The 288358-nt window shown below is 41.5% G+C and overlaps 6 protein-coding genes, 1 long non-coding RNA gene and 1 pseudogene across 13 annotated transcripts in view; 3 read left to right on the top strand and 5 right to left on the bottom strand.

The window, feature by feature from the left end:
• Positions 1 to 35217, bottom strand: part of TMEM45A (transmembrane protein 45A) — a 69259-nt gene extending 34042 nt beyond the window's left edge. Inside the window, exon 1 of one of the 2 annotated variants that reach the window (XM_084801266.1) lies at positions 34889 to 35217. The gene's annotated coding sequence lies outside the window, so the exon portion shown is untranslated. Of the gene's footprint in view, positions 1 to 22890; positions 23017 to 34888 lie in introns of those variants that run through there. The other variant, XM_084801267.1, reaches the window with a different exon arrangement.
• A 24935-nt stretch (positions 35218 to 60152) lies between these two features.
• Positions 60153 to 77922, bottom strand: LNP1 (leukemia NUP98 fusion partner 1). Of its 2 annotated transcripts, XM_084801274.1 has the most exons (4): positions 77844 to 77922; positions 75721 to 75820; positions 64173 to 64403; positions 60153 to 60514 (listed from the first exon to the last, which is right to left on the bottom strand). In XM_084801274.1, exons 1-4 carry the CDS (start codon positions 77897 to 77899, stop codon positions 60365 to 60367), a joined length of 537 nt encoding a protein of 178 aa, XP_084657400.1. In that variant the 5' UTR covers positions 77900 to 77922; the 3' UTR covers positions 60153 to 60364. The 2 variants fall into 2 exon arrangements, with proteins under 2 accessions (XP_084657400.1, XP_084657399.1); XM_084801273.1 differs by lacking the exon at positions 77844 to 77922 and having other exon boundaries at positions 75721 to 76318.
• Positions 77923 to 89566: 11644 nt separating this feature from the next.
• On the bottom strand, positions 89567 to 125887 carry LOC311608677 (transmembrane protein 45A-like). 2 transcript variants are annotated; one of them, XM_084801270.1, is made up of 7 exons: positions 125839 to 125887; positions 125386 to 125530; positions 107624 to 107816; positions 105117 to 105323; positions 102876 to 103063; positions 92303 to 92448; positions 89567 to 90829 (listed from the first exon to the last, which is right to left on the bottom strand). In XM_084801270.1, exons 2-7 carry the CDS (start codon positions 125425 to 125427, stop codon positions 90736 to 90738), a joined length of 870 nt encoding a protein of 289 aa, XP_084657396.1. In that variant the 5' UTR covers positions 125428 to 125530; positions 125839 to 125887; the 3' UTR covers positions 89567 to 90735. The 2 variants fall into 2 exon arrangements, with proteins under 2 accessions (XP_084657396.1, XP_084657395.1); XM_084801269.1 differs by lacking the exon at positions 125839 to 125887 and adding an exon at positions 125654 to 125832.
• Positions 125888 to 145284: 19397 nt separating this feature from the next.
• Positions 145285 to 145592, top strand: LOC311609000 (large ribosomal subunit protein eL42-like; annotated as a pseudogene). Its single transcript has one exon. The product of its transcript is annotated as a large ribosomal subunit protein eL42-like (transcript).
• A 27233-nt stretch (positions 145593 to 172825) lies between these two features.
• Positions 172826 to 208571, top strand: TOMM70 (translocase of outer mitochondrial membrane 70). Its single transcript, XM_084801244.1, has 12 exons — positions 172826 to 174661; positions 188598 to 188771; positions 190337 to 190463; positions 192104 to 192213; positions 193645 to 193793; positions 196165 to 196372; positions 198224 to 198358; positions 199361 to 199468; positions 201161 to 201277; positions 203770 to 203867; positions 206130 to 206252; positions 208118 to 208571. The coding sequence occupies exons 1-12, from the start codon at positions 174332 to 174334 to the stop codon at positions 208269 to 208271; spliced, it is 1833 nt and encodes a 610-aa protein (XP_084657370.1). The 5' UTR covers positions 172826 to 174331; the 3' UTR covers positions 208272 to 208571.
• Positions 208572 to 211192: 2621 nt separating this feature from the next.
• Positions 211193 to 225808, bottom strand: NIT2 (nitrilase family member 2). 2 transcript variants are annotated; one of them, XM_084801272.1, is made up of 11 exons: positions 225710 to 225808; positions 224485 to 224603; positions 222387 to 222507; positions 221401 to 221489; positions 219458 to 219551; positions 218924 to 218998; positions 217838 to 217916; positions 215942 to 216040; positions 213242 to 213297; positions 212784 to 212912; positions 211193 to 211304 (listed from the first exon to the last, which is right to left on the bottom strand). In XM_084801272.1, the coding sequence occupies exons 1-10, from the start codon at positions 225714 to 225716 to the stop codon at positions 212821 to 212823; spliced, it is 831 nt and encodes a 276-aa protein (XP_084657398.1). In that variant the 5' UTR covers positions 225717 to 225808; the 3' UTR covers positions 211193 to 211304; positions 212784 to 212820. The 2 variants fall into 2 exon arrangements, with proteins under 2 accessions (XP_084657398.1, XP_084657397.1); XM_084801271.1 differs by lacking the exon at positions 211193 to 211304 and having other exon boundaries at positions 212453 to 212912.
• A 37-nt stretch (positions 225809 to 225845) lies between these two features.
• On the top strand, positions 225846 to 230924 carry LOC311608684. The gene is made up of 3 exons (XR_014783079.1): positions 225846 to 226018; positions 229763 to 229899; positions 230756 to 230924. It is a non-coding gene; the product is annotated as an uncharacterized lncRNA (long non-coding RNA).
• Positions 228070 to 287975, bottom strand: TBC1D23 (TBC1 domain family member 23). 2 transcript variants are annotated; one of them, XM_084801242.1, is made up of 19 exons: positions 287789 to 287975; positions 273006 to 273117; positions 271144 to 271249; positions 268639 to 268843; positions 264138 to 264261; positions 261402 to 261526; positions 261261 to 261307; positions 260651 to 260754; positions 253382 to 253504; positions 251758 to 251850; positions 249187 to 249357; positions 244646 to 244688; positions 242959 to 243065; positions 241466 to 241605; positions 239930 to 239974; positions 236537 to 236625; positions 232280 to 232415; positions 231012 to 231206; positions 228070 to 229712 (listed from the first exon to the last, which is right to left on the bottom strand). In XM_084801242.1, exons 1-19 carry the CDS (start codon positions 287839 to 287841, stop codon positions 229631 to 229633), a joined length of 2100 nt encoding a protein of 699 aa, XP_084657368.1. In that variant the 5' UTR covers positions 287842 to 287975; the 3' UTR covers positions 228070 to 229630. The 2 variants fall into 2 exon arrangements, with proteins under 2 accessions (XP_084657368.1, XP_084657369.1); XM_084801243.1 differs by lacking the exon at positions 239930 to 239974 and having other exon boundaries at positions 287789 to 287973.
• Positions 287976 to 288358: the final 383 nt, after the last annotated feature.

The following is a 288358-nucleotide window of genomic DNA, read 5'->3' as shown; positions in this document are numbered from 1 at the left end:
GGGGAGGAGACCCTTTTATAGGGTGAGAAGCAGGAAGCGGGGGTTACAGAAGCGAGAAGCATAGTTACAGGGTCTTGATTGGCTAACTTAATGCGGCTAGATTTAGCTCTGGTTAGGGCTTTGGAATCAGGAAATGTTTAGGCTAGCCTATTCACTGACCATACATCCTGTTTTTTCAATAACTTGGCCAGAACCGCTTGTGCAGACCTTGTGAAATGGTGGGTGACCATGAACCTTGTGACGTCTGCGAGCCTTGTGACATGGTGGTATTTTTCCAGTCTGACTGAGCCTTTCAGGTGACCTCCCTTAACCATTGTACAAGCCTTACAAAATAGAATCATTTACAAAATAGCAAGCCTTGACTAAACAACATTTAGAAGTGGGGTCTTTCATTCCCCTCTTTTTCTATGAACTAGAATGGAATCTTTCATTCTATTTCAGTTTCCATTTCCTGCTTCAGGCGATGGTATTGTTGGGTGAGGACCATCGCTTGGATTATGGATAACCTATCTTTCATGAATTGGACCAATCTGTTGAGGATGCAGGGTCCAAATAGGAGAATCAAGAGTATAATAATGATTGGTCCTAGCAGGGAGGAGATTAGGGTGGTAAACCAGGGGGACCCATTAAACCATCTCTCGTACCATGACTGGCCTGACTCAAAGAGACGCTGTCTCTGCTTTAGTCTTTTTCTTAATTTGCTCATACTATCTCTGACTAGCCCAGTATGATCCGCATAGAAACAACATTCCTCTTTCAGAGCTGCACAGAGTCCACCTTCTTGAAGGAACAGAATGTCCAGTCCTCTCCTGTTCTGGAGGACCACCTCAGAGAGTGAGGTTAATGATTTTTCTAGGGCCGATATAGATTCTTCTAATGTCACAAGATCGGTGTGCATGGCCTGCTGGAGCTGTCTGAACTGGTATGTTTCAGCTAGGGCAGTGGCTCCTGTTCTTATTCCTGCAGCTATTCCTCCCACGGTGAGACTGCCTAACAATAAGGCTAGGGTGAGGGAGACAGGTTCTCTGGGATGTCTGGTCATTCCTTTATAATGAGAGTATATATAACTAGGGTGATGGAAGGTAACCCTGGGCCAGACTTCGACCAGAACACAGAAGTCACTGGTTTGGGTAAGCACTGTGGCTGACACATAGGGGGTTAGTCCCGAGTTGCAGGCCCATTGAGTCCCAGTAGGCCCGGTGAGCCAATATTTGCCGGGATAGATCGTGAGGGTTTTGTTGCATAGGGCCTGATGGGAGTGGGGCACTTTTTCTAAGCAGAGCCCTTTTCCCGGAGAGTGCTGCCAAGCGAGCGGCTTTATCGGCCATCCTGTTTCCCTCTGCCTCCAGGGAAGTTCCTTTCTGGTGCCCGGGGCAGTGTATGATGCTGAGTTCACGGGGCAAGTGTAGGGCTTTTAGCAGGGCCAGTATCTCAGTCTTATTTTTAATTTCTTTGCCCTCCGAGGTCAGTAGGCCCCTCCTCCGGTAAATTTTTTCATGGATATGGGCTGTGGCAAAGGCATACCTGCTGTCGGTGTATACGTTGAGGCGTTTACCGCTGGCCAGCTACAGTGCTTTGGTCAGAGCTATCAGCTCGGCACGCTGGGCTGATGTCCCCGGGGGGAGAGGGCTGGACCAAATTACATCCTTGGTGGTTGTTACGGCGGCTCCTGCTCGCCGTTCTCCATTTTCCAGGAAACTGCTGCCGTCCGTAAACCAGGTGCAGTCAGCATTCCGGAGGGGCTGGTCGGTTAGATCAGGGCGGGTCCCGTGAGTCTCAGCCAGTATTCTCCTGCGTATTGAAGTCCCATTTAGGGCGTTTTAAGGGAAAAGCGCTATTAATCTCGTTGAGCAGCTGGGTTGGCCGCCCGTTCTCTCCTGGGACATTTTTCTGTGCCTCTTGAATGACTCGCTGGTATTTCTCGGTGGTCAGGAGCGTCTGCAGGAGTTGCTGGCAGTCGTCCCAGGTAGGCTGGTGAGTCACTAAAATAGACTCGATCAAGGAAGTAAGTCTAGTGGGATCCTTAGAAAAAGGAGGGTTATTATTTTTCCAGTTGTAGAGGTCTGAGGCAGAGAAAGGCCAATATTGAATTTGTCCTCCATTGCCTGCTCGCAAGGGAAAAGCCTGGGAGGTGGCGTCCGGGGTTTGTTCCCGGCGGTTCCCGCAAGCGGCCCGCCACAGGGGAGGAAGTTGCTGCTTGGGATTGGGGAGGTGCCTCCGGAGCGGCGGGAGGTGCAGCACCCGCCGGGGGCTGAGGGCCCTGGTAAGGTGGAGGGAGTGGTTAGGTGGCGAGGAAAGGAAAGGCTTAACCCAAGGGGGTGGGTCGCGGACCAGAGTCTCCCAAGTAATGATGTATGGGACTTGGTCAGGGTGGCCATGAGGGCCTGGGTCCATCACCTTTGCCTTAACCTGTAAAATGAGAGTCAGGTTAAAAGAGCCCTCCGGTGGCCAGTTAACATTGAAGGTTGGCCATTCGGAGGCACAGAACGTTTGCCATCGGTCCTTACGGACCTCCACAGATTGGTTGTGTGCGATGGTCCGGACTTCCCTGAAATGTTTAAGGGTTAAGGTCAGCGGGGTGGTAACTGTCTGGCCCATGTCTGCAGAGAAAGGGAGTGTACACAGAGTGACAAGAAAGATTAACAACAAACCAAAAGAGATAGATCGCGCTGCGCGGTGCCGGCACCAAAATGAAAGTAAACCAATTGGAGACTGCGTTGGGGTTCCGGTTTCCCCGTCTCCCAGACGAGGAGCGTATCCGTTGACCAGGGGCGAAGCCCCAACCAAGCCGAGTCGGATCGTCCTCTCAGATGGGTCCTAAGGACCCCGGATACCCCCATGGGACGTCTCCCAGGGGTGTGGAGGAGAAGTCCGAGTTCGTCAACTCCTTCTAGCCTCCACCAGATACTAATGACCCAATTGAGTCTCAGAGTAGCACAGAGATGGAGGACAACCAGGAGACAAACAAGACACACAATACCCACAATGCCAGCAGCAGAGAACTTACCTCCCGATTTTGGGTCGGTGGTCCCTGGGCGGGGGTCTCTATCCCGGACGAGCCCCCAAATGAAAGACCCTCCTCACGGAGTGTCCTTCGTCAGGGAGACCCTCCCCAAGAACCAGCGAAACCAAAAGTCCGGTTGCAAACGCAAGAGGCTTTATTGATTACACGGGTACCCGGGCGACACAGTCTATCGGATGACTGGCGCGCCGAGTGAAGGGGAGGAGACCCTTTTATAGGGTGAGAAGCAGGAAGCGGGGGTTACAGAAGCGAGAAGCATAGTTACAGGGTCTTGATTGGCTAACTTAATGCGGCTAGATTTAGCTCTGGTTAGGGCTTTGGAATCAGGAAATGTTTAGGCTAGCCTATTCACTGACCATACATCCTGTTTTTTCAATAACTTGGCCAGAACCGCTTGTGCAGACCTTGTGAAATGGTGGGTGACCATGAACCTTGTGACGTCTGCGAGCCTTGTGACATGGTGGTATTTTTCCAGTCTGACTGAGCCTTTCAGGTGACCTCCCTTAACCATTGTACAAGCCTTACAAAATAGAATCATTTACAAAATAGCAAGCCTTGACTAAACAACATTTAGAAGTGGGGTCTTTCAAGGGAACATTCAAACCAGAGTGAGTACTGATTGCTACACTGCATCCCCTTTTTAGTCAATGTGTGTGTGTGTGTGTGTGTGTGTGTGTGTGTGTGTGTGTATGTAAAACTAGGTGAACCATTTTTACACAGTCTCTTCTATTAAAATTAAAACCCACTGAAAGGTTATTTGGTACATTATGTCATCTCCTTTCTTCCTTAGCCTTGAAAATTAAAACAGTACTGTTTGCCACCATCATGATCTTAAAGATAAACTACACTTCCAACACAGATTACTAGCTGACCTCCAAGTACACGCAAATGTTACCTACAAGCTGTGTGTGTATGTTTGTGTGTGTGTGTGTGTGTGTGCTTATTACATTTCCTAGGCATTTTAGAGCTAGAAATGCAGAAGTATAAAAACTGGCAGACATCCAACACAGGACAAACACAAGAACAAAGCATCAGACTCCAAAATTGTGCCTAAACGAGGACAAAAATTCTCTCTATGGGAATAGATCAACCAACAAATGAGAAAAATAATATAATTTAAATTCTATAAATCCCAAATTAAATTAATAGACTTGGTCAATGTTAATGAAACCAAACTTACAGAGGAGGAACAATCCAACAAGATACATCTAAAATATTGCTGTGAAAAACAGGTAAATCTAAGTATGACCTGCATCGTCGATGTGATCACCAAGGGAAAAGAAGTGTGTTAAATAATACCATGGGAATATGATCAGTGAGACCTAGATGATTAAATATGCTACAAACAAAGTTATTTAATGACAGATAACTTGTTGATATGGTTTTAAGGGAAGACAGAAACCACGGACCACAAATCTACCCTGAGTTATAACTGTGAATTTAGTGTAAGGTCCTTATTTGTATCCTAATTTACACAAAATAATATAAGATTATTAATTACTGGAGATGATAATAACACATGTCTAATTTTTAAATTGTATTTTAATTAGTGTATGTTTGTCACATATTATCCTGGGTTTCATAAAGACATTTTAATGCAAGTATATAGTGTACTTTGAGCATAGTTCCCTCTTTCCCTTTCTTATTCTTCCCTCTCTGGTTAGTCTCTTTTGTTATCTTAGGCAGTTTTGCTTCTACTTTCATGACATATATGCACATATATGATGATTTCATATAAAATGTAAGATCCACAAATAAAAAATCAATGCTGACCTGGTTCCCTTAATACAATAACCTCCAGTTAAACGCATTCTTTTTTTTCCTGTAAAACAGCATTGTTCTTTATGGCTGAGAATGTATACATACAAACCCTTCTGTGTATTCACTTCTCTGTTGACACAGACGTAGGATGGTTTCCTCACTTAGCCATTGTGAATGGTGCTGCAGTAAACATGGCTGGGAAAGGGCTTCTCTGATGTATTGACTTAAGTCAATAGGGTGAGTCCCTAGCAGTGGGTCACATGGCAGACCTGCTTTTCTTTTGTGGAGACTTTCCATACTGATTTGCATATGGGCTAGCCGACTTTGCATTCTCACCAGCATGGAATAAGGGTTTTCTTCTGTCCTTGTCTTCACTTGCATTTGTTGTTTTCTTAGTGACTGCCATTCTGAGCTGAGAGATACAAACTGCCCTTGCAGTTCTGACTTATATGTCTCTGAGAGGACTGATTTTTTTAAAAAGCTTTTCTCATACATTCATTCATCATTTGTATTTCATCATTTGAGAACCATATTCATTAACTCATTTATTGACTATTGATTTGATATCACTTAGTGTTTTCAGTTCTTTCTGTATTGTAGATGCTAGTCCTCTCAGATATCAAATTAGCAAAGATTTCCCTCTCGTTTTGTAGGCAGTCTCTTCACAAAATTAATAATTCTTTTGTTATACAGAGGCTTTTAATACCATGGTCCCATTTTTGTCACTGCTGTCATTATTTATTAAGCGACTATAATTGTCTTGCCTATACTTGTATTTTTAAGTGTCTTCTCAGATAGTTTCAGAATTTCTGGCTTTGTATTACTATCTTTAATCCACTTGGAATTCGTTATTATACAGGGTGAGAGACAGAGATGTTTATTCTTTTGCTGGCAGATGCCCAGTTTTCCCAGCACAGTTTGTTAAGGAGGCCATATTCTTTCAGTATACATATTTGGTATTTTTGCCAAAATTCAGGTAGCTATAGCCCATGGCTTCTTATCTACACATCTCTTTTTATGCTAATATTGTATTGCTTCTGTCACTATGACTATATTGCATAACTTGAAACCAGGATGATGATACATCTGGCCTTATTCTTTTTGTTCAGGATTAATTTGTCTGCCTGCAATAGTTGTGCTTTCATTTGAATTATATTACTGGATTTTTTTCCCTGAAGATTGACTTTGGGATTTTGATAAAGATTACATTGAATCTGTAGACTGCTTTTGGTAGAATGGCCAGTATTAACTCTTCCAGCCCATGAGCATAGAAAATGTTTCTATCTTCTAATGTGTTGCTCAACTTATTTTATATCTACTTAAGCTTTTCTTTAAAACTAGGGAAGGATGAAAGAAATGGGAGAATCAGGGCGCAGAGATCTGGATTCTCAGCACGGGATTTGATAATGAAATAGCGTCTGAGAAACCAAGGCTGTCCCGGGAGCTTCTGTGACCCCAAGAGCTGCAGGGAAACTGCTTGACCTGAGAGGCCTGGGTTTTTAAGGGACTTTTCCTTTGTTCTTTACCTTCCTCTCTACACTTTACCCCTCCACCTCCACGGCACCTGTGCTGCTCATCATAATATTTCAGGTGCAGCGTGTTGACATGACCTCATTTATCCTCCATCGGCCCTCGCTAGCCCAGAGCTCCCTGTTCATCCATAAATCAGGCTGTTTTCACTCACAATGTCCTATGAATCCATCAAGCCATGCCAAGAACGGGCTTAGCTGACAGTCTTGCAGAAGCACAAATGGAATTAAGTAGCATTTCTCAAACTCGTGTGCTCTTGCCTTCAAACTCTCATTTCCTCTCAGCTGTGAGAAGCTTAAGCAAAACTCCCTTTTAATGTGGCCACACACCGTGTCCAGATTGGATTCCATAACCAAGCAAATGTCACAGGGGAGAGAAAAGTCCATCCAGCAAATAGGAGCTTCATTTTTTGGTGTTTCTTTTCCAAACTCCTAAGAAACAAGCCTTTTTGGCCCTTGGGGTGGGCATGTGGTGGAAGTCGTTTCTGCAGGTATGTCTGCCCCACGGAGACAGAGCTCTAATGAGAACATTTGCTACATTGTCTGCTTCTTAGCCTTTATGATAGTGCCCTACATGATTTCTGGAAAATATTGTTGATCTTATCACTTGATTTTTTGAGATGTGAGGATACTACATTTATCAATTAACTAAGCTGAAAACAGCTTTTCTTCTGAGCAAGAGGGACCAAGTGAGAGAGTAGTGTAAAAATAAGAGACAGGCATGAACTCCAGTCTCCTTAAAAATCAGGTTCAAATGAGAGAAGAGAGAAGTGCAAAGCCTGCCATGGACAATGTTCTGCCTCCACTTCAAAAATGGGGGTTCTGATGAACTTGTGCTGTCTTCCATCCTCCATCCTCCATCCTCCATCCTCCATCCTCTACCCTCCATCCTCTACCCTCCATCCTCCATCCTCTACCCTCCATCCTCCACCCTCCATCCTCCATCCTCTACCCTCCATCCTCCACCCTCCATCCTCCACCCTCCATCCTCCACCCTCCATCCTCCACCCTCCATCCTCTACCCTCCATCCTCCACCCTCCATCCTCCATCCTCTACCCTCCATCCTCCACCCTCCATCCTCCACCCTCCATCCTCCACCCTCCATCCTCCACCCTCCATCCTCCATCCTCTACCCTCCATCCTCCACCCTCCATCCTCCACCCTCCATCCTCCACCCTCCATCCTCCATCCTCTACCCTCCATCCTCCACCCTCCATCTTCCACCCTCCATCCTCCATCCTCCACCCTCCATCCTCCACCCTCCATCCTCCACCCTCCATCCTCCATCCTCCATCCTTTACCCTCCATCCTCCATCCTCCACCCTCCACCCTCCATCCTCCATCCTCCATCCTCTACCCTCCATCCTCCACCCTCCATCCTCTACCCTCCATCCTCCATCCTCCATCCTCCATCCTCCACCCTCCATCCTCCGCCCTCCATCCTTCATCCTCCACCCTCCATCCTCCATCCTCCATCTTCCCCTGTCCTATTGCTCAACACTTGAAGCCATAATTTGGCCCAAAGAAATCTCCACCTTTGATTCTATCTTTATTACACATAATAAGTATGCAAGTGTGTGACAAAATCTCTAGTTCGGTGAGAATGGAACAAAGGAACAAGGAAGAATCAGTTACTGCCTTAGGAATTTCAGGGCCAGGAACGAAAGCAAGAGTCCCTGAGGGGATCCACCCCTACAGCCTTTGACACTGATTTGAAATGGCTTAAGAGAATGAGTCAGCGCTCCTGTATAGACAGCTGTACAGGAAGTCGGTTACCACTTGTTACCACTACGGTTACCTAAAGGCAGGGCAGCAGCATTTAGAAACAGCAACAACAGCAAGAAGAGCGTAGGACTTCAGGTAGAGGCTATAGCTCAGTGGTAGAATGCTTGTCTAGGAAGCACAGGGCCCTGAGTTTGATCCCCAGCAGCAGACAAAAATCATAAAACACAAGCTACTCGGTGAAGTTTCTATTTCAAATACTTCATGCAATTTGTAGCCTAAGTATGTCTACTATGTTTCACGTATGGCTCGATTTTCAGATTTCACTAAGCATGCTGTGCTTTTATTTCTGGAAACTGAGAAGAGATTTCTAAATTGTAATAGCTCAGGGTGACCTGTCAAGCAATACTTGACATCTCTTACTCTGTATCCTAAGTTGACATGACTATGATTATGGGGTATTTCCACATGTCTATTTAAATAACCCCATTTTTAATGAATCATATCCAGTCTATTGCTTATCACAAACTAAACCTTCCTTTGCCACACTTGTACAATGAGATGCTTTGTATAAAATGTTGTTGGTACCACCAGGTAAGATGGGTATCATTCGATCAAAGTTCCGTTGTCAGAGACAACAAGAATTGGGAATCTGTCTTTTTTATCAACTAATAAATACTAAAAATATATCCCTGAGTTGGAGGATGGGATGAGATAGGATCTTAGAAACATTCTAATACTAAACCCTCCTTTTAATACATATCAAGGCTGACAAAACTGGTTAATGATTCCCCATGCTTCTAAAATTTTCGGACTATCCACACTCTGACACCAAAACTATTACATCACTGTTCTCCACTGGATCAAAACAAGTAGTCTAAGTTCCAGTTTCTTTTTGGGGAGTGGGAATTCTTTTTATTCTTTTTTATTTAAATAATTTATTCAGACTACATCTCAACTATTATCCCCTCACTTGTATCATCCCAGTCTTCCCTCCCTCTTCTTTCACTCTATTCCCCTCCTTTAGGCCTGTAACAGAAGGGTAATCCTCCCCCACCATATGAGCACAACCTGTCAGGTCTCATCCTGGTAGTCTTCTTACCTTTCCTCTGAATGCCACCAGGCCTCCCCAGGATTGAAGTCCCTATTGACAGACCCTGAAATGTTACTTTATGAAGCTCTGAGGATAAACCCAAGCTTCCTCACAGACTCTATGATATTGTTAACAGGGACATGAGCGTCAGCTGATGGAAGCAGTAGGCAAGAAGTGGAGCCAGTCCAAAAGAGAGGGCCCTAAGACTGCAGACAGAAAGGCCAGAGTGCTCATATCAAGAAGTCCAAGCTCCAAAGATAAGTAAAGTTGAAAGTATTAAGCCTTTGGAGACTCTTAGAGACTGTCTAAATACATTTTGTATTACGAAATGGCCATGAGCCTTTGGAAAGAAGAGGTAAAGAGTTATGGTTTGAATATGAAACATCTCCTACAGGTTCATGTGCTAACCAACCTGTTTCCAGCTAGTGGTCCTGTTTTGGGATACTCTGGAAAATTTAGAGGCTAGGGCTAGTTGGAAAAAACTAGAAGATATGCTTGCAAAAGTTCTAACTCCCTTTCTTTCTTTCTCTGCTACCCGCCTGTCCAACACAAGCTGAAACATCCTCTACCATGTACAATACCATAATGTGAGCAACAACAACAACAATTTCCTGCTGTTAAATAGTCCAAGTCAGGTATTTTGTCATAATGAGGTGAAAAATAACTAACACAAGAGTGGAGTACACAAGAGAACTTCTTAACACCTATTGTTTTGTGCCTTTTCCTGTCATCAGAAACTAAATTAATACATGGAGAGTTTTAAGGAATTGTCAAAATATTTTAACACTTTATTGGCTCTCATTTGTTCTTATTTTATAAACACTTATCATTCACTGAGTCTAGATCACATGTGTTCTTCTCTTGTCAGCCAACTACCACACACTCCATCTTCCACAAAGGAAAATAGAAAAGAACTCAATGGCTCTGAGTTCATTTGCTTCCTCAAAAGGATGTATCTCATCATTCTGAGTGACGCTGATGCATTTGAACAACCTGGCAAAAAGAGATATGTGATTTTATTTTTAATTTTGCTCTAAGAACACTGAGAAACTGTATTCTGCTCACATTTACTCCTTTTCTGTCTGTGACCTCAAAGACATTAATGGTGAAGGAAAGCTTTCCTTCCACAGAGAGTCACCATTTAAATTGCTTAAGAGACCTAAAACACCATGCCCCCCAGCTTACAGGCTATTCCTCACTGTTGAAAGGAAGAAAAAATTAAAAAAAAAATAGAGCCAAGTAATAAGCCAGCAGCTCCATGACTTTGTGGAGTGTAGAACAGTACTAGAGACAGCTGAGCCAAAACTACAACAGCAGCAGCAGTCACACAAAGATCCACTGAGCCTCAAAACTCACTGGAGTGCCCTTGGGGTGCCACATAGGACCACAAGAATTACATAGACAGTCTCTGGAAGTCCCATCCAAATTCAATGGCACCACAATGACCAGCAGCACAAACATAAAACAGCTGTCTCAGTCTGTAATAACTCATAGCAATGTAACAGAAATCTAGATATTCCTTCCAGATGCGACTTAATTCACATTAATGTCTAGAAGTTAAGCTTTACTGTCTGCTGAAAGTGAGCTAAGGAGAATGTCTGCAGGCCATTCATCTCTGACTTTGAGAAGAGAAGGGCAAACAGGGAAGTGAAATATGTACAGGACTTCCCAGCAGACTGATCCTCTGCCGGGAAGGTTCTAGAAGATGTGAAAAAAGAAAGTATGTGTTTCGATGGTATTTCAACAAGACTGAAATGACAGCCACGCCCAGAATATATGAACGTGACTAAGAGGCTTCAGGTGAAGAAACCAATTAAGTGTTTATTGCAGGCGTTTGTTTCTGAGATGAGGAGTCCGAGTCAGCCCAGGGTGGTAAGAAGAAATAAAGAGGCCAATATGCATGCTGAGAACACACTGGTCCAAGGAATGTGCACCATTAAAGCCACGCTCTGTGGTAGCTCTGCATGAGAAGGAAGGAGAAAGGGGCGGGTCCAAGTCCCACACACTGGCCACAGTGTCCTTACATTCTGCCTTTCTTCTTACCAGAGCACAAGTTCCAAGAAATCAGGGAGCCTGCGTGGACACGTTAGCATCCGTGCGTTCTCCCACTGCTGAAGATGGCAAGCAGATGTTGGGTGAGTCAGTAGGTAGTATCTGGCAGGGTGTCTGTACTTTCCTGGATACTCCCTAAGGGAAGATGCTCTCTCAAGGCTCAGCACTAATGAGTCTCCCTGGTCGGCTTTCTTTTCAAGATGATCTAAATTACATCATTCTCTTTAATGTCCACAGAGACTTATCTCCACAGTACATATTATGATATGGAATTTTAGGGTGTTTTTTTTTCTTTAACTCCTATTATTGTGGGCTTTTTAATTGGTTGGTTGGTTGGTTTGTCTTCTTCTGCAAGACTTCTAAGTTCAGCTATGTCAGTTTTATTACTTCTTGCAGCACAATTTCCAACAACCAGAACCACAGTGCCCAGCAGAAGCAAGACGCAAACTGAAATTCTCATAACCCAGATGGCTCAGCAAGTAAGGGTACAGCCGAGCCTGGTCACCTGACTGCAACCCTAGGAACTGACATGGTGAAAGGAGAGTGTAGACTCCCAAAATCTGTCCTCTGACCACTACCTCTATACATGTGTGCCACAGTACTCCAGCTCACACATGACTTACATGCAGTAATGTATATGTTAGTGTATCATGTGAACATGTGGCCAGCAGAAAATAATTGCTAATAAGGCAGTTGGTATCTCATTTTTACCTATATAGTCCATTTCCACAATTCTGTAAAAAAAAATACAATCACAAAGTGGAAATCAATTTAAAAGTAAGACTTGGTCTTTTTTTAAATCAGTGTAGGAAGAAAGAAGGGTTCACCAGAGAGCAACTGAAGGCCACCTCAGGATCCAGCTAAATCTGGCTTTCTTTAGGAAGGCCTCCAAAAACTCAAAAAAATCTGTGTCACCTGACCTAGGGGAGGAATGCCCTGGAAATAGAGGCTTGTAAACACGGCAGAGTGAGTTTCACACCCAACTTCAATTAAGACTTCTCACAGTTCACACTCTCAGTAGCTATATGTGGCTAATGGCTACTGAACAATGTAGGACACCAAATCTATATGACAAATAAAAAGAATGGGATAGAGAAAAAGTATGGAGAAAATGGTATGGAAAGGAAGCAGAAGCATCCACTGAATAGCTACTGTTAGCTTCCTTCCTTTTATTCACAGTCTCACATTAACCTCAGCGAGGTGTTATTAGACCTACCGTTATCTATAAAGACGCTTGCTTGAAGATGTCACGTTACTTGTACAAGATCGTGAGTCTTTGGAGTGAAAGAAGCAGAATTTGAAATGCAATGTTCTCTTCCACATCACCTGCATCCCTAGCAGCCATCCATTCACAAGGCTACTCGGAACAACTGCAAAGCTACACCCGACACCCAGGTGACGCATCCCAGGTCTCACATTGGTTTGAATGTCACAGATGAATCCTCTCCTTCAAGAACTACAGTGTGATCACTATAATCTACAAGTGTCCTCTACTTCTTGAGTAGCCCTTATCCCATTTTCTGCTCTCAACTTAGTAAGAACAAGTCAAGTGTTCCACTTGTAGCTTCCTAGACAACCCATGCTCTAACATCCCTTCCTGAATCTAGTTAGCAACCCTTCTCACCCAAGTAACACACACGCTATACAGCTTTGCTCCAGAAGGCAAAGGAATAGGGAGAAAAGAAGGAGGAAAAGGAGGGACAAGGGGAAGAGAGAAGGTGCAGACTCTTCTTCTGTTCAAGAGTCATGTCATTGCAGAACCTTCTCTGATCCTCCCTCAGAGATGAGAGTCTCCCTCTTCTGTATTCTCAAGGCACCACCATTTCTTTGTAGGTTCTCTTTAACTGGACTATAAACTTCTAGAATGGAAAAGCTGTCCCCATTATCTTTGAATCCTTGGGATCCGACACTTCTTGAGTGGGATTGGCTACTAAGTAAATTAAAGAATGCGTAAACTGTGAGTCTATCCATACCTCCATTGAAAGGTAAGAATCACTCCATTGTACCACAGTGCCCAAAGGGCTAAAAGAAGACAGCAATATCTGCATCCTGCATAGAACAGTCATTCAGATGTGAGTCATAGTACTGTGAACAGAGAGTGTCAGCAGAATACCCCACAACACGTTAGAGCATCCCATAAGAAACATATCCTAAGTTCCTGAGAAAGTAGCGAAGCTGAGAGCCCAGGAATATGTGGAAGTCATATGAAATATGATCATAATGTGGTAAGGTAGGAGGAAGCAGTGCTGATTACAGTGTGGTCAGAGACCTGAGAGCTGGCGTGCTGGCCTAGAGAAAACAGAGGGCACAGTGTTGCTCCTCTGTTCCTCCTTTCCACCAGAGGACAGGTGCTGTTGGGCATCTTCAAGTATTAGATATAATAAACAGAACTTACTTCTTCACTACTCCCAACATCCTAGATAAAAATGTCCACTCTCTGCGGTTAGCATGAAGGATGTTTATGAGTAGAATTCACAGTTATGCCTTAAGCTCGCTGTTATAACTACCCACCTTTGCCTCAGAATGTTTATTTTCTTCTAGTGGGGAGAGCTGTAGCCGTAGGAAGTCTAAATCTCCATTCCTAAGCCCCAGCAACAACCAGACAAGGGTAAGAGAGAGCCAAGGGTCTAGTAAACAGACCTAAATGAATATTACACTAAAAAATGAACTCACTCCCTTTCATAAATAACACCATGCTCATGTACTCTATCAGACAGAGAGTTGGAAGTGGGCTGGAGAGGCAGCTCAGTGGTTAAGAACACTTGCTAATCTTGCAGAGGACCCAGGCTCAGTTCCCAGTACCCACATGGCATCTTATAACCACTTTTAACTTCAGCTCCAAGCTATCTGACAGATTCTCCTGGCCTCTTCGAACACCTGCCACACGTAGTACACATATTCAGGCATATATGTTCATAAGATAAACAAGTAAATCAGATTTGCAATCTGGAAGCACCGAGTTGAGACTATAATGGGCAGCACCAGGGAGTTGGGATTTTTAAAACGGATCTGCACCTAGGGTGGAACAAGATGGTATATGAGAGAGGCACCAAGCACTAGCCTGTTCTTCTATGGCATAGAACTAAAACGAGAGCGAATCTGCCTATGTGGGTGTATAGGCATGGGAGAGGGCTGGGATTAAATTTCAGACAGAGCCCGCTGAAATCCTGTCTCGGAATAACATCTTAGAGCAAAAAACAGTGTGTCCCAGCATCTACCATTCAACACCATGATCGCTGGGCAGATGGAGTCTCACTTGGTAGGGCTGAGGGTTGAAGAGACTCCCGGTGGGAAAGAAAACTATTAGTCAGCTCTATAACAAACAGGCACCCATCTTGCAGACTTGCTGCCACTATAGATAAGACGACCTGTGGTCTACAGAGCAGGCTAACTTTAAAGGAGTCTACCGTATTTTCTGGTGAACTCCTAGGGTGCTGAAGCCTAGACCTGTTTTCAAAGGGTCCTAAAGTTTGAGCTGATCCCGCTTGGGTTGTGGGAAGACAGAGCAGCGTAGCCTCGTTTTAGGGTCTCACGGGTATTACCACCTGACGAGGAAGTGGCTCAACAAAGTCTTATCTCTAGACAGTGGCTCTACCCTTAGAGTTTTGTAACATAGGAGTGTGTGTTGTAATTCTGGGGGAGAAAGAGAGTGAGTGATACTGCCCTCTAGAACTGGCAAGTCACAGAACTTGCCCTCAGCCCTCGGGCATGACTACTTCAGGTAGAATCCTCCCCTGGGAGGTAAGGCAGTAGCCTCAAACAGTCACTGCTCCCCACCTTGCCAACATAGAGCTTTGTGGTTCTGTTGCCCTAAACTGCCTTCAGAGTGTGCTGGTGGCTAGCGATGGCATGTTTCCATGCCATAAAACAGAATAAATAAGGACATACGTACACACACACACACACACACACACACACACACACACACACACACACTACTCCACAGTCTAGAGCCGGCATAGCCCACGTTCTATGCTAACTCCTTCTACCCTGAAATTTAGTTAAGAGGAATTTCAAGTTTGCTTCAGCTGCAAACCACTCCTGCTTGACACTTGGTGGATACTTTGACAAAAAGAATGCAGGGTGCATGTATGTGCAAATGAGTGTTCATAGTGTGTACATAGTGTGTACATAGAGTGTACATAGTGTGTACATAGGGGCAAGTCCTCAGCCAGTACCCAAAGCACTCATCCTAAGAGGACCTGAAGAGAAGCTGAGATCAGCATGGGTAACAATCTGACCTTCCCACTCTTCACTGGTCCCAGCATCTCAGCCAAGATGATTTTTTCCATATCTATCTATCTATCTATCTATCTATCTATCTATCTATCTATCTATTTTTCTATTTATCTTCTTTCAGTTTGCTGTTGATTTTTTATTTTATGCTGCACTGGAGTTCAAATTCAGTGTCTTGCCCACATTGGGCACACACCTTGACAACTGAGCTTCATTCCCACTGTGGTTAAGATGAACTATATATTCAGCTTTTAACTTCTTACTCAAACCCTTAAATATATTTCAACCTAAAGAAGAGGGGGTGAAAGCTCCCAACAACTGATCTTTTCTTAAGAAGGCACAGCAAGGTCTCACTCCTGGAAAGACACACCCACTTCAGCTGAGAAAAGACTTGCACAATTGTGGTTGGTGCTGCACCTGTGTGAGTCCTCTACGCTTGTCAATCACAAGCCTTATCAGATGTGCTTCGCTGATGAGGCTGTATGCGATTGTCACACTGGGAAAGCTCTGACTTCAGCTCATACATCTTCCCACAAAGAGCGCAGATCTTAAGATTAAGAGCGTCAAGTCCTTTATCACTTTAACCAGCATTAACACCACCTATGGAAATCCTCATCACTTGATAGGCTACTACTCCCATTGTGTAAGGGACCACAGAGGGCTTACCCCACGTATTCTGCCATCTAGACCACAGCTGCATCAATTCCTAGGGTGTTCCAGCTCTTGTAAGTCCTACAGGAAAGTGAGTCATTTCAACTCTTAAAGGGAAGGCATCATGCTAAGGCCTACTAACCACTACCTACAAAACCACAGTGATGCTGTACCCTACATTCCAGTGTCCACCATTACAGAGGACTACCACTATAGCTGGAAATAAAGTCACCATTATATAACAAGTCAATACGCCAAGCTGTGTTGTCATTTCCTTATTAAGAAGGCCATCATGAAAAACACAAGAAGAAGAAGAAGAAGAAGAAGAAGAAGGAGGAGGAGGAGGAGGAGGAGGAGGAGGAGGAGGAGGAGGAGGAGGAGGAAAAAAGAACATTCTGGCAAACATAAAGGGATGGAATGGAATAAAGGACCCAGAACAAATAAATTGGTACATACTCAGCTAACCAATTTTTGATGAAGTTGACAAAAATGAGTGTCAAGGAACAGACAGTCTCAGCAGTCTCAGCAAATCAACTCCAAGCAGACAGAAAACTACAAGTCAGACTTGAAGTGCAGAAAGTACTAGGAGAAAACATAAGAAAACCACTTCACAGCTGGCAAAAGCAATGGTTTCCCTTCAGGAATTCCAAACGCAAAGGAAGGAAGGCCTGACCAATGTGATTCCCACTTTGAGGCCTCTGCACGATCGAGGGAGTGATCACCGGAGCAAAGGAGCAGCCTGCAGAATGGGAGGACACGTTCCCAGCTTTATCAGAAAGAGCATGAATACCCAGCACATATAGTTTACTCCAAGAAGTTAACAAGAAACAATGCAATTAAAAATGAGCAAGTGATTGAATGGACACTTATCAAAAAAAATCTACAAATGCCCAAAAAACATATTGGACAACTGCTAAAAATCTTTTGGCATCAGGGAAGTGAAAAGTGAAACTATAATGAGATGGCATCTCATGCCAACTGTCATCAACAAGAAACACTAATGAGAAGGGAATGGAGGGGGTATGGAGAGAATATATCCAATATAAAATATATTCCAGTATGAAATTTTAAAAATCAATCAACCAACAAATAAAAAAAAAAAACAAAGCCTTGTGAGGGCATGAAAAGAGAACCCTCATATACTATTGTTGAGTGTGTAAATCTGTGCTGACACTACCATATCATCTAGCTGTACCACAGCTGCATACACGCACCAAAGGAAATCAGGCTGGCATATAAAAGAGAAACCTTCATGCCCATGCCTACTGTGCATTAATCAGAGCAGATATGATACAGAATCTGCCTATGGGGCTTTTCAGTAGATGTATAAGAATATTATAGGTGCAGTACGCATGAGGAAGAAATCCAGGAATTTTCAGGAAAATGGATGTAGAGGAGAGCACCACATTAAGTGAAATAAGTCAGAAACAGAAAAGATGAGATAGATTTAAAGGAAAGAGAAAGACAGAGAAGGAGCCAGAAAGAAGACGGATATGAGGAGTGCATAGTGTATGCATGTATATAATATTGCTGAAGCCGTTTGTGTTTGTAATCAATATGTTAATAATCAGAGCAAATACATAAAAGGATTTCATTTTTAAAGAGGCAAGTTGATGGAATACAGCAGCTATGACATCAGGCGGGGGCTAGCCTAACATCCTGGCAAGATTAACAACAGCTCCGAAATGTCAGTGCAGGGCAAAACCAACCTGACTTCTGGAATTCATATGGAAAGTGAGGCAATATAGCCTCACACAATTAAAAATAACAAGATGCACAGGATTGCACCAAAGTAATCAAGGAAACTGAAGTTCTGGAAAGTAAGCAACTTGAGGGACTAAGCGTACATTTCCCAGCACACTCCCACCTCCCTTTCCAGTTACAACAGGCCCATAAGGAGTGGCCTCCAAAAGAAGAAGAAGTTACAGCAAGTGGCGGTGAGAATGGGAGCTAGTGAGGGGTGGGTGAGAGGTTGATATCCTCAGGGAGGTTGGGTTCACAAGCACCAAAGTCCACTTTTCACTACTGTTACTCTTTATCTTAATCATAGGTGTGACGCCAGAAGATCACTGGAGAACAAGAGCTGCCTCAGAAAAGGCTTAGGCAAGAGCTATGACAAAACTCCTAACTCAACCCCGGACAAAGCACAGCATTAAAAACCAATACCTCTCCTGTCTATATGAGCTGGTCATAAAGATGCTTCGCAGTTACGAACTGGGGGTGGCAAGTCATATCTGATGACCCAACCGAGAGCCAGGCCACCTGTATGAGCTACTCTGACTGGCATCCCTTCTCTTCCTATAGCCTGTGTGGGCAGCAAGAAACTACGCCCAGCTGGCACAACATGATAGCAGCTGGCACAACATGATAGCAGTAGGGCACGTATAAAAATGCTCAAGCCGGCTTACGCTGTCACAGATCCAGCCAAGAAGATGCCAAAACTGAGAGGAAAATAAACCTTGCCAAAGACAGGCTGGGGGAATCACCTAAAATCCACCCATAAGACATTCTACCTCAGTCAGAGACAGACTTTGACTATTCCCCAACAAGGAGCGGGGCAGAAATTAGGGTGCACCTTATAATGGTCTAATTGCTGGTTTTCTTGTTTTACTGCTCTAAAACCTAGGTGCATCTTATGGTCAGGTGTATCTTATGGTCTGAAAAATACAGTTATAGCCATCTTTCTGCCACTGGACAGAGAAGGAAGAAGTTGCAGACCCTGAGCTCAACAGAGGCTGGAGACAAACTATCTAGAAAGGAATGCCACCTCAGCTTATTCCAAAGGGCTGACAAGGAGAAACAGAGTTAGCAAAATAAAAGAAAAGTGAAGGAGAAGAATGGGACTCTGAAGGGTTAAGATCTTCTGGCTTGTGGGCAGAGGGAGTCTTGTCAACCATTTGATGGCCTCTGCCTTCAGCCTGCCCGTCTACCTCACTGCGCTATCATTTGCCATTCCTCCATCATGTTAGCTCTCTCAGCAGGTCAGCAGAGCCCCACGTTTCCATAGTCAATGGAACATCCTAGCTTCATCTCACTTGAGCCACTAGCAGAACTTAGTAGAGCAGAGCACTACCTCAGTGTGTGTGTGTGTGTGTGTGTGTGTGTGTGTGTATCTGTGTGTGTGTGTGTGTGTGTGTGTGTGTGTGTGTGTGTGCACGCACGTGCGCAATCCTGCTTCACAGCCTGAAGCACTGCATTATGTGCCTTCTTCACCCACATGCCTAAGTTCAGGCCATACGTCTCCCTGAACGTTAAGCTTCTATCCCACCTGGTTTCTCTACCCAAGTGTCTTAGCGTGCCACTTAAACTGAGAACTGTCTAGAACATACCTCCTATCATACCTGACTTGGGAGGACTTGCTTGCAAGAGAGCCTTTAGTCATCCTTGACTCTGCATTGGTTCTCACCTCCCACATCCCCTCCACTGAAAAATCACTGGACCTCCCAATATGCCTGGATCTGGCCAGTTCTCACCACCTGCAACCACTCTTGTGCGGGCCTCCATCATTACAACAGGCTCTGGGAAGCTTTGAATTGTTAATGGCCCCCATAGGCTCAAATATTTAAATACTAGACCCCTAGTTGTTGGAACAGTTTGCTGAAGGACTAGAAGGTGTGCTAGCCTTACTGAAGGAGGCGTACCTCTCTCTCTCTCTCTCTCTCTCTCTCTCTCTCTCTCTCTCTCTCTCTCTCTCTCTCTCTCTCACTCTGCTGCATGCTTGTGGATCAGATGTAAGCTCTCAGCTCTAGCCCCAGCACCATGCCTGTCTGCCTGCTGCCTTTCTTCCCACCATATTGATCATGGACTCACCCTCTCAAACTGTAAGCACACCTCCCAACGAAATGCTGCCGTTTATAAGTTGCCCTGACTGTGATATCTCTTCAAAGCAACAGAACAGTAACTAAGACAATCTCCCACCTGGACTCAGCATTGCCTTTGTCCTTGTCAACAGGCTCTTTGCTTATGGTGCCTCACGAGATGCCTCCCACCCTGAGAAGCTGATATCACACCATTTTACAAGTAAAGGAACTGAAGCTCAGAAGTTAACTTACTTGCACAAGGCCTCAATGCATGAGAAAGTCTGTGTCCAGACTATGTTTATATGAGTCAAAATTCTTATTTTGTACATTACCAAATGAAAAGTTATTGGAGATATAGAAAGCCAAATGTTGACTGTCACAGTCCACATCTACCTTCTAAGACAAATATCTGGCTTGGTTTCAGTACACCAGGCACCTCAAATTGACACAAGAGTAACAATGAAACAGCTAAAGTCCAGGCCTTGTTTTCAAATTAATGCTGGGAAGTTTCTGGAATTTAAAAAAAAAATAAAAGATAGGCTAATGTTTCTCAGCTTACAGTCACACACATCCACACACTCACACACTCACATGGGCACACTCACACGTGGACATACACACACACATACTCACCCCATATACACTTAGACACACACACATTCATATATTCTATCACACACACACACACACACACACACACACACACACACACACACACACACACACCCCTCTCTGTGGATACCAAAAGCAACTAATAAAAAAAGTTTAAAATTACTACACTTTTACTTTCACTCAAGTCCCCAAGGGTTGTGAATGCTGAAGATATGGTTCACAGTAGCTACAGCTTAGAAGATGGGACTCAGCCCCGCCCACCCCAGGACAAGTCTACCTTACTAGCATCAGCCTTGCAACAACCCCAGTCCCAGTTCTCTTCCCTTTCTCCCACTCACAGTCTCCGCATAGACATTTTCCTTATTGTCAACGATGGAAACGTGGCCCACAGCACTCGGCAATTAATGTCATCACATGCATAAATCTAGTTGTTAAAGCCATTTGTGAAGCTCCCAGTTTGCCAGAGGACACAGTGTTTTTCAATCAGAAAGTGAGAGCGAGTCAGTTCACAGGTCCATTCCCAGGAACTAAATAAGAACTTCTCTCATTTCTTTCTACTCTCACCAGATTTGCCTTCCGGTGAGCCATTTCTGTGACACTGATGAGCCAGCCACTTAGGTGCCGAGCATGTCAGCACAAAAATATGAGGTTCCCATGAGAATGTTGCAAGGAAGGGTTTGCTTCTCTTACCTGGGCCAACCTACCAAGCCAACCACCTCATACTCGTTTCAACCCAAGGAAGGGGGTTGAGCATCTCAGACTGCACCCTCCACCTGGGATACATGTATGAAGATTAAGGAAACCAAGGATACTCATAGTCAGTGATGCTGATTTTAGCATTTGGATCTACCAATAAGATGAGATCAGTGGTGTGCATGCGGAACACATCTATACATGGAAAAAGGTCTTATCATAAAAAATACGTAGAAAATAACTGTTAATTTGGGTGCGTGCGTGTGTGTGTGTGTGTGTGTGTGTGTGTGTGTGTGTGTGTGTGTGTGTAGAAGTCAGAGGATCTATGTGGACCTGGATATAATTAATGCATATTGCCAACAACTGAATAACTCCATTAGACAGTCTAAGTGGGCATGCAATTTATTCTAGAAGAGGAAACATATTAAATAAGGGAGATTAATCCAATGAAGACAAAGGAGTGGGCAGCACTCCCTATGATCACAAAAAAAAAACCCAAAAAATTTAAAAAATCAGACAAACAACAAAAACTACCTCTGCCCCATTGCTCTAAGCTCTTCTCACCTCACCCACAGTGAGGAAGAATCGCAGCGTGTGAATGTAAGGAGATGTTTGCAAACAGGATTTGCTAAGTAAAGCATGCAAATTAACTGAAATTATGCGAGACAGGGAAGGCAAAATATCCTTTTAGCCAGTGATATTTCCTGCAAACCTGCCTTTCCAGGCCTCGTCATATTCCTTATGAATTATATTGCATAGCCAAGTGTATCCGTAAGTCGTGACTTAATACTGCTGGAATTTGGTAAGGCACTGAAACAGTTCTAAACAGTCAGCTTAAGAGCTAACACTCCCATGTTCACAGGGAGTATGAGGGAGTACCCTTCACAATCCTAAATTCCATGTCTGGAATTTAGGGCACCTCGAAATCAAACTACCCCCTTAATTGACTCTTTCTGTTTGCCAACTTTCCAAAATCTCTATCACTTAAGATATTGGGGGGAGGTGGAAATCCTCTTAATTCCAGGAAAACTAAGGAAGGCTCTCCAGATTGGCATGCAAATTCTCCTGTAAGCCCAATACACAATCACACAAGTGAAGAAGGCCATCAATCAGAGGCTCTTCAGAATTTTGTGTGATTTCTGTGTGAACAGGACCCACAGGAAGTCGCTGACAGACAGTTCCAGGTTTGGGAGATGGTATGAGAACATAGAAAAGAGAAACTTGTGGGGTTCTGAGAATAAGGCTGGGGGTGTGGTGGTTAAGAAAGACTGTAAGAGTCAGTAAGGATGGAAGACAGCAAGAAAACAATGCATTCCAGAAACAAGACTAACAGAAAAATGAACCCACAGAGACTGGCAGCATGCACAAAACCTGCACAGGACACCCAGTGCTGAAAGGGGAAGTGACATGAACCCCCACTCGTAATTCAGAAGTTACCTCCAATGGACAACAGCTCACAAAGGAAACATTAGTTTTCTCCAGTGTTACTGTTAATTTAGTGGTATGGTCTAATAAATGTTTAGTGTCAGGCTTATAACTACTATGGCATATTACTTAACCCGCTTTCACAATCAATAAAGACACGGACTCCTGATATATTTTAGAATAGCCTTATCACCTGGGGCACATCAGATGCTTCCTCCTAAGCTACCTTCTGTTATCTCCTAGCCTCCATCCCGTGTCATCTGCTTCTGATACTTTCTACTTGGGCTACCTACCGTCCATAATCCCAAAATACTTGCAAATGTTGTTCATCTGGGCCATTAGTTTCCATGTGGAAGTTCAGAGTTCCGCCCCTTGGCCCGTGCGGCTCCTTTCTATCCCATGGCCATCCTCTTCCTTCTCCTCCTCTGATCTCCATCTGCTCCTTCTCTCCCCGAACCCAAGAACCTTCTCCACGCCTACCTTTCTCCAGCCCTGCCCAGCTATCAGCTTTCTTTATTAGTGAAACAGGGAGGCAAGGTTAAACAGATGTGTGACAGTCCGCAGTAAGAATCTTGTGGGGCAAGAAATTAACAAACACAAAGCACTAGGCCATATTCCAACATTTCAATGGAGTACCAGTAGACACACAAACAATACTTGGGCAGGTCCTGTGCTCAGCAGTAGATGGCCGGCATAAAACAAATTCATTGGTATTTTTGGAAGGTTGTTTTTGGGTTTTGGTTTTGGTTTTTTTATTATACTTTCTTTGGGATTTTTTTTTTTAACCTTATTGGTCTTTTACTTATATTTTGTATTTCAAAAAAAAATGGAAGGAATGAAGGAAGACTGAAAACACCTATTTTGCATTAAGTAGGAAATAGCCCACAGCTGGGTGGATGACATCTAAGTAGGACCAAAAATAATAATTAATAATCATCACATTGTAAGAACAGTTCGACTTCATTGGGTTTGTCTTGTCAACTTTCTGTCAGAATTTCAATCTCAAGTCTAATAAATATTATCTTAGTCTTTTTCTCATTATGCTTAGACTTTAATGTACTATAAAAAAAGAAAATGATTAAAACTTCATATGCACATTTTAAAAAAAGAAAGGAAGAATGAAAGAAGGGAGGAAAGAAAAACTGGAACAAACAGAGAGAGAAACTGAGGCTGTGGTAAAGCAAACTGCTCTTGACTGTGTTTTCTACAGTGGGGCTAATTCTTCCCCCACCGTACCTCCTGTCTTTTGAGAACCAGTTAGCTCGCAGCTGATCATCGGCAACAGTTCTACTCACCCTATTTTGTTCATCGCCACCACAAGACATAGGTATAAACCAACAGCAAGCCCAACGACACTTCATAATTAGCATCACTTACACTGTACCAAGTCTCGGTGTTTCTCTGCAGAAGGCCTAACCTGTCTTCAGCTTCACTTTCTTAAATATGTCCGGAAATACGGACAACAACCCTGAGCTCACGACACAGAAACAGCAAGCTTCTTAATCTCCTCTCACTGTCCCTTTCTCTTGGTAAAACAAATAAACAAACAAACAAGCTAGAGCATAATCATATGCACCTCCAGTGCATAATCACTGGAAGAAAATGAAACTCTATGCACACCGGATACAGCACGCTAGGGTTGTAGGTGTCACCGTAACTGTTAAATCCTGTAAGTGAACCAAGTGACTCATTCTGACCCTGACATCATTGTCGTAGTAATAGTGACTTCCATTCTCCCTACGTCCTTTCAGCCCTGTCTCATCACCCCATCCATAACAGTTGCCACTGGAAGTGTCCCAAGTGGTCCAAGACCATTGGTGGGAAATTAATTTTCACAAGGACCGACCCTTTTACTTCCATCTGAATTTGCCCAAGAGTTAAATACATGATATTGACACCCCATGGCGATATACGAGTTGAGACTTCAACACAAATGAATCTTCTAGCCACCAGGAATCTAATAAATCACAGGGGAAATAGTCCCATTTCTGCACAGACAGTGGAAAAGAATACCTGAGCTCAGGCCATGTCGATCTGAACAAAATCTTGTTCTAGCAAGGAAATGTCTAGCAAAGATATGCAGAGGGTAGAGTGTCAGGCTGACCCTCGGGGTTGGGGAGGAATGAATCAGACAAACAGACCTGAGACTCAAGTCAAAAGCTGTCAAAATAAGAAAGGGAGAAGAGACAGCCAGGCTCAACCCACAGTGCTCAGCTATGGAGTGCCCAGCTCCTGTCCTGAGAGGAACTGGTATAAACCCTAGCATAAGATAATGAAAAAGCTCTGGCTGGTCAGTCTCCACCATGACACTCATGGGATATGAGTTCTCTTCACTCTACCCATGTACCACGCCAGGATTCAAAGTCTCTGGACCTTAGCTTATATAGTCCATCATCCTGCTGAGACCATGCCTCCACAGTGTAGACCATGCCTCCACAGTGTAGACCATACCTCCAAAGTGTAGACCGTGCCTCCACAGTGCAGACCGTGCCTTCAAAGTGTAGACCATGCCTCCACAGTGTAGACCGTGCCTCCACAGTGTAGACCGTGCCTCCACAGTGCAGACCGTGCCTTCAAAGTGTAGACCATGCCTCCACAGTGTAGACTGTGCCACTACAGTGTGGCCCTTATGCCCCTTTTAAGACTTTTGTGTCCTATTCATTTGCCTCAGAGGATTAGTGCTACGTCATGTAGTTGGGTAATAGCTGAGTTTAGCTTGCTGCAATTCATTAGAAAGGTATCAAATACAAGGAAATATGTTTGTTTACATAATAATAGATACTGATATCGAAGACAAACTGCCCCACGGGAGACAAAGCAAATATCAACATAGACTATAGTCTGGCAGTCTCTGGCTTCTTGTGTTCAAAATGTTACACTGAAGTCAATTATTTGGCTTAACCAATTGTGGGATTATTCCTCCAGGGTGGCTGGGGGTTTGCTATTTGGAAGTACCAGCCATTGTGGATTTTGCCTTAACTAGGAATAGATATTTTATCTTTATTCTTATGAATATTTTTCAGCTCTTGGATAAGGCTAAGTGACTGGAAACAGTAGGGGTTCTCGGGGAAGCAGCTCCTTTATGATTTGTTGGCATGTGCACAGCAGCTCTGAGAGACTGGTATCAGCCATTCCCCACTACTCACAAAGACTTCCCAAATACTCTACCCCATGATCCATGGATTAGGGGCTTCCTAGTATGCCTGGGACGGACACCACGCCTGGCCTTCTATGGGTGCCAAGCTTTTCCTCATTTCCCTTTGATGTTATTATCACTAAATGAGTAAGACCAACTAATATATAATGAAAATAAATTTATTTCTCACAAGTCCATCCAGAAGGAGGGAAGTCCAGGAGCACAGCACAGGAAGTTGCTCTGGATAGAAGAGACAGCTTGCTCCCTCACAAGAGCAGAGGACAGTGCCTCATAGAAAGACAGCAAACCACTGGTGCTATTACAGAAACCCTGCCCCGATGACCTCATCCCATCACAATTACTTCCTACAGGACCCACCTCCACACGGCCATTAGCATACAAACGTGGGAGTTGAGTATCTACCTTATGAATCCATAGGGGGTACGTTAAACCGTAACAGCCCTCAATCCTGGCTTATCATATGGAATCATAATGTAAATATCTGATATGCAAGATATCTGATAGGGAGCCCCAGTGGGGTTCGCAACCCACAGGTTAGAACCACTGCTGTAATAGATCAAAGAACAAACTGAAGTATCTATCACATCCTCAATCATCTTGTGTGTTCTTCTACTAAAACTCACATTTCCCCAAAACTTGAACACTCTTTACTAGCACTGGGAGCACCTAGTGAGCAAAGGTAAGGATGGAAGAGGGACACAGGGACCAGAGGCCCCTGAGCTGGAACTAATCTGAAAGCCTCCTCCCTGAGGACCAGCTTTTGTGGTACTAGAAGGCACCATGCAAGCTTTCAAAGGTAGAAAAGAAGCAGTAGCCCTTTTTCCCACTCTGATGCTTATGAATCACAGCAGCAACCACCAGGGTGCAGTAACCCTAAGGATGCAGTACTAGTGCTGGTACCCACACCTCGGTGGTAACCAACAACTCTTTAACTGGACTTCACACCTGCTCAACAAGAGGGAAATGATGCACTAAGTGATACTGGAAACCTAGCCAACTACCCAGGGCTAGTGAAGGCATGGATCTTGAAGGAGAGCAGCCACTTTATTAGACCAACATTATCCCAAACTACATTTCTAAATATTTATCCTTATTCCCACAAACATTGTGTTGTCCTCATCCCCTCGACCCCTCATCAAGGAAACTTCTGTTTGCAAGAGAAGGAGACCATTGAAGAAAACCACAACCAATCAAAATACAGCACCATGGAGCCCAGTCCCAATGGATACAGCGTAACTCCTGCACCATAGGCTCAGGTATCATGGCAGATGAGAGGATGGAAAGATAGTAAGAGACAGAGAAACATGAAATTTGCTCTCAGATTGTGCCTTCTAGAAGTGTCAAAAGCTATGCCCATAATGCCTCAACAACATGAGTGACTTTCATTTACACCACTTACCTATTTGCACAGTCTGTCTGGATGCCAATAATGAGAATGTCATTTAAATAGGTCTGTAGACCACACTAGTCTGCAGCAAATGTGTTGCCATCTTTGTGGAATACAGAAATTGAAAGGAAATGCATAAAAAACTAAATGTGTTTCAGTACATTGAAATTGAAGAAAATATCTAAGCAGTTGTTTTGGGGGGGTTGTTTTGTTTTGTTTTGTTTTACAAAACAGGAATAGGCTGCAAGTATCTAAAGAACAAAATCCAAATGGCCTTTTACAGATGCTTTGAGAACCACAGTAGTGATTCAGGCAAACAGTGATGAGTCTTTAGCCAAAAGGGATGGGCCAGGCCTAAATAGACAGTTGTATTACTGTCCTGGGATCACAAAGAACACTGAGAGAGATCTGAGCAATCAGTATAAGGAAGTAGGTGTGCCCAGGGAGACCTGTCTCTAGTTGCCTACCCGAGACCTGAAGTTACCACACTCTGGAAAGTGACAGCTAACAGGAGTATCTAGTTTATGAGAATAATAGTCTACAGGGCATACTGTAGAGTTCAGACACTGGAGAGAGGAAACCTTGGCTTTAAATTCTGATTTACCACTGGATGGTCTTAGACACTTTGCTCTCTCTACATTTAAGATACATTAATTTCAAAGCCAGGACGCAGCCTCCACCTTCTAAGGTTAATAAACACAGTAGTAGTTCATGCCTCTTTCTGTGAAGTAGACAAGTCACAGCAAGCATGGTCACACAGCTATTCAGTTCTGAAGCAAACAGTGGGGACAAAGCCAGGACTGGATGTCACTTTGTTGTTGTTGTTTTTTTCCCATAGTAACTCTCAGAAACAGGAACAGAAACGCCACATCCCTGACGAGGAGAAGAAGGAGTAACGTCTGTAGGAAGTCTCCCTCGTGAGCTGCAGGTGAAGGCAGTATTGAGCCAGCCATCTGCTCCCCAGTGGAAACAGTTCATCCAAGAAGTCATGGAAGCAGTAAGAGGAAAACAGGCACCCTGCTTTTGGCAGTCTGCCTCATATGCTGAGTATACCAAAATTGAGGCCAGAATTCAGCACCAGGGTAAAGAAACTGGGGGAATCTAACTTCCATGGTATCTGCTTAAAAGTAAGATGCCCCCGTGCTGCTAATCCCTTCATCCTTCCCCAACATCTCCCTTCCCATCACCTTGACTTCCTCAGGGATTTAGCGCCAAGGTTCAGCCAATCCGACTTGGATGTGGTCATTTTATTTCTTTTTCCTTTGCATTGTTTTTTTTTTCCAGGGGGGCAGGGTTTTCTTGTGTAGCCTTGGCTGTCCTGGGCTCCCTAAGGCTGGATTCAAACTCACAGAGATCCTCCTTCCTCTGCCTCTCTGAGTCCCAGCTGGATGTGGTCATTTTCAATGACCCTTTTTCCTCTCCACTGCTGGTCTTAATATTTAAATCTTCATGGTCTATTGTGCTAACATACACAGGAATCAGTAAGTTTACTACTTACTACCAAATCTCTCTTTCTATTTGGCTTCTTATCTGCCTTCAACATATCTTTATAATCATTAGTATTATGCCTCGTTTGTAAACAGAGAAAGAAACCAAATGGGAGAAACTTCTGAAGATGTTAACTTTTCAAATTAAAAGGACACATTGTGAAGCCTGTGTAACTCCATTTCTGAAAAGGAACTCCATTTTTAGCGAATGTGGAGTCTAACTAACTCTATTCTGTTAAAGAGCTACCAGACTCCATTGTATCACAAAAGACCTCTAACTCTTGCCCAGAAAAAATTCCTTGGATGAGGTCAAGCTGAGAGCCAAGGTTTATGTTCTAAGGGGAAAAACTTGTATATACCTCCAGGTCTGAGTAAAACTCCCTAACCAGATTACTCCAATCAACTTACATTCCTTAGGCCCTCACCTAGCAATAGCCAATCAGATTGCTGTGGGAAAGCACACAGAGTCTAAATAGACTTTCTGTTGGTCAAACTGACTGCAAATGGTATAGCACATAGCAGTAGCCAATAAGGGACAGACATATCTATCTATTCAAATGTCATCAAAACTGTGAAACCCATTTCTTTGTCTAAAACCTATTTTAAAAACTACACATTTTCTAAGCTGGGGGCTCTCATTCCCAATCCTCTGCATCTGTGAGGGAGGGAGTGCCTGCCTGGGCTTGAATAAACAATCCTCTATGTACTTGCATTGGAAGTGGCTCCTGAGTGGTCTTTGGGGATCTCGAGATCTGGGGATAATAACATCAAGAAAAAGAAAAGGCAGATGGAGTAAAGGAATTCACACACACACACACACACACACACACACACACACACACACACTTACAAAATCAAAGTGGCAGGTGGCATTTTAGTCTGTTTTCACTCAAAATTAAAATATAAGGTCTACAGGTAGTGAGAGACATCTTCTGAATTATGGATGAGTGCTTACAAGTTGGGGTCCCTTATCTAAATGCCTGGGAACAGAAGTGTTTTCACTTTCTAGGGTTGTCAGAATCAGTAATACTTGTATAGATTTTATAGCATTCTTAATCAGAAAACCAGAAATCCAAAATGCATTTGAAAATGTTGGCCATCGTTTGAACATTTTAAAATGTACTGATGCCGAGGCAGGCACGGTGGTGCCGCCTACAGTCCCAGCATATAGGAGACTAGGGCAGACGAGATCATGAGTTAGAGACCAACCTAGGCTTTACAGGAAGATCCTGACTCAGAAAAAGAAAAAGTTTCAGATTTTGGATTTACAGATTAGAAAATGCTCTGCCCATAATCTCATTATTATGTTATTTTAGTTTAGTGTTTCAACTTTACAGAGATATTGAGGGTGTTAATATATCTCTTAGAAAACAGATATTTACCTGAAATTGTGAAACCTTACATATCATAAACTTTGAATTCTGATGCTTCTACTGAATTTAAATCAAATTAAACATGATACTCATTACAGGAAATATATTTTGTGACAGAGTCTGGGCAGAGGTAGGCAGTCATTACACAAAAGGAAGAAGCAGTTGGCAACTTACTGTTGGTTCAAATCAGAAATGGACTAATTATGCTCCCAGGTCTTCAAGAATGGATAAAGAAACTCCTGAGACAGGTTACTACTACCAAGGAATAAATAGATCACTCAGAAAACCTCGACCGTGCAGCATGGTGTTAGTAGGAGCACAGACTACATCAGGGCTGGAACAAGTGCCTGTTCATGGGAAGGAAGCTGCAGGATGAAAAGCGCCCTCTGTAAACATCCTAGAAGAGGTCTGATTTAATTTTGTTCATGTATTTATTTATCCAGGAGGACCTTGGGTGGAACGTTCCTCCAACACTTCCTGTTGGCCTAATTCTAAGTGCTGAGAATAAAGAGCACCAGCCCACTTATAGGGGTTATGAGCCCCAGTTGGAAACACAACAGGGAAGCTGTGTTAATAGCACAAGGCTCGCCTATAGTCCAAGGCACTGTGCAATCTTTTTGAGGCGTCAATGGTATCCAGTGAAAAGAGACTGAAATCAGAGCTCTTTAAATTTTCTTACTAGTCAAGTAACAAAATTTCTTTTCTGGAAATAAATTTTCATAGACATTATTTTTCTAAGAGCCTATTTTCTTTTTATTAAAGTGAATCATGTGAAACATGGCATTTTCTAGAACCTGTGGAATGGTAAATTCCAGTACAGTGGGGAAAGGTGCAGATGAAATCACTTTGTTCTTTGCCTTGGAAAATGCCACCTTGTTCTAACTCATCATCTTTAAATTTTTTCTCTTAAGGAAGAAAAAATCCACAGAGGACAGTCATCTCTGCTCAGGACAGCAAGGACACATTATTTGCCTTTGTACCTTTTTCCATATTAGGATCCTCTAAGGCACCTCAGGGAAATAGGCTGCTCCAAAGTGGTGAAGGGTGGCTTAGCAGATAGGACACATTGTCTTCTAAGGTTTTCCTAAGACAACTAAGTGTCAAAGTCCATAGCAGGCTCTCTAAAGTCAGGGGCGACTTTACACAGGTGGTTCGCAGGCCAATGCTTGAGAGAGGAAGCCATGCAAATGAACTCCATTAGGCAAGCTTCTCCTGATGCCAGTGTGACCTTAGGAAAAAGCATGTTCTTTATCTGAGGGTCATCATCTCTCCTCTGATGAGATGATACTCACGTGTGCCTCAGCTGTCAGGTGGAGATGTGCATGTGATATATTGCTGAGGTCTTTGTTGATCCAAAATAGTAGAGTGAAGCCCCATTTATACCCTTTAACTAAGCTGAGAAGAGCCTCAGAAGGCTGAGAAGAGAACACCTGGAAGAGTAGGATCCAGCTATGAAAAGGAAGGTGTTCGGTGGCTACTCAGCTTTCTGCTACTGCCCTGTTATGCAGGCCCAGCTGAGACAGCTGGTTTCAGTCCATGAGTGATTAGCTCCGTTGACTTGTGCCGTTGATGATGCAGTACATCATGGCAACAGCATTTAGAGAAAAGCACGTAGTCATCTCAAGGCTGGATGCGGAAGAGAGGGAGAGAAAAGGGCGTGGCTCCAGCTTACACACTAATTGACAAATCGAGCTTCTGGTAAAAAAAAAAATAGAATAGTGTATATACTATTGCACTACTTGCAAATTGCTCTTGTGAAGCTTTGGGGGGCAGGGTGATCTAGAGCCAGGCACTCTAAAGGATAAAAAAGCAGGATAGAGCGTCTGCATCCAAATATTCCACACCACACTTGTCCTCTCCTGGTCCTTTTTCAATGCAGATAATGGTGTCACTCACCTGACATCAACTGACATTTATTGACTGTCTGCTTTTAAAATTCAAATACTACGGTGAGTTCTATTCAAATAAGGTAAGAAGACAGATGTTTGCCTGCAACCCTGGATCCAGTGAACCTCTTTCCATCAAGTGATTGACTATCACAACCACACACTCAAATGATGAGGCCTGGTGTGGTGGGCAGCCTGGGATGCCAGGGCTCAAGAAGGTAGGGCAAGAAGGTCACACATTTAAAGCCAGCTGAAGCTACATGGCAAAACCTTGCAAATATGAAAGGAGGAGGAAGTGAGGAGCAAAAAGGAGAAAAGAGCAGGGAGGGAGGAAGAGAGAAAAGGGAGAGGAGAAAGAAGAGCCAGTTTCTCATATACTTAAGACTGTGCATCCTAGTAGTTAGAGCATGAGCTTCTGGCGTTAGACTGAGTCTGTGCCTACCGCTTGTTTGCTATGAGTTGTGGGAACGCATTTCAGTCCACCTGTGCCTCTGTCTCCTCAATATAAAATCGAGGCTCTGTGAAGTAGCAACCCTCAGAAGATTTCTTTCTGTGAGGGTGCCATGAACTGAGTGTCTAGAACGCTTGCCAAATGTTGAGTGGTCAAAAATAATAACTAAATGTCATCAGTATCATTCCACTGGTGATATCATAGAGTCATAATGGCTCAGAGTCCTGCCTGAGGTCAGGCAAGCGGTCAGCAACCACGCCAGAACCCAGATCTTTGCCATGATGTCACTGACAGAAGACACAAGAGCTCTAACATGACCCTTCACTTAAATGCATGTCATAGGTCATATTTTACAATTACCTCAGTAATTGTACATTTTAAACTTCTAAATATTAACACATGGATAGGTAATTTTTTAAGATTTATTTATTTATTATGTATACGATATTCTTCCTGCACTCCAGAAAAGGGCACAAGATCTCATTATAGAAAGTTAGGAGCCACCATGTGGTTACTGCAAATTGAACTCAGGACCTCTGGAAGAGTAGCCAGTGCTCTTAGCCTCTGAGCCATCTCTTCAGCCCTGTTGAAGATCCATTCTGCACACACTGGGTCTATTATGAGAACAGGACAGGGCTCTATCAATCACACTCCTGTCAAAGACATCCAAAGGACTTTGTTAATGAAAAATGATGTGCCAGGGTTCCGGAACCACTAGAACAGAGCTGGAAGACATCCCTGCTGATGTTCACATTGCTAGGTCCTACTGAGCCATCCAGCCCAGCCCACCCCAGCTGCAGGAGGAAAACATGCTGGACAAGCTGTGGAGACCCCAGAAATAACTCGTTTCACATAGCCTCCACGTGGCCACTGGGGTCAGTTCAGCTGAGCACCCCCATACCAATGTACTTCACACATCTTCACCGGCTGACAGTCCAACTCCTCTCATGGTGCTTGCACTCTCATCAGAAAGCTTAACACACACACACGCACACACACACACACACACACACACACACACACACACACACACACACTTCTCATAGATTTTTTTTTTAACGCTCCCAGAATAGCTCCCCACTTTGTAGACATTCTACCTCTGCCATGCTTCCTTTTGCTCCTCGATGCTGTCTCTGCTCTATGACCCCTTAGCATCACCACTCCAAAGCAAACTGACAAAAGTCCTTCCCAGAAATGGTAACCTTTCCGTGAAACCAGTCTACATCCCGACAGTCTTCTCTGTCATCTGCACTCCAGAACCTTCTATATCTAAGTCCTCAACCACTTCTTTGCTGTCCATTTGGGATGCTTTCTCTTTTAAAAACCTCACATCAGGCCAGTGTTCAGAACTGGATGAAGAAAGCCTAGTTTCTAGAGAGGTAGGAATGCAACTGACGCCATCGACGCACAGAAGCTGGGAAAGAAGGCGACAAAGAATGGAAACATAGCAAAGAAATTCTATATGCCAGGCTGGCATAACAATGGATGTGCTTTGCCTCAGGCCTCCAGACATCATCAGTATGTACGTTTATTTACATACTGGGAGTAAATTGGGGAACAGGTGGGAATGAGTGTTTTTATCCAGGATCATCCTGCGAAGCTGTGAAATGATCTTGGTGAGCTTTATTGTCTTACTTGCAATAGTGAACTCTTATTGCCTCTTTGCAATAATGTCCTTCTAACCTTGCATCCCTAAACCCACTTTCATTGCTGTACCTTTGTGGACCGAAACATGCTCTAAAAATAATAATTTTTGTGCCAAATTCCCCACCCACTTTAAGAGACAGAAATTAACTATCTATTTGAGTCAAGTCTCTCCCCAACAGTAAACAGCATGCAACCTAACTTTGAGCTTCAAAACATTACTCAGACCGAGGAAGTCATAGATGTTTCCGAAGGAATGGGCATGGAGCCACCTGTAGCTCAGCATTTTCCACCACCTCATTTCTAAATCCTGACATATAAAGTACAGCTATCAGTACGCACCTATGTATAATAACCACTGTGGGTGTTATTTTTTTATAGAATTACAGGTTAATGTGTAATTAGAGCATCACAGGCTCTATGGTCTATCACATATTTAATTACTCAAACTTAAGTAAAAGAGCCAATAAGTTCTTTATATGACTCAAGTTTTAAATAATTAGTCAAAAGTTGTATTAACTCTGAATACACACCAGAACGTTTTCTCAGTCTTCCATGAAAATGGGGAGTGGAGGAAAGCTACAGTTTGTAAATACACCGTGTTCTACAGGAACCAGAGGAGGAAGAGGAAGAATTTAACTTTGGGATGAAGGGTTACAACAAAACACCAGCCAAAATTTTGTCCCCAAGAAATCTTATGCTAACACAACCCCTTCATAAATTTTAAATAGCAAACCAAAAATTGTTCACAAAATAGAAGAGAAAGAGGCCCCGCTGTCCCTACAGTCTTTCCCAGCAGGGGATAGTTTTCTCCCCTTAACAAACAGAGGTCTGGCAAGATGGGCAAAGGAGCAGGCTAGAAAGCTCAGCAGGACGAAGATGTTACCCCAGAGCTTCAGAACTTACCCAGCTTGGTCTGGTTACTCAGGACCTGACTTTCCCCACCTTGCCAGTTAGGATCAGACAGCGGCTGGGCTTTTGTTGCTGTTTCTGTTCTTTTGATCGCAAAGCCCCATAAAAATTAAACTGTGTTGAACGTGCTGTGGCCGCGCCTCGCATGGGGTGGGATGGGATTCAAGCTTGGGTTGCTGATTGCTTCTTGGGAAAAATAAATAAGAAGTAAGTGGCTAGCAGGAGGCAACGTGGGGGACGTGCCTTGTGGATGGCAGGCCTGGAGGGGGCCCACAGACTTTCTCAGCACAGCTGTCCAGATGTGCTTCAACTGGTTTCTCAGCGGGGAACTGGCTTGGGCTGTGGTTGGCCGCCAAGCCTCCTCCCTCGTCGCCGATTGGTGGAATAGCCCGCCACTCCTGCGGGCTCAGTCTGCCTCCGCCCACTGGGCCACTTGCATCCTAGAAAGGAACCCAGCTGGGCGCGCTGTGCAGTCGCTGATGTGGCACTGCGTGGCAGCGGTAGCGGGGTCTCAGGAGGGGCAGAAGAGGGGTCGCTAGAACTAGGAGCTTGCCCCTGCCCTCGCCTCTTTGACGGCAGGCCTTGTAAAGAGCTAGTTTGTTTAAACAAGGTGGTCGCTATCATTTCGGGTAAGGCGCAAGGTCAGCAGCTTAAGCTGCGGGCATTTCCAAATGAAAGGGGCTGGAGACTTGAGCTACCCACGCCTCCAATAGGGCGGTCCAGCCCCGCCTCGGGACTTAACTCGGCACACTTTCGGGGGCGCGACGGGGTATGTGTGTGTGACTGTATTCTATTGAAGGAATAATGAACCTTTTACTGAACTCTTAATCAGAAATGAGGTCGTTTCTGTGCAGAAGCCCCGGGTGGGGTGTTTGAAAGAATGCTTGAGGTCTCTTTACTGGTGAGGGGGGTTAGGACCTGGGAAGAAATTCCTGAACTTTTGTTTTGTTCTGTGAGAACTGTTGAATTGCACCAAGTGTATTCTGATTCCGTATGAAGTCATTTGTGTCTTGTGTTCAGCTTTGTGAATCGTTTGGGATCGTGCATCTTCTGTAATGGAAAGCTGCTTCACAATGGACTGATCATCAAAATTAATTAACTTTTCATAAATTACCATCAAATTTATTGAGTACTATGGTAGGCTCCCCAAAAAAGAAAAAAAAAAAAAAAAAGGATTCCTTCTGCATGCAGGAACGTAAGGCTATACATAACCAACTCTCTTGGACTTCCATAAGCCAACGGGAAGAAATTCTGAAAGGCTGACAGAAGGAGGTAGCCCCACTAGAAACCTCAGCCTTCAGGGGGCCACATCGAGGTGAGGTTTTACTTTTGGCCCATTATCTCAGACTTGAAGCGGCAAGTTTCAGTCTGGATCAGGACATGTATTAAAGCCCGAGAAAGTGGAACCATTAAAGTCAAGGCCCGGGAGAAAGAAGTTAGGCCATTGCAGAGCGTGATCATGAAGGACATATTGGGCCCCAGTCGTCTCTGGTTTCTCTTTTTCCTTACTAGGCACAAACAGACTTTCTCTACCCGGTGTTTCAGCTATGATGCTGTGCTTCATCATAGGCCCAAAAGATTTCAGTCTTGGGCTGAAATCTCAGAAACTATAAGCCAAATAAACTTTTCTTGCTTTTAAGTTGTGTATTGTGTCATGGGGAAGGGAAAGCTGACTACAGAGTAAGTAACTGAAATGCAAACAGGTATAGAAACGTACATGGATGGTGGGTGCCATAGTAACCTGCTCTTTGATTCTTCAATAGCCTGGGATGAGGGAATGGAATGTCTAGGTGGGGGGTGGGGGGGGGGGGAGACTGCTTTTATACTTCATTTAACAGCCACTCCACTCAAGCCAAAAACCAGTACAAACTGGCTCACTCACTTCAGCAAAGGCCCATTTGCTCTTACTAGTCAACGACAAGGTTAAGCAGTTTTGTCCTTGACAAAACAATAGCGAATATGATGCAGCAATATATTTAAAAAGTTACACAGAAGAACCAAGTGGAACTTTCCTCAGGAATGCAACTCTTGTTCAGCACCTTAAAAAAAAAATCTATCAGTCTAATCCATGTTACCATAGCCTTTTAAAAAAGTCATAAAGTATCAACGGGTGTAGACAAACACTTAGCAAAATTCAGCGCCGTAAATATTCCAGAGAAACAGGAATAAAGGAGGACTTTCAAACTTTGATGGCATGTACAAAAAAAAAAAAAAAGATCTTCGTACTTAATGAGAAAGACAAGATAGTTTTGACACACGCTTTATAATTACATTTAAGCAACACTTTTTCAGTGACAAAGTTGTGAAAGAGAAAGCAGAAGAGTGGTGTGCGCGCAGGTTTAAGTGAGTAAAGGGTGGGGTACAGCTATAAAAGGGAGGCATAAGGAATGTTTGTGGTAATGGAACATTGGTAATGGAACATTGAGTCACTTGCCGTGCTCGGAGGTAGCATGGTATGTCACATTAAGCTGGAGGAGCCTGGGGAATGGATCCATGTCATCTCTTTTGTTCCTCCCAGCTACCTGTGCATCTGCAACTACCTCAAAATAAAAGGATTAACTAAAAAAAAAGTTCTGAATTTCTTCTTCATCTCCTCTTAAACCACATTTCCCTGTACAGCAGTTTGGTTCCCGTTAATGAAGCCGTCTCCATCTTTTTGCTGCTCCTGTGTGACATCCTGGATAAAAGACTCTGAGGATTATTTAAAAGAAAATAAAGGCAAGTTTGGGTTTCCTCCCTCATCACCATGAAGCATGTTGTTCATTATTCCTTTAATGAACCAGCACCAGGCCAACTGGATGGTTCACTCTCTAGTGTGTAGTCTGACTTGCTAAATTGACACGGTCCTAGATGGTAAGGCTAATGAGCACTTGGCTGAGTCCTCCTCTCACAGGAGGCTCTATACCCCAGCTTTTTTGCACGGTACTTGTCCTTTTTGTGTCTGACCCTCTTGAGAAAGAAGCTTCATGTGAATGAAGAATAAATAGAAAATAGATGAGGCTATGGACACACTGACTTTGCAGTGGTAAAAGTAGGCCAGAAACTGTCATGAACATAAGCAACAACTTAGACTTTGAGACAAGAAGAAGAGGAGGAGGAAGAGGAGGAGGACGAGGACGAGGACGAGGAGGCATTAATGCTATTTTTTCTCTCAAAATTGTCCTGAAACTTCCCTATCCAATAACAATGCCTTGATGCTGCTCTCTTAAATTGCTGTAAGCATCTTTCACTCTGCTTATCTCACCAGTACCCATTACAATTTAATAGCCACTCCCTGTAACACTGCCAAGTCCATTTAAAATAACAAACAGCAGAGGATGACGGATACCTCCCATAGAAGAAATAAATTAACGTCTTTGGGTGTCTTCTTCACACTGGTCAGGCACACTTTGATATCAACAACGCCATTCAGCTAGTGACATGGACAAGTGGTGCAAACTGGACCAGCTACTCTAAAACCATTTTCATCCAAACAAGAACTAGCCTTAGTCATTGTAACATAATTGGAACCCGAATTCTCACCAATTAGTGAGCCAGTAGGCCACACTGGAAACACCGGCATAGGTACCTCCACCCACTCTCTGCTGATACAAGTTCCTCCGAGGACTCCAGTAATTTTCAGCAACACTGGTGATTCTAGGAATACCCTGCAGATCCCCAATGCTGTGTATCTTAACCAGAGCCAGGTACTAGCTTCTTTTTCTCCCTAAAAATATAGTGATCTTCATCTTAAAGGTGATTATAAGAGGCCTATAAGGGTTTTTTTAAAACAAACATAACCAAGTAATTTTGATTATCTGAGATGGCTGGAGAGAGACAGTAAAGGCACTTGATGTTAAGCCTGATGACACGGCGCCTACATGGTGGAACATGGGAACTAACTCCCAGAAGTTGTCCTCTGATCTCCACATGTACAACTTGGCATGTGAAAACACCCACACTAAATAAACAAACAAATAAAACAAAAATTTTAGAGATGAGGGTGTCCCTTGGTTATTTACAGGAGCTTTCCAGGGCGTTAAGTGATACATTACTGATGGACATCCTACAGTAGGAATTACTCAGCTAGAAAAATTGTATAACCACATCACCTTGGGCTTTCAAGTCATTCCGGTTCACTTCAGTTTATTGGCATGGGTGACTGTGAATGATGCACTTAGCCCTTACCACCCATGGTACTCTGTGTAGTCACTAGCCCATCCTGTTGAATCTGCACAAATGTTGTGTACCAAGTGAAAGGCAGGGGAGGGCTTTATAAGGTAGACTCTAACAGCTTATGACGTGTATGTACCTGGTTTGATCCTGCAGATGCTTGCAGTGCTGTTGATGTAGCTATTTCAGGGAAGCGGGGTAGATTTCGTTCCCCACCTCCATCGGTTGCATTAGTCACCTTGGCTGATGACAAAACACACTCAGGAAATGCGCTCCTAGTTAGCGATGGGGTAGAAGTAAGGGGTGGATGCTGTTAGGAGACAAGTTTTCTCCGTAGATGTCCCAATAGCAGTAGCACTGGGAGCTCTTTTTCAAACATCTTCCCAAGAGTATTTGTGCAACCTAGAAAGATACTTCCTTCTGATGGAAATAACCATTCATTTAATAACAAAGATAATGTCGCATTCCAGTGAAAACTGTGAATGTTTTTTCTATACTATGGCTTTGTAGGGTTGGAAAGCCGCTATTTAAAAAAAATGTCCATTCATCCCCTGATATTCACTGCATATCCTGTAGGGGTTGGGATCCTGGGAATGTGTGCAAATACTGATGCTCTATCTACCAGCTTCACTGTAAATAAAGAACCATCCTTCATCTCTGACTCCAGAGTATCCATGAGGCTGCTGAAGACTCACTTAAGTGAAGCACGGAATCTCAGGATTTTCTCCAAGACTTCCTGGCTATCGGCATAGATGCATCCTGACCACAACCCTGTTGTTGCTGCTCTAGGTTTTTGCTTCCATCTGCTATCATTTTTGTTTTTCATGATCTAGGATTTTAAATATTCTAGGCCATTTGCTTTGTGTAGTATCTCTCAACTGGGATTTTCTTCAGATGCTTATGATTTGTGCATTTTTGACAGCAATACCACAACAATGATGTTACGTTTCTTTCAATGTGTCTTCTCATTTATCAATCCCATTACTTATTCTTTTTTTATCCCTTGGTAAGATGTTGTCTACCAGGCTTTTTACTATGAAGTAAATTGTACACATTGCATAACCATATATTAGCTATGCATATTCATACTTTTTAAATTATAAATATTTTATAAAATATTTACAAACTATATCTACATTTGTGAATTGGTTGTTTACTATAAGGTAATTTTTTCTTCTTCCCAAATGATTTGTTTATTTATTTCTATTATCTATATGAAATCCTAGATTCTCATTTTAATGAATAACACTGTAAAATTTTTTATTTTGAGTCTTAAAATTCTCCAGACTTCACAAATCAGAGTGCTTTAATTTAGCAGCTCCTAAGTTTTGTTTTGTTTTGTTCTGTTGAGACACATTTTATGCATCCCAGGCTGGCTTCAGACTTGGTGTGCAACTAAAAATGACCTTAAACTTCTGATCCTTCTGCCTCCACCTTCTGAGTGCTGGGATCACAGGCATGAACCATCACACCCAGTTTAGGTGGCACCAGGATCAAACCCAGGGCTTGATGCATTCTAACAAGCACCATGTCACATCTTCAGCCCCTAATGTGTCTTTTCCATATGTCCCGTCACTCACTGTGCCACTGTGTATTGTCTTATTTTCTGCTCAGGGATATAATACAGGCTCAACTGATGGTTTCCTACACCAGTCTTAGTGTCTGTTACTCATTTCTATGCTATCTCTGGCTCCTTTCAGGGGAAAATATTACTTAGAAATCAAGATCGTGGAATGATGTGTATTCCTGATGGAGATGCCATTGATCCTAGTATCTCTCAATAAACAAGGATATGTGTATAAAATATGTCATTGTTAACTGGTCTATATAGGTAGTTATGGTTTCATATATGTTCAAGAAAGGTGTATAGCTTTTCTTTTTTTTTAATAACATTTGTTTATTATAATACAGTGCTCTGCCTGCATGTACACCTGCATGCCAGAAGATGGCACTAGATCTTATTATGAATGATTGTGAGCCACCACATGGTTGCTGGGAATTTAACTCATGACCTCTGGAAGAGCAGTCAGTGCTCTTAGCCGCTGAGCCATCTCTCCAGTCCCAGTGTATAGTTTTTCAATAAACAAGGTAGTACAAGAATAATAGGCATTTTGTGTGGAACGTCAAAGATATGTGCACATAATATGCATCTACAGATAGAACCTAGTGCAGATCGATGCAGGCTCCATGGTTGCCAATTCAGTCTCTGTGAGCCCCTATGAGCCCTGATTAGTTGATTCCATGGGCAGAGTTCTCCTGGTGTCCTCAACCCTTCTAGTTCCTACAAATCTTCTTTCACCTCCTCTTCTTTGGGGTTCACTGAGCTCCAAATGGAGGGACCTGGTGAGTGGAAGTCTCTGATTTGGACTCTGTGTGTGTGTGTGTGTGTGTGTGTGTGTGTGTGTGTGTGTGTGTGTATCTGCCTAGAGTTTGGCTGTGGGTCTCTGCATCTGCTCCCATCAGCTGCCAGAAGAAGCCTCTCCAATGACGACGACTGGGGCAGACACTGACCTATGAGTATAGTAGACTATTCCTAATGGCTGGCATTAAAGAAAATTGACAAAAGTTTCATAAGACATCACTTAGGATAATGGGACTGTGGAACACAGGTTTTGTGACAAGTGATGACAAGCACAGATGGTCACCTGATGAGATTTAGGAGTACATCCTATCTCAAGTAACTGCAGTGACATCATTCAGGAGTGGAGACAAACCTTTTCTCCTAAAAACCCGAGGAAAAAAAGAAAGAAAAGATAGAATTAAATTTTACCAATAGACAAATTTCAACTCAGGACTGAGAAAAGTCTTTGTTTTATTTGGGGGGAATGGCAGCAAAAGGAGGCGGGACATCATCAATGTCAATTATTAAAATTGTATCAAGCTGGAATATCTCTGGTATTCCAATAGCCCAATAGAAGGAGTTTCTGCCTCAAATAGTTAATATTGAATCTATTAATTTTTCCTAAGTCTCTATGTTTATTGTCCTCATAAACTCTCCTTTACATCTTTTCCACTTGCTTCCATACTTCTCTGAAAACAGTGAGTTAGTTTACTACAGTTACAAATCAAAGTATCCAAAGAAAAGCCACTGTTCATAAGAACACGGTGTGAAATGGATGCATAACAGCTAACAGTTAATATACTTCAGAGATGACAAGAGATTCCTGAGACAGCATTTGGCTCCTTCATCATTTTAAAATGATTCATAATCAGTTCAACATTTTTACTACACCTTTAATTATGGGTTAGTCAATGCCCATCCCAACTAAAGAGCCTGAGCAAATAGACACAACAACCATTTTGAAGATTTCGTTCACTTATACCTATGCCTCCACCAAAACACTTAGAGGCAATTTATATAACAGCAGTGAATATGTCCTGTGATGGTAAATAGACTCAGAATACAACAAGGAGAAGGAAGAAGCAAGAGAACGAAGCAAAGGATAGCCATCTTCATTAAGGCTTCGAAGCAACAAAAACTGGGTATTTGGGGCTATAAGGAAGGCTTCCCCTGCCCCTGTGATTAATAAGGAACCCACCAAAGTCTTCAAGCTTGAGAGAGACATGGTCCTCTTCTTTGTTTTTTGAATGGATTGCCTCAGTGAAGATGGTGGATGGTCATATAGGGGGAAAATGGTTAATGAATGTGTGAGAAATATAGTTTGTGATGGAGCAGCTTGCCTACCATGCACAAAGTCCCTGCTACCACAGTTCAACCTTTACTGCCACAAACAAAACAAAATGTGGGGATCAGGAGCCGGGGCAGGGGCATGACGGCTACAGAGCCCATGCAGAATCAGACTCCGGAGACCAGATTCAAGGTACAGATCTGACTTTAACGTGCTACGTATAAGACTTTATATAATTGAATGGTCGAGCAGACTGTTCCGTGCTAGGCTCAAGGGCCAATAGCAATTAATCAGGGTGGTGTAGCTATAAGGAAATGGGGGTGGAGTGGCAGGCAAGGTTATCTCAAAGACTTCCACTTAAAAAGGGGAAAGCAGTCAGGAGCCATAGGGGCCTCTGACTTGTCATTTGCCGTTCTCAATGAGCCTCCAAAAGGCCTATCTCCACACTCCCCACAGGTTTCCCCCCTCTGTTTTACTTTCAAAATTAAAAATCTCCAGTAGGAAAGCTTTAGTGTAGTGATTTTGGAGGCATATATGATTTTTAAGCCATATTAGGAAAAATATAATAAGTAAGACCTATTACAAAAGCAGCAATAATAGCAGATATACCAAAATCTCTCTTGGTACAAAGCAGAGAGGAAGGAGGTCTACCCTGACAAAGATAGTTCCCCTCTCCAACCCTCAGTGCTGTTAACTAGAATCCAAGCCGGTGGTGCTGTCCTGAGGAGCAATGAGGTGTTACCCCATTAGACAGGCAGACTCATGTAGGCAGAAACCTACCAGCTTCGGGGTGAGGGTGAATGAGCCATTGGATGAGGAATACAGGGTAGAATTCACTAGTAATGGGTGCTCATTCATCTATGGGTTGTCACTATATATGATTGGAAGCTGGGAATCCTAGCTTACCAGAAGTAAGATAGGGGGATTCCTAATGGCAGCCCACAACGGCAGGTGGGCATGTGCCTGGAAATTAGCAGTTATAATGGCACTCATGAATGGGCCCTTCCAGGGAACATTTGTTGGGCCTGGATCACAAGGGCCTTGAGGCTTCCCCAGGTAACTGGAGCTATCTGCTGAGGCTGCCCATGCTGTCTTCACCACCTCTGCAGTCCTCCTACTGATGGTCTGGTGTCTGGAACCGTGGACTGGTGGTCGCCATCGTCTCCTTCACTCAGGGATAGATTCTGTAGAGTTCTCTGGAGCAGTTTCATTGTTTCCCTCAAAGCAGGTGTGTGGCTTTATGGCTCAACCAGGAGCACAAACCAGCTTGTCTGTTGCTTCCGGAAAACACACACACAAACCCTTGCCCCATGGTTAAGGCAGGGCAGTTCCCTTCCACATAGTGTCCATAGGATCCCGCCAGTAGACCAATGGTAAAAGGATGATGCTGGGAAGTATCACACTCCAATAGATTTATAGGTGAGGTACAGACTGTTTTGTCAAAAATTTTAAAATTAATGGCAAAAAGAGCCTCAGTTGATTTATCCTTGTAGTCATATTCCTGATGCCCTCTTCCTTTTCATTTTTTTTTTAAGAGAGGCATGGGCTTTTTCCACTATGGCTTGTCTGCCATGGGCCATCTCAGTCAGGTATAGGTCCTTGGGAACAAGAGTTCTCAAAGCATCAGTGGACAAAGATAGATGGGTGACAAACAGACCAACCCAAGGGAAGTTTGATCTGAGTGTATTTTGCAGGCAAGCAAGCTAGATTTTTATACACATTTTTTGAAACAGGGAGTGTTTTTGTGGTTACATTTTTTTTTAATTCAAGGAAGTCAGTCAGGCATACACAATTCAAAATACAGGATGCGAAATAATAATGTTGTCATCATTTCTTGAGTCACCATTCTTAAGTCATTAGTTTATTATCAGTATGCATGTGCCCTCTTTATCAAAGGTCAGTGTTCTCTCATTATGCCAAACATCTGTGTGTCAAGACAGTTTTTTCTTAGTTCTTCTTGTTATCTGAGCATCACTATCTGGAGCTTTCTTAAACACTTTATTTGTAAGTCATAGAATAAACTATTAACTGATGATTAATCCTTAGCCATGTTTGTTTTAACAAGTGGAGCGGAACTTGGTGGTGAACTCCGGGCCTGAATGACCCTTGGCTGCAGTCCCAAGTTAGGGCGTTTCATAGCAGCACAGTTATGCTTGAAAAGTTCTGATATGAGAGTATTCCAACACAAGTGAGTAAGAAAAAAGGGGGAGGCTACAATCAGTTACTCCTGGCAGGAACATCAGACCGATTCCTGGAGGCTCTCCCTGGGCAGAGGTCATTGCCTCAGATTGTGAGTAACATTTGTCACACAGACTCCACTGGAGGGGTCATGACACTTGTCCTTGGGGATTGTAAGGAATGCCAAAGAAATGTGTTCTATTCCATTCAGGACAAAAGGCTGTAAAAGCAAAGCTAGTATCCTCTGGCCCGTTGCCAGTCTTAATTGAATATGACATTCTCATAACCAATATGTCAGTTTTAATGGTAGCAAAAACCATCTTGGCATTTCCTTTAGGCTGGGCCACGGCAGAGAGGAATGAGGAAAAGGTGTCAATAATGACATGTACATATTTAAGACCAAACTCTAGAACATGGGTCATGTCCATTTGCCACAAGCTGTTAGGACAAAGACCTCTAGGATTGTTGCCAACTGGTTGTGGAGGACTTAAAGGCAACAAGGGGCCACAAGTAATGCAGGTGCATATTGAATCCTTACAGGAATTCATGGATAATTTTGAAGAAAGCTTGTGGAGTGATAGAGCCAAATTGTGTAACCTAGAGTGGAACAATCTGGTTTGTTCTAATGAGGGTGACGGGAAGGCCAATGCATGGTCAGTCTCATGATTCCCTCTGAAATGGCCTCAGGGAGCCCCAAATGAGAGCTTATGTGCTGAATAAAGAGAGGAGCTTGTCTTTGTTGAATAATTGTTTGAAGCTGAATCATGGCCAAATACAGAGGACCCTCTGCAGATTTAATGACAGCTAAAGGTATAACCTTAACATTGGTAGCATATTGGCTGTCACTGAATATATTAATGGAGTCTCACCAATCCCTTAAAAGGGCTAAGATAACCAACAAGTCACCTAACTGCACAGCTCCCTCAAAGCAACTAGTAGGTTTGTGGGAGTGACAAGAGTGAATAATACAGCCAGAAGGAGGCTTTGAGGAGTCTGTAAAACCTGAAGTGGCATCAGGAATGGGTTTTTCCAATAAGTATCTCCCATGAGTCATGGGTGTTATAGAAAACATGGATAAGATCTTATTTTTAGGAATGTGGTTATCTATTTTACTCTGGAAATTTGATACAAAGAATTGAGCAGTTATTATGGGATGAAAACATCTGGGCACATAAGTCCTGAGAAACTGGAAGAATAATTGATTCTGGCTTTTTAACCAACAATAAAAGGGAGGTTTAAGCAAGAGTGAAAATATTATGTATAAAATGTCTTACAGTAGGAGCATAAGAATATGCCAAATAAGCCCAGTATAATATTTTATTGGGCTGTTGGAAAAGCGCCCCAGGAGGAAAACCCTGTGTGGGCATCACAAGGCCCCAAACCTCAATAGCAGAATCAAACCAGTGTAGAAGGGCTTGGTGGAGCTTGCACTGACATCCTGTAAGGCCTGCGTTGACTCCGCTGTCATAGTTAAAGTCTTCTCGTTTGGCACCATGAAGCAGGAGAAAGAGTGGGGTGAGCTGTCCTGTGGTGACAGGAAGGCAAGGTCTAATCCAAATTCACCAGAAAGGTCTGCACGGAAGCCAGTGTGGGCGTACAGTAAAGGAGAACTGTAACTATTGGGGCCTAATAGCATTGGAAGTGACTGTGTGCCCCCAAAAGAAGTATGGTTCTTGAGCATGTACCTTTTCAGCTGCAATGTGAAGACCTGCTCCCCTCAAAACAGTAGCAGTATCCTGGAATTTGAGCTGTAAGGTTTGTTGCCCTGGGTGACCAATCAAAATATCACCCATATAATGGGTCACCAAATAGCCCCTGGCCACCTTTTTAATACCCTCCCACTCAGAAATCTGACAAATAATGGGAATATTTTTCATCCCCTGTGGCAATACCTTCCACTGATATCTGTTCATAGGCCTTTTATTATTAATTCAGGTATGGAGGAGGCAAGTCTTTGTCCTCCAGATGTTGAGGAATAGAGAAAAAAACAATCTTTAATATCTATGGAGACAATATTGCAGGGAGGTCAGGCTGGGTAACCACCATTGCTTGCATAGCAGCACTGATAGATCTGAGCTTACGTAAGAATCTAAATTTGCCTGGCTTTTTTTTTTTTTAATAACAAAACCAGGAGAATTCCAAGGACTTGTAGAAAGCTCTATATGATCATGGTCAATTTGTTCTTGGACAATCTTGAGAAATTCCTGTTGTTTTCTTCCTGTATTGGTTACTGATCCATCCACACAGACTTGTCAGAATTCCATACCAGTTTTAGGGAGAATTGGCTCTTAGGACTGGGAGGAATGCCTCAGATGTAATTTATGTTGTACAATGTAATCAATCATAAATTACTTTATTGTCTGTAGTAACAACTACATTCATATCTTCCACAGCATCTCTTCCCCAGAGGTTAGTGGGAAGGTCTAGCAGCCTTGACTACCATCATTGTCACACCATGTGATTGGCCGAGCTGTTCGCCAAGACTGTGTCAGGTTGCCAGCACACTTTACAGGCGATACAGGGCATCCAGGGCAAAGTTTCCCAGAAGTGGGACCTTCCTTCCTTCTTAAGCAAGTTCTCTCCACCCAGGTCTCAGTAATACCACAAAACATGTTATCCTCTGGTTTCAACCCAAGGCGTGCCTGATGCACACTAACAGAAATTGTCCATAATATTTTCGTGGGTTCCCCTCTTAATTGTGGGGCTGGGGATTGCCCCACTGGGAGTTTACAGGCTGCCAATCTTTGGTAGTTTTTAGAGCATCTGTCTGTTTTTACATTTTGGGCAGATTGTTGGGGGTCATTTTTCAGTTTTGTCTTGCATTTTATTAGGACATTGATGGGCAAAGTGGCTCTGACCCCCCACATGTCCAACATCTTGCCTTGCTTTTACTTCCAGTGTCCTGTCTTTTTTAATGCATAGCTACAGCAGCTGCAAGCTTTCTGTCTGATTGAGGGTAGTACCTAAGTCTCTAGGGGCAGCTCTCCAACCCTCCAACTCTGCACTACACACCAGAGCATACGTGGCTCCGTGGTAGTGCTCTCCCATGCAAGTACTTTTTTTTTTTTTAACTTGTGCATCTGCAGCCACATCGTAGTGTTTTACCTGCTGATTAACTGCTTTTTGCACTCTATAGACAAAGTCGGCAAAGTGTTCGTTTGGTTTCTGTTTTAACCCACTGAGCGATGCCTTAACACCTTCTGTTGTTTTCTGTCTGTATGGTCCACACTGGACACAAGCTCACCTAATCAAAACAGGAGGGCATAACATTTGGGTAACAGGAGAAGCGTAGTTACCTTCTCCCTGGAGGGTGTCGCAGGGGATTTGAACAAGGATTTACATGGGAGGCCACTCCCTCGACCACACAGGGCCATGTCCTTACAGGGGAACCAGAAACCACTACTATTCCCCTTGAGGCTGTGCCCCAGAGGGTATTGCGGCCTGATTCTCCTTCAGTCTCAGTCTCTCACTTTCGCCAAGTTGACCCAACCGGCTAGATCTTTATCTACTGAGCCAGCAGTGGACAAAGTATGCCTGGTCACAACAGAGTCCTGAGTTGTTTCTTCCTCTCCAGGCTCTTTCACCAAGGTCAAAGAAGACATAGCAGATCTGAAGGCAACTAAGAATAGCCATAACTGTAGGGAAGAAGTCCGGAGGGAGTTCGTCCTCTCTCTCTTCTGTGCAAGAATTGCAAGCCGCTCCTGAGTTTGCTCCTCTCAGATCTCCCCTTACCAGCAGCATTTAAAGACACAGGTTAAGAACCTTAGGCGCCTACTCTCTAGAATACCTTTCAAGATTTTTTAAATGATTCTCTTTGCGCTGAGAACTTTCGAGTTACCCATCCTGAGTAGAGAAATCTGTTCACCCGCAATGATTAGGGGCTCTTTATTGCCCCTGTTAGCTGGGCGCTAACTGTGGGGATCAGGAACCAGGGGAAGAAAGATGAATGGCGACGGAGCCCACCGAGAATCCCAGGAATCAGACTCCAGAAACTAGACTTCAAGGTGCAGATCTAACTTTATTGTGCAACGTATAAGCTCATGCGTCACTGGCCATTCTCTGACGTTACCTCAACACTCCGCACAACAAAACAACCTCAATTAGGTCTGTCCATCTGACACAGCCCAGCAGTCTTGAGAAGGAAATCTCAAATTAAGGACTGCACAGATCAAATTGGCCTGGGGACTTGTCTGTGGGGTTGTCATGATTATTAATTATGTAGGAAAGCTCAGCTCACTGTGGGCAGCACTATTTGCAGCACTGGTGGTCCTGAGGGATATGTGAAAGCTGGTTAAACGTAAGCCTACGAATGAACCAGAAAACAGCATTTCTGCACGTTTTCTGCTTCAAGTTCCTATTTGAGTTCCTGCCCTGGCTTTACTAAGTGATAAACTATAATCTTGTAAACGTGAAATAAAGCTTTTCCTCCTCTACGTTACTTGGTTTTGGCCAGAGTTTTGTGGTTTCTGTTTTTTCTTTTTTTGGAGTTTTTTTTTTTTTTATCATAATAGAATGAAATGAAAACAAACAACAAAAAGTAGTGAAGGGCAAAGTGCTAATGGCTATTGAAATAGTTAAAATATAGTTAAAATAGATAACAATATAAACTTGTATGGTATTGTATTTAGTTGCTAGAATGATTTGAAACTGCAAGTCTCACTCATTTCATATTTTTTTGGGTAGACCACTAAAGTCACTCCAATATGGCTTGGACTCTAGACCCCTTTTCTTATTTAACATTAGGGAAAAAGATAAAGAAATTTCATTTAGTAAAACTGGCCTTGGTGATAAAATTTATATGAAATTTTAAAGGTTTATTTTATTTTTATTTTGTAAATGAACGTATGCTTGTGTGTGGGTATGTGCACTTGTATTCAGATATGTGTACAGGCCAGAAGAGAGTTTTGGGTCCTCTGGAGCTGGGGTTACAGTTGTGAGCCCCCTGATGTGGGCACTTGGAACCAAATTTGAAACCTCTGTAAGAGAAAAATGCACTCTTAATCACCAAGCCTCCTCTCCAGCCCCTCTAGGGATTCTTGAAGAAAATTTTAGTAGGCAACCTGATACAGAAATAAGACCTTGAAAATTCTAAGAATAGAAAGTCACCAAACTCTCCCGCTATTCACTCGCTCACAACCAAAGGTCACTTGCTCTGCTGCTGGATTCCAGACACCAGGGATACGAAAAGAAATGAGAAACACAAAGTTTTCAATTAAACTCTTAATTTACATTAGCATAATTTGTTCCAGCCCTATGGGGAACAGTTTGGATTTGAGAATTTAAATTTTAAAAATGAAGCATAAAGCTTGGGTGTGGTCCACCAATCCCACCGCATATACTCCCAATGGAAATTAAATAAGTGTTCCTGTGAGGCATTAGTCCAAACAGGCATGATAACGTGCTTTCTATTCATGACTATATGGATAAGACCAAACAGAAAGCCAGAGAGCAATTCAGGGGTTGGTATGAATCTTTGGGCAGCCCCATATTTCCTGAGCTCAAAAGTCCCAAGGAAGACACCTCAGTATCTCAATCTAAGAGTGGCTTCTCTCATGACTCAGACTTCCCTGTCTTAATCAGGGTTTAACCTTACTAAGGTTAGATTAAATATAATCCCCTGTAAATGATAAGTTCCAATAAACCCTTTTATATGAAAGAAATATGTATCCAGTATAGTGAGTTCCCACATGGCTTTTTCAAACATTCTTAGACTTGGTTATCTTTCCCTCTCTTCTCCTCTGCCACACCCTCCCATTCCTCTCTCCACTTAAATCCCTCCCTGTCATCCTCCTGTTTCCTTCATTTTACCCATGTTGTATTACTACCCCCTCCCTTAAGATCCTTCTTTGTAACCTGCACTCCAGGTTCACTCAGGTATTTAAGTTTTATCCCTTCTCGAGTCTCTGATGGGTTTGAAGGCCACAGAAAGTTTAATCTTTCAATTAAGCTTAGTAGGTTAGGAGTTAAGATGTTTTTAGATCAAGATAGATGTTTTAAATTAATAGAGATGAGATATTAATCTCCATTCAGAAATTTAGATCCAACAAAATAGGAAGGATGTTTACTTCAAGTTTGCCAAATACAAATAGCCAAATCACTATGAATATAAATTTATATAATTCTTGGTTGGCTCGTGGTTCTTCCTGCTGTGTGTAGTTTATTTTACTCATGTGTATTAATATAAATGCATAGGTTAAAAAAGGAACATAATAAAAATATTTTTTTAAAAAAATCCTTCTTTGTACTTCCTATCAGTGGGCTATTCTAATTTTCTGGATTCTACGGGCATTCAAAATTAAACTTATGAAATCTAAATCTAAAATTTCAATATTAAGATCCATCCCCTGACCCTCATCTCAGTTAGGGTTTTCTTGCTGTGAAAAGACATGGAGACCAAGGCAACTCTTATAAAAGAAAATATCTAATTGCGGTTGCCTTACAGTTTCGGAGGTTTAGTACATCATCATCATGGTGGGAAGCACGGCTGTGTCCAGGCAGACACTGCTGGAGAAGGAATTGAGAATTCTACATCTTGATACACAAACAGCAGGGGAAAGCCTGTATGTCACACTGGGCGTAGCTTGAGCATGTACGACCTCAAAGCCCGCCTCCATAGTGACATACTTCCTCCAACAAGGCCACACCTCCTAATAGTGCCGTTCCGAATGGCCAGGCATTCAAATACATGACTCTATGGGGGCCATTCTTATTCAAACCACCACATCCTCTTCACTCCCTTCCAGTCTTCTTCTATCCTACTATTATGTTTCTCTCCCAGTTTCATGTATTCTTCTCTTTTTTAAAGTACATGGAATGTGCTTAATACTGCCAGCACTTCTATGGCTGTATGGCCCTACTCCTAGAGCATGAGCCTCTTGGAGAAGAGGCTAAAGAAGACTTCTTCACATGTCTGAAAAAGATTGTCTTTCCTCTCCAAGTAGCCATCAACCGCACCTCAGGGACTTCCTGACCACCTCCCCACTCTACGCTAGTACTTTATCTGTCTTGGTCTTCTACAGGTCTGTGTGTGTAGTCATAGACACTATCAGTTCATGTGTGCAATAGCCTTGCTGTGTCCTGAAAGCACTGCTTTACTGTAGTCACCATTGCCTCTTCCTATTACAATATTTCAGTTCCCTCTTCCACAATAATCCCTGAATTTTGGGAAGGGGGTGTCACATAGATGTCACATTTAGGGCTGGATATTCCACAGTCTTGTATTCTCTGCTTGTTGGTCAGTTGTATGTCTCTGTGTTGATCTCAATTAATGCAAAAAGAAGATTCACTTGTGGCGTTTGAGAGATACACTTATGGGAACAACAGTAAGTCTTTAGGATTAAGCTTAAGGCTTCTTATTTATCAAAATAATAGTACTAGCTTCTTCCTTGGGACCTATGACCTATCTAGCTGCATGCTCTTGTTACTGGTACAAGGAATGGCTTCTGTCGTGTGGATCTGGCCTTAAATACAACCAGAAAGAGTGGATTATTCTGACAGTATTTGTGCCACTATTGTACCAATGGTCATTGTCTCAGGATTTTATTGATGTGAAGAGACACCATGACTACAGCACCTGTTATAAAGAAAAACATTTCATTGGGCTGGCTTACAATTTCAGAGGTTTAGTCCATTATCGTCATGGCAGGAAGCCTGGTAGCGCGCAGGCAGACATGGTGTTGGAGACGGAGCTGAGAGTTCTACTTCTCGATGTGCAGGCAGCAGAAGGAGACTGAGCACCACACTGGGCAGAGCTTGAACATAGGAGACCTCAAAACCTCCTCCCACAGTAACACACTTCCCTAACAAGGCCACACCTATTCCGATAAGGCCACGTCTCCTCATAGCACCACTCCCTATGGGCCAAGCATTTAAACACTTGAGTCTACGTGGGCCACTCCTATTCAAACCACCATAGTCATAGCTTGCCAAGATGGTCATTATTGTATGTCACAGGATTCACACCCATGTAAAACTTATGGTTACTTTTCTCCCTCCAGTACTGGGCGTTGTACCTTTCAGAACTATGGAAGATAGCCAGTATGGATGAAGCTCCCTGTGAGTACCAACTTGATTTCTTCACATCCTATGACTCAAACGTGTGTTATCTCTGCCAATAGGCTGTTATTATTTTGTTCTGAAGGAGGGCCAAAAGCACTGACAATATTCTAATAATGTTTGTGCTCTCGTGAACTGCACTGATCAACACCCCTACAAAGAGCCATTCCTGGCACTGAAATTTTTATTTGATCTTCTTTGGTGTCTGGGAGAGGCATTGCCCATCTTTTATAGGGTAATTAACTCCTTTTGTATATGTATAAATATTATGAAGCTACTACAGAAATAGGTTTCCATTTGGTTTTTCCAAAATTCTGTAGCGTTAATTATCACTCTCCATAATCACTCTTCCACCCCCCTCTCATCTGCCACCCCTACTTAAATCTTTTATTCTCCATTCATACAACTGTGTTCTATCTCTTCTGTCTTGAACCTTCTCCTCATTGGTCCCTTACAGTCTCCTGACATCAACTTAAATACACATATCTAACAGTTCAAGCTAGCATCTGCACATAAGAGGTTTAGCTCATTGTCATCATGGTAGGAATCATAGCCCTGTCCAGGCAGACAGTGCTGGAGAAGTAGCTGACAGTTCTTCTTCTTCTTCTTCTTCTTCTTCTTCTTCTTCTTCTTCTTCTTCTTCTTCTTCTTCTTCTTCTTCTTCTTCGTTGTTGCTTTAAGACAGGGTTTTTCTGTGTAGCCTTGGCTTTCCTGGCCTCACTGTGTAGATCAGGCTGGCCTCAAATTCAGAGATCTACCTGCCTCTGCCTTGCCAGACCCCTCACTGAGTGCTGGGATTACAGGCTTTTGTGTCACAGCTCCTGGCTGAGTTCTACATCTTGATCCACAGGCAGCAGGGGAAAGGCTGTGTGCCACCCTGGGTGTAGCTTGAGCATATTAAAAAAAACCTCCAAGCACCCCCATCCATAATGACATACTTCCTCCAACAAGGCCACACCTCCTAATAGTGCCATTCCCTATGGCCAAGCATTTGAGAAAACATAAGGGGAAACATGGTACATTTCTCCTTCTGTGTAAATTAGCTTTCTCAGAATGACTATTTCCAGTTCTACTCACTTACCCCAAGATTTCACTTAGTTTAACAACTGAAGATATTCCATTGTTTAAATGCACCAGAGCTCCATTATTAGTTTACCAGTTGGTGCATGTTTAGGGTGTTTCTATTTCCTAGCTATTCTGAGTAGAGCAGGAATAAACATGAACAAGCAAGAATCTCTACAGTAGGATATAGACTTTTGTGATTATGCAAGTATCTATGTTGTGGGATATAGATTCTTTTGGTTATAAGAGTGGTATAGTTACGTCATATGATGGATCCATGTCAGGGCCACACATACTTCCATGGTGGCTGCATGAATCTGCACCTTCACCAACAAGTTTTTCCCCTTCTTTGTATCCACATCAGCATTTGTTGTCATTTTCTTAATCTGATTTTTAGCCATTCTAATTAGGGTAAGAGAAAACTCTTACAGGGTTTTCATTTGCATTCCTTCACGGGTAGGGGTGCTTAGCATTCAAAAATTACTTCTCAGAAATTTATGTTTCTTCTTTGGAGAACTCATTGTTTAGTTTCATGCTTAATTTTGTGATTGAGTTGTTTGTTTTCTTGCTGTTCTTGAGTTCTTTGGTGGTGAGTTGTGTTTCTTGGAGGCAGAAAAAGGAAAGATTTTTATTTCTAATCTAATCTGCTAGTCTGCCATTTTTCATGGGTCAACTGTGATCTTTGATATTCGGTTATTGCTGAAAGGTAAGTATTGCTCTGTTTAATTCCTCTGTTGATTTTATAGTGTTTAGGATATTCTGAGTCCTTTTTCCTTAAATGAGTGCTGTGGAATATTTTTCTTCCTATAGTCTCTCACATATGTATATCTTTCTCTCAGACTGAAGTATTCCTTCCTATAGCCTGCTTTAATCGTGGAAAGTTTTTCTTCCGCTGTCAATTATGGCATGCAAGTTTTGCTATGTATATTAGACTAGTTTGGCAATTGCAGTCTTTCAGAATTTGAAAGACATCCATCCAAGCCTTTTTTGGTTTTATCATTTACATTGAAAATTCATGCCTTTGGATGTGATTTAGCTCTGATATTTTGCACATTTCAATATATTTTCTCTTTTGGTACATTTAACATATCAACTATGATGTGATTCTGGGAGTTTCTATTCTGGTCCTGTCTGTTTGGTTTTGTATGTGCCTTTTGTATCCAGACAAGGTTCTCTTTACCTATATTTAGGGACTTCCCTTCTACTATTTTAAAGATAGATTTGTTGCTCTTCTCCTTTTAATTTAGGTCATTTCTCTTCCTTCAGTAGACTTGTTTGCAGTGTTCAATAGAGACTAGGTTGTAGAAGTGTTGTGAAGCTTTTCTCTGTTAAACTAGTGTTTTAGTTTAGCTTTCTGTTGCCATGATAAACACCATAATCAAAAGAAACTTGGAAGGGAAAGTGTTTATTTCAGCTTACAGGTTATAGTAGAAGTCAGGACAGAAGCTCAAGGGAACAAAAAGCATGGGGAAATGCTGCTTACTGGGTTACTCCCAAGCTTCTGTTTAGTTAGCTTCTTTGCTCAGCCTAGGACAATCCTGCTTAACAACCAGGAACATTCCAGAAACGAGCCTCCCACCTGAGACTTCCTTGGGTAACTCTGGGCTGTGTCAAGTTGATTGCTGAAGCTAACTAGGAGAGCAAGTGTTTCAAACCCCAAACCTTATCTCTAGTTCGGCTTTGTGAGTTGAGTATTTTTTGCCGCAATAATCACTATATAGTGGCTAATTCACTCTAATAACAAGAGTAATGGGCAATTACAAAGCAGACACTTATTGATTGCTCATTAGGGTGTGAAGGGCCACCTACGGTACTGTAGGTACTGTTGTCTTAGTACTAATCTAAAGGAAACGAAAGAAGAGATAAGGAACCAGAATGACAAGTGCTAATACTAGGTTGTTGGATGGGAAGTGGCCAGGAGAAACACACATAGGAGTGGGGATAGTTAAGGCAATGGGGAGAAATGGGTGGAGATATGGAAGTTTCGGCTGACGCTAGACTAAAGGGAAAAGGTAAGGATATATACCCTGACACCACAAACCAAGTCATCCTCTGGGTGTTGGGAGCTGTGACAGTAAGAAGGAATGGATATGGGAGGAAAGAAAAGAAAGGAAAGAGAGAGAAAGGATAGCCAAGGGATGCAATGGCCTGAACTATACAGATAAGGAATTTCTCTAGGCAGGGTTGAGACTTGGGTAGAGAGAGAGGATAATGGCATTTCTGACAGATAAAGAATAGGTGTAGGCAAGTAGGAGGATGTAAGAAATGAGATCACTGGCCTGAGTGTTGGTTTCTGGTCCTTGGCTAATCTGCTGCTTTGCCCCTTGGCCCTGGTCTGGACCAGAATCCAGTTGCCCTTAAATCTGAAGATTTAAGTCTGAGAGAAGAAATAAATGGGAATGATTAGAGATCTGAGGAATGCCCTACACATACACACCCCAGGGGAGGAAACAGAAATAAAATACAAACTTCAAGCCTGGACCACAAAGATGACCCTAGACAATTGGTGTTTACCAATATAATCAAAGTGGTAACTGACTCACTTGACTCACTAACAGCCCGTCATGCGCATTCACATCACTTCCATACCAAGCACAGACCTGTTTATAATGGGAAGAGGAGGTGTGGCCTCCTGTGAGGAGACTGAGCTCAGCCATAGAGTGAATGGGCTCTGAGCTCTACCTCCACCCCAAGAAACCACAGAGCTTTCCAGACTTCAATTTCTTCAACAATCAAGTAAAGAGAAGAATAGTTTTGTGATGGCTACAAATTGCTAATCAAGGTATATGACAATAGCTCGATAAGCCTTGTTTTGGGATGGAGCTGTGTCTGGAAAAGACTGGTATTCGAATCATTGGGACAAGCGAGGAGGGTGTGCTCTCTACACATGAGTGCTGCTCACTTGGTTGAGGGTCCAGACAGAACAAAAACATACAAGTTTTAAAAATTACAATTAAAAGTTGGGTAAAAGGAAAAGGAAAAACTATCTAGATGAATAATGGAAAGAAAGCAAAAGAGGAAAGTATGAGAAAAAGGAGAGTTGGGGAAATCCATAATATGTTCAATGTACAAAACACACTTGGATGAAAATGCCCCTAATGTAAAATGGATCCATGTACAAATAAAAACTTCAAAATGCTTTAAAAGATAAAAATATTTTGTTCATTAACCTATAAAGATGTTGAAATCCTAATTCCAGGAATTTATTAAGTATGTTCAATGTCATGAGAGAAACTCACTCAATATTTTTCAACATTAAGGCTAAATCAAAGTCATCTTAAGATAAACATAACTGGGTAAATCTAATGAATTTAGTTCAGAAACTGAAAATATCCTGGGGACTTAAGAGATGACTCATGCAGAAGGCTCAGCCATCTCTTTGAGCATTAAGACCTGAAAAGCCTACCTTAGCAGCTCTTCAGTGACACCAGCCATACGTAGCCTTTGATTTCCTATTGACGTCCATCAATTTCAACATGTTAGTTTTCATTGTTTGTGTTACATAATATAAAAACTTTTATCAAAATTAAAACAAACCAAAGCATTAAAGCCATAACAAAAACATCTTCCTAGCTCGAAGAGGCTGAGCCCACAGCTAGTTGATAGAGTGGTTGTTTTTAGAGACGGGAAAGAGCAGAGAGAAAGGAAAGGACATAAAATGGAGGCGAGGTCTTGGCAAGCCTGCAGCTCACTGCAGAGTCACTCAGTCTTACTGGTGAGCAAGCTCTAGGAATGTGCCTGTCTCCTCGCGTGGTGGTTTGAATGAACGGTACTCCATAGTTTGTGCTATTTGAACGTTTTGTCTTTAGTTGGTGACACCATTTGAGGAGGTTTTAGGAAAGATAGGTTTTCCAGAGGAAACATGTCACAGAAAGCAATCTTTAAGAGCTGAACTTGGTACATTCTCCACAGTCATGTGGAGAGCAGGGACTGACTCTGACATGAACTCTGGTGCCCCATATTTCACCACATCCCCTTGGTGGGGAGGCCTGGTGGCACTCAAAGAAAGAATAAGCAGGCTTCCAAGATGAGACTTGATAGCCTATGACCATATAGTGGGGGAGGAAGTCCCTTTCGGTCATAGACCTAAGGGAGGGGAATAGGGTGAAAGCGGGAGGGAGGGTAGAAAGGGAGGATACAAGTGATGGGATAACAATTTAGTTGTAATCTGCATAAATTAATTAAATAAAAAAAGAAAGAAAATAAAAATAAATGAATTCATGGAGAGAGAGAGAGAGAGAGAGAGAGAGAGAGAGAGAGAGAGAGAGAGAGAGAGAGAGCGCCAGGTGTGGTAGCACGCAACTTTAATCCCAGGGAAGGCAGAGGTAGGTGGATCGCTGTGAGTTCGAGGCCAGCCTGGCTCTACAAAGGGAGTCTAGGCAGCCAAGGCTACACAGAGAAACTCTGTCTCAAAAAACAAAAACAAAAACAAAGAGTTACATACACTTGCTGTGTTTCCAGTTCACCCCCTTCTGTGCTTACAATTCGAGCACACACACACAAAACCAAGCTCTCGGCTTCCTGTTCTAGGCACCATGCCTGCTCCCATGCTGCCCCGCATCTGCCCTATGTCTCTGCACCAGTAAGCCAACATAAACTCTTCCTTCTCTAACAAAATAAAAATAAATTAAATTTTAAAAGAAAAAAGAAACTGAAAGGCCAATTCACTTTCAGAGAGCTCAGATAGCTTTGGCATTCATCCCCCATGCCGCCGGTCAGCCACATATGCTTTTGTTCAATTGCCTGCTCTAGCTACTGGCCATGCAGAACAGCAGCGCTAGTGTTACCAGCTCAGCCTGCTCTGCCTGAGACCGAAATCAAGAGCAGCTGAAATGTAAACATCCAAGAGATGCTTCATTTAGACCCCTCACACAACTCAAAGGACTGCAGAACAGACTGGCTCCATGAGGCTACGAGTCCTGCTTCTTTTTTTTTTTTAATTAATTTATTTATATTACATCTCAATTGTTAGCCCATCCCTTGTATCTTCCTAGTCCTCCCTCCCTCCCACTTCCCCCCTACTCCCCTCCCCTATGTCTGTGACTGAGGGGGACTTCCTCCCCCTATATATGCTCTTAGGGTATCGAGTCTCTTCTTGGTAACCTGCTATCCTTCCTCTGAGTGCCACCAGGCCTCCCCATCCAGAGGATCCTGCTTCTTATAAAGGAAAAAGGGAACTCCATCCGCGCACTGTCTCTGAGTGAAAAGGACATTCCTCTCTGACCTTGTTATTGGAGGTGTCTGAGGCTCTCATAGCCCTTTGGTGATCAAAACTATGGCTGAAGTTTCCGCCACCAAAGCAAAAGCCCCTGAAACAGTCATGGATGCTAGGACAGTTTTTTAGTGTGGCTGTGAGGCATTTGAGAAAGAAGAAGAAAGAGGAGGGGAAAAAAAGTCAAATATCTCCTAGGTAGTAGGACCAGGCCCTTTTGACTTCCTGGTCCTAAAAGCTTTGAACTTAGCCTGGCCATACCATCTGGCTCTTTAGCTTTCAGACAGCCTGTCACAAGACTTCTGTGCCTCCGTAATTATGTGTGCCAACTCCCCTAGTAAATACGTACTTGTGTTTTTACACAAGATTTGAAGATGCCTTATCTCCCACAAGCTCATATCGGATGCTTTGTCCCCGGCTGGGGGTGATGTTTTCAGAGGGAATGAAGACTGAAAAGTGAGCTGTGGTTGAAGGAAGCAAGTGATTAAGAGTGTGTCTTTGAAGATCATTTTCTGCCTGTCTTCCCCTGCTTCCTGGCTTCCACAGTGTGGACTTCTCTGCTCCATCGTGCCCTGTCTACCCTGAAGAACTGATCCCTATTAAACTATGAAACTGAAGGTGTTCATGCCAGAAATTCTGCCACAGTGACAAGAAAGCTAATGCTGTGTCCTCTTAGATATGACTTTCAGAGAGCCCCCCAGTACAAAGTCTCAGTTTAGTATAGTAAGGTAATGGGTTAAAATGTAAAGGGTAGTACTTCACACGGTGACTACTAATTTTCATTAAGTAATGGCTATTTCACAAGCTTTATTACCTGGAATAATGAAGTAAATTTAAAGATAACAATGACTTTTGTTTAAGATGATCTGGGAGGCTGATCTGGAAAAGGCACATTGCGGATGATATGTAAATGGCTCTTTAGAAACTACGAAACCGCATTATATAATTTCAGGAATTCTGTTTTTCTATTCAAATGACTTTATTTTTTTTTTCTCTTACTATGGAAGGACATAAAATGAAGATTGCACACTCTAGTAAGATGCTGGAGTGTGACACAAGCCATGGTGAGAAACAGCCACTGCAACTGGCCACTTCAGTCTCAACATCTGCAGACACTCTGTCCAGCTGCCGTTCTGCAGGAAGACCAGGGTCTCAGAACAACCAGTGGCATCTGTCAGAGCATCACTCCGGTGCCTTTTCCATCAGGGGAGCCATGGGCGCATCTCCATGTGCTTCCTTTGTCGAGCTTCTTCTGTCCTCCACTTTCTTGTAGGATCTCATGTCGGTCTCTAGACAATGTCTTTCGTTTCTCTCCTTCCTCCCTTTGGGTCCCTGGAAGAGTATCAGAAAATGGTAAAAAAAAAAAAAAAAAAAAAAAAAAAAAAAAAAGCAACAGCAGCTGACTATGTCCCACATTTGTCTCAACAACCAGATGGAAAGCTCTGATTTTTGTAGCAGATGTTCACCTCTTACATTCTAGCCTGTAAATGAACAGCAACCCAAGTTGACGTATCAATAGAGATTTTAATCATAAAGAGAAGAGCTTTTACTATAGTTTTAATGTAAGAACTGTATAAACAATCCATGGTTTAGGAAGGACATACAACCAAATCATCATTCTGCAGTAGCTGGCTGGGAGGAGCATGGTGGGACCATTTACAGCGCTCCACTGATTTACTGAACATAGAGAGACTCTTGTTCTAGGATCAGCATATACAGCGTTAAACAGACTCTACCTTCTAGACGCTCCACCAAATGGAGTGAGAGAGAGCATCAGTACATAAGCCTGAAGGGAAACGGAAAAACGGCCGGTGGTACAATGATAACTCCAATGCGGTTATCCGCCAGGGAACTTTGGGGGAGGGTTCTTCAATTTTGATGACCAGGCAGTGCCTTTTAGAGGCAATTTTGGGGCAAAAAGAACGACATTGATAACTGCCACATCTATGTATATTTACACACAACCATCAGGAGAAATTCCCTTCCCCTTGCTTGAATTATAAATTTAAAGAGAGTTCAGTGCCTGCGGAACACGTGCTCTCATGAGTGGCAGTCATGTGACTTCCTCAGCCCGACTGGTACAAAGTTATGGAGGTGGTCAGCTCAGATCCTGTTTTTCTATCCAACATGGTCCCTTCATTAAGGGCAGAAAGAAACACAAATAATGACGCGGAGATAAAAATTAAGAGAAAGCCGAAAATTAGACCAGCTCTGTGGGGGAAGTTCTGACTTTCTTTTCTTCCATTGGATCGATCACTTATATTCATGTAAATAAAATTTACATTTAGCGGTCATGGTTGTCTTTAGTACTTTCCAGAGCAATATAAAAAGAAAAATTACAGTGATGATTTTTTTTCCAGATTAGGTTTCCTCCTACTGAAATTAGATTATCTCAAAAACAATCATCGATAATGATCTCAAAGAGACTAACTGCAAGCCCAAGATCAAGCCAGCAGCCAGTGGATGGGGGAGGGATTCTTAAAGCCCTACCCTACTCCTAGGTGGTAAGATACTGACAGATAAGTACACTCAGTGGTTTAAAAAAAAAGATGGAGAGAAAGAGAGTACAGAAAACTGAGAGGTGAAAGTAATTGGGGATAGAGAAGGAGTCGGAAGTGAGAAAATAGGGGGTATGTTTGATCAAAACACATTCCATGCCTGTTTGAAATTCTCAAACAATAAAACTGCTTTAAAGATAAACCTAAAGCACAATGAGACTAATAATGGCTGATGACAATACAGCTTTATGGATGTGTCATAATACTTGAGCATGCCCTTTACTTGAATGGATTTTAGGGTATGTGCGTAATATCTCTTTTTTAAATTTTTTTTATTAATTTATTCATATTACATCTCAGTTGTTAGCCCATCCCTTGTATCCTCCCATTCCTCCCTTCCTCCTGCTTCCCCCATACTCCCCTCATAATATCTCAATAAAGAGATTAGAATAACTATCTGAACTATATATTTTTCTTTCATTTGGGAATCAAAATAGTCCAGGTTTTAACATCAAAAATAGAAGATTTAGCCAGGCATGTTGGCATATGCCTGAAATTCCAGTGCTCTGGAGGCTGAGAATCAAGTATTTGAGTCCAGTCTGGGCTATCTAACAAATTACAGGATAGATGGACCTTCACAGCAAGACCGTATCTCAAAAAGGAAAGGAAAGGAGGGTAAGACAAGCAGAAGGAAGAGAAGTAGAAATATGAGAAGGAGGAGGAGGGTAGAGGAGAAAAGAGAGAGAGGAGAGAGGTTAGGGAAGGGAAGGGAAGGGAAGGGAAAAGAAAAGAAGAGAAGAGAAAGAAATTAATTATAATCTAACATCATTGGTGAGGAACAGGACACAAATGCAGGTTTTGGCTTTTCTCATCCTGATATTTTTAAAAATATTAAATCTACATGTTAGCACAATTTGGTCTTTAAACAGAAGATACCACAGTTGGCCTTTCCTTACCCTGAGTTCTATACCTGTAAATTCAACCAAAAAATTACCAAAATTACTCAGGAAAAGTTTTCTATTCTGAAAATGTCCAGTTTTTCCTCATTCATATTTCTTAAACAATTCGTTGTAATAACTATATCCATAGCTTGTACATTGTGCTAAGCATTAAACATAACCTAGAGATAGATTACATGGAAACATGTTTGTAAAAGAGACATGAGCATTCTTTAATTTTGGTATCCTGGCATCTATGCTAGAACCAATGGTTTAGAAACTCTCTCCATTCCCTCTCTCTATTTCTCCCTCCCTCCCCCTCTTTCTTTGCATGTGCATGTCTATAAATTTACTGATAAATTCCACTGTTTATATATATATACACACATATATGTATATATATTTAAATTCTTATTGATAAATGTTAGTTTTTAATGTAGTTATCTTAAGACTGCTATTCAAAAGGAAAATATTTTTTAAATGTGCATTGTAAAAATGCATTTAATTTTGCATGGCTATTTTACAATATACTCTAGAGCTGATAAGAAAATAGATATTTAAAAAAAGAAAAGAAAATAGATATTAAATATTAAATTATCATAAAAATATTGAGTGATATTTTCCAAGGGGTTAATCATAAGCTATGAATGAAACAAGTTAGACTTGGCCTCCTCAAACCTGAAGAAGAGAGCTTTGGGCTTCCTGCCCTATGGCTATTGGGGATTGGCCAGATGCTATGTATGCTAATATTAGTTAGTCTTCTCCCGGAGGTTTGCTTGCTGTCTTTTAGAAGCAGACAAGCACATATCCCAAATGACATTTTTTTTCTTTTTTTTTATTAATTTATTCTTGTTACATCTCAATGTTTATCCCATCCCTTGTATTCTCCCATTCCTCCCTCCCTCCCTCCCATTTTCCCCTTACTCCCCTCCCCTATGACTGTGACTGAGGGGGATTTTCTCCCCCTGTATATGCTCATAGGGTATCAAGTCTCTTCTTGGTAGCCTGCTATCCTTCAAATGACATTTTCAACCTTGCCTAAGAAATTATTCCTGATTGGCTAAATAAAAGGCCTATACCTGGGCAGGGCAGAAGTGAGGGGCGGAGCTAAGGTTCCTGGGCTTTGGGGAGAGAAGACTCTTGAGAAGGAGAGGGAAAGGCACCTGAGGAGAGTGGGAGAACAGAATTGCAGTGGAAGAGATAAAGAACCGCATGGCCTGGAGGAAGTGACTCTGCGGATCTGCATGGAGAGAAGTGGCCCAGATGAAAGCGTAAGCAGGTGGTTATGGAATTTTGGATGGGAGGTATCCCAGATAAAAATGATTAAAGCAGACGGCATGAAATGGGGCTGGAGTTAATGAGATAGTTTATTAGATTAATATATGCCCAGCCCCAGGTAAAATAAAATGTCTTTTATTGGTTATGACAGAGGGTTAGATAATATTTCCATAATAATAATAATAATAGGCCATCTAATAATAAGTGTTATTGGCTAACTTTTTTTATTTTCTGCAACATATGGCTTAAATAATAACAGTTCTGTCTGCCACATACCTCAGGGGGAGAGTGCTTGGTCTGAAGGCACAGGTGTTGCTCAAAGGATTCTGAAAATCCCTGCATTTTGGACTGAGTTCCTCTTCGTGAGTCCGTTGGCTCCTTGAATGGCCCATCCACTGAGTATTTTCTGTGATACCGTGTGGGAAGTTGCCTTCGGGATCCCTGGTCCTCATGGGAATGTCGTCTAGGGTGGCAGTCAGGTGATGTAACGCCAGGAAATGCAGGAAACTAGGAATGTAGAATTTTGTTAAGCTCACCTCATAAAAGGTATGTATACTACCAAAGAGACAGGATACATAAAAATAACAGCTAAAGAAATCACAGGTTTTAGGAAAATTTTATCTTCTGTGTCAGTATGAGCTTCCTTCTGCCACGAGGCAGTAGAGTCAGTGGTTCAAATAGTGTGCAGGATACCTCCAGACTACAACCATTGCTTGCTACTCTTCCAGGAAGAGAGTCAAGACCCTCAAGCCTTTGGTAAAATTGCCAGAATACATTTCTGAATCCTTCAAAAAACTTAGTGACACTACAAATGTTTCAAAAATAATGAAAAATGAATACTTATGGGCTTTGTTATAGAAAATAATGGAGAAATTATGAGGAACAATTAATTTATGTATATATACGCATATATATCACTAATACACATCAAAAGCAGCATAAAGTTGAGCAGAAACTAAAACTTTTAAAACCCTACACATTATCAATGCCTAGAAAATATTGAGAACATGCACAGCCATGCCATGAAGGCTTCTAGACAGAGAGATCATGTAACATAAAGACATCAATGCTGAAGCCATATTTGGAAAATAAACAGAAGGCGGAGTTCAGAGAAGCCAGACTTCCTAAAAGAACCGCAATGCTCTTTCAGCGTTCGTCCATCTCCAGCCCACTTCAGTGCAGACTTTGTACTGAGGACATTTATCTCCATGTTACCCAATTCTGCACACTGTTTAGTCTGCCTCGGTCACTGAATCATATTCAACTTTGTTTCCCAAGGGACCCTTCTGGAAACATTATTTTTCCTCCCTTTCATCACTGTACATCCTTAGCTTCCTTTGATCTTTCTGTCAAGGCAACTCAGGCATTTTTGTTTACTTATCTCTTCAGCTCGTTAGTGTGGAAAGTCTCCAAGGTTCTGCATTAGTTCTTTCCTTTTCTTTCTCTTTTCATTCTTCAGTGTCTCCTTACGTATGTCTGGCCATAAATTTCTAGCTATAATCATAATTTATATCATTTATGACCTGTCCTCTTAGCTGCCTTCTTAACTTCCCATGGTGTTCCATAGACGCTCAAACTGATAAATATATACCATATATATACATATATATGTATGTATTTGCTTGGGGGGTTGGAGGGGGTATGGGTGAGGGTATGTGGGTGAGGTGTTCCATAAAACTCTGTGTTTTGCAACAGGCTTCCACATTGGCTCCCAGCAGATGAGGCTAAAATAAAAATAGAGTCACTCATGCTAAATTTCCAAGCCATTGAACTGAGAAAACAGGAATGTAATTTATTTTTATTTCCTCAGATGAGAGGATGAGATGAGAGCCATACCCAAGTTTTGCAATTGCAGTAGCCTGGGCTGAATTTCTATCTAAATATCCCCAGGCCTGGAAGCTTCTAGCTTCATACAATCTAATCTTCTGAAAGCTCAGATCTGGAAGGCTTCAGCTTCCAGCCTCTGTCTGCTAACCTAAGCCCAGAAAGTTTTCAGTCTCTGAGAATTCCTGTTGAATAATCTCATCCTTTCTAATTCATTCTGAACTCTGGCTGGCTGTTTCAACTCAGCTGTTCTGACTCAAAACTACTCTCCGAGCTGACTGATTCAATCTGGCTTCTCTCTGCTTCTTCCTGAAGCTCTTTGTGGACAAACTGCCTCTGGACTCTACAAGCAGAACTGCACAAACTCAACTGCACTCAACTGAATTGTACTGTACTGTACTCCCAAACTCTACTGTCTCCACAAACTTTCCTGATCTCTCTCTCCCTTCCTCCCTGTCCTGCCTCTCTCAGATGCTCTTAAGTAGCTTCTCTTTCCTGTCTGTTCTCAAAAGAGTTAGGGTATCCTATCTCTGACTCATTCCATCCAATCTTTTCTCTGATTTTGCCTGCCCTTCAATTAGACATCATTGTTTGGGATTAAAGGTGTGCACTAAAATTCAACCAGAAGTATTAAAGGTGTGTCCTGTATATGTTCCAGCCAGAGAGATTAAAGATGTGCACTAAGGGTGTGTCTGTATTCCGACAAGATTACTCAGACCTAGGTCTTTGGATGTGATCCCTTGACAGAGCAACCATGATGCTGGACTAAAATTCTTTTACACAGGAGAAATAATTCAGCTGAATTTCTCAAGCAAGCTAATTTCAATGGGCATGCTGATGAAGTAAGCCTTGGTTTGATTGTTAGGTAAATAAATATAGAGGTCTAAAGTATCTTCACGGTAGCCAAAAAGTCATTTTCCTACCATTTTGTTGCCTTATCCCAAATCTTAAGAAAAGAAACTTGGAGATGATCTAATTTTCCCCTTTGTTCTGCTAGTTCTATTCTCTCTGTGTCTTTAAAAACTGATCTTAATCCATCAGAGCACCAGCTACATTCTGTAGAATGCAGACACGGAACACAGTGATGGATACACTGGCCGTCTCTTCCCAATAGATGCATCATTTTGAATAATATTCATGCACCAAACTGCAGGAGCTAAGGATGTCAGGAAAGAGTGCATTAGTGCTTGATTTCAAAAGTTAACGGCAAGGGAGGGGGCATCACATTGACGAAGACAAGAAAAGATGCCTGTTGTCCACCTCCAAGCAATGTGCAGCCTGTGGAAGGGAGAAGGAAGAACTAAATCCAGACCTTAGGCTCAAAACCCAGAATCATACCTACTCCAATAAAACCCAATGTCAGGAGCCCAACAGCCCCTGCACCCCAACAGTGCCCACAGAGTAAACCTCTGAAATGACATTAGACAGGCAACCAAGGCAGCACCACCCCTCCCTTAACCTTGAGCAGCAGAGGAAGAAGACTCAACATTGTTGAGAAGGACAAAAGAGTTACCATAAGACTTAGAATTGCAGTTCAGGGCCAGGGCTTGCTACCATGAAGCTCACACCAGATAGAAACCAAGATTCTAGATTTAACCTCAACCTTATAAACGGGGCCTCTAGGCATCATCCCCTAGCATCTGGTGGAGATCTGTACACAGATAGGATAGTTCCATGTTTCAGCTTATAGCCACACCAGGCATGGGGTAGACATGTATAGAGACCAAGACTTCGGATCTTTGTGGCTGTAGGAGCCAGCCTAAGTTACCAAGCTTGGCGTCAGTCTAGAAAGCCAAGGGACCATATAGATAAAACTACCCACAACTCAGACAGCACAACACGGAGCAAGAACATATTCACTAAGGGTATGAATGGTGTGAGGACTGGAATGCCTTGCAACTCAGTGACAGACTAGTGGCCCCCACAATGAGGCCAGTGCCACAATCAGAACTTTTGCAAAAGACCTAATGCCAAAGGGGTGGGGGGAGAGAGAGAGAGACAGAGACAGTGATTGGCAGAGAGAGACAGAGGAGAGCAATATCATCCAGCTATCTTTCTATCTGTAGCTGGTTTAGAAGTCTGGAGCCATGAGGTTACCTCAGCAAGTGGCAGTATCTAGCCATGTGGCCTTTTGCTTGCATGGGTACTGCACAATCTCAGCAGGCATTGACCTTGTGTTTAGAGTGTGAGCCAACATTTTAGTATCGGTGATCACACAACTGCTTATTCCAGTTCTCCAGAAAATTCAAACAGCATAATATAGAGGGAATACTTTCCACAGTAAGTTTTCCAGGAACCAGGCAGATTCCCACAGTCTATCTACAAACCAGAGACTATGGACAAAGCCTCTGGATCTCCCTGAGGCAAGGGAGAGGCCTTGGAGACAGAGCATCTTTTTAAAGTCCTGCTTGGGTCATGTGATCCAGCACACCCACTTAAGGTTTGGAACAAAGCTGAGCTTGGATTTTCCTCTAGTGTTGAAATATAATAGCACACCAACAGTGAGGCTTTAAACAGTTTACTAGGGCCATCTAGTGATAAAATACCAGGAGGAACTCTAGGTTTAGAAAAAATAAGCAGGCACAAGTAAAACTAGATTGTACAGATACAAATACTTAACCCTTCAACGTGCAGACAGCATTGCACATCAGTAGGAACTGCCAGAGATCCATGATCACACCTAGCTTTCAAAATATGGTACCAGAAATTAACCACATTAGGCTGAACAGTAATTCTTACTGGAAACCTCAAAGCAGCTGTTTCAGGAAACCCAACACACTTTAAGAAAACACAGAGAAAGTAATTAAATACTCTAACAAAGAAATTTCACAGAAACATGGAGGCAATTTTTAATAGTAGAACTAAAATATTTGAGTGAATAATACATAAATCAAAGCTTAAAACACAATGAAAGATATCAAGAACAGAATAGATCCAACAGCAGAAAAAATAAATGTCATGAAGACAGGCTACTTGGAAATATAAAGAAGTTAAAAAAGAAAGACAAATGAAGAGAGCGTGGGAGCTGGTGAGTAACATGAACAAAAAAAGCATTCAACTCCCCGAGGCTCAGGGAAAACCTTGTGACTATCAAAGGGAAGAATTATGAGAGTTATAAAAGAAAATTCCTTGACATAGAGACGGAATCAGATACGCAGGTCAAACGTCATAGTCAGTCTCCACTCAAATATACTGTAACTTATAGTAAATTTCCCCAAACACACCAGAGGAATTAAAATGAATTTTCCAAAGGTTAGAGAGATAAAACAGAAGACCCTAAACTCAGAAACAAGTAAAGGAACAAATAACACACGAGGGCTTTCAATTCACTTCACACCTTATTTCTCGACAGGAAGTTGCATGGCAGGGAAGAGTGGCATGGGATGTTCATAACACTAAGGAAAAAATCAAACCTGTCAAACCTGCCAGCCCAGAAGTATTGTGCCTAGCCCAGCACTTCTTCAGAAATGACTGAGACAGAGACAATCCTAGATGACTGAAACCTGAACATCTCCTAGAAATGTGAAGAGTGGGTTCCTTAAACTGAGAGAAACAGACACTAATGAGCAAGAAGACAGCACTAGATGCCATAACATTCACTGCGAAGACTCACCGTTCAGTGGCCTCTAACACTCTAAAAGTGGTAGGAAACCCATGAGCATGTTTGGTGCAAAGACTAAGGGACAAATCATCTAAGATAATAAGTACATCAAAATGCTAAAAGGGGCACTGCTAGCAAGGCTGCAGGGAAATGCAATGAGTATGCCGAGGTCTTGCGTTAGAACACATTTCTATACCTGTTATACCTGGTTCTTACCCTTACAATGATGGCAGTTGCTGTCATTCCACAATAATTCATTGTAACTAGTAATTTCTGCTTTATGAGGTTAATTGCTGAAAATGAAAGTCAAAAATCTTCACGTTGTTATAATTTTGTTCTTCAAAAGGTTCCATCATGTTTCAAGCATCCTTTATTGTCCCCACACTCTGTGGATGGCAGTGCCGGTCACTTGGTTTCAGGACACTGAGGAGCTGCCCTCAATACCCAGATGTGCAGTCAGTTATTCCCTTCTTCAAGTGTCTCTCAAGGCCAGTCATCATCATCTGATGCCATTATCATCTGTGGTTAACTTACAGCATGGGGACATTTTTTTATTCTGTTGTTGTTTGTTTGTGTTCCACCTATTGTTTCCACTTTGACCTGGGTAATCATTTTCACTCTCTGAAGAAACATAAGGCCTTTCTCAACCACAGCGATGGGATCAAGTCTAGTAGAGTCTGTTCTAGGATGCCCCTCCTCTCTTTTGTGATACTACACAGCTCTAACCAATGATCTGGCTAACCGTGCTCAGTGTGTCTTTTCTGCATTAGACTTTTTGCTTTGCCACATCAAGGGCAATGTTGTAGAAACTGGCCCCTTGACTTGTTCATATCACGACTCGGATGTATACTGAATAGATGGATGCATATGAAAAGTAAAGAGCCAGAGGACCAAGGGGTTTGCTGTTAGATTGTGTTTTCTAAGTCAGAAGATACACCTATAGTCTCACCAGTATAGCTGCCTAACATGAGTGAACAAGGACAATACCAATATACATGATAATGTGGCCAGGGGGGAAGCTGAAAAGCCCTCAACTCTACATGAAGAATGACAGGCAACTAAAGAATGCTGAGAACAGAAGTGGTCCTTTCTAGGAATGAGCACAGCAATTTGTTATCCACTACCAAGTGGCTGAAAATATACGTACAGTAACATTATGAAGACTGAGAAAATTGGGAGGTTTTACTTATGTATTTAGGAGCGTGTGTGTGTGTGTGTGTGTGTGTGTGTGTGTGTGTGTGTGTGTGTGTTTATAATTTACCTCTTCCATCAGGGTTTGGTTAAGAGACAGACATTCACACACTGGGCATATGACTCTATTCTGGCTGAGTGGCAGGAAGTTTGACATTGAAACTCAACCTCACCTTCAAAGTTCATGCTTCAGAATCTCATGATCAAGTTACCAGAATTAAAAAAAAAATTGTCGGGCATGGTGGTGCACATATTTAATCCCAGCGCTCAGGAGGCAAAGTCGGGTGGATAGCTATGAGATTGAGGCCAGCCTGGTCTACAAAGCGAGTCCAGCCTGGTCTATAAAGTGAGTTCAGGACAGCTAAGGCTACACAGAGAAACTTTGTCTCAAAAAAATAAAAATAAAAAAATTTAAAAAGGAAAATAAATGCCTCAATGTTTTAGGTAAGTTTACAATTTTGTGTTGTGTGGCATTCATGATTGTCCTCAGCTGCATTCTTAGGACAGAACATGCAGGGGAAAGAACAAGATACAAACATGACCACACGAAGCAAGAATGAGGTCAACTGTTGATATTTATGTGGTGCTGGGGACCAGGATGGGGGAGTAAAGGAGACCTCTTCTAACATATGATGACTGAGTTAGCTGAAGAGGCTCATTAGGGAACACAGACTGCTCCGTACCTGAGGATGAGCCCCACACTTGGGTAGGGACACTGTCTCCAAAGGAGCTTGCTGGTGGACTAGGGATAAAGGGGGCCTAAGAAGGAAAGGAACGCTCGGGTGAGGATATATAATGGGGTTCCAGTAGGGTCATGGTACTGGTTGGCAATGGTAACACAGCCTATACCATCTAAGGCTTGCCAGATGAGGTGGAGTTCTTTTCTTTCTTCTTTAAGTATTCTAGCAGTTTTCTTCAGCCATGTTTTGTGGTCTCTAATAATATTATTTATTTTGATATCTGGTGCTGTGCTGAGCATCTGTGTATGTTACTCACTGTAACATCATGGTACCTTTGTGAGAGATGTGCTACTTCCACCAGTCTCATTTACAGGATTCTGAGCAAAGACCTTAAAGACCTTGTTTAGAGCCACGCTGCCAGTGGAAGCAGAAGGCAGCACCAAGAGCTCCTTCGAAACCTGTCGCCCTGTTTCCTGTGTAGCAGCTCCCCCACTATGGCATCCCAGAGAGGAGAGTAAAGACACTATGCTAAAAGCTCCATTATGGTCCCTCACTCCCCTGAATTACAGAATGGTTACATGTTAAAACTGAATATGAATATAATGTAAAATATGAGATACCATTCACTGCCAATCATAAAATATTGCAGTAGCCTTTCTTTCTGTCTTCTTGAGAAGTACTTTTGGAATCTGTTCCAGTTTGTCTCTTAAGTGCACAATGACAGGAGAGCCACTACAGAGATGAGTATGTACGCAAACTTAGGATTATCACAGGCAAGGATTAAAATTCTGAGAACTTACTACTTTAATTTCAAAATATGTCAAAAGAATATAAAATAGAGAAATGTGATCAGAAGAAAAGGAGAATGTGCTGAGTGTAGATGGGTAGAAACGTGTTTGTTCCCCTCAAATCACCTTACAGGGATAGTCATACGTGCTGTCTACCCTGGAGCATGAAGGAGCTTAAGACTCTTCTCCAAGTGATGTTTCAAGTGGCTGCAGCCCCACCAACATGGGGCTCAAAGGATACAGAAGAAGATCACAAGAATCGTAGTAAGCTGTGAAGATGAACAGACAACTGAATCCACTAAGCTATAAGAAACACACACATACAGTGAACAGAATAAATGGTTGACATGGAAACTGGTTTGCTTCTGTTTTGCGCCCCTGTAATAGTGGAAGGAGAAGGCAGAGTGTCTAATAACAGGCTTCATCTTACCTTCCCCCTGACCTAAGACAATAGGTTAAAGCCGGGTTTCTCCAAGTCTTGAAATCAGCATAAAAGCTGTTTTTATGAGAAGGACTGACCCTCACTCCTGATTATACCTCATTTTTTTTCCTGCCCATTTCTGCTTTCTACTAGATGAAAAGTTCTATAAGCATTACGGATCTTATGTGCCTTTTATTTTTTTTTACTTGATAATCTCCATGTTTGGCATATTATCTGGGATAACATATGTGCTCAATAAATACATTGAATCAATTAATGATCTATTACTGTGTTGTTGAATCATAAGACTGATAAAGATTTATTAGCAAGAACAATTCAAAACAAGTAAGAAGGAGAAATCTCTTCATATTCATTTACTAATAATAAATCTAGATTATTTAGATTTACTGAGGGAAGAGGCTTCAACTTGAGCAATGAGGAAGATGAAAAAAGATTAGAATGAGAGAATTGCCTCCCCTTATTAATCACTTTCATTGAGATGAAAACAAAACACAAAAAGTGAAACCTATATTGTCCAGAACTTGACAGAAGGCCCTATTGCTGAAGACACCACATTCTTGAGTCATAGAACGTGAATATATCAAGCTGGTGCTCACCTAAAAGCTATATCCTTACTAGCTCATTTTTACAGTGCTGGAAACATGCTACCCTATGAGCTGCAATTAAAAAATAACCTGGCAAGACATGTCCCCTCGTGCAATCATGGAATGAATTTCACGGGAAAACAAGCCACTTTCTGATTGGATATAAGACCCACACAATATGATGAGACCCATACCTGGTCCCATGATCAGGACAGGAACCTATTGCTAGACTGACCATAGACCCTACTGCTACTAGTTGCTAACTCTTTTTAATAATATCCACATATTAATGCATCTCTCAACCTTCCAACCTTCCTCAGAGGAACTTCTCATTGCAGTAGATGACAATCAACACAACTGGCCAAGGTGCAGAAAATAATTGACTTCAGAATGTGCAAGCATAAATGGGAACATATATATATATATGTATATATATATATATATACACCACACCTCCTCCTCCAAAAGCTCAGGGTCATTGTGAAGCAGGTGGTAGAAATAATATAAGAGGTTACATTAAAACCAGCTTGAGTGGCGGATGACGACAGGGAGACAGTGTCTTCTGGTCACAGGAAACATGTGTACATATGAACACAGTGGTTACTGCAACACACAGAAGCCTACAAAAGTTCAAGATAAACCCAATCCCAGCATAAAGAGGGGAATTGGGCATAACGTTCCACCCATAGTCAAGTAGCTATTGGTAATTCTTAGCTGTTGGAGGAGGAAAGGTTAGTATTCTCTGAAAGTGTAGCCTCTGATAGGCTGACCAAGCTGCAATGGAAGGCCACACATCCAAGAACATCACAGCAGCACAAACTGCAACTTGGTCTTGATGAGAGAAAAAAGACACAAGACGTGTGGCCAGGTCTGGAAGAAGTTGTGGGAAGAAAGGCAAATATGACCAAAACATGTTGGGTGAAAATCTCCAAGAACTAATTTACACAGAAATCTGAGCACAACATAGTTCCAACATAAGGAAAATTCTAGCCCATTTTGATAATAAAACACAGATTTGATTTATAAACATATAGCATTATTTATTTAAACAAAAGAATATCCGGGTGCTTGTTTTCTCTGACTATGGCCGTATCAGCTCCGCGTCCTCTGACCTGTTCCTACGTTCACTTCCCTCTCACCCAGATTTGAAAATTTATTCTACATTTTGTCTGTTAAAGGAAACTCAAGCATGCTAATCTGTTCATTATAAGATAGCTTATTTATTTGGAGACTTTAACCAGGTTAAATAAAGAAAATAGCCAAACTAGAGACAAGCAGGAAATACATTATAGGTCTACCCCCTCAGAAACCCTGGTCACAGTAAATCCGTGGTTCCCCCAATAGTTCAAGGTAAGAAAAAATGCTGTAAGCTAAACATGAATTTTCTAAACAGAGTAGATTATATGTGTTTAAAAGTATAATAAGCTGCTGTTAATTCAGGAAACTATGTTTTGTAAAGCAGGCTGCTTCCTTTATTTTCACATTCCCCGTGATGCTAGGAAGCCATCGCAATGAACAGTAAATGACACATTTTCTCTTCATATCTTTGCCTGGTTCCCATACCTGGAAGCTTCAGGCTAATGGTACTCCTGGTTCACAGATCCTGAAAAATCGTATCAGGTCTGGAACATTCTCAAGTTGTCTTGAAATTAAAGGAGAGCACTCCATGCAGGCATTTCTTTTTTAAATAGGAAAATGGCCATTTGGAGCTGGTCTCACAAAGAGCACCCAGTCCAGCTTCATTCTCCACCTAAGGAAACAGGAGTGAGCAAGTGCCCACACTGACCCTTTGCCGTTGAGCATCCATGTGGTGGGGGCTTGTTTTGAAATATTTGTATCTCAGAGATGTCTCATCCCTTGAGCTGGGGGCCAATGGCATTAAAAGTAATTTCTTTGCACACCTTATAGCCGGTGTGCATCTGAGACCCTGGAAGTGATCTTAAATAGATTTAACCACAAGATTACTTGTTCTGGGCTTAGCAAATAAGGGGTTTGGGTAAGCTGCTTCTACTAGCTGAAATTCTAAGTGACTTGTAGGGGAAAAAAATGTCATTATTATTGCTCTGTTCCTGTGAGGCAGATGACATGTGTGGACCCTTCCAGCATTGCAGCTGAAGAAGGGGACATGCTGGCCATCGGCAGAAGTGTCCTCATCTGGCCCAGCCTGCAGACCCCCTCTCAGGTGCTTCCCTTTGTCACTGTGCCCCCTGCCTCTGGCTGCTATGGGAAGGGATTGTGGGCTGTTCTGTTTCTAACCATAAAAGCAATGGCAACCAAAAGAAAAGGTTATCATACTTATAAAAGGCAGTGATTTGCTACGTGGAATCTCCAGTTCCTAAAAGGCTGTCATATACTGAGCTTACTTCACTGTTGCAAGGAGAAAACTGGAAACCACACACTGACCCACAACACCTACACAGAACAACTAATTTCTCTCCTTTGGCCCAAATACTAACACTCAGTGTGAGGATTTCTGAATTATCATGGACTAGGAACAAAATATCTTAGATTACTGAAAACGAAGAGACCATTACTTGAAGCATTAAAAACCAGACTTCTTAAAGGGCAACTCAAACAGATAAAAAAATATTTTTATAACAATGGACAAAGGTTTGGAAATATTAATTTAAGCCAAAGGACTCCTCAAATATCCTCTAAATGAACCACACCCCCCACAGTCTACTCCAGTTTCCCCTGACTTTATGGTAACTCACTGGGCAGGGCAGAGAAGCCTTCCTGGAGCTTATTTCTTGTGGTCGGTGGTGGTCCCGGAGTCCTCGTTCATCCTTGTCTCTCCAGCTGTGACCCCAGAAGCTGCTCATCCATTTTGCAAAAGACACATCATCATCATCATCATCACCATCTCTGTGCTCCATGGGAATGTGACTTGAAATATTAAAGGCCTGCCCCTAAAACTGGCAGAAATACAGCCCAAGATTTGATGAAACCCACCCAGCCCACTAAGCGAACCTGGTGTTTGAAACGGTCTCTGATAATGGCATCCTTAAAAAAGAAAAATTTACCAAACAACCACTTCATCATCAGGCAGCCTGGAGCAATGTCTATTTATAAACTGTGCAGCCCGCGCTCCCCTCCCCCTTGTCTCTTTAAATTGAGAGGCTTTTTAATCCTCCTGTTTCCAAGGCTGTGCCTCGCAGCCTAAGGGTAGGCAGCACAGTCCACTGCCTGGTTTTCTCTGAGCCGTTCTGCCAAAGGCATGTGGTGGCATCTCCAGCTGTCAATGGCAATGAAGCGTGACCCTCACAATATGCTTGTCAGCTCCAGGCTGGCTCTGAAATAGGGCCACGTCTGAAAAATAGACAACTGCAACTCACAAGATTGTGAGCTGTTGGCATGTCCGATCTAAGACAAGATGCTTTTCTAATAAATAAAACTAATATATAAAAAAAATCTGTTTCCAGATCAAGTTGGATTCTTTTATTTAAGTATTATCTGTACATGTATAGATATGAGTGTCATACATATAAAATATATAAATCTTAAGTGTAGAACTTAATGCATTTTTATGTATGTGTAGTCCTATGCTACCAACCACTATAACCCCTCTTCTCACATGATGCTTTCCTTCTGTCCAAATGATTGCTAAACATCCACTACCACCTGCCTCCCTAACTTCATTAATTGGCCAGATGTTCTCAGATATCAAACACTAAACAAATCCTACACTCCCTATTACAAGATATAACTAAACCTAAACTATTCTCTCTCTCTCTCTCTCTCTCTCTCTCTCTCTCTCTCTCTCTCTCTCTCTCTCTCTCTCTCTCTCACACACACACACACACACACACACACACACACACACACACACATACACACACACACACACTTATGGCCAAAGCCTCACATAGGTCAAGGTCATTCGATAAACTCTCCTAAACTTCACTGATGCCTCCCACTGCTTTCTTGACATCTTTCTTCAAAGCCCTCCATTAGTTGCAGTCCCTCCTCTCACTGCCAATGCTCCAACTGCCAATGCCCAACTGCCAATGTCCCAACTGCCAATGCCCAACTGCCAATGCCCCAACTGCCAATGCCCCAACTGCCCTTGCCTCGCTCCCACTACTGATCAATTGTCCCCTTGACCATCCAAGCCTGATCTAAGAACAAAAGTCAAATTCTTTCAGTCTTTCCACACCAACCCTCAAAACCTGTTATAAACTCTCCTCTCACTGCTTGACAAGAGCCTCCCCAGTCATTCACATCCCTAAAATATTTCAATTCCAGAACCCACCTGAACAACCCTGGGAAAGTCTAGTCTGATGTAACAGAAGCCTCTCAAATTGTATTCTCCCCCAAAATAATCAGACCCTGCTTTCAGATAACAATTGTCCCCCAATTAACCTTGTATGGCCAATCTAAGTTTTCCTCTCAAGAACTTTCAGACTCCAGGTAACTATTCCTGCCAGTCAACAGCCTAAGTTTTCCTGCATATTGCCTATTCCTAAGGGTGAGGTCTCTCCCCATTTCTCAGGTCTTGGGACCCATGTTCCTAATTAGCAGGACCATTAACCTAAAAGTTTCAAATGTGCATTCAAAAATTTTTTTTCTAAACTCCTTAACTATTCGTTGGTCTCAAGTCTGTCTCAGCAGATTTCAAATCAAATACAGACTATTCTGGCTACTCCAGCCACAGCCCAGCTGTTCCCACGGAATCTACATCCTGGTCCACCCTCGAAGACTACACTACCCTTTGGTACAACAAGTAAGACAGCCTGCTCTTCCTGGCCTTGAGCAACAACCCAGCTTCCCTGGGGTCCCCTAACAATGATGACCCAATCTCACCAGGAAGCAGTGAGAGATAACAACCCCCACTTACCCAGCACCCAGTGAGTCAGTAGTAAAACAAAAAGGTGGGCATGAAGGGACAAGCATGGCAAATATGGCTCTGGCAGGCCTTGCCCCTTTCCCCTGTTCTCTTGCTTTGCTAAAAATTGTTAGATTACATTCCTAAAGCTAATCCCCAAGGTCCATTCCCTTATTTGGTCACGTCCTCCTCCTGAGGCTGACTATCAAGATCCAGCTATCAAAGTATTAAACTCCAACAACCAAAAGTCCCTCTTTGGCCACCTTAATTAAGATGTCCAATTAAAATTAACCAACTCATCCTACCACCGAGTTTCCCCTTTGACATTTAGAAAGTGCCATTTTTTCCTATGGGCCATGTCTGTCTCCTTTCTATCCAGAGGCAGTCCTTTGTCCCTCCAGGACAAATATCTCTTCCTCCTCTCCCTTGATCCCCTCCCCCGTCTCCCTCATCCTCTGTCTCCTGTACATTGTCCCTTATTCTCTGCCCTTTTGTCTTTCTGGGACAAATAAATCTCCTTTGCGCTGTGCATTTGGTCTAGGGAATTCTGAGCCAATACTGATCCCTCCAGCTGTTACAGGTGAAACCAGCTGTTTTGTTTTATTTTAATTGGGTTTAAGGCCACCTTTATAGGAAGCAGTTCAAATCTGAACTGATATCTCAGCAGTCTCGGTCTGGTGCTGGAGTCCCAGAGAATTTCTAGAGTGTTGTTAGCCTTCGGTCTGAATTGGAATCCCAAAGAAGTAGTTTCCAATTATCAGTGAAGAACTGCCTCAGCAACAGTTTAGATGAATTTTCCAGTGAGAATGAGGGCAAGTAGGCAAAAATAAAAAGCTTCCTTCTTCCCTGCCCTTTTATGTGGGCCACCACCAGAAAGTCTTCCCACCTCAAATGGTCCAATCAAGAAAATTTCTCCCAGGAATGTCCAGCTACTTGGGTTTTAGTTGGTTATAGATGCAGTCAAGTTGACAACCAAAATTAGCCAGCACAATTGTTCAGTCATGGAAAAAAATCTTTTATTTTTAAAAGTAGAATTGCTGGACTACAAGGATTCACACCTGTCTAGCTCCTGAGAATAAATGGTTGTTGCTGTGGCTCAACGTTGAGCCATAGATTGAAGAAAATAATCAGGTATTTATTTCACTCCCTCCATGGTTCGGGGAACATAGCAAAAGAGAAGACAAAAATAATTATTAAAAGAAGTGAAGGAGAATGTGAAATGTTATACAACTATTTCTTGTGAATTGAAATAGCCCCTCCTAGAAGGTAAGGGAGGCTTATAAAACTTAGGAAGTAAACAAAGTTTACAAGTCTCAGGAAATACAAGAAACTTACAAGACTCAGGAAGTGCATGGAACTTATAAGACTCAGGATGCTTCCAACGTTTAGCTGGTTTTTAATTTCTCTATGCAAAGTTATAGAATCAGTAAGCAGCTGATAGAGAGAGGAGATCTCTTGCTGACCAAGCTGCCTGTAAATTGTGCAGGGAGTTCCAGGAATGAAGCTTTCCTGAGTTATCACCAAACCTGGAGTGATATAGTTTTCTTTGAGCCATTCACACTCTGGTATATATGCTTCTTCAAGTGTTGTTTGTTTAAATTTTTGATAGGGAGATGAATCACATACATCTACTCAAACCAGATAGGGAACCCATAACATCAAAGTACAAATACCACTGAAGTCCAACTTGGTGAACCAATGAGTTTTATTGGAGTTACTTACAGGATTATGGGTGGGAAGTTGATTATAAGAGCAGAAATGACTCAAAGACAGCTGAATCACCAAAGTTTACCCCAGTATGGGTGACAGCTCACAAAGGTTGGAACTTGTAGCATAATGCACAGCCTTCAGGCAGCTCAACAAGTTGGAGAGCATCATTTCCAAGTGCCTCAGTTTGTTCAAACCTCTTCCAGACAGCTCAACTGATGCTGCTGCTTCTAGGCCACTGGAGTAGCTTTAGAGTTGTCTTTGTAGTTTGGCTTTGTTGCCTTATTGCTGACCCTGCCAGGGAGGGACTGGTGAATCCGGTCAGTTTCAGGGCCTTCTTAAAGCTGGTTTGAATTGTTAGCCTTCCTACTTAAGGACCTTTCCTACAGAAATGAGTGTTTCAATCTCAGAAAAAACTGTTTCACAACAGCAAGTAGATATATTCTCTAGTACACTAAACTAGACTTAGACGCCTTCAAAGAATCAGAACATCCTTTTTTCCAGGTTTTTTCGGGGGGTATGTCTTAAAGGCAGGGGGTTGCAAAACCAGATGAGATATTTTCTAATTGAAGAAAACGAAAGCAACTTTTAGAATCTTAATAATGTCTGATTTGTGGAGTACTAATCCTTCCCCTTACAGACAGAACTAATAAGGTAGTTATATAACAATGTTCAGGGGAGAAATGACATTTTCTATTAATCTTCTTTCTCTCCCACGCCTGGTTGGTGGATTAGAATGGAGGTGGAAGCATTTAAAATCTAAGCCTACAGGTTTCTTCAGGCCTTTGTCACAGCCATGAAGCTGACTGAAACACAGCTCAATTCACAGGATAAGAAAAGGAAGCAAACTGCTTCATCAACTTTTTATTTCATTCAAGCTCTTAATGGACTAGATAGTTCCCACCCACATTGGGAAGAGTAAATGAAAGGAATGCTTTCTCCCAAAGCCAAAATCCTAATGAGAGCTCAAAGTTCTGGGAACCTAGTGATTTGGAGACTGCAAAAGAAAAGCATCTGACCCTGACCTGAGATGCCCAGTAGTTACAAAAAGAGAGAACAGACCATGCAGTCTCCCCCCCTCCCCCCAAAAAAAAAGAAAGAAAAAAATCTTTTCTAAGGACAACAGCTAGCGAACCCATTCTGCCTGTAACAAAGCCCTTCCTTGTTCCCTATTCTTAGCTACAAAAACAGAGGCCCTCTGCATATACATTATGTATATATATATATATATATATATATATATATATATTATGTATATGCATATTATGTATGTATATTATATATATTATGTGTAGTTGGCCTTCTGAACTACTAACAGTGGGAGCGGGGCTGTCTCTGACTCTTTTGCCTGCTTTCGGGATCCTTTTCCTTCTATTAAGTTGCCTCACACAGCCTTGATATGAGGGTATGTACCTAGTCTTGTTATAACTTATTATTCTGTATTCACTTGATACCCATGGGAGACCTGAACTTTTCTGAAAGGAAACAGAGGAGGAGTGGATCTGGGGGTGGGGGTGGGGAGGTGGGCGGGAGGGACTGGAAGGAGAGGATGGAGGGGAAACTCTGCTGATGGGATGTAATACATGAGAGACAAATAAATAAAGAGCAATATATTGCACTTAAAAAAAAAAACAAACCCTGACACTACTTGAGCCACAATCAGAGGTTCTGATTCAGTCATCACGTGCAAACCCCTCCTAGGCGACCTTCAGGAGCCCAGGATTGGGAATCCAGTTATTCACACTCGAAGGCTACTTCACCATTGTGCATTGGACCCAGAACACATATGTAAGCTGCCTCACCTCATTCTAAAATAAAATGTGAACAATTATACTAATATAATCTCCTATACAGCTGAGGATAAGAAGGCATGCAAACATTCTTGCCATATGGAAGTCACTGCCTAAAGTTGTCTCTGCCTAAAAACCACACAGCTTTCCAGGGCGTGGAACTGAGGAACTAAGGGAGTTCCATGTGGCCAGACTAAGAAGCAAACGATCTGCTAAGAATGTAACATTTATATAATTCCTGATTGTGTCATGATTCTTCTCACTATTGGTAGTTAGATAGTTTAGTGTGCATATGTGTAATAATATAAATGTGTATGTAAAAAAATAAAAACATTTAATTAATTTTTTAAAAAAGAAGCAAAAAAAATCTGGAGACACTGAACAGACACTCCTTTGCCTTGTGTCATTGAGACAGACTCTAGACGTGTTCATCCAGTGTGCCAAGGGAATGGTAGCACTAGGACAGCAGCTGCAATTCTCCTCATGGTAGAATGCATAAATCAGAAGACAAAATCCGGAAAGTTGGACCAGTCATTGGAGCTGCCAGTGGGAAAGATTCAATCAGCTGTGTGTGCAACAGTGGTCAAGGCTCTGCTGTCTGCTAGAGTAGTCCTTCTCAGCCTGGCCATGTAGAGAAAGCATCTGAGGAGCTATATGCAAACATTCAAAGAGTCATAAAGCGCATGCATGATGTCTAATCCCACCACAGACTATTAAATCAGGGTCTCCATGGGTGATGTCTCCGACTGACCTACCTTTAGTTCACCCTTCCTTCCTTTATTTACTTCTTTTTTCCTTTCTTTCTAAACTCTCAGGTATCAATTCTTTCATGCCTCCTTTGTAAGTTTGAAAGGCAAAACCAATTGTGCTGCTAAATAAAGGAAATAAGAATAGATATGGATGAATCGCAACAAGATTCTCAATTTTTACCAAGATGTCTTATATGCACTAATTAGTTTAATGATCCTAATCACCACCCCTCCTTTAAAGAGAGCAATAAAGAGCTGAATGCGGGGGGGGGGGGGGGGGGTGTTATAATATACCTTGCACTGTGTTATGATAAAGCCAAGTGCCAAACATAAATCTGTCTAAAATGGATAACAGAAGAGAAGCATGGGAGAATGGGGAAATAGAAGGATCCAGAGGGTTCTAGAAACCTACAAGTAGAACATTATGATGGGCACATCTGGGCCCAGGGGTCCTGCTCAAACTATGGCACCAGCTAAGGACAATATGTGCAGTAAACTTCAAACTCCTACCCAGATCTACCCAATGGACAGGACATTCTCCACAATTGAGTGGAGAGTGGGGTATGACTTTCACATAAACTCTGGTGCCCCATATTTGACCATGTCCCCTGGGTGGGGAGGCCTGGTGGCACTCAGAGGAAGGACAGCAGACTACCAAGAAGAGACATGATACCCTATGAGCATATACAGGAGGAGGAAGGCCCCCTCAGTCACAGTCATAGGGGAATGGAGTAAAGGGAAAATGAGAGGGAGGGAGGAATGGGAGGATACAAGGGATGGGCTAACAATTTAGATATAATATGAATAAACTAGTAAAATATATCTAAAAAGGATGCTAGAAACAAAAAAATAATAATAAACTAAAAAAATACATTTATTGTGCTCTGACTATCCACAAGTCATGTAATGCCCAATTCCATGAGACCAAATTCCTTGCCATTCATTTTATATTTTACAAGACTGTGTCAGCCTGAGTAACTTGCTCAATCCAAATAGCTCATAACAGGCAAGGCTGGGATCAGAACTCCTCATCTCCATCTCTCAAGCTTCATTATATTTCTCTCTTCATTTTTCCTATTCTCTGCGCTTTAAAGATCAACAGTAATGGCCCCAGCAAGAGCAATGAGTATTTATCAGATGCCAAGTCTGTATTGAACATGTATAGAGCAGATCTATACATGTGCTTTCTGAGGAAAACATGATTGTACCCTAAAGATAGAAGTTGGTTGTTTAGTTTTTGGTCCATCAATCCATATTGCATGCTATGGGAATGTCACCTGAAAGAGGTAGCAGAAATATTTTTGGTCCTTTTTTTCCCCCTTAGGGAATAATTTTCTGTGCTTTCTTTTCATCTTTCCAAAGATGTTTGCTTACTGTTAACTTATAAGGAGAGATTATCACTAATATGTATGTAGAGTCTGTTTACTGAGCTGCACCAAGCATCAGAAATAAATATACAGGGAACATTGCTTCATGTTTAATTGTTTGCAATGATGTAAGAGTGAGTAAAGACTTTAGCCTTCCATAACACTTTCTTTCAATGTTTCAGTGTCCAAGGCACAGGCCACTAATTCCAAATATCCTGACAAGGAATCACAAGACAAACTGTGTTGAGTTTGGCCACCCCTGCACAGGAACTAATATCTTGTGACTAAAAGCGTTTTGGAATCTATTAACTTAACAGATCCACCTACCCAAAAGCTAAGAATATCACCAGATATCATCTTAGGCCTACAGAAAAGCTCTCTCCCCACCCCTCACCACTCATCTTTCTGAACCTCTTCTCTGATGTACTCACCAATGTATTTTAAACTTGCCTTGATTTGTGACTTTCTTTGTTTGGTAAAACTAAAAAAATTTCATGATATTGCTTTCAAGTTGGAACATGGAATTTTGGGTAGCCTAACTCTGTGACCTGGGCCATGGTCACTCATATTTGCTTCAGAATAAACCGTGTCTCTTATTCTTTTGAAGTGAAAAATATTTCTTTCAATGATATTAGTTGGAGGACTCAATGGCTAATTAATTTGGAGGCAGGAAGGAACAGCTAGTTGCATTTGCAGCCATCACCTTGCCTTTACTCTGTCACTGTTACAAGCAGCCATGGGGCTCTGGCATTCATTGAAAGGCTGGTGCTGACTTATTTTTAATCTGGTGGTGATTGACAGAGCTTGAAAGTTACTAGCAGCTTGGAGATTTGCCTCCTCTGCACTTGAATTCTGCTTCCTTCTTTTAACGTTATGACTCCATGCCTGTGCTGACAGACTCATCAGGAAAAAGCCTTGGCCCCACCGCCTTTAGAAGTAGGGCTCTGGGGAAGTATAAGGTCTCATTCACACTACAAGAGCTTAGTTTCTCGTTCTCGTATCTCACCCTCGTGTATGTCACCAATCTCTTTATCGTTTGGGTGTAGGCTAGACTTCTGTAACTCGGGATGTATTCTTTAGCACAGAGGGAATTTTGCCTCAGAAGAGTCCCTTTACCTAATCTTCATGTAAGTACCCACTCTCACTTTCTGAAGGAAGGTCACTGGCTGCTCCTCATGTCGTTTGTAAAGGGTGTGATTGACACGACCCATGCAATTTGTCTCAGCAAAAGTCGGCATCTGACTATTCATGTCTCAGTGGTACAGAGAAGGAGGCCACTACCTCCAGAACTTTCCTTCTTTCTTTCTGCCTGACATCCACTACCACTAAAACACCTGGAATGAGAAACAGCAACCTTCACCTGGTGTAATCTTTGGTATTGTTGCATAAGGGAAACATGGGGAATAAACAAGAGGAAAAAGGAAAAGGAACATGCATGCTGATCATCAATAACAACAAAGGCTTTGAGTGTTAATCTGCTGACAGTAGCTCCATGAAGATTTTCTGCTTCTCCAACAAAAGCCAGCTGTGTCTGAATCGAATGAGTCCTTAATTAGACTCAACTCGGGACTGAGCCTTCCTAACGTGCCCAGTTCCACAGTCACTTCCAAAGGCAGGTTGGTTCTTCTCGCAACCTGAGTCACCGTAGCCCTGAATGACAGGCCACAGCTAGGGGAACTCCCCATGTGGCTTGAATTCCCCATTTTTTTTCCCTCAGTCATTCTGCTCCCTCTTGTTCTTCCTTTAATCATTCTTTTTTGTTTTTTTAACCTTAAGTTAAATGTCTCTATTTTCATGCTGACTGCTTGGAACAAGATAGATGATCACACACCAGGCACTCTCGAAGAACAAACCCAACTCCCATGGTAATACCCCAAGGTATCCTCCTAGTAGAATTTGTCCCTGGTTTGAAGGGGATATGCCCAGCTGTACATGGGATCAAAACCCTCAGGACCAAACCTGTGGCAACTTTTTATTATCAGACCAACAAGGAAGTGGTTGTGGGCCCTGAAATCAACCAAATGTGGACACTTACTCAACTATGTTCATAGAAGCTTTATTCATAAGAGTCAGAAACTAGAAACAACCTAGACGTCCCTCAACCGAAGAATGGATAAAGAAAATGTGGTGTATTTATACAATGGAACACTACACAGCTATTAAAAACAAAGGCATCGTGAAATTTGCAGGCAAATGGATGGAACTAGAAAAGATCATCCTGAGTGAGGTAACCCAGACACAGAAAGACACTCATGGTATGTACTTACTTGTAAGTGGATATTAGCCATAAAATACAGGATAATCATGCTACAATCCACAGACCCAAACAAAGAAGCTAAGTAGCAAGGAGGGCCCAAGGGAGGAAGCTTGAATCTCAACAGAAAATAAAATAGATATCTGAAGTAGATGGAGGGAGGGAACTGGACGGGGAGGATAGAGGGTAACTGGGGTAGGAGTCTGGTGGGGAGAGAGCAGGGGTGGGGGAAGTGCCAGGAGAGAGAACACAAATCTCTGGGGGAGCATCTCTGGAATAAGGGAGGCTCCAGGGAGTCTGTGGGGGTACCCCAAACTGAGAGTCATGGCAGTGGAGGTTAAGGAACACTCACCACTTCCTATATCCAAGTGGGACTTCCAGTGGAAGGAAGGGTAGAGCATCTTTTGGATATATACCCAGGGGTGGAATAGCTGGGTCTTGATGTAACACTATTCCTAACTTTCTGAGAAAGCACCAGATATCAGATAGTATTATTGCAATTTTGTAAACAAAATTGTAAGTTCTTCTGACTGAGCAATTGACCTGAAGGCCGGTGACTAGTAGGCAGCAGAGCAAGGTATATAGGTGCAATGGATTTTTATTATGTCAAATTTATAATACAATCTTGTTTTGATTTCAATTAGATAATGATTGTATATTCTTTCACAATGGTAATATCACACATCCTCTTTGAGAAAAGGCAAAATAAAACAGACCTATATATAAATGTTCTTCAGCAAAAAAAAAAATCTTTAATTGACCAGTGCATTCAGCACACCTCACACATTTATCATTTAAAGACTGTAAAATGCTTGTGAGAATCTATATATTTACAGGACAAAAGGACCTGACACTGGTGACACTGGATCAGACCTGACAGAATTCATCCTCCAGGATGCTGAGACGCTGACACAGCTGTTCCAGCATCCTGCATGTTCCAGCCTCAACTGCTTCAATTGCTGATCCTCATAAGAGCCAGCTTCCAGGAGAGCTTTGGAGAAAACTACTGATCTCAATTGGTCCAGTATTTCAGACTGTTCCAAAAAGAACTTTTTTTTTTCTCGAGACAGGGTTTCTCTGTGTAGCCTTGGCTGTCCTGGACTCACTTTGTAGACCAGGCTGGCCTCGAACTCACAGCGATCCGCTTGCCTCTGCCTCCCGAGTGCTGGGATTAAAGGCATGCACCACACACCTGGCTTCCAAACAGAACTTCTATTAAGCCTAAAATTTCTCAATGTTTAGAGACTAGAGCACAAGTGGTATTGCTAGTTTGCTTAACCATTTTTCCCAGTTTTATTTGGACCCCCATAAAGATATTATTTGTCCAAAATCAGCAAGAAGCAGCCTTAAAGAGAGAATGATGCCCCATTTCCCTTAAGCAGGGTTGGGTAGGTTTTGGTTGTTTTCTTGGGCTATGGATGTTTATTTTCATTGGGAGTTGGTTATAAGTTATTATTGGTCTTATTCAGAGAGAAAATGAGCTTGGAATCAGGGATTTCTCTCTTTTCTTTTCCCTTATCTTTCTTTTCTTTTTTTTTTTTCTTTCTTAGGTATGGAGATAGGGGTTGAAAATAAAGAATGAGGAATATAGGAAATATATACAGATGATAAGACAAAAAGTAGGTTATTGAATCTACTCCTCAGTTTAAGGCCTTAATTGTTACACACAAATAAGGTTATTTTTAATTTACTGGTATAGAATTTTTATATTAATCTAAAGTAAATTTAATTTTGTACATTGGTATAGAATTCAGATTTAAGGTTATTCTTCAGAATAGACATATCTCTACTCTAGTATGAGGCATTGTACTCATACAATTCATTTATAACAAAAGATTTGCTCCCAATACATTTAAACTGCTATTGCAGACTGTTGGAGATAATTAAATAATGCAAATTAGTAAATAGTCAATCAGATTCATAGTAATGCCAAATACTAGTCTAAATTATCACAGGAATATACATCCTATTTTAACAGATAGATATGATTCTGTTGATAGATAAGGTAAAAATAGTTAGATACAGTCTTCAAAAACCTCAGAGACCTACAGAATATGACATTTTTAAACATTACTATTTTAAGGATTCTTTGAAAATGAAACATGTCAAGTCCTGGCAACACCCAGCCTACTTCAAAAAAGATGATGCACATCGAAGAACCTTTTTTGTTGTTGTTCATAACCCATTTTTATTGATTTATTCATATTACATCTCAATGATTATCCCATCCCTTGTATCCTCCCATTCCTCCCTCCCTCCCATTTTCCCCTCACTCCCCTCCCCTATGACTGTGACTGAGGGGGACTCCTCCCCCTGTATATGCTCATAGGGTATCAAGTCTCTTCTTGTTAGCCTGGTGGCACTCAGAGGAAAGACAGCAGTCTATCAAGAAGAACCTTCTTATAGAGATGGCTTCAAATGTGGCAAACCATCCAGTAAGCAACAATTTATGCTACAGACAGAATTCTGCCTGAAATGAGCAAGATTGGATGCAGGCTAAGTCACCTTCCAAACTCTGCCAAAACAGGGTAACCAAATCCTCAATAGTTGCTGCTTCACAAATATGTCTGTCAGATGTACTGGGCCAGAAGGCTGAAGATGATTCACCAACATTATAGTGGCTGTTTAGAGTGGCTGTCCAGATAGCTAACTGTCTCAGTCAGTATTTTTTTCATTTTGGAAATTGTTAACTTGCACTTCCTATTTACTCAGGTTTTTAATTTTATTCCTTCTCAAGTTTCTGATGAATTGAAGACCAAATAGTTTAGTTTTACAATTAAGATTAGTTGTTTGGGAGGTTTTTTTTAAAATGCTGATGTATTTTGGTTCTCTGAGAGGCTCTACACATCAGCTAATGGAAACAGACGCAGAGACCCACAACCAAACATTAGCCGGAGCTTGGAGAGTCTTAATGGGAAAGTTGGAAGAAGGATTGAGGGATCTGGAGGTGACAAGAAGACCAACAGAGTCAACCAACCTGGGCCTTTAGGGGCTCGCAGAGACTGAACCAACAACCAAAGAGCATGCATGAGCTAGACCTAGACCCCTGCATATGTAGCAGATGTACAACTTGGTCTTCATGTGCATCCCTCAACAACTGCAATGGGGCCTGCTCCAGACTCTGTTGCCTGCCTGGTGGATCCCAGGCCCCTAACTAGACCAACTTGCTTGGCCTTAGTGGGGGAGGATTCTCCTACTCCTGCAGTGACTTGACATGCCAGGGTGAGTTGGTACCCATGGGGAGACTCCCCTTTCTTGGATAGGAAGGGGAGAAGGTTATGGGAGGAGGGTTTGTATGCAGGGGACTGGGAAGAAAGGACAGGGACTACTATCAGGATGCAAAGTGAAATTTAAAAATAAAAAGAGAAAAAATAATAAAATAACAAACCCAAACCTTATTATGGCTTCCAAGTTTATATGTTTGCATGGTTCAACAGTTACACCATTCTTAACTTGCCCGATCTCATCTGTCATAAATTAGCATGCACCCTGTCTTTAGAAAGTATAAACCTCTCTCAATCCAATACATTCTCTATGGGGCTTAATTTGCTCTCTTTAGATGCTGTAAATCTTTGTTTGCTTGCTTATTTGTTTGTTTGTACTTCCTATCAGCCTGCTATTAAATTCTTTCTTGGCCAACCAAGAGCCTTCCAGATCCCTGGGTCTGATAACATTCTTAAACAGAAACCAAATGTTCTTCTAAGAACTCCCTGGTATGTTTCTTTTTTGAGTGTGTGTGTGCACGTGTGTGTGTGTGTGTGTGTGTGTGTGTGTGTGTGTGTGTGTGTGTGGTGTGTTCAGAGATTAGATGTGATAATTTCTTCCTGGAAAGATATAAACAACATCTGATAAGACACCAAGAACAAACTGAAGAGACAAAAATATAACTCCACCAAAGTCTACTCTGAGGGAGCTGACAAGTTTATTGGACTTATATACACATTATGGGTGAAAGCTTCCTCACCAGAAAAACCTTTACCTTACATGGATTATGGCTTCTAGTATGACAAGACAGGGTTTTTTGTTTTGTTTTGTTTGCTTTTTGTTTTTTATTTTTTGGTTTGATTTTTTTGTTGTTGTTGTTTTGTTTGTTTTGGGGTTTTTTTGCATACTACTTTTTTGTTTTTTTTAATTATTTTATTTTTTACATATACATTTATATTATTACACATATATACAATATATTACCTATAGTAAGAAGAACATGACTCAATGAGGAATTATATAAATGTTACATTCTTGCTGTTTTGGCTATTTTTATTTACCAGCCTTAAAGAAGACATCTTTCCTATCTTTCTGAATGTAAATCAATCTCCATCACATCTTGTCATTTTCAACTTAAAACAGCTATCTAGACCTAAAAACATCTTAACCCCTAAACAACTAAGCTTCACTGTAAAACTAAGCTACCTGGTCTTCAACCTCATCAGAGCTTAAGGAGTAAGCATGATTATCTAAGTATGCCTGCAATAGCACTTTCAAAGTATTGGAAGAAAACCTTCTATTATAATTGAGTTATATGGGTGCAATACCTCATATTAGAATATATATATATATATATATATATATATATGTATATATATATATATATATATATATTGTGTGTGTGTGTGTGAAGAATACTCTTACATTTGAATTCTATACCACTGTATCTAGAATGAAACTTATTTTGCATCTATATACAAAATTCTATACCAGTGAATTAAAAATACCTTGTAAGTGACAATTGAGGTATTAAGTTGAGGAGTAGATTCACTAATCTACTTTTTGTTCTATCTTCCCTATATATTTCTATATTCCCCCTTCTTTCTTTTCAACCAAGACAGGGAGTTTTTGTGTGTTAATCCTTCACCTGCTTTAACAGATGGGTGCTACGGTGGCTTTCAATGCTGTTGTAGCTTCCTTCTTTTACAGTTGCTAACACAACTCTTCCTTCCCAGTCACTCAACCATTTTTAATGTAGATACTGTGGGGAAAGTTTATGATGACTCTTGATTACTTTCCCTCTTGGAAGGCTGAGGTAATTGGGAACAAAAGTCACACGTCATCTTCTGAATCGTCTTGCCCTTCATGATATTTGAGATATTGAGTTTCTGAGAGGCAGGGCTTGCTAAATCTCCACTTAAAGAACCTGAGGAAAAAGAAAACTATCTCTGGTTAGATGGCATCTAAAATTAAACCTTAAAGCAATTTGAATCTAGAATAAAACAAACTCCAGATTATTTGTATAACTGTGGATACAACTCCAAAAGGAAAATAATTTCTAACTTGCTTTGAGCTATTTAAAACTTGTATAAATTAAAGTAAGGTATAAGTAAGCAGATAAAATATGAGCTTTCAATGTTATTGCATTAGAACATAATTTCAGTCATTTCTAAGACAAACAGGAGAATCTATGACCTGTGGCAAGCCCAGATGAAACTGACATATAGTGGAGTTTTCCCATTTAGACCACAACATCCTGTGCATTATAAGAAGATGGCTTTTCCTCCAAAGAAAGAACATGGTGCCATTGTCTTCATTGTAACTGATAACCCATGTTGACTTTAATATGTCAAGTCTGGGCTAGATTTACATTATTCCTTGTACCTTCAAAGAAATACATTTGTAAGCAGGGCACAGATGACACCCATGTACACAATAAACTAGGAAATTCAGAAGAGAGGCAAGATCCTTTCCAGTAGATGGTCAGCCCTAGAATCTACAGGCATATGAGAAGCAGTGATTAAACTCAGTAGGTGATTTAAAAAGAAGAAGAAGAAGAAGAAGAAGAAGAAGAAGAAGAAGAAGAAGAAGAAGAAGAAGAAGAAGAAATGGAGTTGAGAGAAGGATGTGTCTGGAGAGATCTGGAAAGAATTAGAGGTGAAAAGTATGGAAGTAGACCTGGTCAGAGTGCATTATATACACATACAGAATTCTCAAATAATAAATCTGTTTTTAAAGTGCACAGAAGGACCTCCCATCCTATGCTTGTCAGTACTTTGAAACAAATGCAGATGGAGGTTTGAAGAGACTGCTGGTTACAGTTTTCAATACTAGACTGTCTAAAACCTCATGATGGTGAAAGGTCAGCAAGCTCTCTACTTCTGTGATGTCATGAAAAATATTAATATGAACCAGTCAGTTTTTTCCTACATATGACTATCATGAGGGCATTGTGTACTGTGGCCACAGATGTAGAACATACTTCTCATAAACTATAAGGAATATGCAAACAGATATAGCAAATGAAATTACCAAAATTATTCTCACTTTATGAGAAACTTCTCTAAACACCTAAATTTTTATTCTAATTTTCTGCCTTACATGGTCGGATAAAGTTTGGACCTGTCCCTACAGAAGGACTAGGAATCAAACAGATCCCTAGAAGAAAAACAGACAAGGATTGGAATTTTAAGATTAACTTATTTGAGTCTTTTTTTATTCTGAGACAGGGTTTCTCTGTGTAACCTTGGCTGTTCTGGACTCACTTTGTAGACCAGGCTGGCCTCAAACTCACAGAAACCTGCCTGCCTCTGCCTCCTGAGTGCTAGGATTAAAGGCGTGCGCCACCATGCTCAGCCCAACTTAGTTGAGTCTTGATGAATGCAAGTCATTAACTTACCAGGTAATAAGAAGATAATTAATTCCAATGATGATTTGGGCCAATACATAATAACTGCAAAAGCACGTGGCAAGAAGTGCAATGTTGCTGTTATCATACAGGTCCCATACATGATCTCTGTTTTGGGGAAACAGGACAAAACCAGCCTGTGTTTTAAAATAAAAGAAACTATATGACACACAAAATAATCAGACATAGTTATTCAAAGTGCTTGATAACTAGATAGTTGCCAATGTCAGAGACGGCACAGATAAATCATAGTTTCTCTACTAATTTTAGTAGCTCAGACAATATCTACCTAGTCATCTCTCTAAAAATATCTCAAAGGAGTATTAGCCCCTAAATGGGCCATCTTTATTAATCCTCTGATTAGTATGAGTTCCAAGGCCCAGGGAACATTTCAAAAGAGGGACAGAAGTAGTGTAAAAGCCAGTAGATTGGGAATTATGCTGTGAAATGATGTCTTCTGAAATTGACATGGGTGTCCCACTAAAAAATATCAAGAAAGATGTGGTCATACGCCTCAAAACAGCCACAAAATAAAACCAAGAAAAATTCTGGGAAAGATAGTAGATGTTCTCTCCAGGTCCTGAGGTTTCCCGAGGAGCTATTGAGAGTTAGAAGCTACTGGAGAAAGGAAAGTCATTTTCTTTAGAGAGTATGGCCACTGGGTGATTCCCCATGTAGTGAATGATCCTACACTGTGTACATGAGGAAAGCACTAGTTTGACTTAGGCTTCAAGAAAGAGAAGATGTGAGCTGGAAGAGAGATGACTTGAGGAGGTATTCAGAAACTACGAGAGATAAAATGGGAGAATTATATGATGAATTATATGATCATAAATTCACTGTATACATAAATTAAATTCTCATGTATAGAGAAAGTTATTCTGTTATACACAAATGGTCAATAAGCACATGGAAGTTGAACAACATTTTTGGTAATTAGAGAAAAGCAAATTGAAATGGTAATGGGATACCACCTGCTCCTCACTAGAAGAGCAATCATAATAGTAAATTAAAAAATAGCAAATGTTGGTGGGGATGCAGAGGGATTGGAACCCATAAACCTGCAAAATGCAACTGTTAATATGGGAAAAGATTAACAGTTTCTCAAAAAGTAAAATTTTGAATTGCTATATGACCTAACAGTCTACTATTAAGAATGCCTCCAAGTAGTCAAAAGACAATGTGTGGATAAATGTTCATAGTAGCATGATGACTATCCAAATATGAAAAAATGAAGTATAATATATGCAATAGCATGCATGAAGCTTGAAGGTATTATGCTGAGTGAAAATAAGCAGAAAGAGTAGGTCATGTATTGTCCTCTTTTATATAAAATATCCATAATAGATGGGGTTAGAAAACACACTGGACATTAGAAAGGCCTGGGAGCAGAGACAAAGGAGAATGACTGCTAATTGGGTACATGGTTTCTTTGTAGGGATAAGAATGTTTGGGGGATCATTTGAGGTAGTAATATATGACATTACGAATTGACTAAATGCTGCTAAATTTTATTCTTTAAAGTTGTAAGTTATATGAACTTTATCCCAATAAAAATTATAGATGTTTGTTTGACTGATTTCAGATCTCTAGAGTAAAATAAGATATAGAAATTGGGATACTATCATGGATAATTATACAAATGCTACCATTTGTTGACCATGTATCCATTTCAGTGACTTCGAGTTCCTTCTAATGGCTTATTTGGAATTATAACCTTTATCCTGCTTCCTTCATTTCACAAATAATGGAATTTTACCAGAAAATATGCACTTAGTCTGTATAGACTAAAGCCTTAATTTCTTTTCTCCCTTAAATTTCAAATAATCGCCAAGACTCACATTTGCTGCCCTCTCAATAAGGTCTGTGGGGCACCTGAGCAGCTTTAAGCTTGAATCTCTTGCAGCCCCACAGCTGCTTGCTGGCCTAGCCCACCTGGAACATATAGCAGATAGGTAGAACCCTGCCATCTCTAAAAGGACTATAGGGCACTTGAGCAGCTTTGGGTTTGGAAATCTATCAGCCTACTCCTCTCTTGCCTGACTCAACTGGGATACAGACAGGGAACCCAGCTGAGCTGAGTTGGGTGCAGGCTCTAACACCCACTGTCCACCATTTTGAGGAGGCCTCTAGGGAGCCCTAGCAAACAACCTTTGGCTTGGAGCTGTCTTTACTTGCTCCCAACCTGCCTGACCCACATGGGACACAGACAGAAACCTCATTGGAGGAACCTCTAGGTCTGATAACACCAGAGACAATCAGATGCCTAGAGGACAGTGCAAGAAGATACAAGAAAGCTGAAATAGTCCCTTGCATCTTATCAGATCACCATGTATTAAAGCTGGAATTCAACAACAAAAGAAACAACCGAAAGCCTACAAACTCACGCAGACTGAGCAACTTCCTACTCAATGACATCTGGGTAAGGGAGGAAATAAAAAGAGAAATTTAAAAACTTCCTAGAATTCAGTGAAACTGGAGGCACAGAATACCCAAACTTATGGGACACAATGAAAGCAGTGCTAAGAGGAAAATTCATAGCACTAAGTGCCTTAATAAAGAATATGGAAAAATCCCATACTAGCAACTTCACAGCACACCTGAAAGCTCTAGAACAAAAAGAAGCAGACATACCCAAGAGGTGTAGAGGCTAGAAATCATCAAACTCAGGGATGAAATAATAAATTGGAAGCAAAGTAAACAATTCAAAGAATCAATGAAACCAAGAGCTGGTTCTTTGAGAAAAACAAGATAGACAAACTTTTAGCTAAACTAAAAGGCAGAGGGAGAGTATTTAAATCAACAAAATCAAGAATGAAAAGGAAGACATAACAACAGACACTGAGGAAATCCAAAGGATCATCAGGTCTTATTTCAAAAGCCTATACACCACAAAATTTGAAAACCTAAATGAAATGGACAATTTTCTTGATAGCTACCAACTACCAAAATTGAATCAAGATCAGGTAAAAAAAAATTGAATAGTGCTATAACACCTAAGGAAATAAAAGCAGTCATCAGAAGTCTCACAACAACAACAACAACAATAAATAAATTAATTAATTAACAAACAAGCCAAAAACCCTCAGGACCAGATGGATTCAGAGCAGAATTCTACCAGACCTTCAGAGAAGAGCTAATACCAATTCTCTTTCAACTATTCTGCAAAATAGAATCAGAAGGAACATTACCAGACTCATTCTATGAGGACACAGTCACCTTGACACCTAAACCACAGAAAGACTCAACAAGGAAAATTTCAGGCCAATTTCTCTTATGAACATTGATGCAAAAATACTCAATAAAATACTCGCAAACCAAATCCAAGAACACATCAAAACTATCATTCTCCATGGCCAAGTAGCCTTCATCTCAGGCATGCAAGGTGGTTCAATATATGGAAATTCATCAATATAATTAATCATGTAAAGAAACTAAAAGAAGAAAACCACATGATCAACTCCTGAGATGTCAGAAAAGCATTTTACAAAATCCAACATGCATTCGTTTTAAAAGTCCTGGAGAGAGCAGGAATACAAGGCACATACCTAAACATAATTAAGACAATATACAGCAAGCCTATAGCCAGCATCAAACTAAATGGAGGGAAACTTAAATCAATTCCACTGAAATCAGGGACAAGACAAGGCTGTCCACTCTCTCTGTAGCACTTCAATGTAGTATGTGAAGTCCTAGCTAGAGCAATAAGACAACTAAAGGAGATCAAGGAGATACAAATTGGAAAGGAAGAAGGCAAACTATCACTATTCATGGATGGTATGATAGTATACATAAGTATACATAAGATAATATACATAAGACCCCAAAAATTCTATCAAGGAACTCTTACAGCTGATAAACACCTCAGCAAAGTGGCTGGATACAAAATCAACTCAAAAAAACCCTCGCCCTCCTATATACAAATGACAAACAAGCTGAGAAAGAAGTTAGGGAGGCTACACCCTACACAATAGCCACAAATAATATGAAGTATTTTGGTGTAATTCTAACAAAGAAAGTGAAAGACTTGTATGAAAAAAAAAAAACTTCAAATATCTAAAGAAAGAATTTGAAGAAGATTTTGAAGATGGAAAGATCTCCCATGCTCATGGATTGGGAGAATCAACATAGTAAAAATGATCATTTTACCAAAAGCAATCCACAGATTCAGTGCAATTCCCATCAAAATTCCAACACAGTTCTTTACCAACCTTGAAAGATCAATTCTCAACTTCATATGGAGAAACAAAAAAACAGAATAGCTAAAACAATTCTGTACAATAAACGATCTTCTGAATCTCCATCCCAGATCTCAAGTTGTACTATAGAGCAACAGTAATAAAAATAGCATGGCATTGGCATAGAACTAGGCTGGTTGATCAATGTAATTGAATAGAAGACCCAAAAATAAACCCACATACCTATGGACACTGATTTCTGACAAGAAGACAAGATGGAAAAAAGATAGCATCTTCAACAAATGTTGCTGGTCTAACAGGATGGCTACATGTTGAAAAATGCAAATAGACCCATATCTCTCACCCTGCAGGAAACTGAAGTCCCAATGGATTAAAGACCTCAACATAAAATCAGACGCGCTAAATCTGTTAGAAGAAAAAGTGGATAAGAGCCTTGAGCTCATTGGCACAGAACTTCCTGAACAGAACACCAACAGCTCAGGCCCTAAGATCAACCATTGATAAATGGGACCTTATGAAAATGAAATGCTTCTGCAAGGTGAAGGACACTGTCAACAGAACAAAACAACAGCCTACAGACTGGGAAAAGATCTTCACCAACCCTAAATCTGACAGAGCACTAATATCCATAATATGTAAATAACTTAAGAAATTAAACACCACCCAAACAAAATAACCTAATTAAAAAATGGGGTACAGAACTAAACAGAGAATTCTCAACAGAGGAATATCAAATAGCTGAGAAACACTTAAAGAAATTCTCAACATTCCTAGTTATCAGGGAAATGCAACTCAAAATGACTCTGTGATTCCATCTTACACCTATTTGAATGGCTAAGATCAAATATTCAGGTAACAGGACATGCTGGCAAGGATGTAGAGAAAGAGAAACACTACTACACTCCATTGTTGGTGGGAGCTTAAACTTGTACAACCACTTTGGAGATCAATCTGGTGCTTTCTCAGGAAATTGGGAATAATTCTACCTCAAGACCCAGCCATACCACTCCTGGGAATATACCCAAAAGATGCTCCACCACACAACAAGGACATTTGCTCAACTATGTTCATAGCAGCTTTACTCGTAATAATCAGAATGTGGAAACCTATGTGTCCCTCAACTGAATAATGGATGAAGAAACTATGGTACATTTATACACCCGAATGCTATTCAGCTATTAAAAACAAAGAAATCTTGAAATTTTCAGGCAAAGGGATGGAACTAGAAAAGATCATCCCGAGTGAGGTAACCCAGACCCAGAAAGACACGCATGGTATATACTCACTCATAAGTGGATATTGGTCACATAATACAGATAACTATACTACAATACAGAGACTGATACATCAACCAAGGACATGTATGATGTGGACCTAGAACCTCTGCTCAGATGTAGTAGCATAGTCTCCTTGTGGGTCCCACAATGTGGAGAGTAGGGACTACTTTGGACATAGACTCTGGCCACCAAACTTTAATCACTTCCTCCCAGGCAGGGCAGCCTTGCTAGGCTACAGAGGACAGGGTTACAGGCAGTACAGATGAGACTTGATAGGCTGAGATCAAATGTTAGAGGAGGAGGGCTCCCCTTTCTGAGGACTAAGGGAAGGAGGGAGAGGTGATGAAGGTGGAAGGGAAGATCGGGAGGGAATAAGGTAGGGGTATACAATTGGGATGTGATGAACCTAAATTACAGAACAAGCAGGTAACTTATATTGCTAATCCCACTATATGGGAATAGCTCCAAGACTGGCTGAGACATGAATGTCTAGGCATAGACAATGCTTCTGATTGGCTACAGAATCCCTATGAATTATTATTAGATGTCATTCTTCATATGGAACAAATGAAGATTTGCAGATGTCTTTTATCTGCTCATACGAAGAGCAAAGAACCAGCTTTAATTGTTCTGTGCATCACACACACCTTACATATTTATAATTTTATAACTGTAAAATGCTTGTGAGAAATTATATGTTTTCAGAACAAAACAACCAGACACTGATATTGAATCAGGCCTGACAGGATCATTCCTCTCACTATGCTGGACGCTGACATCCTGTAGCCTTCATGTTCCAGCACCAAGTGCTTCAGTTTCTTGTCCTCATCAGAGCAAGACAGCTTCCAAGACACCTTCAAAGAAAGCTTCCAATCCCAATTGGTCCAGTATTTCAGATTGTCCCACACAGGACTCTAGTTAAGCCTGCAATTTCTCAACATTTAGAAACCAGACCACAAATGCTATTTCTAACTTGTTTAACCATTTCCCCAATTTTATTTTGGCCCCTACAAAGGTATTATTTGTCCCAAATCAGCCAGAAGAAACTTTAAGAGAATGACACCCTATTTCCTTTAAGGGGGGTTGGGTAGGTTTTTGGTTGCTTTCTTGGGCTATAGAGGGTTATTTTCAATGGGAGTTGGTTATACATTATTATTTGTCTTATCTAGAGAGAAAACAAGGTTGGACTCAGGAATGTCTCTATTTTCCTTTATCTTCCATTCTTAGGTTTGGAGATAGGGGTTGAAAAGAAAGAAGGGGAAATATAGAAATATATAGGGACGATAGAACAGAAAGTAGATTAGTGAACCTAATCCTCAACTTAATGTCTTAATTGTCACTCACAAGGTTATTTTTAATTCACTGGTACAGAATTTTGTATATAATGGAAAATAAGTTTAATTTTAGATATAGTAGTAAAGAATTCTAATGTAAGATTATTCTTTACACACAATATATATATGTGTGTGTGTGTGTGTGTGTGTGTGTGTGTGTGTGTGTGTACTCTAATATGAGGTATTATACCCATATAACTCAATTATAATAGAAGGTTTACTTCCAATACATTGAAATTGTTATTGCAAGATATTTAGGATAAATAAGTTATACAAGTTAATTGTTATTTGGTCAAATCAATTACTAGTCTATTTTTATCACAAGAATCTTAAGTACAACAGATAAATATGATTCTATAGAAAAATAAGCAAAATGCCCTCGTTTCTACCACAGACAGAATTCTGCCTTTAAAAATGACAAGCTTGGAAGCAGGCAGAGTCGATGGCCAAACTCTGCCAAGACAGGGTAAGCAAGTCCTCAATAGTTCCTGCCTCACAAATATATCTGTCAGATATATTGGGCCAGGAGGCTGAAGATGATGCTCCAATGTTACAGAGAGTTTTGGGTGACTGCTCAGGTAGCAAACTGTCTCTTGTCATCTTCTCATTTAGGAAGCTGCTAACCTGCACCCTCTGTATAATCAGGTAATTAATTTTATTCCTTCTCAAGTCTCTGATGGGGTTGAAAACCAGATAGTTTGGTTTTATAATTAATCTTATAGTTGTTTAGGAGTTAAATTGCTTTTAGTTTTAGATAGATGTTTTAAGTTGTTAATGATGAGGTGTGATAGATATTGATTTACATTCAGAATCTTAGACTCACCAAGATAGGAAAGATATTTTCTTCAAGGCTGCCAAATACAAATAGCCAAAACACTAAGAATGTAACATTTATATAATTCCTGATCGTTTTATGTTTCTTCTTGCTGTAGGTAGTTTATTGTATATATGTGTAATAATATAAATGTATATGTAAAAAATAAAATAATTAATAATAAAAATTCAAATAGTCAGAATTCGTCAGGAGAAACTATGATTTCATTATTTTCCTTTATTACATTGCTCCATGTATTGATTCTCCTTGATAGGAATGAGAACTACAACTTTCATTTCATACATATGATCAAGTGGTATATGCCATGTGCCAGGCAGTTTATCCATATGTATGCATAAGCTCTTTGAAATAATATTTTTTAAGATATATTTATTTATTATGTATACAACACTGTGCCTGCATGTACACCTGCAGGCCAGAAGAGGGCATCAGATCACATCATAGATGGCTGTGAGCTACCACGTGGTTGCTGGGAATTGAACTCAGGACCTCTGGAAGAGCAGACAGTGCTGTTAGCCGCTGAGCCATCTCTCCAGCCTCTTTGAAATAATCTTTAGTCTTAAAAATAACATCAATAAGGAGGTTTTATTATCCCTTCTATTATAAAAGGGGAAGGATCGAACTCAGAAACTTCAATAATATTGGCAATGGTCAAAACCTTCTGAATGGCCCAGACAGTATTCCAAAGTAGGAGTGCCTGGCTTCTTCCTTCTGCCACACTCTCTACCAGCTTCTATTCTTTCCATATTGGTCAATATGGAAGGACAGTGTGCTGAACAACCAGGTCAGTCTGAGCCATATCAGCAGTTGGAATAATCACAGCCAGGAAGGAAGCTGGTCCCATGAAGACATGTTACTTTCTGACCCCCACACATATATTTCCTATACAGTTGGCCACGAGACTGCCTCTCCCTTTCATCTGAGAAATGCTGTCTTATAACTCATGTGAAGTTTAAATACTTTAAATAACCTGACCAAACCATCATGCTGTTCCCTGAGCCTCACTGTCAGGCCAAAGACTCTTCCTGCTCCCCAAGGAGTCCTACCAGCACCGGGAACATCCTGCCAACACCAGGGACAATCAAATGGCTTAAGGCCAGCACAAGAACACAGTCAACAAGAGTCTGCCACCACCACAGCCCAGCTTTCCTACAACAATGAGCACTCAAAATCCTAACAGAGCTGAAGCACAAGAAGATGACCTTAAATCAAATCGAATAAGCAGGACTTCTTTAAATAGGAAATGAATAAATGTAAAGAAATACAGAAAAATACAACCAAACAGGTCAAGTACAAGATAACCATACTATGATTCACTATTCAGCCTAAAGTGCCTACTTCCTATAGCCAAATGGGGCATCCAGTAGACGGAGGGACACACCAACCCACACACCAACCCTTCAACCTGAAATTTGTCCTGACTACAAGATGTGCAGGGATAAAGATGGAGCAGAGATTGAGAGAATAGCCAACCAATGGCTGGCCCAACTTGAGACCCATGAGAGACACGCAACCTCTGACACTATTAGTAATACTCTGCTGTGCTTGCAGACAGGAGTCTAGAATAACTGTCTTCTGAGAGGCTTCATCCAGAAGCTGATAGAAACAAACGTAGAGACTCATGTCCAAACATTAGGAAGGGCTTTAGAAGCCTTGCGGAAGAGTGAGGGGAAGGATTGAGGGAACTGGAGGGGTCAAGGACACTACAAGAAGACCTACAGAGTCAACTAACCTGGGCCCGTAGGGGCTCACAGAGACTGAACCACCAATCAAAGAGTACGCATGTACTAGTCTTAGTCCCTCAACCTATGTAGCAGATGTGCTGCTTGGTCTTCAGGTGGGTCCTCTAAAAATAGGAGCAGGGGCTGTCTCTGACTCTGTTACCTGCCTTTGGAGCTATTTCCCCTAGCTGGGCTGCCTTGGGTGGCTTCAGTGGGAGAGGATACACTTAGTCCTGATAAAACTTGATGGGTCAGGGCGGGTTGGTACACGTATGGCCTCCCTTTCTCTGAGGAGAAGAGCAGGAGTGGAGGGGAGGAGATTTGAGGATGGGACTGAGAGGAAATGAAGGAGGAAGGGCTGCAATTGGGGTGTCAAAGTGAATAAATAAGTTAATAGAAAAAAAAGAGTATCCACCTCCTGGTCTCAACTCATCCAGGATTTTTTTTTCCTTGAGTTCCCATAATATCCTATATGTGGTCTCATTGTCTCCACTAATATGGGTGCCTGTCTGTTAAACTAAGTGTATTTGAAAAGTAATTAGTAGAGGATTGCCTAGTTCTATGATTGTAAGAGCTTTGCAAAAGAACTAAATCTTTTTGAGTCTTCCTACTAATAAGTTAGAAATGATAACACCTAACTGCTACATTGTCATAAGCAGAAAGAAATATGATGTTCATAAGACTCCAGTAAAAGACAGACATGGGATACATCTATAATCCCAGCACTAAGGATGCTGAGGCCTTAGATGATAGGATTCTCAGTTCAAGGCCAACTTGGGATACCTAGTGAGACACTCTCCCCACCTAAAAAAAAAAATGTTTTCTAATACAATGGCAAATATATACTTGTTTCTCAATAAGTAACAGGCTCCTCACTTTCCTGGCTTCCCTATATTTCTAGAGTTTACTGCTGATTAGGTGATAAGGTATCATATCATCAAAAACTGGTAGAGTCAGCTCAGTGTCTGGTAGTCAGATGTGTGTGACAACAGGCACATCCTACCTCCTGCTCGGCTGCTGTTCTATCATTCCCACCTGGAACCCTGGGTCACTTAAAGTCATAACCACTTAAAGAACAACAGTCTCACTATAGGCATCACATCACAGGAAAATCTCTGGAGCCTCTCAGTAACTACCTCATCAAATAAGGAGAAAAGCCACAGGTAAGGGCAAGATAGAACCAGAGACCTCAACTCACCTGCCAGAACCACATCCCATGTAGCAATGTAAGACTTGACGTCAGGAACTCCAGAAGTACGTTGGTCTTTGTAGAGAGGAATTGTATAAAGGCCACCAGACCTATCAAAAATGCATTGAAGCTAAACAGTTGGTGCACAAAGCTGTCCACTGATGACCGGCCATAGGTGTGGTAGTAGAAGATGAAAGCTAATAGGGTAGAAAATGTTGGGTTTGGTTCTTTTAATAAAAAACACGGACAGCCCACTCAACGCTTGTCTCTCACACCTCTCTTCCTTCTCTATCCACAGAATTTCATATACCTAGACAATGGAATAAAACATGAGATCCCCACTGAATCTCCCAGCAATGGAGCTTGGCAATTTTTGGGGGGGGGGGGAGTTATCACTGCCTACTTAGAATAGAATTATTGAAATTCAACCCTCATTTTCCTTCTCCAACCTTTATTTTCTCCCATAGTATGAAATTCTCAACTAACTGATCTAAAGAAAAAAAAAACAATTTTATGCAGGCTGATGAATAATAAACATGACAAAGTAGGGAGCTTCAATTCATGTGAATATGAAGATTAAGAAGTTGAAGCCAAAGCCTTGCCTTAAGGAATTCAGTGCCATAAATAAACAAGTAAGTATAAATCATAAATCACATCTCCGTAAGGGTGGCAAGGTTATCTGCAAGTAGCATCTAACAAGCACTGTTTTATTACATAACATGTTCCGATTTCACCTTAATACCCTTCATTAAGCTAGAAGAAAAGGATATTCATTAAAGATATGAGAACAAGGGGGCTGAGATTGCTCAGAGGTTAAGAACACTGGCTGGCCGGGCATGATGGCTCACACCTTTAATCCCAGCACTCAGGAAGCAGAGGCAGGTGGATTGCTGTGAGTTCAAGGCCAGCCTGGTCTACAAAGTGAGTCCAGGACAGCCAAGGCTACACAGAGAAATCTTGTCTCAAAAAACCAAAACAAAACAAACAAAAAAACGCACAAACAAACAGAAATTTGCATAAGAGCACTGTCTGCTCTTCCAAAGGTCCTGAGTTCAATTCCCAGCAACTACATGGTGGCTCATAGCCATCTATGATGAGAGCTGGCGCCCTCATCTGGCCTTCAGGTCTATATGCAGACAGGACACTGTGAGTACAGTAAATAAATCTTTTAAATATATGTATGAGAACCAGGCTGGTACTTATTGCAATTCATTTTTTCCTGGCTCTTGTCCTCAAAAAGCAGCAAACAAGAACTATTTTCTTCAGATGGTACATGCTTCTAGCCACTCGTAGCTTTCAGTCTCCATTGCCAATCTACTCCTTCATCTTCACTAAAGACCCTCCCTCACCCACCACAGTAATTTTAGAAAACACATGAACAAAACATATGAATTCTTTTTTTTTTATTAATCTCTCAAAATTAGGACTTCCAATGCTAATATGATTGAAGCTTGCAGACTCTACTTCTTGTACATACTGGCAAAGTTTTACTGGACTGGTGATTTAAGACCTAGTTGGCTACCTCATTTGAAGATTCATACTTCCCTTGCTCTGGGTTTAATTTTCATTATTAAAAGTATAAAAATCCAGGTGTGGTGGTGCATGCCTTTAATCCCAGCACCACGTGGGATTGCTCTGAGTTCGAGGCCAGCCTGGTCTACAAAACAATTCCAGGACACCTAAGGCTACACAGAGAAACCCTGTCTCAAAAAACCAAAAAATAAAATAAAAGTATAAAAAAAAAGATAATTGCAAAGAAATAAGGTTCTTTGGGGACAGATGTGAAACACTAATAAATAACATTAAATGGTTGTATCTGCCCAATATTGCAGAATGAGTTAGTAAAGAAGAAAACTTCTTGACATCCTACAGAAGACAACCAAAAAAAAATTTTTTTTGAGACAAGGTTTCTCTATATAGCTTTGGCTGTTTCTCTGCTTAGACCAGGCTAGGTTCACATTCACAGAGATCTGCCTGTCTCTGCCTACTTGAGTGCTGGGATTACAGGCGTGCACTACCATGTCTGATTCCAATATGGCCCAGATACTTCACCTTGTCAACCAATACTGCACTGAGAAAGGAAAGATGGTGGGCGTGGTGGCTCACGCCTTTAATCCCAGCACTTGGGGGGGGGGGGAGTAGAGGCAGGCGGGTCACTATGAGTTCAAGGCCAGCCTGTTCTACAAAACAAGTCCAGGATAGCCAAACACAGGGAAAAAGAGGGATGTAACCCCACCCCTCTATACTTACCCTCCACAAAGAAGGCATTTGACAACATTAAGTTGACCAAAGAAACTGGAAGTGAACTAATGGTGAAACATAAGATCCTTGTCGCACCTAGCAATGCAAAGATGGCGTATATGACAGCATGATGCCATCGCATATTCCGGAGAAACCAGAATTCTTTATCTGAGAACTGACCGTGGTTTTCAAGATAAATGTATTGGCCAGTTATTCCTGTAGAAAAATCATGCAACAATTTTAGCAACATTCTTCATGGCTCTACCTAGCACACACATGAAGGAAGATATGACCACTGCTTACTCAATGTAAGCTCTTAAACTCTTAAACTCTTAAACTCTTAAAACATTACTTCCTCTCTACATGGTTCCCTGGGAGCTTTGTATTAACACTTTAGACTTTCTTTTGTTTGTTTGGTTGGTTGGTCTTTTTGTTTTGTTTTGTTTTTTTCAAGACGGGGGTTTCTCTGTGTAGTCCTGGTTGTCCTGTAACTCTGTTCTGTATACCAGGTTGGCATGGAAGTCATAGAAATACACCTGCCTCTGCCTCTGACTCCTGAGTACTGGAATTAAAGGCATGCACCACCACGGCCCAGCCATTTTAGACTTTTTTTTAAAGGTTCAAATGCTCGCTCAGATAACCAATTTTCATTGCTCATTTTCTTTGGTTCAAGTATCTATTTCTAACTAATGCCCAAGATTTATGAGACTGTCCTAGATAGGCTGACTGTTCATTTCCTAGCTGTTAGACTTCCAGATAGCCAATAGGTAAAAGATTGGGCTTGGTTCCTGAGTTCAAAACAAAAACTAAGATTCAGCTTCCTCTAGCTAAGAATAAGCAAGAAGCCCCAGTCATTACAGCACGTGGTATAATCAGTCAGACAAGCAGGTGAGCTTCCTCAAAGATGCTGGCTTACTTACCAACGCATCTAGTTTTGCAGAGTTCTTCTCTTTAGAAACAATGAATGTGAGTCATACCAAATACCTCTGTTCATGAATAAAGCATACGCACAAAAAAAAAAAAAAAAAAAAAAAAAAAAAAAAAAAACCTTACTGGAAAAATAGAAAGTTTTCTCTTTTACAACAGAAAGGCTACAATGAAACTTCAAAAATAGGCCATTTTTACAGAATTCCCAAAAGCAATGGAAGGGCTTCATAAATTATCTGACATAACTATTTTCTCTAATTCAGGAAATTAGGAGGGAAGGGAAAGGTGAGATCCTGAATCAAGGCCTTTCCTCGGCCCTCACCACTCTCCATAACCTCTCAGCAATTATTTACTGAAACTTTATTTTTAAAATCACTTGATTATTTTTGCATAATTTACAAAAGAGTTTCTAGTAGGGTTTATTTTCTCAGGGGTCAGAAAAAAATTGATATAAAATGCTTTCAGAGGATGCGAACAATTTCACAAAAAAATCACCATGATTGAGTAGATAAATTAAATACTATAATTTATTAATAAGCCTCCATATAAACCTAAATACCACCTTCTTAACAAATTATATTATTATAATCAGCTTAAACTTTTCACACAGCAATAGCTCCTTGTTGAGGCCTACTTTAGTTTTTTTCTTTTGTTTGTTTGTTTGTTTGTTTTTAAAGATTTATTTATTAATTACATATACAGTGTTCTGCCTCCTTGTACACCTGCAGGCCAGAAGAGGGCACCAGATTCCATTGTGGATGGTTGTGAGCAATCATGTGGTTGCTGGGAATTGAACTCAGGACCTTTGGAAGAGCAGGCAGTGCTCTTAACCTCTGAGCCATCTCTCCAGCCCCCTACTTTAGTTTTTATCAAAACTGTAGCTCTTCTCTTAACATCAGGTATCACTCTTAGCATATTAGAAGTCATTTTACTACCAAATCTCCTTCATGATCATAAGATGAAATTAAGTTCAAGTTCTCAGGCTAATGTGCCTGAAGCCAAAAAGGGTTAATGCTGTTTAGAATAAAGCAATACATAATAAATGCATGTTATACTGTTCTATTAGAGTTAAGACCGCAACATCCTGCTATGTTCATTACCCCCAGAGAGCTGGAAAGCCCCCAAGTACTCCCCTACCCTAAATCCCAGCCAATCACCTTAAAGTGTTTTGTCTAACTACCTACATACAATAGAAAATATTCTTCTCAGTTATATGAACAAACTGTACCTGAATAAAATGATTTCTCCTGCCTGGTTGTGATTTTTTTCCCCTTTAAAAACTCACTTTGAAAATGGCTCAAGAGCATGGTCTGACTCCCAATTTCAGATTGTAACCCTTGCTGGCTCGTCAGTTCTTGGTTAAGCTTTCAGTAAATATCTTTCAACCTGACTCTGGTGTTCGAGTGGTCAGTATGTGACTATTCCTGAACCCTAACAATATTACATAGAAATTGTAATTAGAATGTTTAACAAATATCTTTGAATAAAACATTCAGCTTTGTAGTTCCTTGATTTTGTTTAAAAAAAAATTTTTTAGACATATGAAAACGACAAAACTGAGGAAAATAAAACAGAGTAAATCATCTCACCTATTACTGTCGCACTGATCAGCACAATTCCTTCCAAAACTTCTGCTCGAGAGAAAAAGTCTTTGGTAAGAATGGAGGAAGATCTCTTTTGCTGCTTACAAATGTGCTTTAGGATACTCTTTGTACTCCACCAAAGAGCTATGATAATGAATGTGATCCCAGGAACCAAATGACCTGCGAGATCCCCTATAGGCTACAAAGATACAAATGTACAGATAACACATTTCATTTCTGGAACATCACCAGATCATTTCTAATCCCCAAATAGCTGACTAGTTTCTAGTGGTTATTAACATATAGGCAATCATATTATAGTAGCAATTATGACAAGAAAAAGTTAAAATTCACTTTGACACCTCATAGTACACATTATGGGAGAGTTTTGGGGGTTGTTTTTTTGTTTTTTTGGTTTTTTGTTTTTTTAGAGACAGAAATTCTCTGTGTGTCCTGACTATCCTGGACTTGCTTTGTAGACCAATCTGGCCTCAAACTCACAGAGATCTGCTTGCCTCTGCCTCCCTGAGTGCTGGGATTACAGGCATGGGCCACTGTGTCCAGCTTGTGGGAGATGTTTTAAATAACATCTCCAGCTCACCTTTCACAGCATACCCATGGATAAGGAATTAGTATTCCATTTTCAATTGAGGTATGAGTTAACAGGAGTTAAATGTATTCCCTAGATCTCACAACTATTAAGCAAAATGTTGCTGGTTTTAAGATGAGGATTTCTTTAAAAGGCAGTATGCACTTCATCAACCATTTTTCTTTTAAATATAAAAGAAAGTAGTATGAAGTCTTGATTTGCTTGTTTAGAATATGAAATGATATGAAGTTGCCTATGGTTTTTTCCACATATGTGACTTCAAAGTATCAAGGACCAAGTGTGTGAGAGACTGTTAGCACTCATCTAACATTTGTGTGTTCTTTCACACTCTGTAAGCCTCTTTAGCCAGAGGAATGGAACCTTGCTTTTAGTTCTGGCTAGCTGACTGAGCACAGAATTGGCACATATCATGCCTAGGTTGCATTTCTGAAGTCTGCTTGGTTCCCTGAGTTCTCTCTTCTTCGACTCTCTCTTTTGCATTGACATTACAGCACAGAAGATTGGTTAACATACTGCTTCAGAGTTCCAAAGAAAAATTGAGCTTGAGCAGTGTAATTGCCTTTTTATTTTGTGTGTGACCCTTTGTTCAAATGCATTGTACAATCATCAGAACATAATCCTTTGATAAGAAAAGTAGAATCCCAGTTCGGGGCAGACTCCTGTGGGCCACTCCACTGAGATTTAAAAGAAAACTCTTGGGGAAACTGTGAAGTTGACCCAAATACTGCCAGTGTCATATCTGCAATATAGACTCTAGGTTCCCCTTTCAGTGCACCCTTAAACCATACAAACCATGGAAGAGATTCAGTATGTCTCAAAGTATTGAGCATAGGTTCCTGTCCTAACTCTGTGGAATATCTTGGGCTCTGTCTTTTGACTTCTCCAAGCACTAATTCTTGATAAATAAAAAGAGGAGACATGCCCAGTGTAGTGGTGCATGCCTTGAATCCCAGCACTCAGGAGGCAGAAGCAGGCAGATCATTGTGAGTTTGAGACCAGCCTGGTCTACAAAGTGAGTCCAGGACACACAAAGAAATCCTGTGTCAAAAAAGAAGAAGAAGAAGAAGAAGAAGAAGAAGAAGGAGGAGGAGGAGGAGGAGGAGGAGGAGAAGAAGAAGAAGAAGAAGAAGAAGAAGAAGAAGAAGAAGAAGTAGAAGAAGAAGAAGAAGAAGAAGAAGAAGAAGAAGAAGAAGAAGAAGAAGAAGAAGAGATGTTTGCCACATAGTACAATAGTTGAGAGTCCACACACCCAAAAACACAGAAATTCTGTTTGTAATACATGCTCTAGAAATTTCTGTTATACATGTCTTCTTCTCTTGTATACATGTGAAAAAATAACATTGCTACATCAAATGTGAAGACTAAAACCACAAGTAATCTTAATATTCACCAAAAAATTAATAAATAATATGCTATAACATATATATAATGTGATAATTATAGTTAAGTTTTTTTAGATAAATAAATGGTCCCTTCCAAGTTTTGTAGTTATCAGTATACCATTAAAAGCCCTGAAATATAATATGATTCCTTGATAATGGTTATCCTACCACAAGCAATCTACATATTCAGTGAACTTGCCATGAAAATTCTACTACAATTCTTCACAGAAATTGAAAAGACAATAAATGAAAATATAAGAGCTCAAGGACAGTTAAAACAATTTTCAACAACAACAAGCAGTTGCAGGTATCACCATCTCCAATTTTAAGTCACTGTATAAATAATGAACAAATAAATCTTTAAGGGCCAGAGATATGGCTCAGAGGTTAAGGGCACTGGATGTTCTTCCAAACATCCTGAGTTCAATTCCCAGCAACCACATGGTGGCTCACAACCATCTATAATGAGATCTGGTGCTCTCTTCTGGTGGGCAAGCACACAAGTGAAGGGATAACAATTAAGATGTAATCTGAATAAATTAATTTTAAAAGAAGAATAATTGAAAAAAACTAAAGAGCTTCCATGCAACAAAGGAAACAATCAGCCAAATGAAAAGGAAGCTATGTAATAGGTGAGAATATTTGCCCACTATACATCTGACAGAGTATTAGTATCCAGAATATACTAAGAAATCAAAAAAAAAATCTTAAGAAAACAACTAACCCAACAAATATGAACATAGAATTCTCAAAAGAAAAAAAATAAAATGTCTAAAAAGTGTCTCTGAAAGCATCTTACATCCTTCACAACTAAGAAAGTCTAAGAGGCCGGGAGTGGTAGTGCATACCTTTAATCCCAGCACTTGGGAAGCAGAGGCAGGCAGGTCACTGTGAGTTCAAAGCCAACCTGGTCTACAAAGTGAGTCAAGGACAGTCAACGCTACACAGAGGAAACTCTGTCTTGAAAAAAAAAAAGAAAGAAAGAAAGGAAGGAAGGAAGGAAGAAAGCTATAATATTTCATCTCACCTGACTCAAAATGGATAAGATCAAGAAAACGACTGAAAGCAAATGCTGGAAGGGATGTAGAAAAGGAGAACTCATATTTACTATTGCTGGAGTTGCAAACTGATGTGACCACTCCAAAAAGTCCATGTACAGAACTCTTAAAAGACTAAATATAAATCTGCCATATGACCCATTTTTACCACTCTTTGGCGTAGGACCAATGGACTCAACATCCTGCTCCACAAACACTTGTCTATCTATGTTTATTGGTACTCTGTTCACAGTAGGTAGGGGGTGGGAACAACCTAGATACCATGCAACTGATGCCTAGACAATCAAATGTGCTACATATGTACAATGGAATGGTATCTTTTAATGCGAATGAGAAGCCGCCTGTTTAGTTAACCCATAAGAAAAAGTTGCGAAAGAGATCCAAGATGGCGGCAAGCAGTGTGGACCGTGTTTGGAAGCTCCAGTGAACAATTCAGGGAACTGCACAGATTTCTGAGCCAGGAACACCAAGGTCTCCACACCACGGCAGCAGGAGTGCTCCACGGTTCAGAGGAACCAGGGTGCGGAGGACCTGCTTGCCCCTGCACACGGGAGGAGCGCGGATTTTCTCAGATCAGAGCAGCAGCGGCAGAGACAGCAGTGCCATCAGCGGCACCAGCAGCGGTGGCTGAGGTTTGCAGCTCAGAGCCTTCCAGTGGAGGCGATTGGTGTGGTGGACGGTGGAAGTTGCTGCGGGAGAGGGGAGTCTGGACAGGATTTGGGTCATGTGGTGCCTTGAGACCCAAACTGGACTCAGCAGACAGTTCAGCCCCAGAGTCCCGGGTTCGCTCAGTGTGCTGTGCCGTGGAGACACTGGCTCAGTTCAGCAAGCAATTCTGCCCAAGGCACAGCTCCCCTGCTGTGACACAGGCTGGGCTGAGTGCACACTTCCACCCTAGGCTCCAGCTCAGCGCAGCCGCAGTTCTTCTGCCATGACACAGCTAGGCAGAGAGCTCAATTCCACCCTAGGCGCTAATTCAGTGCAGCTGCAGTTCTCCTGCGGTGACACAGGCTGGGCGGAGTGCTCAGTCCCAATGGAGGCGCCAGCTCAGCGCAGCCACAGTTCTCCTGCTGTGGCAGACGGTTCAGGCCCTGAGAATCTAGCTGAGCTCGACGTGTGGTTCGGGTCCAGTATCCCTGGCTGGACTTGGCAGGGGACCCGAAAAGCTGTGGATACCTTGGCCTGATCCAACGCTCATTCAGAGACCCAGAACAATTGCAGGACCCACAACAAAAAGGAGCTGAGGATCACTGGCTGTGAGAGCCCAAAATGACAGGGCTAACCACCTGCCATCCACACGAGTGAAGTATCAGAGCTTCCAGCCTACGGAAATCATGAGAAAACAAGTGAATCTATCATCAGACTCCCTCCACCCAACTCTGGAAGTTACCCAACAAAAACAGAGACGGCAAGATGTCTAAAAGACAGCGTAAAAGCATATGCAAAAAAAACTCAAAACAACATGGCGTCTCCAGTTTCCAGCTATCCCAAAGAAAACAACCCAGAGAACTCAAATACAACGGAAACACAAGAAAATTACCTCAAATCCTTGGTAATGAGGATAATAATGGAGGAAACAAATAAAATTCGAAATCAGATGCAGGAAGACGCAGCCAAGCAGGTGAGAGACATAAAAGAAGCACATAGAGTGGAACTGGAAAATTTTCAGGAAAATGTAAATAACCAGATGAAAGAAATAAATAAAACGGTTCAAGATCTGAAGACCTATAAAGCGACAATGGAAGAAACTCAGGAATATACAAAAAATCAGATGAAAGAAATCAAAAAATCTGTTCAAGATATGAAGATGAAAATGGATTCAATGATAAACACACAGACAGAAGAAAAACGAGAACGTGAGACCTCAGAGAAGAAGGCGAATGACACAGTACTGAGCTTGTCTAAGAGAATCCAAGAGGTGGAAGAACAAATCTCAGGTCTAGAAGTACAATCATAGATCTTGAAGCAACCATTAAAGAAAATGCCAAATCTGGAAAACTCCTGACACAAAACATCCAAGAAATTAAGGACACCATAAAAAAAGAAATCTGAGGATAATAGGCATTGAAGAAAGAGAAGATATCAGACTCCAAGGCCCAGAAACTATTCTCAACAAAATCATAGAAGAAAATTTCCCCAATCTAAAGGAAGAGATGCCTATAAACATACAAGAGGCATACAGAACACCAAGTAGAATTGACCAGAAAAGAAAAACTGCCCGTCACATAATAATCAAAACACAAAACATACAGAACAAAGAAAAATATTAAAAGCTGCAAGGGAAAAGGACCAAATAACATTTAATGGCAAACCTATCAGAATTACACCCAAATTCTCAACAGAGACCATCAAAGCCAGAAGGGCCTGGACAGAGATCCTGCAAACCCTAAGAGTCCAGAGATGCCAGGCCAGACTACTTTACCCAGCAAAACTATCAATAACCATTGATGGAGAAAACAAAATATTCCATGACAAAACCAAATTCAAACAGTACCTATCCACAAATCCAGCTTGACAGAAGGTACTAGAAGGAAAACTCCATCCCAAAGGGTCAAGCTACAACCAAAACTACTCAGGAAATAGATAACTATACCATGGCAGAAACACAACTACACAAACGCTCAACTGGAACCAACATCAAAATTAAGACTCTTAACAGTCACTGGTCATTAATATCTCTCAACATCAATGGTCTCAATTCTCCAATAAAAAGACACAGACTCACTGAATGAGTGCATAAACAAGATCCAACATTCTTCTGCATTCAAGAAACACATCTCACCCATAATGATAAGCATTACCTCAGGATAAAAGGTTGGAAAAAAATATTCCAAGCAAATGGTCACAAGAAGCAAGCAGGCATAGCCATTTTAATATCGAACAAAATAGACTTTCAACCAAGATTAATCAAAAGGGATGAGGATGGACACTTCATACTCATCAAAGGTAAAGTCAACCAAGATGACATCACAATTCTGAACATCTATGCTCCCAATACAAGGGCACCCACATTTGTAAAAGATCTGCTAAAAAGGCTTAAACCACACATCGATCCCCACACAATAATAGTGGGAGACTTCAACACCCCACTCTCACTGAAGGATAAGTCATTGAAACAGAAACTAAGCCGAGAAATAACATCATTAACCAATGCCATGGGTCAAATGGATCTAACAGATCTATAGAACCTTGCACCCAAACAAGAAAGAATATACCTTCTTCTCTGCACCCCATGGAACCTTCTCCAAAATTGATCACATCGTAGTTCACAAAGAAAGCCTCAACAGATACAAGAGGATTGAAATAATACCTTGTATCCTATCAGATCACCATGGGCTTAGGCTGCAATTCAACAACAACAGAAATAACAAAAAAAAAAAGCCTACACATTTGTGGAAACTAAACAACTCTCTGCTAAATGACACCTGGGTCAGGGAAGAAATAAAGAAAGAAATCAAGGAGTTTCTGAAATTCAATGAAAATGAAGGAACAACATACCCAAATTTGTGGGGTACATTGAAAGCAATGCTAAGAGGAAAATTCATAGCACTAAATGCTTTTAAAAAGAAATTGGAAGCATCACACATAAGCACCTTAACGACACAACTGGAAGCCCTAGAAAAAAAGAAGCAGAAACCCCCAAAAGGAGTAGACGTTTGGAAATAATCAAACTCAGGAGTGAAATTAACAAATTAGAAACTAAGAAAACAGTCCAAAGAATCAACAAAACCAAGAGTTGGTTCTTTGAGAAAATCAACAAGATAGACAGACCTTTAGCCAAACTAACTAAATGGCAGAGAGACAGTACTGAAATCAACAAAATCAGAAATGAAAAGGGAGACATAACAACAGACACTGAAGAAATACAAAGAATCATAAGATCCTACTTTGAAGGCATATATGCCACAAAATTTGAAAATCTAAGGGAAATGGATGATTTTCTTGATCAATTTCACTTGCCAAAGTTGAGTGAAGAACAGATAAACAAGCTAAATAGCCCCATTTCCCCTACAGAAATTGAAGTAATCATTGATAGTCTCCCAACCAAAAAAAGGCCAGAGCCAGATGGTTTCAGTGCAGAATTCTACCAGACCTTCAAGGGCGAGCTAATACTGATACTCTTCAAGCTACTCGAAAAGATAGAAAGGGATGGAACATTACCAAATTCATTCTATAAGGCCATAGTCTCATTGATACCTAAAACTCACAAAAACTCAACAAAGAAAGAGAATTTTAGACCAATTTCTCTTATGAACATCGATGCAAAAATACTAAATAAAATACTTGCAAAACAAATACAAGAACACATCAAAGATATCATTCATCATGACCAAGTAGGCTTCATTCCAGGCATGCAGGGATGGTTTAATATACGGAAATCCATCAATGTAATCCACCATATAAACAAACTGAAAGTAAAAAACCACATGATCATCTCTTTAGATGCAGAGAAAGCATTTGATAAAATCCAACACCCATTCATGTTTAAAGTTTTAGAGAGATCGGGAATACAAGGCACTTTCCTCAACATAATGAAGGCTATATATAGCAAGCCAATAGCCAAAATCAAAGTAAATGGTGAGATACTAAAGGAAATTCCTCTAAAATCAGGAACAAGGCAAGGCTGCCCACTCTCTCCATATCTCTTCAATATAGTACTCGAAGTTCTAGCCAGAGCAATAAGATAACAAAAGGAGATCAAGGGTATCCAAATGGGAAAGGAGGAAGTTAAATTATCCCTATTTGCAGATGATATGATAGTGTACATAAGTGACCCTCAAAATTCCACCAGAGAACTCCTACAGCTAATAAACACCTTCAGCAAATTGGCTGGATACAAAATTAACTCAAAAAAGTCTATAGCCTTCCTATACACAAATGACAAGCTTGCAGAGGAAGAAATTAGGAAAACCACACCCTTCACATTAGCCACAAGCAATATAAAATATTTAGGAGTTACTCTAACTAAGCAAGTGAAGGACTTGTTTGAAAAAAATTTCAAAACTCTGAAGAAAGAGATTGAAGATGACATGAGAAGATGGAATGATCTTCCTTGCTCATGAATCGGGAGAATTAACATAGTAAAAATGGCCATTCTACCAAAAGCAATCTACAGATTCAATGCAATCCCTATCAAAATACCTACACAATTTTTTAAAGACATTGAAAGTTCAATTCTGAACTTCATATGGAAAAACAAAAAACCCAGAATAGCTAAAAACAATCTTGTACAATAAAAGATGCTCCGGAGGAGTCTCCATACCTGATCTCAAACTGTACTATAAAGCAATAGTAATTAAAACAGCATGGTACTGGCACAGCAACAGGCTGCTTGATCAGTGGAATCGAATCGAAGACCCAGATATGAATCCACACACATATGGTCACTTGATTTTCGACAAAGAAGCCAAATCCATTCAATGGAAAAAGGATAGCATCTTCAACAAATGGTGCTGGTCTAACTGGATGTCTATGTGTTAAAAAAAAAATGCAACTGGACCCATATTTGTCACTGTGTACAAAACTCAAATCCAAATGGATTAAAGACCTCAACATAAAACCAGAGACACTAAGTCACTTAGAAGAAAAAGTGGGGAAGAGCCTGGAACATATTGGCACAGGAGATAACTTCCTGAACAGAACACCAACAGCCCAGGCCTTAAGGTCAACAATGAATAAATGGGACCTCATGAGGCTGAGAAGCTTCTGTAAGGCAGGAGACACTGTCAAGAGAACAAAGTGACAGCCTACAGACTGGGAAAAGATCTTCACCAACCTTACATCTGACAAAGGTCTAATATCCAAAATATATAAAGAACTCAAGAAATTAAACACCACCAAACCAAATAATGCAATTGAGAAATAGGGCTCGGAATTAAACAGAGAATTCTCAACAGAGGAGTATCAAACGGCTGGGAAACATTTAAAGAAATGCTCAACGTTTTTAGTCATCAGAGAAATACAAATCAAAACAACTCTGAGATTCCATCTTACACCCATCAGAATGGCCAAGATCAAAAATTCAAGTGATACCACATGCTGGTGAGGATGTGGAGAGAGAGGAACACTTATTCATTGCTGGTGGGAATCCAAACTAGTACAGCCATTTTGGAAATCTATCTGGCGCTATCTCAGAAAACTGGGAATAGGGCTTCCTCAAGACCTAGCTATCCACTCCTTGGAATATACCAAGAAGATGCACCAGCACACAACAAGGACATAATGTTCAACCATGTTCATAGTGGCCTTATTCATAATAGCCAGGACATGGAAACAGCCTAAGTCTCCCTCAGTAGAAGAATAGATAAAGAAACTGTGGTACATTTACATATGGAATAATACTCAGCTACTAAAAACAAGGAATTTTCAAATTTTCTGGACAAATAGATTGAACTAGAAATGATCATAATGAGTTAGTTAACCCAGAAGCAGAAAGACTCACATGCTATATACTCACTTGTAACTGGACACTAGCCCAAGAGGCATGTCCCATGAAAGTCTTCACTTACCAGGAAAGTGGGATAGAGGTGAGGACATCCTATTGGGACTCTAGGTGAGAGAAGCATGGAAGAATGGGGAAATAGAAGGATCCAGAGGGTCTTAGAAACCTATAAGAACACTATGATGGGCACATCTGGGCCCAGGGGTTCTGCTCAAACTATGGCACCAACCAAGGACAATATGTGCAGTGAACATCAAACCCCTACCCAGATATAGCCAATGGACAGGACATTCTTTACAGTTAAGTGGAGAATGAGGACTGACTTTCACACGAACTCTGGTGCCCCATATTTAACCACGTCCCCTTGATGGGGAGGCCTGGTGGCACTCAGAGGAAGGATAGCAGACTACCAAGAAGAGACTTGATACTGTACAATCATATTCAGGAGGAGGAGGTCCCCCTCAGTCACAGTAATAGGGGAGGGGAATAGAGTGAAAGCGGGAGGGAGGGAGGAATGGGATAACAATTGAGATGTAATATGAATGAATTAATAAAAAATTATAATGCAAAAAAATGAAAGTCACCAATATATTACAAAGAGATAGGATTATATAGCGTACACTTCTCCCTCTCAAATGCAAGTGTATCCTTCTTCATCATCTTGTAACAGACAAGAGCTAACGCTGATGGAATTGGAATTCCAACATACACATTTCCGTGTGTCTCTGATTTTTAATGATTCATATTCATGATTTTAACCAGCCTATAAAAACAGAATTTTCTGAATTCTGTTAAGGTACAGTCAAGCCTTCATGTCCTTGGGTTATGTTTCTGCCATTTTTACTGATAGCCACAATTATTTACATATCATTTATCATTGTTTTAGAGATTTTTAAAGTTACAGCATTATATACAAAGAAAATACACAAAAAGTATCACATTTTATTTGACTTGTATATTCTTGGATTTTGGTATCTGTACAGGTCCTCAGAACCAATTGCCTGAGAATGCCAAGGAAGGGCTATATATTTCCATTGTTCCACAAGACAATGGAATAGGATTAAGCTGCAAAAATAGTGATAGAATAATATTTGCAGAAAAGTGGACCTAGGAGATATACTGATTGAGGTAAGCCAGATCTAGAACTGCAAGTTCCCTGTGTCCTCTCTTATTTGTGCATCCTAGCTGTGAGTTTTTTATTGTTGTTGTTCTCTTTAGGTTTTTTTTTAACCCCTTATTTCACATGACTTGGGAAAAACTTCTTCTTCACCCCCCTCAACAAAGAAAGAAATTAAACTTCAAAAACAATCTACCTTACCCCCAATTGGGGACTGGGACTCAAAGGGGAACTCTAATAGTCAAGCCTTCCAATCCTGGAAGCCCAGGTCTCAGCTAAGGTCAAGACCACGTACACTCAGAGGAAGGATAGCAGGCTACCAAGAAGAGACTTGATACCCTATGAGCATATACAGGGGGAGGAGATCCTCCTCAGTCATAGTCATAGGAGAGGGGAGTAAGGGGAAAATGGGAGGGAGGGAGCAATGGGAGGATACAAGGGATGGGATAACCATTGAGATGTAGTATGAATAAATTAATAAAATAAAATTTAAAAAAGAACATAACATTTACATAATTCCTGATTATGTCATGGTTCTTCTTGCTATAGGTAGTTTATTGTGTACATATATGTAATAATATAAATGTATATGTAAAAATAAATTTTTAATTAATTTTAAAAAAGACTGTGTACTGGAGAGTGGGGAGAGGTGGGAAGGTGACCCTACCACCGTGGGAATTGGGTCACAATAGGTGGAAAAGCAGAGCATACATCCAGCCCTCTCTCTGAGCCATAGGCCCAAGTGGTGAGGGGAAGAGAGAGCACTCCTCAAATGCTTAGAAAGCAATCTTTGGTTCCATTCAGCCTGTCATTCCTAGTCGAGCTGAATCTTAATGCGTGAGTATACAAACTTTCCAGGAGGTTGCCTCACTCTTCCTTGGGCAGAGATTGAGATTATTTCTGTGCGTCTAGGATACAACTGGAGGGCTTGAGAGATACTGAGGGCACTTACTCTGCCCTTCCTCATTGATATAGGGTACAGGGTGTTTTCCCCAGGGTGGCTGAGTGGGGCCAGATGAGTAGTATTAGAAGCAAAGCTATAATTCTGGAGTCCATAAATCAGAAATAATAAGAGACCAGGAAGTCTGGAACTAATGGTGGATAGTTCTGATATATTGTGTAACCTGATACTTATCAAAGCTTAATTCTTAGAGCAGTGGTTCTCAGCCTGGAAAAAGCTATATTTTGAATTTGAACCATGTATAAAATATTCAGAAAGCCATAAAAAGTATAAATAATATCTGGTTTCCTTCACTCCAATCTAGAATTTCTAGGGGTGAGGCCTAGTACTGACTTTATTCTTTTTTTTTTTTTTTTTTTAGTTCTAATACTCTTGTGTGTTTTTCCCCCTTGGAGGGTCTCATGTAGCCAGGATTCTGAGTAACACACAGAACCTTCTCCAAAATCAACCATATAGTTGGTCACAAAGCAAACCTCACCAGTACAAGAAAAATTAAATTGACTCATTGTTATTTATCAGACCATCATGGATTAAAGCTAAACCTCAACAACAACAGAAATAACAAAAATCCTATACATGCATAGAAACTGAACAACTCCCTGATCAATGACCACTGGGTCAAGAAAGGAAAGAAAGGAAGAAAGGAAGGAAGGAAGGAAGGAAGGAAGGAAGGAAGGAAGGAAGAAAGAAAGAAAGAAAGAAAGAAAGAAATTAAGGACTTCATAAAATTCAATAAAAATGAAGTCACAACGTCCCCAAACTTATGGAACACCATGAAAGCAGTGCTAAGAGGAAAATTCATAGCACTAAGTGCCCTCCTAAAGAATTTGGAGAAATTCCATACTAGAAGCTTAATAGCTCACCTGAAAGCTTTAGAAAAAAGAAACAAACACCTCCAAGAGTAGATGTCAGGAAATAATCAAACTTAGGGCTGAAATCAGTAAATTAGAAACAAAGAAAACAATTCAAAGAATCAATGAAAACAAGAGCTGGTTCTTTGAGAAAATCAACAACATTGACAAGCCCCTAGGCAAACTAACTAAAAGGCAGAGGGAGAGTATACAAATGAACAAACTCAGAAGTAAAAAGGGAAACATAACAACAGACACCAAGGAAATCCAAACCCAAAGAATCATTAGGTCTTACTTCAAAAGCCTGTTTTCCACAAAATTGGAAAAATCTAAAGGAAATGGACAAAGTTCTTGACAGATTTCACGTGTGTGCGCATGTGTGTGTGCATGTGTGTGTGTATGTGTATGTGTGTGTGTGTGTGTGTGTGTGTGTGTGTGTGTGTGTGCGTGTGTAATATTAACCCTTTGTCAGATGTAGGATTGGTGAAGATCTTTTCCCTATCTGTTGGCTGCCATTTCATTTTATTGATAGTGTCCTTTGCTTTACAGAAGCATTTCAGTCTCAAAAGGTCTCATTAATCTTGGTCTCATTGATCTTAGAGCCTGAGCTATTTGGTCTTCTGTTCAAGAAGTTGTCTCCTCTACCAATGAGGTCAAGACTCTTCCCCACTTTCTCTTTCAATAGATTTGGTATGTCTGGTTTTATGTAGAGGTCTTTGATCCACTTGGACTTGCATTCTGTGCAGGCTGATAACTATAGATCTATTTGCAGTTTTCTACATGAAGACATCCAGTTAGACCAGCACCATTTGTTGAAGATGCTGTTATTTTTCCATTTTATGGTTTTGGCTCCTATGTCAAGGACACCACAAGAACATGGCCCACCCAATCAACTAATCATAGGGGCTCACAGAAACTGAAGCAACAAACATGGACTCCGTATGGGTCTAAGCTAGGTCTTCTGCATATACCTTATGGCTGTATAGCTTGGTGTTCTTGTGGGACTCCCCAGAATGGGAAAGGGTGATATCTCTGACTCATTTGCCTATGCCAGAGACCCCTTTTCCTCCTACTAGCTTGCCATATCAAGCCATGATATGAATCCCACATCTGTTTCCCTTCAAAATGAAAAGAAGAAGAAAAAAAAGCAGGCCTCCCAGGAATATCTACTTTATATGGCTTAAAAAGATACAATAAGACTAAGCACAAACCCTCATTGCTGGATATGGCAAGCTAATAAGAGAAAAGGGGGTACCTAGCACAGGCGCACTCCTCAGACAGGAAGGTGTTAAGGAAAGATTTAGAGCAGAGAAGCTGTGTGATACAAATGGCATTTCATCAAGATTAACTTGTCAGCCATGCCCAGATATATGAAAGGGAAAAAAAGCCGGCAGGCAAATATGACGTTGGGAGGCTACTGCAGATGCTCATTTTTCAGGTACCAATTCTGAGTCACAACAGGATAATGAAAGCACAAAATGAAATGACAGGGATGAATGATACTTAATACCAAGCTTGAAGGAAGAACAGGCTCACACTAGAAACTTACGCAACCAAAGATGTGGTCTTTGATGGCCCTGAGATAGGAAAAGGACAGGGAAAAATACACTGCTAGTCTGTGACCCTCTCAGCTCTCCAAAATACTTGCTTTGCCCACCGGCCTGTCTCTTCACCAGAGCACAAACTCCAAGGAGTTGGGGAGCCTGCATGGATCCATAAGCACCCTGGGTTTTTCTACTAACGATGGCAACTGGATGTTGGGTGAGTCAGTAGGTAGTATCTGGCAAGGTGTCTCCATTTTCCTGGATACTCCCTATGGGAAGAGGCTCTCTCAAGGCTCATCACTAATGAGTCTCCTTGGGAGGCTTTCTTTTCAAGATGGTCTAAATCACATCGTTCCATTTAATATCCACAGAGACTTATCTTCACAGTACATATTATAATATGGAATTTTAGGGTTTTTTCTATAACTCCTTTTTTATCTTCTTTTGCAAGACTGCTAAGCTCATCTATGTCAGTCTTACTTCTTCCTACAAAATTCCCAGCAGTCAGAAACCACAATGCTCATCAGAAGCAAAATGCAAACTTAAATTCTCAGCAACTCAGCTAGCAAGATGGCTCAGCAAGTAAAGGCATTTGCAGCCAAGGCTGGTCACTTGCCTGCAACCTTGGAGCCAGGGCTGTCTCTAACCATTTGCCTGCATTTGGAACCCTTTCCTCTTACTGGGTTGCCTTGTCTAAACTCAATAGAAGAAGATACACCTTGTCTTACATCAACTTAATATTCCAAGGTTGATTGATATCCATGAGATGCCTCCCTTTTATAAAGAGAGAAGGAAGAAGAGTGGATGGATGGGGAGTGGAGATGGGAGAGAAGGACATGGGAGAGAGGAGGGAGGAGAAACTGTGGTCAGGATGTAGAGTTAATTAATTAAAAGATTATGGTCTGTGCAATATGTTGGCCTAGAGCATCTTTACAAGAGCTTTGATGCAATACATTTATGTTTCCCACAGTGGATAGGGAGGTGACAGTGAGAACTGCAGATCCTTCTAAGCCCTAGAAACAATCAAGTAAAGTTTGGGAAGGGATGAAACAAGAGCTTCATGGCTAGGACAGCTCTGTAGTGAGCCGTGTAACCAATGTAAATAGTACACATATGCTTTCTTTGTCATGGAAAGGATGTAAAACATTGAGTTACATTTTAGAAGATGACTAAGCAGCACCAGGGAATTAGGCATCTCAGAAAAGATTTCATTTTGCCAAGACAAAATAAATGAAATAGAGTGGATGGGACAGAAGACAGGAGGCATAGGTCCAAAACCTGGCAAGTTAAAAAGCCTTTATATGTAAGTGAAGGCAAAGGCCAGCCTTTTTGTATAAGTGTATCTATGAATCCATGTGGTAAAGTGGAGCCTAAAGTTCATATAACATCAAGAATAAACAGGCAAATGCACAAGATGGGATTGGATTCTTGCAGTGCGCCACTGCACAAGCTGGAAATGCCATGCCTTGTGCCAACTTCTCCCAAATGCCTTAGCTGGGCCACCCCAGCCCCTGTCAACTTCCCCACCCGGCTTCTGTGCTCTGTTGTCTAGTATGGCTCTCAAAGTTGGAACTGGCCAGAACACAGTTCACAACATCCCTTCTGTGGAAACCCCTCCCCCGAGTCATCCACTTAAAGACAACTTCATCTTTCCCAGGGTTCATACCAATATTTCACTTGTCTGACCGATGTTGACTCGTCATCTGATCAACCGTCCATATCCAGCCAACTGAGAACAGATTGCCTCCAACTATGCCCAGGGTCTGGCTACTTCTCACTACCTCTACTGTTGTCATTCCTATGAAAGCTTTGATTATTGCAATGGTTTCCCAAGTAGACTCTGTTTCTTTGCCTCTGTCAGAGGAGTCTCAACACCAGGAGGCAGTGCTGCTCTGCAAGTCATTGCCAAGGCCTCAGATGGGATTCCATAACCCACAGAAGTTAGCCCATAACTTCGCCAACATCCCTTGCTCACGGTCTTTCCCCTTCTAGCCACACCAGCCTTCTTGCTTCTCTTTGAAGATCCCAAGCTTGCTTCCTACTTAAGACATTGGCACTAGCTCCTCTAGCTACCAACGTTAGCTCTCTTTTTTTTTTTTTCCCTAAGGCTATGTCCAGACACATTCTGGTTTTGTTTTGTTTTGTTTTTCAAGAAAGGATTTCTCTGTGTAGCCTTGGTAGTCCTGGACCAGGCTTGCCTCAAACTCACAGCGATCCACCTGCCTCCTCCTCCCTGAGTGCTGGGATTAAAGGCGTGCACCACCACACCTGAGTCAGACACTTTGTAAATGCAAATTTCTTGTAGTGCCCTGTGGAAACTGCCTCAATAGCCCATATCTTTTTTTCTGATTTCTTTTTTATATAAGGCATTGCCTTTTAACATACTACAGAATTTACCTATTTGTTGTGTTTATTTTATTATTCTCCTCTGTAAATCTTGTACCTTGAAGCAAAATTCTACTTTTCTTCACTGATTAATCTCTGGGTCTCAAAAACATATCTGGCATATAGTAAATTCTACATAACTTTTGGATATATGATTGATGGTAGCAGAAGGATTATGACAAATAATTGATGAATGGTTGAGTAGATTATGGATGGATAGTAGATAGTAAACAGTAGATGATGGATGAGTGTAGATAATAGATAGACAGACAGACAGACAGACAGACAGACAGACAGATTTACAGGGTAGATGGAAACTTAGAGTAGGTAGCAGGCATTGCGCTTCAGCCAACAGATGCCTACAGATCCCAGAAGGACAAAATGTCAGAAGTAAAGTGAAATAAAATTTACATTAAAAACATAGTACTGGATCTTAACACAAAATGAAGTAAAATTCCACAGATTTATAATTTTGCTAGTTTCTACTTTACTTTAGTCATGTACATCCCATAAGAAGAAGCAGTCTAGGAAGATATCTGTTGGAAGAGTCAACAGTGCATCCATGTCTCTGGTGCCAAGGACGAGGACTAGAAAAACCTAACAAACTCAATGGAACCAGATTTTCTTGTGTTCTACCACATGACAGGCATTCTATTTTTAGTTATTGTGTGAAGTATTATGCATCACTATGATATTTTCAGCAAGCTGTGTGTCTCAGTGGAGTCTCTTCTTCCCTTCTTTTTTCCATCCATGCCCTCATTTGTACCTTGGTCTTCTCTTCTCTGTTTTCATATAATATGTGTCCTTTTGCCCTCTTCCTTCTGCTAAAACCTCTTTTGACACTCTTTTTAACTATTTCATAGCTTTTTAGAATTTAATCATATTTACAGCCACTAATTAATCATCATATATACATTACACTATTACAAGATCAGAATGAGAGTGAACATACAGTTTTGCACTTGAGCCAAAATATTCTGTGGCTTTTTCTCCTTTGTTGAGTAGTACACCAAAGGTCTTTGTGCATAATAGGTGAGCAATCTACCAACTGAGCTGTATCCCCAGCGTGACAAACACTCTTCCCTAACTTTATCTCATAAAATCCTGAGAAACTAATGTTATTATACCCATTTTACAAAATAGAACTGGTTTTCAGAGAAGTTAGGTTGTTTTTACTATGTCTCAAGTGCACAGTATGATCTAGAATCAAATCAGAATCTGTAATCCCAGTACTTGGAAGGGAGAGGCAGAAAGATCAGGAGTTCAAGGCTATCCTCACAATATAATGAGCTCAAGGCTAGCCTGAGCTACATGAGACCCATCTCAAAGAGGAGGTATGGTAGGCTACAAAGAAACATTTTTTTCTTGTTCTTCTCACATTATCAAACCAAAAGCTACCACAGATATAGAAAACTAACCTTTGGGTGTTTGAGGCCAGTTCTTGCTTCTGAGTCATTCATCTTGCTTGGTGTCAATAGATCAAGCGCTTTAGAAATGGTATAATAGGAAAAAGAAAACACAGCTACAGTTCTGGTTTTGTCCCTTATTTAAAGCTGAAAATTTCTAGAATAAAGAAGAAAACAGAAAGCTGAAACTTGATACCATACAGACATCTTTACATAGCCATACATCTTTATGCATGCCAAAAGCAACTAGCATGCAATATTAAAACTAACAACATTTTACCTTTGCCCAATATTAACACTTTCCACTCTTTAACAGAGTGCCACTGGTCTCCGCTCATATCTGCTGAAGATCTACTACACAGTAACTAAAAATTTTGACAGATGCTGCTCATTGCTTAGAAGTCTGTTTGGCTAGCGTAAGCCTTGCAACAGCCCAGAGAAATCATATGTATTCCTTTTGCTCACCTTTTCATCCAGAGGTTTTAACTCACTTCCTGGGTCTCTACCCAACTTATAAAAAGTCCACGCCCATAAATCGTCATTAAATATACAAAAACTCTCATATAGTCATTAGTCAGGGCTCAAATTACCTCACCCACTGTCATGTACAGTCAGGAAAGAACTATGTACTCATTAACATCAAAGGCTTTCACAATGACTATGTCGTAACGTGGATTGTTAATTTCCACTCTCCCTAAGCCCTGCATCTGATTTATAGTTATTATCACATTGTTCACCTGTCAACGCTGCTGTCTAGAGTGTAAGACTCCACTGAAGAGTTGACCTAGCCATAATCTCAATTCTCCCACCTGGCTCAGGTACTCAACGTGCTGCACAAGCACTGCCATTTATTCCAACACAAACAACAGAGCAGAAAAATAGTAAAGAATACCTGCCTCATGAGAACTGTCCCTGTAAGGATTAAGCCTAGGAAGAAATAGCCACAGTTCTGGGTGCTGGTTTCAACACTGGGGCCGAACAGCCAATGAGAATAGCTGTTTATCCTTCCTTTAGAAATAACGCCTATTCAAGAGAGATGTGGTAGCAGAGGCCTTCAGTCCAGCACTCAGGAGGCAGAGGCAGGGAGATCTTTAAAAGCTCAGTTGAAACAAAAAACAAACAAACAAACAAACAAACAAAAGAAGCTCAGTTGAAGCCAGCCTGGCTTATATAGTGAATTCCACCTCAGCCCAGCCTATATAGTGAGACCCTGCCTCAGCAATACAAAGCAAAACAAAAAAACCAAACAAACAGAAAAGCCCTAATGGACTAGATATGCTGTACATGCATAAAATGTAAGGGTGTTATGTCATATTACCAGAACCCAAAACAAACCAATGATATTAGAAAATGATTTCTTTCCAGGACTTTGGCTGTAGCTCAATGGAGCAGCATGTATGCATCATGTCCATGGCCCTGGTTCAATCTCCTGCACTTGGAGAAGGAAGCACATTAGAAAATGGTTTCTCAGACAATCACGGTTTTCTATGTCTGTAATCTTAGCACTCAAGGAGGTGGTGAGGGGGTGACTATCACAAGTTCAGTGTCAGAGTAGACTATATAGTGAGGTTGACGTCAGCCTAGGCTATTTAGAGAGATCATTTCCAACAGCCAAAGGAAGGAAGGAAAAAAGGAAGAAAGACAGGAAGAAAAAAGGAAGGAAGGAAAGGAGGGAGGGAGGGAGGGAGGAAGTGGGAGGCAAGGAATAGCTTCTTTTCATAGGACTGCTGTAACACATGTTGTTAAGACCTTAATCACTCCTTAATCTTGAAGATCCGGATCAGTAGGAAGGCATCCTAGAAGAGAAAAATGGCCCCCACAGCCTTCCGCCAAGCAATCAGTCCATTAGAACAAGAGGATAATGTCAACAACTGGTTCTGCGTCCCTGGGTCCCAAGGAATCAAACATGGTTGAGCCTGGCAGTAGATGCCTTTACCAATAAGACCGTCTCTCTGACCCCTTCCCTTCATGTTGCTCAGGGGCTCAGTGGAACTAACCAGAAGGCCTTACCCAACACTGCCACCAGCACCTCAGCCAATGTCCACTTAACTTGTCAATCCAACATCCCATCTGCTACATTGATTTTTAAGGTGTAGTTAATGGTGATCTGTGGACTAAAAGGAGAGGTAAGCCCAAAGAGAAGGCAAAGAAAAAAAAAGTTTTTTCCTCTAAATTAGAGTCTTTCCTACAATGATGACACGAAAGATCTGCTTCCTGGAGTCACCAGCATCATGAGACCTGGGTGAGATGCTCAGGGAGGGAGAGGAAAGAGAGGAAAGATCAGTGCTGACACATACTGTAAAGACATGACCCGTTCCTTTTGTGTGGTGCTCTCTTTCAGTGGGAAAAGTTCACAGGCTTCTCATTTCTCCAGTTGTACTTAGAACACCAGGACAAATGCATACTTACTCATCTCGTCTTCGTTTCAAATTTGAGCATAATAAGCTGGCATTCTTTATTATTGCAGTGTATATTATTTTAGAAACAATCCATAGAGGCGGGGACGCTCTCTTGATTTTTGTAAAACTGAAGAAGAATCCTTACTGTACTACACAAATTTTATTTTCATGTCAAATATAAGATCCACTGGTACAAGGGGGCTAAAGTAGCCCGTCAAAGCTTATTCAGAATCTTGTGAAATCTCTCTGTCAATAAGGATCTCAGGGGTTTCTGACAGAAGGACCCTGAACGACATTAGAAAATCATATGAGACTATAGGAAAAATGTGGTCATAGAGAGGTAAGGAATACAACTTAGACTGAGACAATATCAGCATGAGTTTGACTGGGCTGTAATGGTTTCATGTTGTTGGTCCAATTCTCTTCTAGTAGGAAAAGCATATCTCATATAAAACTCAATATGCAAACATCCCCTTTATTGTCTCACAGAAGCAATTTCACAAACCCTTATAATACCCTCTTGCCTATTGCCACCACAAGTGCAAATAGCTACAAATATAAAGTAAAACCAATGGCTCCACCCACATTAAAGTCACCTTTTCCAGTGCATTTCTCACCCAAAATCATCATCTGGTAGGCTGACGAACCAAGAAATAGCCAGAAATACAGAGGTGATCCTGAGCTCTGGGGACAAATTGTCAGTTGCTCCTGTGCACTTCTTTTTATTTACCTGTAAAATAATGTTTTTATTCTTTCAGATTTTCAATTAATGTATTTGGACCATATGCGTACACCTCAATTACTTCAGTCACACTCCTACCTCACTATCTACTCAACTTGAAGTTCTTTTTGTTTGTTTGTTTTTAGCTTATTAAGTATAATTTCTGTTGCCAAATACTTCTGTATGTGTGTCCTACCCAAGAGAATGTTTGTTCTGCCAGGGATCATACACTTAAAGATAATTGGCTTTTCCTGTCCTGCAGCCATCAAATGTTAATAACTCACCTGCATTTCTCTTCTGTGTCTTTCTCATTGGAAAACACAGAACAGCACCCTGTCCAGTTTGTGTTGATACCAGAAACGTAAATTAATTCATTTATTTCATCTGCTATGTGGCTTTTGGTGTTTGTTGTTGTCATTATGAAACACTGTGAGCTACTCTGATCCTGGAATCCAAAATGACGACCAGAATAATTCTGACTAATATCCACCTTGCATCCCTATATCTGTCACCTAACCTATAGCAGTCACCTCTGAGACTAGGGTAAAGTATTCCAGGACAATTGGCAGACAACCTTCTTCCTAGATTAAAAAAAGGATTTGAAGCAGCCCTCCTTCACATGAAAAACCAAATTACAATTTCTCCAAAGACTTTCCCAGCCATATATCTCAACGGAAGTAAATATTTGATTTAAAAAAAAATAGTGATCGTGAAAGCCTGCCAGAATCACAGAGGAGACAGTCAGGCTAGAAACACAGAGCTCGATTGTAGACCTGCATTGCCACCGTCCATGCTCAGTCCTGCAAGACCTAATACCTCACCTCCAACATACGGGGGTAAACAAGATTGGGATCTTCAGCCTCTGCAAATAAGCTCTGCTCTCTCCACTCTTAACACGTACCTCACAGAAATGCAGAACCATCTGGCTCTGAACGCATGGTCTATCCAGTTTTTCAACCTGTTTGAGATCTTGTCTTTCTGGTACGGCCCTTGCATCCCTTAAGATCTTTTTGATTAGGAGTCATTCATTAGCCTCATTAAGTTAGCTCCATCCACTCATCCACCTTCACTGAAGTGCCCTGTTCTGAATTCCATTAGAACACATCATGTTACTGGACAATATTTCAGCTTGGCTCAGCTTCTCACAATACAAGATGGAGGGACCAGACATAAAGACAACCATTTGCTTAAATAGCAGCGAATGTCAAGGCATGACAACCTAAGACCGAAAAAAGTATCAACATAGATGAAGGTTTGGCAATCTCTAGCTTCTTATGTACAAAATATTATACTGAAACCATGGAAGGCATTTTTTTTTAATTCCTGTGGAAGTATTTATCCAGTACAACTTAGGGTGTATACTTCCATGCCAAAGTCTTTCTGCTTTGACAAGGTCCAGGGTAGGATCTGGTACAAGATGTAGAATCCTCATTCACTTTGTCTCTAGAGTCGTCAAGCGGATGGTGATTGAAAGAAGAAAGATGGGAGGATGGCCAAGGTTCCTTCTCCAGTTGCACTGCAACAAATGAGGAAAATTAAACTGAACACTCTTTTCTCTGCAGCTAGGGTTGTTAAAAACAGCTTCTAGCAAACAAAAAATAAATAAATAAATAAATGCAGGAGGTTGTAAAAGGATGCTCTATGATCTGCAGATAGGAGTCTTTGAAGATCTCGGTAAGCTAAAGTATTCCTGTTTGTCTGAGAGGGCTGAAGGGGAGCCCTGAGTCTGTTAACTTATTTATGAATCTACAAGAAAATAAAAGATAAGAGAGAGATAGAAAACAGACCGTTCACACACACAAGCATTCAAGAGAAAATGGGTGGATGAAGTTAGAAACTTGAACTTCAAGCCCATTTATTGTCTGGTTACAGGTTTTATATGTCTCAGAAAAGGACTTACCTCATAGTCAAAAAAACAATTAATCACAAAAACAGAGGAATTCTAAAATACAGGTTATATGTTTTAAAACTAAACATTTCTTAACTATGTATCCATTACATAAGTTCATAGTAAGTTCAGAGTGACAATTGTTGACTAGGTCTAAAGGTTAACAGCATCTAAAAGTTACAAGAATATATGTCTTTGCAATTAGGACTGGCCCGGCTGCACATTTTTTGGCTATATCTTAGTTTAAAGTGATTTCAGGATAATAATTTTATCTGTTTTTCATTCTAAGAAACAAAGTAAATTTAAAATGACAGCATATAATGTCATAAGGTGAGCAGGTATAAGGAATTATAGCAGAACAGTTTGTATATTTGTTTTTTGGTTTTTGTTTTTTTGTTTTTTGAGACAGAGTCTCTCAGTGCTAGCCTTGTCTGTCCTGGACTTGCTTTGTAGACCATGCTGGCCTCGAACTCACAGCAATCTGCCCACCTCTGTCTCCCGAGTGCTGGGATTAAAGGCGTGCGCCACCACGCCTGGCTTCAGTTTGTAAATTTGGACATTAAGGTTTATACTTAATTTAGACATTTCTGGGTAGCCCCATTATATTTTGGGCTCATGGGTAATTTAAACCAATTTGCCTATGTTTATGCTGTATACCAGGATTCATGGTGCCATCGGGAGTGAAGGCTTACCTGAAGCCACAAATTTGCCTCAAGGCTATCCCCTAGTGAGGCATCTGGAGGTCAACAAAGGTATTTATTGCAGCCATAAACTTTTTCAAATTGTTTTAGAAGATCAAAAACAACTTAGCTTTTAAAATTGTTTGAATCAAATCAAGAATTCCATAAACAGGAATTAATTCATCTGAACATCAGTACAACTCCAATAAGATCCTGTAGGGAGTTTGTTCAATCAGGATGGGTAAATGCTCAGAAAGTGATGGTTCACACAAAAGCCAGATTCTAGAGAGATGCAGCAGTGCACAATTGACAGGGTTGTCAGAGGTTGGAAGCAATTCTGGGGTGCCTCAAGGTACAGACCTTGCAAAATACTGCATCCTTTCCAGAGATCTCTCATGCTTACTGAACTTCCCCAAATCAATGGCTCTTGACATCATGTCAGAGGCTGGAAGCAATGCTGGGGACACATCACAGTACAGACCCTGCAAAATGCCAGATTACCTCCTAGAAAATCCACATGCCCAAGGAGCTCCTTTAACAGAATGGCTCTTGGCACAGTCGTGAAGAGAAAAGAGGCTGGAAGCAATTCCGGCGTGCATTTCACTACACTACACTACACTACACTACACTACACTACACTACACTACAGAAAGCTTGGATGTCTTTTTGAACTTCCCTTAACAAAATGGCTTTGGGCACTATCATTTTTATTTTTATTGTTTTTACTAGTTCTCTGAGGCTTCATTGATGTTTTGATCATGTTCACTGCTCTCCCACATCTCTTCCCAGGCCCACATTCTAGCCTTACTTACCCAACTTTGTGCCTTCTCTTTTCTTTTTACACCATTCAAGACCAACGTGTGGTGGCCCAAATATTCTTGGATGTGTGATGTCCCTCGGGAGCATGGTAGGATTACCAGAAGCATCACTCTTAGAGAAAACTATCTTTCCTTCTCCTAGCAGCTAACAAATACCAGATGGTTCCATGGTTAGAAGTGGGATTGTGTACCCAGCTTCCCTCTCCGTGCTGTCTGGTTTAGACTTATACAGTCTTGGGCAGAAGCATCACAACCACTGTGAGTTCATCTCTGCAGCTCCCCTGTTCTTTCCAAAAAGACACTGTGTCCTTGTAGTCACCTACTGCCTTTCAATGTTACCCTCTTTCCAAGGCCCCTCTACTGCAATGATCCCTGAACCTTAGAAGTGGTGGGGATGAGGAAGATGTGCTCACTTTAAGATTAAGCATTCTGTAGGTCTCTTGTTCTCTTCACCTTGACCAGTTGTGGGGTCTCGATGTTAAGCACCATCTTTAGCAAACGGAAGCTTCTCACGAGGGTTGAAAGATACATTGATCCATGATACAAGGATGAGTCACTCAGAGTCAGTTTAACACAGTGCATTCAGCAGCATTGTCAACACAACTGCTTTAATATTTGGAGAAGCCGGTGTTGTAGGGGTGCTGTGTTTTCTTCATTACTACACATGGGTGATTATATGTAAATATATATGTATGCATACGTATAAAAACTCGTCTAGCTTCTTTTTTTTTTTTTAAGTTTTGTTGTGTAGCTCCAGCTGGCATCCAGCTCCTGATCCCGCTGCACCAGCTTCCAAAATGCTTGGATCACAAGTGTTTACCACCACACTAACTTCGTGTAAATATTTTTGAGCACTGTTCTAAAATGAGGTTAAGTGACTTTATAGCTGTTTAATCACTTACAAATTTTCAGGAAGAAAAAGGGGAAAAAAAGGAAAACAGGAAAACATTGTCTCATGGAGAGAAAAACCATGTAAATAAGACTAGATAAATTCATGAAGGGAAATATACAAAAAAAAAAAAAACCAGTTTCTGTGAATTATTAGGAACACTTGGAACAGTGCACGGTTTGATGATAACTATTCTGGATTACAGAGACTAGATATTTGTGTTTCTCTAATATGTGTGTGTGTGATATTTGTATTTAGTATTTGTGTGTCATGTGCATTATGACTTTCCCAGTTTGCATGGATGGAAAAACATTTGCATGCCTGTCTCTGTTCTTCTCTTCCCTTTCCTAATCCACTTTGTGCTGCTACAACTGAGTTCTTAACAATAGATAATTTATAAAGATAGAAGCCTTTTGTCGGTTTGGTTTGGTTTGGTTGTTTGCTTTTGGTTTTGGTGGGTTTTTGTTTGTTTGTTTGGGTTTTTTGTTGTTGTTGTTGTTTTTCGAGACAGGGCTTCTCTGTGTAGCCTTGGCTGTCCTGGACTCACTTTGTAGACCAGGCTGGCCTCGAACTCACAGCGATCCGCCTGCCTCTGCCTCCCGAGTGCTGGGATTAAAGGCGTCCGCCACCAACGCCTGGCTAAAGATAGAAGCCTTTTGTAGTTTAAAGGCTGGGAAGTCTAAAAGCAGAGCACCAGCATCTGCCCAAGGTAAATGAAGAATACTCTGCTGCGTTATAATGTGACAGAAAGTGTGTTTTAGAGAGGCAGAAAGGGGCCTCTAGCTAAACCCCTTGTTCTTATGAAAAGCAGTAAATGCTATCTTTGAAGCACTTCTCTCATGACCTCCTCAATCCTGATGCCTTCCTAAAGGTTGTATCTCCACATAACATTAGCAGTCAGTGGTTAAGTTTGAACATGTGAACGTTAGGGGACATCTTCCAATTATAAGCAGGTCCCAAGTCTGCTTCTTTTCTCCCCCCCCCCCCCCCCCCCCCCCCCCCGCCCCACACACTTCTTTTCTCAAATACCTGTGCTGATCAGCATGGTAATGAGTCTTCAAGTCTACTACTTTTCTTTTGCTAAATGGACAGGCCTTTATATAATTCATGGTCTGCCCTGAAACTACTGGGGCTCTCAGCTTTAAACAAAAAAAAACCTTCTTTCTGTGGGAGCAGAAGTTAATGAAAGTACTATTTTTTTTATTAAGCTTTTTTTGTTTTGTTTTGTTTTGTTTTGTTTTTCAAGACAAGGTTTCTTTGTGTAGCCTTGAGTGTCCTGGACTCACTTTGTAGAGCAGGCTGGCCTCGAACTCACAGTGATCCTCCCACCTCGGCCTCCCGAGTGCTGGGATTAAAGGCGTGCACCACCACGGCAGGCTCATTTTTTATATACACATTTATATTATTAAACATATATCATGAAAATACTCTTAACTGATTGGAGTCCTGAGAATAAGTGACTGTTTGGTGATAACCCTAGATAAGACACTTACATCATCCCTGCTAATCCCCACAGGAATCACTGCTTTAAAACACTTCCTGATATTTCATTGTCATCGCAACCGTAATTACACAGCGGCTACAGATACCTGCACAAGATTCAGACCTTCAGCATTTTGTCATAGACAGGGAAATGTGTTTATGAGATTTCACTCCTAGCTGAGAAGCTATTGGAAGTGTTTCCAGAGAAGGGAGTGTCCTTTTCTTCAGTGTTGTAACCACAGAAAATCTGCCTACAATGCAGGTGTATAACTCCACGCCCATCTTCACACAAACAGTTGTAATTAAACTAATTAAACCCAATTAGTCTAGAGCAAAAGACATGAGCGTAGAAGGGGAACTAGCTGGGGTTAAAAGGGCATTCAAAGGGAGTGAGGGGAAATAAGAAACAGAAATGGAAGGTGAACACAATGCGTGTGTAAACACACACACACAAACACATGATGTGTGAATGTGTGTTGTATGACACACTTAACATGTGAAATACACCTATGTTGATGTGTGCACATTTGTGCAGGTGATGTACACTTTTATGTGGAAAACAGAGGGTGCCATTGGCTTTCTTTCTCTATTACTCATCACCTTATACTTGGTATATATTTTGCATGTGGTGTTTGCAAAGCCTTTTTTTTTTTTAAACTGGTAGAAGTGCAGACAATTAGTGACTTCAGAGTGCTCTGCCCTAAATGGGCCATCTGCATCATACCCATTCCTCCCAAGGCTCAGGGACCATTGCAAAAGAGGAAGAGGAAAGAATGTAGGTGTGACAAGAAGTGGGTGACTAACAAACTCATTTCCAGCATGATAGGGCAATTGCGCATATGAACTCCCAGCCTGCAAAAGACTTGCCCAACATCAAATAGACAAAATCCTAGCATAGATGTTTCCAGACGGCCGGCCTGGTGTGGTGGCACATGCCTTTAATCCCAGTACTTGGGAGGCAGAGGCCAGCCTGGTCTACAAAGAGAGTCCAGACCAACCAAGGCTACACAGAGAAACCTTGTCTCAAAAAAAAAAAAAGTTTCCAGAAAAAAAAAAAGAAATTTTATTTGTAGGTGTGGTCCCTAGCTATAGGGCTCCGAGGCTCCAGTAGGATGGCCACACACACAACAGTGTAGAAGAAGGCACTAATTGGACTTGATGGGTTTGAGAAAATAATGAGGACACAAAGTAGGATAGTTTTGAAATGGGGGTAGAATAAATCCAGCAGGAATGAGAAAAAGGGGATGAAGATGATTAATGGACAAGGTATGAAATTCTCAAATAATTAATAAAAGAGCATAAAGGCAGGTAATTTGAATTGCAGTCATTTGTCTTGCTGATCTAAAACATCCATCGCATCGTATGTTGGTCAACTGCACTGTATTTTAGGCTCTCTTTTCCTTTTGATGTCCACAAGCCAGCTTGTCATCTTCCTTCCTTATCCATTTAAATACACTGGTAAGCCATAAAAAAAATCGCTGAATATTTGCTTTGCCTAAAAAAAGTATGACATCGAACTAGAAATGATCATAATGAGTGAGTTAGCCCAGAAGCAGAAAGACTCGCGTGGTATATACTCACTTTATAACTAGACACTAGCCCAAGGAGCATGTCCCATGAAAGTCTTCACCTAATAAGAAAGTGGGATAGGCGTGAGGACATCCTATTGGGACTCTAGGTGAGAGAAGTATGGGAGAATGGGGAAATAGAAAGATCCAGAGGGTCCTAGAAACCTACAAGTAGAACATTATGACAGCCAGATCTGGGCCCAGGGGTTCTGCTCAAACCATGACACCAACCAAGACAATATGTGCAATAAACATCGAACCCCTACCCAGATCTAGGCAAAGCACAAGACATTCTCCACAGTTGAGTGAAGAGTGGGGACTGACTTTCACATGAACTCTGGTGCCCCATATTTGACCACGTCCCCTTGATGGGGAGGCCCAGTGGCACTCAGGGGAAGGAGAGCAGGATACCAAGAAGAGACTTTATACCCAATGAGCATATACAAGGGGAGGAGGTTCCCCTCAGTCACAGTCATAGGGGAGGAGAATAGGGTGAAAGTGGGAGGGAGGGAGGAATGGGAGGATAGAAGGGATAGGATAACAATAGAGATGTAATATGAATGAATTAATAAATAAATAAAAAATTTTTTTAATATGACAGTTTTCCTAGAAAATGCCACAGGACTAATCTTTCTATTTGAAAGTGTTGGTGGCCATTTTTCCTTTTGTGAAACAGAGATTCAGGCCTGGCATCTGTCCAGCTCCTAGCTCAAGTATATCCTGAGTTCAGTTACTAGAGAGCTTTGACTCCAGTGCTGAACTGTATTCCAACCTTCCCTGCAAGACTGTCATTTCATATTGTATATGTTTCTGCCTTAATTACCAGCATATCAAATACTTATTCTGTGAGCAAGTAAAGTTTTCATCCTATGACAGAAATGTTAACTATGGATATAATTTCTCATTCTAAGAATAATATAAGATGATGACTTGCCTAAAGTAGGCAGAATTAGAATTGAGGTCTTCAGCTCTGCATCTTTATAGTAATGCCCTTAAACTATATATATTGAAACTCCACTATGGATATGTGAAAATAAATGTTTATTTGTCCCATAGAGAGCACTGAAGAGAAAGGAAAGGAAAGAGTCCTGTGGCTATAGGTGGATGGTTCAATGAGTTAGACTGTTTGCTGCACTGGCCTGACGACCTGAATCTGACCTCCAGTCCAAAGGAAAAAACAAAAATAACAATAACAAAAGCATGTATTGCTACCTGTTTCTGTAACCCCAGAGTTGGAGGTCAGAGGCAAGAAGGTTCTAGGTGCTGGCTGGCCAGCCTAAGCTCAACCATGAGCTTTAGCTTCACTGAGGACCCTCTATCAAGGAAGTAAGGAGACAGTAGTAGAGGACTCTATATCCTTGCTGGCTTCTGAACACTCATGATGATACTGTGAAACATACACACATACATACATCATACATACATACATACATACATACATACATAAACACACACACACAAATAATTCAAAGAAAATTTTCCACCCATGTTTAATTTAGTGAATCAGTGTTTTTATTGATCTACAACTATGTGCCTATCACAGTGTAAGTGTTTCTAAATATCTGTTCAGTGGACAAGCAAGGCCCAGGACCCAAGAATAGCAAAGTAAAGTCCTTGCTTTGTTTTTTTGTGAGCAATTTTTTAGATCAACTGAAGCATGGGTGAGACGCTACTTGTAGGTGGATGGATGACTCAAAGGCAGGTGCCCCACGCTGACACAAAAGATGATGGGGTAACTGCATCCCTGGAGCTCTTTGAATAACTTGCACTCAATTGGCCAGCTTCCCCCTCTCTTTCTCTTCTTCCCCCCCCCCCCCCCGACTTCCCTTCCTTCCCCCCCCTTCTCATTCTCCCAACTGTTACTGTATATATGCATACATAATCTTGAAGAGGGCTTGTTAGTTTTGTAATGTTCAGGAACTTCCTGAACCTTGTAAGTTTCCTTCGCCTCTTGGGATTTGCTTGTTTCACTTACATCCTAAGTTTTTCTTTTTCTCTCCAGAAAGAAATGCTTTCATTTAGAGGAATTGGCTGCATAACACAATTTATTCCAAAGTAACACCTACAACAATTAAATTACAATACATTTATGTTTAATAAAACATACAAAATAAAATTTAGGCAATAGAAAAAGAGGGTTGGGAGTTTAGTCAAGAGATAACTCAGTGCTGTCTAGTGGAAATACTGTGTAAGATACATGTTAAGATTCATTTTATAATGTGGTGGCACATGCCTTTAATCCCAGCACTCCAGAGGCAGAGGCAGAGGCAGGTGGATTGTTTGAGTTCGAGGCCAGCTTGGTCTACAAAGTGAGCCCATAACAGCCAAAGTTACACAGTCAAACTTTGTCTCAAAAAACAAAACAAAAACAAGATTCATTTTATAGTAGCCACATTTATAAAAAGGGAAAAAGTAGACTATGTTAATAATATAATTGATATGAGAAAAAATGTCTGCCTATTTTGCCTTTAAATGACACTTGAACGTACTTGATCTAATGTCATGCCCCAGCCCGCGGGAAATATCGAATCAGGGGTCACCTGAAAGAGGGAGTGGGGATTGAAAGTAGGGTACAGAGACACGAGAAACAACAAATCAAGTCAGGAAATTTCTAATCAAGATTCACTTTAATGCTGACTAGTAAGAATGTATAGAGAGCAAGGTCAATAGGATCTATTCTAATCTCACTTACCCTAGCCCCCAGGCAAGAATACAATAGCCTGAATCACTCCCTGTAGAACTTTAGTTTTCTGGGTAACTCCCTGTAAGAACTTTCTATTTCCCTGAGTAGTTCCCTGTAAGAACTTCCTTGATCCTCTGGGTGGTTCCAAGTTGGGACTTTCCTGCTTCTTTCAAAGGTTAAATAGTCCAAGGATAGCCTAGAACACTTGGCCTCTTGAGGCAAAGGTCAGCAACTCGTCGAAGGCATGCCTTCGCCTAAGCATGGGATTTCCGACACGTCAGAATTTAGCATGGCTCCCCACTGTCTTAATCAGCCACTGCTCGTTTTCCAGCCCTTTGTGTCTCTGTTTCTGACAACAGAGGAATAAAAAAGCAGGTATGGGGGCTCACACTTGTAATCTCAGCACCCAGGAGACTGAAGCATGAGGAATGACACCAGTTTGAGGTTAATATGGGCATATAGTGAGTTCCAAGTCAACCTAGCCTATATAGCAAAACAAAGAAGCTTAACTGTTGCTTATGTAAACACTTGCTTGGTTTGAAAACAGTCTCTATGACCCACCCTACTAGAAGTCTCTGCTAGAGTCCCTCTCATTATCCTCCTAGGAGCCTACACTGACTTAGCTCTCCAGCTTGTCACAGAGATGTCCCTACCGATAGTTTCTCTTTCCTCTACAGTGTTTCTGTCCTCCCACACCTGCTGTCCCCACCCTTATTTCTCTCTGTGTTTCCTCTCCTATCGTGTTCCCCCTCTTCAACCACTGCCTCTGTCAATTCTACTTCCCTTTCTGAGTGAGATTTAAGCATCTTCCCTTGGATCTTCCTTGTTACTCACCTGCTTTGTGTCTATGTATTGTAGCATGTTTATTCTGTGCAATGTGACTAAAGTCCACTTAACCATGTGTGTCCTTCTGGATCTGGGTTACCTCACTCAGGATGATCTTTTCTAGTTCCTTCCACTTGCCTGCAAATTTTATGATTTCTTTGTTTTTAATGACTGAGTAATACTCCATTGTGTAAATGTACCACAGTTTCTTTACCCATTCTTCTGTTAAAGAATATCTAGGTTGTTTCCAGATCTGGCTATTTACGAATAAAGCTGCTATGAACATAGTTGAGCAAGTGTCCTTGTTGTGTGGTGGAGCATCTTTTGGGTATACACCCAGAAGTGGTGTGGCTGAGTCTTGATGTAGATCTTGTCCCGAGTTGCTGAGAGAGGGCCAGATTGATTTCCAAAGTGGTTGTAAAAGTTTGCTTTCCCATCAGGCATCAGGAGGAGTGTTCCCCTTTCCCCACGTTGTCCCCAGCATGTGTTGTCACTTGTCTTTTTGATCTTATCCATTCTGGTAGGTGTAAGATGGAATCTCAGAGTCATTTTTATTTGCATTTCCCTGATGACTAAGGATGATGAACATTTCTTAAGTGTTTCTCAGGCATTCAATATTCCTCTGTTGAAAATTCTCTGTTTAAATCTGGGCAGTGGTGGTGCACGCCTTTAATCCCAGCACCTGCGAGGTAGAGGCAAGCAGATCACAGTGAGCTTGAGGCCAGCCTGGTCCACAGAAAGAGTCCAGGATAGCCATTGCTACACAGGAAACTCTATCTCAAAAAACAAAAACAAACAAACAAAAAGAATGGTCTCTGTTTAGCTCTATACCCAGTTTTAAAAATTGGTTTATTTGGTTTGTTGGTGTTTAATTCTTTAGGTTTTTTTTTTTCTGCATATTATCCCTGGAGATAAATTTTACATCTACAGCAATATCAGGTACAGATATTTCCCACTTTACCACCATGCCCAGGCAGGGAAGTATAAGATACAGTTTTGTATATTGAGATCCTATTTGGTTTGGGTTATATTTTTCCCTTCTTGTAACAGTGCACTTGGCAGGTCAGTTCTTTTACCTTTATACACAATATCTCTCCCTCTCTCTCTCTCTCTCTCTCTCTCTCTCTCTCCTCTCTCTCTCTCTCTCTCTCTGTCTCTCTCTCTCCTTTCTACACAATGCACTGAATAATCTCAGTGCTCCCAGGAACCTCTCTCTTCATTAGCACTGCTATCTCTGAGCAATAAGTTAATTCTCCTAACCCCCAATAACAAACAAACTTAGACAGTTTCTACTCAAGTATATCCCAATATATTCAGGGATAGAGAAGAAGCATCAGTTTGACCTGAACTGTTTGAGGTGCATATGTAATAAAACAAAATCATGACATCTAGTAAACTTTTAGGGACACTCTCCTATTATGCCTCTGTATCTATCACCAGGCACACATCTGATTAAGGTCAGATGCCTTATGGGAAGGGACTTAAGCAGTAGAAAAGTGATTTGACCTAATTCAACAATCAAAACAGGCAACTCCATCTCCTATGCCCCTTGGTGACTAATCACTACCCCTTGAACTCCATAAAGGAAACCTCAGGCAACAATTGGGGTTCTTAAGTAGTCTAGTCTTACTCATGTGGCTAGCCCAGCGTCAGTCTCAATGGTGTATCCCTCTCTGATATGTACAAAGCTTTGCTTTTCTCTAAATAAAGTAATTTTTCATCTTTAGCAAATTTGTGGGAACATTTATTTTCAACTCCTTGGATAAGAAGCCAGTAACTGGGAAATACTTGGCTTGACCCCAACCACTGGTAATATCTTCTCCTGTATAGACTTCTCCGTTATCAACATCTTCCAGCAGAGTGGTCCACCTGACACCATCAGTGAACCTTCACCCTCATATAATTTTTGCTTTTAGCTGATATTTTACCTTAGACTTCACTTTTGGTTTTGTTCAGTTTGTAGTTTAGACAAATGAACAGTGACACCACATATCCATTAGTGTGACAGCATGTAGGATGATATAGAAACCAAGAAAATAGTTTCTTTTTTTTTTTTCTTTTTTGGTTTGTTTTGGTTTGGTTTTGGTTTTTTTTTTTGAGACAGGGTCTCTCTGTGTTAGTCTTGGCTTTCCTGGACACACTTTGTAGACCAGGCTGACCTCGAATCACAGCGATCCTTCTGCCTCTGCCTCCTGAATGCTGGCATTAAAGGCGTGTGCCACCATGCCCTGCTTAGAAGTTGGTTTCTATTTTGGAAAGTTCTTTGGCAATTTCATTCATGAAGACAATTTCTGTCTCCTATTATTTTCCCTTATCTTCCTTCCATTCCCAATGAAACTCTTTTTTTTCCCAACAAACCCTTTCTTTCACGTTTTGTGTGTGTGTGTGTGTGTGTGTGTGTGTGTGTGTGTGTGTGTGTGTGAGACTCATTCAGTTTATTATGGTTACATGAGCATAGGAAGAGGGTTATATTATTATCATTGTTATTGTTATTGTTGTTATTATTATTATTATTATTATTAATTATTATTATTATCATGGAAAACCTTTCAGTGGTTGCACCTATGAAGAAAAAAAAAATCCTTCCTTCCTAACAACCATTACCTGCCAGTAGGTTCTCAGGGAGAAGAACAGCCTCGTAAATCATTCCCTCATCTGTAAGGGAATGTTGGCCTGTGTGTTCATAGGGAGGTCAACAGGTGCTGTGAGGTCATGAGTTCCATAGACATGTTGTATCCACGGAGTAGTGTAGGCACTGAATATTGTTTCAGTGAAAACCTGTGACGCAGAGTCAGGAAGTGCCCAGGGCTTTTCCCTGCCCGGAGAGTGATTGGAATACACAGTGCAAGAAGCACTTTTTGGTGACATAAATACTCTTCTGGGTGTGTGTGTGTGTGTGTGTGTGTGTGTGTGTGTGTGTGTGTGTGTGTGTACTTGGCTGTAGTGTGAGTACAGTTCTTTTGTGTGAATACTCTACCGCCATAGTGTGAAGAATACTCTTCTGTTTGGGTGTCAGTACAGCTATGTAGTCACTGAGCCAATAGCAGCGGCCACTGTATACTGAATACAGGGATCCCAGTGGCCAGGAGAAGCTTAGAGTGTGGGGAGATTATGACTTGAGTACTGGGGCCATTTATTTTAACTGGGGTCCATTCACAGTGTTCAGGAAAGGCAGGTAAAGCTGTTTAAAGCCATTTGGGATATAATCTTATGACTCTTTGGAGCCATATATGTGGAGAGAATAAAAATTCCAACATATCTTACCAGCATGCAAATAATTTTAAGCAGTGCCTCCTTGTCATCAGTTAGAGCTGTCTTTTATGTCCATTTTCCATAAAACCACACATCAAAGCAGAAATGGCGAAATCAGTGGCTTACGGTGATATTAAGTATTTGCTTTATATTGTGACCAGAACTCTTGGCGTGTATTTTCAGGGTTCTTGATGGAAGAGCACATTTATGTATTTTACTCCCAATCTCAATACTTAAGGAATCCCCCCACCCCACCTCCGCAATACTAGGTCACTGCAGAGAACCAGGAGAATTTTTTTTAAAGGGGAAGGAAGTAAATATTCCTGCAGGACAGAGAAAACTTTAGATGATTTGCCTTAACACTGCTAAATTGTGGTATGGCACTTCTGGGAAGCTCGCCATCTCCCCCACTCCACCTCCGTTTCTCTCTCTTAGATTCTTTGCACTCCTTAGCCCTAGCCCACCAGGGACTCTTCCGGCCAGCAAGTTCCTTCTTGGCAGAGCTTCCTCTCCACAGGAGCCAAGCCTCAGAGAGAGAAGCGGCCTACGCTCCCTACTGAGCCCTCTTAGATTGAAACTCAACCATCTTCACAGAAGATCCCCCCCCCCCCCAGTACACACTTGTCTCCTGTAAAAATGCCAGTGGGAAGAGGCAGACATTGAGCCTGTCCTTCTCCCTCACTGTCCACAGGACCCAGTGTCATGGCTGACCAACAGCAACTGGACTAACACGCAAAGATTTACCTCAGGGATTTAGTAGTTTTACAAATCTTCGACCATTGTTTTCTTGTCGAAAACAGATTTCTGTTCTGAATTAGCTAGCTAGGGTTGCCATAACTACCACAGTGTTGCTGAATCTAGAGAAACTAGCATCCTAAAATTCTGCAGCCCAGGAATCCCCCAATTCTGCTTTTCCAATTCTCTCTTCGTTGCACAGGATGTTGGCCTGTATCTTCAGATGGTCTTTCCATCCAGAGCAGGTACCTGTTGTCTCTCTGTCATGCAAATTTCCTCTTCTTATAAAATGTCAGTACATTTCAGGTAAACTTGTTGTTTTAATTGAAAATCCCAAATGTTCTATTTTACTATTAAAGACTAAGGAGCCAGATGCTGGGGTGAAAACCTGTTACCTCAGGGAGACTGAGAAAGCACCCAGCTGACCTTCCTTCTCAGCTCTCTAGCTCACTAACCCAGCTGACAGGCCAAGAGGAAAGGGTCAAAAAACCCAAGGCTAAAGGCTTGCTAGCCCAAAAAGCCAAAGGCCAAGGTGCTGAGGAGCTAAAGAGAGCAAAGCTAAAAGCCCAAGAGCCAAAGAACTAAAAGCTAAAGAGCTCCTTCTACTTCTACATGCTGCCTTAAATACCCCTCAATTCAAAGTCCCTTCTTCTATTAAATCCCTGTGAGCTGATTTCTTGCTCCACCTCTTGACTTAGGGTTAACTTTATTAAATCCTGAGTACAGAAAGCTCTTGGATTAAAGTTTTGTTCTAGTGCTGGCTGAACCACCCCTTAATCACCTGCTTACAATCAACAGAAAGTTCTTCGATTAAAGGCATGTGTTAGGGCTCAACCAAGGTAAACAAAAGACAGAGTTTTATAGTTCACAATCTCAGGGATCACAATGGGATCTAATATCCTGCAACATAAACCCCTCTCTAAATGCCTCCTTTTCGTTTAACCTGTGTAAGACCTCACATACCCGTGAGGTGTAACCTGTGTAAACACACTCACATTCGATGCTGTGAAGCCTCCATTACTGGAAGTTTTGGGGAACTTTGGGGACTACAGCTCTGCTCATAACAATGTCCAGTGGATAGATTTAAGCAGGTGAGTGTTTTAAGCTCCTTGGTACCTACTGCCAGACCCTTTAGGAATGATGTACATATTTAAAGTCTCATCAGTAAAGGATGGTAGCTCCTGTCTCCCTATGCTCCTACCATACTGGTATCATTAACTTTTCATTGGTACAGTAGTACTTAGAATGTTGATATAGTAAGATTGTTTGAGTGCAGCAGTTTGAAGTCAGCCTGGACAAAATTTTCTATAGATTAACCAAAAAGGTAAAAATGTTGAGTACTGAAATGCACAAATCTTTTTCTGAAATCCAGATGTTTTATTCTTTAAAACAAACATACAGGCACTTCCAACGATGAGAAATTGATGAGAGTGGAAACAACACCACAGAGCAGCTAGGAGACGTCAAAGAAGAGGAGAAGGGTGGGCTGCCCTCACCACCCCACAGTGCCCACAGGAGGATGAAACACCAGGAACCTGAGCACTCACTCATTGCCAAGGAAAATGCAACAGAAGTGGCAGGTTCTGTGATGAAATAAACTCACAAACAGGATTAAACCCAGCTCAAATCATCGTATTTTACAGTAGAAATAATAAAAGAGAAAGAGGCCAATAAGGCTTTGGAACACCCATGTTCATAATAGGTTGTCAACCTTTGACTGGGCCTCTAGTCTCAGAAGTGTGAGGATGAGCCAGTACTGCTACCTGAGGTGGCATTGCTGGTGCTCCATGGCAGAGATCATCCACAGGTGGCCAAAAGGCTGGTCTGTGGTGTATTAACATTGGGATCCACCAGCAAGAAGTATCTGAGGACTGGGCCTTGCGAATGCATCATGAGCTTCCTTGGTGCCTGTGGAGGCTGGAAATGCGTACTGGACCTCTTCCTTTCTGAGCGGAAATGCTCCCCGCCAACATGGTGGACGTTCCTAAGACCCACCAGACATTCTGCAAGAAATGTGGCAAGCACCAACCCTACAAAGTGACAGTACAAGAAGGGCAAGGATTCTTTATATGCCCAGGGAAAGCGGTGTTATGACAGGAAACAGGTGGGCAGACTAAGCCTATTTTCCGCAAAAAGGCTAAGACTGCAAAGAAGATTGTGCTGAGACTGGAGTGTGTTGAACCCACCTACAGATCTAAGAGAATGTTGGCAGTTAGAGATGCAAGCGTTTTGAACTGAGAGGCGATAAGAAGGGAAAGGACCAAGTGATCCAATTCTAAGGCTATGTTGTTATGAAGACAGTAAGTCATGAGCTTTGACTCGCCTCATTTCATTGCACTTGGTCTTTTGCGAAGGAATGAAGAAAGCTTTTAAGAAAAAAAGAAGAAGAAATGTGCGCTGGAACCTCAGGAACTGGAGCTAAAGATGACTATGAACCATGACGGGGGTGCTGGGAATCAAACCCAGGTCTTCTGTAAGAACAAGCGTTCTTAACTGCCGAGCCTTCTCTTCAATCCCCAACAAATGCATTCATTTTGGCCAATAAAAAATATGTTTGTCTAAACTCTTTTTTTGGCTTTTTGAGACAGGGTTTCTCTGTGTAGCCTTGGCTGTCCTGGACTCACTTTGTAGACCAGGTTGGCCTCAAACTCACGGTGATCCACCAGCTTCTGCCTCCCGAGTGCTGGGATAACAGGTGTGCGCCACCATGCCCGGCAAAGTTTGATGAACTCTTGAAATCATTCTCCACCCTGTTGGTTGTGGAAGAAGTTGTCCAGATGCTTGTTTCACTGGGATTTGTGATGGATCAGACTGGCAGAAGACTACCAACAGTGACCATGACTTTTTGGGGTGCAAGTTTTGTCTTAGGGAATGCTTTGGAGCTTTTTCTAATCCAACCACTGAGCTGGGTGTTGCTGATTATCCTTTACAATCCACGTTTTTCACACATCACAATCCAATTGACATATGACTCATTATTGTTTTGTATAACAGTAGAAAAAAGACAGCTCAGAATGACCATTTTTTAAAAATTGGTCACTGGGTGGTGGTGGTGCATGCCTTTAATCTCAGCACTCAGGAGGCAGAGGCAGGTGGGTCGCTATGAGTTTGAGTCCAGCCTGGTCTGAAGGAATCAGTCCCCCTCCTCAAGAACCACCATTAAGGTCTCTGTAAATTTCCACTGATGCAGGCTGTTTCCCACCAGTAACTAGAATGCTAAAAAAACAATTCCAAGAAAAACTACAGGCTGATAACTGACCCCAACCACCGCCCCCAGGGTGAAAAGCCCCAGGGCAAGTCCTGGCCTTAGAGAGTTACAAATGCACTGTTTAGACAAGCCAATAGATTTAGAAGTCAACTTCACCTATCAGTAACAGCTTAATGACTCACGGATGCTTAAGTCTGACTATTTGTAAACGTATAAAAACTGTACAACAAGCTGGGCGTGGTGGCGCACGCCTTTAATCCCAGCACTCGGGAGGCAGAGGCAGGTGGATTGCTGTGAGTTCAAGGCCAGCCTGGTCTACAAAGTGAGTCCAGGACAGGCAAGGCTACACAGAGAAACCCTGTGTTAAAAAACTAAAACAAAACAAAACAAAAAAACCCAAAGAAAAACTGTACAACTTTGCTGTTCAGGGTTGCCTCTCCTCAGGGTGCAGTTTGACCTCAATGGGTTGGATCAATAAACCTCTTGCTTTTGCATCGATCCGGTCTATGTCTCTCATTTGGGGGCTTCCCGGAATAGACTATCCTGACTAGAGTCTTACAGTCTACAAAGCGAGTCCAGGACAGCAAAAAACAACAAAACAAAACAAAACAAAACAAAACAAAACAAAACAAATTTGGTCAGCTCATGAAACACACTCTAACTGAGCCTTTTCATCTTTTCATTTTACTTTAACTGCTAACAACCTATGGATTGTTCGTGTTGAATTCTCTGGCAACTTATCATGTGGTTGTAGAAGATCAGGTGTGATGATTGCTCTCAGTTGGCCATTGCGAACTTGCCAGGGCCAGCAGCTCTGGTCCTCCTCTTCAGGTCTGCTGTCTCCTCTGCAGAGCTTGACCCACTCCAGCAGTGTATATCCACTAGCTATCCCTGGGCCTCGTGTGCTGCTGATGCTGAGAGATTCCCGGGTGCTTTACAGTGCATTCCGAACTCAGAGAAGAAAAGAGCTCAGCTTTTCTTACTGTCTAATATTATTATCACAATTTATAATAAATATACAGTCAATGAATATATCCCAAACATAAAGCAAAAAAAGTGTGTTAAAAAGATGCATAGTATAATCATAATGTTAAGAGTGCAATCTAATACTAAACAGCAACTTTTTTTTCTTTTCTTTTCTTTTTTTTTTTTTTTTTTTTTGGTGGGGGAGGGGGTTTGAGACAAGGTTTCTCTGTATAGTCCTGGCTGGCCTTGAACTCACAGTAATCCACCTGCCTCTGCCTGCCACATACTGGGATTAAAGGCGTGTGTCATCACCATCGCAGCTGCTGCCACCACACAGCTAAACAGCAATTTCAACAATGTAAATGTCAATTATTTTTCTTTTTCTTTTGAGTTTTTTTTGGGAGGCAGAGTTGGGGTTTTTTGTTTGTTTGTTTGGTTTGTTGTTGTTGTTGTTGTTTGTTTGTTTGTTTGTTTTGATTTTCCGAGACAGGGTTTCTCTGTGTAACAGCTCTGGCTGTCCTGGATTCACGTTGTAGACCAGGCTGGCCTCGAACTCAGAGACCCACCTGCCTCTGCTTCCTGAGTGCTGGGATTAAAGGCGTGCGCCGCCACATCTGGCTCACAGTTACTTTTCACCAGCTTAATAACGGCAGGTATTAAGTCTCCTTAGTTCCCTGACCCCATTGTCCGGGGCTCTTGGGCGCGACCTTTCAGTTCCTGGTGAATGTTGCGTGTGTGTGCACTCAGCAAGAGTCATATTGTTTGATCATTTTTGGCTCTACTTTTCCTCAGGCCTAACAGTGTTTCTCCTCTTGGTTATAGACCTCATCCATTTCCAGCAAGACCGACTAATAACAGCATACTCTGGACTCAACAAACCAGTGAGAGAGACTTATTGCTTGTCTTTTCCCTCTCATATGACTCTGCCTGCTACAGGTATATTCTTTGTTTTGGTTTTGGTTTTGGTTTTTTTGAGACAGGGTTTCTCTGTGTAGTCTTGGCTGTCCTGGACTCGCTTTGTAGACCAGGCTGGCCTCGAACTCACAGTCATTCACCTGCCTCTGCCTCCCGAGTGCTGGGATTAAAGGCGTGCGCCACCACGCCCAGCAACAAGTATATTCTTATAACACCACTTCACTAGGATTTTAAGAAAAGATTTTGTTTGTATGTATTTTAAATGTATATATGCATATACATTTAAATGTATATATGATTTGGGGGGAGGTTTGTGCATTTGAGAGAACAGCCTGCAGAGGGCAGAAGAGGACAACAAATCCCTCACAGCTGGACTTACAGGAGTTAGTGAGCTTCAGGATGTAGGTTCTAGAAACTTAACCAGGTCTCTACAAGAGCAGTATGCGCTCCTAACAGCCAACTGATCGCTCCAATCCCATCACTGGGACTTTAGGAACTAGTAGTAGCTTAAATGTGAAATTTGATGGTCCTAGGGACATGTTTGTAAGGGCTAAGACAAGCAGCTCTTTTCTCGATCTTATTATTGGCACAGCCATATCTAGTGGGAACACTGAAAGTCATAAAGCCAGCACAGCTGTTTCAAAAAAACTCTAATGAAGCTGAGCCAAGCAACGCAATTGCTACCTACTTACTGGCCATGATCTCCATGTGTCACATGTTTGGGGGGCTTTTTATTATTTGTACAACTTGGGATATTGGGTTGGTGGTAATTTTCTTATGAATCATCTATGCCATCTCCCAGGAGTACTGCTTCTAAGCTTCCTCAGGAATGTCCTGACTATACAATTCCTCTGGCTTTGGGGAAGATATCCTTATTTGGCCTACTTGAAGGTATTCCTTATGCCCTGGGGGTAGTGGCTCAAATAAAGATCCCAAACTTCTGCCCATGTACTCACTCAGGAACAAGAAAATCAGAACAAAGTACACTTATAAAGGTAAACCAAACAAACAAACAAAACAAAATAAAAGCCTCTCTCATGCTTTGGCAAAATATGCCCTTGAAACTACAAGACTGCTAAAAGTTGGTTGTGGGGCAGGGTGTGGTGGGACATGCCTTTAATCCTAGCACTTGGTTGGCAGAGGCGAGCCATGTCTATAAAGCTAGTCCACGACAGCCAGGGCTACACAGAGAAACCCTGTCTCAAAAAAAAACCAAAACCAAAACCAAAAACAAAGCAAAAAAAGTTTGGTTGTAGGGTTAATGAGGAAAAATGATTGTAAAAGATAATTCTGTTCTGTCATGATTTATCAACGATGACTAAACTTATGATCAAGAGGAGGTTAAAACACATGTGCTGCCTGTCCCCATATCGTGACACACACACACACACACCAAGCCCAGGGAACTTCTGGCGGTCATCCCCTTGAAACCGGGTCCCCTCATGCTCTTTGGAGGGTACTCTCTCAAGGTCATCCACACTCCACCATCCCGAGACATTACATTGGATGTTCAGGCGGCATCAGAAGATTAGCATCACCCTTACCCTGCCCTACCACTCAGAGCACCAATGACTGTGCTCTACAAATCATCTCAAGCAAGTTCTTGGGCACGGTCTTCAGTCCCCTCACAGCCACAGGTGTGTCCCCACATAGCCTGGTGTGTTCCTTGACACAATACAGCTCCCCTTCTGCATTCCAGACACATATAGTCAAGCCACGCTCTGGCAAAAAATAAATAAATAAAAAGTCTTCGCAACTTCCAGCGATGCCAACACAAAATATGCTCATGAGCCAATAAGACTACTTGGTGGGTAAATGTCAGACTGATGCTTCAAGCCTGACAACTTGACTTCATTCCCTGGACATCATGTTTGAAGGAAAGAACAACTCCAGAAAGCTAACCTCTGGTCTCCAGACACATATCATGGCGGCAGCAGCTGTACCACACACACACACACACACACACACACACACACACACACACACTCCACAAAGTCACACATACACACACGTAAACGTACACACAAGTACACACTAAAACTCACTCTAAACACACTCCAAACACATATCATGACAGGATCACCTATAGTTCACATACACATTTACACGCACACAAAAAGACACATAAACATACATATACACACATATGCACACACACACAAAACACATACATGCAGACACAGACACACATATATGCAAACACAATGTGTGCATGCATACATACACAAACATACAATTACACATACACACATGCACACACATACATACAAACACACAGAATAGAAATAAGTAAAAATAATTTTTTAAGTGGGCTCATGACTACAGTCTTTTCCACTCTGGCTTGCTTCCTGGTCATGCTCTTTCTTTCTCCCCCGACCACTCCCCACCCCACATGTGTGTGAGTGTCTGTGTGACCACACGAGTGTGCAGTATAGTTGGGCAGATGCTTCCGAATCTCATTTTTGGATGCACGTGATTTCAAGTCATTAAGCTTCAGCAGAAAGAAGATTCCAATCCACTGCTGTGTAGGGGGACTTAGTCTCCTTGACTGAAGAGAAAGCCTATGGCCAAGAAGGCTATAGCCGTGGAGTAGACAATGGTTGTGAAGACTGCCAAGCAAGGCCAGCTGCTGATGTGCAGTTTCAGGCTTCCGGGGGCTAGATGCTAAACGTATTCTATCTGTGCCAGCCTTGGCCAGGCTAGCAGTCCCTGGCTTCACATTGCTATGTAGCAAGCACAGGACCTGTGTTAGGGGCTTCATCTAGCTTCTTAGGGTGATACGAGGATGGAAAGCCAGGCTGGAGCCACTGGCGGTGTGAACAGCACAAGCAAATTTTCCATCTGCAATTTCCCCTTCTTTCCTATCGTATGCATCCGCGCATTCACTATGCGTTAGAGAACTCACGGTGCTAACAAGGAAGGCCTGGATACTTGACAGTGAGACCCAGCCCTTGATGTGCTGGACACAGAGTCTAAAGATCTTGGTTGGCTTTAGTATTAACTTCGGAATTTGGAAACATTTCTATCCATATAAATTTTTTTAAAAACCCTATCATTTGGTTATAATTAGCTTATTCTACACCAAGTCTCTGAGGCTGAAAAACATTCTAGGCCTAAGCTGAAGCCTTCAAGGTCCAGGATTACAGAAGATTACACTGTAGGCTAGAAGCTTTCAGGCCTCGGGCTAGGCATAGCTAGAACAGAGAACGATAAACTCTGGGCTCAGCCCAAGCCATGCATTGGTAAAGCAAGCGCTGGGATTAAAGACGTGTGCCACCGCCACCTGTATTACTTACACTACTTAACACAATGCAAATGCTATGTAAATCATTTTTGACTATTTATTAAGGGAATATCAGAAGTTTTTACATTTTTTCAACATCACTACCACATTTTCTATCCTCTGTTTGAATGCATAATGACCCTAACAGGTTGAATATCTCGAATATATTCTATTTAAAGCTTTCTGTCTTGGTCCTAGGAAAACAGTCTGTGTTAAAAAAAAAAAAAGTCAATGAGTACAGGTGGCTGGCTTTTCCTTCTCCACCCCAGGAAATATGTTAGGAAATGCTAGCCAGATTGAATCTCATTTTTAAAATTGATTTATTAATTCGTCTCTCAGGACTGAGCGTGTCCTCTTCCCCTGTGGCCTGGCCTTCCCCTACCAGGGGGAAGTAATCAAAAAGCTGGCAAGAGAGTCCATGTCAGAGACAGCCCCTACTCTCACTAGGGGACCCACATTAAGCCTGAGCTGCCCATCGGCTACATCTTTGTACTGGGTGGGGGTGGGGGTGTGCATGGGGGGGGGGGCATGTCCAGTCCATGCAAGATCCGTGGTTGGTGTTTCAGTCTCATCAGACTCCTCTGGGCCCTGGTTAGTTGACTCTGTCGGTCGTGTGGAGCTCCTGTCACACTCCTGTCTGAGTCCTTTTTTCCTTGCCTTCAATTTTCCACAAGACACCCTAAGCTTTGCTCAGTGTTTGGCTGTGAATCTCATGCTGGGGAAGATGTGGAGACAGGGGAACATTCCTCCATTGCTGGTGGGAGTGCACACTTGTACAACCACTTTGGAAATCAATCTGGTGCTTTCTCAGGAAATTGGGAATATCTCTACCTCAAGACTCAGCTATACCACTCCTGGGTGTATACCTGAAAGATGCTCCACCACACAACAAGGACGTTTGCTCAACTATGTTCATCGCAGCTTTATTCATAATAGGTAAAATCAGGAAACCTAGATGCCCCTCAACCAAAGAATGGATAAAGAAACTGTGGTACATTTACACAATAAAATACTACTCAGTTATTAAAAACAAAGAAATCACGAAATTTGCAGGCAAGTGGATGAAACTGGAAAAGACTATCCTGAATGAGGTAACCCAGATCCAGAAAGACACACATGATATATACTCACTTATAAGTGGATATCAGCCACACAATACAGGATAACCACACTATAATCCACAGACCTAAAGAAGCTAAATAACAAGGAGGACTCTAGGGGGGATGCTTAATCCTCATTCAGAAAGACAAATAGAGGAGACACTGGAAGCAGCTGAGGAGAGGGAACAGGGCAGAAGCCTACCCTCTGGAAGACTCCATCCAACACGGAATTGAAGCAGATGCTGAGACTGCACAGAGTGCACAGGGACTTTTGGGTTGTGTTGTAAATGTATCAGCTAGGACTGGCGGCTCTGCGTTTTGGTTGGTTGTGGGTTTCTGTAATAGTCTCAGTCTGCTGCAAAGAAAAGTTTCCTTAATGTGGGTAGGGAGAGCTCACCAGGCCTCAACACTGTACAGAGAACTTCAGGCAACTAAGGCAGGCTGAGACCAGGAGGGATGAACACACCAATTACACATTCAATAGTGAATGGTTAGTCCCAAAAACATGCATACAGTAGATATAAATATAATATAATTACATATAATCATCTAGGAGAAGAGTTTGAGCCAGAACAGCTGAGTTGAACCAGCCAGCCAGAGTTAAGAAAGAACTAAAAAAGAAAAAAAAATGGTTAATTGTATTTGGCAACCTTGCAGAAAACATCTTTCCTATCTTGGTGAGCCTAAAATTCTGAATGAAAATCAGTATCTATCATATCTTATCTCTATCAACCTAAAACATCTATCTAAACCTAAAAACATCTTAACCATTTATATAATTTCTGATTGTTTCATGGTTCTTTTTGCTATATGTAGGTTTTTTAAATTTATGGATAATAATACAAATGCATATGCCAAAAAATAAAATAAAATATTTTTAAAAATAAAATGAAATTCCTGCTTATAAAAAGGGGGGATCTTATCAGCCGGGCATGGTGGCACACACTTTTAATCCCAGCACTCGGGAGGCAGATGCAGGTGGATCACTGTGAGTTCGAGGCCAGCCTGTTCTACAAAGCGGCTCCAGGATAGCCAACGCTACACAGAGAAACCCTGTCTTGAAAAATGAAAAAAAAAAAAAAAAGGAGGGGTGGGATCTTACTCACCAGTAATCTCAGAGGCTGAAAGTATTCTTGGCGTATATTAGATTGTATGGAGACCAGAAGCTTCCAAGATAAACCCAGATTAGTAGATACAGAAAGTAAGCATCCAAAAAGATAATTACAGCAAGTGAATAAAAGCTACTTTTACAATATATAATTATATTTAAATATGTAATTACAACCTACTCAGTCCTTATTATATGTAATGTGTATTATATATATAATATGTACGTATGTAAAAAGGGATTATGAATTTGAAAGAGAGCAAGGGGGTATACGTGAAAAGGTTTGAGAAAGGGAAAGAGTAAATTACGTAATTACACCTTAGTCTCAAAACTAAAATGTTATCTTTTTAAAAGCCTTTTAAAAATAAATGTGCCTGAACAGCAAAAGAAATGGGGAATTTTTTTGGTTATATAATATCTTCGCCCTATGATGTGATGTACTCCGGCTTTAACTACAACCACTGTTTCCATTGTAACTCCTCTGTCCTTAGGTAAATGATTAACGGAAAAGTGAGGCTCAACAAAGGGAAAACGCCAGGTCCTGGGATAATAAAAGTTGAAGCAAGTCAGAGTTCAGGGTGTTCCAGGCACTCAGGGAACCAAGTCTTTGCTATCCAGCCTCAGATAGAAAAATCCTACAGCAGACTTGTTGCTCCCACTTAACACGAGGAAAACGAATCTCTTATGAAGACCAAGTACTTTCCCTGAGTTATGTGACTAATGGCTTTATTATGATGATAAAGTGGCATGCCTAAGCATGTGACATCTTATTCCTGAATTAGCAATCCTGAACTTTTTTATATTTAACAGCAGCAACAACTTTGGTCTAGCTCTGTGTGAAACTGCCTGCAGTGTGACTTTTAACAGGGTGCCAATTTTAACCATTTCATTACAAAAGCATAATAAGAACAAGTAGGTGTTTAGGAATTAGTCTAAAATGTTTATGTGAGGAAATTTTTATAGCACAGTTTCATGTTATCATTAGAGCCAAGGGGACTGTAAGTAAGTCAACTAGTCATGTATGGAAACAGCATCAGGAAAAATGAATTCAAGCGTTAATATATTAAGCAGTAACTTTTCCGTTATTAAATAAAGATAAGCTCAACACCATGCACTGGACATCCTTTGGGGAAACATGCTTTTTGTTTGTTTTTTTTGCTTGTTTGTTTGTTTTTGGTTTTTCGAGACAGGGTTTCTCTATGTAACAGCCCTAGCTGTCCTGGACTGGCTTTGTAGACCAGGTTGTCCTCAAACTCAGAGATCCACATGCCTCTGCCTCTTGTATGCTGGGATTAAAGGCGTGCACCACCACGCCTGGCTTGGAGAAACATGATTTTTTTTTTTTTTGGTTTTTCGAGACAGGGTCTCTCTGTGTAGCCTTGGCTGTCCTGGACTCGCTTTGTAGACCAGGCTGGCCTCGAACTCACAGCGATCTGCCTGACTCTGCCTCCCGAGTGCTGGGATTAAAGGCACCACCACCCCAGGAAATCTTGATTTTTAAGATTTATTTATTGTATATGAGTGCTCTACTTGCATGTACACCTGCCGGCCAGAAGAAGGTACTAGATCACATTACAGATGGTTGTGAGCCACCATGTGGTTGCTGGGGATTGGACTCAGGACCTCTGGAAGAGCAGACTGTGCTATTAACCACTGAGCCATCTCTCCAGCTTGCAATAAGCCAATGTAAAAGCCATGAAGATCCAGTCATAAAGCATAAGCTATACAAACAAAGGATTGTAGACAAAACTCCTTACAGCTCGCAATATTCCATTTTTGAGTCTCCTTTATCTCCTCCTACAGCATAGCTTCTTACTGTGGGTCACGGCTCCATATGGAGTGATGTAACTTAATGTAGAGTGTGTGGGAGAATGGACAATAGTAAAGAAGGCTCTGAGTACACCATGCCCAAATATTAATTTAACATGGAGCATGCAATGACTCTGAAGTGTTTCCGGTGATACTCACATGTGTTTCATCACACAACTTCACAGCAGTCTTCGTTCTCATTACACAAGCACACTTTGCATTGACATGTCATCTTTCTTGCACTGCCAACAAAAACTACCAGAAACACTACCGGATGACAGGTAAATATAAAACATAATTTGTTTTCATATTCAGCCCTTAGCACCATGGAAAAGGTGTTAATGTCTTGCTGAGAGAAATATGTAGAAAGAGGTTGTTAATTAGCAGGAGAGGTAATTAGGTCTAATTAAGGGTTAGGAGTAGGCCAACCCAATACATTTCTGAGGACAGAGTTGTGATGTTTAAGGAGATAGTTGGCCTCTGTCAATAGAAATGGCTCTGAGAACAAGAGAGGCAGAGTAACAGAAGTTACTCTGTTAGGTAATCAAGTTTATTCCTTCTCAAGTCTTTGATGGAGTTGAAGACCAGGTAGCGTAGTTTTACAATGAAGCTTGGTTGTTTAGAGGTTAAGATGTTTTTAGGTCTAGATAGATGTTTTGAGTTGACAATGACAAGATGTGATGGAGATTGATTTACATTCAGAAATTTAGACTCACCAAGATAGGAAAGATGTTTTCTTCAAGGCTGTCAAATACAAAATAGCCAAACCACTAAGAATGTAACATTTATATAATGCCTGATTGTGTCATGGTTCTTCTTGCTCTAGGTAGTTTATTGTATATATGTGTATTAATATAAATGTATATGTAAAAAATTTAAAATGTAAAAAAAAAAGCTACTGTGTTAAGTGGGCACCACAGGGTGACCATGGGAGTAGGTAAAAAGGTCCATGATACAGAGATTGCAGTGAGTAGTGTTCTCCAGGCAGGGGCAGTTTAAGTCTCACTAGAGAGACAGGCCTTTCTGTGCCTCTCCTGGTCCCTTACTAGCTACATAATCCCTGCGGTTACTCTGAGTGAAACACACATATCAAAGGCTTAAGAGCTAACATCCACATGTAAGAAAAGAAAGCACGCATTGTCTGTCTTTTGGGATCTGGATTACATCACTCAGGATGATTGTTTTGAGTTGCGTTAATTTACCTGAAATTTTCAAAACTTCGTTTCTCTAAAGAGCTGAGTAATATTTGAGTGAATGAACCACATTTTCATTATCCATTCATCAGTTCATTGCTTTTGAGGCTGTTTCCAATGGCTGGGTATTATTAATAGAGCAGTAATAAACACAGATGAGCAAGGACTTCCTGATCAGAACAACACTGAGAGCACCGGCATTCAGGCCAGAAATTAATAAATGGGACTTCATGAAGTTAAAAACCTTCAGTATAGAAAAAGAAAAGTTTCATTTTCGTGATTGCTTAGAATACTAAAGATTTATTTCTCAGCGATTTGTATTTCATCTTTTGAGAACTGCTTAGTTCTAAGCCCAACTTTAACTGGATTGCGTCCCACCCACCCCCATGCTCGTTCCTTCAGTTCTTTGTATATTCTAGAGATTAACCCTCTGTCATATGTAGAATTAGTAAGGTTTTTTTTTCCCCCACTTCTGTAGGCTTCCACATTGCTTGGATGATGATGTCCTTAACTTCATGAAGCCCCATCTATTAACTGTTGGCTTTAATGTCTGTGTTCTCAGTCCTTTCCTGTGCCAATAAGTTCACCCCTGTTCTCTTTTTCTTCTGTTAGATACAGGGTTTCTGATCTAATGTTGGTGTCCTTGATCCATATGTAGTTGAGTTAGAAATGGATCCATTTTCACTTTTTTTTTTTTTTTTTTTTTTTTTTTTTTTTGGTTATTCGAGACAGGGTCTCTCTGTTTCTCTGTTTTAGCCTTGGCTGTCCTGGACTTGCTTTGTAGACCAGGCTGGGCTTGCACTCACAGAAATTCCACCTGCCTCTGCCTCCTGAGTGCTGGGATTAAAGGCATGCACCACCATGCCCGGCGTAGTTACTGTTTCTATTTCACCAGGGGTTATGGGTTTGTTCAAATTGTTTAATTAATCTTGATTTAAATAGGCTGATGTGTAGTTCGTCACCTGGAAGGTCCAGTGTCTCTTTGTATCCAGCGTGACCGTCCCCTGCTCGCCATGAAAGTGGCTCAGTTTAGAGGGATGAGCCGGCTGCCAGAGCAGTGACACCTTAAAAGTGGAAACTTCACTTTTAAGGAGATTGGCTTACCTTTTTAGAGCAGAGTGCCAGAGCAGTGACACCTCAACTCAGTTAGCATACAAAGCTTTTCAACGTGGGAGGCATGCAGCTTTCATGTCTGTCTCCCCACCCAACCCAATGGTCCCTCCATTGACCAACAGAACATATCTCTTAGGCCAATAACCCTTTGGCACCAGTTCTCCTGTGGAAGCTCCACTTTCAAGGAGATTGGCTGGCCGTTTTAGAGCAGTGACATCATTTGTCCCTACATAAACCTAAGACTGATGTGTATCCACCCTTTAGATCAATGAGGACATATAATCTATTAATAAGAAAAAGGAACTTACATAGTAATTTTAAGAGAAAATTTTCTCATTTTGAATCCTAGACTGTCTTTGTAAGTAGCTCATCTTGTCTACAGGGAGTCGTGCCCTGACTCTCTGTGGAAACCAGGTTGGTCTACAGCTCAGAGTTTCAACTGTCTTTGTCTCCATTGTGTTGGGATTAAAGGCGTGTGCCACCACTGCCCTGCTCAAGTATTTTATCTCAATTCCAGACAAACTCTTCCGAAATCTCAAGCAAAAATCAAGTAAGGAAACAAGAAAAGTCTAAGCCTTGGGTCATTTGTGTCAACTTAAGCTTCAGTTAGTGAACCCTGTCCGCCATTCCTTGGAATTTAGTTATTGCTACCTTGTACAGGTGGACTCTTTTCAGAAAGAGCTGTCAAACACCTTGCAGCGACGGAGCTCTGAATTCCAGCCACTATCAGCTCTACAGAGAAGTTTGGTTCTTTTTTCCTTCTTGTTGTTAAGTAACTTAGCCTCACATCCCTTGGCTCTGTGTCTTTCTCTCTGAACTTTTTAAAAGAGGGTACAGTAAAGTGTGACTATCACTATGCCCTTTGCAAACAAATCCATAATCGCCAAAATAAACTGCCAAAAAATGATCCAGGCTCCCTTTGTCATGCTGCCTTGAAGAGGTACTATAGCTGTTTCTATTTTATTATTTTTCTAGGTGGTTAATGCCATTCTTCAGGTCAGTTTAGAAGACTGCCAGTCTCCTAGTTCTGCCTCTCCAACCTGCCATGTGTCTGCAGCCATCTCTGTTTTGAAAGAGTTGAGCACACAGGCAGCTAGGAGAAGCATCTGTGAAATACTCTGGCCTATGGCCACTCTCTGAGAGCTATTCCCCACCACCACCAAAATATGACTTTTAAGGGTATGGATATTTGTATTTTATTGGGCACCAAATTGTTGCAGTTATTTTACCAGTATGCCCTAATAATATTCATTATTAGGTCTATAATTATTATTTCAGCAGTATTCTCTAACCTGATAACAATCAGTCAAGACACAGACACCTGTTATATTTTTTAAATAGCCTTTGTTAACCTGAGGCTGGGCAGATATTAATCCCCTAAACTACTTCCAATAGTGGGGCAGCACCTGTGAAATGTTCTGGCCCATGGACACTCTAGGAGCTATCCCCCGCCCCTGCCATATCCCGTATCTACCCCAATCCCATGACATCTGCTTCTAATAATTTCTATCAAATACCTACTAATTATCATCATCTGGGCCAAGTCCCCATCAACGCCGGCCACACGCTTCTCCTCCACCTAACCAATGGCCCAATCTTCTTCTCCCCTCTCCTCCAGGCTCCCTTCCTCCCAAGAACCTTAACCATGCCTGTCCCATTTCCCTGCCCAGGTGTGATGGCCTTTTATTGACCAAACAGGTTAGGCTCTTAGGCAAGGTACAGATGGGGCACAGAGACAGCAAACAGTAATTAGCATCAAAATACACCAGACTAGCCTCCAACAGGGTATTGTGTTTTGTTTAAGTAGAACATAAATCATTTATTTAAGCAGAATGTTGAACAAGTATTCAACTGTAAGTAAAAGGAGTAAAAGGCGATTCAAACTCCCAATCAGGTGGAGCCTGAGAACCTGAACTTAATTTCACCTTATAATCAACTTGGAGACTTGGAGGCAAAATGGCATCCAATATGTTAAAAAGCGACAGCAGGTGTTAACAGAGGAGCTACAGTTATGCTAGGAACTAAAGTAGGGCTCAACAGAGGGGCTATAGAGTTTAAGCAGGTTAAACAGGTTACAACAGTAATGAGCAGATAGTGAAAAAATTTCACCAAGACGCCAAAAGGTAGTTTATTAGATGCACTGTGGTGTACATACAGCCCACAGAACAGTGGAGATAAAATGCATAGCACATTCTCAGGAAGTGCTTTTATTTTAAGGGTTTTTATTTTTATTCAGGTGGTATTTCAGTGTCACATTGCCTGGACAGTTGCAGTAACTCCTCTGATGACATAACGAGATAATGGTTCTGCTGCCAGGCAACACTGTCCTTGCTCCAAGCCCATCCTGTCCCAAAGCAAAACAACCTTGGCCTGTAGTTAGAATTGCTTAGCACAGCTGCCTCTGAAAGGCTTCCACATACAACATCAAGTTTCTTTCTGTTGGTCTGTGAACAGTAGTTAAAGTTAGACTTGATTACTAAAATACAAAGAAGTCATTACCTAGTAGACAGTAGTTAGGGCCTTTAAAGTGCAATACAAAAAGAAGGGGGAAAGGAGTTGGATGTACTGATTTTAAACCAAGTTTAAACATTCTCTAAGATAAATCTCCTGATCCAGCTTTCTCCAGTTCCCTGATAACTCAGTGGGCAGGGCAGGGAAAGTTTCCTATAACCGGCATCTTGTGGTTTCGTAGACCATGTTGTGGTCCCAAAGTCTTCTGTCACCCCTGTCCTTCTGGCTATGACCACAGAAGCTTCTTGTCCAACTGACAAAAGGCACATCGCCATTGTCATCCACCTTTATACTCTTTGCAACAATGAATTGAAATGTTAAAAGGCTGTGCCTAAAGCTGACAAAGGGAAATATCACCCAGCAAGGCAGACTTGAGAAAACTCAGGATCTCCTCCAGAGGTTAGAGTAAAGTACTGTTCTAAAATGAACAGTACTTGTTTATTTGCTTGAGGCAGGATCTCTTTAGCTAGTCCAGGCTAGTTTTGATCTTGTGATCCCCTTCCCATTGCCTCCAAATGTTAGGACTACAGGCATGCACTGCCATGCCTAGCTGATAAAATCTTTTATTATGCTTGAGGAGAAAGATCTACCAAACATTCATTTCATTATCAGTCAGCCTTCAGCAATGTCTATTTATAAATTGTTCAACCCACACTCTTCTTGCCACTGTCTATTTAAATTGTGAAACTTTTCATTCTTTCGGGGCTTATGGCTTGCGTAAGGGTGGGTACAGCTTACTGCCTGGATTGTACTGTACCTACCTGCTAACAGCATGTGATAGCATCTCAGCTGGCAATAATGATGGAGTACGACCTCATATTCCTATCAGCTGCAGACCACTTATAAAATGTCCACAAATAAAGGACAGATGACTGCAATTTGAAAGCTATTTCACAGAGGAGACTACTCTTCTAATAAATTGATAGTGGTAGAAAATCCAGGTCCTGGGTCAAAGGCAAGTTTTGACTCAAATGTTTCCTATACATACATGAAGATAAAATGTATCTAAAATACACAAATATTAAGCACAGAGCTTGATGAATATTGTATATACATATTCCTGCATTACCAACCACTGTAGGTGAAGACACGTTTGCAGCACTCATTTTGACTTCCTCTATCTCCCATCAAGCTCATAAGCCCTTAGATTATCACTTCTGATCTCTGGCCCCTATATAAAATTTGCTGGCATTTGAAGTTTCTTGAAATGACATTGCAGCCACTGCTACTGTTGCTGCTGCTGCTGCTGCTGCTGCTGCTGCTGCTGATGATGATGATGATCCACATTAGGTCTGTGAAAACCACTCATAATTCCACAGTAGTAAAAACTCATGCTGTGTACTGCTGCACTGCATGAGTACCCCACTTTTGAAAAACTCAGTCTATGGTTATTTGGAATCTTCATTTAGGTTGTTTCAAGTTGGAGCTATTTTTTCTTTAAAAAAAACAAAACAAAACAATCAGGCCAGGCAGTGGTGGCCCACATCTTTAATCCCAGCACTCGGGAGGCAGAAGCAGGCAGATTTTTGTGAGTTCGAGGCCAGCCTCATCACAAGATGAGTCTAGAACAGCCAAGGCTAACATAGAGAAACCCTGTCTCAAAAAAAACAAAACAAAACAAACAAACAATCAGGCAAGCAAACAAACAAACAAAAAGCTTCAATGAATAAAGTAATCCCTATTTATTTATTTGTTTATTTATTTATTATGTTCACAGTGCTCTGCCTGCATGTACACCTGCAGGCCAGAAGAGGGCACCAGATCACATTATAGATGGTTGTGAGCCACCAGGTGGTTTTGGGAATTGAACTCAGGACCTCTGGAAGGGCAGTCAGTGTTCTTAACTGTTGAGCCGTATCTCCAGCCCCCACCTCTTTATTTTTTCAGAGTATGTAAATTTTCATTATAACCATCTTGGAAATGGGTGATTGGTGCGGTATCTTGAATGTGGAGGACTGAGACTCAAATAGATCATCACTTGTCCAAAGGAAACTTATTACTAAGCATCACACCCAATTTGGAAGCAAGGTTCTTTCTACCATTCTGCCAGCCTCCAAGAGGTCTTTGGGATCTCTTCTTCAAATGGAAGAGCTTTGGATATTTACCATAGAAAAGTCCTCTTTGGAGATGACTAAGAAGATAGACTTGAAAACTACGTCAATGTTCCTCCAGCATGGCTCCATAGTTCATGCTAGAAGAAAACTAAAGCATCAAATTGCTTATGATACTTTTATTTATTGTTTTAGAGAAAATGTGTGGTTTCTATTTCATAATGTTAGTGAAGAGATGTTTCTCAGTGTGCCAGGAGAAGTAATTACTATGTCTTCATTTTTGGTTGTCTAGCTCACTAAAGAAAGCAAGCAAGATCTCCTGGAGAGGGAGAACCAGCCCTGTTTATACAACTACTGTGGATAAGCCTCTTTACAAGGAATTTCTAGAGTAATAGACCCAAAGTACTGAATGTCACTGGGTGGTCTTTCCCAAATCAAATATTTAACTGAATAATTGGACAGGGAACTGTCAGGTAGGAGAGTTCCAACACACACACAGACACACACACACGCATGCACGCACGCACGCACGCACGCACGCACACACAAGCACAAACACGCACATGTACACAGAAAGAGAGAAGGGGGAGGGAGGGAGAGCACATAAGAGGGAATATAAACAAAGGTGAAGAACTGGCTTATGCTAAAAAACCAAAACGTTTGAAGAGTAATTTGGTCTGATTTCAAAGGCTTGAGAAGTGGAGGGATCAACAATGTAAATACTAATTCAAAGTCAGGAGAAAGTTAAATGAGATGTTCCAGGTTAAACCAGGCAAATGGGTAGGAGGAAACTGCTCCTTCCTCAACTTTATACCTTTGTTGGGTTCAAGCCTCCAGTAGATTGACTGGACCCATCCAGATTGGGAGAGCAAGCTTCATTTCTAAATCAAACAATTGAAATGATAATTTCATCAACACATTTAGAGACACAGCCCAAAACAATATTTAATCTCGGTAACTAATGGACAATCAAGTTGGCACATGAAATTAATGATCATATGTGTGGTAGTTTGGATGAGAATGTGTCTGGGCCCGCCGGACAATCAACTGAGACCCTCAGACCCCTAAGGAGAGAATGGGGGACAAGAGATGCAAAGAACGGACAGCAAGTCAAGGAATCTGATCCAGCTGACAAAATTTTATTTTCTCAAGCTGCTTATATGCTTTAAAAAGCAGGATGTGGGGGGGGGGGAGGGTGAGGAGGTGAGAAGCGATTGATCTTGGCTGCAGTTGTGCAGGATATCAATTATATCAATTAGGGTCAAGGGGAGGGGGGTAGGGGAATTGAGCTCATAGCTAGCCACATTCTGAGAAACCACGTCAGGAACCTGGTTGACTGAGAGAGGGAGGCCAGGTGGGTGCCTAGGCGACCGTGACCATAGATCCATATCTGGTTCATGAGAAGCCGAGAACAATAAGGTTCCAGGGTGATTGTGGAGAAGTCTTTGTGAGGAAGGAGGAAGTGAAGGAAGAAGGTCTGAGAGGGCCTAAGTTTGTGGAGCCAAAGCAGTTTGAGCTGAGCAGAAGTACAAAGCCGCCCCTGGCAAGAACGGACCCCACTGGCTCACATATTTGAATACTGGGTCCCCAGTTGGTGGAACTATTTAGGAAGAATCATAGAAAGATCCCGCTTAAGGATCTAGATGCGAGATCTCGGTTGTTGGTCCAGCCATCTACCTCCAAGCCCTAGTTTCACCATCGTAAAGCCTAACCCTGTAGTAAGTTGCCTTGTGTATAGTGCTTTACCACAGCAATAGAGAAGTAACCAATACAGTACGTACTGACATTCATAAGAACTCTATCTCAAGCTGTGTTCTCTCTTAGAAGGTGTAAGATGGGAGAGAACGTATCGTGGGGAGTAGGGTCTCTTCTTCCGCTTCCAACAGATGAGAGAGTTGACTCCTATTATGTAACATTCCTGGATCGACATGAACAAACATTTACTCACCCAAGATAAAGGCACCAAAGACAGATCAAAGAAAGGCTCCCGTCCAAGTCTAGCTTAGTAAACTAAGCGTTTACTGAGTCACTTAGTATAACTTAGTTACTTAGTAAACTAAATGTTTACCAGAAGAATAAGGTTGAAGAGTTGCTTACAGGAGCACAGACAATCTGAGACAGGTACAATGATCAAAACCACCCCAGTATGAGTGACAGTTCTCTACAGGTCAATTCTAGTATCCCTCTACATGACTTGGGGGAGGGCAGCTTGACCAGGCCAGAAGTTCTCTTCTACCCAGCAATTATTGGTGATAATATAACTTTGGGGAGGGGCTTTGCGTGTGTATAAGTTTCAGGGACTTCCTAAGCCTTGTGAGTTTCAAATACTTTCTGAGACTTAATGAATCTTCCTACTGGATGGAATGCTTCAGTTTTGAGGAAATGACAACACTGTCTACCTTTTTAGAGTTGTCTCAGTGCTTTTATTCTGTTCAGTTCTCTAGAGTATCTGAACTTTGCAACAATGGACAGAGAGCCAAATTTACTCACTTTTCTTATTGTGTAAATAGTTTGGTGATTAAATGCAGCAGGATCAGACAGATTCACAATTCCGGGCTGTTTTCTAAATAAATGGCAAGACAAACAAGGAAAGAGTTCAGAGAACACTCTGAACTTTTTGACAGGGTTTTTGACCTAATCAGAATATGCTGCTTTCCTGACCAATCTGTAAAAATACATATATACAATTTTTTCTTTCCTTATTTTAGAAGAGTCTTCTTCTGCAGCTTAGGCTAGCCTGAACTATTCAACCTAGGCCAGTCTCAAACTCACAGCACTTCTTCTGTCTCGGGCCCTTGAGTGCTAGATTTATAGACATGAGTCGACATACCTAATGTAAGATTGTTTTTCGGTGTAAATTACCTCATTCTTCTTGCAGTCTACTTTCCTAAGTAAAAGATAAGAAAAAGTCATCAGTGTAAAGGAGTAAAGTAATAGACTTCAAATGGAACATAGTGATGTTAGTTTTTGTTTTTGTTTGTTTTTATTTTTTATTTATTTATTTATTTTGGTTTTTCGAGACAGGGTTTCTCTGTGTAGCCTTGGCTGTCCTGGACTCACTTTGTAGACCAGGCTGGCCTCGAACTCACAGCGATCCGCCTGCCTCTGCCTCCCGAGTGCTGGGATTAAAGGCGTGCGCTGACACGCCAGGTTTGTTGTTTTTGTTTTTTAAATTTATTTATTATTACATATACAGTGTTCTGCCTGCATATACACCTGTACACCAGAAGAGGGCATCAGATCACATTACAGATGGTTGTGAACCACCATGTGGTTGCTGCGACTTGAACTCAGGACCTTTGTAAGAGCAGGCGGCACTCTTAACCACTGAGCCATCTCTCCAGTACTAGTTTTTGTTTGTTTGGTTTGGTTTTGGTTTCTCAAGACAGGGTTTCTCTGCATAGCCTTGGCTGTCCTAGGCTTACTTTGTAGACCAGGCTGGCCTCCAACTCACAGAGAGCCACTTGCCTCTGCCTCCCAAGTGGTGGCATGCGCCACCACTTTTATCCAGCCAGGCACTGTGGCACACACCTGTAATCCCAGTACTCTCAGAGGCAGAAGTAGATGGATGTCTGTGAGTTTGAGGCCAGCCTGGTCTACAAGGTGAGTTCAGGACAGCCAAGGCTACACAGAGAAACCCTGTCTCAAAACAAAACAAAACAATACTTTATCTTAATTAACTCAGTAATAAAAAGATCATACTGCCATTCAAACACTTAACCTGTCTCAAACTCAAGTGATCTTCTACGAAGTTAGAAGGACTATTCTGAACTGATTTCATGATAGCAGAATTTTTTTTTTAATCCCAGAACTTAGGGAGCTGCAGGGAAAGAAGACATAATGTGCTTTCCACAACAGCTCTTGAATACAGAACGACAGTAGGTAGAGATGTAAACTAACTGAAATTGTCTAACTTCAGAAAAGACTTCTCACAAGAAAGGTCATTTGCTGGCAATGTGGTTTGCATGGTGTGTTCATTAACTTTGCATGATGTGACAAAATACCTGAGAAAACCAACTTTAAAAAAAGAAACAATTACTTAGGGCTCATGGCTTCAGGACTTTCATTCTACAGATGGTTGGATCTGCTGTCTTTGGACCTGTGGTGAGGCAAGAGAACATCATTGCAGAGTGTATATTTTGGAGTAAATTTGCTTACATATCATGGATGCCAAAAAGCAGATAGATGGATGGATGGATGGTTGGATAGATAGATAGATAAATAGATAGATAGATAGATAGATAGATAGATAGATAGATAGATAGATGAAAGAAAGAGGAGTACAGTATTGCAGTATGTTCTTCAGTGGCATAGTCTCAATGAGATCCACATCCTGGGGCAGGGGAGCAGGCCTATGGTGGAGGGTAGGGGAGAAAAAAAAAGAGATCCATCTCCTGCAAGTTCTACCACCTTCCAATAGCAACACAAGATGGCAGCCTGGTTCATTATTATTGTTATTATTATTAGTAGTAGTAGTAGTAGTATATTATTATTATTATTATTATTATTTTGATTTTTCAAGACAGGATTTCTCTATGTAGCCTTGGCTGTCCTGGACTCACTTTGTAGACCAGGCTGGCCTCAAACTCACAGCGATCTGCCTGCCTCTGCCTCCCAAGTGCTGGGATTAAAGGCGTGCGCCACGATGCCTGGCTTGGCAGCCTACTTCTTAACATGTAGTCTATGGGGGCCATTTAAGCCATAACAGACTGAAAAACTGATTTATTCTGGGAGTCTAGAAGTTGGGGATTTGCCATGTTGAGAATGCAATCAAGAATAGTACCCAATAAAAGTTTGAGGTGCTGGGTCTCTAATGATCCTACCAGCAAACATTTTACTTGACATATCACAATTCATTGCTTAATGAATGAAGCATGCCTTTTGGAAATGTGAGCCAGATTTACTCATGACTTTGCTTATGTACCTGCTCAATTTGATGATTTTTTTTATCCATTCAGTGAGCTAATGTTTCTATAACAGGCCTAGAAAAGTAAAGGGCAAGCGCAGGGTGGTTAGGTTAGCTCTAAGCACAGAGAACGGCTCTTCAAGTGTGTTTTGAAATCCAGAGGACACATCTTACCCTTAAAGCCCAGGCACCAGCTTTCTCACACAGGGCTGTGGACACTTGCCTGAGAGATGCTATCAGGGACACAAGATTCAGAAGAGATGCCCTTTGGCTCTCAGCTAGTCAAGGGATATATGTGTAGGCCAATGCAGTAGAATACAGCGAGTAGAAACAGACCTACATATATTTCCAATGGAATTTTGAAAATGGCACAAAGCTAATCAATGGAAGGAATATCAGCTTTTCCAGAAAAGCTACCAAAGCAGTATGTATCCCCAGTTTAAGAGGAGAGGGAGGAGGAAGAAGAAGAGGACAATGACGATGACCAATTTTATTTATTTATTTTTTAAAGACTTATTTATTATGTATACAGTGTTCTGCTTGCATGTACACCTGCAGGCCAGAAGAGGGCATCAGATCCCATTATAGATGGTCGTGAGCCACCATGTGGTTGTTGGGAATTGAACTCAGGACCTCTAGAAGAATAGCCAGTGCTCTTAAACTCTGAGCCTGAACCTCTGCGCCCATCTTTCCAGCCCGATGATGACCAATTTTAAATAATTTAAATTGGGCAGCCTGTATTATTCCAGCCCACTGGTCACATGTCTATTGTGGCAGCACCATGCTGTCTTTGCCTCTTTTTTGTTGTTTGTTTGTCTTTTTTTTTTTTTAAAGATTTATTTACTTACTTATTATGTATACGTTGTTTTGCCTGCTTGTACCCCTGCAGGCCAGAAGAGGGCACCAGGTCACATTATAGATGGTTGTGAGCCACCATGTGGTTGCTGGGAATTGAACTCAGGACCTCTGGAAGAGCAGTCAGTGCTCTTAACCGCTGAGCCATCTCTCCAGCCCTGTTTGTTTGTCATTTGAGACAGGTTTTCAATGTGTAGCCTTGGCTGTCCTGGAGTCACTTTGTAGACCAGGCTGGTCTCAAACTCACAGCGATCCACCTGCCTCTGCCTCCCGAGTGCTGGGATTAAAGGTGTGCGCCACCACTGCACAGCCTTTTTTGAGCTATTGTTAACAAAATATGTTTCCCAATTTCTTTCTTGGCATTTATTTGGTATATAAGAATGTCACTGCTTTTTTTTTTTAATTTACTTTTTTTTAAAGACAGGTTCTCACGGTATACCTCTGGGTGTGATGGAACTCACTATGTAGGCTAGGCAGCACCGAAACTTACAAGGATTCACCTGCCTTTCCTCCTCAAGTGCTGAGATTAAAGGTATATAGCACTATACACTATACCTGGCCAAAAGCCACCAGTTTTTGTATGTTGATTTAGTATCCTGCAATTCTACTAAATTTTTGGAATTTAAAAGAACTTATTATTATTTAAGAGTTGTTTGATAGAGTTATGTAGGATGTTGATATTTGCAAGTAGGGATATTTCAATTTATTTCTTTCCTACTTTTATTCTTTTACATCTGCCTTTTGTCTTATTTCTCTAGCTAAGACTTCAGTTTCAAGCACTATAATGAGGAAAAGCAGACTGGATATCCACCTGTAGAAGAAAGGAAATAACTGCATATCTCTCACCTTATACAAAAAGGAATTCAAAATAATCGAAGAATTTAATTTAAAGCCTGAAATGCCGAAACCACTGCAGACACAGTTATAGGTATAGGGATAAGCCAGCAGCACAGGAAGTGTCCTAAGAATTAACAGGACTTCATGAAATCAAACACTTTCTGCCCAGCAAATAAACTATCAGCAAAGCAAGTAGACTGCCTATAGAATGGGAAATACTTCAAAGAAGGGATTAATGCCTAGGATATAACTAGAAAAGTTAAACCTACAACAACAACAAGCAAGCCATGTTCAATATCAACAGTCATTAGACAACTGCCATTCAAAGCTACTCTGCAGATCCATTTCACCTCTATCAGAAGAGCTACCACAAAGAAAAGACACAATATCCAGTGTCGGCGGGAATATGGGGAAAGGGGAATTCTTATTCATTGCTGGTGGGAAGTATAAACAAATACAGCCATTATGGAAATCATTACATATAACCATATGATCCAGGTATATCATGACCGGGCATAGATCCAAAGGACTCTATAGTCTGTCACAGAGACATCTGCACATTCATGTTTATTGCTGCATCGCTTATAATAGGACATGGTAGCAGGCTAGATGTAAGAGATGAGTAGGAAAAAAAGTGAGGTACATACACACAATATTTTATCATCTGTAAATAAGAATGAAGTCATGAAATTTCAGGAATGGGTAAATCTAGAAAGTGTATTACAGTCAAGGTAACTCAGACTGAGAAAGACAATATTGTCTCTCATACATGGTTCATAGTTGATAATGTCTCTGTGCAAACGTGGGAGGTCAGTGTGGGTACAGGTTATGAAACTAGTAAGGAGACTACAAGAGGATAAATATAGATGCTGAAGAAAGGATGGGCAACAAAACGTGTAACATTTTTTAAAAAAGAAAAGGAGGCTGTGGAAGGAAATCAAATAAATATTTAATAAATATTCATGCCGGGCGTGGTGGCGCACGCCTTCAATACCAGCACTTGAGAGGCAGAGGCAGGCAGATCACTGTGAGTTCAAGGTTAGCTTGTACAAAGTGAGTCTAGGACCGCCAAGGCTACACAGAGAAACCTTGTCTCAAAAAAACAAAAACAAAACAAAAAAAACCCAAAAAAACAAAATCAAAAAAAAGAAATTCATATAAATTTTACTTGAAATGTCATAATGAAACATAATGTTCTAATTTTAAAACTTGTAAATAAAGACAAAAATTTATTCAGATGGAAAAACAAAATAAATAAAGGCAAGTAAAAATATTCACAAACCTTGCATTCAGGACTAGTATATACAATCTATAAATTTCAAAATTCAACATTAAAAAAACAAATAATTTAATTATAATTAAGCCAAATTCATGAAAGACAGCTGAGAAAAGATAAACACAGAGAAAGATAAACAAGCAAATAACGAGTTTATGAAAGTATTTTCAACATTAGCTATTAAATAAAGGCAAATTAAAACCATCAAGTGGGTTGAGGAAATGACTCAGTCATTAGAGGCTTGGTGCCCAAGCATGGAACCCACGTCTGGATCCTTGGCAGCCATGTGGTAATACAGAGCTAGGAACGCAGGCCTGTAGTCCTAGTGCCTGGGAAGAGAGACATGAGGATCCTTGCAGCTTGCTAGATAGCCAATCTAGCAGAACTGAAGAGCTCTGACTTCAGTGAGAGAAACTATAACAGGAAACAAGGTGCAGCCGGACGTGGTGGCGCACGCTTTTAATCCCAGCACTCTGGAGGCAGAGGCAGGTGGATCGCTGTGAGTTCGAGGCTAGCCTGGACTACAAAGTGAGTCCAGGACAGTCAAGGCTACACAGAGAAACCCTGTCTCGAAAAACACAAACACAAACAAAACAAAAAAAAGAAAGAAAGAAAGAAAAGAAACAAGGTGCAGAACTTCTGAGGACTTCTAATACCCAAACTTGACCTCTGTTTTCCACACACACACCTGCTACCAAGCTCAACAACCTGAGTCTGAAGCCTGGCCCTACATGATGGAAAGAGAGAACCAATTCCTGCAAGCTGTCCTCTGACTTCCATGTGTGCAATTGCACTTGAATACCCACACACACGCATACAGACAGACATATGCAAACAAAACAAGAATGTAATTTAAATTTTTTCCAAAACAAAGCACAAGAAGCAGTTCTACATTTCCAAAAGGTATAAAATGTTGTGAGTGGCAGGAAACTAAGTCAATAGGAATAAAAAGATATTATAGACCTGTGAGTGGGCATAAAGGTGGCAAATGGGTGCACAAGATCTACGCCAGTTATCAGTCACAGGGGAGAAGTGGGGAGCAGGGTTACTATACATGGCTCCTTGCAAATAACTGCAGAGGCTGCTTCTGACAGCAGAATGAGCAGCCAGTTGATTGAATCATGGCGTGACATTCCCCTGACAAGTTAAGTAGTGCCACCTACTCAACTGAAGATTTGATGAAACTTTGAAGGAGCAGAAACCATCAGGATCAAGAGACACTTATCATCAGGAGCGCTCAGGAAAATGGGGGTTCTACATATCATGAGTAGAATACAAAACCCAGCGCAATAATGTCTCATTGGAATCAGGCATAGTGAAAGTGAGAGCCAGGGACCACTGCACACTAGAGCCTGGAACTAACAGAGATGGGGCGTGTGAAGGAAGAGGGGCGTTTGGATGTGGGAAAACGATGCCAAATTCGGCCATGTCAGAAATACTGTGCTTAGGCAGCATCCTGTGGCCTTCGAGTTGCTGACCTTTGCCTCATGAGGTCTTATGTTCCAGGCTATCCTTGGACTACTTACCTTTGAAAGAAGTAGGGAAGTCCCAACTTGGAACCACCAGAGGATCAAGGAAGTTCTTACAGGGAACTACTCAGAGAACTACAAGGAGCAATTCAGGCTATTTGTATTCTTGTGTGGGGGCTAGGGTGAGTGAGATTAGAACAGAGCCTATTGACCTTGCTCTATATATACTCTTACTAGTAGGGCATTAAAGGGAATCTTGATCAGAAATGTCCTGACTTGATTCGTTATTTCTCGCGTCTCTGTATCCTACTTTCAATCCCCACTCCCTCTTTCAGGTGAACCCTGATTCAATTTTTCCAGTGGGCCGGGACCTGACATTTGGGGAGCAACCGTCGCGATTGAGTTGACTCCTAGCTGATACCAGTATTAGTTGTGGTCAGCAACACTGGCGCTGGCAGGGATCATAGAAAGCTGGAGCAGCTAGGAACTTGTTCATTAAATATTTTACCAACCCTTTATCCTGCCTGCATCACGTGTTCCCAGCACTGTGTTGGGTGGATAAACTAACAGGTACCCATCACATATCTAATTTAATAAGGGGCTCAAGAATAAAAAGATTACTTTATCATGGTTCCTAGTCATCAAGGAACAGATGAGCTTGAGTAGCAATGACCGCATGACTATGGCAATGTGGTATAGTGGGGAGGAAAGGAAACTGTTATCTGATGCTGCTATAAAAGATACCAAGACCCTCATGACTGAAAGACAGAAGTGACTCACAAAGCTTCCTATCATGATCCATGGCATAGATGCACCCAATACACACACACACACACACACACACACACAAAATAGAGGCAAAAATCTTTCAAGTATGTCTTGGTTCCAATGGTTTATTCAAACTGGGAACCTATAATCCTCCAAGATATCACAGAAAAAAATGTGACGTTATAGTGGGATAATCCTTCTGTTGTTGTTCTGAAAAGGTCAAGATTGCTTAGAGGGCAAGAGATTCCACTTTTGACGCTTTGGGGATCAGTAGAGTGTTACAGCAATCTCTATTTGATCCAATTCAACCACACTGAATGTCATTTTTACTTTTGCTAGTCGAAACATTTCACTATTGAGAACCAACATGAAGCAAGAGAAAAGGCATGGCCCTTAACTTTCAAACTGGGTCGTTCTATTTTCCTCAGTCCATGTTGGTATCTTCATGAAGTGCTGTTATGTTGAGCATTCCGTGGTACTTAAAAGCCGAATGACCACCTATGGTTTGTTGTTGTTGTTTGACAAAAGGATGTGTTCAAACCTGAGTTGAAGAGCCATGGTCTGGAACATTTATTTATTCATGCTTGTTTATTCTTCTTGAAAATAATGTGAATTCCAAACATTTTGCTGGGTAATTTTCATCTTTTGAGACCTGACCCAGCGTTTACGAAGGTTTAAAAAAGTTACTTCGAATAAGTGAACAGACTGGAGCGTTGTGACCTGCACATGGGCTCCAGGGGAGGTGGCACGGGTTGGATGTATCTGGATGCATATGTACGGATGACTGCAGTGATACAGGGTCCCTGAAGAACACCTTCGCCCGGAAAGCCTGCTAACAGACTTCATCACCTTAGTAAATGTTGCAGCAGGGGCGCACAGACATCCTCAAATCACTTCGATTAGCCCACGTCTTTTCCCAGTTTCCATCTAGTCTTTGCCCTCTGCCTTTACCCCAGAACCTATAAACTCGTCCAAACGACAATCTGAATGCTGCAGAGACACGAAGCTGAGTAGTTATACAGCATAGTGTTCTCACCTTCTCCTCAAACGGTTTTAGTCTTTAACAGGTACCAAGGAAGCCACGACCTCTAAACGGATCCTCACACCTACCTATCAACTGGGAGGCCGGCCCCATCATTCCTGCCGGCCAATCACCTTCACAGTGCTTCAGCAATCCCGCCCACTCACAACGCTACTGGGAGCTGTCCTTCGCGCACCCCGAAATCGCTGTCTACAGCGCCCCTTCCTCGCCCCACGGGCGACAGTGCCACCGGTCCTTCCATCCTGGAGAAGAGGTCAGCTGTCAAGGAAGGGCCAAGACCTCCCAAGTGATTTTAAGCAACCGCCTGCCAAAGGAAATGGAAAGGCTACCCAGAACGCCCGGCGCATACCCTGCCTTCTGACCCCGGAAGTGATTCTCCCCTGTGCACCCGAGAGAGGCGGGCACAGCCGCGAGTCTAGCCCAGCATGCCCCGGGCTTCCGGTGACCTCTGGCCCTTTTCTGTCGTCCGCTCCTGCTGCCTGGCGTGCTCGCTCGCGCGTTGCCTCCCTCCACGCTCCCGGCTTCCTCCCCACGCTGCCCGGTGACCGTGGCGCCCGCGACCGGCGCGGCGGCGGCGGCGGCGGCGGCGGCGGCGGAGGACAGTCGTCATGGCCGCCTCTAAGCCCGTGGAGGCGGCGATGGCGGCGGCGGCGGCTGCGCCCGGTTCTGGAAATGGAGTGGGCGGTGGCGGCGGGACGGGGGGCTCGGGCGCGGGGACCCTGGCGCGGTGGCACGTGGCGCTGGCCATCGGCGCGCCCCTGTTGCTGGGTGCTGGGGCTGTGTACCTGTGGAGCCGAAGGCGGAGGCGCCGCGAGGCGGGAGGCCGGGGCGACGCCGGCGGCCTGAAGCGAAACAGTGAACGAAAGACCCCGGAGGGCAGGGCCAGTCCGGCCCTGGGCAGCGGCCACCCCGACGGTTCTGGTGACTCCCTGGAAATGGTGAGAAGCCACCCGGAGCATAGAGGTGGAAGCGAGCGGATGCAGTTTTTCCTTGACCCGTTGTGCGGGTGAGGGGCCCTCCCACCGGTCGGAAACTGCCCTGTGGCCTCAGAGGACTTTAGAGTCGTTTCTGTTTTGTTTTTTTTTTTTTTTTTTTTAAATAGGGAATAGAGTAGCAGCTCGGGACAGGCTAGCTTAGAGATGTTCCTCAGCGAAGGGCAGAATCTTTTGGTTTTCTTCTCGTGACACAGCATTTATCTCTAGCGGTGTATGGGAAGATGTACACACATAGTAATTCTGTTAAGCGAAGAAAGGTAAATCTCACGAAAGGATCGGCGTTGTGACGTGAGTTCTTGTGATTACCGAGGTCAGAACTTAGTACTGTTTAATAACTAACAAGCCATTCCTCTTTTGGAGTTATTTTCTCCTGAAGGGGGAGGATGAGCAATTACAGTGACAAAACTGGGAGGGGGGGAAAAACTCATTAGGTAGCTTTGTGTATAGGAAATATGCCAGTTTCTTAGTAAAATGGTGGTGCACCTCCCCCCCCCCACACACACACACTTGGACTGAAAACATCTTAGGTGTTTTTCTTTCACCTGGATGTATCCAAAAAGCCTGATAGCACCTCATAAAGCAAGTGGTGAAGTGCTTATCTGATCTGGTGATCTGACTAGTAAATCTTTTTGACAAGTTTGACACCTGAGTAGAGAATTGGCACGGCCAGAGATTGAAGCAAAAGGGACTTTATCTGGGTCTGGAGTTGTACAGTGTTATCACCAGAGTGAGTCGGGTTCAGAGAAACTTAAATGGCTCCCAGGCATATGCACAAGTAAATCCCTTATACACGTGCAACCTGTATACAGTTACGTTCATGAGAAAAACTGTATACTGTCCGTGAGTGACAGTCGTTAAGGCGCGTTGTTCTTTTCACTGAGCAGATGCAGAGCAAGTTCTGATGTTTAGGGATAGTGTTTGCCGCGTGCTGGTTCTCTCCTGTGGGGAACTTAAACAGCACATTTCTAACTAGGAATTACAATGTTGGGGGAACGGTGATCTTTGAGAACTGAGGATATGTCATTCTAGATTGGCCTGTCCAGCACTGTTATTTTGATGAGGCCAGTTTATCTCACTCTCATCCTAGTAGGCTAAGAGGATTAAAATATTGAGTCCCTTTAGTTCACCCAGCGCTAACAATGTTAAGCCAGAGTTTTTAGGATGAAAGCCTGGCCCTGGCAGCTCCAGCAAGCTATGTGGGCCACCCAACCCCAGGAAGCCAGTTACAGAGATAAGTAATAGTAAAAGGCAGAGATTTGTTTAGTGCAGCCACATTGGAAAGAGGAGTGTATAGAAGGTTCCAGTAACCCCCAAAGTTTGTTTTTAGGTTACTCACAAGAACTTCAAGGTTTAAATAGAGGGAGAATCTGGGCAAGAGGTATGCACAATTAAGCAGCTCTGGTCAAGAAGTGGTGTGGTTGGCCTCTGCCTCAGGTCTGATCCTGCAGGAGGGGTGTGGAGGGCTCAGTGAAGGGCTCCCAAGGGGATTAGGCTGCTTCCTACAAGATGATTACCTGAGTTCCAGGGCGTGGTGGGCTCAGCATTCAGGGTAATTACTCTCATCTGAAGGGTGCTCTGCCCTCTGAAGTTTTGTTCTTCCAGGAATCCAAGGTGACTTGGGGGGGGGGGGGGGGAAGGCCAATGACAATGGCTTAGCCTCTGTGCAGTTAGTTGAGCTGAAGGTAACAGACATAAAATGAATACAGACTTAAGTTTTTGTCCTACTATTCAGTTACCTTTTGTGCCAAAGTGAGACATTTAAAGGCATTTTTAGCAAAAACAGCTTCTAAGTGCCTATTTCAGAAGTGGTTTGATTGAGAGTGCCAGTGAAGGTGGTTGTCATGATTAGCTATTAGTTATTGTTAGTGTTCCCATATATGATATTTATACATGTGAAAGTTTCATATATGAAGTTCCTATTTAATTTTAATCTGTAATAGTAGATAAATGAAAGTTACATAAAACTTCTTAGTTCTATAGTAGTCATCAATAAGATTGAATTAAAAATAAGGGGAGCTGGCCAGGAGAGGAGGCTCAGCTGTTAAGAATGCACACTGTCCTTGAAGAAGACAAGAATCTGATTCCCAGCACACATGTCTGACAGCTCATGCCTATCATTCTGGCTCCAAAGGGATCCGTACCTCCAGCCTTCAAGGCTATCTGCACTTGGGTGTGTGTGTGCAGATGATTTAAAGTAAGAGTAGTTTTCAATATAAGATTTGCTTGAGCGTTACACTGTAGTTTTAGGCACATCCCCTATTCCAGCCGTGCTTGTACTATGGTTCTGAAAGAATTAGTAAATTCTCATTTAGAATTTAGATTTCTTTAATTTCCCTTTTCAGTATTGCAGTATTGTTTACAGCCGTACTAATGATTTTCATGTTTACAAATGGCTTATAGTTTTTATAAAGAATAATTTTGATTGACCTGACTTCTGTTGAATTGTCTGTAACTTGAACTGCTTTAAAATGATTATTACATTTGTTCCAAAACAAAACTTGAGTAAAACACTTGTATATACCATTTTCTTACCTTACCATGTAGAATTTAAGAATGTGTTCCTGAAATCTTGCTTGGAATTAAAGGCGACATTACAAATCTTCATACTTTTTAATGGATATGTATACTCCTAGCTGTCAGTAAGCAATACTTTTTTTTTTTTTTGGTTTTTGGAGAGAAGGTTTCTTTGTGTAGCCTTGGCTGTCCTAGACTTGCTTTGTAGACCAGGCTAGCCTCGAACTCACAGTGATCCGCCTGGCTCTGCCTCCCAAGTGCTGGGATTAAAGGCATGCACCACCACGCCCGGCTTAACAATACATTTTTATGGCTGTTTTTTACTTCAGACATTTTAAAATGATTTTCCTTAGTCATTATGAATGTAACTGACTGTTCATCCTAATTTATATATTACCTGTGGTTAGAGAAACTCCTTTGCATTTGAATAGATAAGCGTTTGTGCCAGCTAAAGGAAAAACTAGGTTTCTGATGCTGTGTTATTTCTCCAGGTGAGCAATAACTAACTACGTTTTAAGAGAATTAAGGAGTCAGAAAATAAATGTCTTTTCAGGGTTCAGTGTTAGCAGATTGAACGGAAAACCTTTTTAGTTTTGTCTTTGGACTTACGCTTGCCCAAATGTAAAACGAACTAGTGATAGATGTTTATGTGTGTGATGTGGGCCATATCCACTTACTGCTATTTATGTTGGTTTTAAGTAATGAGGATTTCAAGATAATCATTAAAGAAAACATCTGACAGTTTATAGTTTAAGCATTAAACCATATTCTATTTAAGCAGTTGTAAAATTTACCAGTGTTCCATCTTATCCACTAGTTTTTTTTCAAAATTGAATTACAGATTTTCAAAACTGGATGATTGCTTATTTTATCCATGACATTTCTCACTCTAGATTTGAGCTACCTCAAATGACTTAACTACTGCACGCTAAGCCTGACATCCAAGCTTCACTAGTAAATGTGCATTAGTTTAGTAGCAGTATTGACTTCATAAATTTATTAATTTCATAGTTACTTTTTATTCAGTTATGCTTTAAATTCAATGTTAAGAGAAAATAGCTCTTAACAGTTGTAATAGTTATAATGTTCAAGGTTTTTAAGCCATTATACAAATATCCCACATAAAGTGTTTGGGAACCATAATTGTTCTCTTTCCCTAAATTTCTTTCTTTAGTTTTTTATTTTATTTTTACTTACGTGTTTGTGTGGGTACAAGTATGGTTATACGCACATGAGTGAAGGTGCCGCTGGAGCTGAGGCTAGACGCGTTTGGGAGTCGCTTCACATGGGTGCTGCAACAAAATGCAGGTCCATTAAAAGAGCAGTGGTTTCTGCTCTTAAGCTGTCTCCACCACCACACCTAACCCCTCTTTTTTTTTTTTTTTTTTTTTAAAGGCAGTGTCTCGCTGTGTAGCCCTGGTCAGACTCAGAGAGCTTGAGTTGGCTTCCCAAGTAGTGGGATTAAAGGCATACACTGTCAGGCCTAACTCTAGTCACTTAAAAAAAAATTATCATGGATTGCCGGTGACACTCCTATTATAATTAATACTTTTCTTAACATTTAGTAATATTTTACCCTGCCCTCTTAATAACTTTTTCTGTTGCTAAGACACATATTTCTCATTTTATCTTTTTAAAATATCATTGATTATTAATATTATCTCCAGTCTCTTCTCCTTTTTTTTCTTTTAAAAACCTTTAGGGTTCTGTTTTAAGAATTCTTACATACTCTACCAGTTCCATGGATGTTAGCCAGACTTTTCACAAGGTCTAACTTAAAGGACTCTTCAATTGTCTTACAAGTATTTTAGTCTCTTCTCTTTCCTAATCATTTCTTAGTTGGAATGTCACACAAAAAGTCCCAAACAGAACCTTAGGTGTCATCACTGTCTTTTTCTCCATGTCTAATCAGTGAATAAAAGCAGGAATATCATGTCTTAATCCCCATTGTTATCATTTCTCAGCTGAGTAGCTACTGCCATTTATTTATTTATTTATTGTTTTTAAATTACAGTCAGCTCTGTCCATGTTTCCTGCATCCTGCGTCCAACAAATGGAGGATCATATTGGAGCCTGGGGGGACTTGCACAACTATTGAACATGTAGTTTATTTTTCTTACCATTCCCTAGACAACAGCACAGTAATGATTTACATAGCACTTGTATTGTACCAGGTAATGGGTATCTAGAGATGATTGACAGTACACAGGAGAGGGCTGGACGTTCTAGCTTGGTTGGTAGAAGGTTTGGTTACCTTAGCTTACACAAAGCCCTTAGTTTGATCCCAGCACTTCATGACAGCAGGTGTGGTGTGTGCTGATAATCCTAGCACTCAGGAGGCAGAGGAAGGAGCACCAGAGGCTCATGGTTCCACTGCATGTTAGAGCAGAAATGTGTGTGTGTGTGTGTGTGTGTGTGTGTGTGTGTGTGTGTGTGTGTGTAATGTGTGTGAAGAAGAATCTTAAATTTGAATTCTATACCAACATATCAATATTAAACTTATTTTCCATCAATATACAAAATTCTATACTAATGAATGAAAAATAACATTTGTGAGTAACAAGGCCTTAAGTTGAGGAGTAGATCCAATAATCTACTTTTTGTTCTATCCTCCCTATATATTTCTGTATCTCCCTTTATTTCTTTCCAGCTCCTGTCTCCTTATCTAGAAGGTACTAGAGTTTATTTCTGCTTTTGATACTTGAACCTGTTTACTCTGGAGTCTGCTCTATTTTATTTTAATTTTCGTTTTTGCTTGTTTGTTTGTTTTTTGTTTTTTTGAGACAGGGTTTTATTTTGGTTTTTCAAGACAAGGTTTCTCTGTTATCTTGGCTGTCTTGGACTGGCTTTGTAGACCAGGCTGGCCTGGAGCTCACAGCGATCCTCCTGCCTCTGCCTCCCCAAATGCTGGGATTAAAGGTTTGCACCACTGTGCCCGGCCCGATATTTGTTTCTTATTTGACAAATTTTAATGCATAGTCAAGGTTGTTGAAGAGAGAAAAGACATGTTCGATGCTTTTCATTGTTTCCTAAATGTATAGCCTGAGGTACTTGCTTTTGATTCTGTTTTACCCCATTTGTGTGTGTGTGTGTAGTTGCTGTTCCTTGGACTGATTGATAATGTTGTCAGCTATGTGTTTCCTCTTTCTTGGTTTTGGATTTTCTAAACAAGGTGTCTCTGTGTAGCTTTGGCTGTCATGGACTCGTTTTGTAGACCAGGCTGGCCTCGAACTTACAGAGATCCCAAGTGTTGGAATTACATGGGTGTGCCACTGCACCTGGCACTTAAGTGTTTCTTATGTAGATTCGAATTTCAGTACTTGATTAGTTATAATTAATTTGATAAGTGGCCATTTACTTGTTTTCTATACCAGCGTGTAGCATGTTCCTTCAGGATTAAGACTACCCTGTTGGTTGTTGTATAACTGTCTCTGTGCCTAAAAGGATTGGAGCTAGGGCTAGCCAAATCTATGACGCTTGAGTGCCTTATTTATGTGTGTGTGTGTGTGTGTTTGTATAAAGTATACATCATACTTTATATGATACTCATGCTGAAGTCATCTCGACATTTCTGTAATACCTAGTGCACAGTAGATGTTAGGTAAATATTTTTGGAATAATAAAACAAAAGTATGTATGTGTAATACAGATTCAAGGTCTGATGCAGATCCATTTTAGGCCTAATATATATCAACAGCATATATGTCACAACATATGCCGACTGCAGGGTTCTTTGTTGTTACTGTTTTCTCCCTTGAATAGTTTCATTCCACAGTTTGTTGGATTCTTGGATATGGAGGGCCAAATGTGTAGTGATGAATTTGGGGCTTGGAGAATGTATGGCTGAGAAGGTAATGTGCTTACTGATCAAGTATGAGCTCAGATTCCTAGGCTCTGTGTAGAAGGCAGTTGTAGACCCTCCCACTGAGGGAGCAGAGGCAGATGCATCCATCCTGGGGGCTCATTGGCCAGCCTGTCTAGGCAAAACGGGTATCAGGTTCAGTGAGAGACACTGTCTCCAAAAATAAGATCGAAAAGCAGCTGAGGGTGATACCCCAACATCAAACACACAACAGAGTGAACTAAATTATACTTTCCTGGCAAAAAGAAAAAGATTTTATTGTGCTGGTGGTTCCATCCGTATGGAATAAGTCTGTAGTGAGCATCATACCTCATTGTTTTCCTTGTTCAGCTCCAGTGCATAAGCATCGGTTATTTTCTTTGTTTAATTTTGTTTTGTTTTTGGCTTGTGTGTGCAGGCAGGCAAATGGATGGGAATTTAAGCATTCTTTTGATGAAGATTCTTAGTTTTCATAAGGCATCCTTCATAAATACAAGCCAGCTATGCCATCCATACAGTGTGGAAGGAACATGTTGTTAAGTCAAATCCGTGGAGCTTGAATTCTGCCTTGGGCATATTTTTAATTTTGTCGGGCCTTTATGCATAGAATGGGACTGAGTGCACGTGTTTAGGTGCACTTCTTATGTCTTTAGGATGGAGCTCTTAAGAACATTTCATAAACAATTTTGACAGTAACTAATAACTTGCTTCATGCATCATTTCCATGATCCTCTCTTAAGTTTTGGATCCAGACATTTGTTGGATTGATTTATCAGAATCACATTGCCACAGCTGCTGCTGATTAGTCATTGTGAGGATAAGGAACTTACTCAAATCCGGGGTAGAAAATGCTGAATTTTGGAATTTTAAGTAATTGGTAGTATAACATGATGGGGCAAAGAAACATCCTTAGTTACTTGTGTTCTCTCCAGTATTTACAGAGATTAAATGTATGTCCTTGTATTGCCCTCTTTGAGGAAAGAATACATATGACTTAGTCTCTTCAAACTGTATTCTTCTAAGGGACTGAGGGGGTTTTATTTTGTTTTGTTTTCCTATTTATTTTTATGCGCATTGGTATTCTGCCTGCATGACTGTGTGAGGGTGGATCTAGAGTTACAGACAGTTGTGAGCTGCCATAAGGGTGCTGGGAATTGAACTCAGGTCCTCTGGAAGAGCAGCCAGTGCTCTTAACCATTGAGCCATCTCTCTAGCCCTTTAGTTTTGTGTTTTAATACTAAATGAGGATTGCCAAAGTGGCTAAACTGCCACCATTCTGATGGTTATCAGGTGATGTTGTATGGGCTAGTTTGTGGTGAGATTAATGTTTGTGTGTGTACATGCACACACACATGGCTGTGAAGGTTAGAGGTCAACTTTGGGTTTCATTTCTCAGAAGCCAATCTACCATGTTTCTTTTCTTTTTTTCTTAAGATTTATTTTTTATTATTATGTATACAAGTGCTCTAGCTGCATGTACACCTGCATGCCAGAAGAGGGCATAGATGGTTGTGAGCCACCATGTGGTTGCTGGGAATTGACTTGGGACCTCTGCAAGAGCAGCAACTACTCTTAACTGCTGAGCCATCTCTCTAGCCCATCTACCATGTTTCCTAATACAGGTTCTCTCCCTGGGACCTGGGACTCTGATTACACTAAGCTGGCTGGCCAGCCAGGAAGCCCCAGGGAGTCTCCTGTCCCTGACTCCCCACTTCTGGGATTACACAAGTGCCAGCATGCCTTCTGTGACTGAGCCACCAAGATTAATTTTCTTTAAACCTGCCAGAGTTGCATGTGTAAGGCTAGGATGTAATGAAACTCAATGTGATAAAAGACTCATACAAACGTAATTACTAAGTTTATAGCACTCCAAAAAGACTACCAAAATCAAGTTGCTTCCAGTAATGTTAAGTGACTTTGTGGTTTCCTCTAGTAACTTTGGTAGCTTTTCAATAGACCAGTAGGCTACATTAAAAAACTGAACTAGCTTCTCATGGTGCTCCCATTATGTTTGAGATCTTGTCTTCACCTCTCATTTGTGAAAACATTTTCAAAATTGTTTTGAGGTGGTGTTTTTTCTAATTCTTATTTTAATTCTAAAAGTATTTAGTGTAACTTAAGAGAGTAGACAGTGAAGGAGTTACCTTTGAAAAGTAATACAAAAAAGCTTTCTGTGGGGTGGAATTAAAACTCCTTGTATTAAAACAATGATTATAATGTTTATTAAGGTCTTCTCTTTTTCCCTCAGTACATTTAATTTTTGCCTGAGGAGCCTAGTTTGGGTGTGGCACAAGGCTAGTGTCTGTTGATTTCTAGTTTTTTTGTGATAAATTCTATTGTGTACAAAAAGGTAGCTTTTCATTGCTATGTTGTGTTGCCATTTTTCTCTGCATTTTTGTTGAGGAAAAGCTATGGGTCAGAAAATAATGGGAGTTGAGGTAATCAGAGGGGTGAAATGATGTTAGTGGACCTGCTGCTACGCCCAGTTGTAGTTAGGTGGCTGTCCACAGTGGAGAAGCAGAGGGATCATAATGGGAGAGCTTGCTAGTTCGTTTGTCTATGTGATCGTATTTTTCAACTCTGTCTTGAGAATACCATTTATTTCCAGTACTACAATAAGGAAATTAAGTAGACTTAAGAAATCAGGATAATTTTATTTATTTATTTATTTATTTATTTTTATTTTTTTGGTTTTTTGAGACAGGGTCTCTCTGTGTAGCCTTGGCTGTCCTGGACTCGCTTTGTAGACCAGGCTGGCCTCGAACTCACAGCGATCCGCCTGCCTCTGCCTCCCAAGTGCTGGGATTAAAGGCGTGTGCCACCACGTCCGGCGAAATCAGGATAATTTTAAAAGGAAATTATTATTATAAAATTTAATGAGGGGCTGGAGAGATGGCACTTGTTGCTCTTGTGAAAGGACCTGGGTTCAATTATTAGTGACTAATAACCATATCTTATTCCAGTTCCAGAAGACTGATAACTTTTTTTTTTTTTTGCCTCATGTGGTGCATAGACATACATGCATGCAACACACCCATACTCTTAAAATTAAATAGCCAACTGAGAATCAGTTTGTGGGGCTTAGCACATTTAGACTCTGTCCTCTTTCTTAGAAATCTGTACCCCTTTGTCCGGATTCTTCTCCATCTTCTGCAATCCCAGCTCCAGCTGCCCCTCCCCACATTCTGTAGTTTTGTTCAGACTTAGACGTTAGTGGTAGGAAGAGCTCATTACCTACTTGTCCCAGTGAACAGAAAGGGTCTGTGCTTTGGCCAGTGAGTGCTCTTTGTATTTAATCTGGAAATCTGTAGTTAAAATACTGAATAACTGAAATATGCTAATAGTTATGCCACATTTTTTTCTACATAAATAGCCCCTAATGCTTTAGGGTATTAGGTAAGCTTCTGGTGACTCAGAAACAATGAAAATTTACTGTGCTAAATAATGTTTTTTTTCATTTTTATTTACTATCAAAGGCAGTCAAGATTATTTATTTTAAAGTTTTATTAAGCACAAAGATCCATAATACAAATTGTACCTTTGTCAATAGGACTATGTTCCATCTGCAGCTTTTTATAAAGTGTTGTACAGCTCCCGTTCTTTGGTGTTATAGCAACTTTGATAGTGCCTATTTTTTCCTTTCTAAGATGTTGCTGTGTCATTTTGCTTTAAGCCATCTATCTAGGTAGCATTTACTTTTACTTTTAAACAATTTGAAAATTAATCAGACTCACCTCTTCACATTTTTTATTGTTGCTGATTAGTGTGATGACTGTGGCTCTTGTACCATTCTTCCTTCTTGTTTAAAATCCCTTGTTCATCTGCTCTAGGTTCATTTTAGCACTAATACTGTAGTATGCGTCTGTGTTGTGTTTAACTTCAAGCACTAGTTTGTCAAATTACAGAATTTTACATTGAACGTCTTGCTTCAGGGCTTTGAGATTATTGATTATTAGGAACTAATGTTGACAGTTTGTACCTGACTTGTTATTTTTCGTCTATGGGTAATCTGATTTTCTTTTCTACTTAAATATTTTTTGGATTTTTGCTGTGAGTTTCAGCATAACATATTTTTTTGTTTTGTTTTGTTTTGTTTTTCTGTGTACCAGAGCCCTAGCTATGCTGTACTTGCTTCATAGACCAGGCTGACCTTGAACTAACAGAGATCCACCAGCCTTTGCCTCCAAGTGTTGGGATTGAGGCATGCACAACAACAACCATCAAGCATAATGTGTTGGAGTGTGTGGTGTTTGTTTTTTAATATTTTCTTATAGTCTTTTAAACTATGTCTTTACTTCTATAACCTTGCTGGATAGAGTTGGAACTTATTTTCTTCAAACTTCTCACCCCTGCCCTGTTTTCACTACATTCTGAAAGCTTCCTTGGTTACACCTTGTACTTAATTTGTTCCTTAGCTGTGTGTGTTGTAACACAGCCCCTTTTAAATTAGTTATAATAATTCTCTTTTTTCCCTTTCAAGGTGTCTAATTGAGGATTGTAGGCATTTTGTAGTTCAGTAGTAGAACTTGTGCTTTGCAGGTAAAAGGCCCTGAGATTGGCCCAGCAGCTTCTCCACATCCACTCTCGTTTGCAGTTCAGTTTTGTTTGTTTGATTGCTTGATTTTTGTTTTCTATTGGATAATAGTTTTCTGTTTGAGTTGGGTGACTCTCTTCGTGCATTGACCTTCTTTCAGTGTTAGCAGTTCTCTCTCCCCTCACCCCACCTCCCCCTATCCCCACCTGTCCTGGACTCACTTTGTACATCAAGTTGACCTCGAATTCACACAGATCTGCCTGCCTCTGCCTCCCGGGATTACAGGCATGCACCACCGCACCTGGCTAGCAGTTCTCTTTGTGTGGTGCTTTGGAAAGAGGACCATCCTCCCTTCAGGATGACACAGCCATATTGCAGTCTGACTTGTGCTTTTTTTCCAATAGAGAAAAGGGGATTAATGAGGCTAGCCTAAGTGCAAGCCAGCCAGCTATCACCCTGATGGTTGTCTTCCAAATGCCACACAAGGGGTTTCTTCTTCCTTCCTTCCTTCCCTCTTTTTTTTTTTTTTTTTTTTTTTGTTGTTGTTGTTGCTTTGTTTCTTTTTTCAAGTCAGGGTTTCTCTGTGTGGCTCTGTCTATCCGGGAGCTTGCTCAGTAGACTAGGCTGGCTTCCAGCTCATAAATCAATCTGCCTCTGCCTCCCAAACACTGGCATTAAAGGCATGTTGGTTCCAGCATGTTTTCATAGTCCCATGAATATGCCTCCCACCCAAAAATCGTAAGGTTTTAAGTAAGCTTGTGTTTCGCTGCATTCCTTGCTATCCTAGGATACTTGAGGACTGGGCTGTAGGTGGGATATTTCTATAACCTACTTATCTTTAAAATATGTTTCATGGTTGCTATCTGACTTATACTGGGAAGCTTTTAGAGGCTGAATAAATCTATTGACAAATAGAAGATTTTTTTTAAATACATTTTTATTAATTTATACATATTACATCTCAGTTGTTAGCCCATCCCATGTATCCTCCCATTCCTCCCTTCCTCCCACTTCCCCCCTACTCCCCTCCCCTCCCCTAAGTCTGTGTCTGAGGGGGACCTCCTCCCCCTGAATATGCTCATACGGTATCAAGTCTCTCCTTGGTGACCTATTATCTTTCCTCTGAGTGCCACCAGGCATCTCCGTCCAAGGGACATGTTCAAATATGGGGCACCAGAGTTTGTGTGAAAGTTAGATCTCCTTCTCCACTCAACAGTGGAGAATGTCCATCGGCTAGTCCGGGTAGGGGTTCAAGGTTTACTGCCTATTTTTTCCTTGGCTGTTGCCACAGTTTGCAGAGGACCCCAGGGCCCAGACTCGCCTATAGTTTTCCAGGACCCACTGGATCCTTCTATTTCCTCTTTCTCCCAGGCTTCTCACACCTAAAGTTTCAATAGGATGTCCTCCCCTCTTACCCACTATTCTGGTAGGTACAGTTTTTCATGGGGACGTACACCTTGGACTAGTGTCTCGATATAAGTGAGTATATACCATTTAGCTCTTTTTGCTTCTGTGTGAACTCACTCATTATGACAATTTCTAGTTCAATCCATTTGTCCACAAATTTTGGAAATTCCTTGTTTTTAATAGCTGAGTAGTATTCCATAGTGTAAATGTACCACAGTTTCTTTATCCATTCTTCTATAGAGGGACACATAGGTTGTTTCCAAGTTCTGGCTATTATGAATAAGGCAGCTATGAACATGGTTGAGCATATGTCCCTGTTGTGTAGTAGTACATCCTCTGGGTATATTCCAAGGAGTGGAATAGCTGGGTCTTGAGGAAGCCCTATTCCCATTTTTCTGAGAAAGCACCAGATAGCTTTCCAAAGTGGTTGTACTAGTTTGCATTCCCACCAGCAATGCAGGAGTGTTCCTCTTTTTCCACACCCTCGCCAGCATGAGGTGTCAGTTGAGTTATTGATCTTAGCCATTCTGATGGGTGTAAGATGGAATCTCAGTGTCATTTTGATTTGCGACAAATAGAAGATTTTTATTCATCTATTAATTTGTGTTCTTGGTTCCTTTTAGCCTACATCTTGGTTTTAAAAATATATATATTTCTTGTTAGCATTGTCTAGCTTAAATTGTTTAGGTTATATTTTTATGTATAACAGTTTGAGTTACACATAAATCCTTCTTTGTACACTGTACTAGAAATAACAACAACAACAACAAAAACCTACCACTATGGCGATGCTAAAGAAGAGCAACAGAGAGTAAGCAGGAGCTTGCTAGCATGTGGGAAGCCCTGGATTTGACTCCTAGTGCCTCCAAAAGAAAACAGAATGGTAGAAATGTTTCCAACCATTGTCAAAGTCCTCTGGGGCGTATAAGGGATCCAGCTTGACATGACCCTATCATCTTGGTGATAACGACCCTTGCCTGCCAGAGTTGCCTTTACTGTGACATAACCAGTCAAAAACACAATAATAATTCTGAGAGAGGCCAGTTATTGTTCTCTTGGCTTGCTCTACCTACCATTGTCTACCCCTTCTGCTTTGGTGTAAGGATCCTTCTTGCTACTGCCCAAAATAGGAAGTTCAGGATCTCAGGATCTGTTGGCCTCTTTTTTTTTTCCAGTTGTTGCTATTTGCTTTTGAATCTTGCTCTCTAGCCTACATTGGCTTTGAACTCTTGCCTTAGACTTTTTAGTGCTAGGATTACAAGTTTGTGCTACCACACTCAGCTATGGTGACTGGTTTCATAGACTTGAAACTAGATTTTTCCAAAACAAGGGGTTTAAATTATCTCAGCTGAGAAACAACCCATATGGTTGGCAAAATTAAAATGAGCACTTCTAATGTCAGAAATGATAGAGAGATGATACATTAATGTGTTAGTCTTTGGTGGGAAAAGTCTATAGTGGTTTTGAAGTGTAAACAACAATCATACCTTCCCATATTCTTTCATCAACTTGTCTTATCACTGTGGTCTGAATTTATTCGTGAATGTCAGTCAGTTCTTAATAGTTGTTTTCTCTCATTTCAGAGCTCTCTGGATAGAGCCCAAGCAGCCAAAAACAAAGGCAACAAATATTTCAAGGCCGGAAAATATGAGCAAGCCATTCAGTGTTATACTGAGGCTATTAGTCTGTGCCCTACTGAGAAGAATGTAGACCTTTCTACATTTTATCAGAACAGAGCTGCTGCCTTTGAACAGTTGGTATGTATTCCAGGTTATTTCCTCTGTTTGTCTGTTTAAAGTTTCAGTTAATTCTACTCAGATCTAATGCATTTTCTGAGGGAGATTTGAAATTTTAATAATTTTCATTTCAGTTCTATATATTTTAATAAAATCAGATAATTCAGAGGTTAAAGTTTTATAATGATTCTGCCCTCCACAACAGTTTGAGACTACTTGTTCATTTTTGGTCTCTGTGTCTATAACATGCCAACAGAAGAAAAAGATGAGTTCCTTTTACAGATACTGTTTGTGGCATGCTTTTGTTATTATCATGTCTTGCATAGTTTTTAATATTAGTATATCCAATCTTTCATTAAAGACTGTAGTTTTGTATGCTTTTATGGAAGACTTATGCATGAAAACAGTGGAAAAGAGGATGTTATAGGTAAACTAAGACATGTACTTACTCTGAGATGAGCATCTGGTGTTTTAAAAAGTAAGTTTCTGAGTACAGAGAAATGAAAGTGGAAGTAAGCAGGGACCAAGTCAGGAAAAGCCTGTAGGCAATGAGTTTAAACTTGAGCCAAGTGTTACGGTCTATTCCTGTGTTCTCAGTACTTAAGAGGTAAGGGATCATGAGTTGATGGCCAGTGGGGGTAACATAGCAAGACCTTGGCTGAAGAAAATGAGGAATAAGTGAAACAAATGAATTAGCAATTGGTTCTGAGTACAGTGCAAGTATTTAAGGGATTTTGGCAGGGGAGGAATATCATCAAAGATTTTTTTCCTACTGTTCTATCAAGAATATATTGGCATCAGAAAGGGTGACAGGGAGACCAGGTAAGTATATTGTTGCCATAGCCTACACAACACATAAAGGAAAGCTGAAAAATAGCAAAATTTGCTATTGTGTTGGGTATGGAAAGTGAAGACAAGCAAGAATTTTAATAATTTCAGGGTGGAGGAAGAGAGAGACAGCTAAGGAGATAGTTAACACACATTTGCTAGCTGGCTAGAGCTAACGTAAATCACCTGGGTTTTAGATGTTATTTGAAGCCAGACAATCACATAGGGAGGAGAGGTGAGTCTTTGGAGATTTCTGCATGTAGCAATCAAATATAAGGAAGTATTCAGCCAAATAGAGAGAGGGGGCAGCCAGTAATGTAGTGGGTAGCAAGTCAGGCGGCAAGGTGGACTAATAGCAAATTGCTGCTAAGTGGGGTAGTATAACTATAAGGAGTAACAGTCTGAGCATGAGTCCTTGTCAGGGGATGGTTCAGAGGAGAGCTGGGGTTTGCAGAGAAGGAGTAGCTGAAAGAGTAAAGGTTGTGGCGAAGGTGTGGATCCAGATCACCAGTGAGAAAGGAGAAAAACTTGCTGTGGGCGCAAAGCCACAAGTAGGTTTAATGTAGAAAGAGAGCCTATTTTTAAAAATCTAGGATAGTGTCTTTATTTCATATGAGAGGGGGGGCGGGAGAGAAAGGGAGAGAGATTGGTTGAGATTTAGTATATTGGAGCTATTAGTTTGGAAAACTCAATTCTGATGAACAGTTCTGTTTTCAGTGTAACTTTTTTTCTTTTTCTTTTCATGCTTTCAATTACAGCAAAAATGGAAAGAGGTGGCGCAGGATTGTACAAAGGCTGTTGAACTTAACCCCAAATATGTGAAAGCTCTCTTTAGACGTGCAAAGGCCCATGAGAAGCTAGACAATAAGAAGGAGTGTTTAGAAGGTGAGGTGTGTCTGTGTTTTCATAGGAAAATGCCTGTGAAACTGCCTCGTGAGTGCAGAAACCGGCCAGTTGTCTTTCACTATTAAACTGTTCCCCACTTGAGACTTTGTTCTCTAATTTAAATTAAAGTTACTGGTACATAAGTTCTATCTCAGTTTTCCATTGTGAGGTATTTATTTGTTTGTTCACTGGGTTTTGGGGGCCAGGGTCTCTCTCTTCATAGCCTTGACTCTCCTGGAACTCACGGTGTAGTCCAGCTGACATCGAACTCACAGAGATCTACCTGCCTCTGCCTCCCAAGTGCTAAGACTAAAAGTGTGTGCCACCGTGCCCAGCCTCAACTCAGGAAGTATCAATGGGTATTAAGTCTAAGAAAATCAGAAAAGTCGTTTTAGCAGGTTAGTGTTGACACATTTTTACTGATTTATTGTATAAATGTGAAATAACTTGGAGATGAGTCATTAAGGAAAATACTTTTTGCCCTTCATATTTTCAGATATTATATTACATGATTGCAAATTTTATAATTGCTATAAAATATCCAAGTGGAATTGTCATTCTCAGAAAATACTACAAATGTTCTTCTGCCTCTAATGGGCCATATCTGCTTCCAAAACTGCAATTAAAGTATAGGTCACAGGCTTTTAAAGTTCGTTTTTCTAAGTGATGGATCGCTAAACCAAAGTGTAATTTCTACAGTCTAAAAGTACTTTCAGTACATGTCCACATGTCCTTTATAAACATCAGTAATAAAATTTAGCCATAATTAGTCTTTTAAAACTTTTGTGGGTTGATACCGGGAAATAAAACTCAGGATGTCACATACAGATGGAAAGCATAGTTTCCATCACTGAGTTGAGCCTAAAACGCTTTTTTGGGTTTTGTTTTGTTTTGAAAGGAACGAGTTCTTTAAAAGGATGAGGATATTTCAGGTCATGTTAGAAAATTTAAAAGTTTTGTGATGTCGTGTGATGGTTGAAAAATGTTTTTAAAGTGGGAGTGCTAAGTTTTGGACTAGACCTTGGAGTTATTAGCAGGTAATAATTGTCAGAGAAGAGGTGATTAGAGTTTTAGATCAAAGAAATGGAGCGAGAAGTGAACAGTGGCATTATCCTCAGCCAGAGTTCGCTGACTGGCTTGTTTGGAAGAGCAGGGGTGTGGGGTTGTGAAGAGTGGATCTTAGGAAGAGGGGTCACGGCTGTTACTGGAATATTTTGAATAAAACTGGCATTTTGAGGGGGATTGTGAGTTCTGTGGCAAGGTAGTTTTGGAGACAGAATAACTCGAAGGCCTTTAAAAAGCTACATATGAGGCGAGACAAGAGGATTAATTGGGTGGCAGCATAGCAAGGTGTGAGAGTACCGTGTCACTAGTCAGAACAGAATATTCTGGATTCCTTGTATTCTTTGCTACCTACAGAATATTAGAGCATTGAGAGACATCAGAAAGTAAACAGGATTAAGCCCATTCATTTTACAGGTGAAAAACAAACCCCACCAAAGTACAGTTTGACAATTTCTTGAAGAAACAGTCCCGTCTTGCTTTGAGTTGTTTGACTTTTATAGTTTATTTGTATCTTATTTAATGCTGTTGGCCATCCTCACAATAATTTCATAATTCAACTTTTCATTCATTTCCAGATGTCACTGCTGTGTGTATATTAGAAGGGTTCCAAAATGAACAGAGCATGCTGTTAGCTGACAAAGTTCTGAAACTTCTTGGGAAAGAAAATGCCAAAGAAAAATATAAGGTAAATTACTGTCAGTTGGTAATAGTTCAGTACTGCGTGAAACTGGAAATACTGTGTATGATAACAATTGAAATTAGAACTTAGTTATAGAACTTAGATTCTTATAGCATATCCATTCTCTGTGAGTCTAAAACTGTACGTAGAGAACATAATTCATTTTATGAATTAGGGACTGTCACAAAGTAGCCCAGAGACCAAATCCAGTCTGCTGCCTCTGTTGGCCGCTTGCAGATTGTTTGGGGCTACTTTTGTGCCACTACAACACAGTTGAGTGATTTTCCAAGTATGCAAAGTCTGTGTAGTATACAGTGCCTAAACTGTATGCTACCTGATCTTTTGTAGAAACCTATTTGCCAACTCCTGCTCTGTAGCATTAGTTTTTAAAGGTAAACCTTTTCTGGTGTATAAGACAACACCCAACTTTAATGTTAACCTTTCCATTTAAAATACAGAGTTTGCAACCTGAGTTGGCTGCACAGGGTGTGCATTGGAAGAGGGGTAGTCTTATACAGTGAGTATATTCCAAACTCTATATTTAACTGGAAAAAGTAAAGTTGGAGGTCATCTTTTATGCTGGAAAATATGGTATATCAATGGACATTAGTCACATAGTTTAATTTGACAATTAAACAAAGTTTTGTGCCAGAGCATTGGACACAAACACATGGTCCCAGATCTCAGCTCTTATAATTCAAGCACTTGGGAGAAAAGAGTAGGAGGAGCACCACAAATGTGAGGCCAGCCTGTGTTACAAAATGAGACCCTCTCTTTTTAAAAGAGGGAGGAAGAAAGGGCACGGTCCCTTCCCTTAAAGGGTTTCATTTTAATGGAACACATGTTACTAAGTATAAAAGACCTAATATGGTTAACTAAGGGAAAAGTAAGGAGAGTGCTGGAAGAATGTCAGCTTAGCTAAAAATCACCAAAGATGCACTGCTGAGTTTCAGGAATTTTAAGGCAGTTGTCCCGTTTTCCTTTACTGATGACTCCATTTTCTCCTAAGCTGATGTTTGTAACTAATCTCTACAGCTGGGCTTAGTTGGCAGGTGCCTATAATTCAGTTACAATAGGATTACAAGTTAAAGACCAGCCAGTCTGTATAGAGTGAGACCCTTTCTCAAAATGATACTTAGCAGGTTTCTTTAGCATAGGCTTTCATGTATTAACTTGTACTGTGAATCCAAGAGCAATAGAACTAACTGTGTTAGGGCTCAGAACTTTTTGCCTTTCACCAGTAATTCATTATGAGATTCTTTAAAATTACCTCTGAAACATGTTAGATTCCCAGTCTTATTCTGTGGCTTAGAGCTTAATATTGTTATTTAATATGAAAAACTACTTGTCATAAGTCATTTTATTCTGCATTGTACTTGCTTCTTTGATTAGAGCTTTCTCATTTTAAAAAGAAGCTTTAACATGATTGAATTTCAGAACCGTGAGCCTCTGATGCCATCTCCACAGTTTATTAAATCTTACTTTAGTTCTTTCACGGATGATATAATTTCTCAACCAATGCTTAAAGGAGAGAAGTCTGACGAAGATAAAGACAAGGAAGGAGAAGCTTTAGAAGTAAAAGAAAAGTAAGTATGCCGAGCACAGTGTTTGCCGGATGGGCTTTGGTGCCAGGAAATTTTGCCTGGAGCACAAATAGGTTCACAGTTCATGTACAGATGTAACTAAACATAACCTTAAATTGTATATTATTAATTATTATAGAGATACCTCTCTAACAGATGTCTATTATTTCTCTGGTACTTAAGATTTTTTTTTTCTTTTTGTCAGAATCTACCCTGCTTTTTTAGTCTTAGTGAAATTTTCAAGAAAACACCCCTTAAGTGTCAATTGGTGCAGGTGGCAGACAATTTGAATTAAGAGTGCTACCTTAAATTATATGTAGTCCAAATTCCAGATGTTTTAAGCAGGGTAATTTGTAAACTGATGAATGAATGCTTAGGAATGGTATAAATTTTTTTTCTACTTGTCCAGGACAGTGATAATCTTGTGCTTGATAATATAGAGAGCTGAAATCAAAGGACACGTGCCTTTATGGCTGGAGACCTTGATAGATCTAGCCTGTTCATATTTATCAGTGCTGGTGGGTTCGGTTAGGGTAACTCCGCCCTGATGTGAGGTAGCAGTGTTACTAATTGGGTGTATATTAATGTGTGTGGAAGGAAGGGAAATGCTGTTCCCTGCAGTAAAGCAGAGCTGAGTTTTCAGGAAATGTGCATAATTACAGCAAGGTGTGTGCATTTTAACTGATATATACTCTAAAGTCCTGGTTGGGAAATGCCTGTTTCAGATGTCACATAACTTTAGGAACAGTGATACAGAAACAGTAAACAGTCCTCATCCCGTAAGAATTAGAGGAAAGTTAGTCACCTTCTGTGAGCTGTGCTGAGAGATGACAGTGTGAATCAGAAGCACAAGCGCTCACAACTGGAACCACTGCCGCAGCTTGTAGTTTGTAGTTCAGTCTCTGAGCCTCAGCGCTGTCATCACCATCATCATCATCATCATCATCATCACTGCAGCAGCCTGTAGTTTGTAGTTCAGTCTCTGAGCCTCAGCGCTGTCATCATCATCATCATCATCACTGCAGCAGCTTGTAGTTTGTAGTTCAGTCTCTGAGCCTTAGCGCGTCATCACCATCATTGTGAGGAAAGCAGTACTTCTGATCCTTAGCCGACTGGACTATTTGAAGATGTAGTGCCCTGTATAATCACCTCCCCTGTCTTCAGTCTGATTTTAATATACTTGCTCCTGTTTTCTTGCCCTGGTAATCTGAACAAAATAGAGAATAAAAGGTTAGTGTGAAGTTAGAAGAATTTATAGTTTTTCTTGTAAGTCACACACTAGTTTTCTCTATCTAGAGTAGAAGAACTGAAATGAGACATTGTTCTTTAACTTGCGGTGCTCTTTAATACAGATGCTCTCAAAGTTATGAGGGGTCGTACCCCTATACATACATTATAAGTTGAAAATATGTTGTCAGATGTGCAGTTACTTTAATACATAACCCACTGAGTAACATAGAGAAGCAGTTATTTACCCTTATAACCCTGTGAATGCTTGTGAGCTGTGGCTTGCTGGACAGGAGTGCACCACATGTCTCTATTCCAAGGCAAGATGTCATTTTCACATCATGTTAATGTCCAACTGTCATAGATGAAATGCCTTAGAAGTCGTTTAGTATACTTTTTTCTGTCAGAAACCTCTTCAGTAAGTACCCCGGGTAGCAGTCATCATTGTAGGAGAATGTTGTAGCTGAGTGGTGGTGTGGTGTATGCCTTTAATCCCAGCACTCAGGAGGCAGAGACAAATAGATGTTTGAATTCCTGGCCAGCCTGGTCTATAGAAGAAGTTCAGGACAGTCAAAGATACACAGAGAAAGAAACCTTATCTCCAGAACAAACAAACAACAACAACAAAAAAACATACACACACACACACACACACACACACACACAAAAAGAGGAAGAAATGTTATATTTACTTCATTTTAAAAAGAGGTTGTTCTGGGGTTCTGTAGGATAGCCTGTTGGGTAAATGTGCTTGCCTCACAAGTCTGCCTACCTAAGGTAATTCTACTTCTACTTTTTAAGGTGGAATATTAATCTGTTTGAGGCATTTACAGGTTTTTACTTCATCTTTCTTCCTTACTTGGTCCACTCTACATAAAACAGTGATCTGCACAAAACACGTATCTGGCCACTTCTTTTGCCTTTATTGTTGTCTGCTTCCGTCCTTGTTCTTTTAGCCTTTAAACAGCTGTTGAGTAGGCAGAAAGTAAGACAAGGCCCTCATCCATGTTACAATTAGCTCACCTCACAGTAGCTAATGTTTGAGTCTGGGTAGGAGGAAAGGATATTTCAGAGTGCCATATGTGACACGTTTTAGCATTTGGTCTTTCCTCAGTGATTATTTTCCTATGTTTGTTTTCATCTTCAGTTCTGGATATTTGAAAGCTAAACAATACATGGAAGAAGAAAACTATGACAAAATTATAAGTGAATGCTCAAAGGAAATAGATGCTCAAGGCAAATACATGGCAGAAGCGTTACTACTGCGAGCCACCTTCTACCTGCTCATTGGCAGTGCCAATGCGGCCAAACCTGACTTGGATAAGGTCATCAGTCTGAAGGAAGCCAATGTGAAGGTACAGGCGGAATGTGTGTGCGTGTGGAAAGCTAGAAAGCTAACAGGGTTACTTGTGCAGTTGCTGGGCCTGACACCTCAGCGTCTCACTAGCAGTTCCTTGAAAGCTGTTTTTTATTTTAAGGAATCTGCCTTTAATAATACTGTGTAGTGAGTCTGAAGCAGTAATATTTATCTTCAGGTAAGAAAATAAACAACTTTTTTCTACAGCATTTAGTACTGGTAGAGCCCACTCGTGGCCATGGCGTAGTGTCTGGATAGTAGTGACAGCAGGTGGTTCATGATACTCTTTCTAAGCACTAAAATCCTTTTGAAATTAAGTCTTGATACTGAAGTTACCCTGCACATTTTTCCTTAATCTCTTTGCACTGATTTCCTAACAACAAAAACTATTCTATTCTGCTATAAAGTCTTTATTGCTGCCTTGAAGAAGCAGTCAAAGTTCATGATCGTGACTTTTAGCTTTAACAGCAAGGAGTAACAATATCTACTGTACTCCGTGTATAAAAATTACCTCAAAACGAACCAGAAACCTAAATGTAAGAACTCAAAGCAAAACTCTTAGAAAAACATAGGAATAAGCTATTAGTTAGCTTGTATCAGGAAGGGGCTTCTCAGATAGGGTGCCTAAAATATAACTTCAGAAATGAAAAGCGTGCCAGCAAAATGGCTCACTAAAGAACTTGCTGCCACGGCCACCATTCAGGTCAATCCCTGGTGCCCACATGGTAGGAGACAGGACGGACTCAGGCAGGTTGTCCTCCTGTGGCAGAGGCTCTTCATGCACACAGTAAATAAGTGAGTGGAAGAAAGAGAAGAGTAACAGCTTCTGGGCCAGGCATGTGGCTTGTATTTGCATGGCTGAGGCTGGAGGACCACTTTAAGCCTGTACTCGACAGAATGCTATGAGAGAACTGAGAACACCTTCCACAGAGGGAAGAAAATAGTCATGAACTGTTTATGTGCTATAAAGGCTTTGTAATCAAGAATAAACGCTTAGAACCCAGCACTGAAAAGGAAACCTAATTTTAAAATGTACAAAAGTTGTGTACATTTTAACTCCCCAAACAAAGAATGTTCTACAAATGACCAGTGGCAGCATGAAAAAAGTGCTCCTGTCCCATTACCTGTTAGGATACTGTCAACCAGAACTTAACTGAAGTACCCCTTCTTTCCTATTAATGATAATTATAATTATTAAAAAAATTTGAAAGCACAGAAAATAAGACTTTAAATAAAAATACATGGGTTGTAACAAATACTGGTAAGGATATAGGGAAATTGGAACCATGTGTTGCTGCTAGGAATGTAAAATGATAAAGATTCTTTAGGAACCAGTTTGGCTAATCTTCAAAATGTTAAAACATAAAGTTGCCATGTAATCTATGAATGCTGCTTCCAGAGAATTTAAGGCATGCACACACACACCTGAATATTCACAACAATATTAATCATGATACTCAAAAGGTAGAAATAACCCATATGTTCACTACCTACACTGAAATACTGTCATAAGAAGGAAGATTCATACATACCATATTGATGAAAATCAGAAAAAGAGTATATTGTATATAAAACATCCATACTGTACAAATGTGTAGAAATAGACTGGAGGTAAGAGTTTCTGGGCATCTGGGTTAGAGGTGTTATACTTCTGTGTGTGTTCTTTAGGTACAATAAAAATGCTCTGAAATTTGTAATGATCAACCTTCTATTTAGTTAATATGCTAACAAACTTGCAAATAGTCTTTAAAAGGGTGAACTTTATAGTAACCATTACAGAATTTTTTTCCTCTTAAACTAAATTGGATTTTAAAATTAACCAGGAACCTTTTCTCATTTTGGGTGTTAGCTTCGAGCAAATGCCCTCATCAAAAGAGGCACCATGTGCATGCAGCAGCAGCAGCCTATGCTGTCTACTCAGGACTTCAACATGGCTGCTGAGATCGATCCTCAGAACTCAGACGTATATCACCACCGAGGACAGGTAGATCTGATCTTACTTAGAGCTGACGTTGATGACTGCTTTTCTGAAGTTTTCTTAACATCATGTGAATTCTGGAATGTTTTACAGATTGGATTGGCCTTTATTTACTTACATCTTGAATTTTATTTATATTAATTTTGATATTGTGGAAGAAAAGGAAGGTAAAAAAACATGGGCTTGGCAGATCAACTAGTTTTTGGGTATCCTAGTTTGTAGGCTTTCATTGAGTAAACACTGTCATGACTCTTTGTAATTACTTTTATGTGGCTGCGGGGATTTATGCCCATGGTTGCAGCCTCTCAGGGAGGCCAGAGGTGTCACATCCCCTGGGTCTGGAGTTACAGGCAATTGTGAGCTACCCAACACATACGCAAGGAACCAAACACCCAGAATACACCTGATCTTGTCTGGTTGGCTTAGCGTGGCTTCTTATAGTATAGTACAAAGCAGGAACAGCTTCTGTAACAACTGAAAATACGTATACTTGTTTATTTATTTTAGACCTAAGTCTCACTTGATGTGCAAGCTCAGCTCAGCTCAGTCTACCTGCCTCAACAGCCTGAGTACTGGGATTATAGATATACCTGGCTTGAAGTTCTTCGTAGGGAACAATTTTGTTCTGTGTTTCTGTTATAAAGTGTTGAAATAACAATTAAAATTTTTTTTGCCGTTTCCATCTTTTAGTATTTTGAAATTAATTGAATGACAATTATGTAAAGTCTTAACCTGCTTTGAAATTAAGTACAGAGGCACTTGATTTTTTTTTTTTTTTTTTTACATTTCTTATTTTTTTATCCAAATTGCAATGATTACAAAAAAGATTATTTTTAAATCAGACACCAGTTTTAAGGTTTTAGAATTGTGGCTTTTTTTTTTCCTGCAAAGTAATTTTATGTTGAATAATTAATAAATGCTGAGTACTGTGATAGCAGAAAACAAACATACAACGTAAATGTTGAGCCCGTTCTTTTGATCGTATTTAATTACTTATTCTTTTCCCAGCTGAAAATTCTGCTAGATCTAGTTGAAGAAGCAGTGGCGGATTTTGATGCATGCATTAGATTAAGACCCAAGTTTGCTTTGGCACAAGCTCAGAAGTGTTTTGCACTGGTAGGTTCCATTTTCACTTGTGATGTCATAGGCACATTTGTATTTTATGCTATCCCGCAAAATGAGTATCTTAGTGCCTACAGAATCAGCCATTTTTTCCCAAAATGATGATTTCAAGGAGGAAAGATACTTGGAAAGTATCCAGTGAGTGTGTGGCTGGCCTTGGGCTCGGAGCCCTCCTGTCCCAGCCTCTCATGTAGGTTGGTGGTGCAGGTACACATTGCACACCCAACTCCTGAATGCATAGAATTGCTCCTCTACCATGAACTAGTATGAAGGATTCAAAAAACAGTCAGAGAAAATTTACATTTATGACATGACTTAAATGCTTTTGTTTTCCCTCTAGCTAGTCCTAAAATAAATTTCCCTCCAAAGAAAATTGTGTCATAAATAATGATATAGGTTTAAGATGAAAATAAAATTACTACATTAAAAAGTCTGTAGGTGGGATATATCTTGGTGGTAGAGCATGTGAAGGCCTAACGTGTAAGGTCCTTGTTTTGATTTCTGGCACTGCAAAAAGTAAATAAATAAAAATTATGCCATCTATGTGCTCAGTTAACATGTCTTAGCTTTCTATTGCTGTGAAGAGACATCATAACCAGGGCAGCTTATAAAAGTGAGCATTTAATTGGGGGCCACAGTTTCAAAAGGTTAGTCCATTATCTTCATGTCAGAGAGCATGGTCAACGGCAGGGAAGCAAGGTACTGGAGACTGGAGTGGTAGGTAAGACCTTACATCTGATCCGTAAGTAGGACAGAGACCAGAGAGACAGACAGACAGAGACAGAGGCAGGCAGGCAGACAGAGACACACACTGGACCTGGCATGGGCTTTTGAAACCTCCAACCCCTGGTGGCACACTAATTCCAGCAAGGCTACTTCTCCAGATCCTTTTCACACACACAAAAAAAACCCTAAAAACGGAAAAAACTGGTGATTTGAACATTCAAATATGTGACCCTGTGGGGCCATTCTCACTTAGACCACCACAGGGCCTTAGTCCTCTGTAGACTGCACAGTGGGCCTGCAGTTCTGACATAGTTGTTTGGTTCCCTGCTGCTGAGTTGTTCCTTGGATTCTTTTTCAGTGTGGGATGCAGCAAAGTGTATTAGCAAGTCATCTGTGTAGGTGCCTTTTTTTTTTAACTCTATTTTATTTGGTTTCTTCTTTTACTGTCCTCCACCCCAATCCCTTCCAACACCAAGTAGGAGAGAAAGAAGATTAGAGGGGAAAGGGGGTATAGACCCACCTTTCTATAGGCTACTTCCTGCTGATCAGAGACATAGGGTTCCTAGAGTCTAATCTTTGTCGTCAGAATCTCCAGCAGCTCAGCACACCAGTTATCCAGCAATAGCGAAGGCCAACAGCAGCTGCCACGGGCTCTCTTGGGGCTCTCACATTTATTTCCTCTTAAGAGTTCCCAGTTAAAGTATTTGCAGCTGGCATAAATCAGGGCCCTGCCAGAGCACAGGACACATTATAATTAGCTGCCGTGGACAGTCCATATCTCACATCTGGGATTAAAACAACATATTCACATAATATAACTGGGTTTTTTAGGAAACCAAAATGCTCACCACATACCTGCTTTTCTGGAAATACTTATATAATATTCTGCGTCTTTTATAATATGTTAAGATTCCAGAAGACTTTTTGTTCTCTAACTGGAATGTTTTGATTTTTAAATAGTATCGCCAGGCATATACAGCAAACAATTCTTCACAAGTCCAGGCAGCTATGAAAGGTTTTGAAGAGGTCATAAAGAAATTTCCAAGGTGTGCTGAAGGCTATGCACTTTACGCTCAGGTAAGTGTTAAAAAAAAAAAAATTAACAAGTACATTTATAACTGAATTCAGTGTGGGTTTGTGCTAGCCTGATGACAGTTTCTGTGGAAGCAGGCAGCTTTGTTTCTGCTTTGATAAAGGCTCATGGCATGCATGGTCTTGAATCACCTCAGGAGAAGCTCCTGAATTGTACAGTCTGGAACCTGGAACCCTAAGCTCAGAAGGTGGAGAAACTCAGGGCAAGCAGTAATTTCCTTCAGAAAATTTTCTCCTAAATGTTGGTGATAATATCTACAACAGGGGGTTCTTTTTTGTTTGATCAGGGCCTTTTAAATGGTTGTCTAAGCTGTGTCACATGTATTCTGCTACCTTTCTTTCTCCCTTAGAACCTCTTTTAACACTTATGGTTTTACACTCTAGAAACCCTCCCTACTTTCATGACCCGAATCAATACTTATATTCATATAAACATACAAAATTCAAAGCTGGGAAGTGCATATGAGGTAGATGTGATATTTTCTTTCTGAGACTAGCTTACCTCACTTAATAAAAGTGTTCAGAACTATTAACTTAATGAAATTGCATGTCATCCTTGTACAGGAGAACGTACTAGTCTTTACTAGAACATCCTAACTTAATATATGTGCTGCCAAAGTAAGAATTGTATAAAGTGTTGTCGTCGCCCCCCCTCCGAAAACCAGACTTGCTGATAGTTGTTAGCTGCCACTAAGTGCTTCTCTCCAGCCACCAATTTATTTTATTTTATTAAACTATGTAGGTTTGGCTGGCATAGAACTCACTATATAGATAGGCTAAGCTGGCTTTGAACTCATAGAAATCTATCACCACTGCATCCCGAGTGCTGGATTAAAGGCATGCACCACCAAGCCTCCTTAAAAGTTCTTGTAGATTTATTTTTTTTTTGGAGTTGAAGCTACAAAAAGCAGGGTTTAAACTTCAACCCTGACTGGCCGTGAACCCATGATCTTCCTGACTGGGTCTCCCAAGTGCTGATGTTCTGAGCCTTTACCACCATGCCTGGAGTCTTAACTTTTTTTTTTTAATTACAAAAGAAAACCCTAAGAGCTTTCCCCATCTTTCATAGAAATAGGAAACCTTAAAATGTCATTATCTTTATTAGGCTCCTCCCCTAATCCTTTCTTAAGATTGCTAGTTTTATCTGACTTTCTTTCATGCATTTGAATGACATTTCATAAAGACTTGGAGTGTTTACTGAAGGAGGCCTGTGAGAGGCTGATCATGTGGGACTTATCTTCCAAAGTGTCCTACACATCACTGGGCAACAGCTGATAACCTGGAACATTCACTCTTAACTCTTTCCACTTTTTATAAAAATGAAATGTTGCTTACTATGCATGCACACTAAAGTATAAAAGCATGTTCTATATAAAACTATATAAAGATAAAGTAAGATAAATGGACATTAGTAGTGTAGTTGGACAGTAACCATCCTTACTTTGGCTATAGAATTCAGGAATTTGGGTACAAATTTCTGTGAGGCACTAAGTATGCAAAGCCCTTTAGTGAAGCTGATAGAGGGAAGGCCTTTCAGCAGCATGTTTAAAATAGGTGTGCTTCATAGAAGGTCTTTCACATCAGCACCAGCATTATTTCACTGAAGATGTAATGTAACTACACATACACCTATTAAATTTGAAACTTGCTTTCCATAGCTTCTGTAAAAGCTATATGGTATAAATTGTTTAACTCTCAAAGCTTGGGCTTAAGTTTTACTTCAATCATGTCAGTAATAGTTAAGTGGTGATTGATAGGAGTTAACATATTTATAATGTATCCTTTGAAATGACTCCAGCCCTTAATATTAGTGTGATAATTTACAAATACAAGTATAGACTTGTGAAAGTCTTATTAAAAGCAGGCTCTTCACCTGGGTGTGGTGACACACATCTGTAATCCCAGCACTTAGGAGGCAGAAGCAGGCATATCTCTGTAAGTTCAAGGCTAGCCTGGTCTATAAAACAAGTCCAGGACAGCCAAGGGTACAAAAAGAAATCCTGTATTGAAATAGAAAGAAAGGAAAGGAAAAAAGAAAGAAAAGTAGGGTCTTCTATATTCTGCAGTTTCCCAAACTCTTGATTCCATTTAGCTCCTCATGAAAAGAGAGGACAGTCAGGAGCTCATGGCAGGTACAGCCTAAAAACTCGAGTAAATGGGGCTGGAGAGATGGCTCAGTGGTTAAGAGCACTGTCTGCTCTTCCAGAGGTCCTGAGTTAGCAACCACATGATGGCTCACAACCATCTATAATGTGATCTAACGACTCTTCTGGCATAAAGGTGTGCATGCAAATAGAGCACTCATATAAAATAAAATATTTTTTAAAAATGAAAACTTGAGTAATTAAGATATCATTTTAAACTGGTTTAAACTAATTTCAAGCAGGAATTGGGTGGTGCATAAAGAAATTTTAATACTTAAGCGGTATACTTTAAATTTTCAGGTTAATATATAACATTAGTTTTTCTTCACATAGGCATTAACAGATCAACAACAGTTTGGTAAAGCTGATGAAATGTATGATAAATGTATTGATTTGGAACCAGATAATGCTACAACTTATGTTCATAAAGGGTATGTATTTTTTTTTTGGTTCTTTTGTTTCAGTAAAATACTGGATTTCTTTCACAGTAATATAATATTTCTTCTAGCCTTACAGAAATTATTTAGAGTATAGTAGACTTATCAATGAATTAATTGATCAGCTTCTTAAAGTATATAGATTGTTTTTTATCTTTGTGCATATGAACATGTTATATCTGAATGTGGACACATGCTTGACACAGTGGAGAAGAGAGGACAATTTGGGTGTCAGGCCTCACTTTCTACCTTGTTTGAGACAGGGTCTAATGTCTCCTTCAGCCTCCTCACCCAGCCTGCTGAAGGATTGTTAATATTTAATTATTATTTTAGTGACATTAGCAGTTACTCCTCCTTAACCACCTTTATGCCCAAGTAACCACACAGAAAGACCAAGATCTAGTTAATTAGCCTAGAGCATGGTGCTGCACAATTATTACTCCATCCTAAACCTCTGTGCCCGTATAGTTTCCTCCCATTCTGATTTCCCACTTTATACTTGCTTTTAAATCATCCCCCAGCTCAGTTCATTTCTCCTGATATTTCCTGGTCTTCTCCTTGTGGCTCCATCCTCTCCTTCTTTCTCCGCTCACTGGACCAGGATGTCCCACCCTATTGTCTGTTATTGTTAAGCAATGGCTAGTTTGTTTTTCTTGACAACACAGAGAACAAATGGTGATGTGTTTATACAAACTTGAAACTGGAGATAGAATAAACATTACAGTGCAATGTCCTGATTGATCCAGAGAGTGGGATGGAGAAATCAACATTTATATGAACAAGTGTAAAACTGTACACAGTCCACAAGAATATTATGCCAACACTAGCCAATATAGAATTTGAAAAGTAATCATTGGTTGTAGAGTGTTAATTTGATACACAGCCTAATGGTATCATTTAGATAAATATCTGTTATTTTACTTTTCAAGTTTAATGAGTTTATAAGTTCATAGTATTTCTGTTACTGCTAATTATATGATAGTAATAATCTTAATTATACTACATCCTAAAGAACTCTTAACAATACAAGTTTGTGTATTTAGAAACAATGTTACTATGTAGTTGTGGCTGACTTTGAACACAAAGATGACTTCCTTCTGCCTAGCAAGTGCTATGATAAAAGTGTACCATCATGGCTATCTGCAAAATTAATTTGTAATATAAATATAAAGTATTTATAGAATATATACACATATGTATGTGTATATACATGTATACTTGTAGAAAAGTAAACTATATAAAGATTAAAATATGGAGAAGCTGAGGCATCTTGAGTTTAAAACCATCATGACCTAATGAGACCCTTTCTCAAAAAACTAAAAAGCTTAAAATAATTGTTATAATGTTATGATATGCATCTATGGGTATTTTAAGAAAAAAAATGACAGACAGTCAAAGGCTGGATGGCTTTCTAGAGGCTCCAAGTTGAATTCCCAGAATCCACATTGTTAGACAACTCAAAACTACCTATAATTCCAGCCCCAGGGGATCTGACACCCTCTTTTGGCATCTACTAGCACTTGAATATATGTGTCATAAATTCACAGAAACATACATATATGTAGATGACAAAAAATATAAAGGCTATAAACAAGTATTTTATACATTTAATTTTTTTGAGACATTTGTATCAAATTATTCAGTTTATAATATATTCAGTAAGTTGAAAATATTGCATCAACTTTATTTTTGTAAGGAGAAAACAAGTTAGAGTAAAAAGAGAAGCAACCTTAATTTACAGAACAATTTTTTTGGCAATATGTTTCTAACATACTTTTTATTTCTGTGAAATGGAACCAAACACAACTGAGACTACAGGCTCAGTGAGTGTACAGTAGAAATCAGCCAGTGCCATTAGCAGAGTAGAAAAGAGACCTAAACCCACAGAACTCTTCTCTGGGGCAGGCTGCCAAGGGGTGAAAACCAGGACTGGACTCCTTAGTCAGTGGTCCCGGGACAGGAGTAGAAGGGAGTGAAACACGGGGGCTTGGTGTTTGCATACAAAATCAGATGTCTCTGTTTCTTAGAAACACAGAGGCAAAGAAGACAGGATGGTGATGTAGAAATGGGAGGCCGTGCACATCAGCATCACAAAGAGAGGCCATAGACTTCATGTGGTGCTCATGGGTTCTGCTTTAGTCTTTGCTCTACTTATAAACTGCTGTGTATTTGCTGAGGGCAGGAACCAATCCTACGTCTATCAGTACTGTGTCCATCTAACTGCCTCTTTTTCTTTTTTCTTTTTTTCATTTTCAGTTTACTTCAGCTTCAGTGGAAACAAGATTTGGATAAAGGTTTGGAGCTTATCAGCAAAGCTATTGAAATTGACAACAAATGTGATTTTGCATATGAAACCATGGGAACTATTGAAGTGCAAAGGTAACTTCTAGAGTTGCTTCTTAGAAATGAAGTGAAGGATCATAGATTTTTGTGTTTTATTCTCATTAAATACATTTCATTGTCAATCAATAGCCATTTTAAAAATATATTTTTAAAGATTTATATATTATGTATATAGTGTTCTGCCTGCATGCCAGAAGAGGGCACCAGATCTCATTACAGATGGTTGTGAGCCACCATGTGGTTGCTGGGAATTGAACTCAGGACTTTTGGAGGAGCAGCCAGTGCTCTTAACCTCTGAGCCATTTCACCAGCCCTGCCATTAAAAAATATAAAAGCTTGCTGTACTTTTGATGTAGGCGTCCCTAAAAAATTAGGGAATTTGGACTTGCCTCATTTTATTATTTTTCCAAATTAAAAGTTTTACTTATAAAAGCTGTCAGGCTTGTCCCTTAAATAGTAAGGCTAGGTCTTTATCTCTTTGTAAGGTTTCCTTTTTCCCTTGTGCTGTCCAGTACCAGCATGCCTGAGGCTCTGAGCTCAATGCCTAGCACTACAGCTAGGGACAGACATGAACAAACTCTGGAGGTTGATGCAGGAGGATCAGAGATGTTCAGGGTTCTCCTAAGCTACATAGGGAATTTAAGGCAAGGTAGGGCTAGAAATCTTGTTATTAACCCACCTCCCACCACCACCACCCCCCCACACACACATGAAGTTCATTCTAAATCCTACCTTAAAATTAAGTGATTGACATTCCTGCTTATGCTGATAATTTGAAGATCTTCTAGTTATAGACAAAACAGCTCCATATGAACTCTTTAAATAGTTAATTGTGCTAGCCATATACTGTAGGAAGTTAAAATATGGTCACCTTTAGGGGCACCAACAGTTATCTAGTATTGACTTTGATCTTGGTTGCAGGATTACACACATGTAGTTAAGTATTAGGCACACGCACACATACATAGCTAAGACTACCTTGAACAGTTGTTCCTTAGTAACTATAAAACCTAGCCACGCTTAAATAGAAGAGATAAATTTTATGTTCATCCATTTATTCAAAAGCAGATAGTATTTACCAACCTTTGTACTTAGTTGTTGGAGGTAGTAAGATAGTGCGGACATTCGTCTGCCTGTGTTTACAGGGATACTAGAACTCTGAGTAATATTAGGGATAAAGTGTTTAATTCTTCTGGGAAGAGAAGGTGGGAGAATATTCAAGTACTGCATTTGAAGTGAGCCCTAGAAGGCAGGGGTTTGATCAGAGTTAAGCAGAGGCAGTGTTCTGAGGCTCTTTGGCATCAGCTCTGGCATGATCAAGAAGCTGAGGTTGACCTGTAACTGCACAGAGTCACAGGTTTGGGCATTGGATAAGAAATGAGGCAATAAGGGTGTGGCTTGCTCCATCTTTTAAGGGGCAAGCATTTGGGGGCTACTAGTGTTCTCTGTTGCCAGGAGCCTCACATTTCACCAGAAACATGCAGACTTAGCAAACAGGAAGAATTAATGATCTTAAATAACCAACTTAGTTGCCCTATTCTCACTGTATTTCAGCAAGGATGCAAGATAATGCAGATATAGTACTTTTAAGAATAGTTGGAGCCAGGTGTGGTGGCACACACTTGGGAGGCAGAGGCAGGAGGATCGCTGTGAGTTTGAGGCCAGCCTGGTCTACAAAGCAAGTCCAGGACAACCAAGGCTACACAGAGAAAACCCTGTCTTGGGGGGGGGGGGGAAAGTTAGGATTCACTGGTGCTTTCAGTGTGCTGTGCTGTGCTGTCTTGTTTATTATGAAAGGAACATTTTATCAGAATTACAGTTGAAGGCTTCATGCATTACAGTTAAACTATTGGTTATTGAGAACTCCTTGTTAAAGAATCTTTGAAATTTTGCTCTTTTAGAGGAAACATGGAGAAAGCCATTGACATGTTCAACAAAGCTATCAACCTGGCCAAGTCAGAAATGGAGATGGCTCACCTGTATTCACTTTGCGATGCTGCCCATGCCCAGACAGAAGTAGCAAAGAAATACGGATTAAAACCACCAACATTATAAACCCAGGGGAAAACAGACTGACTCTTTTTAAAAGAAGTTTACCCCCTCTTCAACTGAACCCTGAAGACACTGTCATGAATTGTTGACTGGTGGAACTTAGGATTCCCTTTGTGATGTTGTCATTCATTACATCTGTTTCATGTTTAGGTGTTGTGGGCGTGGCTGTTGAAGGAAGTTTGCAGCCTTGCAGCTTTTATTCCCTGTGCAACAAGAGCTTAGAACCTGTTAAAGGGATATTAAAACAAAGTTGTAGAATACAAAGAGTACTTGGCCATGCAAATAAAAACTTTGATTTGTTGATTTGTTTTTTTTTTTTAATTGGGGTGGGGATTATGTTCTGAATGATTTTGTTTTTATAGCTGTTTGTATAATATATGAGTGTTTTATAGTATGTTGGTCTTTAACACAGTAAGTGCTGTAAAATAGACTTCTTTTGTATTCAATTAATCCTTTTTAATTTTTTTGAAGGATGAAAGCTTCAATATGGATTTCTGTAAAATTGAAAGATTGTAAGCTATTGTCAGCATGCACAGTGCCTCTGACTCTGTAGAACTTTAGTAAATTATGCAGAAGCAAAATATTCTGATTGATACTTGTACAGGAAGACAGTTAATGAGGACTGAACAAAGGAAGGTAAGATGAAAGAGACCTGTATATACTTGCCCGTGCCTATTCCATAGTAAGTACTATTTAATGGTATGCTTTTTAAAGAAAGTGGGTGTATGTGAACAGCCCACATACACATGGAGTACATGTGATGATAATATAGGAATATTTAATTAGCTTAAATTTTCTAGTGACAGGAATATTGTAAAGGTTCAGAAGGGTGTCAGTCCTGGAGCCAGACTATCCTTTTTTCAAATGGCAAGTTTAGTGCTTTAGCTGTGGCTGTATTCAGGGATTCAAGCCAGTGTTTTCAGAGATGTCCAATACATACAGTACTTTTTGTATTGAGGTAACCTTGACCTCTAAGGACTGATGGTCCATGTCCACATCTCCAGGGATACTGACAGCTGACTTTACTTTTGTTCTGTTCATTTTTATCTGTACCTCATCCTCTCTTCGGAATCACTAAGCTATGTTTCCGTTCATCACTTTCACAGACTATCCTTTTACTTATTTGTATGCTGGATTTTTCTGGAGGGGAAAGAATATGTTGTTAGTCTGTTTCCAGGATCCAGGACAGGTTGAGGTTTATTTAAGTGAAGTTACAAAAAAAAAAAAAAAAAAAAGTAAGTCTGCTAAGGTTTAATGGACATTAAGTCTAATTATAGTTTACATTGTTGAGAGTAAAGAAGCATTTTACACTCTTATTTACAAGGGTGCTTTTTCCCACTGAAACCAAAATGACTTTGTCTACAAATGGTGTCTTTTTAGAAACTCTTAGAAATGACTCCTCTTATAAAGTCAGTCTTTGGACGATATCGGTAAGCCTGTAGCTAATTTCACAGTAGGGGCAGTTAATTTAATGTGATTGGGACAATGGGAAGTTGGAGAGATCTTCATTTTGTTGTGAAATAATTCTCCAATGATAGCCCTAAATACAGAAATGTCCTACATCTCTGAATGTGACCTCTTTGCTTAAAAAGTTTTTTTTTTTTATTTGCATGGCTGTATTTACATTAATACTGACATTTTCTACTCTGCTCCTTCTTTGTTGGGGTTGGGTAGGAAACTGAAGCATGTGCCATTCAATACTATCATTCCAAATACTCACAAACTTTTTGCCTGTTGTGAACATATTTGAAACTGCACTGAAAGCTGCATCTGTCTGTATCTTTTCTTTTGTAAATGGCTTCACATGTAAATTCACAAAATAAATACTACATCTAAGCTTTCCTACCTATTCTTGGAACAGAAAGATAGGAAATTTGTTTGTTTATTAACCAATAGTCAGTCTCTCATTGGTTCAAACCTTACCTTTGAACACAGGCATATATACAAGTTTTTGTTGGTATGGCCATGACATTTCCTGAGAGTATTTCTCTAACAGTGAAACAAAGCTCTGTGAGAGCAGTAGCAGCAGAGCCCTTCCGCGTGTTACTCCTGTCAGTTGTTGTCACGTTACTGAGTTCTTCATATTGATTCCACAGGGACTTCCATCAGCTCTCAACCATGGGGAGAACTTGTGGATATAAGTGAGAGGACACAAAGTCTCAGGGACTTGGGTTTGATGGCTTTATATACAACAGAAAAAGGACAACTTCGAAAGGAAATGAGAGAGCTGGAGAGGCTTGGTTCCCAGGACTGCACCCATTGGCAGCTCACAGCCTGCCACGTCCAGGTGATAGGATACCTCTGCCTCCTCAGGCATCAGATAATGTACAGTGCAGACATGCATGATGGCAAATAACTACACACACAAGAATAGTCATTTTAAAAGAATAAAAAATAACAATAGCTTGGCCTTTGTGAAAATGTACAGTTTGTTCCTCAAATAATACATGTTTTAAGAAATGAAAATTAAGCCGAATGATGGTGGCGCCCACCTTAATCCCAGCACTGAGGCAGAAGCAGGAGGATCTCTGAGTTCAAGGCCAGCCTGGTCTACAGAGTTCTAGGACAGTCGAAGCTACACAAAAACCACAAGGAAGAAAGAAATGAAAATTACTTAGCATGGTGGCATAGGCTTGTAATCTCAGTACTTAGATGACAAGGGTGGGAGCATCAAAGCAACAAAATACTAAGAGAACAGGTGAAGAGAATGTTTAGCATGTGAGATCTGGGATTAATCCCCAATCCCTAGTGTGGGAAGAGGTAAGTGCCAATTTCCCCCTTTAGAGCAGGAGACTTCAAAACAGTACTTGACATGACAATCACTTGATGATAAATAACACCACGAAAATAAAGGCAAAAGGTACCAAGTGATATTTCACCAGAGATAAACATGAAATGATGTTAAGTATCAGTGAGTAGAGAAATGGGTTCTAAAATTTGTTTTTTTATTATTGCAAGACATACATGTGGAGGGCAGCTTTCCAGGATTGGTTTCTTCCATCGTAGGTCCCAAAGATTGAACTCAGGTGATCAGGCCTGCAAAGCAAATGCTTTTACCCACTGAGCCAATTTGCCCAAGAAATATTACGTTTACAGTGAAGAAGTCGGTCATGGCACTGTGCCTATAAACCCAGCACTTGAGACCTCAGGGCCAGTGTGGGCTACATAGCAAGGCACTGTCTCCAAAAAGTAAAAACAGTGTAAGTTTAACCATACTGAATGTTGGGGGTTGGGGATAGGGAACAGGTGACAACTAGAACTCAGCCAATTGTTGGCAGCAATGTAACCACTTCAGAAAACAACAATCTGATGGTCAAATCGAATCGTGAGCCCACCACTCCTACAGACATGAAGAACTTCTGTTTCTAACTGCTTCGTTTGAAAGCCAGAGAGAACTCAGATATTCATCAACAAGTAATACATCAGTGATGCACAGGTAAGAAACTGTGCCAAGAAAAGTACTTTAGAAAACTCAAGGCACTCCATGGTGATAAAAGCTTACCAGTGATTAACAGCTACAGAGTTTACAAGATTATAGGGAGGGGCTGAAGAGATGGCCCAGCAGTTAAGAGTGCTTGCTCCTCTGGGAGAGAACTGAGTTCAATCCCTGTCACCCACAGTCGAACACCTCTAACTCCAGCCTCAGAGCACCTGCAAATACCACCCCTCCCAACAATAATATATATCTTAAAAAGCTTATAGGGAGACTTCCAGTGTTAGTACATATATCCACTATCTTGATTGGTATTTCATAGTTGTATATGTGTACCAGGTTTTACCAAATCATAATTCTGGGGTTGTTTTGTTTTTTCACTTGATTTTGTTACTCTTATGTAAGTAACCACAATAATAGACTATCTACACACACATATATAACATATGTATGTATGCACACATACTTTTTTTGACTTAACATATGGTAAGTAGCTATTATGTATTGGGCCAGTGGTGTGTTAGAGTAGCAGTGTACAAGTCACAGGACCCAGCTGCACATCATCTATTCCTGTTTACAGGCGGCATTTTAAACTTCATTGTTTTCTTTTTTTGTGGATTTTTTGTTTCCTTTTTTCTTTTCCTTGTTAGTTTTGATTGTCATTTTTGTGGACTTTTTGTTTTCGAAAGAGAAAGAGAACATAAACTTAGGTGAGTAGGGAGGAATTAAGGAAGGGGGAAACATCGAAATACACGAAAACAGTTTTTACTAATTTTTGAAAGTGTCATTCATGTTGATGGGAACCACAACAAGCCCACCACTAGCTATACATGCAGACAAAAATCCTTAGATGCTTCAGTTTTTAATTGTGCAAAAGGATCTTGAGACAGAAGTGCCTAAGAACCACCAGACTAAGTGCTTTATCAGAGGAGCTAGAACACTGACTCCAAGCATGCTCTACAAGGGTAATTCAATAGGGGGCTTGTGACCCAGGTCAGTGGCAGAATTAATGTGTAAGTGCCTGGGTTCACTTTCAGCACTGTCCCGAAAGAAGGCTTAGGAGAGTTGATCGATCATCTTACACAGTAACATCCTGCTTGTGATGTGTTAGAAACAACTTCAGGGCTTCTTCGCCTCCACTGCATAGAGGTCTGCTCTCTTCTGATTTAAAATGGGGATTTGCTGCCGAACTTCAGCCAGCTTCTTCAGGTCTGCAAAAACAAGCACACACAGGATTAGTAATTTGCAGCTCCTTACCAACCAATGAGATTTCTTTCCCAAACTAAAGGTGACTGAAGTCTCAGTAAATGATTCAGGAACATTTGCCCAGTCTGGATGCTGTTGACCTGGTGTTGGTCCCATGGTTAATTCCCACCAAAGAAAGCCCAGTGTGAACTCCAGAGTTCATCCTTAGAAGCAGATCCAGAATAGCAACCAGGAGAGCAGAGCAGAAAGGAACCCTTCCAAGGGACCAGCAACAGAGTGTGGCCTCAGAGCAGTGGGGACACCAGAAACCTGACCACAGCAGGGCAGATCTTACCTATGTCTGAGTACAGGATCATTTCTTCACTGCCAGCTTTGGCGAGGACCTGCCCCCTGAAGGAGATTCGGAGAATGAATTGAAATTCATTGACATCTGCTGATAGTCAACTTCTCTACATTTTCCTCTTTGTGTAACAGGCAAAAAAAAAAAAAAGATTTTAAGATCAAAGACCAAAAAAAGTATAAAGTCTGGTTCCATCATTTATGTAAGAATTTGTGAAAAAGAAAAGAACAAAAGAATTTATGGCACAGCATGTAGAAATAAGAGCTCTGTGGAGCTTGGTGAGCAAAGTATGAAATATGTTCAATAAACTGCACAGTGCTAGAACATGAAAGCTAGTCCACGATTATAAGCATCTGGGAACAGAGCTGCCAATAGCCAACAGGAAGCCAATACTACTTTCTCTTTGAAGGTAGGTCTCCATCTGTTTTCGTGCCTTCCCAACTGCAACCACACCTGAGGGTAGTGTGGCTGGGCCTGTGCACCGAGGGACTCAGGTCTACTAGAGCCTCTGCCTATGTGGCTGAGATCCATGGCTCCCTATGCTAATAAGTTTGGAGGAAAAGATTTTTAGCCCAGAGTCTGAAAAAAGTGGTATAGGTCTATATGCTGTCAGGAGCAACAGCAAAGGCTAATGTGGGAAACTATATTTCCAGTACCCAGCCTTTTGGCCCAAGGCAGGGGCTGAGAAGCACACCTAGAGAAATGATTCATTTCCAGATAATGCATCAAAGCAAACCACCTAGCACAGTAACCAGTTGTACTTACCAGATAGCTACAGACTCTTGGCAAGGATGAGATACCAATACATTTCGCCTATTAAATCCTTTTCTAATTCCCACCCATCTGCCCTGCCAAGTTCAGTTTCCTCTAATGTAAGGCACCAGGCACCCCAAAACCCTTCAGAAGTAAAATGTAAGAGCACGGGGTACACACACTCGGAGACAAACAGCCACTCTAGCTAGCAATCAGAACTGTCTGTAGTCTGTCACCATCTAGGCAGGAACAAGGACAGAGGCCAGGCTAACCCCTCTAGTTGTCCAGTGTGCGTCACAAACCCTGACGTGTGAACTGCTGAGCATCAGTAGGCACGTCCTGAGAGGCTCTGTACCGCACACGCACTGGCGGAGAGCCCCCCCCCCCAACCCCCGGGATCCTTAGTGATCACTTAAACTTTAAGCTTCTTTTGGTTTGGTGACTATTCTGTTCATTCTGAAATTACACAAATGGTGTTTTGTACATGAGTGTGTGTACACAGACAGAAGCAAACTTTTGAAGTCCACAAAGTTGTAAGAACGTGCCTGTGTCTGAGTTGAGAGCCTATGTGTGAACATGTACTGTAAAATTACACCTGCAGTTGCCACCCACATGGTTTGTCCATGGAAAAACAACTGACTACGACTGGACCCATGTGTTGTGTTTACTCAGAAGTAAAATGCTTTCCCTTTTCATAGGGACAGCCAGATTCTTTTAGCCCAGTGGTACTCAACCTCCCTAATACTGTGACGCTTTAAGACAATTCCTCATGTTGTGGTACCCCCATCCATAAATATTATTTTTGTTGCTACTGCATAACTAACTTTGCTACTGTTACGAATCGTAATGTGGATATCTGCTATGTGACTCCTGTGAAAGGGTGGTGACCCACAGGTGGAGAACCGCTGCTTTATCTCTAATCATTCAGTGGGGAGGTTAAGGATGTTCTTGCCTTAACTTCTCATTCCTGCTGTAGACTCAGTCACTCAGCCTAAACTTTAGCCAAAAGCTACCTTAGAATTATAAAAGGAACTTTTATTCTCCCGATTCAATTGTCTTGGGATTATTGCTTCTGTACAATCTAACCAAGGCCTGGAATATTTTCAGCCCCTGAGACTTACTGCTTAAGAAGCTCACCCTTTCTTGTTCTTTCTGAGCTCTGGCTGGCTGATTCAACTCAACTGTTCTGGCTCAACCTCCTTTCCCAGCTGAGTTGGTCAATCTGGCTTTTCTCTTGGCCCCTGAATTGCTCTGCTTAGCCTCGAACTAAGCATTCTGCTCTAATCTCTTGGCTCCTTCTCATACTCTGGCTCATTTGGTCTTCACCTGAGTCTAGCTGAGTCTTTGCAACCTGTCTATTACTGTCCCAGTAAAAACTGCCGCCTCTCCCTCTGTACTGCCCCTTAGGTAGCTTCCCTTTCCTCTCTCTTCTCTTGAGAGTTGGGAATATCCTATTCTGTCAAATCTTTCTCTGATTTGTCACTTTTTCAGCCACTCAATTAGACATCACTTTCAAACATGGGTGCTTCTTTCTACAAACTGCCTTTACCTTCATTTGGGATTAAAGGCATGTATCCCCCACATGTGGACCAGCTGGATCACACAGATTTAGAGGGTCTTTGGAGGTAATCTCTTGCCAGAGCAACCATGTTCTGATTTAGAATTCCTCTACAAAGAATTCTGGGAGCTTTTACTAAGCTAACTGCCCGCCTGTTGCTGGTGCCTTGTTGATTTTGTATGACTGCCAAGACAGTGACTTAGACAAACAGGGCAAAGGCCAAGGACTCAACCTGGCCGGTAGGATGGTTTCTTTCTCACATGATTGCAAATGGAAGCTTCCCTTAGGCCTGCCAGGATATGCGGGTACAGGTGGGTAGGAGACGCAGGGAGATGATCATGTGTCATATTTCAACTTCCAGCTGAGCTTAGCCTAAGACATACCACGGATCCACAACAGTGCTGTGTCCCCAGGCCACATAGGAGGCTTTGTCATCCCGGGCAGGAGAGGCTGTAGCCACGTACACCTGATTATCAACAGCCCTGTAGTTGAGAGACAGAAAGCAAAAATCTTGCACACTGCTGTTTTCATCCTAGAGCATGTTTTTATCCATGTATATATAGTTCTTTCAAAACAAACTGTGAAAGCACAGAGAAAGGCTTCTGGACATTGCAATGAGCAAAGGTTTTGGGGAATAAGACACCAAAAGAAAAACAAGCCAGGCCATGGTGGCACACGACTTTAATCCCAGCACTTGGGTGGCAGAAGCAGATGGATCTCTGTGAGTTTGAGGCCAGCCTGATCTAGAGTGAGTTCCAGAACAGACAGAGGTACACAGAGAAACCCTGTCTCTGAAAAGGAGAGAGCGGCAGACAGACAGAAAAGAAACACAAAATAGGCACATGGGATTACAGTGAAACTAAGAAGCTCCTGTACAGCAAATGAAGGTACCAAGAAAACCTTCAGAATGGTAGGGAAAAAAGAAAAAAAAAAACAGCTTTAAGGTGGCAATAGCTGGATATGGTGACACATGCCTTTAATCCAAGTACTCAGGGAGGCAGAGGCAGATCCCTATGTATTCAAGGCTAGCCTGGTCTACAAAGGGAGTTCAGGACAGCCAAAATGACACAGAGAAAACCTATCTCGAAATAGATGAAAAAGACGATAGATAAAGTACGTCTGTAATCCCACCAATCAGGAGGCTGAAGCAAGAGGAATCAAAGTTCAAAGTCAGCCTGGGCTACTCAGTCAAGGAAGAGCAATAGCACTAAAGAAGTCAAGCAAATGGTACAATTCTCCAAAGGTTCTGTTGAAGGCTGGTTCTCGGCCCACAGCACTCCTGGGAAGGGAGTTTGCCCAACCTTTGTAGGTAGTGAGGCACAGAGAGAAGAAATTAGGCTCTTAGGGGTGCCCTCCATGAAGAACATGAAGACCCTGGCCCCTCCTCTTTCTCTTCTGCCTGGGGTGAGAAAGCCTGCAATGCTCTCCAGTCAGGTGTGAAATGAAGCCTCTGAAAGAACAGTGGAAATAAACTTTCCATCCTTCTAAGTACTTTATCAAGGGCATTTTGTTGCAATGATAGGCAGCTGGCAAACACATGGCCAGCATATGTATTTTTTAAATGCCCAATGGCACTAATCATCGGGCAACTCAAAACCATGATGACCAACCACAAAACCACCTCGCTCTAGTTCAAATGGCCATTATCAAGAAGTCTAAGGGTAACTTGTTAGTCCCCATGAGGGTGTAGAGAAAAGCCTGGTGCATACTATTAGTGGAGCTGTAAAGTAGTACAGCCATTGTAGAAAGCAGTGAAGTTGCCTCCAAAAGTTAGAAACAGAAAGTGTAGTCCAGAAATCCTACTCAAATATACATCTAAAGGAAATGAAACAGCACAGGAAAAAGTCACCTGACCCTCAGCATCGCTGGTCTATCACAAGAGCCCAGAAACACAAACATCCTGCGTCTGTACTTACGCACAACAGAATGGCACTCAGCCACTGCAGAAAAGGATGGAACTGGAAGTCACTATGCTTGGTGAAATAGTCCAGGCACAAGAAAAAGAAGGAAGAAGGAAGGGGAGAGAAAGAAGAGCCATATGTATAATCTAAAAATGAAAGAAAAAAAAAACCGATCTCCTAAGCCAGACATGGTGATGGGGCACACACCTTTAACCCTAGCATCTCTTGAGGCCACTGCTCTGGCATTGGAGACAGTACACAGCAGGGCTCTCTATGCAGTCATCCTTTCTAAGTGCATCTGGGTACCAGGCCAGGCTGGGGCAGGGCAGAGTTCCATTTAAGACCGATCATCACTGAGACACTTGATTCCTAGCTTACCGGGCTCGCTGAAGCAACTCCCAGTGGGCTGGTCCAGTGGTCAGATTGAAAGCTCCTGGATAGACCAAGAGCTGGCAGCCTTCAGGAGGGAACAACAAAGTACAGCGGTGAACACTCAGTGACCTATGCCCCTCCCTCCCTCTATGCCTTATCCAAGTTTAACCAAACTTAAACTTTTCCACACACAAAGAGGTCAGCCTAGTAAGACATAGACTGACTGTGAATTAGACTTTTAGAGATACACACCCATGAAACACTGCCATAAGAAAAAGGAGATCGATGTCAGAACTTGTACCTTCACTTTCAAAAAAGCTGTTATCAAAATGTCGCTCAGCACCAGACGGTCAGCACCACATAGTGAAGAAGCATGTGATGTGACTTTTCAAACAATTGGGGGCAGTACGGCTTCAGACACTGTTAAGTCCAGAATGCATGGACTTCATCTGCTAGTCAGCTGTCAGATCGTCCGCCACTTCACTTAGTTAAATGGCAGTGGCTTTAGTTGCTCAGTAAGGACGCTGTCAGGCGGTGAGTAACACCAGAAGTTCTTTCCATAATTGTCTGTCATAGCAGTTCTCTGAGAGAACTAGAACCCTCTTCAGAGAGGTAAAATGACTGGTCAGTGTACTGTGCCAACTTAGGGAGAGTTAGAACCAGCATTCAGATCTCCTGACTTGGCTCATTCTCTTTTACAGACAGTAAGTCTCCTTGTCTAGACCAAAATACTACAGACTATATATGCGAGTATTGAAATTGATGAGAGTACAGACCACTGCTCCATGTAACTCCAAATACAGTGATGCTAGGGACTCAAAAGGTAGAGGGGATATTCCAGAACAAAGTTTCTGCCTTAGCTACATAGTCTGTGGGGTCACGTCTCCGACTAGCCTTATCATCCCTGCACGACAGGAGTCTGGTTAGTATGATGCTGTGGAACAGCTGGACATGAAGGCATTAACACTCTATCCCTGAAGCTGTACAGATTTTTTGATCGTCTTTGTGTTAAGGTCTCTCTTCATGCCACAGAGACCTTCCCATACTCAAACCTCCAAGCAGCTCAGGAACCCATCGGTGGCACTGTCTCACCTCTTTGTGCATAGACTTGTGCAAGCTCCGCAAAGCGCATATCGTAGCAGATGCCCAGGCCCACTTTGCAGTAAGCTGTTTCCAAACAGAAAAACACACAAATGAGAAGTAGGAGGGTAAAGTTTCTCTGATCACAAAACACTGGCTGGAAGAATTAACACAAGACTCCTATATACAGACAATTTGTAAGTTCAATCCTACTGGGACATGGTTCAAAGATGTCATTCACAATCTCAAGACAGCTATGAGAGGTTCATTCTGAGTAATGCGCATTATCTAAGAAGGTCAACTGTGGCCCCACAGCAACACTCTGGATGCAATGGCCAGGAGGCTGTAACCCAATGGAAGAACAACATGTCAAAACCCTAGGTTTCAATTCTGCCCAAACTTTCTAGATCTCTGACTGCTTATTTTCCTCAATTCTGAACTTTTAGTAAAGACATATGAAAAAGTTGGAGATAGACATAAAGTGGAAAATACCTTCTTCTTTTTTAAGGGATTACTGTTTAAGAGGCAAACTTATCTGGTACGTACGAGTATCAAATGTGGAGAAACTATCACCAGGACTCAATGTTTTAGATTCTTGAAATGTAATTTTCCCAGGAACATCAATGTCAAACAGATGGACCTGCATCACAAATAATTGATTTGGTTACCTCTTTTCCCACAGGCCTCACAGCAGTAGCAGCGGATAGCCCCCAAGGTCAAATAGGAAAATCCTCTAAGACTGACAGAACAGACAGCATCCCCAGTTTGCCTATATTGCACCTACAGCTGACGGACTTCCAGCCCGTTATCTTATTGCTCTGTGCGGGATCTCAGACATGGTATTAAATAATAATAGGTGCCTTTATCTTGTTTTCAGTCTCTGAAGGAACAGACCCAGCATTTTACCTATCCTCAGGGAAATGATGAGGGTTTTATAACCCTCTCTACAGGTGTGCAAAATGCGTGGGCTCATTGTGGATGCTGCTTTTACTCACTATAGATGCTAAGGAAGATTTCTCACAACGGAATCAAACTGACAAAACTGGCAAAAGAAGAAAAGACACTTGGGAGGTAGAGACAGGCATATCTGTATGAATTTGAGGCCAGCCTGGTCTAGAAGGATAGCCAGGGCTACAGAGAGAGATTCTGTATCATTCCCTACCCCACCCCTATCCCCCAGAACCAAAAACACAGCAAGAGCAAAGAAAATGAAAAGAAAGTAGAGCATTTAAACCAGGTAAGCTGTCATGGTGGCACACACCTGTACTCCTAGCATTAAGGATACTTGGAGAGGAGGATTGCCACAAGTTCAAAGTCAGCCTAGGCTACACCGAAAGACCTTGTCTCAAAACAAAACAAACACAAAATCCGGGTAAAATTTTGCAAAACAAAGTCAGCAATGCATATATAGTAATGTATCTCTTCCAAATAAGAATATTTTTCTTTCTCCCCCCCCCCCCCGCCCCTTTTCGAGATAGTGTTTCTTTTTGTAGCCCTGGATGTCCTGGAACTCACTCTGTAGACCAGGCTGGCCTCTAACTCAGAGATCCACCTGCCTCAGCCTCCCAAGTGCTGGGATTAAAGGTATGCATCACCACTACCCAGCTAAAATGAGATTTTTTTTTTCAAGGAAAGCAAATGTGACTTGATATCAGAAAAATCAACCAATGTAACTTATCACATTCATAAAGGAAAAAAGCCATATGATCTCAAGGCTATATACTGAGCCTTAGTTATTTATGTGGCAATGGCTGTGACTAAACCCAGGCCTTACTCACGCTATGAAAGCACTCCACCACTGAGTTTTATCTCCAGCCTATCTCTGGTAAACTTCTACAACATGGTTTTAAAACGAAGCAGCAAGATTTTTCTATGAAGGGAACTCTTCATCTACTAGTTGCATTAAGCAATACTAAAACAAACATATTTAGGGGTAGATTAAGGAATGTCTTCCTGCTGAGACTGGAAACAAGACAAGGACACCTTTTCTTTTCTTTTTGTTTGTTTTGAGACAGGTTTCTCCATGTAGCCATGGCTGGACCTCACTCTCTAGCCCAGGCTGGCCTCAAACTCAGCACTCCTGAGTGCCGGGATTAAAGCCCATGCATGAATCAGTAGATCTCTGAGTTTGAGGCCAGCCTGGTCTACAGAACAATTTCCAGGAGAGCCAGGGCTACACAGAGAAACCCTGTCTCGAAAAAGAAAAAGAAAAGTGTGAGCTAGCACTGCCCAGGTAAGGAAAACAATTATTTAATGATGTGCCTGAGCTCCTTCATGGAACAATGAGAAAAAGGAGCGGAGGGTGTAAACAGACGAAAGGTGAAGCTGTCATTCTCAGACTGTATAACTGCACTCAAAATTAAATTAGATTTAATGAGCAAGTTCAACAAGGTTGCTACATACAAAACCAGTAGATTACATGAGTTATATTTCTATATCCTTGCAAGAAACAGAAAATGAAAGATAAGATCTGCACATCCCATACTTACCTTTCTGTGCTTTACCAGTAAATTTCCGTCAGGCCCAAACACAGCACAGGTATTATACAGTTTCCCCGCATCCTCTTCAGGGATGGAGCCTTCCATTGGAAGAAATACACAGTCACACAAAATAATAGAAAGGAACAGGCCACTAACTTTGTGATACTAGGTAAAGGCCTGATAAATAGTCATTTGGGTCAAATAATAAAGTTTTTTCTAAGCATTCTTTTCCCCCCTTAAATGTATCTTTCAATGATTAAGCGCCAAATTATTGATGCGTTATAACTAGTCCAGATGTCATAGAAAGGTTTAAAATATAACCAAACTGCCCCTGAAGTTCAGCCATGATATTGAGCAATAGTTAATACGTAACATTAGAGCAAAATCAGGAACTTGTTGCTCAAATTCATCAGGTTGTACACCAAAACTGAGTTCCACAGGCCCGGGATGACAACGTTAAGACACAAACAAGCCATCCTCAAGTTCAGAACCAATTGCACATATGCTCCATGCATGGCCACTGCCTATCCATTTCCAGTCCTCAGTTACCGTAACAGCCACGGTACAGGATACTCCTGTTCGTTATATTTATGAGTGAACCCTAGAGGTTCATTGTCCTTTTGTTCTAAGTCAGCACACAGAACACGGGGAAGATTTCTCTTGCCACATTCTATCTAGCCCTTTATCCATTGCTTTTATAGGGAAAGTCATCAGTATCCGTTTGACATGTTTGTTTCTATAGTATTTACTAGGCCTTCAGGTACGTAACTCTATGTGAAAGTATACAGCAATCTAAAGGGGCAAATATGTTCAGAAATGCTGAGCTTGCATTCTACACTTAGTATATCTTAAAGTGTACCCCCAAATTGACCTTGAATGTACAATCCTCCTGCCTAGGCTGTATGCCACCACCCCTGGAAAGCTCATTCTTTTCAAGGGCTGAAGTTTAAAAGTAACAGTCATGCTTAGATGTCACAGCACCTGGAAGAGATTACCTCCAATGAGGTATACACTGCTCTCCTTGGCTACCTCAGAAAGCTTCTGTGTGGACTCTCCAGGAATCTTCTCTGCATATTCAGGAAAGTAGTTTGTTCCATATGGAGAATTAAAGCATTCCTAGAATGACGTCAGAGGAGAAGCCAAGGGGAGAAAGCGGGAAAACCATTTAAAGTTCTGCAGAAAGCAGAAACATGCTACTTGCAATCCCAGTCCTGCCTGCGAGGGTAAACCACCACTAGGAAGAGGCGGGGACTAAGGAACATGCAACCGAAGGCAGGCGGCAACTCTCCGACGCAGAGAGAGAGGAGACTCATCATCCTTGGTGACCCTAGCAGAAGGCTAGACCTGGAGCCGTGGAGCGACCAGTTCTTAGACATCCAGGGCCACCGCAAATCAGGCTTACTCTGTGGTTATGAATCCTGAGATGAATTCTGGAGCTCAGGATTATACTAATTAGGTTAAGCAATAAAACGTATGCATAGATAGTTCTGAAAGCCACAGAAGTTAGTGTTTTGTTAACTGTAAACAGTCTCTAATTCCATTCTGACACTATATGATCCTATGATGTCTTTTGTGGAAAGGAAATATGGGTGAGGATGAAAAAAAGAGCGATGGGGCACAGACACCAAAAACGACAATAACACTAACACACACATACATACAATGCACATCTGCCTTCAACAGTCCTTTGACATGTCAGAAAACAATGGTAAAAATTTACTGGATTTCTATTCAAGTCCACTCACTTTGCATTCCATGATAGTGTCCACATACCAGGCACCATGCTAAAAATGACCAGCATGTACAGGATGATGTCAAGGGTGAGTGAACTAAGTAAGCACACACAAAGCTCAAGCACTTTCCCTCCTAGACTTCACTTCATCTCAGGGATGTAAGCTAACAAGAGACCACAGTTAGGTACCAGGTACAGATGCATGCTGTAACTGATGCACAGCCAACCCCAGGGCTTGCTCTACACAGTGAGTGCCAGGCCTGGCGTGGTTACACAGTGAGACCCCGTCCAAAAACGGGAGACTGGGTTGTGCTGGGGAGATGTCTCAGTCACTAAAGCACCGGCCACAAAAGTATGAGGACATGAGTTGGATCCCCAGCACCTACATAAAAAAAGCCAAGCATGAGGAGATCCCAGCACTAGGGATGGGGTGAGGGGTGGATCCCTGAGGCTTGCTGGCTAGCCGAACTAACCTAAGGCCCAAATCCCAGTGGGAGACCTTGTCTTTAAAAGAAAAACAGAGCAAGACAGTGATGGCACAAACATTCATATTCCAACAATAGAGAGGCAGAGGCAGGCCAATCTCTAAGCTCAAGGCCAGCCTGGTCTACAGAGAGGGCTACACAGAGAAACCTCTGTCTTGAAAAAACAACAACCAAAGTGGACTGTTACCGTGGAATGACATCCAAGAGTGACCTCTGGCCTCTCAGAGTGCGCGTGTGTACATATACACACACACACACAATTAGCAATAAGATTGTTTCCCTTTGTTAAAGATCCTTGCTCATCCAGGAACTCTGAGGCTGTACTTACCACCAAGTATGATGGTGGTAACCTTCAACTTCAACCAACCTTCAACTAAAACCTCAAAACAATTTTTCCAAAACTGTCAAACAGTGCTAAAACAACATGGTCTGACCTAAAACATAACAACAAAAAGCTTTAACTATGTAAGGGATAAAGTAAGCATACAAGCCCTGAGTGTGTTATCTTTTTTTTTTCCCCCCGAGACAGGGTTTCTCGGGACTGCCCAGGACTCACTTTGTAGGCCAGGTTGGCCAACTCACAGCACTGAGCGCAGGGATTAAAGGCGAACGGCTCCTGAGAGTGTTATCTTTAAGTTAAGTCACCTGAATGGATTTTATATTCAGGGTAGGTGATCTTGTTAAAAACCTGTCACCATGTGTTGACATCTTATAACAAAGCTCCCTGCTAGTCTCTGTGACAGAAGAGACAAACACAAAACAATACTAGGGCTCCAAAGGACATTGCTGGAGGGGAGCACAGGAGGACCACCGCCAGCAAGCGCTACCGAGGCGGGTCCACAGCTCCTAGAAAGGGCGGGCTGCCCCCATACTTACCGGCAGAGAAATGACTTTGGCACCTTGCTTTGCTGCCTCCCGGACTAGGCTACAAGCCCTGGTAATGTTATCTGACTTAACGGAAGAAACGTGAAGCTGGACGAGGGCCAGGCGGAAGGCTGAGGGCAGAGACAGAAGGAAACAGTCGTCAGATGTGCCCACTAACTTCAGCCAGAACCAGGATTCTCTAAAACGGTACCTGGCGGCGTTCAGACATGGATTGACGGACAATCACCAACGCTGACAAAACCTGGCTCCGAGGAAGGCCAAAACTAACCTTAAAAGTATAAAAACTACGATCGCTCATTCCCTGGGTTATCCTAAATTTGAAAGAAAAATTACATTGCGTCCCCGAATGCCTCTTACTCAACAGCGATAGAATCTAGATTAAGAACAAAAGAAGCCGCCATCTGGCATTATTTTGAAGTTAACATACCTTGAGCTGTCACCAGAGCATCACAAAAACTCACTAAGGGCTCCCCTAAACCTAAGAAGTTGGGCTGCCTCTGCTTCAGAGGGAGGGGGAGGATAAAACTTACTGATGGTTTTGTTTCTAGGTTCCACTTTCCCACAAGCCCACCCATAGGGATAAGGTCCCGACCCAGGTTTGGGGCTGGTGGAAAGCGCCCCCTGCAGGCTGACGCAGGGAAACCCCTCCATTAGGACCGGAGCGCAAGGGCTGGTTGCTTGCTTCTTCACCTTCTCAGGCAAGGTAAATGACTTTGAAGATCCCTGCCCCCCTCCCCTAAGAACCTTTATAAACTGACAATGAAGCTGAACAAATGGGTGGAGGGGCACGCAAAACATCGCAAGTGAAGGACCCGATATGGGAACAACATTTACGTGAATACGCCAGGTCACTCCACCTGTAAACTTTTACGGACCTGGCAGCTTGCTGTGGGAAAGCCGCACCAAGGCACTGGACGAAATGGCACAACAATCAGGCTAACGTCTGGGACCGTGGAGTGAGGTGAGATTAACCACCGTCGGCGTCCCCACCACCCAACCCACAGCTCTGGGACCCGCAGGCCGATCAGCTCCTACAGCGCAGGACGCCTGGCGCGGAGGCCTGTGCTCGTGTTAGCCTAGGCTTCCCGGAGCCGCGGACGCCGGCGACAGGAGCCACCGGCATGGTTGACCGGGGGACGCAAGGGTCCAGACGGCTCATCTGCACCGCCGCGCCGCTCCCGCCGAGAGCTCGAAGACGAGGCCGCCGGCCACTTACTAGCCATGGCTGTTCCACGAAGCACCAAACGCCACGGGGAACCCAGCCGTCAATCCCTTCCGTGGAGCGCGGAGGGCGGGGCTGAGCCGCGCGCGCAGAAGGGGCGTGGTCAAAAGCTGGGCCGAGGGGTGGGGCCTCGATGAGTTTTGGGAATTACTTGGTTTTTGTTGTACCTTGTTTTGTGCTGATGAGAAAGCCTCTGGGTTTGTGCATGTTCGTACTTGTCTGCCACTGAGTTCCATCCTTGCCTCGGCTTCCTACTAAAAATGGCTCACCCTTGGCACTTTTGGAGACACCAAGAAGGAAGAGGTAATTGCAAATTCTATACAAAAGGCCTTCAAAAGCAAGATGAAAGAGGAGCAGCTTGTTTTGGTGGTGTGCCATGAATGGTTAAAGAGTGGGATCTCTGGGGTAGAAAGGCGCTTCGTGTTGCATAAAGGACTTAAAATTTCAGGTTGGATCACAGCAGTGGCCAGGGTAATGCTACATGGTGACTGGCCTGTACTTGCTCCTAACGGGGTCGGGGAACAAGATGGGTCGAATTGGTGCTAAGCAGTATTCTAAGATTTGACGTTTGTGCTATTTAATTTGTTGGGGGGTTGTTTGTTTGTTTGTTTTTGATGGTCTTTCCTGGTTTTCAGAAAGTCTCAAGTAGCCCAGACTGTACTTTAAAAAAAAAAAAATTATTTATTTATTTATTATGTATACAGCACTTTTCCTGCAGGCCAGAAGAGGGCATCAGATCTCACCACGGATGGTTGTGAGCCACCATGTGGTTGCTGGGAACTGAACTCAGGACCTTTGGAAGAGCAGCCAGCAGAAGCTGCTTTTAACCTCTGAGCCATCTCTCCAGCCCCCAGACCGTACTTTAACTTACTGTGTAGCTGAGGCCTTCCTTGACTCTTAAACGTCCTGTCCCCAATCCTGAATACAGGGATTGAGTCATGGACCAACACACCCAGCTACATTGCTTTCTAACACTTTAGTTTTGTTGCTTTTTTGTTTTTTGAGGCAAGGTTTTCTCTGTGTAGTCTTGGCTGTCCTGGATTCACTTTGTACTCCAGGTTGGCCACAAACTCAGAGATCCACCTGCCTCTGCCTCCCTGAGTGCTGGGATTACAGGTGTGTGCCAACTGCTTTCTAATTTTTGTAGTGGTTGCAGGCCAAAGTACATATCTTGTCACATTTTCAGAGCCTGGAAACAAGGGCATTGTAGACCTGGAACAAGGCAGAAACAGAAAGCCTGGGTACCAGACCCTCCCCCAACTTAAAAAAAAAATAGCCAAAAAGTATCCAATCCAGTGGGAGTTAAACTTTTTACAAACTCTGGGGTATGACATTACTATAGAAAAAGAAGAAACAGCCATGAACAGCAGTTTAAAAGGCCAAAGAACAGGCTGGAGAGATGACTCAGTGGTTAAGTGTTAGGGACGATAGGCCATATATGGTCAATGTTCAGCCATCTTGTCAGAGCCTGCACCTTTAAGTCTCTGTTTTTCCTAGAGCTTGCCTTTCACCAGAAACTAGCTGACCCTGTTGTGGGTCAGCAGTTAAAGACAGATAAGAGATGGAGCAACCCTGTTACGGTTTAGCAGTTAGACTAGACAAAGAGGGAGCCAGATACCCTGTGTGGCAGGACATCATGACCCTGCCTGGAATTCCCTGTGTTTTGAGAAAAGCCTGCAGCTGGGTTGCTATAGCAACATGCTTCCCTGCCTTCTGAATTATAAAAGCTGCTGTCTGACTAGTAAAGTTTGAGAGTTTGATCAATCAGACTTGCTCACCTTCTTTGTGTCTTGCATTCTCAACAGGTGACCTCCCTCCCAAGTTTTAGTTGAACCCCGTAGGTCGGGGCAGTTAAGGTCGCTTGCTGCCCTTCCAGGGGACCTGGGTTTGGTTCCCAGCACCCACATCATGTTTCCAAGGAATCACAGAATCATCTCTTAATACATCACCTCTTCCAAGAATCTAGGGACACTGGGGCAGAGGGGTGAAGAATGTATGAGCTAAAGGAAGATGTGCGGGAGTGTGTTGCAGCAATGGCATAACATCTTGCATTAGAAACTGCACTGGCCTGGTAGCCATGGCAACTACTACAGAGAACGCCAGGTCTATGGTGATGGGTCTACTGACCCACTCTAGTAAAAATAGGATGGAAAGGTCACAGGACCCTCATCTCCTGAGCTCAAGTGACCCTCCTCCCTCAGTCTCTTTCAACAGCTGGGGCTATGACCACCCCAGCACCCAGAAAGTGTCGTTAGTCTTAAGCTACCCAAGTACATAGGAATATAACACAAAATGTTTAGTTTCCAGATAAAATGCTAATAAAAGAAAGAAAATAGCATCATTGAGAACAGAAGTTTTGAGCAAACTTGTATCAGTTTATTTACAATTGTAATTTATAAACAGTAACACAAACATCTTTATATTAATATATGAAAAAAAGTCCCATAGCTGAGATGGTTGAAAAATGAGACTTCAGGACATTTTAGAGAGGGATTCAAGAAAATGGAAAAAATGAAAGACAACAGTTTGGGGGAAGAGTTATAAATACCAAGTACTGCACAAGGTACAATTTCATGCAAATGTCTTCAACCACTCAAATAAATTGTTATTTAGATCTCAGAATAAAGTTCTTTTAATTATGTTATCATTTATTCACTTGATTTCCATTAACCAAATTAAAACAACTGGCTACTAATGGGGTAAATCTAGATATTTCTATCAACCAAACCCCTAGAGAAAATCTATTACATTTTATGACATGGCAGGTTATATTTCCTATTTTTCAAACAGATTTTATGAAAATCATCCCATGGTCCAAAAGATGTTCTGGATCTCCCATCACATGTGACAAATATGGGCCACAGAAATTAATCTGAGCAAGCTGCAAAGCAAATCAGACAGCTTCAAGGTTTTCTTGTTTGTTTGTTTTCAGAGTAAAAGAATAAAAATAATTGCAACTACTGAAATTTTACTGAGAAGACAAAACCAAAAGAACATTTTTAGAAAGTGATAGAGAAACAAGGAAATTTCTATGGCTCGCTGATTATCTGTCTTTTTAAAAACTGGACATTAGCGTGGTCATGACCACCTCAAGGAGGGCATTCAGTGTGTTTAAGACATTTTGAAATCTCCTAGACCAAATGACCCATTTGTCAAGAGACCAATGACATTTTTACAGATACAATTCTGTCCCCCAACTGCTAATTTTAGCCTTAACATGCCTACTTACTTCTAATGCTGTTAACTGTTCCTTAGCAACCACTGTGATGAGGCTTACCACCTCTGAGGCAATTGAGTCTGCAGAGAGTCACCTCCTGGGGTGAAGACGGGGTGAGCTGCTGCTTCAGTCTCCATGGGCCGGGTTTTGAGTTGGCTAGGATCTCCACCCATTCCCTTAAATGGACTTCCTTTTTTTTCTTTTTTTTAAAGAACAGAAACAGTGAGCTAACTATTAATCTATACTTTTATTTTCAGACATTGCTCATTGTAGTAAAACTCAATGTGGCAATGAATTCTCTTCAACTAATTCTATCTCTAAATTTCAGTGAAGACATTGCAAATATGTATGTGCACAGTTGTTTTAAAATCTGAAAGTGATGCATGTCCCATAAAACAGCTCTTCAAAACAGAACTGCATTCTGTGCCCTTGATCAACAGGGCTCATGGCCAGTTACTTCAAAGTCATTTAATAACTGACCTTTATAATAAATCATCTTATAAAACCAAAGATGCAAAAGAAATTTTTAAAAAAAGTGTACCCATCCCAAGATTTATTACAATAATTTGCATTTAGACCCTCTACTCAGGCACCCCCATGAGCAAATGAAAGGTCTCTCTGGTTAGTATTGAGTCAGGAAATATATTTTCATGTTTCTCTTGGTTGCCTTAATTTCACTTAAATAACTGTCTTTTACATTAACTTTCCAAAGCATCCAACACTTTCATGATCTGCTGTTTTATGGCTCTGGTGGCATCTCCTGCATTTGGAATCAGGTACCTACGAGGGAAAAGACATACATACATATTAATACAGCATGTCCCCTTCAGAGGTCTGCTGAAATGTCACCACTGAGGAGCAACTTTCCTTGACCCATGAAGGAGCAGAGATGTGTTCCTGTGTACTCCATAAACTTACCTCAACAGACAATCGAAGTGGTACTTGGGACTTTTCATATATTGCACAGGTGAGATTCTCTGAACTATTAATAATTATGTATAATGTCAAAATAAAACACAAGTACGCCACTGTACTTGCTGTGTAGTACAGATATAATTTAATCTACTCCAGTTATAAACCGATGGCATCCAATACCAAAGACAATGACAACTCTATTACTTTCTAAGTTTGACCTTTAGCAAAACATTAAGTTGTCGAAAACAGATCTCAACCATCTTCAGCTTAAGAAGTTTCAATAATGGAAAATAAAATACTGGGGCCGGAGAGATGGCTCATCAGATAAGATCACTGTCTGCTTTTCCAGAGGTCCTGAGTTCAATTCCCAACAACCACTTGGTGGCTCACAACCATCTATAATGAAATTTAATGCCCTCTTCTGTCATGCAGGTGTATATGCAAACAGAGTACTCATATACATAAATAAATAAATAAAATCTAAAGAAAAAAATACTAACAACATTTTTTTCTCTTATTTTGGTTTTTCAAGACAGGGTTTCTCTGTACAGCCTTGGCTATCCTGGACTCACTTTGTAGACCAGGCTGGCCTCGAGCTCACAGAGACCCACCTCCCTGTGACGGCCCAGCTGGCTGTCCTGCAGGTGGAGGTAAGCACCTGGGAGCCAGCAGACATGGGCTCTGGGCGCTGAGAACTGAGCTCTAGGCCTCATTACAGAGCAGAGTCTCTAGACTGTTGCAGGGTTTCTTTTGGCTTCGTTTTTGTATTACACTTACTTATTGGCGCTGGGTGGGGGGGAGGGTGGGGATGGGGTGTGCTCATATCATGGGGTGTTAACAGGAGGGCAGGTTTTTTAGGTTTGGCAACAAGCACCTTTATCGGCTGAGTCACCTCGCCTCATCCTTAGATTATTCATAACGACTGCGGTGGGGACTCCGCCACAGCATAACTGAAATCATGCAGCAGTGTGGAAGCAGTGAACAGAGCATAGAAAGAAGATTACAAAGGACACTGTGAGGAGAGCGGAGCACCTCAGTGTCAACACCCACTCACCAAACCCAAGGAACCTGTGCTTAATAAGGTACATTAATTCAGATAATATATATATATATATATATATATATATATATATATATATATATATATATATATATAAAACTTACCTTTCAACAGCCAAGATTTCTATCCCGGAAGCACTGCTGTTTCCATATTTGAAGGTAATTAGCTCAGGATGTTTTTTTTTGGACGTAATTTTAACTACAGAATTTAGTGCTTGTCGAGACTGGATGTAAGCCAGTCCTTTCCTTGAAAGAATCTCCCTTAGGCAGTACATATGTGTCGCAGTAACCAAAAGATGACTTGAAAGAAAAGAAAGTTTAGAAGAATACAAATCAGATATGTTAGTATAACAGCACCAATTATTACAAAATATGAGTTATCTATGAATATACTCTATAAACAAGATGTGTATGTTTTCATTTAATTGTGTGCAAAATTGTTTTAATAGAAAATACCACAATTATTTAAGAGTAAAGGTATGTTTTATAATAAGAAGTCCAGTGCAATATGTAAATAATTTTTAGCTTTAATGGACTATTCTGCCATTCTCAAATTTTTTAACAGGATTATCTATATCCAAAACTATTCTCTGTCTATACACTATTGCCTAATAACGAAGGCCACTAGGCAATTGTTCGGTTCCTTATATATTTTATAATATTCTGCCACTAAATCCTGAAAGCAAAATGGGCATAGATTAAAAATAAATAATAAATAAAACAGAAGACCTCAAAACTCTTATAACTTAGCTCACTTTTAACATAACAAAAAGGCAAATTATTGCACCTGCCTAGAACGTGAAACATTTTGCAAGATAACTGTCCTAGACTCATGAGGAGAGCAGGTGAGCAGGAGAAAAGGGAAAGTCTTACCATACACTGCGTGAGAAAAAGCAGTAGCAGACGATGTAATATGGACCCGGAAGAGAAACGGGCTGCCAAAGTTAACTTGTGGGCACTGACTACTCAGGGGATGGTCTACACATTGGGCAGCATTAGTTTCATAACGGTCGATGAAGTGACGGCACTGCAGTTACGTCAGAAGCGCTCTTAGTCTAGGGATAAGTGCTGGAGCATTTAGGGTGGAGTAGCTATCGCCCGAGCTGCTTCTGAATGGCCTGAGTGTACGTCACGCTTATGGGGACAGTGAAGAGCTGCCAACAGCAGGCACGTGCAGGACACGGGTTCCTGGGTGTGCAGTGCACTAGTCTGTGTTCTGTCTCAATTTTCAAAGGACAAATTGCTTAAGAACTTTAAAAACTGACACTTAACACAATTTGACAGTGGGGAATTATGTCTTTTTGCACTTGAATGTAAGTCCCTGACAATAACTTTTACGCTAACTTCGCCCAATTCGACATCTTCAGAAGTACCTGGGAAACATGTGGCCACTCTCCTTTACTTCTTTACAGGGAAAGTGGTGCTTGATGTCTGGCTTGTTGATCCAGGTCTGGATGTTGACGACTTCTTTCCTATCATCGTCTGACATGGAAGAGCTGTCAATTTCATCTGGAAAGGAAGGAGCGCGTTAAAGAGGCGCCACCAGCAACCCAGACACATTTCTCAGCAACCTGAAATATTCCACTGTGGCCCTGAACATATGAGATGAGCGGGAGAATCAAAGCAAAGCAATTCTATTCCTACTGGCTTTATTACAGAGCTGTTATGAAACAGCACTTTTACAGGACGGAAGTGAAGTCAAAGTAAGTCCTGGGAGTATATTTTGAGAATGTGGCTAACGACAGCCCAACTATGGCCCGAGCTGTCATCAGCAATAAGCATCTCTCCTGAGGGCAGTGCCCTCCTTCACCAGTGTCTGGCTTTTAAATAGAAAATAACACTAATTTCAGTATTCATTACATCAGAAAAATATTTTTTGTAGAAAAAAGCACTCTAATTCTGTTTTTCTAATTTAAGAAAAAGAAATTACAGTGCCTAGGGTTAATGTTCCTCGCTTTGTTTTTATGTGTGTGTACCTCTGTGTGCACATGTGTGTGTGCACATGTGTGTGTGCGTGCACACGTGTGCATGCATGTGCCTGTGGAGGCCAGAGGATAACCTCTGCCATCATTCCTCAGAAGCTATATTTTTACATTTTTTAATATTTACACTCATGTATTTTTTATTGTTGGAATTTTTATTTACATGTGTGCATGTGTGTGCCAGTCTACACCATGTGTGGGACAGGAGAGAACACTGAATTACTGAGGTTGTAGTTAGAAGCATTTGTGTGCCACCTACCATGGGGTGCTGGGACACAAACTCAGGTCCTCTAGAAAAGTGGCAAGTGTTCTGAACTGCTGAGCCATCACTCCGGCACTATTTATTTTTCACATGTGGGTGCGTGTGCACACATGAGTGTGTGCGTGTGTGTGGGTGTGAGGTATAGACGCAGGGATTCTCTTGTAAGAATTGGATCTACAGTGACCCCCTACTCTGCTCTACCCAATGGACAGGACATTCTCCACAGTTGTGACATGAACTCTGGTGCCCCATATTTGACCACTTCCCCATTGTGGGAAGGCCTGGTGGCACTCAGAGAAAGGATAAGCAGGCTACCAAGATGAGACTTGATAGGCTGTGACCATATAGTGGGGGAGGAGGTCCTTTTCTGTCACAGACCTAGGGGAGGGCAATAGCGTGAAAGAGGGAGGAAGGGAGGAACGGGAGGAGACAAGTAAGGGGATAACAATTTAGATGTAATCTGAATAAATTAATAAAAAAAAGAATTGGATCTAACTTTCCATTATGGACACCTGAACTCAAGTTACCATGCTTTGCAGCACGCTCCTGCTGAACCTGCTGAAACATCTGGCCTTCCTGCTTTCCTTCCTGCATCCCCCTGCCCAACCATCCCTGGAGCTCAGTAAGCAGACTAGGCTGACTGGACAGTGGACAGAGTCCAGGGATGCACTTGTCTCTGTATCCTCATTGCTGGGATGACTAGTGCGGGCATCTCTGCTGACTAGTTTTATGATAATTTAACATAGAGTAAATTCTGAAAGAGAAGGCCCCATTAGATTGGCCTGAGCATGCCTGTGGTGAGTTTTATTACTGATTGGTGTGGGGGGCCAGATCACTGTATGTGGCTGCATCCCTGGGCTGGTGCTTCTTGGTGCTCTAAGAACGCAGGCTGAGGAAGCCAGAAGGAGCAAGCCAAGAAGCAGCACCTCTCCATGGCTCCTGCTTCAGTTCCCGCCCTCGGAGATGAAGTGGGACCTGAGAGCTGTGGGACAGAATAAACCCTTTCCTCGCCAAGTTGCTTTGGTCATGGTGTTTTATCACAGCAACTGAAAACTTAAGTTTGGCAAGCATTGCTTGTTGTTTGTTTGTTGAGACAGGGTTTCTCTGTGTAGCCGTGGCTGCTCAGGGACTCACGTTCTAGACCAGGCTGGCCTGGAACTAAGAGATCTCGGCCTCTGCCACTGGGATTAAAGGCGTGCACTGCCACCACCCAGCAGAGTTAGGCAGCAGAGGAGACTGAATTCGGGTTCAAGCTTTTACACACTGGGCTATCTTTCCAGCCCCTTTCAATAACAGTTCAAATGTATATACAATGCTACGGAAAAGGTCACATGTTAACACTCCATCCAGCATATCCCTTTCATGACATGAGAAGGGGACATTCTGTGACTTCCTGTGTCTTTTCTGTAATCAATAAGCTCATGCTAACCATGCAGGAGCAGCTCGCACTCCTATGAGGGAGGCAGCAGAACTGCATTCGCCCGTGGCTGCTACCCGTCTCCCAACACTGTGGCATCCATGCAGACTGACGCACATAGTTCCAGTTCCCTCCTCTGGGGACGGGCCACTCTCCATATTATAAATATGTGTGAGGGCAGGGAAGCGTTACATAGACCGCAGTCTACTCGTGTACTGCCTGTCCTTTTGCTCATGGAGGAAGATAAAATTCTCAGAAAAAACAAAGAAACCCATAGCCACAGGAAGATGGCAACACAGAGGGGAAAAGAAACAACTGGAAAGATCATAGTGGCTTCAATGCAAGTTTTTTCTAGCGGTCAATTTTGTAATATTTATTGACATCAAATATGCTTCTCTTTAGCAATCTTCCTGCTAAGAGCTAACTCTCTAGATATATTTTCAAAGTCCATCTTGACATGTATAATAAGGGAGCCACTCAAAACTGACAAAAATCAGAAGACCACCAGAGCTGAGTCCTAAGACTAGGCAAATAGGTGATTATCCACGATGGAAAGAGGACGAGCAGGGCTGGAGAGGCGGCTCAGTGGTTAAGAGCACCCAGCACCCACACGGCGGCTCACAACTGTCTGTGACTCCTGTTCCAGGGGATCTGACGCCCCCACATAGGCATACATGGAGGCAGAACACCAATGTACATAAAATAAAAATAAATTGTTTTTTTAGAAAAAAGAAAGAGTAAACAGATATATGGGGCATTACTAAGTGGAAAGGGCAATGACATTTAGGAGTCTTTCGTCAGATATGTTAACATAACTTTTCTAACTCAATATACATATTAACTATGATTACTAATTGCATAATTTAGGCTGTGGAATTATAAATAAAAATAATAAATTCATTTTGGGGGGGAATCATGTGCATGTGATTGTTTTAGGGTTTTATTTTTATTTTTTAAATTTTATTAATTTATTCATACTACATCTCAATAGTTATCCCATCCCTTGTATCCTCCCATTCCTCCCTCCCATTTTCCCCTTATTCCCCTCCTCTATGACTGTGACTGAGAGAGACCTCTTCCCCCTGTATATGCTCATAGGGTATCAAGTCTCTTCTTGGTAACCTGCTGTCCTTCCTCTGAGTGCCACCAGGTCTCCCCATCCAGGTGACGTGGTCAAATATGAGGCACCAGAGTTCGTGTGAAAGTCATATCCCACTCTCCACTCAACTGTGGAGAATGTCCTGTCCATTGGCTAGATCTGGGTAGGGGTTTGAAGTTTACTGCCTGTATTGTCCTTGGCTGGTGCCTTAGTTTGAGCAGGACCCCTGGGCCCAGATCTGCCTATCATAATGTTCTATTTATAGGTTTCTAGGACCCTCTGGCTCCTTCTATAAATTCATTTTTTTAAACATAGACATTCCTAGGTAAAGTAAATCTCCGAGGTACCATAGTGCCATCTGGTGGCCTTTAAGGATCTCTGCGCCTTTGTCCAGGCCCACAACTCAGGCAGCAAGCAGGTAAATGTTCAAAGGGATTTAAATACAAAGGGGGCTTAAATACAACTGCTTCAAACTGCTGTTAGTCAAGATCTAAGCAAAATTTCTGCTTAGATTTCTAGTAGGCACAAATCAAGAATTCTAGAACCAAAGCATTTACTAGAAACCATGTCGGGGGGAGGGGGCGGTGACACTTTCACAGGGGTGGTCACCTAAGACCTTTGGAAAACACTCATATTTCCATTACGAGTCATAACAGTAACAAAATTACAGTTATGGAAAAGCAACAAGCATAATGTTATGGCAGGGTCACCACAACATGAGGCGCTGTATTAAAGGGTCGCAGCAGCAGGAAGGCTGAGAAGCGCACTGCCATAGGCCCTGTGGCTACGGAAGTTTCCCCCATGAAGCACTTGTCTGCTAGTCACTGCGGGGCTGAGCAAAAGCGGCTGTAGATTAGAGAATCACTCAACCTGTGTCGTATTCCTCTTCGTCCCCGATGCTGAACACTGGCTTTACTCCTCGGTAAGGCTTGCCCACTCTGTCGCTGCTGCTCACGTGCCTGTACTCAAACAATTTTAGGAAGGCAACATCACTACAAAGTAATCAAAGGGTTTTAACTAAAAAGCATCCACCAAGTGTCCCAACAAAATGTAAATGCTGTTTGCCCTTCACAGAGCACCCACAGCTTTAGGACAACTATATTAAGAAATCTGAAAGAAGATAAATTATGTAAGCAAAAGGCATGTGTCATTATGTGCAGCCAAGTTAAACAATTTCAATGCTCCTAATTATAAGCCGGGGGTCACATGCGTCTGGGCCTGGGGACGTTACCCCTGCACTGTTTCCTCATTTGATAACCAATAATAACAGAAGCTTTCGCCCTTCAGGATTTGTTAAAATTAACCCAGCTATCCTCTTGCCTTTATGAAGCCCCGAGAACAGCACGGAGTCTACAGGCCACTGTACAAGTTGACTGCACAGCAGCAACACAGCACCAAGAGCCCAAGAGGAAGGCGCAAGGCTCCTTTGATAGCTACAAGTTTCTCAGAGTTTTCCCTCCACTTTCATTACTGCTGCTTCTGTTTTAGACTACTCCAAGATGTTACTTCTTTTGCATAAATTAAAATGTTTCCATAAAATGCTATGCAGTTCTGTGGGGGTCGGGGGTGAACTGTTTCCTTTGTAGGATAACCACCCACTACAAAGAAGGCTAGAATTGTCCTTCATCTAACATAAACACACTCATATTCTTCTATTTTTCAAGACTCGCAATCTTGGGGGAAAATCATCAATTAAAAAAAAGTCTTCATTTATATATTTATATATTTACTTTTAAATCTAACCTCCTCAAAGTAAGCAAGCAGGCAAACATTTAGAATTACAAGTTAGGTTAACCTAACAAATTAGGTTAAATTTTCATTGATTTAGCATTCAAAATTTTGTTAAAACATTTCTAATGCAAAATTATCCTGTAAGGGGGCAAACCATGTTCACTAGAGAGTGTTAGAATTTCTATCTGGAATGGCGCTGTTTGGAACTTCAAGAGGCAAGGCCTACTGGAAGGCCTTCAAGCACTGGGGTATAGTGTGTGTGTGTGTGTGTGTGTGTGTGTGTGTGTGTGTGTGTGTGTGTGTGTGTGTGTGTGTGTGTGTATGCTATGTGCACCTCTCTGTGCATGCATATAGGCCAGGGGACAATCTTTTGTGTTCTTAGGCACTAACCACCTTGCTTTACGAGCTAAAGGTTTCCCACTGGCCTGGGGCTTGCCAGGCAGCTAGGCTGGATGGCCAGTGAATCCCAGCAGTCCACCTGTCCTTCCTTCCCTAGTGCTGGGACTGTATCATAAGCCGCCATGCTCAGCTTCCGTTCTAATGTAAGCTTCTAGGGTTGAATTCAGGTCCCTGTGCTTCCAGGGCAAGCATTTTACTGACTAAGTTTCTCGCTAGCCTACAGGGAAAAGGTACTATGAACCTTGTTTTTTGGTTTTGTTTGTTTTTCCAAGACAGGGTTTCTCTGTGTAGCCTTGGCTGTCCTGGACTAGCTTTGTAGACCAGTCTGGCCTCGAACTCACAGTGATCCATCTGCCTCTGCCTCCACAGTGCTTGGATAACATACGTGCGCCACCACGCCCAGCTTACAATGGTGTTTTTATTTACACTGGTTTGTTTGGACTATTTATCTTAAACATATACAGTAATAGTTTGGACAAGTTTTAACTTGCTGAGCTTAGAAATAAACTTGATTCATTCAAACTGCTAAGTAAACTGCACTTTCAAATCAAATACACCTATTATGTGGATCACAGAAAAGTAAAAGGAAAATTAAGAATTTAGAGAAGCCAGGTGCAGTGACACATACCTATAATCCCAACACTCAGGGCGGCAGAGGCAGGTGGATCTCTGTGAGTTCGAAGCCAGCCTGGTCTACAAAGTAAGTCCATGACAGCCAAGGCTACACAGAGAAGCCTTGTCTCAGAAAAAATAATATTAATAATTTAAGAGAAAAACAGATTTAAACTGCCCTGGAGGCCAACTCAATGGTCTTATAGAAGGATGGTTCACAAGGAGATTACAATTCCCCAAAAGAACTATTTTCTTTAAAATAGCCTAAGGTAAAATTTAAAGGTTGTCTTACAATTGCCTTATGTAGGAATAGTCAAAAATATTCAAGTTACTCAACTGTTATTTTTTTAAATGCTATTTTCAATCACTGAAAATACTGAAATTATAAAAAACACACCCAAATTTAGCCCAAAATGGTTTAATTTCTATTCAATGTGTGATCAGACTCTTTAAAAATTTTGTCCCATTATTTGCTGTGTGTACATGGACTTGTACATGTGCCATGGAGTGTAAGCGGCAGTCAGGACAGCTGGTGGCAATTGCTTCTCTCTTCTCAGCACATGGTCCGGGATCAAATTCAGGTTGTCCAGCTTGGCAACAAGTGTCTTTCACTTGTTCAACCATCTGATGGGCCTTACACTTTCTTTTGTAAATGTTCCGTTATATTAATTTTATATTAATATCCTAAGTTAAAGTGAAGAAAAATTCTGCAAGAATGAATATTATAATGCTCCATGGAGTTGTTAGGTTGGTAGTGTTCATTTGCTTAGCCTAGCTTGAAGACTCAGAGTTTCAAGCCTTAAATCTCTGTATCACCCACCACCCACCATCTTACTGAGGACAGAGAAAGAAATGGATTAGACAGTAAAATGTCTCCCATGATCTCCTTCAGGGAAAAACCAAATGCAGAACCCTAGAACTATAGTTTTCAAAGAGATTTATATATGTTAATTCATCAACCTAAACACGTACTTCTAACTAAGAAGAATCTGGAAATATTATAAATTTACATCAGTACATGAGTTAACATTTTGATGCTGGGGATGTGGCCACTGACAAAGAACTTGTTCACATGTTCACAACCCCTGACCCTGTAACTCCAGCATCAGGTTTTGGACCATGAACTGATTCTAGATTTAGGTACTGTAATTCTGCATAAGGGCAGGAGAAAATGGTGAATTATTAAAATATTAATGCCCTGCTAACTCCTGACTGTGGGTATTTCACCTTTCCCTGCTTCAGAACAAAAACTACAGAACTTATAAAGTCCTTGGGTTTGAGCAAGTTTGATTTTCATCTGAGGACTGGGAGACAGAAGCATGCAAGGGTTTGAAAAAAGAGCAGGCACAAAGTGGAAAGCACAGTGTCAGGGCGGCACCCTTCCGTAAGCAGACTGGGGAAAGGTTAGCGTCGCAAACAGCAGCATGAAATTTTAGCCAAGTTGGCACCAGGCTCACACACAGGGAGGGGCATGCTAGAGGGAGCGGGTGGCTCGGTGGAGCTGCTCTCCCATCAGCTTACCGCTCAGCACAGGATCTGTCTGGCCAAGGAAGATTGAAAGACATTCTATAGCAAATCAAGGCAGAGGACAGAACAGAATGATTATAAAAAAAAAAAAAATTCACTTTAGAAAATACACAATCAACTCAGTTTTGCAACCCAGCATCCACTTTATAAAGAAAATACTTCAATCGTCTCAAGCACAAAGGAAAACAAAGACAAGCCAGTTTTACGTGACATTTCACCAGATGACAGTCTTTTTATCTTACGGTTATCATTAGTCGATCTTAAAAGTGAACAAGTGCACTTAAAAACAAATGTAGCAGCAAAAGTCCAGGGATTCAGAAGTACCATACGAGAGTTTGGCTTTTGAGAGCAGGTGTAACTATTGAGCAATAAAATCTTTCAGGCTCAATCAAACGCTTTAGAATATTTTTATCAGACTATTTTAGACGAGGTACCATTTTTGAATTGGTGAAGATAACCTATTTATTATTTTTGTACTTATTAAACAGGATAGACTTTTGTATGCATATGCACTATACCAAAAAGGGAAATTAAGTCCTAAAACCAACTGTTCCTCCTTGCCCATGATACTGCAAGGAAGACAGGACCACACGCTGACATCCGCTCACAAGCTGGCTTGCTCAGAAACAAAGTCCGTATTTGAACTGGAAAGAATCTTTCAGTGTTTATCATTGTGACATGACGTCATCTACAAAGTTCACACTTGAGAACTGTGCAATCAAGGTACAGATATTACAAAGATATCTCAGGATGTTTTAAGTAAGTTCACAACGTGGGCTTTGCCCACACTAACAGCTATCCCAGATACAAAATGCACATGCCTGAAGCAGACTAATGCAAAAGAGTGTGCCATATACTTGGAACAAACAGCCAAACGAATGTCCTTTAATTTGCTTGCCAGTTGTTCACCATGTCCCTTCCTAAGTCATGGAAATATGGAGTTTGTTTATATTTTAAAACAAATTCCTATAACATGTGAATCACCAGGTTCCGTTGTATTGATAAAAAAAAAAAGATTTATTTATTTCCTATAATGTATACAGTACTCTGCCTCCATGTGCAGCTACAAGCCAGAAGTGGGCATCAAATCACATTATAGATGGTTGTGAGCCACCATGTGGTTGCTGGGAATTGAACTCAGGACCTCTGGAAGAACAGTCGGTGCTCTTAACCACTGAGCCATCTCTGCAGCCTGATTCCATTGTACAGAACATGAGCAAATTATCTAGGTTTTAAATTCTTGGAGAAGTTCCTGCTGTGAAGTAACTGTGGTTGCATTTGAGAAGCTGCTGCTCTATGAACTGTGAACCGAGGGGGCAAACTTAGCCGTGTCCCCCTCTGCAAACGGGGAACGGGATCTGTGGAGCAAACCTTAAGCGGTGAGCACAGCCTTCACTGAGATGACGTCATCAGGGCTGTCAGGAGATGTGTGTGATCCCCTTCTAAGTACTCCAGCTCAGGTTCACGCCCTAAACATTTCTTTAGTTTTAATTCTTCACCATAAGTTCCCGCTGTATTAGAGAGACTCACCGGTCCACAGGAGTTGATGTATTCTCAATAAAACTGATGACCTTTTCCCTGACGTTAACAGACTTCGTCTTTAGAGCCACAGTCATTTTATTTACAAGGGACTTCATCCCTCGATCATTTGAGCCATTACAAGATTCACCCTGAAGAAAGAAAAAAAAACCAACCCACAGATGAACGACTCTTCAAATAATTAATACATACATCTACCACCAAATGTCTCCCCACCAAGCTGATGCTGCAGTACTGAAATGTAGTGTAGTACCGAGTGCCACTGGACTTGAACAAAGAGCCTTTAAGGAAGCAAGTGCAATTTCATTAGGTCAAGGTAAGCTTGACTCTATTTACTGGGGGAGGGGAGGCTGTACACTCTTGTATTTTCCTATATATGTGCAGATGTTCACCTTTGCACCTTATCCTCATATGGCCTTTACTCTGTACACACAGAGTACAGAGTACTCAAATGTTAGCGGCCGGGGAGATGGCTCAGTTGGTAAAAGTGCCCACCATGCAAGCAGGATGATGTGAGTTCGGGTCCCCAGGACCCATGGGAAATCAAAGCACAGCAGTATGCTTCTGAACCCCAGCACGGGGATAGGAAGGGGCAGGACACACATGAGGATGCCTGTCACTGACCATGCAAACTATCTGAACTGGTAAGTCCAGGTTCAGAAAGAGGCCCTGTCTCAAAACAGTAACTTAGAGAGTGCCTGAAAAAGACAGATGTCAACCTCTGGCATAGGAATGAGCACACACATCTGAAGTGGTATTTGTAACAGAAAAAGGTAGAAAGCAATCTAAGTATTTAGTAACAGAGTATTAGCCAAATAAATTAGAACACAATGGAATGAATATGGAATATTATTTAGCTCTTCTTGTATACAGAGAGGATCAAGGTAAAAGCAAATTCTCAGAGAAGCCTTATCTGCAAATAATCTAACAATGATCTGATTTGACCACATGCCTGAAAATGAACCTTCAGTGTAGTACTATGCATATGCTTGCTCACCTAGTCTTCAGGCCCAGATAAATACTCTGTTATCAGTTTATTGCACGGGTGGAGAAACCACAGCTGAAAGGTCTTACTGGAAATCATAAAAAGGGGAAGTTGTACGGATCAGTTCTGGACCCAAGAACGGCAAAGACCTAAGTCCAAAGAAGCAACTGTGATCCTGTACAGCAGTTTTCTGTCTCTGTTTTACAGAATAAACATTTGTAAATGACTTATTTGTGAAGAAACAGATGTAATGACATCTAATTCAAGTGTCAAGACTTTTTGCCCAGACGTACTTACTCCATATAGCAAAACCACACATTAATTCACGTCACAATAACTAAGCATCAGATAGAGTAGCTCTACCGCACCATCATGTCATTAACCTTGCAATAACTCACTGATTACTAAATACTTGTGCATCTTTTCTGTGTTGCTGGCAGTTGAGGAGCTAGGCGCCTTTCCTGGAAACCCATCCAGCACGCTCCACTCATATACTTACATCGACGGAGCTGATGCTGCCCCTTGAGCCTGAGGTGCTGGCAATCCAATGGCCGTATCCACTCTCTGGGCCCTCCACGTTTATGTCTGCCAGGTGCTGCTGCAGGGCTTCAAGGAAACAAGACAAATGGACAAAAGCTTTAGTGGGAGCCTCTGGAAAGATGGAATAGCAGAGCAGTGTGACAGGCACATCACAGCTGAAGGACACCATGCACAGTGGCCTTGTCCTGCAGCCCCAGGAGGGAGAGCTCCAGGCCACAGCAAACCTTCTCCTCCATCTCTCGAAAGCCCCCTGAGGGGTTCCCAGAGTGTGACGAGAAAGCAATCTTTCAGGTAATAACAGATAACGTGTGCAGAATTTCAAGAAATGGAGAAGTCATAAAAAAAAAAAGCCAGGAGACATAAAAATGTCCCCATAACAATGCAGGCTGGGGTATTAATGGTCAGAGAAAGATTAATAGAGGGGGAAAAAACCTTTGTACTTCAAAAAGCTGTCTAGAACTCTAGGCTGTAGCTGGCCACGGTGACACCCACCTACAGTCTGCACTCAGGGATCTAAGGGTGGGGGCCCATGAGTCTGAATCACTCAGAATGCCTGGGTCAGGCCAGCTCAGGACGGAGAGAAAGAGCAAGGCCTTATTTTTTTAATCTAGTATATATTATAAAATAATGCTTCTTCTGAACAATCTTGAGAATTATATGAGTAGTAGCCAATTTTTGTATTGTGTTATCAGGATTTCTAATTAACAGTAGGCAAGGAATCAACACCTTATTATTTAACTTTTTTTTTTTTAACTGGACTTCTCTATGTAGCCCGACTGGCCTCAAATTCAGAGATCCACCTGCCTCTGACCTTAAATGGCAACGATGTAGTTTCATCTTTTTTGTTTGTTTGTTTGCTTTTGTTTTTTGAGACAGAGTCTCATTTGTCCTTACATGGTCTCACATTTACTAGGTAGTGGAGGATGACCTTGAACTTCTGACCCTCCTGTCTCTACCTCCTGAGTGCTGGAATTATAGGTGGGCTGAGGAGTAAATCCAAAGGCCGTGTGCATACTAGGCAAGCACTCCACAAACTGAGCTATAGCCCCAACTCTCATTTAAACTGACAGACAGACAGACAGACAGACAGACAGACACATGCATGGATGAACACACAGGCACGTGCATCTTTTCTGTTGTTGATGGTGGCTAGGTTTTTCTACTGTTTTGCAGTGGAGGTGTGTGTGTGTTGCTATTTGTTTTTATCTTTTGAGAAGCGGTTTGCTATATAGCTTAGGCTGGCCTGGAACTCACCATGTAGCACAGTCAGTTGGCCCTCAAGCTCCTGATCCACTTAAAAGGCTGAGGCAGGAGGATTAGGAGCTAGAGGATAGGCTCAGTGGTAAAGTGCTTGCCTTGTATGCATGAGCCCCTGGGTTCATTCTCAAGTACCTTGTAAAATAAAAGCAAAAGGTTTTGAAATAGAAGCTAAATAAAGGACAGACATTCATTTGTCTAAATAGTCGATATTGGCTCATCTCAATTGCCTGTGTTATCTGCTGTCTGTATGTTGTTCTGCTTTGCCTTCACTTTTCTGAGAATACCAAATAACTGAAGACAAAAGTACGCTTTAACCAGTTCCATAACTCTAAATCAGCTCTTCTGATTTAAGTATAAGCAACTAAATTAATGTATTAAAGGCTTACCCATAAATCCTCCACTGGCAATACTAACATATTCCTTGTTTTTCTGTAATAAAAAACAAATTTTAAGTTATTTTAAAGTGCAGTTTAGTTAAAGCTCCAGATAGCATTGCCAAACACAATACAGATACATGTTAAATTGCTAGCATATCTTGTTTCCTTGACAGTCTGGACTTAACACACACACGTGTATTGCTCTTCCATGTTGTAGCAGCTAGTGCCTGAACCACAGAAGGGAACAGCGTCACGGCTATTACGACTGTGCTTTTATTTGTGTTACTCTCTCCACAGTCAAACCAAAGTCAATGAAATGACAATTTAGAATGTAATCAAAGTAAGTTTTCAAAGCTTCAAATATTTTGTGTCTTTTACTAAAAAGAGTACAAAAGTATCATAGCTGGTTATAAAAAAGGAAATGACAGATTACCATTTTGCAAACTACTAAAAACTTTTTTTTTTTTTTTTTTTTTTTTTTGGTTTTTCAAGGCAGGGTTTCTCTGTGTAGTCTTGGCTGTCCTGGACTCACTCTGTAGACCAGGCTGGCCTCGAACTCACAGCGATCCGCCTGCCTCTGCCTCCCGAGTGGTGGGATCAAAGGTGTGCGCCATCATGCCTGGCACTAAAAACTTTTTCAAAGTCAGATGTGTTGCTTTCAAATTTAAGTCCTCAGAATCTCAAATCTGAGACTAGCCTGGGCCACATGAAAATAAAATAAAATAAATAAATAAATAAAACAAATCAACAAAAAACTAGGAGCAGAAAGATGGCCCAGCAAGTAAAGGCCTTTGCCACCAAGCCTAACGACCTGAGTGTGATTCCCAGAACCAACTCTCAAGAGCCGTCTGCTCCACTTGTGGTATGTGTCATGCATGTGAGTGCACACTTGTGCACATATAAACAAATTAAGTAGAATGTCATATTTTAATTAAAAAACAACAAAAACAAAAATGCATAATGGATCTAAATAGTGACAAAGCAAAGGGTAAAAAATGAGACCAAAATGACATGGCATGACATGAACATACACGCAAAATACATGGGAAGAGCGTGGGAAGCTACACGGACAAATGAACTGGGTTGTTTCAACAAATACATGCAAAGATAAAATTAGAAGCTGGGAACCCGTATGTTAAAAACATTAGTAATTCCATGTTTTAGACACTAGGGAAAGCAAGGAAACTTGCATGCTAGCTAGATGCCTTTTTATACTAAAGTATGACAGTATTATCATGTTTTAAAGATTCTTATAAGTCTGTTTTCCCACTTGAAAAAAAAAATTAGCTGGGTGTGGTGGCACACACCTTTAATGCCAGCACTTGGGAGGCAGAGGTAGGTGGATATATGTCAGTTTGAGGCCAGCCTGGTCTACATAGTAAGTTCCAGAACAGCCAGATCTATGTAGAGAGATCTTGCCTTAAAAAAAAAACAAAAACAAGAAAAACAAAAAAGTTAAAGACTCAAAAACAAAACCAAAAGCAAAAATCTTATGTGTATTTGTGTGGACACGTGCATATGAGTGCAGAAACAGCAGGTCCCCTGGAACTGGGGTTACAGGAAGATGCAAGCTGTCTGAAATGGGTGCTGGGAACCAAAGTCAGGTCCTCTGATGGAGCACCCTCATTCTTTACCGTGGAGCCATCTCTGTGTACTTGTGTGTGTGTGTGTGTGTGTGTGTGTGAGAGAGAGAGAGAGAGAGAGAGAGAGAGAGAGAGAGAGAGAGAGAGAGAGAGAGCGAGTGTGTGTCTGTGTGTGTGTGAGAGTGTGTGTGTGTTCGAGTAGAAGCCACAAGTCAGTGATGTCTTCGACTGCTTGCCATCTTTTTTGAGACAAGGTCCTTTGTTGAGTCTGGATCTAGCTGGGTGCTCGAGGGGTCTTTCAGTCTCTGTCTCTGCCTCCCACGACTCCGGGATTGCAGGTTTACACCACCACATCCAACCTTTTATGTGAGCGCTGGGGACTGAGTGCAGGGCCTCAAGACTCTGTGGCAAGCACTTTATAAGCCATCTCCCCAGGCCCCCAATTGTCCTACATTGCCATTTCTTTAAAATTCTTGTGATGAAAATTGGAGGGAAGGAATTCTAAAACTACACCAAGAATTTGCAAAACAATTATGAGACAAAGTTCCTAATAGCCCAACCTGCTGCCACAGGCATCCCTTACAGCATAGTTTATCCTGGAGCATGTTAAAAGGGTCAGTTAGGGTTATGACTAAGGTGAGTCTCTGGGACTCTTTACTCTCTGAATAAGCTTGTAAACTTGTAGCTCTTTCTTTTAAGAATGTTTAAAGGAGCTGGGGGATGGTGGTGCATGCATTCAATCGTAGCCCTTGGGAGGCCAAGGCTGGCAATCTCAGTTTGAGGCCAGCCTGGTCTGCAGAATAAGTTCCAGGACAGCCAAGGCTATATAGAGAAACCTTGTCTCAAAATGAAACAAAACCAAAAAGAAAAGAAAAGAAAAAGAAAACTCAATATAGTGATCGATGGCACAGTTGTTTTCCTACCTGGAAAAAAAAAATCACTTCCTACCTCACTTCTTACTCAAAACACATTCCATATGGTTAGTAACTTAAAATTAAGAAAAAAAATTGAGTGCAGGGCCAAATGTTTATCACATAAGCATGTAAGAAAACTACTGAGGAGAAAAAAACCTTTTTTTTTTTTTAAGACATAGTTTCTCTTGTAGTCCTGGCTGTCCTGGACTCATTTTGTAGACTAGGCTGGCCTCGAACTCAGAATATGACATTTAAAAATATTTTTACTATTTTAAGGATTCTTTGACAATAAGACAGGTTAACTCCTGACAATATCCAGCCTCCATAAAGAAGATGATGAGCACTGAAGAACCTCCTTGTGGAGATGGCTTTGAGTGTGGCAAAACAGCCACTGGACAAAAATGTCGTTTCTCCCAAAAACAAAGTTCTACCTAAAATGGACAAGCTTAGATACAGACAGACTCTGCCAAGACAGGGTAAGCAAGTCCTCAATGGTTCCTGCTTCACAAATATGTCTATCAGATATACTGGGCCAGAAGGCTGAAGATGATGCTCCAATGTTATAGAGTGTTTTGGGTGTCTGTTCAGGCAGTAAACTGTCTCGGTCATATTTTTCATTTTGGAAGCTGCCAACCTGCACTTCCTGTTTACTCAGGTAATTAAATTTATTCCTTCTCAAGTCTCTGATGTGGTTGAAGACTAGATACTTTTAAAATTAAACTTAGTTGTTTAGGAGTTAAGAAGATACTTTTTATGTCTAGATATATACTTTTAGGTTGACAGATATAAGCTTTAATAGATATTGATTCAGTTCAGAACTTTAGACTCACCAAGATAAAATAGATAATATTTTCTACAAGGTTGCCAAATAACTTTTGATTAGATATTATGTATGTAAGTCTTACCTATTGGTTCTTATAATTTTTTATAATTGTATTTACTGTATATAAAAATGGCCTCTTTATTTAGACAGAAGAGGGGAGATGTAGGGGGATGGTCTGATGTATTTTGATGCTAATTACTGCTTGCTGTCTCTGTGACCCACCTTTTGCTTAATAAAAAGGCATCCCATCCAGGCAGGGCAAAGGAGATAGGTGGGGCTTAGAGAAAGGTATCCTGGGAAGAAGAAAAATATCACCACAAGGAAGAAGGAGAAGAGAGCAGAGGAGAGGGTCCTAAGAGGGACGAGAGGAAGGCCACCATGGGTTAGCTGGAGGAGAAGCACATGGCTGGCGTGGACAGAGAATCCGGCCCAGATGAAGAGCATTAGCAAGTATTTGGGATTATGGATGGGAGGTAGCTTGATGGAAATTACTAGAAGCAGATGGCATGGGACTGAGGCAGAGATACCATACCTGCCCCACTATGGGAAGTGGTTTAGAGAATTAATGTCTGCCCTGCCCCAGGTTAACTAAGGCTATTTTAAAATATAACAAGTGTCTATGTCTTAATTGATTGCTAGCTGGGCCTACTGATAATACTAGTAATACTGATAGTTTAAAAACTATAATATAAGCATGTAAGAAAACTACTGAGGAGAAAAAAAACTTTTTTTTTGTTTTTGTTTTTGTTTTTTTTTTAAGACATGGTTTCTCTTGTAGTCCTGGCTGTCCTGGACTCGCTCTGTAGATCAGGCTGGCCTCGAACTCACAGAGATCTGCCTGCCCTGCCTTTGCTTCTGCCCCTGAGTGCTAGAATTAACAGCATGCACCACCGTGCCGGGCAAAAGAACTTTCTTAACAAGACAGGAAATCAAGACACTGTTACCAAACATACAGATAAATCGATTAGAGCATATAAAAGTAAAAGACCATTAGCTGTGGATTTCTTCAAGGAGGCAGCAGTAACCGGCTAGCGGCCAAATCCACCCCAGCTTACTGTCACACCAGCATACCTGTCGCGCTAGCATACCTGTCACACCAGCAGACCTGCCACGCCAGCAGACCTGCCGTCACACCAGCATACCTGTCACACCAGCATACCTGTCACACCAGCAGACCTGCCACGCCAGCAGACCTGCCGTCACGCCAGCAGACCTACTGGGCCAGCGTACCTGTAGGAAGTGAGCCAGGACCATGTTCATGTACATGTCTTCCTCCTCTCGCCCACTGCCCATAAAGCAGAGGTGCTCCCCGCCGGCGATGGAGCCAGACTCGATGGACTGCTTCTGTGCTTCCAGCAGGGACTTGACTGACTGTGCAAACTCGGATGGATTCTGGAGCATCTAGATGATTTTTAAAAAGCAGAAACTTGGCAAACATACAATTGTAAAACTGGAAATGAATTTCCAAGCAAACTGCCAACATTAACAAACCAAGTGCAAAAGGGATGGAAAATGAAAAAGCTTAAGTAAGTAAAATTCCAGGGACAAAACTTTTATGTATACCTTGAAACCAAGGCTGAGAAAAGTACTACTTGATTAGAGGGGGAAATTGTATCCCATACAAGAAAGCTCAGCGACAGTAATCCTTAGTCATGACGGCAGACAGAGTTTAGCTCTGAACAGAGTAAGTAAAAGCTACAGATCAAAACAGCTTTGTTTCTCAGTTTCTACTTACAAGGCAGGCCATATATTTCTTCGAAGACATGAGAAACACTAGAGACCATTACTCATCGTTCACTTTAGGTATTGGTAAAACAAAGATCAAAACTCATTCCTTATCCCCAATGAGCTAGATATGCCAATAGCTACAAAAATTCTAAGCTTTTATTACTGAAATCAAAAAGTACAGTAAAAATCCAATATAAAAGTGGGCAGATCAGAGAGAAGAGCAATTTCGTCTATTAGTTCTGAAGATTGCTCTGTGTAAGTCACTGCGTGTATGTGTGCGCACCAACATGTGCAGGGGTTTATGGGGGCCAGAAGACGGGTCAGGCCCCCTGGAGCTGGTGTAACAGCTGGTTGTCAGCTGTCATGTGGGTGCTTGAAAACAAATTCAGGTCCTCTGCAACATCAGCACCACTCGTAACCTCTTAGTCCTCTCTCCAGCCCAAGGGAAAAGCAACATCATCATTATCATTATTATTATTATTAATTAATTTTTTTTTTTTTTTTTTTTTTTTTTTTTTTAGTTTTTCGAGACAGGGTTTCTCTGTGTAGCCTTGGCTGTCCTGGACCCACTTTGTAGACCAGGCTGGCCTTGAACTCACTGCAATCCGCCTGCTTCTACCTCCCGAGTGCTGGGATTAAAGGCGTGCGCCATGCACCACCACACCTGGCCATGGGAAAAGCAACTTTAAAAAGAGAGGGAAAAGGTGTTTGCACCTTACTTGAATACTCTATTTTCAGCCATCATTCTAGAAAACAAACAAAGAACACCCAAGAATGTTTGCTAATGATACAAAGCAAGCCCATAGAGGCAGTAGTGAGGTATACGGTACTTCAGATTTTTAAAAGAGCAATAAAATTTATATGTCCATATCCTTCAACCCAAGAATTCTACTTTGAGGAGTCTATAGAACTATTTGCAAAACTATACAAAATATGTACAAAATTCCCAACAGCAGCTTTGGAACACAAAAACGGAAAGAAATTTAAATATACATTAATCAAACAACAAACTATGGAAGTATCTGTGCCATGGACCTCTATGAAACATTAAAAGAAATGTGTTTAAACTGAAATGTCTCCAAGAAACTGCTGAGCAAAGTGGCAAAAGAAGGAATGTGCACGTGTGTATTAAAGGCGGAGAGACTGGGCAGGCGGTGACAGTGCTGATTCCGAATATTCTCTGAAAGAAGTGTTACTTCGTGAGACTAAAGGTACCCATGAGTCACGAGTAAGTTCTAAGAACAAGCATGGAAGCAATCAAGGAGGGAGAGGCAGGCATTCACACAGAGGACCCAAACAGGCCAGCTCCTCCCTTCTCACCCATGACATCAACATTCGGAGTCCTGCCTTCATTTTCCGTTAGTTTCCTCTCAGTACCACCTAGCCCTTAGACGCAGCCTCCTGCCTCCAGGACCAACGTTTCCAGACAAGAGGAGGAGGAGGATGGAAGGCTGCATAGGGGGCAGTGAGTGGGGTTGGGGTGGGGAGGGAGGGTACCTCCCTATTCCTATGTCTGCTCCCCACCTCTGAGGCTCTAACAAACTCCGTGGCTTACATAGTCCCCGTCTCAGCGTTACCAATGGCTCTAAACCTCACTTCTGACCATATTTATTTAATCCACTTCTCCATCAGAAATTACCCTAACAACTGAGCACTCACATGTCAGATATGACTTTGCCTGCATATTAGTTTGTTACATACACACTCCTAAGCTTTAAAGATGGCTTACAGCAAAAATTTCTAGGATTCTTAACCAATTATGCTAAGAGCTCACGTGTCTGCAGTACTTACTAGGTGCGAGGCACAATGCTAAGTGATCAGCCTTTGAGACAGCGAGCGCAGAATGCACTGACGTAACAATGGGAAGGAAGAGTGAGCCGCAGTTAACAGGTGTCACAGGCTCTTTATGATGACAACTGACTCTAGGAGAAAAGGGAACTCAGGCCCTCCCCAGCGGCAGAGGCTCTGCCAGAAGGAAAAGGAAAGCGTCGCCACTGGGTCATGTCAATCTAGTTATGAGCCAAGGGAAAGGCACTGTGGCCCTCACACAACACTCGCTGCTCTTATACTGACCAGGTCTGAGTCTAAGTGGAACGCAGTTGACAAGTGCCCCGCATTGTACTGTTCTGCAGGACGGCAGTCCACCACGAAGAACCGGACTCCTTCCTAAAAGGGAAACAAACACCATTTGACATTCTGGAACAGGATGTGAAGTTCTTATAACTTGACAGAACAATAAAAATAAACCAAGAGAGGGGGAACATGTTGTTTTTAAATGAATTTCACAGAGAATTAGGAGGACCCAATTTGTATACACACAAAAAAGTAGCCTTTAGGATCTAAATATATTTTTTTAATGCAATGAGTTTGAAAGTCTCAATATGTAGCAAGAGTCTGGCAATCTGACCTAAAATAATATATTGGAAACTGATGTTTTATTAAACACAATGCTAGATAAACTTATTTCCAAGTCTACAAACTGAACCAAATGTTTTTCTTGTATATGGAGAAGCCAGGTTCGTGTGTGTGTGTGTGTGTGTGTGTGTGTGTGTGTGTGTGTGTGTGTGTGTGTGTGTGTGTGTGTGTTTGTTTTTGTTTTTGTTTTTTCTTCATCTAGGTTTTTCAAGACACAGTTTCTCTGTGTATCTTTGGCTATCTTGGACTCACTTTATAGACCAGGCTGGCTTCAAACTCACAGAGATCTATATGTACCTGTGCCTACCAAATGCTGGGATTAAAGGTGTGGACCACCACTCTGCTTCATATGTGTCTTTTTAACTTAGACCTTATTTTCTTTTTAATGTTACTTATAAAAAGAAATATGTGAGTGATTACTTAAAAGGGTGGACAGAAAATTAAAAATACAGTAAGAAGTTTAACTGAGATGTTCTATAAAAGGTAGTCTTCTCATATCTAAGCCTCTTCCAAGCACAATCTTGGAATTACAGCACAAATTCCAAAGCTTAGCTACAGCAATGTATTTCAGCACATACTGAGACAGCTCACTGGTTAAACTCACTCATATTTTGATGAAGACCATAATAGAAAATCCTGACTTTTTTGTTTTGGTTTTTTTTTCTGAGACAGAGTTTCTCTGTGTGCCTTGGCTGTCCTGGACTTGCTCTGTAGATCAGGCTGGCCTTGAACTCAGAGATCCACCTGCCTCTGCTTCCCGAGTGCTGGGATCAAAGGCGTGTGCCACCACTGCCTGGCTATGACATATTCTTCTAATTTTCTTTCGCTTGCTTTATGGCATTAAACCGTGTAATTCAACAAGCTGTGTAACTGCCCAGAATTGAACTGTAGAGGCTAACTAAGCACATCCCTTTAAGTTCTTCATATGGTGCCATGTTTAGTTGCTTTAATGATCTGTGGAAAAGGCCAATTTGTAAAATTGGTTGCAAGAGAGACAAAAATAATTGTTGGCAATCAAAAATAACACAAAAGCTGGATGCTGAAAATGGCCATATGGACAGGAGATGTGATATACTTGTCCACAAAGGCAAAGTAAGGACAAGCTAGTTTTGTCGGAATGGATGATGCTGAGAGCATGTTCATTATGTGTTTTGGCGGCAGGTATTGAACCAGAGCCTCAAGCATTCAGAGCGCATGCTCTAACACGGAGCTGTAACCAGCCCCCGGTTCCCTACATGTAAGGGGCACAGCTCCCCCCGGCGGACGGGCTTCTCCTGCTTACCCCTTGCAGCTGATTGGCTTGAAGGATCTCTGACACTGAAACAGCCAGACACAGAGCCTGGCTCAGATCAGCCTCGTCATCCTTGATCCCCAACAGAGTGCTACCAAAGAGATGATGGTTATCCTACACAAAGAGAACACTGTAAACATTACAAAGAAAAGTCAAAATGTTCTCCCTAAAAGTATTTATTAAACTTTAATAAAATGTGAAATAATTGTTACCACCTAAGTCTAGGTGATTTTTTGTTTTTGTTTTTGTGTTTTTGTTTTTTGAGACAGGGTTTCTATGTATGTGGCCTTAGCTGTCCTAGACTCCCTTTGCAGACCAGGCTGACCCTGAACTAGCAGAGATCCACCTGCCTCTGCCTCCCAAGTCATGTGCCACCATCCCTGGCTATCTAATTGATTTTTAAAAACTTAATATTATATAATCTCAAACTTTATAAGATACATGTGTGTGTCAAAGTCTCTGTCAGAATTCACACAAAATAAAAGACTAAGCAAAATAATTTTACAAAGTTCTATATCAAGATCCACATTAAATCTTGGGGCTGAAATCATCAGTAGTAGAATAAGCTTACCCAGTTTGCTCAAGACACTGAGTGTGCCTAGTACACTCGTGCATACTGTTAACTAGGAAGGTGAGACAGGAGCATTGTAGGATTTACAGACCAGCCTGGGCTACATAGCAAGTGCCAGGCCAGGCAGGCTATAGAGCAAGACCTGTCCTTGTGGGTTTAAACCCCAACACTGGGGAAGAGTACAATGACGGATGGATCAAAGAAGAAATTTAAAAGTTCCTGGAGCTAAATGAAAATGAAAACAACCCAAGAAAACCTCTGGGGCACAATGAACGCAGTCATATGAGAAAAATTTACAGTTCTAACTGCCTATACTTAAAAAAGACAAAAGAGCACAAATAAATGGCCTAATTATGTTATTTTAAAAATTGCAGCCAGGCAGTGATAGCGCGCACCTTTAATCCCAGCACTTGAGAGGCAAAGGCAGGTGGATCACTGAGTTCAAGGCCAACCTGGTCTACAAAGCAAATTCTAGGACTTCCAGGGCTACACGGAGAAATTCCATCTCAAAAAACAAAAACAAAACAAAAATTTGGAAAAACAAGAACAAACCAAATCCAAACCGAGTCATTAGCAAGAAATTATAAGAACCAGAGCAGAAATGAATTAAATAGAAACAAGGAAAATAATACAAAGACCTATCGAATCTGAGAGCTGGTTCTGTAAGAAGATAAGCAAGATGGACAGATGCTTGGCCCAACCGACCAAAATTTTGTTCTCAAAGCACTAACTGGAGTGATAAAGTAAGAGTAGGAAATTAAAGGGCTATAAATAGGAAAGGAAGTCAAGCCATCCCTATTTGCAGATGACACACACAAGAGAGTCCCCAAATTCTACCAGAACACTTCTAAAAATAATAAATTCAACAACATGGGAGGATAAGGAATCAACCTGCACAAATCAGTACTTTTTCTATCCATCAAAAACAAATGCAGGAGGAAGAGAGGTTCTTATCTTCATAGATAAGCATTAGGGGAACAAGGAACGTTAAAAACATGGGTGGTCTCTTCATAGGGAGAGATGTATTGTAAGGGCAAAATTAATGCCATATTCTATATGTAATGTATATTCTGCAACTAACGCTGTGGTCTGTCAATGCTCTGTGAGAACTTGTCCTCCAGGTGACTTCACTTCTTCCTGCGCTCTGAGAATAACCATGCACTGCCATACACTAGACCTGCCAGCAGCCTCCAGAAACTCCACTGGAGTGGAGCTTCTGAGATCAAACAACTTCCCTGGACATTCAGCCTCCTGGACCCAACCTGCCACAAGGTCAACATTCCTGTGACCCACAACTTCCCTGAAGATCCAGCCTCCACCCAGCCTGCCTGAAGATCGACATTCCTGTGACCTACAACCCCCACTGCCCTTTATGAACCCACTGACCTTGAGGTTCTGGGTCACTCTCCTATCCTGCTGCATCAGGAAGGATTGTGATCGATCCGAGGCTCGAGCCCTTAATACAGGGCCCTATGTACGTTGCACCAGTATCGAGTCCTGGTGGTCATTTTGGGGGTCTCACGATCTGGTATTACACTGGGAGGTCTCAGTATTACATAATGACCTATTTTCTTTCTTTTTTTAAAGATGTATTTATTATTTATATAGTATTATGCCCAAATGTCTGCCTGCCTGCCTGCCACAAGAAGGCATCAGATCTCATTACAGATGGTCATGAGCTACCATGTGGTTACTGAGAATTGAACTTGGGACCTTTGGAAGAGCAGATGGTGCTCTTAACCTCTGAGCCATCTCTCTTTTCTACCCAGAAGGCTGGGAGTGGCTGTGGCTAATAGTCTGGTGGCCAACACCATACTGGCTCCTCCCCTAGACTGTTACAGTGAGTTTGTCAATCTGTAGAGCCCATCTTTATGGAAGGTGTCACATGTACTTTAAAGAGAGTTTCAATGTGGTCACGTCTTCAGGTTTATTGTGCATATAGCATTGAATTAACTATCACCAGGAAAAATTTCACCAAATTGTGTTGTGTTTAACTATATGTAAAATAAACTACTCAGGTCAGACTCATGAAGTTTGAACCAAGAATGGCTTCTAAGGAGCATTGAACCAAACTACCTTCTTGACTGCCACAGGTCACTACTCTGCTGGGAGTGATGGTCACAGAGACCCCGTGAACAAACACATGGGAAAGGAGATGATGGGCATACTCCCACTGACAACAGCATCGAGAAAATAAACTACCTAGGAATAAGCGTAACCAAGGAAGTGAAAGACCTCCACAACGAGAGCTTTAAACCTCTGTAGAAAAAGACAGACATGGAAAGTGGAAAGACATGATGCACGTGCCTTGGTAGAATTAACACTATGAAAATAACCATTCCACCAAAAGCCATTTACAGATTTCACAGAATTCCAGTCAAAATCCCCAATTCACTCTTGACAGATTAGGAAAAAAACCTATTCTAAAATTCATAAGGAACCACAAAAGAGCCTGGATAGCCCAAATAAAGTTGAGAAAAAAGAACAATGCTGGAGAGATTACCATCCTAGAGCTCAACATATATTAAAAAGCCATAGTAATAAAAATAATATGGCACTGGCATCCAGACCAGTGGAATAAAGCCAAACACGAGTGCATGTGGCTTCAGCCATTCAGCAGTGACAAAGATGCTAAAAATATATGCTGGAGAAAAGAAAGAATGTTTAACAAATGATGCTGGGAAAAACTGGATGTCCACATGCAGAAGAATTTAATTATATCCATATCTATTACCTTGCACAAAAACTAACTTCAACATATCAAAGACCTCCATGTGAAGCCCGAAATACCAAAACTGCTAAAGGAAGACATACGCAGGCCCATAGCTGAGATGGGTGGAGGAGAGGACTTTCTAAGTAGGGCTTCACTTGCCCAAGAATTAAGGCTGTGCGCAGTTAAAGAAACACTAGGTTAGCTGGGAGTGGTGCATGCCTGTTATCCCAGTACTCTGGAAGGCAGAGGCAGGTGGATCTTGGTGAGTTCGAAGGCTAGCCTGGTCTACAAAGTGAGTCGAGGCCAGCCAAGGTTACACAGAGAAACCCCGTCTTGAAAAAAATAGCAACAATAACAAAAATACAATCTCCTACGCAAACAATAACAAAACAGACACCAGGATAAAAAAAAATCCCACAGACTGGAGGGAACTTGCCAGCTATACAGCTGTACATCTGACAGAGGATTAATAGCCAGAATATATAAAGAACTCAAAAAACAAAGGTTCAAAACAACAAATAACCCATTTAAAAAAATAAGCTTGGAATCTAAACAGAGAGTACTCAAAAGAATACATAAAAATGGTAAGAGATATCTCAAAAAAAATTTAATCATCCCTAGGAATTAGGAAAATGCAAATCAAAAAACCTTTTGAGATTCATCTTACCCCAGCCATAATGGCAGTAAGTGCTAGAGAGGAGATGAGGAAAAGGGAGCCTCGTTCACTGTTGGTGGGATTGCAAACTGGTTCAACCACTCTAGAAACCAATGTAGAGCATTCTCAAAAAGCTAAAAATAATTCTATCATATGCTTCAGCTATACCCCTCCTTTATGCCCAAAGGGCTTGACAGTCTACTCTGCAGATACCTGCTCAGCCACGCCGTTGCTACTCTATTCGCAACAGCTAAAACATGGGAACACCCACAAAGGCTCACAGAGACTGAACCACCAACCAAAGAGCTTGCATGGTCAGAACCTAGATCCCCCTCACCCCATACATATGCAGCAAACGTGCAGCTTGGTCATCATATGGGTCCCCTAAGCATAGGCATAGGGGCTGTCTCTGAATCTGCGACCTACTCCAGGGTCACTTTCCCCTAGCTGGGCTGCCTTGTCACTCTCTGGTGGAAGATGTGCTCAGTCCTGCAGTGACTTGAGATATCAGGGTGGACTGGCACCACCTGGGAGCCTCCTCCTCTCTGAGAGGAAGGAGAGGGGGCAATGGAAGGGGGGCTGTAGGGGGGGGCTAGGAGGAGAGGAGGGATGGAGCTGGGATCAGGATGTAAAGTGATTAAATAATAAATAAGTACATGGAGGAAAGAAAAAGATGGAAACAAACCTAAATGTCCTTCAACTGACAAACGGATAATGAAAATGTGATGCATATACACTGTAGAGTACTATTCAGCTGGAAAGAAAAATAACCCATAAAATCTGCTGGTGTGTGTCCTCACTGAAGAAACTTCGCTTAGCCACAGAGACCATTACAAAAAACCACAACTGATCAGAACGGCTGTGGAGCCCAGGCCCAAGTGCTGTGTAATAACTCCCACACTGGAGGCTCGGGGATCCTGTAAGAGCAGGAGACAGACTGTAGGAGGCAGCGGCACAGGAAGGTTACTGTGGGAGTGTGTTTCCTAGAAACGCCACAAGTTACACCCATAAAGTCTCACCAACACGACTGCCTAGACATGACCTGAACAATGACAGGAATAGACATGCTAACATGGAAAGGGGAGAAAGCGCAAGAGGCCTCCACTCTGAACAAACAAACAAACAAACAAATAAACAAACAAACTGCATGCAACTAAGGAATGCTGGGAGTGGCAGAGACAATCTTCTCTGGGGAAGAGCACACCTATTATCTAATGCCAAGTGGTCAGCCCTGAAACACACACACTAGTAACACTGTGTGGTCTGACCAGGTTGCATTTACATACAGTGACCCTGCCATCATTAATAAGGCAGTTCTGCATATCTAGGGTCATCCAAGGATAAACTCCACATAAAGGAGACCTGACTATGGACCCACCATTGGACCTTTGTCGGATGTAACTTCAGAGAATCCCTGAAGTTACAAAAGCACTAATTTAGGCAATAAAGTCCCCGTGACTAGAAACTAGGAATCAGAACAAAGGCAAGATGCTTCCTGCTGTTGTATTTGTCAGGTCTAAAGGAAATGCCATTTCCCCGAATTGTGGCAGTTAGACAAAAGCCAGCATCCCTCAGGAACTTGTGAAGCCAGTTCCCCTCCACCAAAAGGAGTCACTTCACTCATCACTGGCAAGGGGACACGTGGCTGTCTGTGGTGCCTGTTAGCACAGTAGCACACAAGCTCCCTCAGTGCCACAAGCACTTGTTACACATTTCTTTTCTTTTTTTTTTTTTAAGTTTTTCTTTTTTTTTCTTTTTCTTTTTTTATTAATTTTTATTTTTTTAAATTAATTTATTCATATTACATCTCAGTTGTTAGCCCATCCCATGTATCCTCCCATTCCTCCCTTCCTCCCACTTCCCCCCTACTCCCCTCCCCTCCCCTATGTCTGTGTCTGAGGGGGACCTCCTCCCCCTGAATATGCTCATAGGGTATCAAGTCTCTCCTTGGTGACCTATTATCTTTCCTCTGAGTGCCACCAGGAATCTCCATCCAAGGGACATGTTCAAATATGGGGCACCAGAGTTTGTGTGAAAGTCAGATCTCCTTCTCCACTCAACAGTGGAGAATGTCCTGTCCATCGGCTAGTCTGGGTAGGGGTTCGAGGTTTACTGCCTATTTTTTCCTTGGCTGTTGCCATAGTTTGCGGAGGACCCCAGGGCCCAGACTCGCCTGTAGTTTTCCAGAACCCGCTGGATCCTTCTATTTCCTCATTCTCCCAGGCTTCTCACACCTAAAGTCTCAATAGGATGTCCTCCCCTCTTACCCACTACCCTGGTAGGTACAGTTTTTCATGGGGACGTACACCTTGGACTAGTGTCTCGATACAAGTGAGTATATACCATTTAGCTCTTTTTGCTTCTGTGTGAACTCACTCATTATGACACATTTCAAAGTCCCCACTTGCATCCTAGCCCTTCCCACCACCTCCCCTACCCTAAGCGCCCTCCAGCTCAGAAGCTCCCCTCTCGCAAGTCACTCACTCTCCTCATAGCCCTGCTATTTCCTCCATGCTCACTCTGTCCTCCTCTTTGTTCACCTCCTCCTCCTCCATCTTCCTGTGGTCTCTGTGTGCATGTCTTTGTCGCCCCCTCCTCCCCCTCTCTCTCCCTCTCGTGTGTGTGTGTGTGTGTGTGTGTGTGTGTGTGTGTCTGTGTGTGTGTGTGTGTGTGTGTGTGTGTGTGTCTCCTTCTCCCTCACTCCCTCTGTACTTGTGTCGGTCTGTCTCTGTCTCTCTCTCTCTTCTTCTCCCCCCCACTCTTCCTCTCTCCTTCCTCCTTCTCTCTTTCTCCCTCCCTCCCTCCCTTTCGTGTGTGTGTGTGTGTGTGTGTGTGTGTATCCCCTGTGTGTGTGTGTGTGTGTGTGTCTTCTCCCTCACTCCCTCTGTGTTTGTGTCTGTCTGTCTGTCTCTCTCTGTCTCTCCCTCTCTCTTCCCCACCCCCATCTTCCTTTCTCTATGCCTCTCTCTGTCTGCACTGCTCCTGCTCTCAGGGCCTGGTCCAGTCTGCTGTCCACGTACTGTCTACTACTCTCTCATCTGGACTCTTCCAGATGTCTCTGGCTGTTCTCTCTCTCATATCTAAAATAAAAGCCTTCACCTCAACCATACCACAGAGCAGCAGTCATGTTGACAATTGATGCATTTTTTTTAGTCTGTTTTCTCTACTAGGGAGAGAATTTACAGTAAAAGATCACAAAAACAAACTAACACATTTTTGAGAACTATAATTGAAATATTTTTAACCAAAGTGACTACAACGTAAATAAGAAAAGTAAACAAAACATGCAGCATAGACCAACTGGCCATTCTCATCTTTTACCTTCCTAAAAGAGGCTGGTGTTTTACTGCAGTAATACTGAGCCAAAGAGAAAAGATCTTCTATGTCTTCTAGATTCAGGCTGGATGGAGTGCTTTCCAAGAAGTCTGAAAGGTCATTACAGACATGACAGCACTTAACAAATTATTTTTGAAAAATATAGTAACTAGCACTATTGAAATTTAAAGCTAAACAGCCCAACATTAGCAACATATAAATAAACTCTCAGCAGTGATTCTTTGATGAGCTGTTTTCATCTTTACCCAGTGCTGGGAGCTGAACCCAGGGCCTTATGTTTACTAGAGAGTTTAAGAACATGAGACCTTTGGGGCTGGAGAGATGGCTCAGAGGTTAAGATCACTGACTGCTCTTCCAAAGGTCCTGAGTTCAATTCCCAGCAACCACATAGTGGCTCACAATCATCTATAATGTGATCTGATGCCCTCTTCTGTCATGTAGGTGTACATGCAGGCGGAGCACCAGATATATAATAAATAAATCTTTAAGAAAAATAAAAAAGAATATGATACCCAGAGGGAACCTCAGAACTCTTGCAACATTCTGAAAGAGGTAACAGATAAAATGACCTCAAATAGTAGTCACTACTACTTACGGATAACTTCTTCTTTGCTGTCAGACTCTTGTGCTAAAATAACTTCTCTGTAAAAAGGAATCGAGTAAACGTGAGTTAAACATTAAAGCACCATATCAAAAGTTGAAAATAAAAAAAGAATCTAACCAACATGATACTTACTTTGTATTAACAAGGATAATTAACATTAAGAAATAAATAAAAAATGGATCCGCTTGCTGTAGGTATCCATCCCATATCGCCTGGGTGACCTCCATGGAACAGTAATGTGCAAAAAGGCTCCCGAGCTACAGTCAGTGGAGAGAGACGTAAACCACTGGAGCTGCCTTCTCAAGTGAGTGAGGCAGACAAGTCAGCAACAGCACATCAAATCATCAGCCCCTGGTATTTAATGTGCAGCTTTAGCATAGAAACCCAAAGACAGAACACTGGGGTCACTCAACTAGCTGAGTGACTTAAGGCATGCCATTTAACTTTATTAAAGCTTCCATTTCTACTTCTGTGAAAAACAAAAACAAACCACACACAAAAATACTCATTTTTCTCCAGTGCTGAGAAGAGAGATAGTTAACCTAGCTTATGTAGCACAGTCAAGCTCTATCTCTGCCATCGCAATCCAAGTGGTACTCGGACCTTTAGCACATCATTACTAACTACAGCAAGCATTCTGCTTAAAAGGCAATTGTTCTCACACAGCAGCTTAGGCATCCTAGGAAAACCTCAACTGAGTATCAGTCCCAACTGCTCCCAAAGCTTACTTATAAACAAATCACTGAAATTACAGACAAAATCCAGATGTTTCCGTTTTTCCCTCTGGGTTTTGTGTTTCAAAAAAAAAAAAGAAGAAGCTATTAATTTCTTACTTCCTTTACTACCTAATTGTGTTTTAAAGCACATGAAGAGCTAATTTCACTGGCTAAGTTTCCTTAGAAATAGCTACATCTAAAGAATTATATTTAAAATTTCTCATGGCTAAAGGGAACATAAAATTTTAGTACAGATTTTGTATCAGGCACTAAATTACTGTTATGTATTGTTTATGAACTATCATTAGTTCTCACAATAGGCCTCTCTCCTAGACAAGGACTGGATTTGGACAGTACAGCTGTCCTGAGTCCACAGAGCTGAGCAGTGCTGCTGGGGCTAGGCAAGGACCAAGCTTCCACAGCCCACGCCTGCATATCAACCCGGAAGGCTAAGGCACAACATGCTGCAAAAGCTTTCTGGTTTTGTTTGAAATTTTACTACAACGAATGCCGGCAGTAAGGCTGAGTAACAATTGACAGCCATCCTTAACCGCAGCAAAACTACAGCTGTCACTGCCTTCCTTAGTCACCAGCTCTGGGGGTAACTGTAATTGCCTTAGTTCATGATAAAAAACAAACAAACCCCAACAAACCTTGAATGTCATCAGCCCTAGCAGCAAGAACAAACTATGGAGCAGACCAGCTACATGGAACCAGCTGTTTTAGCACACTGACCCCCTAACAGCAGAGCATTAATTTAGAGTTCTGGCAATGGAGATGTAATTTCCTAGGCAGAGACCAAGATTAATCATTAAAATGCTTAAGAAATAATTCCTTATTTTAATAAAAATAATTAGGCTTAATGGCAACATATAAACAGGGATGCTACAATTTTCTAGCAACTTTTTTATTTAACTCAAAATGACAAGCCTGGCAAGAGAGCTGAGGAAGAGGCCATGAGCTTAGAATGTCCGGACGTGAAACCAGTTAGGATGCTCGAACTACCAGCTATGATTTTTAAATGCATTCCATCGTCCTCTGGGACATTTTTATGTTATTATTCCCGTTTTACAGAGAAAGAAACTGGAGGTCAGAGCCAAGTGTCTTGGCTCATACAGTTACCAAGAGGCAGAAATGGGAAGCTCCCTAAAGAAATGGTCAGTAAAACATGACCAAAGACATGTTTAACTCCCTACTGGTCTTCAGCACACGGCCGGTGCTGTGGGAAGATCTGAAGTCAGCAAGTGGAGCACTCTTGAGTATGCTCCGAGGATCCAGAGATCCCCAAGACCCTGTGGGGGGACATTAGTAACACACCCTACTGCCACACAAACTCCTACAGCTTTCACTTGCCTATTTCACATTCGTGCCCTCACTGCTGAGCAGAATTCTCAGAAGACTACAAGACAACATTACAAAGTGAATAAAATTAGAAGTAGTTACCTGAGCCTATTCATCTTTGATTTAAGCAAACACATGAAACGCGAAAATATAAGATAATTGCACTACTCTCACTACATACTTTTGGGAAATTCGGTCATTTTTAATTGTAAGGCAGGCTAATTATGTTAGCACATAATAGATTTAGCATTACTTTTTAAATGAGCTAAAATGAATTAAAATTCTTTAGCTTTAGCTTCTAATCAGCATAATGGGTCTCAAAAAATTTAAGCATATATAAGGTTCTGAGACCCAAAGATTTCAAAAAACAATGAGACCTAGAATGAGACATCCCACTGAAAATATAAATATAGGGAAAAAAGCACTCATCTGTAGTTTACATTCTTTACATCAACACCTAGTAATTTTAGCTTTCCTTGTGAGTATTTACCAATTCTTACTAACACAATCAACAGTTTGAACACAGAGTTTCAAGCAAAACTCATATATACATATAAATTACAAACATTGTATATTTACAAAGATATAGATATTAGTTTTAACACATATCATATGTAAGAATGTAAATATATAATATTTACTAATATATTTGAAATATTATGGCTATTTCTACATATATATAAAATAACAAGAGACTAATGTGATTTTGGGGGGACTCGGGGTTTTCCTACGTAGCCCAGCCTAGCCTCTAACCAACTACAGTTTTATATAAACTATTTTTCATTAAATGTTCCTACTTTCACTTTATTACCCAGTTGAGTGCATAGGAGTCTGGAGTAATTTTCTTTGTATCAAGAAGAGAACAGAGCTCAGGCTCGTGGTACTGGATGAGCAGTCGGAAGAGATGAAACGGCCTCCCCTTCATAGAACAATCCCTACGAGAGCGAGAAGCAAACATGAGCATGCTGGTAGGCTGTGGTCCTGAAGTAACCGTTTCCACTCTTCACCCTCTGGACACCCCGGGTAGCCACAGCAAACCCACCGAGAACCAGGCCGAGCCCGTTATAACACCTTCCAAAAGGCCTGGCTTACAGCCAACACTGCTGCTTGAGGGAGCTTTTCCAGGTAAACCCAGGAGCACTCAAGTGAGAGGACTGTGGGGGTCACTGAATACGGCATTTAGATTACTGCAGTACAGTTAGGGTCCCCAAAGATCTAGAGGGACCAGAGTGAATTCGGCCTCCTCCATCCTTGCCAAGTGAGGTGCAAGTCCTTGGGCTACTTCAAGTTTGCACCAACTTTACATATTCGGACAGGAATGTCTTTTAGCAAAGGTATAATTCTAAAGACTACAGATGACATTTCAGAATAGTGGCCTCCCAGCCTGAGACATCATCAATGTGGCCTGGGTACCAGGTACCCAGGGTAAATTCTGGGGGGGAAAAAACGTGCAGCTTTAAAGGGTCGTTATGCAAGTAAGATGAAAAATTTAAATCTATATACTGTTAGTAAAAGTCACTAAATATATATTCTCTGCTATTTTTATTATCACAAGGCCTTTTCCCAAAGAAACATCACATTCTTATGCAGAAACTTCAAAAGAACAACTGCAAAAGGACAGAACCGTGTGCGGAGGCTTGAATCCCCTGAGGCCTCTGGCTGCTAACTCAGGAAGCAGCTCACCCTCAGCTTCAAGAAGGCTCATCTGCCTCGCGTGGTCACGCAATCCCTGACCTCTAAAGGTACCCACACATCTGCACCACCTGGAGCAAGGCCAGACTGGTCAACATGCCAGCTGCTTCTGCCTGGCCACATGCTGTCTCTGACAGGAACACAGAACCACATCTTTCAGTCCAACCTGAATGGCACCCACGGAAATCATCTGGGCGCTGAAGATTTGGCAATGCTTGCGTCATCACATTTTATTTAGTGTATTTGTGTTCTCAACATGTCAAACGTAATGGAGTTACTTCATGGTGAAATAACCTACCACAAGACAGCTGGTTTCTGAAGGGACAGCGTTACTTCTTTCTCATTACATCTTAAAGACAGCAACAAAAGGCGACACTGAATCTGGTTCCTTTGCCCCACTTCTTGTTACAGTCGGGTGTTACCATCAACAGTGATGGCTGGCTCACTCTTCATTTAGGCCTGGAGGTTTCACTCAAGGATCAGCCTCCATAAACGGCTTCTGCTTTTGTACTGAGATGCATCCTTCCCATACAAAGGAATGAGGCAAGATGCTCCTCTGGTGTATCAATGAACTATTTAAAGCCCAGGCTATTGTAATAAAAGCCAATTACTTATTAAAGAAACAGTGCCATCTTTCCATATGTAAAACTTAGCTCATAGTTCAATGGGCTATTTTTGCAGGGGTACAGTCTTAAAAAGGAAGCAAGAAAAAGGTTCCACTTACAGCAGCCCACTAAGTGACTACCTCAGCTTTACCATGAAAGCATCATCAGGGTCAGTAAGACGGCTCGTGGATGAGGGCACTTGCTATAAGCCTCACGGCATAAATCCAACCCCAGGAACAGATTCCCACGTACTGTACTTGACCCTCCACACACATACTGTGGAATGCATGTGTACACATATATATTCACAATACATAAACAAATGTAATTTAAAAAACTTAAAATGCATCATTAAAAATATCTCTAGGGCTGGAGAGATGGCTCAGAGGTTAAGAGCACTGGCTGCTCTTCCAAAGGTCATGAGCTCAATTCCCAGCAACCACGTGGTGGCTCACAACCATCTACAATGAAATCTAGTGCCCTCTTTTGGCCTGCAGGAACACATTCAGACAGAGTACTCTATAAATAAAATAACAACAAGCAAACACACAGACAGAGAGACAAAAAAAAAATATTTCTAAGCTGGGCATGGTGGCACATGTCTTTAGCCCCAGCACTTGGGAGGCCGAGACAGGCGGGTCTCCATGAATTTGAGGCCAGCCTGGTCTACAAAGCAAGTTCCAAGACAACCAGGGCTGTTACACGGAAAACCTATGTCTTGGGAAAAATTATTTTCTAAAAAAAAATATTATTTAGAGATAGTTTAGTTCAGTGATAGAATATATATTTGGCACATATGAGGTTATCGATTCAAGTCCCAGCACTGCAAAAATAAAAGTAAGTAAAAATACTATGCAAAGGGAATAAGTGAACATTCTCTATGTAAATATACTGTTTTATATCACTGCCATAGTTAGTTATTACTCTCAACCGTCACTGTCTTGTTATTTTTGTTCTTTGAGACAGCATTTCACTCTGTAGCCCAGCGAGCTGAGGACTCGCTGTGCAGTCCAGGCTCTCCTTGAATTCCCAGCAATCCTCCTGAGAGCCCTCCCGAGTGCTGGGATTACAGGCGAGTCACCATGCACAGCTTGCCGGCTTGGTTTTTAATGTTAAAAATTTATTTTTATTTTATGTGCTTGAATGTTCTGCCTGCATGTAAGACTGTGTGCTGTGTGTAGGCAGTGCCTGCAGGGGTCAGAACAGGAGGTCAGACTCCTGAAATTAGAGTTACAAGAAGTTGTGAGCTGCCATGGGGGTGCTGGGAGCAGAACCCGGGTGCTCTGCATGAGCTGCCAGTGGTCTTGACGGCTGAGCCATCTCTCCAGCCCCTAGGCCCACCTTTCAATCTACCCCCCCCCCTTTGGGATTACAAACTGGCAGCACACAGAAGGCCAGAGACAGACCTGGGTTCATCCTGGTAAGAGTAATCCTGAGTCTGAGTACTTTCCCAGCTGGGTCAACGCAGAGCAACTGAATGCTAAGGTAGAACTCAGAGCAGGAAGAATGTGCGGGGAACACAAGCAGTTGCTGAGATAAACGGTCTCATCTTCTGCACAGTGAGCACCGCTGGGAGTAAGGCAGAAATAAGGTCTGTTTCAGGGCTGTACACTGCAGTGTTACTCTTGACTACAAGGGTTTGAGCTTGACAGAATTCTACCCATCTTGTGTCCCAAACAGTAGCGAGACAACATATTAAAAAGAGATTCTTCCATAAGCATTGCGTGGGGATTGATGCTCTCTGTATCAGCAATGGCTCCAGTGCTATGTTAAACGCAGAGCCCACAGAAAAAGGAATTGGAAGAATGTGACAAGGTGATGTGTGACACATCTCATTACAGCTCTATTCTTGTCATTGCTACCATTCTTTAGAGCTGATGCTGGGACATCATGTCTTTTTTTTTTCCTGGGGGAGTGGGGGTGGGGAGGGGTGAGACGGGGTCTCTCTCTCTGTAGCCTTGACTGTCCTAAAACTCACTCTCACTCTGTAGAATGGGCTGGCCTTGAACTCAGAGATCTGCCTGCCTCTGCTTCCCAAGTGCTGGGATTACCAGCTGGCGTCATGGCCCTTGCTATGAATAGCAAGGTGGCCATAAGTAATAAAGCACAGGCAGCTCACAGGTATAGTGTGACGGGATTACTCCTAACTGGGAGTCCCAATTTTGGCTTTGTCATGACCGTGGCTTTCTCCTTAGTGTCCTTGGACCCGTTTTCTTTATCTAGAGGAGTATGGCTTCAAGGAAGCACAGAGGCTCACCAATCTGGCCTAAGCATAACCTCCAGGTAGTTTTAAAAACATATATGTATGAGTCTAGTGTACTTACACTTAAACTCCTGGATCTTTTGGCCAAATCAAGATTTTTTTCTTCTTTAGCTCTTCTTTTGTCTATAGATTTATTTTTGTGGCTAAACATTTCTCCAAAGAAGATAAAGAACTTAACAATAAATGTCTTTTTAAAAAATCCTTAACATCATCAGCCAGCTGTAAAATCCAAATAAAAAAATCTCAACAAGAGATCAGTGCAGCTTAGCATGAGTGTACTTTTCTAGAATCGAGTTCAAGGAATATGGCATCCCCTTGTGGCCTCCTCAGGCACCACACACACACACACACACACACACACACACACACACACATGAATGCAGGCAAAACACCCATACACATAAATAAATATTTTTTTGTTTGCTTGGTTTTGGTTTTTTGAAACAGGGTTCCTTTGTATAACAGCTCTGGCTGTCCTGGAACTTGATCTGTAGACCAGGCTGGCCTCGAACTCACAGAAATCCACCTGTCTCTGCCTCCCAAGTGCTGGTATTAAAGGTGTGCACCACCACTGCCTGTCTAATAAATAATTTTTAAAAGTATTTGTCACAAGAACAAAGTCAGATAGCAAGTGTTCCTCAAGCAATCTCAAAAAGTACTCGGCCCTGTTTATGCCGCCATCAAAGAAAACTTAACAAACTTTATTTCAAAGTGAAACAGACCTTTATAACTACAAGCAAATCATCTGTTACCTGGGGATGTACTTATTCATGATGGCATAAAAGCAGTTGTACAGGTCGCTGCGAGGCAGCTGCAGACACACTAGTGGTTTCAGTAGATGGGTCCAGCTCAGGGATGTGCTGTATTTGACATTGCGGGATTTACAGTAAAAAGTAATTACAGATTCGATGTCCAGAAGTAATTCTACTGCCTTCTCCTCTGGCACTGAGAGCTGCTCTAGAAATAAAGCATCAAACAAAGGAAAGTTATCAAGGAGCTTCCAGAGGCTCCGCAACTGGGCATGCCACACCACAGAAACGCCAGCTGAGTGTACTAAACAATGACGAAAGCAGTAAGATTGTGAGAGCACTTTTTCTCATAATCGCCTTTTTCATTTTTATTTTTTGTAGTAGTGAGATCAAACCATGGCTTGGCATATGCTGGTGAATGTGTTATTGCTGAGCTGTGTCTAGTCCTTTTCATATTTAAGAGACACTGGCTCACAGATGCAAAATCTAAGGAAAAACATACTTATTTATTGTAGATGAGTGCTTTAGCTGCGGAACAGGCATCAGATCTCATTATAGATGGTTGTGAGCCACCATGTGGTTGCTGGGAATTGAACTCAGGACCTCTGGAAGAGCAGGCAGCACTCTTAACCACTGAGCCATCTCTCCAGCCCCCAGAGTTCTTTAGGACATCCCAGTTTCAATTTTTAAAGCTGTCACTGTGTGTGTTGATTGTACATGCTACTGTGACATAAGGACACTGTCATAAAATGATACATTGTATGTTAAGACATTCTCCCAGGGCCCTGGGGTCCTCCGCAAACTATGGCAACAGCCAAGAAAAATATAGGCAGTAAACCTCGAACCCCTACCCAGACTAGCCGATGGACAGGACATTCTCCACTGGTGAGTGGAGAAGGAGATCTAACTTTCACACAAACTCTGGTGCCCCATATTTGACCATGTCCCTTGGATGGAGATGCCTGGTGGCACTCAGAGGAAGAATAATAGGTCACCAAGGAGAGACTTGATACCCTATGAGCATATACAGGGGGAGGAGGTCCCCCTCAGACACAGACATAGGGGAGGGGAGGGGAGTAGGGGGGAAGTGGGAGGAAGGGAGGAATGGGAAGATAGAAGGGATGGGCTAACAATTGAGATGTAATATGAATAAATTAATTTAAAAAAAGGAAAGGAGGAAAAAAAAGACATTCTCCCAACCTTTTTTTGTTTGTTTGTTTTTGTTTTTGTTTTTGTTTTGTTTTTTGAGACAGGGTCTCTCTGTGTAGCCTTGGCTGTCTTGGACTCACTCTGTAGACCAGGCTGGCCTCGAACTCACAGCAATCCGCCTGCCTCTGCCTCTCGAGTGCTGGGATTAAAGGCGTGCGCCATCATGCCCAGCTCCCAACCTTCTTTTTAACTTAAAGCAAGATAGCTATTGCAGAACAACTATCAGTTTCATGTAAATGTGTGTTTTCTTACCTGGCCCTGGGAGAAAGGAGAAGACAGAAGACAGTTTACTAACAAACAGTACTTAGTAATATTGGCCATATGCATGTTAACTTAAGAGCAGTGGGAGCTGACAGGCGTAGCCCATATTGCTGGAAAGCCGAGGATGCTTCCTCACAAGACTACCAGTTGCTCTACAACATGCAGCTTTGGCAAATAGAGGATGTCTCAGTCTCTGCCATAAAATCCAGTACTTTACTCCTTCCCTTCCTTCGTCTTAAACCTTAGTTTTTATTTTATAATACAGCTAATCAAACATGCACAAGAAAAACTACCTATGACTTTTCATACTGGTAGCTCTCAAACAAAATAAAGACAAAAAATGTAAATTAAATAGGAACAAAACTATAACCATTATTATTATTAAAATCAGGGTAATCTCAGAAATATATGATACACATCATGTAAAGTTTTCAAATCCCTGGTTCAAATTCCCTTTCTTTTGTTCACACTACCAGTAAAGGCTGTCTGTCTGTTTACAGTGTGGTGGTAGAACCCACGCTCTTGTGCATGCCAGGCAAGCACTCTGCCACTGAGCTACATCCCAGATATGGTTTCCGAATAGTTAGTACACTGAGGCCTATTTAGCCAATGCATTAACTATGATGTAACAGAAAGAAAAAACAAGAGTCCAACATACTATAAATGAATTAGAAAAGACAGGTATAAATGAAATTAGCTTAACTTGTATCACGAACCTACGATTTGTAACAATTTTAAAACAGTAGATCGTGATCTGTAATTCATAAACTTTCAGAACACAGTCTCTTCTAATTTAAGGCTATATGTAATCATGAGGGCCTACAATAATATGAGAAACACGGTAAAGAGCACAACAAAACTGTAAACGTATATGAAAAATCAGTAACGTAAAATGAACAGTAAAAACCGGGCTTTTCGCCAAATTATGTGTCTCAAAAAAAAAAAATGTTAAAGGACAAAACTATTGACAAGACCTTTATAAATTCAACATGTCTCATATTATAACAAGATAACTTTTTTCATGGTTATCAAACTTACCAATAAAGTCTAGGCAATCTTTATGAATAGTTTCCTGCTCGGGCAAGTCTAAAATACCATCCCATGATGCCAAGCTATCACCTTTTCCTGCAACGTTCAGAGCAATCTGGAAGAAAAATGTTAAAAGCAACAAGCATCATTATTAGCTCTCCATCCTGTAAAATATGCACTAAGGAAAGCAAGGATCTAGAACAATAATAAAAATTACAAGCTTAAGTATCCACATGCCACCAAGAGCCACCACCACCACGTGACAAAAGACTCCTATATTAGATTTTTCCACTTCACGTTCATGGATAGAATAAATTATAAAATAATTGTATATTTACAAACATGGCTTTATTTAAAGCCAACTGTTTTCTGAAATGTAAAAACCAAAAGTATGATATTGCCAAATAAAAATATACCTATTCCAGATATAATTAAAAAATTATAAAGAACATTTAATGAATTCAGGAAGTATTATTCAGTACGGTTTTTTTCAAGCATGTTTTCGTTTCTTTTTGTTTTTCAAGACAGGGTTTCTCTGTAACAGCTCTGGCTGTCCTGAAACTCACTCTGTAGACCAGGCTGGCATTGAACTCACAGAGATCTGCCTGCCTCTGCCTCCCAAGTGCTGGGATTAAAGGCGTGCACCACCATGCCCAGCTCAAGCATGTTTTGTAAGTTTTTTCAAGTATTAAAAACTGTTTGTTTGTTTGTTTGTTTGTTTGAGACAATGTCTCCCTACGTAGCCCTGGCTATCTTGGAATTCTGTAGACGAGGTTGGCCACCACATGTTTTTTGATCTGTTTCTAGACAGCTAATGGCTAGTGGGTTGAGCCATTGTTTCAGACTGCCCATGCTCCTGTAAGTAACCCTAAGGGAACACTGGGTCACCATCCCCATCAATAGGAAAAAAGACAGGAAAGTAGAGGGGAACAAACTGCAAAGAGGAGCAGGGTCAGCAGGGAAGGGCGGGGACAAGAGAGGGGAGAGGAGGTGAATCCGATCAAAATGTGACACACTGTCAGATGAAAGCACTACTGGGTTAGTTAACATCCACAGGTGTGTGGTGCCCTCGGGTCATCTCAGCGCTAGGAAACAGAGGTTGAGGAAGGTGGATCTCAAGGCTAGCCAGTGAAACAGCAAGACCCTGTTTCAAAAACAAAAAAGCGAGAATGAACAAGCAACCCCCCCACATACATTAGAGAATGGTAGGAAAGCAAAAGAAAGAAAAACCATAACCCCAATACCCACAGACATATTTACTTTAATATACCAGGCAGGCATGGGGGTGCAAGCCTGTAAGCCCAACATTTAGGGAGCAGAGGTAGGCTGATCTCTGTGAGTTCGAGGCCAGCCTGGCCTTCAAAGTGAGTTCAGGACAGCCAAGGCTACACAGAGAAACCCTGTCTTTAAAAAACAATAAATATATTTGTTCATTCTGTGTATGTGTTCTATTTTCCTTACTGTTTTTATTTCCCCACTTGTTACTACTCACTAAATAATCTTCATAAGGATTACAGTCATATCTAGTGGCTGTAAAAGTATTACCATTGTAAACGTTATTATTAAGTATAAAAAGCATTACAGAAACATTCATTTTCAGACAGGGTCTCATTATGTCTTCCTTGCTGTCCTGGAATTTACTATACAGACCAGGCTAGGCTCCAACACAATGAGATCTGCCTGTCCACGCTTCCCAGTGCAGGCAGGCAGGGGTTAAAGGCACATGCAATGTACCTGGCTCAGCAACATACATTCAGTTCGTTACTCAAATCAACTTTCTAGTTGCAGCAAACTAGTCTTTTCAGAGAACTGAAAACAAATTTTTAAAATTCTTCTAAGTGACTACATTTCACTCATCAGTTTTGACTTACCTTCCAAACCTTGGCCCTCAGCTCAGCGGGCAGTGGTCTCCCTTGAATTATATTTCTCAAAGTTTCAAGGTCACAGCCTCCTGCTTCAAGGGCTTCTTCAAGATCTTTTTCCCTAAAATAAATAAATAAATAAAGTGATATTCATTAAAACTACTCTTGATTCAGTTTCTCCCTTGTTCAACATTCATCATAATCATGGCAGTTAAAGACTACATTTCAGAAGAAAAGTTTTTCAGCGGTCAGAATGCGACAATGCAAGGCTCATGAAGAATCCATACACTCTGCTCCAGGGATAGAATTCTGCCTTCACATAAATTATTCATCACAAGTTATTGATTAGAACTGTTAAAGAGAAGATGGCATAAGCATGTTGCTAGTACCATGAATTCACGAGGAGAAATCACAGTAACATATTCATGGCAACAAGGGTGGCTTGATGCAGCACTCACCATGCGCAAAGAGCTGTTCTAAGACATTTACATATGTTCACTGTTGGTTTAGAGACAGAATCTCATACCGGAGGCTGGCTTCAAACTTAAACTCCTATTCCTACTCCCCTCCATCTTCCAAGAGCTGGGATTGCAGAGCATACACCATCCCAGTCTGCATGTGTTCTTTTTAATCCTCACTACAGTGACACACATCACTGGCTGCAGATATGATGCAAAATGAGGCAAAGGTGGGTCATGAACACTTACGAGACAACTGAAGTAACCAGCTGATGATATTAAAGACCATTGTTCAAGCTGGGTGGTGGTGGCGCACGCCTTTAATCCCAGCACTTGGGAGGCAGAGGCAGGCAGAGCTCTGTGAGTTCGAGGCCAGCCTGGTCTACAAAGTGAGTCCAGGACAGCCAAGGCTACACAGAGAAACCCTGTCTTGAAAAAAAAATCCAAAAAAAAATCACTGTTCTTCAGTTTAATGAGTTGCTACCACATGGCTATAATTAATAACAAAGTCAAGAGTCAAATTTTAGCAGTCTAGATCCCAAATGCATGCCCATAACATTATGCTAAATAGTGGCAAAAATGAGAAACCCTAAAATTCGAGCAAGAGTCCACAGCACTGGGGCCTGAGACTATTTAGTACATAATTATAGCAGCTTTGTAATTGCCAGAGCAGAACCTGACTCACAATCGCTGTCTCATAAATGTTAGTGGAAAAACAACAAAAAGAAGGTTCCATTAAAGCAAAATTGTAACAAACCATCATCAAGCAAACTAGGGGCAACTATGTTCAACCTGCCATGTGTGAGGAGAGGAGCAGAAAGTTAATCATCTTCCCACTGTGCACAGTAAAGACGGTCAGTTAAGACCTGTCACAGGGTATGAACTGTTCTGTAACTACAAATACCACCTAGGTCAATTCCCTAGGAATTTCCAAGATTAAAGTTCCAGTCATTTATTATTTTAGCATATATTAACATCTGTAAAGATGTTAAAAAGAATCATAATTCAGCCAGGTAATTTCTAGCTTTTGTTTGTTTGTTTGTTTGTTTGTTTGAGACAGGGTTTCTCTGTGTAGCCTTGGCTGCCCTGGATTCGCTTTGTAGACCAGGCTGGCCTCGAACTCACAGCCATCCGCCTGCCTCTACCTCCCGAGTGCTGGGATTAAAGGCGTGTGCTACCACGCCCAGCACTTCTAGCATTCTTAAAGCAACTTAAGGAGAAAGGTAGAGTGGCTAGATCAGAAACTCGAGGTGCGGTCTCACTTCTGTAGCTTTAAAGAAAAACCAGGCACCCTGAATAACTGAAGCCTCCCCACACTGATGCAGCTCCAAGGCTGCCCGTTTAAGCGTGCACGTTCCATTGAGTTGTTCTCTCTCAACAGGAAGGATGCAAAAGAACATGCAATCACTTGCTATAAGCAACAGCACAGCACTGGGCAAGCGTGAAGCGTCCAAATTAAAATGGACACACTTGTGACCACACAAGACATACTTCAGTCTTTTCATACTGAAAAGTTGGAAGAAAAGGAAAAAGAATGAGAGATTTCAAGTTTAGTGTTGAAAGCGCAGGCCTAGTGCTTATAACTACGAAATTAAGAAAATACAATGTATGCCTGATGAATAAATATCATGTGACTGTCAAATGCATAAATGAAATGATTAACATATCCTTTAATTGACATGGAATTTTATCACATAAATGAACTTAGAATTTTTCTAATATTTTAGTGCAAAACCTTATTTTCTTCCTGAAGAGGCTGTGCCAAATGCCTTACTATTCCAGGCAACAAAGCTAGCGTGTGGTCAAAATGCTCATTCCTCCAAGTATCTAATTTAGAGCACAGGGGAGTACAAGCACATCCGCTGATGTAGCTGGGGGCTTAGATTCTGTGGTGCTGTGCCCAGGGCACCACCATCTGAGGCGTCAGTTCAACTCTAAGCAAGTACTGCAGAGGCCAGACAATACTATACTTGAAGTAGTAAACGACACTTCCCACAAACCTAAATAATTAAGAATAACGGAGTCTTCTGAGGAAGCCAAAGGTTCAGTTTCCAGACTTTCAGCACAGCCATGTGTAACTGTAGTAAAGAGCTGCAAACATTACAGTTGAAGATCGGATGGAGGGATTCGCAGACACGAGAGCTCCCCACAGCACTCAGCCCTCGATAGGCTCAGGCCTCGGCCTTTGAACACACAGTATCTACACATCTAACCGGGTCTGGTGAGGTTTGAGTGGGACGGTATGAAACTTCAAACTGACTTTACAAGGTTGGTACAAACTGACTTTACAAGCAGACAAGGTGCCCAAATAGAAAAATACAGGCTTTGTTCATAAAAATAAGTAATGGTGCCCTTTGCTCAGCAAGTCCAAGGCCCAGTGAACACAGGCTCTGTGATTGGAAACAGGGAAAACCACCTCCCTCCTGGCTCTGTAACTCTGAAACTGTGTGTCCTAACCCAACAGGGTGCTTCAGTGAGCTACCAATAGCACGCTTACAAAATAGAAATCCAGCAATGAGTTTCACACCCACGAGCTCAGGAATCATGAGACTGAAAGACAGGAGGATTGTGGGAGTTCCGGGCCAGTCTGGACTACAGAATGAGACCCCTGTCTCAAAATACAAAAACAAACAAACAAAAAACAAATACAACCCCCCCAAATAAAAACAGAAAGAAAAGAAAGTAATGCCTACATCCAAAATAAAACGCAATGGAATTTCCCCTCATCGGATGTTCTGTGGCAAACCCCTGAAAGCACTCAACCCTGGCTGCATTACAATTCCAGCCAGGCAGACGCGGGCTCAGACTCCAGCTGAGTTAGGGCCTCTCCCACCAGGCAGGAGCTGTAGCAGGTGGAACGCCAGCCACTTCCAAACTTCATCTGCATTCCTAGCGCTTCCAGGATCATTAAATACAACTGGAAATTGTGTAATTGTTTAAAAAAAAAAAAAGCCACTCAGGCTGGAGAGATGGCTCAGAGGTTAAGAGCACTGTCTGCTCTTCTGGGGGTCCGGAGTTCAATTCCCAGCAACCACATGGTGGCTCACAGCCATCTATAATGTAATCAGATGCCCTCTTCTGGCATGCAAGTGTACATGCAGTCGAAACACTGCATACATAATATATAAATAAATCTTTTTAAAAAATAAGCCATTCACTGAATCATATGAAAAAATGGTCACTCCCAACACAATAAAGATTTTCTTTTTTTTTTTTTTTTAATAATTTTTATTTAATTTTAATTTATGTGCATTGGTGTGAGGGTGTCAGATCTTGGAGTTACAGACAGTTGTGAGCTGCCATGTGGGTGCTGGGAATTGAACCCGGGTCCTTTGGAAGAGCAGGCAATGCTCTTAACCGCTGAGCCATCTCTCCAGCCCCCACAATAAAGATTTTCAATGTAACTCCTGGTTGCCTTTGAGGAGTTGAGGGTGAGCCTCCCCACCTTTTTATTTCTTTTCCTTTATTTCTTTTTTTAAGTTTTTTTTAGGGGGGGGACAGTTTCAAGACAGGGTATCTGCGTGTAATATGTCCACTGCTTTGTCAACCAGGCTAGCTCCAAATTCACAGAGATCTGCCTGCCTCCCCACCATGCCCGGCGAGGGTGAGCCCCTTACTTAAGACATAGGACTTGGAAGATCTGAGCTCAATCTGACCTGACCTCTTTCCTGGCACCTTCCAGGTTCCAGATGTGCTATATAAATACTCTGCAGACCTCCAGGGGTGAGGAACAACTGACCAGTCCTACCCAGCAGTAGCACCTAGGAAGTGTGCCAATGACCAGAATGACAAGAGGTACATAAAGGTGCCATAGATGGCACTCGCATGTCAATGGCTAATTGAACTTAAAGCCCACTCAACAGCAGGGGAATCTTGCCTGGCACTGGAATCTAGGCAGCTTCCTGCGGATAGTGAGGTCATGGACCTAGACAAAGAATCTGCGACCGCCATTTTGCTAAACCAGCATAATCCCTTCCACTGTATCCTTCTACACACAGAAAAATGTAGCTATCACCCGTCATCAAAGTAGCTTCTCTTTACGGTAAATGGAGACCACCACAGAAGATGCAGTTGTGACACGTGACCTTTAACACCTGGTTTCTTCCGTGAGCATTATGTTTCAAGTTCCACTAGCATTGTAGTCTATGTATTAGCACATGCCTTACTTCCAAATAATCTCCAACTGCATGAATATATCATGTTTGTTGTACATTTGAGTTGTTTCAAGTTGAGTGTTAGGATTACTTACTAAACTTAAAAATAAATACCAAGAATTCAACTGGGTAACTGTATAATTGTTGTAGGATATTTGAGCACACTGTGAATCCCGAGATTGTATACTGGAAAACCCTATTTCTAGTTGTGGTGTGGCTCATTCCTAGCACACACTTTCAATCCAAGAACTTTGTTTGTTGTAAACAGGTAGGTGTGGTGTGGCTCAACCCTTACACACACTTTTAATCCAAGAGCTTTCTGTAAACAGGATTAAATAAAGTTAACCATAGGTCAAGAAGCGGAACAAGGAACAAGTTGACAGGGAGTGAACATAGGAAAAAACATAAGAGAGTGAGAGGCACTCGGGAGGCAGAGGCAGGCAATTTGCTGTGAGTTCGAGTCCAGCCTGGTCTACAAAGGGAGTCTAGGACAGCCAAGGCTACACAGAGAAACCCTGTCTCGAAAAACCAAGAAAAAAAAAAGAGTGAGAGGAAGTCCAGAGAAAGGATGAACACTTGGTTTGAAGGGTTTTTAAGACAGGATGGAGAAGAAGGGGCTTTTTCCTTCTGGACGTTGTTGGCTGAGCAGGAAGGTCAGATGAGTGCTTTTTCTGCCTCTCTGAGCTAGCAGGCTTTCCCTCAGCATCTGGCTCCTAAGTCTTTATTGGTAAAATGGAACATTTGGGGTTTTGTTTAAAAACAACATACGATTTATGCTTAAGGAGCCGAGGAAGAATGTAAGAATCAAATCTACTAAAGAGATGGGAGAGGCTCTTCCTGGCTTGTAGTTCATTCAGATTTGTTTAGACGTAAGGCACCATGTGTACAGATTAAGCCCTAACAGATATATATACACATATCATATATATACCACTGCTAGCTTTTATCCTGACAAATTGTCCCTACTTCTTAAAAACCTAACCAACCAGCTATAAGCACTGGGAAACAGTATGACAAGCAGCTAGCACTTGTTTCCAATTGTTTCATGGCTTCATTTGTGCCCTGTACTTCTGAGTGTCTGCTTTTATACAGCTCATAAGATATCCATACCAAACTATTTTTTCTTTTCTCCCCCAACATAATACTTTTATTAATTATTTGGCAATGTCATACAATGCACTTGATCACACTCACTTTCCATTTCCATTACTCCCAGAATCCTGTATCAAGTTAAAGAAGGTGCTAAATATAGTTGTTTTGGTCCGACAGCCCACACAAGTGTGCCAGCGATAGGATTTCATCACTGAGCAACAGGGGAGGATACGGGGGTCACAAAAGCTTAGATCTATAAAAGTAAATCAACTGTAAATGGAATAAATGCCATTAAGACTTTTCTAAGGACTTGTTTTTTTACTCACAAGCCATGAGGATCAAGTTGTACCAATGGTACCCAAGGTGGCCCTTCCTCTTCTAAGACAAAACACTCATGGAGTTACTACTTATGTGTGTGTGTGGTGGGGTTGATTAACAGTTGTGTGTGTAATGCTGGGCTGTGTCCACCTCAGCTGTAAGATTTTCCATACTGAGATGCAGAGGAGTTTCTCACTGATAGACAGTAGCCCTATACTGCTGCCCGCTTCCCCACGCTTCCTTAAGACAAAAGTCCGCAGCATCTTCCTACCCCCCTCTTCATGTCCTCACTGATGTACCTGTGTATGTGCACGCGCACATGCCACAGCACATGTGTGGAGGCGGCAGGGCGACTTTCAGGGTCAGGTTTCTCCTCCACCAAAGAGGTCCTGGGGATCGAACTCAGGCAGTCAAGCTTGCAAGCTAGCATCTTTACTGGCTGAGCTACGTCACTAGCCCACTTTCCACAGAGATGTTTTCAGCCAACACAGTCTACTTGGAAATTTAAAAACAGAACAAATTGTTTGCCTAGAATAAAGAATGGAATGAAAATGGCAAAAGTCTTTCAGAGACATTACCTATATCTGTTACAATGTTATTTATTTATTGTTTATTTATTTAGGTTTGGCTTGAGTTTTTTTGTTTTTCAAAACAGAGTTTCTCTGTGTAACCGCTCTGGCTGTCCAGGAACTCACAGAGATCCACTTGCCTCTGCCTCCCAAGTGCTGGGATAAAGGTGTGCACCACCATGCCCAGTTATGTTACAAATTCTAATTTACCCAAAATACAACGATTTTTTTTACAGTATTGTTTTTCCTGTAAACATTGTCTTAGAAAATAATAATCTGCAGGAAAAATAGTGACATCATTATACAACATCTGGAAAATCTTTCCCAAAGATATGCCAAATTTACTTTTAAAAACTGGATTCCAAGCACTGGTCAAGATTTCTCTTGATCTCACTTATCTTCATCTTGGTTGTTAAATCTTAACGGGATTTACAAAACAAACCTCCAGAAGTGCTGGTATGCACTAGCTATGACGGTTCCCACAACGTCCTAGTGCTGAGGCAGGAGGACTGCCGCCAGCGCAAGGCCAGCCTGGCCAACACTCTGGGTTCTAGGCTAGCCTAGACCTTGTCACAAACAAAAAAAGAATTTCTGGTATTCAATTGCACATTGATGAGAGGGTGCATTCTCTAACTTTTATCCTTCAAAACACAGAAGAAGGCCATGAAGATGACTCAGCAGGTAAAGATACTCGCTGTACAAGCCTGCTGACCTGAGCGCAACCCCAAACCCACACGGACGGGGAGACCCAACCTCACAAATGTGTCCTCTGACACACACTCACACACACTAATTAAAAAATAAATACAGGCAAGAAACTCTTTACATGGGAAATGATACATAGTTTCCTATGTATTTAAAGCAACTAAGTTACTTATTTCCCCATCATTGAATGAAAGCAACAGAAAAACTGCTGAGTTCTTAAGGCCATCAAAGCAGTATAATTGCTTACATGTCCTATTACCACAAATAAAGATATGCTAATCTTATAATACATGAGAGATTACTTGTTATATTAGCATACAGTATAATATAAATACATTACATGTTTTTATCTAATTATATACATGTATCTATTAATATATAACATTTGAAAATGTACTTTCTATTTGGATAATGTAGGCAACCATACATTAAATTAAAAAACAAAAACTGTGATTTGGAGCCAGGCGTAGTGGCGCACGCCTTTAATCCCAGCACTTGGGAGGCAGAGGCAGGCAGATCTCTGTGAGTTCAAGGCCAACCTGGTCGACAAGTGAGTTCAGGACAGCCAAGACTACAAACCCTGTCTCAAAACAAAAACAAAGAGTTGGGGAAGGCGCATGAGAATAAAACATTATGAAAATAAAGGTCTATAAATATATATACATAATAGTATAAATGTACATAATTTCTTCTTATTATTCTATCATAACAATCATGAATTGTCTCTTCTCAGAAATATAAGTTAGTGATATACACAGCTCATATGTATCCTTGTATCTATACAGGATCCACAAACCATCAATACACATATATGCTCAACGGTGTACATCTTTGAATACTGTGCTTTCCAAAATACATAGCCAATTCAACATTTGACCCATATTTTTATAAAGCCCATCTTTAGGAGTCGATTAAGGGACATGTGGCATATATGACTGAGTGCAATCACTATCAGAAGGAACACAGGGCTTACAGAGGAGACATCAATTACGTACGGATCTTTTATGTACAGGATTTGACATATGACCACGCTCAGTCCATCTTCTCACCTCTAAGAAAATATTAACGTGATTCTGAGCTTCCTGTCTTACACATATGTGTAAGATGCACACGTGTGTGTGTGTGTGTGTGTGTGCGGGAGCGCACATGGCTATGTAAAAGGAAGAACTCTACACAAATACTTAATAACATTTCTTATATTTCCTTGCTAAAATTCGTAAACGTCATCTGAGATGGCTTGACTCTGCAATGCTTTTTTCACAGGCTCACATTGGAACACTTGGTCCTCAAACTGTGGCACCATTTTGTATTATCCCTTCTGACAGAATGACAAATTAAAGCAACACATAGCTCTGGCTTTAATACTGCTTGCATTTTACCCCTACGACTTTACCCAGTGGCCTGAGTATAAAGCGTATTGAGTGGATGGTTGCTGAGCCATGAATACTTTGCTAAACCCTTTCGCTTTCAGATACATAAGGGTGGGTATTGTCTTCGGTCAACACCAAACAGAAGCCACATTTCAGCACTGTGTGGCAGAAATGCTCTGCCAAGTATAGTTTATCAACTCGATTCAAAATTGTCCTCTTCATAATCGGCTGTACACTACAGTATATATAGATGTTTCTTATAAAATTGATCCTTTTACAACGGAAAAAAAGTTTAATACTTTAAGAAGAATTGAGCAAAACATTAGAATCATGAATTAAAGTGCATGTGGAATAAAATTTATGAATTAAATAAGTTCAGAATGCCAACAATTATATAATTAAAAGAAAAAGTTCAGTTATGACTTTGGATCACTAAGATTATTTAAGAAATAATTACTCAGAAAATAAAAGCCTATGTACAAAACCAAGGTTTCATTCTTTAATTAGCGACTTTTGAATTTTAAGAATTTAACTTTGATTTATCCAGGTAGTGGTGGTATATTCCCTAAGTCCAGTGCTCAGGAGGGAAGAAGCAGACAGATCTCAAAGTTGGAGGCTAGTCTGGTTTACAGAGTGGGTTCTAGGACAGCCAGGGCTACACAGAAAAACCTTGTCATGAAAAACAAAACAACCACAAAAGCCTAACTTTGATTTTATCAATCCAAATTCTAGACTAGTTTTTCAATTAAAATTAGATCATTTTATATAAAAATGTTGTGAAGGATTGCACCACACTTTCTGTGTTCACATGGCTGAAGTTTGCGGTGGGTGGGTGAGTGGGGGGGTGTCCGGGCCTTAGACCGGTTCTGATCACCTTGCTGTCTAAAGGGACTGAGCATTACACCAGCCAGCACTTAGCTTCCGGGGGTGTTAGGAAATGTAAATGAGGCAATAGTTTATGCATTGCTCATGGCTACACAAACGGTGACATTCATTCATAGATACATTTGCCCAACAAACACTGGCTGAGTTACCTGCTGACAGCCACACCCCTTTGAGAAGTTCACTCTCTACACAGCAATAAGTGAGGCAGCTCAGCAGTTAGCTTGTTTCCTGCCAAACCTCATTACCTGTGTTCAATAACCAGAGCACACATGGAGAAAAGAGATTCTTGACAGACCGCCAAATGCCTCCACTGCACTCAATAAATTAAACACATGGACACACACATACACACACACATGCACACACAATAGTAAATAAATAAATAATAGCTTTGTGTAAATTACAGCCTAATATATTAAGTTATACAATGTAACATAATATAAAAAGATAAATGCCTGTGCCTTACTCATTCTGAGATATATAACACTCATACTTGGTTAACTAGAGTGCAGGTCATGAACAAACAGAGCTGATGTCACATAGGAACTACTCAGAAATAAGGACTCTCAGATCCCACCTAACATCTGCTCAATCAGTGTGCATTTTTTAAAGCTTTAAGGTCATTCCAATACATATTTAAATTTTAGGAAGAACTAGTGATTTAAAACATAACCGAAAACCAGTAAATAGGTAAAATTTATGTCAAAGAATCTATGTATTAAGGTTTATTTCTCTTTACTTTTTGTGTGGATGAATGTTTGTTTGCTGCGCGTATGTGCACCCTGTGGAGCCCAGTGTCAGCAGAGGCCGGAAGAGCGTGTTGGATTCCCTAAAGCTGGAATTCCAGACTGTTATTTGTGGATGCTCTGAAGTGAATCCAGCCCTCTTCACGAGTGGCAGATGCTCTTAACCTCTAAGCCATCAATGCAACCCCTTAAAAAAGACTTTAAGCCCCTTTCTGAGCACATTAAACACTATATACATATTTTTAGCAAGCTCAACTATCTAGTTCCACTTATTAGGAAGGAAACTGGAAAATACTATTCACTATCCACAAAGGAAAAAGATGGGGTGGGGGTGGGGGAACCAGTAAAAAGCAACTTGAAAAAGGTACAGCAATGCTGGGCTGTTTAAAACAACACTAATCTACTGCACCAACTACACAAAAGGCCCGAATGCCTCACTGCATTACAGTAAGTTGATGCTCTTTTTGTTGTTTTGTTTGTTGAGACAGAGCCCTACTATGTACCCTTGGCTAGCCTGGAGCTCACTGTGCCAACCAGGAAGGCCTCAAACCCACAGAGGCAGAGTCGCAAGCAGGCCCAATTTAGGTGATGCTCTTAAAAGCACCTTCTGATCTAGATCATAAATTCCTTGAGGACAGGGGCCAGAGTTGTTCTCTCTGCTCTCCTCCCTCTCCTCCTCTCCTGTCCATCCCACCTCTTCCACCCCTTTCTTTCCTCCCTTCACTTTAGCTATTTCATGAGCTGTGGTGTCTGAGGGAAGGTCTCACTCTGCAGCCCGGGCTGCCCTGAAATTCACAATGTAGCCAAGTTTGACTCTGAACTTGTACCAACTCCCCTGCCTCAGTCTCCTGAGTGACTAATGCTGGGATTAGGCCATATCCAGCCTAGCTTTATTCTTACACACTTCCTTTTGTAAACCAAATAACCCTTAATCATTAAATTTGGTGGTAGCAAGCAAGATATACTTTGAAAAACTTTACAAGTAAAAAGGTTAAGATTGAAACATGACCAAGAAGAGACTTGATACCCTATGAGCATATACAGGGGGAGGAAGTCCCCCTCAGTCACAGTCACAGGGGAGGGGAGTAAGGGGAAAACGGGAGGGAGGGAGGAATGGGAGGATACAAGGGAGGGGATAACCATTGAGATGTAATATGAATAAATTAATAAAATTAAATTTAAAAAAAGATTGAAACATGACAGCTAAAATAAAAGCCGTTCTGTAACAATCCCATAAAGGTGGGTTTTCTAACCCATGGCTCCCAACGCCAAGGTCTTTCCTGACTGTATGGAAACTGGTCGGGGGAAGAGGGGTACTGAACAGAAAAGCCAGTACAGGAGAATGGAGGGACACTAGCTATCCCAACGAACATGTCAGGGCTCCTCCATTCAGGGAAATAAAACAAGTAAAAGTGGGAGCACACACCACATATACAGACTGTGCTGGATAGTTTTATGTCAACTTGCTACCTGTCAAAGCCACCTGAGAGGCGAGAGCTTAGGCCTCTGTAAGATCTGCCTACAGGCAAGCCTGTAACGAACTTCCTTAATTAGAGATTGATGGGGGAGAACAGCCCATTGTGGGCGGTGCCATTCCCTGGGCTGGTCGTCCTGGGTTCTATAGGAAAGCAGGCTCTGCAAGCTATGTAGAGCAAGCCAGTAAGCAGCGCCTCTCCATGCCCTCTGCATCAGCTTCTGCCTCCAAGTTCCTGTGCTGTGTGAGTTCCTGTCCTGACTTCCTTCAGTGATGACAAGGAAAGGAAGTGTAAGTCAAATAAACCCTTTCCTCTCCCCAATTTGCCTGATGCTGGTGTAAGCCTTTAATCCCAGCACTCGGGAGGTAGAGGTAGATGGATCTCTATGAATTTGAGGCCAGGACAACCAGCCAAACAAACAGAACAACAAATAGACACAGACCTTAAAGAAATCTTTAAGAAAATAAATGCTAACATTAGCAACCATCCACTAGCATGCTCTTGCCCCACAACCACGTACAGACACACACACACACACACACACACACACACACACACACAGCATCCCAATCTAAGAACTTCCTTACAATGTTTTAACACAGAAAAACACGCCCCCCAATTGTCCTCAGTCAGCTGACTAAAGTCAGTTTGTAATACAATGCAATCTTCCCAAACTGTAAACTCCATGCTATAACCAGCTAGGTCACTTTCTAGAAAGTTCAGTATCGCTGGTTTTTAAAAGGTTTCCATGATGGGTTAAAATCTTTTTACTGAGCTGACAATATAGCTCAGTGTAAGAACAGTACCTGTTTACAAGGTACAAGACCCTAGCTGGATTCCCCAGCACCAATCCCCAGCCCTCAAAAAAAAAGTTTTACTGATTCCCCAGACCTGTATTTCTCTTAAGTCAGATAATTCTAGTCATCAGTCTCCAAACAATCCTCAGTTGTCTTGCCTACACCTCTGCTTCTGCCATTCCTCTGGCCTCATAATGGCTCAGTACTGTGCAGTATTTAGCCACTAGCCATGCATGGGTTTGGTTTTCTTGTTTTTTTACGTTGTGTTTTTGTTTGGTTGTTGGTTTGGTTTTTCAAGTCAGGGTTTCTTTGTGTAGCCTTGGCTGTCCTGAACTGGCTTTGTAGACCAGGCTGGCCTCAAACTCACAGGGATCTGCCTCAGCCTCCCAGAGTGCTGGTATTACAGGCGTGTGCCACCACGCATGGCTGGTACTTAATACTTAAAAGTGGGTCGAACAACCAAAATTCAGGAAAATATAAAGTGTACTTGGGGTTTCTCATATGGGTAAAAATTAAAAACTGAAGCTAGCTGTGGTGGTACACACCTTTAATCCTAGCCGTCAGTGGGTCTCTGTGAGTCCTGCCAAGGCTACATAGCAAGTTCCAGGTCAGCCAGAGCTACACAGTGAGGCCTTACCCCAAAATAAATAAATAAATGAAAAGCTGTTTTTAAATAGTGAATACATGTTCAAATAATATATTGGTATTGAATATATTTTTAATACAGTAAAAAGTTCAATCTGGTTTTTTCTTTCAATAAGGCAAAGGGAAAAAATTTTAATTACTTCTGTAGCTCACATTATACTGGTTATTTTGAACAGTGTTAAGGAAAATCTTACTAATTCTTCAGGGTCTAACTAACACCAGTGTGTCCACGAAGGTTTTGTAATGCGTGTTAAAGAGGTTTCTGCCCCTTCTGAACTCCCATAACACTTTATTCACAATCTCAAAGAACAAAATTAACTTATCTTGTTATTTTATGTACCTGTCTAGGTCCCTCAAGTCCAATACAAGATGCTTGAAAGAAACAAGATTTACATTTTCCTCTTACACCTCGAAGAAATCTTGCACTAAGATGCTGGTGTCTACTGAGTTGAACATCTCAATTACTGCATTATCTATCTCGTCCTACTGCCTCCATTTTCCTCAATTAGTAAAGCACATGTCTACCAAAGCCTTGCTCTGTGTTTAGGTAAACAGTGCCAGTGATCGATATATAAACAGTGTGCACAGAAAAAAAAATCCATGAGAATTACACATGATCAATATACTTAGATCAGCTGTAAGACACACACACACCAACTGCAAAAGTAGAAGCCATCGCCAACAATTAATGACCCTGGGTAGAAAAATTCCCTACGAAAAAAAGTATTGGCAGAGTTGGGGATGTATATGCCACAGTTGGTAGACAGCTTGTCCTAGCACGCATGAAGCCCTGGGTTCCATCTCCAACACGCCATAAACCAGGCAAGCGGGAGTTCATCTATAACCCAGCACTCCAGAGAAGAAAGCAAGTGCACGACAAGTTTCCAGTCATCCTCAGCCACCCCAGAAAGTCTCGAGGCCAGCCCATGAGTCCCTTAAAGAATGGACTCTTCCCACTGCCCCCAGAGAGACATGCAAAATCTTGGGAGAAACATAACAAAGTCTACTACGACATCCAAAGCTATGAAACCAAGTTGTGAGTCAAGTGGTGTGAAGGAAAAATAACACTTGAGAAAGACAAATGTTGGAAACTGTTGAGAGACAAATAATACTAATCATCATCATCATCATCATCATCTACTGAACTACGTGGGAGGTGGGAGGATCCCTGTTGGGTGTATCTCATAACCTCTGCACTGTCAAAGGTCGCGGTGGTTATTTCAAGATCTTGTCAAATGGTCTGAGCTCTCCAAGAACTTCCTCCTTAGTACGCCCACTCCAACTCCCTGGCTAGGGACTTAACGAACTCAGTTTTGAAGCCACGTTCTCCGCCGGACCAAGCAGCAGGACTTTGACCTAGGTGCAGATCCAGGACGAAACCCTGAGTCCCCGGGATTCTGCCCCAGCCTCACAAGCCCGCTGGCAGAGGGGACCCAGAGGCAGAGGGGGCGGGGCAGGGGACTCGAAGGAGGACAGGTGCCTTGCTCTACGCCCCGCCAGCCCGCATCTCCGGGACAGGAAGGATAGAGAACAGGAAGAGAGGGGGCCAGTGGGAATTAAACCTGGGCTCGCACTCACCAGTTGTCCCCGCCCGACGTTGACAGTGGCAGAAGCTCTTCTCCTTCCGCCATTGCTGTTGACGTCCACGTCACTTTGCCGAAAAGTGGACCTGGCACCGAGACTGTCTCTGAGACTCAGTGTCGTAAAAGGAGTTATGAAGTCTGAGAGACTCACCAGAGCGAAAGCGGGAGGAGGCGAGGAACTGGAAGGATGCAACGTCACTGCGTCTCTAGGGCGAAAGGCGGAGCCCTGGTCTTGCAAGAGGCAGCCGCTTGTAGAAAACCACAAATCCCAGGATGCCCGTGGGCTAGCGAAGGGAGTGGGCGGAGCACAGGGTTGTGGGCGGGGCTTCAGGTGGGCCGGACCCGAGGAGGGGGGGGAGACTAAGGGAGGGGCGGGGCACGGCGAGAAGGCGGGGCTCAGAGGAGGCCCTGTGAGTCCAAAGCATCTTGGCTTGGCGTGGTGTGTGTCTGTGAGCCAGAATTGAGAGAGTCCCAGCTTCACACAGAGAAGGTGGGCTGAATGGAAAATAAGGAAAGGGCAGACCACCTCATTTGTTAGGACCAAAAAAAAAAAAAGGTCCGGAGA

This window comes from Acomys minous (assembly GCF_964271855.1).
Source record: "Acomys minous genome assembly, chromosome: 11".
Lineage (NCBI taxonomy): Eukaryota > Metazoa > Chordata > Mammalia > Rodentia > Muridae > Acomys > Acomys minous.
Note: the sequence above shows the minus strand (reverse complement) of the source record. Positions and strands in the feature narration are given on the sequence as shown.

Excerpts from the sequence above, each read along its gene's own strand:
- NIT2 (XM_084801272.1), bottom strand. Across the intron at positions 222,508-224,484 it reads CCAAAGTCATTTCTCTGCCG|GAATGCTTTAATTCTCCATA; the intron begins GTAAGTATGGGG and ends ACGTCATTCTAG. Across the intron at positions 219,552-221,400 it reads TACTGGTAAAGCACAGAAAG|GTCCATCTGTTTGACATTGA; the intron begins GTAAGTATGGGA and ends TTTGTGATGCAG.
- TBC1D23 (XM_084801242.1), bottom strand. The coding sequence starts at position 287,841 with ATGGCGGAAGGAGAAGAGCTTCTGCCACTGTCAACGTCGGGCGGGGAC. Across the intron at positions 241,606-242,958 it reads GCAGCATCAGCTCCGTCGAT|GGTGAATCTTGTAATGGCTC; the intron begins GTAAGTATATGA and ends TTCTTTCTTCAG. Across the intron at positions 231,207-232,279 it reads AGTGGCCACATGTTTCCCAG|TCATCTTTTGGTTACTGCGA; the intron begins GTACTTCTGAAG and ends TTTTCTTTCAAG.
- LOC311608677 (XM_084801270.1), bottom strand. The coding sequence starts at position 125,427 with ATGAATGACTCAGAAGCAAGAACTGGCCTCAAACACCCAAAG. Across the intron at positions 103,064-105,116 it reads AAATGCCTTCTTTGTGGAGG|CTTTCATCTTCTACTACCAC; the intron begins GTAAGTATAGAG and ends CTACCCTATTAG. Across the intron at positions 92,449-102,875 it reads ATGGGATGTGGTTCTGGCAG|GCTGGTTTTGTCCTGTTTCC; the intron begins GTGAGTTGAGGT and ends TTTAAAACACAG.
- LNP1 (XM_084801273.1), bottom strand. The coding sequence starts at position 75,882 with ATGGAGCACAGAGATGGTGATGATGATGATGATGATGTGTCTTTTGCA. Across the intron at positions 64,404-75,720 it reads AGGCTTCTCTGCCCTGCCCA|TTTCCTGCATTTCCTGGCGT; the intron begins GTGAGTTACCAT and ends CTACATTCCTAG. Across the intron at positions 60,515-64,172 it reads CCAAGCACTCTCCCCCTGAG|GGACCCAAAGGGAGGAAGGA; the intron begins GTATGTGGCAGA and ends ATACTCTTCCAG.
- TOMM70 (XM_084801244.1), top strand. The coding sequence starts at position 174,332 with ATGGCCGCCTCTAAGCCCGTGGAGGCGGCGATGGCGGCGGCGGCGGCT. Across the intron at positions 190,464-192,103 it reads TAAGAAGGAGTGTTTAGAAG|ATGTCACTGCTGTGTGTATA; the intron begins GTGAGGTGTGTC and ends ATTCATTTCCAG. Across the intron at positions 199,469-201,160 it reads CTCAGAAGTGTTTTGCACTG|TATCGCCAGGCATATACAGC; the intron begins GTAGGTTCCATT and ends ATTTTTAAATAG.